Raw genomic sequence first — 268,558 nt, 5'->3', positions numbered from 1 at the left:
GTCTCTGTCTTATAATAGGTAAAATTAATCTGTTTACATTTATTGTGATTATTGATCAATTCAAATTTATTTCTACAATCTAATTTTGTGTTTTACATTTACTATGTTTTTTCTATGCATTTTTCCCACCTTTTCAGCCTTCATTTCATTGTTCACATTTTCTTTATTCTTGGTTTTCCACCTGCTTGTTTGGAAATCTGTAATTTATACCTTGTGGGACCTTTCCCCATTTAGCATTTTTCTCCTGGTTTTCAAGACCAGAGCTTTACACAAACTGCCTATCTTTCAACATAACGTCTTTTGACCAATATTTATATGACAAAATTTTATACTTATGTCCCCAAAACTCAGTAAAACATTTTAAACAAAACTCAGTGCATGAAATATCTTTTTTTTTTTTTTTTTTGAGACAGAGTCTTGCTCTGTCACCCAGGCTGGAGTGCAGTGGCGTGATCTCAGCTCACTGCAAGCTCCACCTCCTGGGTTCATGCCATTCTCCTGCCTCAGCCTCCCGGGTAGCTGGGACTATAGGCGCCCGCCACCACATCTGGCTAATTTTTTTTTTTTTTTGTATTTTTAGTAGAGACGGAGTTTCACCATGTTAGCCAGGATGGTCTCAATCTCCTGACCTCATGATCCACCCGCCTTGGTCTCCCAAAGTGCTGGGATTACAGGCGTGAGCCACCGCGCCCGGCCAAAATATCTTAAGATACATTCCAACTACTATTGGTAGAATATCAGAATCAAGTATTCTTTGAAAAGGGTTCCCTGGCCAGGCAACGTGGCTCATACCTGTAATCCCAGCATTTTGGGAGGCCAAGGCAGGAGAGTCACTTGAGTCCAGGAGTTCCAGATTGCAGCGAGCTATGATTGAGCCACTGCACTCCAGTCTGAGTGACAGAGGGAGACTGTCTCTCTATAAAAATTTTTTTTTAAAAACATTCTCCCAAGTCAACAAAGAGGGTATGAACCTCAGTCACTGTTGATACTAAGAGAGTCATCACAATATCATGTTATTGCATACAAAGCAATTGTTCGCTAACAGCTGTATTATTCATTTGGGATTGGGAAACAATGATTTTTGGTTTTATTTGCGTGTGTATGGTAAAATACACACAACATAAAATTTACCCTTTTAACCATTATTAAATATACAATTCATTGGCATTAAGTACATTCACAATGTTGAGTGACCATCACCACTGTTCATTTCCAAAATGTTTTTAACCTAAGCAGAAACTGTGTACTCATTAAAAAATAACTACCTATTTCCCTCTCCCTCAGCCCCAGATAACCTCTATTCTACTTTCTCTCTATGAATTTGCCTATTCCAAGCCCCTCATGTAGGTGGAATCATAGAGTATTTGTCCTTTTGTATCTGGCTTATTCACTTAGCATAATTTCTTCAGGGTTCATCCATTTGTAGCATGTATTAGAATTTCATTCTTGTTAAGGCTGAATGATATTCTATTGTATGTATAGAGCACATTTTGCCTATCCTCATCCATTGATGGACATTTGTGTTGTTTCCACCTTTTGGCTATTGTGAATAACACTGGTATGAGCACTGGTGTACAAATATTTGTTTGAGTTCCTGCTTTCAATTATTTTAGGTATATACCTAGAAATTAAATGCTGGATTATATGGTAATTTTATGCTTAACTTTTTGAGGAACTGCAAAATTGTTTTCCACTGTGGCTGCCACATTTTACATTCCTACCAGCAATGTACAAGTTTCTCCGTGTCTTTGTCAACATTTGTTATTTTCCAGTTTTTTACTTGTTTTTTTTTACAATAGGCATCAATTTGGTATGAAGTGGTATTTCATTGTGGTTTTGATTTTCCTAATAACTAGAGATGTACATTTTTCATGTATTTATTGACCATTTGTATGCCTTCTTTGGAGAAATGTCTATTCTCAGCCGGGCTCAGTGGCTCACGCCTGTAATCCCAACACTTTGGGAGGCCGAGGTGGGTGGATCACTTGAGGTCAGGAGTTCAAGGCCAGCCTGGCCAACATGGCAAAACCCTGTCTCTACTACAAATACAAAAATTAGACAGGGATGGTGACAGGCACCTGTAATCCCAGCTAATCGGGAGACTGAGGCAGGAGAACTGCTTGAACCTGAGAGACAGAGGTTGCAGTGAGCTGAGGTTGCACCCAGCCTGGGTGACAGAGGGAGACTCCTTCTCAAAAAAAAAAAAAAAAAGTCTAAGAAACGTCTATTCTCATTCTTTTCCCTTCGTTCTCTTAATAGTGTCCTTCGATACACAAATATTTTTAATTTTGCATGAAATATAATATATCTGCTTTTTCTTTTGTTGTCTGTGCTTTTGGTGTCGTATCCAAGAAATCATTGCCAAATCCAGTTGTTACAATACTTTTCCCCTTATCTTTTCTTGTAAGAGTTTTATACTTTTAGCTCTTACATTTAAATCTGTGATCCATGTAAGTTAATTTTTGTACATAGTATAAGGTAAGGGTCCAACTTCATTCTTTTCCAAATGGATATCCAGGTTTCCCAGCACCATGAATGAAAAACTGTCATTTCCTTAATGAATGGTCTTGGCTCTCTTGTCGAAAATCAACTGACCATATCCGTGAGGGTTTATTTCTGGAATCTACCTTTTTTTTTGGATGGAATCTACTCTGTTACCCAGGCTGAAGTGCAGTGGTGCAATCTCGGCTCAACGCAACATCCGCCTCCTGGGTTCAAGCAATTCTCGTGCCTTGGCCTCCCAAGTAGCTGGGACCACAGGTGCTGCCACCACACCCAGCTAATTTAAAATAATGGGAACTAGGCTTCTGCCTGTTGTATGTTTTCACACAAAACTTCTGATTTCTAACACAGATTACTGATGTTAAGCAAGAGATATCTGTATTGTATTTCTACACCTTATTAATTAGCCTTACATTTTACTTATTTTACTTTTTAAAAAATTCTTTGTAGAGACAAAGTCTTGCCTTTGTTGCCCAGGCTAGTCTTAAATTCCTCAAGCGATCCCCCCACCTCAGCCTGCCAAAGCGTGGGGATTACAGGTGTGAGCCACTCTGCCTGGCCTTTACCCTTACCCTTATTTACTTTACCCTTAAAGTAAATCAAGGTCTCTATACTCCTCCTACACAGAAATGGATCTTAGAATATTTTAACTTAGAATCGTACTCTTCTATTTTCATTGTTATTGTTGCCTATGCATTTTTAGTTCCATCTTCTATTTAAAGCTCCCCGGCCGGGCTCGGTGGCTCACGCCTGTAATCCCAGCACTTTGGGAGGCCGAGGCGGGCGGATCACGAGGTCAGGAGATCGAGACCATCCTGGCTAACACGGTGAAACCCCGTCTCTACTAAAAATACAAAAAATAAGCCGGGCGTGGTGGCGGGCGCCTGTAGTCCCAGCTACTCAGAGAGGCTGAGGCAGGAGAATGGCGTGAACCCGGGAGGCGGAGCTTGCAGTGAGCCGAGATTGCGCCACTGCACTCCAGCCTGGGGGACAGAGAAAGACTCCGTCTCAAAAAAAAAAAAAAGAAAAGTGGGCTGCAGGTCTCATGCTTGCCAGGTCTTGGGTTAGCACTCCTTGAGCCATCCCTTGTCTCCCATGCAGGAACAAACTGACTAGCTTTCTTATATCTGAAAGTCCCAAGGCTGGAGCTGTTAATAATCTTTCTTTAATGGTCAGAAAGGCTTTTTGACCATCCCCAGTCCATTTTAGGGGCTTGATATCTGTTCATTTTAAAGCTTTATATAGACGTTTGGCTGTAAGTCGAAAATTAGGAATCCAAATGCAGCAAAACCCAGCCAAACCCAAAAACCCTTGCAGCTTCTGCTGTGTGGTGGGTCTGGGCACCCTGGCAAGAGCTTCCCTCTGGTTCAGGAGCATATTCATTTGACTGAGGGCTGTGAGATCTATGCCTCTTGAGATATTTGATGGAGGGTGGTGAGATCTATGTGCCTCTTTCCTGGATACACTGTATCCCTATTCTGCCAGGAAATTTGAAGTCAGTAGAGTGTTCTGGTCAGAGTCTGTCATAGCGGTACTGGCTACTAATATGCCACTGACATATTATAACAAAGTCTTGCCTTTTAGTTGGAGGTCCTGGTGGACTTTGGCTAGTATTTCCCTAAAGATAGCTGGAGAGTATTTGAAACCTTGAGGGAGCACTGTCCAACAATACTATAGTTGGGCTTTGGTATCTGGGTCTTCCCATTCAAAATAGTAAACATGATGTTTATTAGTTAAAGTGCTCCAGATATTTGGAAAAAGCTGCAAAAGGTGGATGGGCCTTTAGGAATGTCTTCAGCCTGGGTGACAGAGCGAGACTCTGTCTCAAAAAAAAAAAGAAACAGAGAAAGAAAGTCTCTACAAATTGAGATGACATTAAATTGTGTGGGGCTTCTGAATTATTGTTCACATACTGTCTGAAGGCCTTGAGAATCCACTCTAAGAACTCTGAGGGGATCTCGTTAGGTTTCTGTCTAACTTCCTAGACCTTATTGAGGCTTCTTTGCTTGGACACTCCCTTGCAGAGACCAGCCAAAGTGCAATCCTGGTAGTGTTCAAGCTTATGTCTATCTCCAGTGTTTACATTTCATCCTGGGTCAATGGTGGGCACTGCAACATGGGGAACTGCTCTTATGGGTTGCCAGAAGAGTCTGCATGCATTTGATCAGCTTTCTCCTTGCCTGTATTTAAAACCATTCTCCACTCCTCTGAAATTAATACAGTGCTGAGCAAATTTTGGATGTCTGCCCAGATGGGGTTGTGGGTAGCTAACATAGAGGAGAACAGATTTTCCATCCACTTTGGATCTTCCTACCAGGTTGGCTTATTTTTCTAGTTAAACAAATCAGAGATGGAAAATGGAGAGTGGATCCAGCAAATCCCATAGGTTGGCCTGTGGCAGCATTAACACTTCCTCTGGGTAGCTGGCATAAGAGCAATTGCCCTCCCAGAGCCAAATGGCACCCTAACGAATTGAGTTCCCTGTCAGGTATGAGAAGGAGAGACCATTCCTGTTGCCCCTGACTCCTTACTTCTCAGGGTGAGAACTCCAGGTCAGAGGCCAGCAGAGCAGCTGCAGCTCCCCTTTAAGGTGCTGGGGGAGCCATAGGCTCACTTGGTGGAACCACCAAAACGTAAACATCTTTTTGTTGGGGGTCAGTCAAAACAGGCTTTTTCCCTTGTTGAACCATGATTTTGCATTTCTTTTGCTTTGGTGTGTTTTGCCAAAGCTGCATACAACATTGTACATAGGGGATCTCATCTCATTTCCCTTCCTGTTTCAGAACAAGTCTAGATGTAGGAGAGTATTATAATTAAGGGAGCCATTTGATGGTCACTATTTTCCTGAATCCAGCAAGTTGGGGCCAGGCAGAAGTATAAACGAAAATTATTTTTTTTTGTTTCATGGAATCGTAGACAAAGCATCTTAATTTTACAGGATACAGCCTACCAGGGTACTTGAGGAAACCAAATTAACATTTCCAACTCCAGCTGAGATGATGCACATACACCAAAATACAGACACTAATCGCTCTGCTCCGTGCCCAAGTTTGACCTGGCAAAGCTCAAACTTGCCCCTGTTGGCCCTTGGTGCCTTTGATTCACTCAAAGTGGAGAGGAACAATTTTCAACCAGGAGCGCAGCAGACAGTCTCTGGGAAAGGTGGAAAAGTGGCCAGTCACAGTGAGTTAGGCCTGCTGAGATTTCATTAGCAATTCCTTCAGGGTTCACTGATTGTGACTAGCCAGACAAACAAAGAGAGTTTCCTGAGTTAGGGCTGCTGAGCTTCCACTAGTATTTCCTTCAGGGGATCCCTTCCACAAACATAAACATATATAACAGGACAAAGACAAACAAGAAGGCCTTCCAAAATAAAGTTTCAAATTTTAGAAATCAAGATTATTTTTCCCTAGCCATGCCTTTTATTCAATTTCCAATTTAGGAGAAATCCCTTCAAACAAGGCCTTTCCTATTACTAGGGAGGTTCAACACGACTTCCAAAGAGGTCACAAGACCTCCAAGGAGGACAGCAAATCAGGAGACGGGAAAAGTGGTGCCAGTTGCACAGAGAAAAGTTACCAAAGACATCTTTCAAAACCAAAAACCAGGCCGGACGCAGTGGCTCACGCCTGTAATTCCAGCACTTTGGGAGGCCGAGGCAGGTGGATCACGAGGTCGGGAGATCGAGACCATCCTTGCTAACACGGTGAAACCCCGTCCCTACTAAAAATACAAAAAAATTAGCCGGGCGTGGTGGCTTGCGCCTGTAGTCCCAGCTGCTGGGAAGGCTGAGACAGCAGAATTGGTGTGAACCCGGGAGGCGGAGCTTGCAGTGAGCCGAGATTGTGCCACTGCACTCTAGCCTGGGTGACAGAGCAAGACTCCATCTCAAAAAAACAAAACAAGCAAAAAAAAAAAAAAAAACATTCATTTGCTGCAAGAAATTTGTGCACCACAGGTTGACACTGCCCTTTCAACATGCAAGGCACTGGAGACAGCCCTTAATTCAGTGAAACTGAACAGCCACTTGGGCTTGTCTCTGGTTCCAAACCAATACTGAGGGGTCACCAAGGTGCAGGCCCACAAGGGGCTCCTGGCTGGATTGCCAAAATTTGTTATAGGACCAACAGGTTTGTATCCCCACTGTGCAATAACATACCAATTACTGTGAGACAGCACGATTTGCAGTGGAGAAAGTTTCATAATCACAGCACACCAAGTGAGGACACAAGAGGAGACCCTCAAATCCATCTCACCAAGGAGTTCTGGGCTGGGGCTTTTAAGGGGATCATAGAGGGTAAAGGGTTGGAAAATCGGGGTTGTTGATTGATTGGGGCAAAGGAAAGGAAATCACCAGGATGTGGAAACTGTATTCTTTCACGAATTAGCTCCTTGTGGGGTCCTTTAGACCAGCTGGCATCCATGGGGTCCTTCAGATCAGCTTGAGTCGGTAGGGTCTTTCAGACCAGCTGAGTCAGTAGTTTCATCAGTAAGCAGGATCTTATGGAATGTCTCAAAGGTACAACTTAATGTTTCATAATGTTCAAGTTGTTACCTGTAGAACAGTTGAGAGGAACTATTAGGGTTGACATGATTCTAGCTCAACTACCCAACTACCAGGAAGCAGGTCAGAGAGCAAAGTGACCTAATGATTAATGCTGAGTGTGCTGCAAGCTTGGCTTATTTTCCTTTCTCCCTCTTCCTTATTCCCTGGCTAATTTTATAAGGTTTATAGGGATAGTTTCACTCTCATCTATTTGGCTTTCTGGGTGTGGACCTACAGAAAAAAAAAAAAAAAAACAGATACAATATTAATATAAGTACAGAGTTTATTTGGAGCAAGTCTGAGGATTGCAACTCCAAGTACCCTGAATCTATGCTCCAATCAGCAGCAGTTACAAGTGGATGTTAAAGGGAAAAAGAAGAGGTAGTTCCTAAGTCATTTATCAAGAATTTACATGAAGGCCAGGCCAGGTGGCTCACACCTGTAATCCCAGCACTTTGGGAGGAGGCCAAGGCAGGTGGATCACTTGAGATCAGGAGTTCAAGATCAGCCTGGCCAACATGGTGAAACCCATCTCTACAAAAAATACAAAAAATTAGCTGGGCATGGTGGCATGTGCCTGTAATCCTAGCTACTCTGGAGGCTGAGGCAGGAGAATTGCTGGAACCCAGGAGGCGGAGGTTGCAGTGAGCCGAGATCCTGCCACTGCACTCCAGTCTGGGAGACAGAGCAACACCTCGTCTCAAAAAAAAAAAAAGAATTTACATGAAAATAACTGAACCTATTGATTTGCTGTGCATTGTTCATTGTACTAAAAATTTCAGGAACATGAAGATAATAGGTAAGATACCTAGTCAGGAACAAAATGACTGTAAATAACTACATGGGTGCAGAGGGCATGACTGAAGTCCCTTACTTATGTCTCTCCGGGACTAATAAATTTTGTATACCTCACATAGCTCAAAGTACTCTGAGCTATTTTTCTTTTCTCAGGGGGTACCAGGGATTACTTTGTACTGTGAGAGAACTGGACTTTTTAAAAATTTCAATAGCTTTAGGAGTACAAGTGGTTTTTGGTTACATCAATGAATTGTATAGTGATGAAGTCTGAGATTTTAGCGCACCTGTCACCTAAGTAATGTACATTATACCCAACATGTAGTTTTTAATCACACATCCCCCTCTCAGCCTCCCTGTTCTGAGTATGTAGTGTCCATTATACCACTCTGTATGCTTTTGTGTACCCATAGTTTAGCTTTCACTTGTAAGTGAGAACATACAGTATTTGGTTTTCCATTCTTCAGTTAATTCACTTAGAATAATAGCCTCCAGCTCCACCCAGGTTTCTGCAAAATACATTATTTCCTTTTTATTTTTTTTATTTTATTTTTATTTTTATTTTTTTGAAGCGGAGTCTCGCTTTGTCGCCCAGGCTGTGATGTGATCTTGGCTCATTGCAACCTCCGTCTCTAGGGGTTCAAGTAATTCTCCTGCCTCAGCCTCTCCAGTAGCTGGGATTACAGACATGCACCACCACACCTGGCTAATTTTTGCATTTTTAGTAGAGACGGGGTTTCACCATGTTGGCCAGGCTGCTCTCAAACTCCAGGCCTCGTGTGATTTGCCTGCCTTGGCCTCTCAAAGTGCTGGGATTACAGGCGTGAGCCACCACACCTGGCCAATGTGTAGGTGTCTTTTTTACTTAATGACTTTTTTTCCTTTGGGAGATACCTAGTATTTGGATTGCTGGATTAAATGGTAAACCTACTTTTCATTCTTTGAGAATAAGCACTGCAGGTGCGGTGGCTCACGCCTGTAATCCCAGCACTTTGGGAGGCCGAGGCAGGCGGATCACTTGAGGTCAGGAGTTTGAGACCAGCCTGGCCAACATGGTGAAATCCCATCTGTACTAAAAAAATACAAAAATCAGCCAGGCATGGGGGCAGGCACATGTAGTCCCAGCTACTTGGGAGGCTGAGGCAGGAGAATTGCTTGAACCCGGGAGGCAGAGGTGGCAGTGAGCTGAGAACATGCCACTGCACTCCAGCCTGGGCGACAGAGCAAGACTCCGTCTCAAAAAAAAAGAGAGAGAGAGAGAATTATTGGGAAATCTCCATACTTTTTTCCACAGAGGTTGTACTAACTTACATTCCCACCAATAGTGTAGAAATGTTTCCTTTTCACCACATCCATGCCAATGTCTATTGTTTTCTGACTTTTTAGTAATGGCCATTCTGGCTGGGGTAAAGTGGTATCTAATGATGGTTTTAATTTACATTTCTCTGATGATTAGTGGTGTTGAGCATTTTTTCATGTTTGTTGGCCATTTGTATATTTTCTTTTGAGAAATGTCTATTCAAGTCATTTGCCACATTTGATGGGATTATTCATCCTTTTCTTGCTGATTTGCTTGAGTTCCTTGTAGATTCTGGATATTAGTCCTTTGCTGGATGTATAGTTTGAAAATATTTTCTCCCATCCTATGGGTTTTCTGTTGACTCTGATGATTATTTATTTCGCTGTGCAGAAGTTTCTAGTTTAATTAGGTCCCATTTATTTATATATTTATTTATTTGAGATGGAGTCTCACTCACTCTGTTGCCCAGGTTTGAGTGCAATGGTGCAATCTCAGCTCACTGTAACCTCCACCTCCTGGGTTCAAGCAATTATACTGGCTCAGGCTCCTGAGTAGCTGGGACTACAGGTGCGTGCCACCATGCCCAGCTGATTTTTGTATTTTTAGTAGAGACAGGGTTTCACCATGTCTGCCAGGTTGGTCTTGAACTCCTGTCCTCAACTGATCAGCCTGCCTTGGCCTCCCAAAGTGCTGGGATTACAGGCGTGAGCCACCGTGCCCGGTCCCCATTTATTTACATTTGTTTTTGTTGCATTTGCTTTCAGGGTCTTATTTATAAGTTATTTGCCTAGGCCAAAGTCCAGAAGAATTTTTCCTACATTTACTTTTAGAACTTTTATGGTTTCACGTTTTAGATTTAAGTCTTTAATCCATCTCGAGTTGATTTTTGTATATAATGAGAGATAGGGATCTAGTTTCATTCTTCTACAGGTGTCTATCCAGTCTTTTCAGCACCATTTATTAAGCAGTGTATCCTTTCCCCCAATTTATTTTTTTGTATGCTTTGTCAAAGATCAGGTGGTTATGAGTATTTGGCTTTATTTCTGGGTCCTGTTCTGTTCTATTTGGTCTATGTATCTACTTTTATATCAATATCATGCTGTTTTGGTTACTATAGCCTTGTAGTATAAGTTGAAGTCAGGTAATGTGATGCCTCCAGATCTGTTTTTTTGCTTAGGATCGCTTTGGTTATTTGGGCTCTTTTTCAGTTCCATATAAAATTTAGGATTTTTTTTCCAATTTTGTGAAAAGCGATGTTGGTAGTTTGATAAGAATTGCATTGAACATAATAGGTTGCTTTGGGCCTTATGATCATTTTCATGATACTGATTCTCCCAATCCATGAGCATGAGCTGTATTTCTTTTTATTTTATTTTATTTTATTTTATTTCAATTCTTTTTTTTTTTTTTTTTGAGACGGAGTCTTGCTCTGTCGCCTAGGCTAGAGTGCAGTGGCATGATCTTGGCTCACTGCAAGCTCTGCCTCCCGGGTTCACGACATTCTCCTGCATCAGCCTCCTGAGTAGCTGGGACTACAGGTGCCCACCACCACGCCCAGCTAATTTTTTGTATTTTTTAGTAGAGACACGGTTTTCACCGTGTTAGCCAGGATGGTCTCGATCTCCTGACCTCGTGATCTGCCCACCTTGGCCTCCCAGAGTGCTAGGATTACAGGCGTGAGCCACAGCACCCAGCCTTCAGTTCGTTTTTTTAAAGATCGGGTCTTGCTATGTTGACCAGACTGGTCTCGAACTCCTGTCCTCAAACGATCCTCCCATCACGGACTCCTGAAGTGCAGGGATTACAGGCATGTCAAGTGACCATCAGGTGATGGTCAGGTGATTGTTAAACTCTCTCTCTAAAATAATAATTGGTTGCAACCAGTGCCAAGGAAAGGCAGTCTCCCAATAGATAAAAAACACCTGGGGCCAGGCACAGTGACTCGTGCCTGTAATCCCAGCATTTTGGGAGGCTGAGGTGGGCAGATCACCTGAGGTCAGGAGTTCAAGACCAGCCTGACCAACATGGCGAAACCCCATCTCTACTAAAAATACAAAATTAGCCGGGCATTGTGCGCTTGCCTGTAATCCCAGCTACTAGGGAGGCTGAGACAGGAGAATTGCTTGAACCTGGGAGGTAGAGGTTGCAGTGAGCCAAGATGGCACCACTGCACTCCAGCCTGGGTGACAGAGCAAGACTCCATCTAAAAAAAAAAAACCTAAGTCAAAGGTCAACAGGGCACTTAGATTGTTGCCTGCGTGGCCCTCTTGTACTTTACTTCCTTTCATTCCTGCTCTAAAACTTTTTAATAAACTTTTACTTCAGGTCTAAAACTTGCCTTGATCCCTTACTCTGCCTTATGTCCCTCAGATGAATTTTTTCCTTCTGGGAGGCAAGAATCAAGTTGCTGCAGACTCATATGGATTTGCCACTGCTAACATCCCATGCACATTAATAAAGTTGTATGCCTTTTCTCCTATTAATCTGTCTTTTGTCAGTTGATTTCAGTGAACATTCAGAAAGCAAAGGGGAAGTTTTCCCTTTGCCTCATATGTGTTTTGCAAATATTTTGTCCAAATTTGTGGCTCATCTTTTCACTCTATTTTTTTTTTTTTTTTTTTTTTTGAGATGGAGTCTCGCTCTTTCACCCAGGCTGGAGTGCAGTGGCTCAATCTTGGCTCACAGCAAGCTCCGCCTCCCGGGTTCACGCCATTCTCCTGCCTCAGCCTCCCAAGTAGCTGGGACTACAGGCGCCCGCCACCACGCCTGGCTAATTTTTTTGTATTTTTAGTAGAGACGGAGTTTCACCATGTTAGCCAGGATGGTCTCGGTCTCCTGACCTCATGATCCGCCTGCCTCGGCCTCCCAAAGTGCTGGGATTACAGGCGTGAGCCAGGCTCACGATTACAGGCACCCAGCCCTTTTCACTCTATTAACAGTGTCTTTTGAAGAGTGAAAGTTCTTAATTTTGATAAAGTCCAATTTATCGTTTTTTCTTTCTTTCTTTCTCTTTTTCTTTATTTTTTTGAGATAGGATCTCACTCTGTCACCCAGGCTAGAGTGCAGTGGCTCAATCATAGCTCACTGCAGCTTTGACTTCCTGGGCTCAGGTGATTCTCCCACTTCAGCTTCCCAAGTAGCTGGGACTGGTGTGTGCCACCATGCCCAGCTAATTTTTTGTATTTTTTTTTAGAGACAGAGTTTTGCCACGTTCCCCAGGCTGGTGTTGAACTCCTTGGCTCAAGCAATCTGCCTGCCTCAGCCACCCAAAGTGTTGGGATTACAGTTGTGAGCCACTGCACCCAGCCCATTTTTTCTTTTGTTATATTTTTTATATAATAGACAAGCATTTTTTGCTTGACCTAGATGACAAAGCTTTTTCTTTATGTTTTCTTCCAGAAGTTTTATAGGTTTATCCTTTACATTTAAATCTATTATCTATTTCGAGTTAATTTTTGTTTGTGATGAAAGGTTAGGATCAAGGGTCAATTAATGTGCATAGATATCTGATTATTCTGGCACCATTTGTTGAAAAACGATCCTTTTTCCATGGAATAGCCTTTGCATCTTTGTCAAAAATCACATTGAGATATCTCTTCTCAATTATTAGTGGATAACATAGAAAAGACAGATAATACCAACTGTTAGTAAGGATGTGGAGAAATCAGAACCTTCATATATTACTGGTGAGAATGTAAAATGAAGTTGTTGCCCTGAAAAACAATTTGGGCTAGGCATGATGGCTCACACCTGTAATCCCAGCACTTTGGAAGGCTGAGGCAGGCAGATCGCTTGAGTCCAGGAGTTCGAGACCAGCCTGGGCAACATGGCAAAACTCCTTCTCTACAAAAAATACAAAAAATTATCCAGCCATGCCTACATGCCTGTAGTCCCAGCTACTTGAGAAGTTGAGGTAGGAGGATTGCTTGAGCCTGAGGGGCGGAGGTTGCAGTGAGTCAAGATCACACCACTATACTCTAGCCTGGGTGACAAAACGTGATGTTGTGTCAAAAAAAAAAAAAAAGAGAAAAGAAAAAGAAATGAAAACAATTTGGAAAATTTGGAAGTTTCTAAAAATGTTAAACATAATGTTACCACATTGAGAGAAGAGAGACAGACCCTCTCATATTGTTTTATACTCAGAAAAGGAAAGAAAAGAGAAACAAAAGCAGGTAGCCCGGCGCCTAGGAACCAGACCCGAAACCAAGGAACCAGACCCGAAACCAGGCCTAGGCCTGCCTGACCTAAGCCTGGTAGTTAAAATTCCACCCCTGACCTAGCAACTGATGTTATCTATAGATTCCAGATATTATATGGAAGGACATTGTGAAACCTCTCGTTCTGTTCTGTTTCACTCTGACCACCAGTGCTTGCAGCCCCTGTCACATACCCCCTGGCTTGCTCAATTGATCACGACCCTCTCACGTGGACCCCCTCAGAGTTGTGAGCCCTTAAAAGGGACAGAAGTTGGGCACCTGACAATCTCGGATTTTAAGACGTTAGTCTGCCAATGCTTCCAGCTGATTAAAGCCACTTCCTTCACTATCTCGGTGTCTGTGGGGTTTTGTCCACGGCTCGTCCTGCTACAACATGACCTAGCAATTCTACTCCTGGCATAGGGCAACAGTGGTTAGGCCACAACCTCAGATCTGGAGCACAGGAAAGCAATAAGAAGCAGAAGTCATTGTTCCTGGGAAGCCCTCAAAGGCCAGCAGATGACAGAGATAGATTCTCTGATTGGTTCTAACTTAACCATTTGGAGTTTTAAACACCCTGAGCACATATAATTCAACTTAATTTGGAGACAACTGAATGCCTATTCTCTTGGGGGTTGCCTCAAGAGAAATAAAAACATATGTTTGCACAAACTTATGTATGGGTGGTCATAACATTATTCATAATAGCCAAAAAGTGGAAACAACACAAACGTTCATTGTAGGAGAATGAAACTGCCTTTGCAAAAACCATAACTGAGAAAATTATTACAGCAAAAGAGATCGACCTAACCCACTCCATCTTGCTTCTAACCTCCAAACTGTCCTTGTTCATTCCTGGGCATAGGCCAAACTATCTTTGGGAGGAACTTAGTTTATAGTTTAGCTTTCAAACAAAGACCATAACAGCCCTTTCCCAAAACAAACCTCCTTCCTGCCTGGGGACTAGACTGCCTTGCTAACAAATTTGCCATAAGATTAGAAATTATGGTTTTGGGGTCATGCGGCTGCAGGCTGCAAGATTCTGACCCTCCCCAAATTGCTCCTGGGGATGACATCACTATTGTAAAACCTAAGATCAGTGCTTGAGATATTTTGCAGACCCTACACTGGATGGATCAGCTGGCACCACCCAGATTGATAAACTGGCTCATCTCGTCGTGTGGCCCCCACCCAGGAACAGACTCAGCACAAGAGAACAGTTTTGACTCCCTATGATTTCATCTCTGACTTGACCAATCAGCACTCCTGGCTCACTGCCCCCCTACCCACAAAATTATTCTTAAAAACTCTGATACTGGCTGGGTGCAGTGGCTCACACCTGTAATCTTAGCACTTTGGGAGGCCGAGGCGGGTGGATCGCTTGAGCTCACAAGTTCGAAACCATCCTGGGCAACAAAGAGAAACCCTGTCTCTACCAAAAATGCAGAAATTAGCTGGTGGTGCATGCCTGTAGTCCCAGCTACTCGGGAGGATAGGGTGGGAGGATGGTTTAAGCCCAGGAGGCAGAGGTTACAGTGAGCCAAGATTGCGCCACTGCACTCCAGCTTGGGCAATAAAACCAGACCTTGTCTCAAAAAAAAGAAAAAAAAAGAAAAAAAAAAGAAACAATTAAAAAATTTAAAAAGATATTAAAATTCTGATCTCCAAATTTTCAGGGAGACTGATTTGAGTAATACAAAACTCCAGTCTCCCGTACTGCCAGTCCTGTTGTGAATTACTCTTCCTCTATTGCAATTGCCTTGTCTTGACAAATAAGCTATGTCTAAGCAGCAGGCAAGGTGAACCCATTGGCTGGTTACAAGAGGGGAAAATGGCTTCCCTTTACCCTGCTCTGTTCTTTGGCTAGGCTACAAATTAAGTTGACATACGACAGATTAATAAAAGAAAAGGTATACAAATTTATTACATGCCAAAGGGCATCCCATGAAAGAAAAGTGAATACGCCGTAACCCAGGGTGATCTAGAAGCTAATATGCCCTCTTCCTAGAGGAGAGGTGAAAGGGAATGTAGGCAATTTAGGGAGTAGGAATAGTAAATGAATTTTGGGAAGATGAATGGGCCCTCAGAAGAACAGGTGATAATCTGGGTGGGATAGAGAGAAGACAGAGCTCTAGTCTCTCCTCCTGATATGGAGTTAATCTTCATGACTTCTGAGTTCCTTTTGGAGGATCCATCTTTAGGCAAATAAGGGGGAATTCAGAGAAAGCCTCTGCCTGAATCTGCTGTTCCACAAGTGCCCTCGGTTCAAAGTAATCAGCATCCCAAAACATCATGTTTCGCTATGGCGTTTCCTGCTCTCAGGTAATAAAAATTGTCTCTGAGCAGCCCTCTTCCTGACACAGATACTTTTACTCGTATAGGTTTCCTTTATAGATGCAAATTTCTTGTACAAAAGGACAGCTTTTTAGAGCTGCTCCTGTCTGCAGTTTCTCAGAATAACCAGCTTGAAATATGCCAAGGAAGTATATTTTGGGGCAGCACATTCTGGTCTCCTACAGTCGTATTTTGAGCTGGGGTATCCTGAGCCCCAACACCTCAACTGCTGACTAGATACCTAAAATGTAGTATAGCCATACAATGAAATATTATTTCATAATAAAAAGGAATTAAATATTGGTACATGCTACAATGTGGGTAAACCTTGAAAACATTATGCTAAGTAGAAGAAGCCAGTCACAAAAGACCACATACTGTATAATTCCATTCATATGAAATGTCAAGATTAGGCAAATATATACAGATAGAAAGTAGATTAGTGATTTCCTAGGGTTGAGGGAACAGGAGACTGAAGAGTAGACTGCTAATGGATATGGGGTTTCTTTTTGAGGAACTGAAATGTTCTAAACTTACATTTTGATGATGGTTGTACAACTCTGTGAACATAATAAAAGCATCGAAATGTACACTTTAAATGGGTGAATTTTTATAATATGTGAATTATATCTCAGTAAAAATGTTTTCAAAAATCCAATTGGTGGGCTGGCGTGGTGGCTCACGCCTGTGATCCCAGTACTTTGGGAGGCCGAGGCAGGTGAATCAACTGAGGTCAGGAGTTTGAGAACAGCCTGATCAACATGGTGAAACTCCGTCTCTATTAAAAATACAAAAAATGAGCCAGGCGTGGTGGCGCACACCTGTAATCCCAGCTACTTGGGAGGCTGAGGCAGGAGAATCACTTGAACCCAGGAGGCAGAGGTTACAGTGAGCTGAGATCGCACCACTGCACTCCAACCTGGGTGACAGAGCAAGACTCTGTCTCAAAAGAAAAAAAAATTAATTGGTATTTATGTGTGGATCATTCTCTGGACTCTGTTTTGTTCCACTGATGTATGTGTCCATCCTTTTGCCAATATTACTTTACCCTGATTATCTATCTTTGTAGTAAGACTTGAAATCAGGTACTATGAGTCCTCCAACTTTTTTTGTTTGTTTGCTTTTGTTGTTGTTTGTTTGTTTTTAGCTCATTTCAGTCTCTAACTCTTGGGCTCAAGCAATTCTCTCACCTCAGCCTCTCTAGTAGCTAGGGCCACAGGTGTGCACTATCACACCCAGCTAATTTTTTTTTCTCACTGCAACATCCACCTCCCAGGTTCAAGCGATTCTCCTGCCTCAGCCTCCAGAGTAGCTGGGACTACAGGTGTGTACCACCACATCTGGCTAATTTTTTGTATTTTTAGAAGAGACAGAGTTTCTCTGTGTTGGCCAGGATGGTCTTGATCTCCTGACCTTGTGATCCGCCCGCCTTGGCCTCCCAAAGTGCTGGGATTATAGGCGTGAGCCACTGCACCCAGCCTCTAGCTAATTTGAAAAATGTTTTTCTGGAGATGGAGTGTCTCTATGTTACCCAGGCTGGTCTTGAACTCCTGGCCACAAATGATGCATCGTGGCTCCCAAAGTGCTCAGATTACATGCATGAGCCACCGCACCTAGACTTGTTCTTCTTTTTCAAAATTGTTTTGACCATTCTAGTTCCTTTTCTTTTCCACATAATTCTTAGAATCAGCTTGTGGATTTCTACCAAAATATTGCTAGAACTTTAAAATGGATTGTACTGAATGTACAGATCAATTTAAGACACCTTAATAATATTGAGTCTTCTTATCCATGAACATGATATATCTTATTTGTTTTAGTCTCCTTTGATTTCTCTTATCAGGGTTCTGTAGTTTGCTGTGTAAATCTGCTGCACACATTTTGTTAGATTTATACCTATTTCACGTCTTTTGGTGTTATCATAAAGGATACTTTTTTTTTTTGAAACAAAGTTTCACTCTGTCACCCAGGCTGGAGTGCAATGGCACTGAGACAGCCAGATGGGAAGGGATCCCCAGAGAAATTTCAACCAGCCTGTGCACTGGGAGGAGTGCACATTGGGATGGAGCCACAAAAGTTCCTGCTGTTTGCAGTGGGGAGGAGCCTGCCCCCTCCTTTTCCTGGGTGGAATCTGCAATTCAATCCGTGAGGCAAGAAGCACGGACTAACAGTACTTTCACTCTGCTGAGAGTCCCTGTTTCCCTCTTTGTTTCTCATTTGGCCCAATAAATCCCATTTTTCTAATTCTTCAAATTGTCTGCAAGCCTAGATTCTCATGGCCATGTGACAAGGACCCCATCTTTATCTGAACTAAGGAAAAGCCCAGCAACAGCACCATCACAGCTCACTGCAGCCTCAACCTCCTGGGGCTCAAGTGGTCCTCCCAGCTAAGCCTCCAAGTAGCTAGGACTACAGGCATGCACCACCACACCCAGATATTTTTTGTATTTTTTTCTGTAGAGGCTGAGAAATGTTCCCATGTTGCCCAGGCTGGTCTTGAACTCCTAGGGTCAAGCAATCCACCCACCTCAGCCTCCCAAAGTGCCAGGATTACAGGCATGAGCCACTGCAACTGGCGATGGTACTTCACATTTCAATGGTACTTACATTACATTTGTAATGTAAAAAAAACCATAATTTTTTTTTTTTTTTTGAGACAGAGTCTCGCTCTATTGCCCAGGCTGGAGTGCAGTGGCACGCTTCACCTCCCAGGTTCATGCCATTCGCCTGCCTCAGCCTCCCGAATAGCTGGGACTACAGGCGCCCGCCACCATGCCCGGCTAAGTTTTTGTATTTTTAGTAGAGATGGGGTTTCACCGTGTTAGCCAGGATGGTCTCGATCTCCTGACCTCGTGATCCACCCGCCTCGGCCTCCCAAAATGCTGGGATTACAGGTGTGAGCCACTGCGCCCAGCCACAATGGTTTTTGCATTTCTTTGTCTTTTTTTTTTTGAGACAGAGTCTTGCTCTGTTGCCCAGGCTAGAGTGCAGTGGCACGATCTCAGCTCACTGTGACCTCTGCTCACTGTGACTTCCGCCTCCCAGGTTCAAGTGATTCTCCTGCCTCAGCCTCCCGAGTAGCTGGAACTGCAGGCTCACGCCACCATACCCAGCTAATTTTTTTGTATATTTAGTAGAAACAAGGTTTCACCATGTTGGCCAGGCTGGTCTCAAACTCCCAACCTCATGATCCACCCACCTCGGCCTCCCGAAGTGCTAGGACTACAGGCATGAGCCACCACACCCAGCCGGTTTTTAGCATTTCAAGTTCTAATTTTCTTTTTCTTTTTTCTTTTTCTTTTTTTTTTTTTTTGAGACAGAGTCTCACTCTGTTGCCCAGGCTGGAGTGCAGTGGTGCAACCTTGGCTCACTGCAAGGTCCGCCTCCTGGGTTCACGCCATTCTCCTGCCTCAGCCTCCCAAGTAGCTGGGACTACAGGCGCCCACCACCACGCCCAGCTAATTTTTTTGTATTTTTAGTAGAGACAGGGTTTCACCATGTTAGCCAGGATGGTCTCCATCTCCTGACCTCATGATCCGCCTGTCTTGGCCTCCCAAAGTGCTGGGATTGCAGGTGTGAGCCACCACTCCCTGCCCCAATTTTCACTGTTAGTGTACAGAATTAAAATTGATTTTTATATTGACCACATATCCTGTGACCTTGCTAAGTTGCTTATTACTTATAGTAGGACATTTTTGTAGATTCTTTGAGATTTTCTGTATAGACGATTATGTAATCTGTTAGTACAGTTTTATTTCTTCCTTTTCAATCTATATGCTTTTTTATAATCTTATTGTAATGTTCCATTATAATGTTGAATAGGAGTGACAAGAACAGATACCCTTACCTTGTTCTCTTTCTCAGTGGAAAAGCACTCAGTCTCTTACCATTAAATATGATGTTAGATGTAGGTATTTTACTGATATCAATTATCAGGTTGAGGATATTCCCTTCTGTTACTAGTATACTGACAGTTTTTATCATGAATGTTGTTAGACTTTCTTTTCTTTTCTTTTTCTTTCTTTTTTTTTTTTGGACGGAGTCTTGCTTCGTCACCAGGCTGGAGTGCAGTGGCACAATCTTGACTCACTGCAACCTCCGCCTCCCGGGTTCAAGTGATTCTCCCGCCTCAACCTCCTGAGTAGCTGGGATTATAGGTGCCCGGCACCTTACTCGGCTAATTTTTTTTTGTATTTTTAGTAGAGACAGGGTTTCACCAAGTTGGCCAGTATGGTCTCGATCCCTTGACCTCATGATCTACCCACCTCAGCCTCCCGAAGTGCTGGGATTACAGGTGTGAGCCACGGCGCCTGGCCTAGACTTTCTTTTCAAATGCCTTTCTTGCGGGTGCATTTTTTGAGATCATCATACGGTTTTGTAACAGCCCAAGAGGTTCTTCTTGCCCACTGCCCAGAAAAGCCAATGCACTGAGAACAGCAGGTTTTGTAGCAAAGAACATGTTTAATTGCAAGGCCAGCCAAGCAAGAAGATGAGACAATTCTCAAATCTGCCTCCCAGAGAATGTGGAGGCTAGGGTTTTAAGGATAGTTTGGCAGGCAGGGAGCTAGGGAATGGGAAATACTGATTGGTTTGGTCAGGGATGAAACCACAGGGGTATCAAAACTGTCTCTGTGCTTCTGTCAGTTCCTGGGTGGGGGTCACAGGTCTGGATGGCATCAGTTGTTCCACCAGAATGCAGTGCCTGAAAAATATCACAAATACCAATGTTAGGTTTTACAATAGTGATGTCACCTATAGGGGCAACTAGAGAAATTATAAATCTTGTGACCATTAGCTATATGAATTCTGGGCAGTAAGCAAGTTAGAAAACAATGGCTAGTAATTGTTAAACTCTGCATAGGTCGTCGCAGAATTCAGGACCCACCTATAGTTCAAATCTTATGGCCTTTCATAAGTTTTACAAAGGCAACGTCAGTCCCCAAACAAGGAGAGGGTAATTTGGGAAGGGGCTGCTATCATCCTTGCTTTAAGGTTAAATTATTAACTAAATTCCTCCCAGGAATTCCTGCCCAGGAATTGGCAAGGGCAGTTAGCTTGTGAGTTTACAAGCAAGTTGGAGCCTGCTATATTAAATTTCTCTGTGTCTTTTTGGGAAAGGGCTATTACCAATTTTGTTTCAGAGTCAAATCATGAACTGAATTCCTTCCCAAAGTTAGTTTGGCATCCACCCAAGAATGAACAAGGACAGCTTGAAGGTCAGAAGCAAGATGGAGTCAGTTAGGTCTGATCTCTTTCACTGCCATAATTTCCTCAGTTATAATTTTTGCAAAGGCAGTTTTGTAACCACCCAAGGGGTTGACCTGACCTTGCCCGCTGCCTAGACAGAGTAGATTCGTCAAGACAGGGCAATGGCAATAGAGAAAGACTAATTCACTCAGAGCCAGCTGTGTGGGAGACCAGAGTTTTATTATTACTCAAATCAGTCTCTCCGAGCATTTGAGCATTCAGGGAGCAGAATTTTTAAGGATAACTTGGTGGAAGAGGGGAAGCCAATCAGGAGTGCTGATTGGTCAGAGATGAAATCATAGGCAGTAGAAGCTGTCTTCTTACGCAGAGTCAGTTACTGAGTGGGGGAGTGGGGGCACAAGATCAGATGAGCCAGTTCATTGATCTGGGTGGGGCCAGCTGATCCATCAAGTGCAGGGTCTGCAAAATCAGGCACTGATCTTAGGAGCAGTTCAGGGAGGGTCAGAATCTTATAACCTCCAGCTGCATGGCCCTTAAACCATAATTTCCAATCTTGTGGCTAATGTTAGTCCTACAAAGGCAATATAGTCCCCAGGCAAGAAGGAGGTCTGCTTTGGGAAAAGGCTGTTACCATCTTTGTTTAAACTACAAACTATAAACTAAGTTTCTCCTGGCCAGGCGCGGTGGCTCACGCCTGTAATCCCAGCACTTTGGAAGGCCCAGGCGGGTGGATCACGAGGTCGGGAGATCCAGACCATGGTGAAACCCCGTCTCTACTATAAATACAAAAAATTAGCCGGGCCTGGTGGCGGGCGCCTGTAGTCCCAGCTACTCTAGTCTCCTGCCTCGGGAGGCTGAGGCAGGAGAATGGCGTGAACTTGGGAGGCGGAGCTTGCACTGAGCCGGGATCGCGCCACTGCACTCCAGCCTGGGCGACAGAGCGAGCCACACTCCGTCTCAAAAAAAAAAAAAAAAGTTTCTCCCAAAGTTAGTTCAGCCTACGTCCAGGAATGAACACGGACAGCTTGGAGGTTAGCAGCAAGATGGAGTCAGTTAAGTTAGATCTCTTTCACTGTCTCAGTCATAATTTTGCAAAGGCCGTTTCAGTTTCAATGGTATTTTGTTGTAGCAGCAGGAACAAATTAAGAATTATTATCCTTTTTATTATTGGTCTCAAAATCCCAGGCTCAAGCAATCCTCCCACCTGGGCCTCCCAAAGTGTTAGGACTACAGGCATGAGCCACTGCAGGGCCTATGGTTCTTACATATTGCTAAATTCACTTTGTGATATGAAGGATATTGGTTAATAAAAGATATATTGTTCTATAGATTCTCTCTCCACCCACCTTGTAATGTCTTAGACTGGCTTTAGTATCAGGGTAATTCAAATATAAATTAAAATGAGCTGGGAAGTATCCCTTCTCTTTCATGTTCTGGGAGAGTTGGTGTAGGATTGAGATTATTTCTTCTCTAAATATGTGAATCAGGGCTTCTGTTGGGGTGGGGGGCGGGGGCGCTGGGGCGCTGAGCGGTGGAATGAGGGTCACGTGCCCGACGGGCGCCAGTTGGCTAGATGCCTGGCAAGGAGGCGGCGGCTGCTCCACTGCCCGCCCGACCTGCCTGCCCTTTGCCGCCCGAGAGTGCGCGGCGCGCTTAAGGTCACCTTCGACTCGGTGGCGCCACGGCGGGCCCGGGGCAAAGCGCGGGGCTGCGGCAGGAGGACGGCGGTGGCCGCGATGGATCTAGGCTAGGGCAGTCGCCACCCTCCCAAGCTGCGAGCCCCATACTCAACTCCTGCTCGCCTGCCCGCCAGCCTGCCCGTGGCCCGCGGGTCTCCTTCCTCAAAGGCGGACCTTCTACTCAGAATATCCTGAGTGCTGCGTGGAAGTAAAACTATTCCACAAGATCGACAGTGGGAGAGCCGGCCTGGCACATTGGCTCACACCTGTAATCTCAGCACTTTGAGAGGCCGAGGCGGGCGGATCACCTGAGGTCAAGAGGTCGAGACCAGCCTGGCCAACATGGAAAACCAGTGCTGCACATCAGCTACGGGCCAGCTTATGACCAGGGTGGCCCAGTTGAAATTTTCCCTCTCTCTACTTTGGCAGGGTCATCCAAGGGAGAGTTCCTCCCCAACCTGCACATCACAGGTCTCCAGGCCAACCTCCAAGGCCCAAAGGACCCATCTTCACTACAAATGGATCCCCATGGAAGACAGCCATATGGCTGACACTAACTCCTACTTTCAAGAATAGACAGGCCGGGCGCAGTGGCTTACGCCTATAATCCCAGCACTTTGGGAGTCCGAGCCGGTCTGATCATTTGAGGTCAAGAGTTCAAGACCAGCCTGGCCACGTGGTGAAACCTCATCTCTACAAAAATACAAAAATTAGCCAGCTGTGGTGGTAAGTGCCTGTAATCCCAGCTACTGGGGAGGCTGAGGCACGAGAATCACTTGAACCTGGGAGGTAGAGATTGCAGTGAGCCGCAATTGCGGCACTGCACTCCAGCCTGGGGAGCAAGAGTAAAACTCCATCTCAAAACAACAACAACAACAACAAAATATATATATATATATATATATATATATATATATATATGCAATAGACTTCATTGACTGTGTCAGGGAAAAGGAGGCAAGGTCCTGGTCCACCGTGAGGCTGGAATCTCCCGTTCACCCACCAGCTGCAAGTCCTACCCCATGAAGACCAGACAGCTCTGCCTGAAGGAGACCTTCAATTACATCAAGCAGACGAGGAGCATGATCTGGTCCAATTTTGGCTTCATGGACCAGCTCCTACAGAAGGAATCTGAAATCCCACCCTCCACACCCACCCCCAGCCTCCCTCTTGCCAAGTGAGGCAGCAGGCTCTTCACTGAAGGTCACTTGCAGATACTGAGCCCAGGCCTGCAGGATGCCTACTGCACATTCCCTTCCCCGGTGCTGGCACTGGTGCCCACCCACCAGACAGTCTCAAGAGTTCAGCAGGATCCCTGTGGCCACAGCCACATCCTGCTAAAACTGGGATGGAGGAACCAGCCCGGCCCCAAGAGCAACTGTGACTTTTGTTTCTAAGACTCGTGGACATTTCATCCCAGTGCAATACTGAAGACCTCACTCTGTCACACTGCCCCAGTGAGATAGTGAGTGCTCACCAGGCTTGCAAATGAACTTTAGGCTGACTTTGGGGTAGGTTCTCAAAACACCAAAGGAGGGCCAAGCCATTATGGGAGCACAGCATGTGCTGACTACTGTGCATCCAGACTCCCTGCCGTCTCAGGGCTGCCCAGTCTTTGCACCTCAAAGTTCGCCTTTTCATTTCAAGTGTAAGGCAATAAATACCCTGCAGCAGCATAGGAGAAAGAAGTGGCTGGACAAGGAGAAAAGGCAGTTAGGAAGCCAATTCATTTGGAAGGAAGCACAATTTCCACCTTCTTTTCTGAACTTTGGCAGTCTCACTGTCTGTCTCTGTTGCTTCAGGGCATAAGCTGATCACCATTTAGCCAGGAAGGTAACCCTGCAGGGTTTGTAGGGGCACAATATATGCACTGATTTAAACCCTGACATGTTTTTAAGATTCTTTCTTGGGTCCAACGGAGGCAGTTGGTTAAAGTAGCAAGGCGTTGGCTTTCCTGGGTTTCTTTTTCATCGTGGGTTATTCACTGACCTTGGAGTTTGGCATGATTCTTTTTTTTTTTTTTTTTTTGAGATGGAGTTTCGCTCTTGTTGCCCAGGCTGGAGTGCAATGGTGCAATCTCGGCTCACCACAACCTCTGCCTCCTGGGTTCAAGAGATTCTCCTGCCTCAGCCTCTCGAGTAGCTGGGACTACAGGCATGCACCACCAAGCCCACTAATTTTGTATTTTTACTAGAGACGGGGATTCTCCATGTTGGTCAGGCTGGTTTCGAACTCCCAACCTCAGGTGATCCACCTGCCTCGGCCTCCCAAAGTGCTGGGATTACAGGCGTGAGCCACAGCGCCTGGCCTGGCATAATTCTTATTCATACTTTAGAACACGTCTCGGGCCGGGTGTGGTGGCTCACGCTTGTAATCCCAGCACTTTGGGAGGCCGAGGCGGGTGGATCACGAGGTCAGGAGATCGAGACCACGGTGAAACCCCGTCTCTACTAAAAATACAAAAAAATTAGCCGGACGTGGTGGCGGGCGCCTGTAGTCCCAGCTACTCAGAGAGGCTGAGGCAGGAGAATGACGTGAACCCGGGAGGCGGAGCTTGCAGTGAGCCGAGATTGCGCCACTGCACTCCAGCCTGGGCGACAGAGCCAGACTCCGTCTCAAAAAAAAAAGAACACGTCTCATTACACCTCTTCTCTTCTCTTTACACCTTTTCTCAAATGAAGCAACTCTTTGAGAAAAGTGTTTTTCAGATCATAAACAAAAAAATTATACCTTTCAGGTGGCGGCAGTGGGTGCCAGGAGGGAGGGGGTACCTGCGGTGTATTCTGGGTCAGTGGTGTTAAACACAATGGTTTCCTCAGCTTCCTGTCCTATATGCTTGGTCTCTTACTACAGTTGTTTTCCTCCCTGGCCCTGAGGGTTGTCTTCAAGCTACTCATTTCTGGGATTTGTAGATTTTGCAATGTGGTACTACTTTATTTTATTTTATTTTATTTTATTTTATTTTATTTTTGTCTGTGGGTTATTTCTGCAGGGGAAAAGGCAATAATTTTCTAAAACCCATATGAATGTGAAGAAAAGAAGTATGTGACTGGTTGTTGGTTTTTGTTTATGGTGCAAAAAAAATAGTAAAAGGAAATAAATAAATACCTGAACCAATTTAGCAGTGAAGCTATCTAGCCCTGCAGTTTATTTTGTTAGAATTTTTTTTTTTTTTTTTTTTTTTTGAGACGGAGTCTCACTCTATCGCCCAGGCTGGAGTGCAGTGGCGCAATCTCGGCTCACTGCAAGCTCCGCCTCCCGGGTTCATGCTATTCTCCTGCCTCAGCCTCCCGGGTAGCTGGGACTACAGGCGCCTGCCACCATGCCCAGCTAATTTTTTCTATTTTTAGTAGAAATGGAGTTTCACCGTGTTAGCCAGGATGGTCTTGATCTCCTGACCTCGTGATCTGCCCACCTTGGCCTCCTAAAGTGCTGGGATTACAGGCGTGAGCCACCGGGCCCAGCCCTATTTTGTTAGAATTTTTAAAACTAAAAATCCAATTTCTGGCTGGGCGCAGTAACTTATGCCTGTACTACAAGCAACTTGGGAGGCTGAGGTGAGTGGATCACTTGAGCCCAGTAATTCAAAATCAGCCTGGGCAACATGGGGAAAGCCCATCTGTACAAAAAAAAATACAAAAATTAGCCAGGTATGATGGCACATGTCTGTAATCCCAGCTACTCAGGAGGCTGAGGTGGGAGGATCATCTCAGCCCAGGGAGGTTGAGACTGCAGTAAGCCTCTGCACTCCAGCCTGGGAGACAGAGTGAGATCTCCAACTCAAAAACAAAAAATCCAATTTCTTTTACAGATATTGGACAATTCAGGTTATGTCTTCTTAAATGAGCTTGGCAGTTTGTGTCTTTTAAGGAATTTGTCTGCTTTATCTAAGTTGTCAAATTTACAGCCATATATTTCTTGGTAATATTCCCTTATTTTCTTTTTAATGTTTTTAGGATGTGTAGGGGTGTCCCCTTTTTGTTCTTTATCTTTTAAAAAAATTTAGATGATATCACATAGCAAAATCAACAACTTAAAGCGTACAATTCAGTGGTATTCCGCATGTAATCGCCCAGTGGTTTCTTCCTGCCTGCTGCACAGACAAAACCAATTCACTGAGACCCTGGTATTGCAGTAAAGAAAGAGATTAATTAATGCAAGACAGCTAAGCAAAAGGACTAACGTTATCACTCAAATCAGTTTCACCGTGTTAGCCAGGATGGTCTTGATCTCCTGACCTGGTGATCCTCCCGCCTCAGCCTCCCAAAGTGCTGGGATTACAGGCATGAGCCACGGCGCCCAGCCTTATTTACTTTTAACAAATCTGTCTCAAGAATCCCTGCCTTTCTAACTAACATTCCAGGCATCACCTCTAGCAAGAAACCCAACCTATTTAGAAAGCCTAACCTTTTTTTGTCATTTTGTGCCAGAAGGAAAGAACAAAATAAACATTTGTGTGTGGGGGGGGATGGGGGGGTGTTTTGTTTTGAGACAGAGTCTTACTCTGTCACCCAGGCTGGAGTGCAGTGGCATGATCTCAGCTCACTGCAACCTCCACCTCCCAGGTTCAAGCGATTCTCCCACCTCAGCCTCCCAACTCGCTGGAATTACAGGCACCTGCCACTACGCCCGGCTAATTTTTGTATTTTTAGTAGAGACAAGGTTTCACTATAATGGCCAGGCTGGTCTCAAACTCCTGACCTCAGATGATCCTCCCGCCTTGGCCTCTCAAAGTGCTAGGATTACAAGCGTGAGCCAGCGCGCCAGGCTAAAACAGTTGTTTTTGCCTGCCTCACGTTGGGTCTTTACAATGCATTGTTGCCTTTAGTCCTTTCACTGACCCAGTGAAATAGATGCTGATTTAGTTTGGATATTTGTCCCTACCCAAATCTCGTGTTGAATTGTAATCCTCAATCCTGGAGGTGGGGCCTGGTGGGAGGTGTTTGGATCATGGAGGCACATGCATCATGGGTTGGTGCTGTCTTCATAATAGTCACCAGATAAAGATCTGGTCATTTAAAAGTGGGTGGCACCCCCCCACCCCCAACACTCTCTCTCTCTCTCTCCTGCTTTTACCATGTGACGTGCCTGCTCCCCCTTTGCCTTCTCCATGATTGTAAGCTTCCTGAGGCTTCCCTAGAAGCTAAGCAGGTACCAGCACCTGCTTCCTATAAAGCCTGCAGAACCGTGAGCCAAGTAAACCTCTTTTCTTTATAGATTACCCAGTCTCAGGTATTTATAGCAATGCAACAATGGCCTGATACAGATGCCAATGTCCCCATTTTACAGATGAGGAAACTGAAGCTCGGAGAATAGAAGTGCCTTGCTCAAGCCTAGAAGCCCAGGACTTCCAGGTCTGCCTGACTCTAAAGTCCCTGCTCTTTTCTTTGAGCCATTCTGCCTCCATTCTTCTAATCCCAGTTATTTGTAAGGATCAGACTTGAGGATCAGGAAAGTAATTTTCTGGGCATCTACTGGGCCTAAAACACCCATCTTGAGGTCAGAAATTATCAGAGTGGAGCTTGTTATTAAGTAGTACACCAGACAGTCCCTTGATTAGCAATACAAATGAAATTCCAGCAGACTGTCTCTGGGGATGCCATTTAGCAATATTAACTTGAGAATATAAATCAGTCTGGCTGGAGAGCTAATTACCTCCCTGATTCAGGAAGCTGTCCTAAGAGAGACATCCACTGGGGAGCTCAGCCTCCTATTCCACATTTGCTGTGGATGAGATTTCAAAAGAACCATCCAGTCCTATATGACTCAAACTGCTCTTCCTGGGAAGTCTACCCACTGGATTTGTTGTGTGCCTTGCCTGCAGGACTGTGAATGAGGAACTCCCTAACCTTGTGCAATGCTCCCTTCCAGGCCCTGCATAGTGTGCATAGTGTGTGTAGTGGCACTGCATATGTGCTTGCTTAATTAGTCAATTGATTAACAAACCATTGACAACGCCAGCATTCAGTTGCTGCCAAATTATGTTGAAATGTGTGTGTTTAGTGTGTTGAAATCTCCCAATGGTAGGATTAGAACTCATGAAGAAAACATGCCTCAATGACACCTGCTGGTCTTTGAGGGTTTCCCAGGAGCAGTGACTTCTGCTACATACAGTCTTCCTGTACCCCAGATCTGAGGTTGTGGACTAGTCGCTGCTCCTTACACTAGACTCTGGGCTGCCTTCCTTCCTTCCAGCCTTTGCCTGGTACTCCTAGATGGCAGTACCTCCTTAGAACAAGGAGAGAGGGACCCTTGCTCTTGGCTCCTGCTCTAGAGGGCTCAATATCTCACAAACACATATGTGAAATTTATGTAAAGCCACTTCTGTCATTTGTGATCTGGTGCTCAGCACTGACACCATTCAACCCATAATCCTAACTATCCACTCTCAGGACCAACCTGGGCAACATGGCGAAACCCCGTCTCTACGAAAATACAAAAATTAGCCAGGTGTGGTGGTGCACGCATGTAGTCTCAGCTACGAGGGGGGCTGAGGTCGGGGGCTTGCTTGAGTCCAGGAGGTTGATGTCCCAGCAAGCCATGATTGTGCCACTGCACTCCAGACTGGGGAACAGAGTGAGACCCTGTCTCTAAAAAACAACAAACAAATAAAAAAAGAAAGAAAAAGAAAAGATGACTGCATTCAAATGCCTTTCAGTTGGTTGTGCCATTGCTTACATTCAAGACAGACACTGTTTTAGGGTATGGCGAGGATTTGAGTGGTGGAATCACTTGGATAAGAGAGAAGACATATGAATTAAAATTTTGCCAAATCTATCCCTTCAGAAAGAATAAATGCAATAAGTTTTTTTCTTTCCAACTTTTTAGGTTCAAGGGGTACAGGTACACATTTGTTACACAAGTAAATTGCATGTCACAGCGGTTTGGTGTACAGGTAATTTTGTCACCCAGGTAATCAGCATAATAATATCCATTGGTAATTTTTCAATCCTCACCCTCCTCCCACCCTTCACCCTCAAATATGCCCCAATATCTATTGTTCTCTTCTTTTTTCTTTTCTTTTTGTTTTATTTATTTTTTTTTTTTTTGAGACGAAGTCTCACTCTGTCACCCAGGCTGTAGTGCAACCTCCGCATCCCGGGTTTCAGCAATTATCTTGCCTCAGCCTCCCGAGTAGCTGAGACTATAGGTGCAGGCCACCATGCCTGGCTAATTTTTTTGTACTTTTAGTAGAGACGGGGGTTTCACCATGTTGGCCAGGCTGGTCTCAAACTCCTGGCCTCACGTGATCCACTCGCCTCAGTCTCCCAAAGTGCTGGGATTACAGGTGTGAGCCACCGCACCCGGCCTATTGTTCTCTTCTTTGTGGCCATGTGTGGTCAGTGTAAGTGCGGACATGTGGTATTTGGTTTTCTGTTCTTCCAGTAGACTCTTGCACAATGAAGCATTTTCCCCAGTTGTGTCAGAAGTACAATTCTCACTGCTCTCTATATTCCAATTTGTGGTTCCAGAAGTACTCACAAATTAGTTCTATACTCACAAGCGTTACACATGGTAACTGAGGAATATTTTGCAAATTGAGAATGTTATTACTCTTAACTTTGCATACCAGTTTGTCTAGATATAATGTGAGTGAAACGTGATACCGGTTATTGACACTGGCAGCTAGATGGGCACTGGCATTGCAAGTAGAATTGCAAATGGTTTTAGGTTTCTAAAAATATTTAGCTGGGTGCAGTGGTGCATGCCTATAGTCCCAGCTACTCACAGGAGGCTGAGGCGAGAGGATCCCCTGAAGCCAGGAATTAGAGGCAGCAGTGCGCTATGATTGTGCCTATAAGCAGCCACTGCACTCTAGCCTGAGCAATATAGTGAGATTCCCTTCTCTAAAAAAAGAGAAAGGAAGGCCGGGTGCAGTAACTCATGCCTGTAATCCCAGCTCTTTGGAAGGCCAAGGCAGGAGGATCACTCGAGGCCAGGAGTTTGAGGCCAGCTTCGGCAACACAGGGAGACCCTATCTCTATAAAAAACTTAAAAATTAGCTGAATGTGGTGGCATGCACCTGTGGTCTCAGTTACTTGGGAGGCTGAGGCAGGAGGATCTCTTGAGCCCAGGAGTTTGAGGCTGCAGTGAACTGTGTTTGTACCACTGCAATCCAGCCTGGGTGACAGAGCAAGACCCTGTCTCAAAAGAAAAAAGAAAAAGCACTAATGATATTTAATTAAACTTTCAAAAAATAAATTCAGATTTGTTTTTTAAACTTTAATTTTGAAATTTAACATTCATTTATTATAATTCTATTTGCCATTTAATTTTAATAATTTTGCATATTTTAAGTTGTTTTAGTAACCCAGCCAATTTTGCATATTTTAGAAGAGAAATAACTTTTGAGAAAACAAATAAACAACTTTTAAATTTTAATATTTCACATTTACTTTAATTACACTTAATGAAAATAGATTCAAATTTTATGTAGTTTAAATATAATTTTTAACTTTATGATCATTACTGTCAATAGGACACAAATTAGGTGAATAACTTGACTTAACATAATAATGTTTCTGACAGGATAGCAAGAAAAATAAATTTAATAGAATAAATACTCAATTATTTATAAATTATGTATCATTTTAATCTTCAAAAATTACAACTCTGTGAACAAAACCCTGAGACAGACAATTCACAAAAATTAACTTCAGTCATCTTTAAGACTGTGTTGACTTTCAGTCATATAAAACTGTGGCTTGGGCCAGGCGCAGTGGCTCATGCCTGCAATCCTAGCACTTCGGGAGACTGAGGCAGGCAGATCACTTGAGAGCAGGAGTTCAAGACCAGCCTGGCCAACATAGCGAAACTGCATCTCTACTAAAACTATGAAAAATTAGCTGGGTGTGGTGGCATGTGCCTGTAATCCCAGCTACTCAGGAGGCTAAGGCAGGAGAATCACTTGAACCTGGGAGGCAGAGGTTGCATTGAGCCAAGATCGTGCCATTGCACTCCAGCGTAGGCAACTGAGTGAGACCCTTCCTCAAAACAAAAACAAAAACAAAAACAAAAACAAAAACAAAAACAACTATGGCTTTTTAGAACATGTGAAAAAAAGGAAAAAAAAAACAACTGTGGCTTGGTTCTTCTCATTCTGGTCTCTTCAGCTCTGCCTCAGGGCCTTTTCTCCTGCGTTTCCCTACTCCAAGGCTCTTTGCAGATCTTCAAGGAGCTATTCCTTCTCTTCATTCAGGTTTCAGGTCAAACGTTGCCTCCTCAGAAAGGTTTTGCTTTTTCCTTCCCACATGTAGCTCTTACTAGGTGCCTGTGTCTGTAACCAGTGCTCCAGATCTATTCAACCATTTCTTCCTTCCCAGGGCCCTTGGAGGCAGGTACTTTTTAGCACAGAAGAAGCAAGTAATCGGAGGACATTATGCTAAGTGAAATAAGCCAGGCACAGAAAGACAAATATCCTCCGTGCCCCAGTCATGGGCACATGACTGACTCTGTCTTATTTCCTCATTTTGTTGATCACTCTCTGAAATTATCTTGTTCATAGTGTGTTTCCTTGTATAGCTCCATGAAAATGTGGGTTTTCTCTTCCTTGTTTGCCACAATACCAGCAGAGCCAAGAAAGGGCCTGGCGCCCAGTGGGAGCTTGTAAATATTTGTTAAATACGTTAATAAACCATTACATTCAGCTTTAAAAAGCAAAAGCTCCAATCATCAAGGTTTGTTTTTAACCTCAACTTATTATTTAAAAATGTATTCTGAAGTATTAATAAGTGAAATTACATGATGCCTAAGATATGCTTTAAAATACTCTTTTTTTTTTTTTAAGTGTGGGGATAGAGGAAATAAGACTGACAAAATATTCGTCATTATTAAGGCTGGGTGATAGATCCATATGAGTCATTTTACTATTCTCTTTACTTTTGTATATGTTCAAAATTTCCTCCATAAAAACTTTTTTTAAGCCAGTTAATTGCCCTTGGGACAAGATAAACCCCAACCTTCAGAATGCAATGACTTGGTTGCTCCCTTGAAGTAGGAAAAAGGGAAAAAAGAAAACTAGACAAAGCCAATTTCTAGTGTCATAGGTGCACATAGGAATTACAAAGGAGGCAGTAATTAAACCCCTAAAGGAAGAAAATAGGGTTCTATAGGCAAGATGACAATGGAGGGGGGTTCTGATGGATGCATAGGAGTTCATGCATTAAGCACAATAAAGGCATTCTAGTCAAAGGACACCAGTCTATCCAAAGGCACAAAAATTGAAAGTGCCTGGCATACTGATTAAATTAGGATATTTTCAACTGAACTAGATTAAACAGTAAAGACAATTTAGTAGATCTCATAACAAGAGGAGGAGAGGTAGATGGTGTCCAGATTGGTTAAGTTAGCAACTCTGTGATACCATTAAGGACTCAGGTTCTCTTCATGTCTTTGCTCTGCCCACTGCCACATGTCTTAGCTGTCCTCATGGTTGTAAGATACGTCCTTCAATTCCATGCGTGACAACTTCCAAATGAAGAAGAAATGGCATCTTTTTCTACCAACAGGGAAACCTTTCTCAGAAGCCCCCAGCAGACTTCCCCTTGTGTTCCATTGGCCAGGAGTGTGTTATCTGCCCATGCCTGAGTCATAATTGAGGGAATCAAACCACCATGACTAGTTTGGAATGATCTTTATCCACTCCTTGGTGCTGGGCCCAGCGCCTGCCTCCTACGAAGCACATGGCCTCTCCAAAGGTTAGCAGGGCCCATGTTGGAAAGAGCCTCAATGGTAGGCTAAGGAGTCTTCATCCAAAAACAGGGAGTGGAGTGCTCTTTTTAAAGAGGCTGTGATTTGATCTGATCTGCTTTTCAGAAAGATCACTCTGGTGCCTGAGTAGAAGACGGCTTGGGAAGGGGGAGTCAGCTATGGAGTTAGAAAGAGCACAGGGGAGGGTACTGCAGTTTTCCAGGAGAGAGAAAATGGGCCTAATATCTTCTATCTTCCCCCACAGATCCACACTGCACCCTCCCCTGCTACTCTCTGCAGCCCTTGGAGACTGACCTCCATGGTCCTCATTAAAGACTTCCATACCCTCGCCTTCCAGTGGTGTTCAGTCGAAGGTAAGAACTGAGAGGGGAGTGGAGGGAGGAATGAGATTAAGGTGGGGGTATCTATCTCCCCAGCTTCCTCCCCAGGTCACCTTGAGCTGTCTGGGTCTTGACCCATCAAGTCTCCCTCTCTACATGACTCACATAACTGTTCACTGCATGCCCTTAGCTATAGGGATGGTAACAGTGATAGTGGCAGGAGGCTGACAGATTCTTAGGTAGATAGGGGCGGGTCCCTAGTGAAACCCAACCTTCAAGCCAAAGAGAGTTTAAAGCCTGAAAACCAACCTACAAGTCTCTGATAAATCCACGAACTGAATTGAGAAACTCTCTTCCCATTTGGTGCACTTTCCCCTCATTGTCCCCACCCTTCACCCATTTTATATATATCTACTCTTCCTTAATTGGTTTTTTACACTGTCATGCCCATCTTTGAGTGGTGCCTTTTTTTTAGTCTTTTTTGCATACTCACAAACCAATCAGCACACACCCTCCAATTCTGAGCCCATAAAAACCCCAGACTCAGCCACACTTTGGGACTACTCACCTTTGGGTGGGGGACTACCCACTTTTGGGTAGGGGCTGCTCACTTTGGGTCCCCTCTCTGCTGAGAGCTGTGTCATTGCTCCATAAAATTCATCTCCATCTTACTCACCTTCCAGTTGTCAGCATAACTTCATTCTTCTTGGATGCAGGACAAGAACCTGGGACCCACCAAATGCAAGTACAAAAAGAGTTGTAACACTGTAGCTCTCTGCCCTCTGCTGGTGCCAGGAGGCCACCTCACATGATGGGAAGCAGAAGCAGTGCTGGGTCAGCCCAGGAGCTGCAGGTCAGAGTGGGTCGGTGGGACTGAATGAGCTGTAACACAAATGGACTCAGACATGCTCTGTCCCCAACCTCATGTGCTGTGCTGCCAGTGGTAGGAAGGAGAGAAAAGCCATGACCCTTCTGGGGCCCCAGACCTTGGAGTTTCCCCAAGCCAGAGCTGTAACCTGCTGTAACAGCCTCTTTGGGGTTCCACAGTTGCTGGCATCACCAAAGCTTTCGGGTGCCACTGTGTTCCCCTTATCCAAATACTGATGCCCAAGGTGGAAGCAGGTCATGGGACACCCAGCCCAGCTGCAGGCTAAGCACAGATCCCACAGTGAGTGCGGGATCCAGGCTGGGGCACAAGTCAAGTGCAGCCCGCAAAGCTGAGTGGGCGGGGTGCCTCCCACCCGGGTAGAAGTGTCACTGGCCGCAGAGGTCTCCGGCTGGCAAAGCAGCACCAAAAAAAATCCTGTGTCAACTGCTTCTGTCACTAGTCACAGGCATCACACTTGTGTTTTCCCTACACCTGACTCACACCTTTGTAGCTAGTCCCCTTATCAGGTTTTCTTCCATTCATTCAAATTATTATTATTATTATTATTATTATTATTTGAGACAGAGTCTTGCTCTGTCGCTAGGCTGGAGTGCAGTGGCACGATCTCGGCTCACTGCAACCTCTGCCTTCCGGCTTCAAGTGATTCTCCTGCCTCAGCCTCGCGAGTAGCTGGGACTACAGGCACACGCCACCACATCCGGCTAAGTTTTGTATTTTTAGTAGAGATGGGGTTTTACCATGTTGGCCAGGATGGTCTTGATCTCTTGACCTCATAATCCACCCACCTCAGCCTCCCAAAGTGCTGGGATTACAGGCATGAGGCACTTCACCCAGCCCATTCATCCAGATTTAAACATGCTGTCCACTTCCTACAGGGACTTTGGCTGATACATGTGACCAAGGCATGTGGAGCCAGGGGAGTCTTAAACAACCTGCAGAGCAGGAGAGGGGACTCCTTGGCCATTTGCTTCCTTATCATGGGGGCAGACAGACTCCACAAGCTGCCACCAGAAGAGCACGGCACTGCTGGCTCAAGGTGTTTCATCCCCAGGAAATAACCTGTTATAAAAGGCAGGTGCAAAAGCATGACATACCCTTCTGTCTCCTTTTTTCTCTGTGTTATTAGAATTTTTGTTTGTGGCTGGGCACGGTGGCTCATGCCTGTAATCCCAGTAGTTTGGGAGGCCGAGGGGGGCAGATAACTTGAGGCCAGAAGTTTGAGACCAGCCTGGGTAACATGGTGAAATGCCATCTCTACCCAAAAAATACAAAAAATTATCCAGGCATGGTGGTGCATGTCTGTAGTCCTAGCTACTTTGGAGGCTTAGGCATGAGAATTTCATGAACCCAGGAGGTGGAGGTTGCAGTGAGCCAAGATCATGCCACCGCACTCCAGTCTGGGCAACAGAGCAAGACTGTATCAAAAAAAGAAAAATTTGTTTGGTTGCATCTTCATAATATTTCGTTTAGAAAATAGAAGGAGCTTACAGCTCAGTGCCCCAAAGGAGAAAGGAAAGTCAGAACTAAACACCATCCTTGTCAGTCCTCTTGGGATATAAGAGGAAGTGAACATGTCAAATGGGAGAAGCAGGGATCTGGTGCAGTCCACAGAGTGCAATGAGGATAAACTTTTGTGCTGTCAACCTAAAGGTAAAAAAGCAAAATCAGTATAAGTAGAAAGGTTATTTGGGTCAAGTTTGAGGGCTGTAACCTGGAAGCATAGATTCACGCTGCCCTGAACATTCACTCTAATTAGCAGCAGTTACAAGTAGGCATTGCTTTTTTGTTTGTTTGTTTGTTTTTTTGAGATGGAGTCTCACTCTGTTGCCCAGGCTGGAGTGCAGTGGCGTGATCTTGGCTCACAGCAATCTCCGCCTCCCAGATTCAAGTGATTCTCCTGCCTCAGCCTCCTGTGTAACTAGTACCTGGGATTACAGACACGTGCCACCACACCTGGCTAATTTTTGTATTTTCAGGTAGAGATGGGGTTTCACCATGTTGGCCAGGCTGGTCTGGAACTCCTGACCTCAAGTGATCCGCCCACCTCGACCTCCCAAAGTGCTGGGATTACAGGCGTCAGCCACCATGCTGGGCCTACAAGTAGGCATTTGAAGGAAAAGAAGAGGCGCAGTTCCTAAATTGTTTACCAATAATTTACATTAAAATGACAAACTGGCCAGGTGCGGTGGCTCACGCCTGTAATCCCAGCACTTTGGGAGGCCGAGGCGGGTGGATCACGAGGTCAGGAGATCGAGGCCATCCTGGCTAACACGGTGAAACCCCGTCTCTACTAAAAAATACAAAAAATTAGCCGGGTGTGGTGGCGGGCACCTGTAGTCCCAGGTACTCAGGAGGCTGAGGCAGGAGAATGGCATGAACCCGGGAGGCGGACCTTGCAATGAGCCAAGATTACGCCACTGCACTCTAGCCTGGGCCATAGTATGAGACTCTGTCTCAAAAAAAAAAAATCCATGCACATTAGGTTGTCAGTGCCCCACAAGTGGAGAGAGTACCAGAGTCAACCACTAGTCCAAGAGAACTAGGTGGCTGCTTTGGCTGGCCTCTGGATCCGTCGCTGGAGAGGGGGGCTACCGAACCACAGGCAGGTAGTCACAAGGGCAGTCTCAGACAAGCCCCCAAATTTGTAACCGTCCAATGGGTTCACCTTGCCTGCTGCCTAGACAGAACTGATTTATCAAGACAGGGGGTCCAGGTGCAGTGGCTCATGCCTGTAATCCCAGCACTTTGGGAGGCTGAGGCAGGCGAATCACCTGAGGTCGGAAGTTCGAGACCAGCCTAACCAACAAGGAGAAACCCTGTCTCTACTAAAAATACAAAATTAGCCGAGCTTGGTGGCAAGTGCCTGTAACCCCAGCTACTCTGGAGGCTGAGGCAGGAGATTGTGGTGAGCCAAGATCGCGCCATTGCACACCAGCCTGGGCAACAAAAGTGAAACTCTGTAGGCCGGGCGCGGTGGCTCACGCCTGTAATCCCAGCACTTTGGGAGGCCGAGGTGGGCGGATCACGAGGTCAGGAGATCGAGACCATCTTGGCTAACACGGAGAAACTCCATCTCTACTAAAAATACAAAAAATTAGCCGGGTGTGGTGGCGGGCGCCTGTAGTCCCAGCTACTCAGAGAGGCTGAGGCAGGAGAATGGCGTGAACCCGGGAGGCGGAGCTTGCAGTGAGCCGAGATTGCGCCACTGCACTCCAGCCTGGGGGACAGAGAAAGACTCCGTCTCAAAAAAAAAAAGAAAAAAAAAGGAGTGAAACTCCGCCTCAAAAAAAAAAAAAAGGGAACTGCAGAAAGAATAATTCACACAGAGGCTGCTGTGCGGGAGAACATAGTTTTGTTATTACTCAAATCAGTCTCCCTAAGCATTCTGGGATCAGAGTGTTTAAGGACAACTTGGTGGGTGGGGAAAACCAGTGAGCCAGGAGCGCTGATTGGTCAGGTCAGAGATGAACTCATAGGGAGTCTTCTTGTGCTGAGTAATTTCCTGGGTGGGGGCCACAAGATCAGATAAGCCAGTTTATCGATCTGGGTGGTACCAGCTGATCCATCAAGTGCAGGGTCTGCAAAATATCTCAAACACTGGTCTTAGGTTTACAATAGTGATATCCCCAGGAACAATTTGGGGAACGTCAGAGTCTTGTAGCCTCCAGCTGCATGACTCCCAAACCATAATTTCTAATCTTATGGCTAATTTATTAAGTCCTACAATGGTAGTCTAGTCCCCAGGCAAGAAGGGGTTTTTTTTTCAGGAAAGGGCTGTTATCATCTTTGTTTTAAACTATAAACTAAGTTCCTCCCAAATTTAGTTCAGCCTACGCCCAGGAGTGAATAAGGACAGCTTGGAGGTTAGAAGCAAGATGGGGGGCAAAGACTTCATGACTAAAACACCAAAAGCAATGGCAACAAAAGCCAACATAGACAAATGAGATCTAATTAAACTAAAGAGCTTCTCCACAGCAAAATAAACTATCATCAGAGTGAACAGGCAACCTAGAGAATGGGAGAAAATTTTTGCAATCTATCCATCTGACAAAAGGCTAATATCGGCCGGGCGCGGTGGCTCACACTTGTAATCCCAGCACTTTGGGAGGCCGAGGCGGGCGGATCACGAGGTCAGGAGATCGAGACCATGGTGCTAAAAAAATACAAAAAATTAGCTGGGCGTGGTGGCGGGCGCCTGTAGTCCCAGCTACTCGGAGAGGCTGAGGCAGGAGAATGGCCTGAACCCAGGAAGCGGAGCTTGCAGTGAGCCGAGATTGCGCCACTGTACTCCAGCCTGGGTGACAGAGCGAGACTCTGTCTCAAAAAAAAAAAAAGGCTAATATCCAGAATCTACAAAGAGCTTAAACAAATTTACAAGAAAAAAACAAACAACCCCATCAAAAAGTGGGCGAAGGATATGAAGAGACACTTCTCAAAAGAAAACATTTATGCAGCCAACAGACATATGAAAAAATGCTCATCATCACTGGTCATCAGAGAAATGCAAATCGAAACCACAGTGAGATACCATCTCACGTCAGTTAGAATGGCGATCATTAAAAAGTCAGGAAACAACAGATGCTGGAGAGGATGTGGAGAAATAGGAACGCTTTTACACTGTTGGTGGGAGTGTAAATTAGTTGAACCATTGTGGAAGACAGTGTGGCGATCCCTCAAGAATCTAGAACTAGAAATGCCATTTGATCCAGCAATCACATTACTGGGTATATACCCAAAGGATTACAAACCATGCTACTATGAAGACACATGCACATGTATGTTTATTAAGGCACTATTCACAATAGCAAAGACTTAGAACCAACCCAAATGTCCATCAATAATAGACTGGATAAAGAAAATGTGGCACATATACACCATTAAATTCTATGCAGCCATAAAAAAGGATGAGTTAATGTTCTTTGCAGGGACATGGATGAAGCTGGAAACCATCATTCTCAGCAAAATATCACAAGGACAGAAAACCAACACTGCATGTTCTCACTCATAAGTGGGAGTTGAACAATGAGAACACATGGACACAGGAAGGGGAACATCACACACTGAGGCCTGTTGTGGGGTGGGGGGCTGGGAAAGGGATAGCATTAGGAGAAATACCTAAAGTAAATGATGAGTTGATGGGTGCAGCAAAACAACATGGCACTTGTATACCTATGTAACAAACCTGCATGTTGTGCACATGTACCCTAGATCTTAGAGTGTAATAATAAAAAAATTAAAAAAAAAAAGAAGCAAGATGGAGCTGGTTAGGTCAAATCTCTTTCACTGTCTGTTACAATTTTGTAATGGCGATTTCAAAAGAACTCATGTCCAGAATATTCAAACCTCTTCTATACATTTATAATAAAAATACAGACAACCCACTAGAAAAATGGGCAAAAGATGTTAACAAGCACCACCCAAGAGTATATTCAAATGAGCAATAAATATGTGAAAAGGTGATCAACTTCATTAATCAGGGAAATGCAAATTAAAACCAAAATTAGCTATGCTGAAAGAAGCCAGACACAGAATACACAGGGTATAATTCCATTTATAGGAAGGCTAGTGACAGAAAACAAATCAGTTGTTGCCTGGGGCTGGGAATAGGGGTGGCAAGGACTGAGATGGGACTCAAGGGAACTTTCTGGAGGTGATATATAGGTTCAATATCTTAATTACACTGGTGATTTTATAACTTGGCAACGCCCATCAAAATGTACAATTAAAGAGGATGAATTTTATTCTATGTACTCATACCTCAATAAAGTTGATTTTTTAAAAGCACAATAGGGCTGGGCACCAGTGGCTCATACTTGTAACCCTAGCACTTTGGGAGGCTGAGGTGGGAGGTTCACTTGAGCTCAGGAGTTCAAGATCAGACTGGGCAACATAGCAAGACCTTGTCTCTACAGATAATTAAAAAATTAGTTGGGTGCGGTGGCACATGTCTGTGATTCCAGCTACTCAGGAAGCTCAGGTGGGAGAATTGCTTGGGCCCAGGCGTGAAGGCTGCAGTGAGCTGTGATCAAGCCACTGCATTCCAGCCTGGGGTACAGAGCAAGCCCCTGTCTCAACAACAACAACAACAACAAAAGCACAAGAAGATACCACTACATTCTTCCAAAGTATAAACTAGTATGAGGAAAAAACAAAAGAAATACCAGTACATTCTCGCCAGAAAAACTAAAATAAAAAAAGTATTGACAAGGATGCAGAGCAACTGGAGCTCTGCTAATTTGCAGGAGGCAATGCAAATGTCACGGGAAAACTCTCAGAAAGTTACACTTTGACCGTTGTCAAAAGACAGAATTGCAACTTAAACATCTTAATTGGCTTTATTTTTATTTTATTATTTTTTTTTAGTCGGAGTCTCCTTCTGTCACCCAGGCTGGAGTGCAGTGGCATGATCTCTGCTCACTGCAACCTCTGCCTCCTGGGTTCAAGTGATTCTCCTGCCTCAGCCTCCTGAGTAGCTGGGATTACAGGCATTCGCCACCATGCCCGGCTAATTTTTTTTTTTTTTTTTTTGATACGAAGTCTCGCTCTTGTCCCCCAGGCTGAAGTGCAATGGCGTGATCTCAGCTCACTGCAACCTCTGCCTCCCAGGTTCAAGCGATTTTCCTGCCTTGGTCCCACAGGTAGCTGGGATTACAGGCACCTGACACCACGCCCGGCTAATATTTGTATTTTTAGTAGAGACAGGGTTTCACCATGTTGGGCAGGCTGGTCTAGAACTCCTGACCTCAGGTGATCCAACCACCTTGGCCTCCCAAAGTGCTGGGATTACAGGCATGAGCCACTGTGCCTGGCCTAATTTTGTATTTTTAGTAGAGATTGGGTTTCTCCATATTGGTCAGGCTGGTCTTGAACTCCCGACCTCAGGTGATCCGCCCACATCCGCCTCCCTAAGTGCTGGGATTACGGGCAAGAGCCATTGCGCTTATAGACAGATAAGGGCTGAAGAAAGCACAAACAACACAAAGTGGATTGGTCATTTCTTTTTTTTTTTTTTTTTTTTGAGACGGAGTCTTGCTCTGTCACCCACGCTGGAGTGCAGTGGCGCAATCTCAGATCACTGCAAGCTACGCCTCCTGGGTTCACGCCATTCTCCTGCCTCAGCCTCCCGAGTAGCTAGGACTACAGGCGCCCGCCACCACACCCAGCTGTTTTGTTTTTTTTTGTTTTTTTTTTTTTAGTAGAGATTGAGTTTCACCATGTTAGCCAGGATGGTCTTGATCTCCTGACCTCGTGATCCGCCTGCCTCGGTCTTCCAAAGTGCTGGGATTACAGGCGTGAGCCACCGCGCCCAGCCAGATTGGTCATTTCAAAGTAACTTTCCTTGTAGGGCAGGAACAAGGAAACAAAACAATAGAAAAATAATGGATTGGGCCAGGCGCCGTGGCTCACACCTGTAATCCTACCACTTTGGGAGGCTGAGGTGGGCAGATCATCTGAGGTCAGGAGTTTGAGACCAGCCTGGTCAACATGGCGAAACCCCGTCCCTACTAAAAATACAAAAAAATTAGCCGGGTGTGTTGGTGCACACCTGTAATCCCAGCTACTCTGGAAACTGAGGCAGGAGAATTGCTCGAACCCAGGAGGTAGAGGTTACAGTGAGCCGAGATGGCGCCACTGCACCACTGCACTCCAGCCTGGGCGACAGAACAGCGGGAACTCGTCTCAAAAAAAAAAAAAAAGAAGAATAAGAAAAATAACGGATTGATTAACATCAGGTTACTTTTGTTGTAAGGATTAAGGGCAGAGGAAAGTTCATTATCATGCTTATTGAAAGTGGCCTGTTTGGGAAATATCTGTTATCTCTCCAGATTCTCTGAAGGTCAGATAATTTAGTTTCAGCTTGGTAAGATGTAAGTTCAGTAGGAATTACTCCATTTTGGTTCTTAGTCTTGTTTGTTAGGATCTAGTGCAGGTGCTTTGTCCAAAATAATGGCCTATAATTTTTTTCTTTTCTTTTCTTTCTTTTTTTTTTTTTTTTTTTTTTAAGACAGAGTCTCAAGAGTCTCGCTCTGTCACCCAGACTGGAGTACAGTTTCGTGATCACAGCTCACTGCAGCCTCAACCTCCCCGGCTCAAGGGATCCTCTCCCACCTCAGCCTCCCAAGTAGCCTCTCAATGTGCGCCACCACACCTGGTTGATTTTCTTGTAGAGATGGGGGTCTCACCATGTTGCCCAGGCTCATCTCGAACTCCTGGGCTCAGGTAATCAGTTTACCTTGGCCTTCCAAATTGCTGGGATTACAGGCATGGGCCACCATGCCCGGCCTGTAATTTTTCTTTAACACCGTATAGTCCAGTCATTTCATTCCTTGGTGTTTAAGATAAATGTGCATATAGATTTGTCAGAAAATATCTACTAGGCCAGGAGTAGTGGCTCAAACCTGTAATCCCAGCACTTTGGGAGGCAGACGCGGGAGGATTGCTCGAGCCCAGGAGTTTGAGACTCGCCTGGGCAACATGATGAGACTCGGTATCTATAAAAAAATTTAAAAAGTAGCTGGGTGTGGTGGCACATGCCTGTAGTCACAGCTACTTGGGAGGCTGAGGCAGGAGGATTGCTTGAGGCCAGTAGTTGGAGGCTGCAGTGAGCCATGATCATGCCACTGTACTCCAGCTTAGGCAACAGAGTGAAATCCTGTTTCTAAAAAAAAATAATAATAATTAAATTAAAAACCAATCTACTGTATTAAAACTCTAGAAGCCAGGATAATGATTAACTGGGGGTGGGAGGAGTTGGGGGGGCAGGGTGGTGGGTGGTTGTTGGTGAGTGGGTAAATAGTGACTGAAAGTGGTCAGGAGGGGGCTTCTGGGGCACTGGTGTACATATCATACTTCTATTAAAAGTTTACCAAAAACGAATTACTTCCATTACATTCGTGAGACAATCTGAGAAAATGGAACCCAGACTGGGTATTAGACCACATTAAGGAATATTGTTAATTTTCTTAGACATGTTAATAGCCTTGTATTTTTATGTATTTTTTTGAAGTACTAATCTGTTGTGATAAATGCTTAAGTATTCACAGCTGAAATAGTATGATGTCTGGGATTCGCTTTAAAATAATTCCCTGGATGGGAAGGGACTGCTTAAACAGGATAGATAAGCAGATGTTGATTATTGTTCAAAACCAGTTAATGGGTACATGCGGGTTCATTATACTATTGTCTCCACTTTTGCGAATGTCTGAAAAATTCTAATAATAATAATAATAATAATAATAATGACAGGCTTTTCATCACAGAATTTCAAGGCAGTCGCTTCACCTCCCTGACTCCCAGTTTCTGCCTCAATAAAATAGGGCTGATGATATAATGCACTGTACTCACAGGGATGTTGTGAGCAGCAGGGGGAGAAAGGGTTTTATGAAATGTTGTGTTTTTGTTTTCTGTTTTTGAGACGGAGTCTCACTCTGTTACCCAGGCTGGAGTGCAGTGGCGTGATCTCAGCTCACTGCAACCTCCGCCTCCCGGGTTCAAGCGATTCTCCTGCCTTAGCCTCCTGAGTAGCTGGGATTAGAGGCGCGCGCCACCACACCCAGCGAATTTTTGTATTTTTAGTAGAGATGGGTTTTCACGATGTTGAGCAGGCTGGTCTCGAATGCCTCACTTCGTAATCTGCCTGCCTCAGCCTACCGAAGTGCTGGGATTACAGGCGTGAGACACCGCGGCCGGCTGAAATGTTTTAATATTGGTAACCACTGCCATTATGGTTTCTAGTACTAATTTGTTGCCTCCAAGCTTTCCCTCCTCCTCTCCCTGTAATTTTTTTTTTTTCTTAAGACAGAGTATTGCTCTGTCACCCAGGCTGGAGTATAGTGGCTCAATTTCTGCTCATTGCAACCTCAGCCTCATGGGTTCAAGCGATTCCCCTGCCTCAGCCTCCGAAATAGTTGGGATTACAGGTGGGTGTCACCATGCCCGGCTAATTTTTTTGTTTTTAGTAGAGATGGGGTTTCACCATTTTGGTCAGCCTGGTCTCGAACTCTTGGCCTCCCAAAGTGCTGGGATGACAGGTGTAAGCCACCACGCTCGGCTACCCTGTAATTGTTGATTCCACTTTTCCTCTGGTTCTTTTCAATGGTTCCTTCCTGCTACCCCCCTCCCCCGGCAGCCAAATGGTTGAGCCCGGCTTCCCCGGGGAAACCCCTTGGGGCGGATCACGCGGTATCAGCGAGTGGCCTCCCTGGAGAATACAAGGATAGCTCCGCGCCGGGGGCGGGCCAGTAATCGTAGGCGGGGCGCGGGTCCCGAGCTCCGATTGGCCAGGGCCGGAGTAAACATCCGGCGGGACGGGGCGGGGCCGGAAGTGGAAGTAGAAGGCGGTGGCTCAGGCGGTTCCGGAGGTTCTAGTGTCGGAGTTGGTGCAGGCAGGTGCCATGGGCCGGCTTGAGGCACACTGAGGGGACGCGGGGCTGGGCCATGGCCGGCGCTCGGGCCGCCGCCGCCGCTGCCTCGGCGGGGGCCTCGGCGTCTTCAGGTAACCAGCCGCCGCAGGAGCCGGGGCTTGGGGAGCTGCTGGAGGAGTTCTCCCGGACTCAGTACCGGGCCAAGGACGGCAGCGGGACCGGCGGCTCTAAGGTGAGACTGGAGGCGCGATGAGTTGGGGAAGGCCCCTAACTTTGGAAGTTACAGAGGAAAGGCAGAGGCCAGGGGTCAGAGAAAGGTAGGAGTGGTACCTCGCCGCTGAGGAAGAGGAGAGAGAGGAGTTCTCCAGGGTCTGGATCCGGAGTATAAGAGTCGGACTTGACAACCATAAAAGGAGGAACTGGGGTCAGAATGAGCCCAGCAAAGAGGTCCTTTTTGTTTGAGAAGGGGTCTGGAGGTGAGAGATCAAGCTGAGGGGCCAGGTTCAAATATCAGAGAGGAGGACCTAAGGAAGGCCTATTCCCTGCTTCAGGTGCCGTAGGTTGAGCTGTATCAGGGAAAAAGCCCTAAGAAAAATCTAAGAAAAACAGGGAGACGATTCCTCGGGGTCAGAGGTCAGAATGGAGCCAGGAGGTGAACCCAGTGTGCTGCCCCCTTATAAGGTCTCAGCATGACTTAGGCCCATCCCTTTCCTTCCCCTATAGAGCAGGAAGACAACACACACTCCCTCTCAGTTCCTTTATCAAAAGCAGGTCTCAGTTCCTCTTTTTCCTCCCTTTGGGATTTCCACCCAGTCGTCTTATCGCCAGACCTGGAGGGTTTCCTGTCAGCTCAGGCCATCCCCACCCTAAGCACTGGCTGGCAGTGCGGTGGGAATCTTGCCGACCCTGCTATCTCATTCCCCCACGTGGTTTTGGTAGCTTTAGCACCAAGTTTTGCAGTGGAATTCTGTTCCATCCTGCACCACAGAACTCTGATTTGGCCTCAGAAGTTACCCTGAGTTGCTATTCTGTAGTTGGCATCTGGTAGTCTCTGAAGTAACCCAGGGAAGACTTCAGTAAGGATTGGACTTCCTCACTCTCCAAATGGCCAAGTAATTTTTCCAAGTATAGTCTGGGGACCACCTGTTTAATGATATCTGAGTACTTTTAAAATTTATGCTTGTGGGGTACTTTGTGAAAACAGAGATTCCTTAGTCCCACCCAGTCCTACCAAGTCAGAATTTCTGGGGGTGGGATCTTGGAATTTGCTTTTTTTTTTTTTTGAGAGGGAGTCTCGCTTTGTCACCTAGGCTGGAGTGCAGTGGCGCGATCTCAGCTTACTGCATCCTCTGCCTCCCCAGTTCAAGCAATTCTCCCTGCCTCAACTTCCCAAGTAGCTGGGATTACAGGACCCCACCACCATGCCCAGCTAATTATTGTAGTTTTTAGTAGAGATGGAGTTTCCCCAGGTTGGCCAGGCTGGTCTTAAACTCCTGAGCTCAGGTGATCCGCCTACCTCAGCCTCCCAAAGTGCTGGGATTACAGGCGTGAGCCACCGTGCCTGGCTTTTTTTGTTTGTTTGTTTGTTTTGTTTTGAGACAGGCTGGATTGCAGTGGTGCAATCATGACTTACTGCAGCCTCGAACTCCTGGGCTTGAGCGATCCTCCCACTTAAGCCTGCCAAGTACCTGGGACCACAGGTACACAACACCATGCCTGGCTAATTTTTCTTTATTTTCGTAGAGACATGATCTCGCTATATTGCCCTGGCTGGTCTCAAACTCCTAAGCTCAAGCAATCCTCCCACCTCAGCCCCCCAAAATGCTGCGATTGCAGGCGTGAACCGCCACACCTGGCCAGTGAGAGTCTTTTGAGTGGCTGTAGGTCATTGGTTTTTCTGGACCCCTCTTCCAACTTACATGACCCTGAAGATTAGGGTTATCATAAGTTACACCTGATATCGGCTGCAGCTGCCCTTAATTATCTCTCCAGGCCTTCTGATCTCCTGCAAACTTAGATGTATATATATTTGTATGTATAACAATTCAGGCAGAACAGGGAGTTAGATCTGTAACTGAACAATCGATTGAGATAACTCACTACCTTTGGACTAACTTCTTGCAAACTTCTTTTTTTTTTCAGAGGGAGTCTCCTTCTGTCACCCAGGCTGGAGTGCAGTGGTGCGATCTTGACTCACTGCAACAACTTCCACCTCCCGGATTCAAGGGATCCTCCTGCTTCAGCCTCCCCAGTAGCTGGGACTACAGGCGCCCGCCACCATGCCCAGCTAATTTTTATATTTTTAATAGAGACGGAGTTTCACCATGTTGGCCAGGATGATCTCGATCTCTTGACCTCGTGATCCACCCGCCTTGGCCTCCCAAAATGCTGGGATCACAGGCATGAGCCACTGCGCCCAGCCTAATTTTTGTATTTTTAGTAGAGAAAGGGTTTCACCATGTTGGCCAGGCTGGTCTCAAGCTCCTAATCAGAAGTGATCTGCCCTCCTAGGTACCTCCTAAAGTGTTGGGATTACAGGCGTGAGCCACCATGCCTGGCCCTCCTGCAAATTTCTTGATGTTACAGTTCTTATGCCTTTTTTTCTGTTGTGTTTTTCTCTGAACTGTGATCAAAACAAGTAATTTTAGGGAGAGCTGTTTCTTCTATTTCACCAGCAAGTTGTGTATAAAGAGACTTCTCAGCTTTTACTGGTTGCATGGAATAGAGCTTGTAGGTACTAGTCTATGGCTAAAGAACGGGGAAGAGGACCAGTACAGTGGCTCACGCCTGTAATCCTAGAACTTTGGGAGGCCAAGGTAGGTAGATTGCTTCAGCCCAGGAGTTTGAGAGCAGCCTGGACCCCATCTCTATTAAAACATTTTTGTTGGCTGGGCATGGTGGCTCACGCCTGTAATCTCAGCACTTTGGGCAGGCGGATCATGAGGTCAGCAGTTAGAGGCCAGCCTGGCCAACATGGTGAATCCCCATCTTTACTAAACATGCAAAAAATTAGCTGGACACGGTGGCGCCGCCCGCACCTGTAATCCCAGCTACTCAGGAGGCTGAGGCAGGAGAATCGCTTGAACCCAGGAGGCAGAGGTTGCAGTGAGCGGAGATCACACCATTGCACTCTAGCCTGGGTGACAAAGCAAGACTCTTTCTCAAAGAAAAAAAAGAATGGGGAAGAGGTTAGGCATGGTGGCTCACACCTGGGAGGCTGAGGCGGACGGATCACTTGAGATCAGGAGTTCAAGACCAGCTTGGCCAACATGGTGAAACCTCATCTCTACTAAAAATATGAAAATTAGCCAGATATGCTCACTTGAACCCAGGAGGCTGAGGTTGCAGTGAGCTGAGATTGTGCCACTGCACTCCAGCCTGGATGACAGAGTGAGACTGTGTCTTTTAAAAAAAATAAAGGCCGGGTGCGGTGGCTTACACCTGTAATCCCAGCACTTTGGGCAGGCGGATCATGAGGTCAGGAGTTTGAAACCAGCCTGGCCAACATGGTGAAATCCCTGTCTCTACTAAAAATAGAAAAATTAGCCAGGCGTGGTTCTACGCACCTGTAATCCCAGCTACTTGGGGTGAAACAGGAGAATCGCTTGAACCCAGGACACGGAGGCTGCAGCGAGCTGAGATTGCACCACTGCACTCCAGCCTGGGCGACAGCGAGACTCCATCTCAAAAAATAAATAAAGAATGGGGAAGCTGACCAACAAAGGTAGTGGATTAGTGGCAGTTTCAGTAACCTGGACCAAGAGTTCTTATGTTTTATGGGTTGTAGACCTCTTTGAATCTAATGAAAGCTGTAATCCTCTCCCCCAAATGCTCAACACCCACAATTTCAGATTCATTGTTAGGGGGTTAAGAATCCTTCCTGAAGCATACAATATATGGGTTAATGAACTACACGTAGGGCCTGTGGCCTAGCATCACATCTTCCCAGCACAGAATAATTATCACCAAGGCACATGTCTTTCCCAGTGACCTCTTAGGCCATGGACCTCCTAATTCTCACCCTCAGAACCCCAGAATTCTCTTTGTGTTCTGGTCTCCTTCTCTGTGCAGGTTGAGCGCATTGAGAAGAGATGTCTGGAGCTATTTGGGCGAGACTACTGTTTCAGCGTGATTCCAAACACGAATGGGGATATCTGCGGTCACTATCCCCGGCACATCGTGTTCCTGGAGTATGAGAGTTCTGAGAAGGAGAAAGACACGTGAGCATCATGTGACTGTAGTGTGCATGCCTGGGGATTCCGTGGCAGCTAATCCCTGTGGCCAGGAAGTCTGCAGCCGGGCAGGGCAGACTCACTTTCCCCAGGTGTTAAGCCTTACTGGCATTTTTATTTACTTCAAGGTTGGACAAGTCAGACTGGCAAGGTGGCATGGCATAGAATGAGGGGTTGGGAGTAACAGCCCTTGATAGCTGTTTCACTTCCACCCTAGAGCTCATTGTACTAAGATAGCTGACTTCACACTTCACTTCTCTGAATATCAGTGTCCCTTTTTTAGAGAGTGTGAGTGGGAGGTACACTGTGTCAAGACAGGCTTACCAGCGTTTACCATATGTAGCACTTAAGAGCCTAAGGTCTAGAGTCAGACTGCTTGAGTTCACATCCTGATTCCCCTGTTGCTGGCTGTGTAACTGATGCTGGGCAAATTATTTAACTGCTTTGTCCTTAGTTTTCTTATTGGTAATTCTCTACCTCATGTTAATTAGTCCTTTTAAGGACTAACTAAAATTTTAGAAAAGTGGTAGTGCAGTCCAGATGATAAATGGGGCTGATAAAAGCCTGACATGTACGTTATAAGAATTAGAAATAAAAGCTACCATTTATGGTGAGCCTACCAAGACCTGAGTACCTTATGTGGGTTAACAGTTTATACCAGAGCAGACACAGAATGCTTGGTGCAGGATGTGGCCTGTAGGTAGTCAGTAAATGGTATAATTATTTGATACTGATAAGTAAACACAGCATGAGGCTCTAGGAAGTGCTATATGTTGATCTCAAAGTTTGCTCTCCTAATCTCCCTACTTCCTGCTGATTTTAAGGGAATTTCAGGAGCCGTTGTCAGCACTATCTGAAATCCTGGCCCCGTGGGTGAAATGTTGTGAGGAGTACCGCAGCAGTCATGCTGCATAGTGCAGTAGCCCGTTGCTACTCAAAGCAAGACTAGCAGTGCACTCGATAACTTGTTAGAAACACAGAAGCTCAGGTTCCAGAGCCACTGAGCCAGAATCACAGCAGAACAGGATGTCCAGGTGATTCGAATGCACTACCAGGTTTGAGAAGCGCTGCCATAGGCCAACTGGGGAGAATGGTTAATTCTTCCTGGTGTTTGTGTGCCTGGGAAGAACTGGAATTGGAAGGATGAGCAGGAGTTTTCCTGAAAATGTCCTTAGTGATCAACTCATATAGGATCTTGATCATCAGGCCAGGGAGTGTGAACCTGTGGGTTGTGTGTGGATATCAGTGGTTTTATTGTGCTAGGAACCCCTAAGCACTTACTAAGATTATGGATTCTCGGTTTGGCCTAGTGGCTCATGCCTGTAATCCCAGCCTCCTTGGGCGGATCACCTGAGGTCAGGAGTTTGAGACCAGCCTGGCCAACATGGTGAAACCCCCATCCCTACTAAAAATACAAAAATTAGCTGGGTGTGGTGGTGGGCACCTGTAATACCAGCTACTCGGGTGGCTGAGGCAGGAGAATCGCTTGAACCCGGGAGGTGGAGGTTGCAGTGAGCCGAGATTGTGCCACTGCACTCCAGCCTGGGCAACAGAGCAAGAGCAAGACTCCATCTCAAAAAAAAGATTACAGATTCTAGAATCTCTCCTGGGCCTTCTGGAATCAGAATTTCCAGTCTACATTCTGTGAGAGCTCCCTTGATGTCTTTTTTTTTTTTTTTTTTTTTGAGACAGAGTCTTGCTCTGTCGCCCAGGCTGGAGTGCAGTGGCACGATCTCGGCTCACTGCAACCTCTGCCTCCCAGGTTCAAGCAATTCTCCTGCCTCAGCCTCCTAAGTAGCTGGGATTACAGGCGCCCGCCACCACACCCAGCCAATTTTTTTTGTATTTTTAGTAGAGACAGGGTTTCACCATGTTGGTCAGGCTGGTCTCGAACCCCTGACCTCGTGATCCACCCGCCTCGGCCTCCCAAAGTGCTGGGATTATAGGTGTGAGCCACCGCACCTGGCCTCTTGATGTCTTAAATACACTATAGCTTGAGAACCGCTGCTGCAGGCCATGGGGAGCCCGAGAAGGTTTACAGCAGAGGAACAACCCAGTAGGAGGAGTTTAAGCACTAAGCCTTGGTTTCCTCATCTGTAAAGTGGGGATGTCTATAAGAGTGCCCATCTCGGCCGGGCGTGCTGGCTCACACCTGTAATCCCAGCACTTTGAGAAGCCAAGATCATGAGGTCAGGAGATTGAGACCATCCTGGCCAACATGGTGAAACCCCATCTCTACTAAATATACAAAAATCAGCTGGGTGTGGTGGCACATGCCTGTAATCCCAGCTACTCAGGAGGCTGAGGCAGGAGAATCACTTGAACCCAGGAGATGGAGATTGCACTGAGCCAAGATCGCACCACTGCACTCCAGCCTGGCGACAGAGTGAGACTCCATCTCAAAAAAATAAAAAAAAAAGAGTGCCCATTTCACAAGGTTGTAGTGGGGTTCTCTAAGAAAAGAGTGTTAAGGACTTTTGTAAATAGACCACAGAAATAGTATCACATCCTCAGTTATATAACCTAAGATCTCAGGATCGCCAAGCCTAAAGAATTGGGGTTTGTCATGTCCCTGTTTATTTATGGTTCTTAGCTCTTCCTTAATTCCTCCTTCCGGAATTAGGTAAACTTAGTTTCTTTTTTTTTTTTTTTTTTAAAGACAGAATCTTGCTCTGTTGCCCAGGCTAGAGTGCAGTGGTGTGATCTTGGCTCACTGCAACCTCCTCCTGGGTTCAAGAGATTCTTGTGCATCAGCCTCCCAAGTAGCTGGAATTACAGGTGCGTGGCACCACGCCTGGCTAATTCTTGAATTTTAGTAGAGATGGGTTTTAGAGATGGCCAGGCTAGTCTCAACTCCTGGGCTCAAACAATCCGCCTGCCATGGCCTCCCAAAGTGCTGGATTACAGGTGTGAGCCACCTCGCCCAGCCGGGTAAACTTAGTTTCCGTAAACCTTTAAGCTAAAGTTTCTCAAGAAGAGGTTTTTTTTGTTTTGTTTTTGTTTTGTTTTCTTTGTTTTTGCCTTGCCATTCTCTTCCTTCCCCTTCTTCCTACCCTCTTTGGTGCTGGCTGACTGGTGGTTTTACCTCTGTGCCCTGATGATGACATTCTGATATTAAGCTCAGCTGTAATCAAGGCGGGTTTTTTTGTTTTTGTTTTTGTTTTTAATTAAGATGGGTCTGGAATGCAGTGGCACAATCATGGCTTGCTGCGGCCTTGATCCCCTGGGCTCAAGTGATTCTCCCACCTCAGCCTCCCAAGTAGCTGGGAATATGGGCACATACCACCACTCCCAGCTGATTTTTTTTAATTTTTAGTAGAGACGAGGTCTCACTACATTGCCCAGGTGGGTCTCCTGAGCTCAACAGATTTCCTCACCTCGGCCTTTCAAAGTGTTGGGATTAGAGATGTGAGCCACCGCACCCAACAGAGTGGTTCTTTTCTATGTTGATTTTATGAGTGAATCAACTGGGGATCTTTCTACAATGCAGAGATTGAGAAGACCTGAGGTGGGCCTGCGATTTGGCATATTCTAACAAGCTCTCAGGTAATACCGAATGTTACTCTTCAGTAACATAATAGTACATTGAGGAACCTAGTGGTGGTTGCCTTGTAAAAGCTTTTCCTGGAAGGAAACAAGTTTAGTGTTGATCCCTTAAAGAGAAACTAGTATTTGTTGAGTACCTGCTGTTTGGCAGGTGTTAAGGTTTTACATGCTAGCTTAAGCCCTACAACTACTCAGTGAAGAAGACAGTATCACCACTCTTTTTTTTTTTTTTTTTTTTTTCTTTTTTCAATTTGAGATGGAGTCTTGCTGTGTCGCCGAGTCTGGAGTGCAGTGGCGTGAGTGATCTTGGCTCACTGCAACCTCTGCCGCCCGGGTTCAAGCGATTCTCCTGCCTCAGCCTCCCTAGTAGCTGGGATTACAGGCACATGCCACCGTGCCCCGCCAATTTTTGTATGTTTAGTAAAGACGGGGTTTCAACATCTTGGCCAGGCTGGTCTTGAACTCCTGACCTCGTGATCCACCGGTCTCGGCCTCCCAAAGTGCTGGGATTACAAGTGTGAGCCACCGAGCCCAGCCCTCACCGTTCTTTTATAGATGAAGTTGAAGCCCAGAGAAGTAATTTGCCTTTGCCCAAGATCACAGAGGTAGTAAGCAGAGTGAGGTCAAAAGCTATATTTCCTGACTCTGTACCTGTCTGCCTTTTGTTTCACCACCACGGCTCTCCCACCTTGTCTAGCAGAACCTCACAGTTAGGCCAAGGCCACTGTGGAACATCATTAACCTTAGAGGAGCTTGTTGGAGTTTGTTTTTACTTTTCACTCCTTGCAAGGCCTTAAAGTGTTACTGAAGTGATGTTGAGTGGGTGATGCCTGCTTGTTGAAAGGGGGGACTTCGGGTATGTTTGGGTGGGAAGAAATAGCATTTTTTGCTTTTTTACTGTCTGGCTTGGCTGTTACTATGATGCTGAATTAAACTGAATAGACTGAATAAAAAATAGACTGAATTAAACAGGGTAGAATTGGATTTAAGCAATGTTTTGGTCCTGTTAAGGAACCTCTCCAATTTGGTTCATCATCTGGGAATAGAAGCCTGGACAGGGATCTTTGAGTAGCTAAGACATGTTTGTCAACAGTGTTCATTCAGCCGCTGCTGTGTAGTAGACCTCAGGGATCAAGTTGGAAGCCAAATAGGTGAAGTCCTTACCAGTAGGTCTAGTGGGAAACAGAGGCCAATAAAGAAGCAATAACTGTTAATAAGAGCTGGGATTAGGGGAAGTACAGGTGAGGCCCTGCAGGATAGTGGTTAAAACCATGGGCCCAGTGGCTACCCACCAGAATTTAGAATCTCAGCTACCCACCAGAATTTAGAATCTCAGCTACCCTGTTTACCTGTTCTGTGACTTTGGGCTAGAGATTTCATCTCATTAAACTACCTCATCTGTAAAATTGGGTAAGTGAGGACTGAATGAGATAATGTGGGTGTAAGCTCTACTTTGTGCCTCTTATCTATTAAATAATAGCAGCAGTAACATTTATCTCAGGAAGTTTTGGGGCACATTATAGGAACAAGCCACCTAGTTTGATAAGTGTGGTGCCTGTCTGGGAAAGCTTCCTATTGGAAATATGTGATAACAGCATTTTCTTCTGTATTTGAAAATAGTTTGGCCAGGCATGGTGGCTCACGCCTATAATCCTAGTTACTTGGGAGGCCAAGATGGGCATTTCACTTGAGCCCAGGAGTTTGAGACTGAATTAAACTGAATAGACTGAATAAAAAAATAGACTGAATTAAACAGTCTGGGCAACATGGTGAGACCTTGTCGCTACAAAAAATGCATTAGCCAAGCGTCGTGGCATGTGCCTGTAGTCCCAGCTACCTGGGAGTCTGAGGTGGGAGGGTGACCTGAGCCCACGAGGTCAGCTGCAGTGAACCATGGCGCCACTGCACTGCAGCCTGGGCAACAGAGGAAGACCTTGTTGGGAAAAAAACAACAAAATCTCACTACCTGGTAACATCTTGCCAGAAATTTCAGTGCATACATTACAAATGTAAATACGGAAGCCTACATTTATCCTTTCGAATGTGAGTATTATGTGCCAGACACAGCTCAGTGCTTAGCACTGCAATAAAAGAATCCTAAGGACAAGAGATAATAAAAATAAAAACAGGAAAAAGTGAGAGAACAGAAACTGAATTGGTTCTTTTTTTTTTTTTAAGACGGAGTCTCATTCTGTTGCCCAAGCTGGAGTGCAGTGGCGCGATCTCTGCTCAGCGCAGCCTCTGCCTCCTGGGTTCAAGCAATTCTCCTGCCTCAGCCTCCCGAGTAGCTGGGATTACAGGCGCCTGCTGCCACACCTGGCTAATTTTTGCAGTTTTAGTATAGACAGGGTTTCACCGTGTTGGCCAGGCTGGTCTTTACCTCCTGACCTCAGGTGATCTGCCTCCCCAAGTGTGAGATTACAGGCATGAGCCACTGTGCCTGGCCAGAAACTGAACTGGCACTTGATACAGGGGAACCAGTAAAGGAACCACTGGTTGGCCCAACAAGAAAAGGTGGGTCATTACATTAAAAGACCTCCCTAGAGGAAAATACTGATGTGTCCTCCACCAGGGGTTTTTTGTTTGTTTGTTTTTAACAGAAGTTTAGCCTGAGAAATCCACCTTGGTTTTGAGGCCACAACTCAACCTGGGAAAATCAGATGTAGGCATTTAGGGTTCAGAGGGCTTGTATGAGCTAAGTGAGAGTCGGTTGCAACAAATGGTGCTGACCAGATATGTGACATCAGCCATGGGCCAAGTAAGTGGGAGGAAGGCCACTGTGGCAGTACTAAAGGTGCTCAGTTTTATATTCTCGTGGAGTCTAGTTAGGCAATTAATTGGTACTGAGGTGCCTTTTGATTTCATAGAGAAACCGGGTGAGGGGAAGGCAGCACAGTCTGGTTCTCTGTGAGCTTGTGTGCCTAGGGCTGCCTGGTGGGTTGCTGCCACCCTACGGGCACTTTGCTTTTTTTTCCCCCCCAAATGGAGTCTTGCCCTTTGCCCAGGCTGGAGTACAATGGCGCGATGTTGGCTCACTGCAAACTGACGCCTGGGTTCAAGCAATTCTCCTGCCTCAGCCTCCTGAGTAGCTGGGATTACAGGCACGTGCCACCACGCCAGGCTAATTTTTTTGTATTTTTAGTAGAGATGGGGTTTCACCATGTTGGCCAGGCTGGTTTTGAACTCCCAACCTCAAGTGATCTGCCCGGCTTGGTCTCCCAAAGTGCTAGGATTACAGGTGTGAGCCACCACGCCTGGCCACTAGATATATTTTAACTAAGAATTCGCAGTATTTTAAAGACTTTGTGTTTTTATTAACCATAACAGCATCCAGATACATTTAAAGAGGTACCACAAGTATGTGGGAGTCACTGATTTATTCCTTCTGAGATAATATTTGGGTGCATGTGTACAAGAGGAGCTGTGTAATAACACGCAGATTCCTAGAAGGATTAGGATGTGGAAGCAATTAAATTCCCTCTAGGAGTTGGTCTCAAAGCTCAACACTTTTAAGGAAGGAACATGAGTATTTTTCCTTCCCTCTACTTGGTTACTCTGCGTAGCTGGGAAAGCTTCCTGCTCTAACTTTCCTGCCTCTTGTTTCTCTTGCTACCAGAAGCTCTGACTGGCTGGGATGAGCTTTGCTAAAGGTTGGTAGGTGAGTTTATGAGAGCGGACCCTTATTTTAGGGAAGCGTGATTTGATATAGTTATGACTTGCTGGAGCTCGCTTCTAAACCTCACTCTCATGTTCTACAAGCTCACTTACCAAGCCCAGTGCGTTAACTACCACACGTCCCTATGTCACACATGGCTTCTCTTATGCCTCCTTTGCTCTGTGCACTGTTGGCCATATGGACTGTGAAAGCAGAGGCCTAGAGCCATGTGGACCAAGAAACGTCATCTCATTCTGCCCTCTAAAACAGCACTCCCCAACCTTTTTGGCACCAGGGACTGGTTTCATGGAAAACAATTTTTCCACGGCAGGGTGGAGAGAATGGTTTCAGATGAAACCGTTCCACCTCAGATCATGAGGCATTAGATTCTCTGCAACCTCAGTCCCTCACATGCGGAGTTCACAATAGGGTTCGAGCTCCTATGAGAATATAATGCCGCCGCTGATGATCTGACAGGAGGTGGAAGTCAGACGGTAATGCTCACTTGCCCGCTGCTTATCTCCTGGTTCCTAATGGGGCACGGACTCATACTGATCTGGGTGGGGCCCAGGGCTTGGGGACTGCTTGCTCTAAAAGATCACAAAAATACATATTCAGAGTTACACAAAAAATAGATAGTCACAAAAATGGTCCTGTGATTTCCAGAGAGGGTCCCTAGGGCACCAGGTCTTATCCTGGGAGTTAAAAATTGGACACCCTAGACATAATATCCAGTTTTCTGTGTATATTTCTGAATTTTGTATATGTCTTCAGTTTAGCTCACTTTTCTTTTTATCTTAAAGTTTCAGAATTCAGAGTGATATAAGTTTTAATACCTATAATTAGCACTTTTTTTTTCCCTGAAAAACTTAATATATCTCATACCTGTAATCCCAGCACTTTGGGAGGCCGAGGTGGGCGGATCGCCTGAGGTCAGGAGTTTGAGGCCAGCCTGGCCAACATGGTGAAACCCTGTCTCTACCAAAAATAAAAATACCCAGGTGTGGTGGCTCACACCTGTAGTCACAGCATACTCAGGAGGCTGAGGCAGGAGAATTGCTTGAACCCAGGAGGCAGAGGCTGTGGTGAGCCAAGATTGCACCACTGCACTCTTAGCCTGGGCAACAACAGTGAAACTCCGTCTCAAAAAGATAGATAGATAGATAGATAGATAGATAGACAGACAGACAGACAGACAGACAGACAGACAGACAGATGATGTAAAATTTAGGAATGACATTTAATTCCAAGCAAGCATTATGTACACAGATCTAGTATGGGGGTCTGTGTGAATAAACACATATACACAAAGTGTCCACTTCAAAGTCAGTTTGACCTGCTTCTCTTGCCTGTGTGTTAGGTTTGAGAGTACCGTACAGGTGAGCAAGTTGCAAGACCTCATCCACCGCAGCAAGATGGCCCGGTGCAGAGGACGGTTTGTCTGCCCAGTAATCCTGTTCAAGGGCAAGGTAAGGCCCATACCATAGCTTCATGCTCCAAGACTCTTCTGGGGTAGCTGACTTACTGCAAAGTATAGGGGTTTTTTTTCCCTCAACATTTAGTAGCCAAGCATTGGGTGGTTACTGGGTGTTGTGGGAAGCAGTCCAGAGAAACAGACCAATTCTGACTGAAGGATGGTTCTAGGTAGGGAAGGGATGGTCACACCAGCATACCCCACCCCGTGTTCTAGAGCCAGACTGCCTAGGTTCAGATCCTGACTCTTATTTCCTGCCTATGCAAAGCCTCCTTTTCCACTCCTATAAAATGAGAATAATAATTACCTATTTCAAAGGTTTATGGATTAGATTAAATCAAATGAGTTCATATATTGTTTTTCCATTGTTTCAATTATATAATTCGCCAAGTATTTATTGTATATTATGTGCCAGACACTGCTTCAGGCCTTAAAATATATCACCATGTAAAGCAGACAAAAATCTTTATTCTCATGGAACTTATATTCTAAGGACTTTTGTTAATTTGGCTCCCCAGTTTGGTTTCATTTTTACCTATCTTTTGGTGTATGGGATGTGCCCATTTCATTGCAGATGAAACAGAGGCTCAGAGTGACTAACTTCCCTGAGTAGAGGGTACACATCAGGGCAGAGGGTAAAGGGGATTGAATGAAGACGGCTGAACGCTGAGCAGGGAGGTGGCTCTGTGTTTGCTAGGAGAGCCATTGTGACGTTTGAGCGGGGAAATTCCGAATGCAAGTAGCAGCTGGGGGAAAATTGGTCCAAGAGTAGTGGACTAACATACAGAGAGCCTCAGAGGGGAAGGGAGCGGAATTCAGTCTATTCATTCCTTTAGCTGGTATCTGAGTGCCTCTGGTCAAGGGCAGGGCAGTGGGGAGAGTCTGACTGTTGTCTCAGTCCCTGGTGTACCTTTTTTGTAAATTGGGAAAGGGGAGGAAGGAAGGGAGACTCTGCCAAAGGCTTTCTTCGGCAGATCAGTTTTAGGGAAAAGTATGTATTTCTAGGTCCTAGAAATTGATCTTCTCAAAGCTGTTGCCACTTTGGGAAGTTTTCATGTTCCCGAAAGTTATTGCAACTTTTTTTTTTTTTTTTTTTTTTTTTGTTTGAGGCGGCGTCTTGCTCTGCCATCCAGACTGGAGTGCAGTGGCGCGATCTCGGCTCACTGCAAGCTCCGCCTTCTGGGTTCACGCCATTTTCCTGCCTCAGCCTCCCGAGTAGCTGGGACTACAGGCGCCCATCACTACGCCCGGCTAATTTTTTGTATTTTCAGTAGAGACGGGGTTTCACCGTGTTAGCCAGAGTTGTCTCGATCTCCTGACCTTGTGATCCGCCCGCCTCAGCCTCCCAAAGTGCTGGGATTACAGGCGTGAGCCACCGCGCCTGGCCTGGAGTCTCTCTCTTCTGTTGCCGGGCTGGAGTGCCGTGGCCCAAGCTTGGCTCACTGCAACCTCCACCTCCCGGGTTCAACCAATTCTCCTGCCTCAGCCTCCCGAGTAGCTGGGATTACAGGAGCATGCCACCACACCCAGCTAATTTTTGTATTTTTAGTAGAGATGGGGTTTCGCCATGTTGACCAGTCTGCTCTCGAACTGCTGACCTCGGGTAATCCGCCCGCCTCAGCCTTCCAAAGTGCTGGGACTACAGGCGTGAGCCACCACGCCTGGCCTGCAGCTTCATTTTAAAGAGTACCACCCTGTGCAGCACAGTGCTTGTCATTAGAAGTTGCACAGGAGATACTCCAACCAGTGTTTCCATAGAACAGCAGTTTAAGGATATGCCTGTGAAAAGCATTCTCTCTCAAATGAGAATTAGAAATATTGCATACTAGATTCATAAAATAGATTGATAAATGTATGTTGATATAGTTAAGGCTCTGAGAAGTCCTGCAGCAGAGAGGCCTGTGTTAGGTCAGATATGTGGCTCACAGTAGGCACTTAGGAACTAGTAAGATGGTGACAGCATTATTACCAACAATACTTTAGGGACACCAACCTCTGCCAGGTTGAGGAAGAGAGAGAGGTGTGTTAAGAAATGCTTGCTTCCACAACCTAAATGTCCATCAACAGATGAATGGATAAAGAAAATATGGTACATGTATGCAATGGTGTACCATTCAGCCATGAAAAATAATGAGATCCTGTCATTTGTATTAGCATGGATAGAACTGGAGGTCATTATGTTAAGTGAAATAAGCCAGGCACAAAAAGACAAACTTCACATGTTCTCACTTATTTGAAAGCTAAAAAAAATTAAAACGAACTCATGAAGATAGTGAGTAGAATTATGGTCACCAGAGACTGGGAAAGGGTACTGACAGGAACAAGGGGGAGGAGTGGGGATGGTTAATGGGTGCAAAAATATAGTTAGAATGAATAAGATCTAGTATTTGATAGCACAACAGGGTGACTACAGTCAACAATTTATTGTACATTTAAAAATAAGAGTATAATTGGATTGTTTGTAACACAAAGAGAGGATAAATGCTTGAGGTGATGGATACCCCATTTACCCTGATGTGATTATTATGCATGGTATGCCTGTATCAAAATATCAGCCAGGCACGGTGGCTCATGCCTGTAATCCCGGCACTTTGGGAGGCCGAGGCGGGCAGATCATGAGATCAGGAGTTAGAGACCAGCCTGGCCAACATAGTGAAACCCCATCTCTAATAAAAATACAAAAAATTAGCCGGGCATGGTGGCGGGCGCCTATAATCCCAGCTACTCTGGAGGCTGAGGCAGGAGAATTGCTTGAACCCAGGAGGCAGAAGTTGCAGTGAGCTGAGATCGCGCCATTGCACTCCAGCCTGGGTGACAGTGCGAGACTCTGTCTCAAAAAAAAAAAAAGTCTCATGTACCCCATAAATAAATACATGTACCCACAAAAGTTTTTAAAACTTAAATGCTTCCAGCAGAAACAGAAAATCAAATACCGCATGTTCTCATTCATAAGTGGGAGCTAAACAGCGGGTACACATGGTCATAAAGGTGGAAACAATAGACACCAGGGACTCCAAAAAGGGGAGAGAGGAAGAGGAGGAGGAGGCAAGGGTTGAAGAGTACCTATTGGGTACTATGTTCACCATTTGGGTGATGAGTTAAATAGAAGTCTAAACCCCAGCACTACACAGTATATCCATGTAACAAACTTGCACGTGTACCCCTGAATCTAATGTTTAAGAAAAAAGAAATGCTTGCGTTCTGCTTCCTTCAAAACTCAGTTCAGCGTGGTTAGAGTAACTGAGGAACTAAGGGTTATATTTTACTTCATTTCAATTTTTTTTTTTTTTTTTTTTTTTTTTTGAGGTGGAGTCTCACTCTGTCACCCAGGCTGGAGTGCAGTGGTGCGATCTCAGCTCACTGCAAGCTCTGCCTCCCGGGTTCACGCCATTCTCCTGCCTCAGCCTCCTGAGCAGCTGGGACTACAGGTGCCCGCCACCATGCCTGGCTAATTTTTTTGTATATTTTAGTAGACAGGGTTTCACCGTGTTAGCCAGGATGGTCTCGATCTCCTAACCTCATGATCCGCCCGTCTCGGCTTCCAAAAGTGCTGGGATTACAGGTGTGAGCCACTGTGCCTGGCCCATTTCAATTTAATTTTTAAGGCTTGAAGCAATATAAAAGTTTGTTGTTGTTAAAAACAACTTTGAAATGAGCCCATATTTCCCTTAAAATGCCCAAAGTTTGTTTTTTTGTTTTTTTGTTTTTTTTTTGAGACAGTCTCTCTCTGTTGCCCAAGCTGGGGTACAGTGGTGCCATCTTGGCTCACTGTAACCTCTGCCTCCCAGGCTCTAGCGATTCTTGTGCCTCAGCCTCCCAACTAGCTGGGATTATAGGCACGTGCCTCCACACCTGGCTAATTTTGTCTTTTTAGTAGAGACTGAGTTTCACCATTTTGGCCAGGCTGGCCTCAGATGCCTGGCTTCAAGTAATCTGCCCACCCTGGCCTCCCAAAGTGCAGGATTTACAGGCGTGAGCCACCACACCTGGCCAATGCCCAAAGTTTCGCATCCTACTTATGATATGCTTTAAGTGTAAAATACACATCAAATTTTGAAGATTTAATAGAAAAAATGTAAAATACTCATTTTAAAAGTGATTACATGTTGACATAATGTCTTGGATATGATGGGTTAAGTAAAGTATATTAAATAATTTTTCAAAACTCAGTTCAAGCATTGAACAGTAAGTTCTCCTACCATTTTCTCACCAAACACTTGTGTCTGGCTTTTAGACCATTGAAACTGGAACAATTCATCTTTCTTTTTGTTTAAGAGGTGGGGAGCAGAGGTCAGAGGTTGCTGAATTAGCAAATCATACAGAGTGCTTTTCCACAGACTGTATTAGAGGCCATTCCTAGCTAGGTAAATGGAGAGCATTCAGGGTAGATCTTGCATTTTCAGTCAGGAGCCAGCTTAAAGGGCAGAGATGATGGGTTATGAGTCAGAACCATGAGGCAAAGGAACAGGTGTCTATCAAGAGGGGTCAGCCCTCCCCCAGGGGCCTTCCTGAAGAGGCTGGTTCCCCACTTGGGGACTTGGCCAACTTGTTTTTCTCCATTTGACTCGGGTTTTGCTGGCCTAGGTCTGGCTGCCTCAATTACTAAAAAGACAAGGTCAATAGAAGGGATGTGGAAGAAGAATTGGGAACAGAAAAAGGGTCTCAGAACTCAACAGCCAAAAAGAAGGCAGCTATCTGCTCTGAAAGATTTAACAGAAATAATGCAAAGGAGAGTGAGGTCAGCTGCCAGCAGCTTAGATGAAGCAGGGAGAGTGGACATGATACAAATGCCAGTGGAACAGGCAGCCACACACCCTACCAACGTCTTGATTCTTGGAAATCAAACTTCCCCCTTTGGAGTCTTAGAGGTCCTCAGCCCTTTCCTGCGGAAGCATCCACTTTACTCCTCACTACTTGACTGACTTCTTAAAGCAAGGGCTTTTAACAGGATTTGGGGATGGGTTCATCAGTGGACTTGAGAGAGCCCAGAAATCCCTGGAAATGTAAGTAGATTATGATGTGTACATATTTTTTTTTCAGGAGATAGTCCATACTTTTTATCAGATTTTCAGATTGCTTTTAGACCCACAGAAAGTTAAGTGGCCCCCACTGGAGTACATCCTACTTAAGCCAGCAGGAATGCCAGCCCTTGGTAGGCTTCCTCAGTAGGATTCCAGGACAACCTCTCCACAAACCAGCTCTTGCCCCAGCACCAATAAAGCCCCTCACTCTGTCCCAGGTTATATCCAGGTAGCTTTTCTGTTGCTGTCCCCACCCCTAGTCTGCTGCTACCTCAGATAGAGCCAGAAAGTGACCTAGTCATTCTCACGCACAACTCTTTGCTGTAGCAGCAAAACTTTCCTTCCCATTATCTTACAGGTAGAGGAGAAGCCTTCAGATGGTACTTGGCAATCTTCCAGGGATCCACTTTCCATTTGCACATTGTGTGACCCATTCAGCAGTGAGCTTCACTCCCTGTCGTGTCACCTCACAACTTCCCCATTTCCCATTGTAGTGTAACAGGATCATGTTCTCCTAGCCTTTAGCTAAATTCTGGGTTGGTTTGCCTTCCCATCACCAGATATCTCCTCCCATTCCCCTCACCCAACTAGATTTCAGCAAACACTATTTACTTAAAACAAGTAACCTTACAATTAGATATTGAAGTTTGTGCCAGTTGCCTGTTTCTAGAATTCTCTTACAGTGAATTCTTACAGTGATGAGGAAAAGAAGCCTCTAAAACATTTCTCACTCACCCCTTACCCCCGCTAGAAAGGTTGTTCCCGTCTACACTGAACAGTTCCAAATCACAGTAAGCACATAGAGTTCAGTGGGTTTGGATCAAATCCCAGCTTACCCCTCATTATATGACCTTACACATCACTTAACCTCCCTTAGCCTGTTTTTCTTCATCTGTGTAACAGCAACAATGCATGCCACCTGCCATATATCCCTCATGGGCTTGCTGTGCAATTCATTGAGAAGATGATGCGTTTTTCAGTACCATGTCCAGCACATGGTACACATGCAACAACCACCCAATCTGATCCGATCCTGTTGGTAACACTGGCGCCTCTTGTTTGGGAGTGAGACTCCCTCAGTAGAGGTTGTGGATTAAGTACTAGGGATCATCTGACTGATTGTGGCAGTCTTGATGCTGATAAAACTTTGGGGAGTGCTCCTGGGCCCATTATGCTGGCCTGGAAGAGTCAAAGGAGTCCCAGGTGTTCCTTCAACTGTGCATGCTTCAGAAAACCATCTGACCCTGAAAATGCTGTTTCTCTCTCAGCACATTTGCAGGTCGGCCACACTGGCTGGATGGGGAGAGCTGTATGGACGCTCAGGCTACAACTATTTTTTCTCAGGTGAATGTTGAACAGCATCCTCTGATGTAGAATGAGAACCCAGTCATAGAGAATAGCTACCCGGGCCGGGCGCCGTGGCTCACGCCTGTAATCTCAACACTTTGGGAGGCCAAGGTGGGCGGATCGTGAGGTCAGGAGTTCGAGACCATCCTGGCTAACACGGTGAAACCCCATCTCTACTAAAAAATAAAAAAAAATAGCCAGGTGTGGTAGTGCACACCTGTAGTCCCAGCTACTCAGGAGGCTGAGACAGGAGAATCGCTTGAACCCGGGAGGTGGAGGTTGCGGTGAGCTGAGATCACGCCACTGTACTCCAGCCTCGGTGACAGAGTGAGACTCCGTCTCAAAGAAAAAAAAAAAAAAAAAAAGAATAACCACCCATGGTCACAGTAGTATAGGTAGGGGGTCTGAGTGAGCTGGGTGGAGATCGGGGCCTTCCTTTGATCAGGGACCAGGAGACAAATAGGAGTTCACCTTAGAGGTGAAGACTACCAGGCATATGGGGGCATAGTGTGTCCTTAAGAGTAGAGCCATGTAGGCCCAGCCCACCCTCGGCACTACGGGGAAGGAGGCTGGTGAGGAGGCCCCTGTGTGGAGCCCTGGGTCACCAGTCTCAGTACTGACAGATGGGTTTCTCTGGCAGGGGGTGCAGATGATGCCTGGGCAGATGTGGAGGACGTCACGGAGGAGGACTGTGCTCTTCGGTCAGTGCTGGGTTGCTATGGTCAGGGGCTTGTGTTGGGGATGGGATGTCTGTCCAGACATGGCCATGTTCATATTGTCCGTGGGTATTTGTAACTGGTTCAGGTGAGTGGATTGGCTTCTTTCTCTTCTGTCTGCCAAGTCTGTGCCCCTGAAATATGGCTGTTGAAGTCCACTGGGTAGCAGCCAAATACGTGAGCAGTCAGTCTCCATCTTGACTGCACATCTGGATTCACAGAGAACATCCCACTCTTGGGGTTCCTGGTAATGCAGGCCTGAAATAGGGCCCAGACATCTATATTTGTTTTAAAGCCCCACAGAGTTGCCAGTTTGCAGCTATGATGCTGACTACCAACCTGCCAGATCTCACCCAGTACACCTGGTACTGAGGCACAGGGCAAGGGCTACAGTCCATACATAGGGGACATGAGGTCTAGCCTGGAAGGCATATTTGGAGACCAGATGTGTCACAGCTGCATGATTGGTACTACACGTAAGAAGAGCTTGGTACAGAACAGGAGTTTGAGTCCCTATAAAAGGAGGAAATGGGCTGGTTCACACTCTTCCTATCCCCTTTCCAAATGTTTGTAGAAAACAGTACTACAGGATATTTTAGAAAAGCTCCTTTGCATGGTTTGTACCACGTGGGAAGTCTTTAACTGGTGTCAAGCATCTCTGGAATGCACACAAGCACCCTAGTTAAGATCAGCTTCCCAAATCATAGTTCAGTTCATGAAAGGGCATCTTGCTATGCCCAGGTTCTGCCTGTTAGTTCTGAAAGCAGCGGCTCTGGCTTGTGCTCAAGAATGTTTGGCTCTTCTCCCTAGATCAGGTGACCTCTGCCCAGCCAGGTCACCATCTTCAGCATACACTGTTCTTGGCAAGGAAACTGCTGGGGACAACAAAGCTGTGTGGATTAAAAAATAAAAAAGTAATGGTGACTGTTTATGCTTTCTACTTCTGCCTATATCTGCAGGGCTGATCAAAAGGCGACACTGAGATAGAAAAATTTTATCTTTCTCTTTGCTTCATCGGCCTGCTAGGTAGAGGGAATTTACTTGCTAGTATTTCATAATCAGTTGATAAAATAGCTCTAAAAACTTTATTTCTACAAGAATTTCAGACTGCTACATTATGAGCAAGTCATGTGGCTAAAAATGGTCATAAATGGGGGAAAAGGAGGGAGTGGAAGGAGATCAATTCTAATGGAAATGGGAAGCTTCTATCAGCCACCAGCCTGCTGCATTTTAGAACGCTGAGATTATCTTGAGTCTTCTGGCTTAATGTCAAGCAATGCCAGAAAGTCCTTTTCCATTTCCACCTGCAAATTTTTCCTCTTTGAAATACATCCCAGAGATTGGGGTAATCTCTTAGTCACTTTCCCTGCAACCTCTCTGAAATCAGTTGTCCTGTTTGGCACCCATGTGTCCACCTAGCACACACCCCAGCTTCTGGAGAAGAGTGACATCCATACTTCCCTGAATGAGTGCCCACCCCCAAGCTCCTGTGAGTGAACATGCCATGTAACTTCTCCCTCTGGCTCTTTATTTCAGAAGTGGTGACACGCATCTTTTTGATAAGGTCAGAGGCTATGACATCAAGCTGCTTCGATACCTGTCAGTCAAATACATCTGTGACCTGATGGTGGAGAACAAGAAGGTGAAGTTTGGCATGAAGTAAGTACAGGCGCCCACCACAAAATGAGCAGAGGCAATGTGTACAGATTTGCAGGGCTGGCGTTAGTATGTAGCTGTCACTGTGTGCTGGCCTTCTTACAAAGGGCTTTCTGTACATTATCTCACTGTATCTTCAGACAGCCCTACAAAACAGGTACCAGTGTCCCCCTTTTACAGATACTGAAGCACAGAGAGATGAAGTAGCTTGCTCAGGTTGTATGTTAGTGACTGAGGCAGCCATCAGTTTCTTCCCAGTGCTCTGTTGCCACCTTCTCTTACATATCTCTGTATTTTTTTTTTCCGGCTCCAAGTTCTATGCCATGTGTGGTAGATTAGAATCTCTTAATTTTTTTTATTTATTTTTCATAGTGACAGAGTCTTTGTTGCCTAAAGTGGTCTCAAACATGTGGCCTTAAGCAGTCCTCCTGCCTCAGCTTCCCAAAGTGCTGGGATTACAAGAATGAGCCACTGTGCCTGGTCCTGGAATTCCTTTTAAAATTGAACAAAAAAATCAGCATATATTCAAATTTTACTTCAGTGACTGCTGTCATATAAAAATAACACATATGGACCAAATTCAAATGTAAGAAGTCAAAACTAGGGCGCAGTGGCTCACGCTTGTAATCCCAGCACTTCGGGAGGCCGAGGCAGGCGGATCACGAGGTCAGGAGATCGAGACCACAGTGAAACCCCGTCTCTACTAAAAATACAAAAAAAAAAAAAAAAATTAGCCAGGCGTGGTGGCGGGTGCCTGTAGTCCCAGCTACTCGGAGAGGCTGAGGCAGGAGAATGGCTTGAACTCGGGAGGCGGAGCTTGCAGTGAGCCGAGATTGCGCCACTGCACGCCAGCCTGGGCGACACAGCGAGACTCCGTCTCAAAAAAAAAAAAAAAAAAAAAAAGTCAAAACTAAAAAATAGAGCCTGGGTTAGTGATGAGACTATAGGAGCTTTTTCCAACATTTTGTTTTTTAAATGTTTTTAAATGGTCCTAAAAGGTGGTCTTAGAAAATAAGGCATACTGAGGCTAAAGTTAGAGCTCATCTATCTGCAGATCTGAATATTGCCTTATTCCTCCCTTCCTTTATCTGTCAGAGTCCCCAGTGTTTATTTTCAGATGCTGTTTGTTCACCCTGTTTAGAAGTGGGCTCAGTGACTATTAGAGAAGACAGGAGAGCAGAAAAAAAGCGTTCCCATAGGATCATATTATTTGGCTCTCATCTCACCCCTGGGTCAGAGTGGCTACACTGTGTGCATTTTGGGGTCAGGTGGAAGGTTGTTCCCCACCTTTAGGCTCTGATTGAGGCTTGCTGTAGTATTAGAGGGGAAGTAACTTCCCTTGCTTGATATGTTGGAATAGGGGCAGAGAAGGTAGAGTTCTTTTTTTGAGATGGAGCCTCACTCTGTCACCCCAGCTGGAGTGCAGTGGCGCAATCTTGGCTCACTGCAACCATCTGCCTCCTGGGTTCAAGCAATTCTCCTGCTTCAGCGTCCTGATTAGCTGGGATTACGGGAGCACGCCACCACACCCAGCTAATTTTTTATATTTTTGATAGAGACAATGTTTCACCATGTTGTCCAGGCTGGTCTTGACGGGTTTCTCCATGTTGGGAACATGACCTCCAGCCGATGCATCTGGCTGAAGTTATATTTCTTAATTGTACAAAGTAGGCACTGCTGAAGGGAATTATTAACATTGAAGAATAGTTTTTTAGCAGAAGCTTCACTTGTGATTATAACCCTTATTTGGGGAATGGTGTGTGTTTGTGTGTGTGTTGCGACACTGTAACACGTTGTGTCTTTGTCTTGTAGTGTAACCTCCTCTGAGAAGGTGGACAAAGCCCAGCGCTATGCCGACTTCACTCTCCTCTCCATCCCGTATCCAGGTAGGGGGCTTTCTTCCAGTGGCAGGCATCCTAGGACTGGGTACCTGGGGGGCCATGAGCAAGCCCTCTCTACTTAGTTACACTGGTGCCCTGGGAGCTTTCCTGGAGGGTTTGTGTCAGGCAGTGTAGGACATTTTGGTTCCCAGTCACAGGCCACACTAAGCATAGGATAGTGTCCTGGGGAAGGGGCTTTCCGCTCAAGGGGTCTAGGGATTTTGTACTGTCACTGGTCCTAGCCACAGCCTTGAGTGAAGTACTTCACCCCTCCAAGCCTCAAGTTTTCTCAGGAACTTGGAACGATTTAGCTCAGTTTTGATTTATATGAAAGTGGTCTGTGCATGAAAATACTGTTTAAGTGTAAAATGACACTATTAGTACTCTGTGTGAGCAACTACACTTGCTGCTCTAGCCTGAGTGGATGTCATCCTTTGGGTGCATGTCTTGAAGTGATTGAGTTATTTGTGGAAATTGCCCCAGGCAAGGCTATTCTGGTGGTAGAAGAACACATAATTGCTATGTTCCCAGTAACTGGACAGTGGCCACACCATGTTGCAAAGCACATTGGTATCCACAAAGCTGCATTTGTTCCTGGCACATAAAAGTGTGTGCAACCTGTGGCCAGGGCTGTATTCTCTGCACTGGATATTAAAGCTGTTGGTCTAGTGTGTAGTATTCAAGTTTTCTGGCAATACCTGCCTGTTCAGCAAGGGAGGCCAAGGACCTCTAACAGTGCAAGATGTTGTCAGTAGACAACAGGGAGTAATATACTCTTTCTCCTTAAAACCTCTCTCCTATTTCTCAGCACCAGCATCTGCCTTCAGTGTTGTGTTGGACCTTATCTCCTAAATCTTGGGGCCACATAGCCAGGAGCAAGGGCAGGCAGGTTCATCTAGTGCCTTGTGAGAGGGGTGTCCTCATCATGTGCAAGCTGGTGGTATCCAAACTCCAGCCCCTGGTAACCCAGCATCTCTACAGGGGACTTCACCTGAGTCTGTTCACTGTTCTCTGCTAGCATAGTATTTGGTGCCACATAGAACCGGGCAGGAATCCCAGCCCTAGCACTGTGTCTCCTTGAACAAGTCCTGTAACCCTTCTGAGCATCAGTTTCCTCGTTAATAAAATGAAGATAATGGTGCTTATTTCAGAGTGAAGTGCCAGACCCCTCCGTAACAGGTGTCCTGTAAATTATAGGCCTAACGATGAGTAGTTGGGAAAGCTTCAGGGAACCTCCTCTTCCCTAAAAGCAAGTTTAGGCTGATGCAGATGATGATGATGATGATGATGATGATGATGATGATGATGATGATAACGATGCTGGAGTGAGCTTGGCAGTATCAGACCCACACTGATGGGTGTATCCTACCTAAGGGGGTCCACACTGGAACCATTGGGTAATGCCATAGCTGGTTTTCAGGCATAGTTTCCAGCTCCCAGGAGATGCTTTGGGGGTTCCACAGACTGAACTCTGCAGGTTTGCACTGCCTGAGGAACCAGGCATCACTTCGTTTAAATTTAGGTTCCAAGTAGGACTTGGTTTGGAAAAAATAGTTTTGCTAGTAGTATAAATACCATTGCTCCAAAATAGTAGCACAGTGTCCTTTCTGCTGTAGTTTGGCAACTTGTTACAAGACTCCCAAAATGTTATCACCCTTTGACCCAGGTATTTTTCTAATAATTGGTCATTAGGCTATAATTCAGCCACTTGGTGTTGAGGACGTTCATCATGATGTCTGTTTGTAATAGCAAAACAAGAAATGTTTTCACTAATCAGAATAATGATTGAATGATGGCACATCCCTCAGTAGAATGAAATATTGTGTAGTCATAGAAGAATCGAAAGTGGGCTGGGCATGATGGCTCACGCCTTTAATCTCAGCACTTTGGGAGGCCTATGCAGTAAGATTGCTTGAGCCCAGGAGTTCAAGACCAGCCTGGGAAACAGCGACACTCTGTCTCTACCAAAAAAAAAAAAAAAAAAAAAGAAAATGCTTACACTTTTTGACATGGAAAACATCACAGAGCTTAAGATAAGCAGGATACAGAATCACATAGTACACTCTCAACTAAGTAAAGGAAACTGTGCTTATAAAAAAGGCTTAAAAGGAAGTGTGCCAAAATGTTAAGATGCCTGAATGCTTTCCCCAAAGCTTTTTTTGTTTTAAAAGGCATCAAAAGCCAAGCGCGGTGGCTCACATCTATAATCCCAGCACTTTGGGAGGCCGAGGCAGGCAGATCACCTGAGGCAGGGAGTTCAAGACCAGCCTGACCAACATGGAGAAACCCTATCTCTACTAAAAATACAAAATTAGCCGGGCATGGTGGCGCATGCCTGTAATCCCAGCTACTTGGGAGGCTGAGGCAGGAGAATCGCTTGAACCCGGGAGGCGGAGGTTGCAGTGAGCCAGGATTGTGCCATTGCATTCCAGTCTGGACAACAAGAGCGAAACTCCGTCTCAAAACAAAAATAAAAACAAAAACAAATAAAAGGTACCAAAAGAGACCAAAATTTGTATGTACTGCATCTGACGGTGTATGTGTGTTAGGGAGGGTAATGAGGATCAATTAAAAAAAAGCTGGAGATGGGGTGAGACACCATTGCACACCCAAATAAGGGGGACAGGAGAATCACTTTTTATTTGATAGACTTATGTTCTTGTGGGTTTTTTTTTACATCTATTACTTTATAATAAGAAAAAAAAATAAAATTACTATTATCCAAACCAAGTCACAAGCTGCACTTTGATGCTGTTTAAGGAATCTCAGTTGAGCCCTGTGATGACTTTGAGGCTCAAACAGGTACTCAGTAGTCTCAGTTCTAGATGTGTCACACTATCTTGGGCCCTTGGAAATGAGAAGTATTCTGGGATCATTTCTTTCAGCACACCAAAATAGATGGGCCCAAATTCTGCAGCACAAATCTAATTTGTTTCCTCCTTGAGTGAATGGCCCTTCTCAGCCTGCTTTTGGTCCCTCTTCTCTTGCCTGACAGTGGTTCAGAAGCCTATTCAGGTAATGAACATTGGGCATTGCCCTGAGTAGAGTCTATTTTAATTCTGTTTCTCACAAAAACTGCCTCTGCATCATAGGTGGGTCTGAGCTCAGCCTAAGGCCTGCAGTGTTGATTTGAGCAGCTAGAGTTGGGAAAACAGCACTTCACAAGAGCTCTGAGGGATAATTGCTGTCTCTCCTCAACCTGGGCTCATAACTAAGGGCCTCTGTCTGAGATCTATAATTCTTCTTTCTCCCAGTGAGGCTCCCAAGAATAGGCTAAAGTGTTATGGCTGAGGATTATTTCCAGACTTCTCGAGGCCTGGGGATTAGAGTGCAGGGTGTGTATGGAATGAAAGCCACTTCTGGAAAACATGGGCTGGGTCTCCAGGGAAGCTTTCCTATCTTCCCTGAGGTGGCCTCAGACAGGGACTTGGCCCAAGAATTGCTGCGACATTCCATGTGAATCTTCTTTGTGGCTGCTTCCCTTGAATTTGGACAATTGTTTTTTTGCCTCTGGGGCCTCACCAGACTTGGAGGTGTGGCCAAAGCCACCTGCCGCCTGAAGTTTGTGTAGAGGCCCTGATTGAGGTGCTGAGAATAACTGCAAGTTAGCCAAGTGCCTTCTCCTACCGTATTTCTTGAAGCCACCAGGAGCTCCTTGGAGGACTAGATGTTCACTGTGCTATGGTCAGACTCAACAGGGGCAGGCCACAGCCTAGGGGGCAAGACGCATTCTCTCTGACCAAGGCTGCCAACACCAAGCACAGAGCAAAGTAGTTGACTTCAAGCTGTGGGCTGGCACTGTGGGCTCTTGTTGCAATGGCAGCGTGATGACAATAGTGTGCTGCCATTTGAGTGTCACTTGGACCAGTGCTGTGCTAGGTGTTTTATATGTATTATGTCATCCTTAAACAGCCATTTTACAAATGACAAAATCAAGGCTTAGAGACATTAAACAACTTGTTCAGCATTACAGTGTTAAGTAAAAAGCTGAGATTTTAAGCTGGGAATGTTGCCAAAGCCCTATTCTCTCCAGTGTTTCTCTCTCTATTCCCGAGGGCTTGTCCTGGTGGAGTTACTTATGATTTTTCCACCAAATAATACAGAAAAGTGCCTCTTTGCTTGCTTTGTTGGGCATGGCAGTGTCTCTTGAGCACCAGGTTTTAGGCACTGTCCGTGGGCCTTTCCAATATGTTAGGATGTTCAGTCTTCACTAAAAGCCTGCAAGGCTAGCATTATTTGCCCCCATTTTAGAGATGAGGAAGAGTGATCCTCTGCAGCTAGGCTGCAGTGTGAGTCATGCCTTTGTTTACTGGGATTGGCACTACAGAGACCTGTAGGACAAAGTGGGGCAAGTGACTGGTGACCAGTGAACATAGATGGAGAAAGTTACAAAGAGGCTGAGAGCAGGTGGTGCCTTGTGGAAAAGGCATGCAGCCAGGAAACCAGAGGGGCCCTAGAGGCTCACCCCTGGCTTTTGCCCACCCATGTCAGCCTTGGCCTCACTGGAGCCACTAGTTTGGAGAAGTGTGAGCTGGCGGCCCCCTTTCCACAGCACTCAGGGACCTGGGTCTGGCCAGGGCTGTGTCAGAAGACTTTGGGCTGGGAAGGGAGGTGTCATAACTCTGCCCTTCTTTTCCAGGCTGTGAATTTTTCAAGGAATATAAAGATCGGGATTATATGGCAGAAGGGCTCATATTTAACTGGAAGCAGGTATGAGCAATAACATACATCAAATTGGGTCTATGTCTCTTTGTAAAGGGAGGCCAGGGAGAACAACAAGCAGTCTTTGGGGAAAATAACTCCTCTTTCCTTTCTCCCCTGATTGTTTCTGTCTTCCTCTCCCTCTTCTCCTTGTCTATACATGTTAAATTTTCATCATTTTACTTTCCTCCCCCTTTTATTTCTCTTTTGTTTAAGGGAATTTTTCAGAAACAAGATAGGAAAAGCCCTTCCCTTCTGTACTCTCTGTGTGAAAGCTGGGGGCAGCATTCTTTGCCTTCCTTAGCCTGTAGGGGCAAGCTATGGGAAACCTGCCAGAAGCTGACCACATGTTGATCTTGCATGTTTCAGCAACAGACATCAAATGTCCGACTGAAAAACTCCTACTCAGCCATAATGATCTGGTCACATTGATTTTTAAGCTGTCACTCCCAGGTAGCACAGGTATCTGGCCCAGAAAAGGCAAGCACTGCCTGTGGTAGTCACAGCCTCAGGACTGCAAGCTTCTCCATCACCTCAGCCTCCTCTGGTGGCCAACCCACATCTCACAGGAGTCTTTCTGTCCCCAGGACTACGTTGATGCCCCATTGAGCATCCCCAACTTCCTGACTCACTCTCTGAACATTGACTGGAGCCAGTATCAGGTAAGGGGCCTGACTCAAGCATTGAGGGCAGGATAAGGGATAAGGGAGTGGGGACCAAGGAGACTCCTGATGCCTGCCCCACAAGGCCCTCGTGTGTTTGCCTGATGGGCTGGCTTGTGCACTCAGATATGCCTTTGGCCCTCTCTCCTCTCAGAAAGGAGGAATTGCGTGTCCGTTCACCTATCTCCTGATTTGCTCATGTCCCAGAAAATCAAAGCTTTCTGAACGTGACTCATTCAAAGATTTGCATCCACCAGGGGGTTCTGTTTCCAGAGGACCTCATAGAGTCTGCTATTCCAGATCTGGGCTTTAGTTACTTTTACATTTTTCCTTTTAAATTTGTGTTCAGCCAGAGGAAATACAGAGCTGCCTGACCTCATTTGATTATAGAAACATTAAAATTACTTCCACCATGCTCTTCTCCGTCACTGCACACCATGGAAGGGGCCTCTAGTCTTCCTGGAAACATCTCTCTACCCTTAGCCCACACAGTCTGAAGGCTGCCAGCAGCTTTGCTTGCCACTTGCTTCAGACAGAACAAGTAGTTTTGTTTTTCTGCGACCTTTCCCATGTCCTGTTCCTCTGCCTGGCTGCCACCTCTCAGCTTCCTCTTGTCTGGCTGACATACTGCCCTTCAGGCTTTGGCTCGAGTGTCTGCTTCAGGAAGACTTCCCTGATCTGCCTCTTCCTTATCCCTGGCGAGTTGGATGCCTGCATCTATATTCCCATTAACCCCCTGGGCACATCCATCATGGAATTTTCCACTGAGCTGTAGTCACTGATTTAGAGATCTGCTTCCCTGAAATCCTGGAGGACAGGGACCCACAGCTTGTGTATCCCAGCACAGAAACAGGCACAGAGCCTAGAACTTGAAAAACTGAGCCAGTGAGCAACAGAAAACATTCTGCCTCCCTGCTAGTTTCCCCTGTCCCCAGGTCTGGACAGCTCCCACCCAGCCTTGAGATCTCTCTTTCTTTGAAAGGCTGACCCGTCTATGTTAAGCAACTGGGTGCTCCTAGATCACCAATGTCAGTACCCTGTTGTCCTGATAGCAGCAAGGTCTGTCTTGTTTTCTCTATGTATATCCAGCCCCTAATCACAAGGTTTATGCTCACAGCAACTGTTTGAGTGTATGAAGTAGGGTGATGTCAGGGTTCCCCTGTGCAGGTGTTTGCAAGAGAGGGAGCACTGGGGAGGAAGGCAGACCAGTTGTTTGTTATAGTCTGGAAGCCTGGAGAAGGAACAGGTTTGAGGTACCTGTGCTATGGTCTCATGTCCCAGGCTGTGCCTAGACAGACTGAGTAGATAAAAGAACTGGCAGGCTTCCTTCTTTATGTGCTGCATGCAGAGGTCAAGTAGACTCTGCCCCAAGCCACCCTCTTTCTGGTCCCTTTCGGCACCATTTTTTCTCCTTATGCAGGTACAAACTGGATCTGATGAACTACTCAGCAAATGAGATGTGACAGTTCCAGGCACTGGTCCCGCCAAGGATGTTTGCCTCTTTAGGAAGGGGTCCTGTGCGTGTGAGGAGGTACTCTGCTTAGTAGATGCAGGCCCTGGATCTAGGTCCCAGCTTGCCTGGCCCTTCCCGCAAGGCTCTGTGGCCTTGAACAGATGACCTCACTTCCCCCTGAAAATGGTGTTGGCAGTACCTATTTCAGAGTTGTGCCAGGCTCAAATATGATCACTGCTTGAAAGGGACTCCTGAACTGAAATACCAGACAGATTGTAATGGTAATTATGAAGAGGCTGCTAGCTAGCTAATTCAGGGAAGTGAACACTGATAAACTTCCAGGCGTGAAGGCAGCAGGGCTGGAGTGTAGCAGGCAGGCAGGCGCCTCCCAAGAGGCCACCTCTTCGGTGTTGCTCGACCTGTTTGTCTCACTGGGGCTCCTAGCATCCTCTTCCTTGGCTGGGTGTGGGCTCTGCCCTTTCTGCCCACAAAGCCCTGGGGTGCCGGTACCCTGTTCCTTTTCACCATCTCCCCAGGTGATCTCATCCGTCGTCCACACCATGAGCCCACAGCCAGGCCTCTCTGATCCATACCTGCATCACCTTTTACACATGTCCCTTCAGGCGGCCCCTCAGACTCAAGCTGTCCAGAGTACAGTTGACTGTGGCCCACCATTTACCCAGATGCTCACACCTGAAACTCGAGTTCTTTGCTCCCACCACATCTGTCACCAGCTCCCATCGGTTCTCTAGTCTCTGCCTCTGGTGCAACTGCAGTCCTTCTTGCCCTCGTCTCCCGTGCAGTGCCTAGCTCAGGCCACCACTGTCTCAGTGCATCTCACAGCTGAACATGGGGCCTCACTGAGGAGTAACTAGATATGAAATGCTCAGATAGCAAGCACTGAAATGATAGAGCAGGGCCATCATTGTCACCCTTGCCTTAAAACCTACCACTGACTTCCCATTTTCCTCAGAATACAATGCAAGAACTTGTACATGGCCTACCCAGCTCCATGCAGTCTGGTCTTGCCTGTTCTTGTGACCAGCTGATCTTCCTGCAGCCCCACTGGCCTCCCTTCAGCTCCTTAAGAAGGCAGCCCATGGCCGGGCACGGTGGCTCATGCCTGTAATCCTAGTACTTTAGGAGGCCAAGGTGGGCGGATCATGAGGGTAGGAGATCGAGACCATCCTGGCTAACACGGTGAAACCCGATCTCTACTAAAAAATTAGCCAGGCGTGGTGGCGGGCGCCTGTAGTTCCAGCTACTCCGGAGACTGAGGCAGGAGAATAGCATGAACCCGGGAGGCGGAGCTTGCAGTGAGCCGAGATCATGCCACTATACTCCAGCCTGGGCGACAGAGCGAGACTCCATCTCAAAAAAAAAGAAGGCAGCCCTCTCCAGGTTCGCACATGCTGTTTTCTCTGCCAGAAACACATGTCTCCTTTCTCTGTTTCTTATGCTGTCTCATGTCATCACCTCTCAGAAGCCTTCTCTGATGTCCCTACAGATCAGGCTCGGCTCTCCAGTCACATGGTTGCACAGCATCCTAGAGGTCTCCTTTTAGTTGCACACCTGCAGTGGTTAGCTTTGTCTTCCCTCTCCCGTGACTCCATGAGGGCTGAGGTCGTATTCATCCTTGTGTGCCTGGTGCGAGGCCCTTCAGGAGGCATGCAGTGTGAGGCTCACTGAATGAATGAATGAATGAGTGAATGAATGAATGATAGGAGCAGTTGTGGCAGGACACATGTGTCTTGCTGCCCTCTATGTAACCAAATTGAATTCCATAGAGGATGCCCCTTCTTTCTGTGTCCTAAGACCCCTCCCTGGGGCTGCTGTCCCTCAGGCACTCAGCATTGCCCCAGTATGAACAAGCAGCAAGGAACATTCTGCAATGACCTCCTAGTCCCTGAGCACTAAGCCTTAGAGATGCCAAAGCAGCCTCTGCCCTCATGGAGATTAGACTAGGAAAAGAGGCAACAAGGTAACTATCACCTACATTACAGTTTTCACCAGTGGTCACAGAAACCCCAAAGAGAAGATAATTGGGCTGGGCCTTTGAAGGATGAATAGGAGTTTGCCAACCAGGAGAAAGAGTACTCTAGGCATAGAAACATAAGCAGAGGCATGGCATTCAGCTCAGCTCCTAGAGACTTTTTCATGAAGCACATAGGATGAGAGAGTCAGGCACGAGCCTAGTTTTTTTTTTTTTTTTTTTTTTTTAGCATATCTCCTCGATCCTCACTTTGAGCAGTTCCTTCAGACTTCTGCTTCTTACTCTGGTGTTATAGGAAGAGTACCTACAGTGATTAAGAATGTGGACTTTGGAGTCTGGCAGGGCTGGATTTATCCTTCAGCTCAGCCGTGTGACCTTGGGCCTCTACCAGCCCAGCCCTCCCCAGCCTGTAGCTCCTGCCCCAGCCCTGGGAACTTGCTTCCCCTCCCTGATGGTCAGCATCTCCTCCAGACAGCTGTCATGGTGGCTGGCATTCCGCAGCTCTCTTGTCCTCGGTGGGGCCTGCCCTCCCCGGCTGCTGCAGTCTTCCCCCAGCCCACCTGATGCTCACTGGGCTTGATGCAGTGCAGCTCTTACCTTCCTCTCCTGCTTTTCCTTGCCCTGTGAGAATCATTGCTCCATTGGCAATGGTGTGTCTGACACGTTGAGCCAGATGAGTTGAGAGACCCCTTGTGCAGCTACTGATAATGACTTTATTAGCACAGCACTACAGCGCCTGTCTCTGGAGTCACTAAAAGTGGGTCAGAACTCTCCAGGGGCATGGGAGGGTCAGTTAAATGAGCCTGTTTTAAATTCCTGGGAAAGCCACTCCAATTACAGGTGCCGTGTTCCCCCTCCCCTTGGGAAGTGCTGTCTTGCTGGCATGCGTCACCCTCTCTGCACAGCCCCAGAACACTGCTAAGCAATTGTATCTTAAGAGAACAGAGGCTGCCCCAGCTAGGGAAAAGGGTGCCGCAAAACTGGGTCAGGCCCTTCCATGGAGTTCCAGGTTCTGAGTGGGCTGTTTCTTAGCGGGTCTGGACTAGACCTTGCACTTGGGCTAGAACAGAGGTTCTCATCTCTTTAAGGCTTTTGCTTAATTTTCCATCTCCCACCTCATGGGCCTCCTTTTTTAAAAGACTTTCCCTGCCAGACAGATTCCATTTATTATTCATCAAAAGATAGTATGCAGTAAATAGCAATGAAAAGCAAATGAAGCATGTTTGAAAAGGTTGATGTTTTAGTTTCTGTGATGTGATGGCAAATGAAGGAATGAATCTTTTTATGTGGCCATTTGGAGACATTGGCCACAGCCTCAGGGCTCTTCATTTACCTTTACTGACTTCCTGGACAGCCACACCAGGAGCCCAGCACTTAGGGAACCCTAATGTGGGCAGGGGGCTCTGGGTCACCCTGGCCCCAGCATCCCTTTCTGTTCCTCAGTCTCACATTGGGTCAGACCCCCCCCCCGCCCCCCGCCACGAGTAGGGGGTCCACAGGCTGAGGGGTGGAGGGAGAGGTGGTAGGAGCTGCTGGAGATGGAATATGAATGTCCCAGATTATCTGGGATTCAAAACCTATGGTTTGTAACCAAGGGCCTTGTGTAGTTGTTGCCCCAGAATAACTCTTGGCATTTTATTTTTTAAATACTTTAAATTCTAAATCTGAGTTAATGTCCATTCTTAGACTCCTTTTCTTCTCACTTTTCTCCAACAGTGTTGGGACCTGGTGCAACAAACACAAAACTACCTGAAGCTGCTGCTTTCCTTAGTTAACAGTGATGGTGAGTCTGTCTCCTCCAGAGCCCTCGAGCCACTGCACCCTTGGGGAGTTCCCAGTTCATTCTACCTCAACTGTATGTTTGTTGGAGTCACACACCTAACTTTTGTGCTGCGGGAGAGGGATTTGGGGAGTTCCTAGAATCCCAGAGGCTGGGTGGGATTTGTCCATTGGTGGCTTTATTCCATGTCCTCAAAATCCTGGAAAACAAAATTAAGAACTCATTGCCATCTCTGCCGTGCACAGGGTATTTTCACACTGGCTCAGCATTGCACATCAGCATTGTGTGTGGGGCCAGGATGGGCCTCTCATTCAGAAAGATGAGGCATGAGATGAGAGGATCAATCCGGGCTGCTCAGCGGATGCACACAGCCTGTAGAGGCCCTGTTCTCCAGAGTCCTCCACCCAGTTTGGCTGTTTTGATTGGATGGGCCTGGCTTGCTCAGTGTCTCTAGGGCAGACGGACTCTAAATCTCTGGTAGCAATCAGGACTTCTGTAGGAGTTGCACTTGCTCAAACAAGTGGAAATGCATTGGCTTATGGAACCAAGAAGGCCCAAGAACAGAGTCAGGTGAACATCATAAAGAATCTTTCTCTGTTTCTCAAAACCACTATCTTGGCCTCATGGCTGGCAGCCATTCCAGACCTGTCTCCCGCCATCTTAGCTCCCCCAGGGGAGACTGCCTCAGTCTCTGGAGTTCCAGTAAAAGTCTGAGCTCATGCTCATTGACCCAGTTTGGGTTAAGTGCCCATCCTTGAACTGGTCGCTGGAGGGAGAGTTGCCACAAAGTCACATGCCAGCCCCTGGAGCCAGGTACTGGTTCTCTAGCTGGGGGCAGTACCACCCCTCAAAGCACTTCTGGAAACGTGTGTCTGGCATGTTGGGTGCTACAGAAACTAGAGGGTGGGGAAGGTAGTACTAGCATGTGGTTGGAGTTGGCCAGGGATAGTCAATGTCCTGCAATTCATGCAGCCCTGCACACTGAAAAATTGCCCACTCCTGCTACCCCCCAAAAAAATAAGTGCCCTCTGAGAAATGGGTAGGGATGTCAGCCCTGCCTAAATGACCTGGGCAAAGTGGACTGTGCAGGCTGCACTGTGTCCCCAGAAGTACACTGAGAACTATAGCCAGAAGGAAGAAAGGAGGCTACAAAACCAGACGCCTGCCACTCACCCCTTTCTGGGACTAGGCTGGAGAAGAGCCGTGGGGAGGCCACTGGGGAAGACAGAAGCTGGTGGGGCCTGGCTCCCTCCACCGGGCCAGGGTGGTGGTACTTCCCTACTCATCGGCCCATGTCTGGTTCTCTCCTGGGCATCCTCTCCTGTGGTTCCTGAGTAGATGACAGCGGGCTGCTGGTACACTGTATCTCAGGCTGGGATCGGACCCCCCTCTTCATCTCCCTCCTGCGCCTTTCCTTGTGGGCTGTGAGTATCAATCGGCCCCTACCAAGCTCTGCTCTTTGGGTGTGTTAGGATTGTCTCCAGACAGAGGTTGCGGCAGGGGATGCCATCGCTCAGAGTAGATGTGTTTAACCCTGTCCTTCGGGGTGTTCATCAGCCTGCGTTGTCACTGGGTCTGGTTATGGTTCAGCTCCTGGGGACGACAAGAGGGCTCTGTCACATCTCCTGTGGTCTCTTCCAGGATGGGCTCATCCACACGTCCCTGAAGCCCGCTGAGATCCTCTACCTCACTGTGGCCTATGACTGGTTCCTCTTCGGGTAAGCCTTTGCAGGAGTTGGGTTTTGGGGCCTTAGTAACAGTTTCTATATGTGAGTTGTGTAGTGGCTCCCTTGACAGGGGTTGGAGGTAAGGATAATCCCACCCCTCGAGAAGGACCGAAGCTGCTGATCAGGCCCCACCTGCCACGCTGGTGCCAGTGACACAGTCTGTGTCTGGTGACCCTGTCCTCTTGGCCTTGTCATCTTGGTGCTGCTGACTTTGCCTCTCCACCCTCCTTTTTTCAGGCACATGTTGGTAGATCGGCTCAGCAAAGGGGAGGAGGTGAGTATACCACCTATGACTTGTGGGCATAACTCAGCACTGAAAGAGGGGCAGGGGGTGGCCAGTCTGAGTTCCACGTTTTAGGGGCAGCTCCTTGCCCCAGGGGTGCAGGGATGTGGCCCCCTGTCATCTCCTCCTGAGGCAGCATGGCAGGACAAGCACCAGCCCAGTAGCTCTGTGTTCTGGGCCTCGTGGGCCTGTGCTGTGGAGAGAATACAAGCCCACATGTCGGGGTGAGCAGTTACATGATGGCCTTGGCTGCCTGTGATCTTCCCTCTCACAGGCCACTCGTTTTCTCTGCTCAGCTCGGGAACCATCTTACAAGTCCTTTCTGTGCCCCTCGTCTCTGCAGCTAAAATGCAGCAGCACTTCTCTTCCCCACCCTCCCGTCACACCCTTCAGCCACTTTTCAATGTCAGGGCGCCCGGCAACAGGGTCCTGCCCCTGATGGTTGCCTCCAGGTCCCCTTTCCTCTGGACCTGCTCTTCCTTCCTCTTCCAATGTGCTCAGCACTCTCTCCCCCATGCCCGTCGCCTTCTCTGCGCCCCCATCCTGTCGGCCACTCTCTGCGGGCCTTACCTGTTACTGCCTGTTTTCCTTGCATGCAGGTCTGGAGTCGGCCCTGAGTGTGTTCCCTAGTTGGCCCCATTACTGCCTGGGTGACCTTGGGTGATATGCTTCACCTTGAGTCTCCTGGTGTCAAGCGTGAGAGAATGAGTCCAGACGCCCAGCGTGGAAGCTGTTCCACAGTGCCAGCTCCTTCTCTTTGGCCCCCACTCCCCCATTTTCCCAAAGTGTGTTTCTCATCTTTCTCACTCTCGTGAGGCTGCTTCCTTCCTGGGCATCTTATCTCGCGCCTCCTCCTTTTGTTCCTCCGTCTCAGCTGCTCCTCTCCCCTTCCAAATCTCTTCTTCTGAATACTTACCGCATCTGCCAGGGCTGTAGAGCTCTAAGCCTGTTCCTCAGAGGCCTCCGTGAACTCCCTCAGAGGCGGTGACTTTGGTATTGAAATCAGTGCTTCAAGAAGCCTCTTTGTAGCCTCTCATTATAGGACTTTCCCAGAGCTCTGGGACATTCTACCCTCCCTGTAGTCTCCCTCCCCCCACAAAGCAGACCAGATCTGCCTGCAGAGGGGGGGGCTGAACCAAGTAGTGTCTGAGTTTGAGCCCTTGGCATCTCTGCATGTAGAGAAGAAGCTCTCCTCAGCTGCAGGTTCATCTTTAGGACCTTTCTGTTACCCCCCAGACAATGCAGACACTGATGCGTCCAAAGTAAAAAAAAAAAAACCCAGGCCTATTAGTTAAACATGATTGTGTCGTCTCCCCACCTCACCTTGGAGGTTCGAGGAACATATTAGCATATTCGCATATTAAAGACTACAAAGTCTGTAGTGAAAACATCTGTTTAATCTTAAGTAACGCAACATTTTCATACTGACCCAACCTGGGCAGCCCTCTCCTTGTGGGCGGCAGCTCCTTGCTTGGGCACACAGAGATAAGAAACTGACAGGGCTCGTGGGATGCCAAGTGGGGATTTCTCTGAGAGAGGGGCTCATGGGCCAGGCCTTTGGGAATCACTACAGAAATGGAAGCCTGGTGTGTGCTTCCTGGAGGCCCCTGGGCTAGGCACTGGCTGGAAGGTAGAAGATAATTTGCTCATGGAGGTGGGGATGTGGCTGGGGTCAGGAGCCTCCTGCCTGTGCCCACCTCAAGCTTAAGACCTGACCCTCACAACTCCTCAGCAAGGGAGGCTGTAGGCCAGACAGCAGCTGCCCACACCCCCAGTTCTGAACCAGTATTTTGGGACGCCTCCTCTAAAAAATGTGATTCCTTTCCCTTCCATTATGTTCCTGCTTTGTCCATTATTCTCCCTGTGCCCAAGTCATCTCTCCCACAGCTGTCCTTCCCTGTTAGCATCTCTCCCTGGGAATCTTAGAAGAGGGGAGAGGGTACCATTTCACTTTATCCTTTTTAACCACTTGAGAACACACATATTGAATTTGATGATGGTTTGAAAAATCACTGGCCTGGCCGGGCATGGTGGCTCACGCCTGTAATCCCAGCACTTTGGGAGGCTGAGGCGGGCGGATCACGAGGTCAGGATATCAAGACCATCCTGGCTAACACGGTGAAACCCTGTCTCTAATAAAAATGTGAACAATTAGCGGGCGCCTGTAGTCCCAGCTACTCGGGAGGCTGAGGCAGGAGAATGGCATGAACCTAGAAGGCTGAGCTTGCAGTGAGCCGAGATCACGCCATTGCACTCCAGCCTGGGTGACAGAGCGAGACTCCGTCTCAAATAAAAAAAAAAAATTGCTGGCTTAACCCTGGCAGTCCCAGGAAGGAAATCCCTTCCTTCCTTGCCCCGGCCCAAGTGCATCTGCCAGGCCCTTCCAAGGCCTCTGTACCACCCACACCATTTATGGACCAGAACACCCACAGAGTCCCACAGTAGGGCCGCTCTCTAGCAGGGGCCTTGACCTTAGTGGCTGGACGCCCTCCCCATGGGAGTTCTACTGCCTTGGTTCTTCTCATTGTACATTGCTCTTTGGTCTCTCCTTTAGATTTTCTTCTTCTGCTTCAATTTTTTGAAGCATATTACCTCTGAGGAGTTCTCTGCTCTGAAGACCCAGAGGTAAGTGGAGGCCTGCACGGGTCATGCTGGGCCAGGGCGCTCTGAGAAGGGCTGCTCCCTGGCAGGCAGAGGCTGGCCACCTCATTCCCGCCCTGCCTCCTTGCTTGTTCGGCTGGTGCTCCCTCCTGCCTTCGCTGTGAGGCCAAGGTAGGAGTCCCTGCTGAGGGCCACTGGTGAAGAGGCTGTTCTGCAGGGAAGGCCATGTTGGGGTCAACTTGGAGTCACACTAGCAGACAGGCTTTGGGACAGACGAGTGGTCTCTGGTGACCAACAGAACAGGTGTATTGCTGCAGGGAGAAGCCAGCCCAGGAGTAGGAGGACTCTTAACTCCCAGTGCGCCTAAGCTGACTCTTGTCGTCCATGGCCTACAGCAGAAAGTGTGGCTGAACACTGCAGCCCCCTACAAAAGGGCAGAAGGCTGCTTCTGGCCTGGGAAATGCAAGAGTCTTGGCTGGCAACTGCCTTAGGACCCCTGTAAGAGTTGGGGTCTTGCCTGAGTTGGTTTGCCTTCCTAATCGGAGCTACAAGCATGTTGGGCCAGACTTGAATGCTCAGGCCACAAGCTGATGAGGAGGATGCAGACCTTACTGGCCTCAGAAATCTGCACGTGTGTGTTGGACAGAGGCTTGCAGCATGGGTCCCAGAAGTGGCCCTGGTGTCTTATAACACTCCCTAGGCTAGGACCCATCTCCACAAGTTGCCAGTGAATTGAGCTGCTTTCCAGGACAGGCAGGATTGGGAACGGGGGACACAATAAGACCCCAGATAGATCTGGAATTTACTGCTCTGGCTTCCGTTTCTAGGAGGAAGAGTTTGCCAGCCCGGGATGGAGGCTTCACCCTGGAAGACATCTGCATGCTGAGTGAGTCCTGGGCCCCAAGAGACTTCCCTTCCTCCATGCATCTTCCCGAGTACAGACCAGGCAGGAACTGTTTGTGCTAGGATTTTTTTTGTTTTTTTTTTTTTCTTCCCAGTTATGTGGTACAGAAAAGGTGGGGGACCAGTAGTGGGAGAAGGTAACACGCTGACTGATGGCACTGGCTTCTTTTAGGACGAAAGGACCGTGGCAGCACCACCAGCCTTGGCAGCGACTTCTCCCTGGTCATGGAGAGTTCCCCAGGAGCCACTGGGAGCTTCACCTATGAGGCCGTGGAGCTGGTCCCAGCAGGAGCGCTGACTCAGGCAGCTTGGTAAGGGGCCAGACTGGGACCAAGGTCACTCACAGCTGTGGCCCAGGGCCATCAGCACCAGGGAGCCAGGCTGGAGCCCCAGGAACAAAGGGGGCCCCCAACAGAAGAGCTGAGAGGATAGCTCCGTGCTCCTGCTGTCTCTACTGGGCCTCAGAAGCCAGCCATCTGGTTGGTGAAGGGCACTGCCTGTGGTGGCCCAGGAACATAAAGGGCTAGGGCTCCCTGTGGGACAGAGAAGCAGCTGGGCAGGGCAGGGCAGGGGGCTGGGGAGGCTGGTATTGGAGGAGCACCATTGTATCATTTGTCGGGGAGATAGGGGGCCATTTTGGAAAAAGAAAACCAAAAAGGTGGGTGTAAGATGATAGGCAATTGGGAACTTGTTTGAGGGTCAGCTCCTTTGAGAATCTCATGAAATTGAGACCCTGATGACTTTCACCCTAGACAGATGGCTCAAGATGTTGCATAACAAAGTCCTGAGTGGTGGCTCATATTTATAATCCCAGCACTTTGGGAGGCCAAGGCAGGAGGATCACTCGAGCCCAGGAGTTCGAGATCAGTCTGGGCAGCATAATGAGACCCCGTCTTTTAGGGAAAAAAAAAAAAAAGATTTTGCATAACATATGGAGGTGGGCAGTGACTGAACAGTGAGGAATCATTTTCTAGCACATACTTCGAGACCAGTAGGCTGGTGTGATTTGGATGCCACAGGCCCTCCATAAAGACCCAGCCCTGCTGCCCATGACCCTGAGCTGGAGAGAGTGCTAATGTTTGCCCACTCTCATGTGATGTTTTCCCAGTGGAAGTAAAGCCTAGGCCTGAAATTCAGTGAGGGTGGGCAGAGGGCTTTGCCTGCAGTGGCCCTTGGCTCACAGCCCTGCTCCTTCCACTGCAGGAGGAAGAGCCACTCATCCTCTCCACAGAGTGTCCTCTGGAACCGGCCACAACCCTCAGAGGACCGCTTGCCTTCCCATCAGGGGCTGGCGGAAGCCAGGTCTTCCAGCTCCTCTTCCTCAAACCATTCTGATAACTTTTTCAGGATGGGTAGCAGTCCCCTGGAGGTCCCCAAACCCAGGTGAGGAGCTCCAAAGCCCTTGCTGTTGGAAGTGGCTAGCTTTCCCCCTTAATAAGACTGGAGGGTCGGGACCAGCACCTGAGCTAGGGTCTCAAGATGGGGTTCCTGAGCTTGCAGGCCCAGTATTTGGAGGATGGGTTAGTGTTTGGGAATAAAGCAAGGGCTGATTTGTAGAGTGGTTTGAGACTCCTTCCTCGAACCCTAGCAGAATGCAGGGGAACCCAGAAGTGCCGTGGCTGTGATGTGATAGGTGGGGAATAGGGACTGCCTCCACTTGTTACCTTTGGCAGATCCCAACCTCCTAGGTGCACCTCCCATTGTGGTTGAAGAGATAGACCTAGATTCTGAGTCCCTTCTGGCTCTCACATCTCAAGTCTGAATTGGTGGGGCAGTGAGAACAGTGTTAGGGAGCTGAGCTACATGTGTGTGGCTGGGACAAACGATGGTGACAGCACACCTGGAAAGGGAGCAGCTCAGCCAGGATGGCCATGCCAGGGCCATGGCTGAAGGGCGCTGCAGGAATGGTGCTTCCTGGGTGAGTTTAAAACTGAGCATGGGCCAGAGGCTAGGTTTGAGGGCTGGTCCGGCACTTAGGGAAAGCATTTCCTTCCACTTTCATACTCCCATCGAAAGAATCCTGTGATTCTAAAGTTTTGAGAATGTCTAGCCTTTCTGGAGTGAATAAAGCAGTGTGGGACTTCAGGCCCTTAGTGAATTCCAGGGAAAAAGGGGCATTTAGAAGAATGGGCATGAGCTTTGGCGTCCATCCCAGATTCAAGTCAAGCTCTGCCACATCACGTCCATGTGATTTTCAGACTCAGTTTAGTCCTTGGTAGTAATAGGTCTGTTGAGAAGAAAAACATTCTGAAACTTCTGGAACCTTCCTCCCATCACCCCTCTATGATTTTTCCCTCTGGGCAACAACAGGCAATGAAGGAAGATGGGGAAGAACATCCTCTGCACGTAGGCAGAGCAGATAAGCGGGAGGCGAGTGGGCGTTCCAGACTGCACTGCCCACAGGGGCCCCGCGTGCTCACCCCTGCATGAGCTCTTCAGCTCAGAACACTGCCTGAGTGCTGGAGCTGAGCCTGTGAAACCACCGCCACACGCCGTCTGGCCCCAGTGGGAGGTGTGGTGGAAGTGGTGGGGCAGAGACGGGGCCAGACAGACAAGCCCATGTGCCAGTGCCCTGTCCCATCCTCTGTGTGCATGCCTGCTGCCGCACCACCTTTGTCTGCACCCAGCTGTCCTCAGGGCCACTCTGGGGCTTCAGTGGCACTGTGTGACCCTCACTGTTCTAGGCTGTGGCTCAAGGTCATGGTTCCTGCCCCCTTTTCTGCCTGTCCAGCATTGCTGAACAACTAGGGAGGAAACCAGAAGGTTCCTCTTGTCCTCTGGGTCTTGCTTCAGTCTTAACTGCCCAGACCGCAGTGAGCTCCCAAGCTGAGGCAGCGCCCCATCACCCGTTACCACACCCTAGCTCTCCATCTCCTGCCTGCCAAAAGATCTCACTTTCCAATCTTGTGATAGTGTCCCTCAGTCTCACAGGTGACTTTCTGCTTTCAGGGCGTGGCTCAGGCTCTTGTAGCCAGTCCAGGATGGCCACCAAGGCCCCCTCTTGGGAGGCTGAGGGGGATTGGGGTTGCCCTCCTGACCTCAGAGCCCTGCACACTGGGGCTTGGCCAAGCTTGGGATAGCTGGACCGAGATGGGTACAAGGCTTTGAAAGGTGTGGGGTGGGCGGCTGTGAGGTGTTTGATCCTTCTGCTGGTCTGTTCGGGGGATGCCTGTCTGGAGCCAGGCTTCTTCTGACTTGGATGCCTGTTGGTCAGAGGTTTTGAAAGTCTAGATTATTCAGATTTGGAGCATTCTAATTATGTATTTCCATTACCATTAAAATTAATTTAGTCTCTTATCTTAAAGTGCCTAAGGGATCCTGTCATTAGCTTCCCTGCTGCCTCTTAGGTAACAATAGCCAATCAAGTCTTTAATGTGGTAGGAGAAGCTGTATGGAAAGAAACCTTTTAGTGAAGCTGTCTGTGACAGCCAAAATTCTCCTAATTGAATTCTTTGGGTTTTTATACACTCCAAATTCTACAGGCATCTCTCTTTTAAAGCAGGATTCCCCCATGGAATGAATCTGTGAAGCTTTGTTCAAAGTTAAGTAGTAGGTATGAATCAGGTTGGGAAGAAAGTTCTGTGGGGTGCCTATTCTTACTAACCCCCAGCTCATAGCCCTTACTGGCAAGCCTGGTGGTTTTTAATCGTTAGCTGTTGCTGCAGCAGCTTCTGATTAAGTTGCATTTCTGGACCATTGTTAAATCTCTCATCAGCGACAGGGTTGAGGGCTGGGATGGGCCAGGACCAGTGCTGTGAGCTCACATGCCTCCCCCAGCTCTGGTTAGCAGGTCGCTCCACCTTGCATGGCCTTGGCCTCTGCTCTGGAGTCACGCATCCTTTAGGAATAGGGGGGTTGCTAGCACAGCATTGTCCATGCCCAAGGAGGGATGGTGCCACCACTGAGCCCAGCTTGAAGCTAGGCTACCTGAAGAGCAGATGAAGTTTGCTGAGGGATGCCCAGCAGCCTGGTTGAATAGCTGAGTAGCAACACAGGGACCAACCTCTGCCGCCCAGTTAGCTATTCTTCCCCCAGCCACAACCACCCGCTAACTACTCTTTGAGCAACGAGCTCTGTCTTAGGCTGTCTGCTTGTGGGTGGGAGCAGGGTAAGTTTAGATTAGGTGACAGCCAGGTCCTCTCAGAGCCCAGGATTCTGTATCTTAGCTCAAGTACTAACTCTGTGTGACTTCATGACATGTCACTTGATGACTTTGAGTTTCCATTTTCTTATCTGTGTAATCAGAGGCTTAGCTAACTCCAAGGTCCTTCCTAGCTGTGTACCTTCAAACCTTCTGTATCAGCCTTGTCAGATGTTTTCAAATGCAAGTAACAGAAAACACATTTAAAACTGACTGAAACAATAAAGGAAACACATTTACAGTCAGCCCTCCATATCTGCAGTTTCCACATCCATGATCAGCCAACCAGATTGAAAACATTCAAGATAACATAAACAATAGAAAGTCATACAAATGTGAACATGCAGTATAACAACCATGTACAGAGCACTGACATTGTATCAGATAATCTAGAGATGACTTAAAACATATGGAAGGATATGCATAGGTTATATGCAAATACAAGTGACTCTTGAACAATGCAGGGATTAGGGCTGTCCCCCACCCATGCAGTTGAAATCTGTGTATAACTGACTCCCCAAAAACTACAGATAGCCTGCTGTTGACTAGAAGCCTTACCAATGACATAAAGTCAGTTAACACGTATTTTGCATATCTATTATATACTGTATTCTTAGGTAAGCTAGAGAAAAATAAAATGTTAAGAAAATCATAAGGAAGGGAAACTATATTTCCTGTGTATTCAGTAGAAGTGGATCATAATAAAGGTCTTCATGCTGAGGAAAAAATGGAGGGAGGGGCTGTCTTGCTGTGTAGGGCAGCAGAGGCAGGAGATAATCTGCATATGAGTGGACCTGTGCAGTTCATGTGCGTGTTCAAGGATCAGCTGTGCTGCTACATTTTATGTAAGGGACTTGAGCATCCAAGGACTTGGTATTGGTGGGGTGGTAAGTGGGTGGCAATCCTGGAACCAATGCCCTGCAGACAAAAAGGAATAACAAGGAACAACTGTATATGGAAAAGCCTAGTGGAAAATCAGCCTTCAGGTGCAGCCTGATCAAGGTTCCAGCTCTATTTCCCCGTGGTTTGTTCCCGTTGCTTCCTTCTGCATGTTAGCTTTGTTCTCTGGCCAGCTTCCCTGATGGTGGCAAAATGGCTGACAGCACCTCCCAGGATGGCACGCTGCTTCCTTTCTCACATCTAGGGGTCACATGAGAGCCTCTTTTTTCAGTTATAGGTAGAAGCTGTGTGCTTTACTCCCGTTGGAGGTTATGTGGTGGTCCATGAACCAATTTCTGAGTTGCCCACCCCTTATCAGGAAGAAAGATGAGTATATTATCTTTGGTCAGACCTGGGTTTCAGTCGTAGCTTTGCAGTCCTAGCTGTCTGACTTGGAAAAATCACTTCCCTTCTGAGCTCAGTTATTTTATCCTGTTTTTAAAGGGGGAAAAATGATTCAGGCCCCTGTAAGTTTGGGTTAAAATGAAATAATGGGTTGGACATGGTGGCTCATGCCTGTAATCCAGCACTTTGGGAGGCCAAGGTCAGAGAATCATTTGAACCCAGGAATTCAAGACTAGGCTGAGCACCATAGTGAGACCCTGCCAATACAAAAGATAGATTAGATAGATAGATTGGATGGATGGATGGATGGATGGATGGATGGATGGATGGATGGATGGATGGATGGGGATGGATTGGGATGGACTGGGATGGACTGGGATGGACTGGGATGGACTGGGACGGATGGAGTAAATACTCATAGTAGATACCTTTTCACGAATGCTCAGTAAACTAGCTGTGGTTAAGGACTTGGCCTTATCAGTCATTTGTCCGAGAGCCTGCAGGCTCTGTCCTGGCACTAGGCAGCTGCGTAAAAGGCCAGGCCCCCATCCCGACCTGTGTATTCTTGCCTGGGTTGAGCCAGCTCGGTTTGTGTGAGTATTCTTGTACCTGCTTCCAGAAAGGACTAGCTAAAAGACACCTGCTCTGAGTTAGCCACCAGCAGGGCATCTGGGGAGTTGGGAGCCGGTAGGAACTGCAGCTCTGGGTGCTGTGAAGAGGGCCCTGAGCCGCATCCAACTAAGGAAGTGAAATGTTGCTGAGCTCCCACCCTCCTAGGCAGAGGTCCGAGCCGCTGGGATGTGGACAGGTGACCTCTGAAGCATTGTCAGCTCCGCCACCATGCAGTTTGAGGGTTGCTTGGTCCCATGTTCTCTCCAGTCCTGTAGTGGGAGAGCAGAGCGGGTGGAGCTTGGACCCCTCTGTTTGCTGCTCAGGGCAAAAGACTTTGGGCTCTTGTTGAAGCTGGTTAAGTTACCTGTGTTCTTAGACTGACTGGAAGGCTTTTCCTCCCTTCTCAGTATGTGGGCACAGGTCCTTACTCCCGGTGACATGATGCACTGTAGGTGTCCCCTGCAGCCAGCTAATCCATGGTGGTATTTGTGAACACCTTCCTGCTTAGCATGGCCCTTTGCTCTCAACCCCAGGAGCTGAATGGTCACTTTGTAGCCCTTCCTTTGACAAAGGCCTCACGTAGGAAGACTCCTTTGTTGCCAGTGTGTTCACTCTTGAAAAATCCCAGAGTCTGCAGAAGATGGCTGCTTGCTGAGAGATGCTTCTGTCCCCTGGGATCACACACCCTGCTGCTGTCTGTGCTGCCTAATCCATCTGACAGCTGCTGCAAGTGCGGTTCTTGGCCGGTGTTACCTGCTGAGACCTGGGGGAAGTAAAGGGAAGTGACAAGCCCAGGGGACCTGGAATCCTTGAGGGGAGCCAGTCAGTAACTCCAACCTATTGGTCATGTTTCCCTTGCCAGTGTTACTCTTTGGCTCTTGGGGAGTGGTTTTGGGGCCTGAGAAACTTCCCCATGCTCTCAGCCCCAGCTGCGCCTCATCCTAGTCAGCATCCCTTCCATTCCCTCAACATTCTGGTTTTTAGCTGTTGTTTTCCCACAAGCTGCTAAAACTGGAAAAGATTCTACCCTGCAGCTTGAACAATAGATGAGATTTGTGGAGCTAGGATGCGTCTCAGGGTTGTGCCGGCTGAAGGCCTGGTGTGACCTGGAGGAGGCACAGGGCAGGCTGCTCCTGGGGAGCTGTCTCTTTGATTTACAGACTGCCTTAGCCCAAGTTTCTCCATCTAGAAACAAGGAAGCCCTGCTCTGTCGGGCCCTAGGGGCTTCCGTCAGGTGACAGACCATATCCTGTTCTCATCCCTAATGCTGCCATCACGCACCTTCTAGAGTTTAGCAGGAATGATGAATGTGACAAGTCTGTATGTTGTAGGGGGTTCCGATTTATGGCAGCCTTAACATAGAAAACCATCTGTTTTCCCTGGTCCCAAGGTGGTTCTGTTTCAGGACAAATGTGCAATCATTCTTGGTTTTAAAAATCTCTTCTCAGCCAGGCGCAGTGGCTCACGCCTGTAATCCCAGCACTTTGGGAGGCCGAGGCAGGCGGATCACCAGAGATCAGGAGTTCAAGACCAGCCTGGCCAACATGGTGAAACCCTATCTCTACTAAAAATACACACAAAAAAATTAGCTGGGCATGGTGGCGGGCGTCTGTAATCCCAGCTATTTGGGATTACAGTTGGGAGGCTGAGGAGGAGAATTGCTTGAACCCAGGAGGCAGAGGTTGCAGTGAGCCGAGATCACGCCACTGCACTCCAGCCTGGGCGACAAGAGCGGGGGAAAAACAAAAACAGAAACCTCTTCTCACACTCCCTAGCTTTGATACCTCAGGCAAGTGTCTTCACCTGTTTTACAGATGGGGATGGTTAAGGATTGCCAGAGTTGCAGTACCTGGCCAGCTGTACTCTAGTGGCAGCTGCTTGGGGATAAGACTAGCACGGTGACCAGTCGGGCTGTAACCTCAGACTAGGAGCCCTTGACATCAGCCAGCTGGGGAAGCCAAGGCCAGTGAACATTTTTCTCCACTCCCAATCCCTGCTCTTCATTCCTGTTTCTGGATCCCTACTGGAACACCTCCTGCTGCTTTTGGATGAAAGAATAAAGGGTCAAGCATCAAAGATGATGTCCTTCTGGGGACTGGGACCTGGGGTAGCAGGTGGAAGGGCCTTGTTTGATGTCTCCCTATTGCCTCCCCCACCCACACTGGCTGGACTACTGCCCAGGACAGAAGAGGGGGGTTGGCTGTGAGTGGGGAGGAGGTGGAAGCAGTAGATTCCCAGCACAACTTTCTTCCTCCCACCCCCCAAACCTCTATCTGAAGAAGGCCTGATGAAGCTGTCAGGCTGCCTGCCTGATTCATCCCTTCCCTCTGGGCATAGCCACTGAGTCTGCTGGGCTGATGCTTCTGAATACAAACTATGGTACCTGGAAGGCACTGCAGAGAAAGGGGGGACCTCAGGGCTCCCATTCCATCACTCTTCAGTCTAGGTCATACTCTCCACAATCCCCAAGAGGCCTGTACCATCTCTTCTGATGGGACCCCTGGGTTCTGTGTTGCCCATCCTGCAAATCTGCATGCCAGCAAGCATGGGTGACCCGGCTGGCTGCTGGGTCACCTTCATTTGGGTGCTAGCCTTGCTGCCTTCATTTGGTGCTGTTGAGATTGTCCTTGCCGTATTCACACCCAGCGCAGACATGCCCTGGCCCCAGGCTGTGGCTCCGATTCACTCTTACTGCCATGCTTTGTTCTCATTTTTTGCTTCCACAGTAAGTCTGCACAAAATACTGTCCTCACAGCTGAGCTTACCTGGTGATTTGTTCTTTTTTCTCGGTTACTACTTGTCCAGCTTTTTTTTTTTAGACTTTTGGAGACAGCGATTGACAACAGAACTTAGCAGCCAGGGCTGCACTAGTCCTCCAGCCCCCTCCAGAGCCTGTGTCAGGCATATGACTGACTGCATCCTCTCCCCTCTCTCTCCTCTCTGCCCCAGATCAGTGGACCATCCCCTGCCCGGATCCTCTCTCTCCACAGACTATGGCAGCTGGCAGATGGTAACAGGCTGTGGCAGTATTCAGGAGCGGGCTGTCCTGCACACAGACTCCTCTCTCCCTTTCAGCTTCCCGGATGAGCTCCCTAACAGTTGTCTGTAAGTGTCTTGCTTGAGAAGGCAGGATGCTTCCCTGCCCATATGAAAAGCTGGTGAGCAGTCAGGAGTGCTGGGTAGGAATGAGGCAGAGGCTGGCACTCAGGAGCTGGCCTGGCCTCCTGCCCTCCCCTCTGTCAACTGCTGGACCCGAGGTATGAAGGAGGCCTGTGGCTGGTCAGGAAGTGCACTGGTTTGTGTGTTCACTCTGCAGCCTCTAAAACCCATCCACTGGTGTCTCAGGTGCACCCAAAGGGAAAGCTGCTGGACTGTAACTATAGAAGATTCTATTTCTGTATAAGCCTTTGCCTGACGTGAGAATCGTTTGAAGGCAGAACAGTGGGATAGTGAAGGTAGGTGTATGGTGGAGGCCAGAGCCAGGGCGGTGCTGGGTTAGCCCAAAGCTGTGCTCCTGAGCAGAATCTAGGGTTACTTGCCGTCTCTACCCGCCTTGTCTTCTGTTTTTGCCTCTGGGCAGGAATAAGAATTGGTTGGGGATTCTAGATTCCACACCTACAAAACCCTGAGTTTCCAGCCCTTAACAGTGTGTCCACCTGACTGGAGCAGCTGACTCTGGGGAAACCACCTGCCCCTGGCCTGTTCTGCCGCTTCATGGATGTCAGGCAGGAGAAAGCCTCTGGTGGCCGGGGGAGCAAGCCCTGCTCCTCAGCTGTGGTGCCTGAGGGCCTTTCAGCAAGCCTTCCATACCATGGGCTGGATGAATGGCACATGCTGGGGCCTCACCGCCAGCACCGCAATCCAGCTCATCCCCCCACCCCTGTTGGCGGGTTGGAGGCAAGGTGCCTTGGGGAGTTGGGAAGGGAAAGGGGGCCCTGGATCCTAGCTGAGGGCAGTCAGAAGCCAGTCAGACCTTGAAATTCCAGGATGGCACAGGTCCTGGCCCTGCAGCTGTGAAGTCACCAAAGAGCTTCTGAGGTCACTGTGCCTGGCACAGCCTCCTCTGCAGCCAGCCCCTAGGCCAGAAACAAGATCTTAGATTTTTGAAGGCTTAAAAAAAAAAAAAAAAAAAATCGCAGGCCGGGTGTTGTGCCTCACGCCTGTAATCCCAGCACTTTGGGAGGCTGAGGCGGGCGGATCACCTAAGGTTGGGAGTTCGAGACCAACCTGACCAACATGGAGAAACCCCGTCTCTACTAAAAATACAAAATTAGCTGGGCAAGGTGGTGCATGCCTATTAGTAATCCCAGCTACTCGGGAGGCTGAGGCAGGAGAATCGCTTGAACCTGGGAAGCGGAGGTTGCCGTGAGCCGAGATCGTGCCATTGCACTCCAGCCTGGGCAACAAGAGCGAAACTCCCTCTCAAAAAAAAAAAAAAAAATCGCACCTTTCTGTAGAGACTTCCTACTCCAGCCCCATTTGCCCAAGAGCCATCTCTGAAGGAAGCACAGATATCCCTGCTTGATAGCACCCCTCACTTACCTGGGGTTAGCCACTGAAACAGGCAACTCCAGCCCCAGATCACACACCCTGGAACCTACAATTTAGGCCCCAAGCAGCACTCTAAGCTGCTAGCCAACCCTTTAGTTCTGGGAGGTTCTCGGAGGAGGGCTGGATTCCGTATGATCTCAAGGCCTGCAAGACTGTGGGATGCGGTCAGAGTTGATTCTTGTGAAGCCATGCAGCATGTGGGTTCAGCACTTGGGCTTTGTTATCAGAAAAACTTAAGGCCAAATCCTAGCTGCTCTGTTCACCAGCTGTATCTTCAAGTGTCAGCCTTGCCTTTTCTGAGCCTGTTAAGCTCATCTCTCAAGAAGGAATGGCACTGTAGTACCTCCCTTGCCTGATGTGTGTCCTTAAATGGGTCACATAGCCTTCCTGTTTTCTCGTCTCTCAGTAGGTGGTGGTCTCTGTCCCTTCCACCTCTCAGAAATGGGCAGCCATGGCAGGGGAGTAGGGCAGGGCAGTGAGAATGCTCATGTATGGATCTTTGGATGTTCCCTGTGAGTGTAAACTATTCGTCTGTTTCTCCCTCATATGTTATAAGGAGAAGCTAAAGCAAGCATGCATGGCCTTTGGCCTGTGTGAAATTAGAAAGTAAAAAGATCTCAGGCCATGCTTCTCCCCCACTTGCCAGGAGAGACTTCAGGATTGTTGATGGTAGTACAGGAATCCGGTCTCAGATCCATGTTCTTAGTGCTGCTGCAGGAGTGATTTGACTTTTCTTTGCCCCAGAGCCTACTGCTTCCGTCTCTCACGTTTCACTCCCACTGATCTGCTTTCCCTGGAGTCCTGTCTGTCTCCCCCCATACTTACCTCAGGACTGTCATTTATCCTCAGACATCCCTCTGCTCCCACAAGCCCTGGGTACAAGTCATTGAGCCTTTGGGATTGGGTTCACTTCAGCTGCCTCTGACATTTCCAGGGAGGGACTGTCCAGGGATTGGTTTCTTGAGGGCAGATTTGGAGCAAGATTAGTAGGCATGGCTGGTCTTAGTATTTAGGTGTATGGGAATGTGAGGGCTCTTCTCATATAAGTCTGTGACCCCTAGAGAGGGCCCTCCAGGGACCCATCGGGGGAACACCATGTGAGTACCTGAACTTTGAGTCCAGAGTCCACGGGCCTCTTAAAGGCCCTTGGGGGTGTCACACAGCCTCATGTGGAGTCACGCTTTGATAAGCCTGAGTTGTGTGCACTTGTTTCCCTTCTTGACTTGTAATTTCAGGGTAAGGAAAGAAGAGGGGCTTTCATTTGTGATCAGAGCCTACAGAGGCCAAGAGAGGAATGGGGAATAGAATCAGAACACCTCCTAAGATGCATCATGTCTAGGCCTCAAGGCTGGGGCCTTTTTTTTTCTTTTTTTTTTTTTAGACAGTCTCACTCTTGCCCAGGCTGGAGTGCAGTGGCGCAATCTGGCTCACTATAACCCCTGCCTCCCGGGATCAAGTGATTCTCCTGCCTTCAGCCTCCCAAGTAGCTGGGATTACAGGCACATGCCACCATGTCCAGTGAATTTTTGTATTTTCAGTAGAAACAGGGTTTTGCCATGTTGGCCAAGCTAGTCTCGAACTCCTGACCTGCCTCGGCCTCCCAAAGTGCTGGGATTACAGGTGTGAGCCACCACACCCAGCCAAGGCTGAGGACTTTCAACAGCTACAGCCTGCTGCCAGATTTCAGGGGCCTCCTTACTGTTAGGTATAAGACTTCATGCCTTAGCTTGCTCTTCCTGAGGAGTGGAAGCAGAGAACTGCTGGCGCAAATTCCCTCCTGCTTAGCTACCCTCCTTCCCAGTGATGGCAAAGACAGTTATTTTCACAACAGGTCAGGTCAGGCCAGGCACAGTTGCTCACGCCTGTAATCCCAGTACTGTGGGAGGCCAAGGCAGGTGGATCAGTTGAGTCCAGGAGTTTGAGACCAGCCTGGGCAACATGGTAAAACCCCATCATGGTGGCATGTGCCTGTAGTCCCAGCTACTTGAGGGGCTGAGGTGGGAGGATGGCTTGAGCCCAGGAGGTTGAGGCTACAGTGAGTGCTGATTGTGTCACTGCACTCCAGCCTGGGCAATAGAGTGAGACCTTGTCTCAAGAAAAAACGAAAGAAAGAAAGGTTAGTGTCCCAGTAAAAGCTCCTGCTCTAGGTGGGAACAGTAGCCTGAGGGCTTAGAGGAATGGTTTAAGGGAAAACAGAGCCAGATATTTGGGGCCTGAACCACAAGGATAGCATGGCCATAGGACAGACACTGGCCTTGTACAGTCAGAAGCACAAGGACAGGTGGTATGGAGGGAGGATGAGGATACTGGGTCCTGTCCCAGGGTAATGTCTTTGTTCTTTCTCTTTCCCTCCCCATAGGCTTGCAGCCCTGAGTGATCGAGAGACTCGGCTGCAGGAGGTGCGCTCAGCCTTCTTGGCTGCGTACAGCAGCACAGTGGGGCTTCGGGCAGTAGCCCCCAGTCCTTCCGGTGCCATCGGGGGCCTGCTGGAGCAGTTTGCCCGTGGTGTTGGACTCCGGGGCATCAGCAGCAATGCCCTGTGAAGAAGCCAGCCCGTGACAGTTTCCTGTTCCTCTCTCAGCTGAGCCCTTAGCAGAATCAAAGCTATGCCTGGCCGAAGGGGTACTTCCAGGTCAGGGGAAATTTCACTCCCCCATCTCCATCATGTACATTGCAGCCCCAAAGCTGAACAAGGCCAAAGACAGGGTTTTCCAACCCCTAGCCGCTTGACTGGTGACACCACCCCTTCTTGTCACTGTCTCCCACCCACCCCATCTTTGCTGGGATTCCCATCAACTCTCAACTGTGTGGGGTTTCCCTGGGGCCTTGTGGAAGCCATGACTTCACAAAGACCCTACCTCTCAATTCTTGTTTCTGGGGAGGAGGGATCACCTGCACTGAGAATGAGGCAGTTTGACACAGATCACAAAATAAAATCAAAGTCTTTTTGAATAGCCACTCTGGTGTCCTCATTTGGTTATTGTCTTTGTGGAGCTATTAGGAAGGTTCTCATTGTCCTTCCTTGTGCTGGACAAGGGGTGTTTAAGTGGAGGGCAGGTGAAACAGGAAGAGAACTGGCGACAGGTATACCTCTCCACTCACGAGCCATGGTAGTCCCTGCAGTGGGGACAATACTCAAGACTATCGAGAGTAGTGGTTCTCGGGCCTAAGCAGGTCCTAGTCACCTAGGGAGCCTGATTAGCTGTGCACATTCCCAGGGCTGCCTGAGCTTTAGCCTTAGGGTTGCTAAGGAAGTTGCCTGGGAATTAGGAGCTGGAGGATCTTCATTTTTTTCAGATTTTTTGAGATAGAGTCTCACTGTCACCCAAGCTGGAGTGCAATGGCACAATCTTGGCTCACTGCAACCCCTGCCTCCTGGGTTCAAGTGATCCTCCTGCCTCAGTCTGCTGAGTAGCTACGTGAATGTGCCACCATCCCCAGTTAATTTTTGTATTTTTAGTAGAGATGGGGTTTCACCATGTTGGCCAGGCCAGTCTCAAACTCCTGAGCTCAAGTGATCTGCCTGCCTCGGCCTCCTAAAGTGCTGGGATTACAGGCATGAGCCTCCGCACCCGACCAGGATCTTCATCTTTAACAAGTTCTGTAGGCAGCAGGGTCCTGGTACAGGTGACTTGCAGCCCCTACCTTGAGCCCTGCCTATGGAGGAAGGACTGGCTTCTGAACCTTTGGAGATAGCAATTGGTGTGCATGTGTGGTGGGGGAGAGCCTGGCTGACCACCACCCCCTTCTACAGTATGACCTACAGTAGATTGCGTCATGAGAGTGTCCGCATCTGTAACGCCATGAAAGTCGTGAGGGTTAAAAGGCATGGGCAGATGGCTTTGCACGGTGCTCAACAGCCACCATTTACTGTCATCAGTGTGAATACCCAGAGGACAAATCATAAATACCAGTGAATGTTTATTGAGCACTTGCTGTGTGCTAAGTGCTTTCCTTGGGTTATCTCAGTAAAATTTTACAGCACCTAAAGTAGCTGCTGTTAAGGGCCTTTCTAACGGCCTTTCACGGTTGAGCCACAGAGAGGTTGAGTAACTTGTCCAAGGTCGCACAGCTAATAAGAGATGTACTTTTCCTATTCAGAGACCTAGGCAGGCTGGGAGTGGGAAAGGGCAGAAACACTAAGGGAGTGGCTCAGAAAGAGGCAACAATTCCAATGCCCACCAGATGCCCCAAATGTTTTAGCATCATGGACAACTCTAGGGGGCCTGGATTTCCACCCCAGAGAGTTGCGCAGGGCATACTCTACCAAGGTTGGGTTGGAGTTGGGGGTCGGGATGAGGTTCCCCGCTGGCTCCAGGCTGCTCCAATGGGGCGGGGGCCGCCCGCAGGGCCGGGCGGGGCTGTGCTGCCATCTGGAGCCGCTGCCGCCGGCGGCCACTGTCAGGGCGCGAGCGGCGGGAGCGCACGCAGGGCTGGAGCGAGTGCAGCCGCCGCCGCCGCCGACACCGCGGCACATGGGCCGGCCCCGCCGCTGCCGTCGCCCCTAGCCCCAGCAGCCCTGGTCTCGCAGCCTCCTGCGGCTCTGGTCGCCCGACCAGCCATGTCTCTCGGCGGAGCCTCCGAGCGCAGCGTCCCGGCCACCAAGATTGAAATCACCGTGTCCTGCCGGTGAGCGGGCCACGCTGGGGAGGGCTTAGGCACTGGCACTGCCCCAGCCCCAGGCAGGGGCCAGACCCCCAGAGGAGAGGCGAAATTGGCTGGAAAATCACAGCTGATGACAGGGGAGTCGCTGGTGGGATCGAGAAGGGGGGGGTCTTGGGCAGCCCCACCCAGAAAAAAGGGCTCAGCCTGCGGGTTCAGGGGGTGGGTCGCAGATATCCGGTAGGAGCTCGGCCCCAGGAGGACAAAGTTCTGGGGCGAGCCCTCTTTCCTGGGCCCTTGGAGACAGTGTGGGTGCGTTCGCTTACAGTCCGCAGAGCCATGGTTCCTGGACAGCGATTTCCGGTTCTGTCCAGAGTGCTGACAGAGCGGACCCCCAGGTCGGGGTAGCCATGGGGGACAGAGGTTCGATGCGGGCCCTATGCCTCCCCTCAGTGCCCGGCTCAGAGCCGACTCGAGGCGGGCGGGCTCCAGGATGATCCACCCTGTCTGTCTGTTGCTTTTCTCTAGGAACCTGCTAGACCTTGATACCTTCTCCAAGTCCGACCCCAGTAGGCGGCTCCAGGACCGGGAGGGGGAACTTGGGGTCTGGGCGCGACTCAGGGGCGGGTGGAGTCGGGGCCAGGGGTGCGAGCCGACCTGACGTCCTTCCCTCCCCGCCCCCACCTGCAGTGGTGGTGCTTTACACGCAGAGCCGGGCCAGCCAGGAGTGGCGGGAGGTGAGTCCCAGAGTCCCCTCCCGGCCCAGGGCGTCGCCCGGGAATTCCCCTGCCCGTCTACACGTCCCACGCTGACCCTCCACCCCCTACCCAGTTCGGACGGACCGAGGTGATTGATAACACGTTGAACCCAGACTTCGTGCGCAAATTCGTCCTCGACTATTTCTTTGAGGAAAAGCAAAATCTGCGCTTCGATGTGTGAGGCCCCGCCTGGAATTCTGGCTTGGCCCGCCCCCGACCTGGATCCGCCCGGAATTCTGGCTGGCCCCACCCCCGCCTCTCCTCCGGCCTAGTTCTTCCCGCAGGCCTCCCTCCCATTCTGAATGGTCCCCTCTAGCCTGAGCCCTGCCCTTTTGTGAGATGCGGTCCAGTTCCGTCCCCCGCTCTGGCCCCGCCCACAACTCTGCTCCTATCGCAGCTCCACCTCAGGCCCGACCCCTTCCAGACAACGCTGCCCCCAGTAGCCCCTGACTTGGCCTGGCCTAGGCTTGACCGTCTGACTACTCGGCCCACCCTGACTCCTCCCCCAAAGGAGACCAAAGCTGAATTCGGGTCCACGGCCACTCATTCCTCCACCCAAAATTTTCACCAAGACTCGGTGCCCGACCCCTTTCCACCCTCTCCCCCACCTAGCCCCACCCCACACCGGTTCCACTCTTTTCCCAGGTACAACGTGGACTCCAAAACCAACATCTCCAAACCGGTGAGCAAACGTTTCCTCGAGGGTTGGCGGAGCGCACAGGAGGCACTTAGATGTGTTCAACGACTCTTAGAACTCCTCCTAACCCTCGACCCAGACCCCATCTTCTTCAGGCCCCCAACCCATCCTCCTGGTCCCTCTCCTCGTGCCCGAGTGTCCTGCCTGTGCCCCCTACTCACTGTTCCTCTTCCTTCTTGGCCGCCACTGCTGGGACCTGCAGAAGGTGAGGCTGAATGGGGCTGGGCAGAGGCTGGGGGTGGGGGTGGTATTGTGGAGAACAGGCTTGGACTGATGACCCACTTCGAGGCAGAGATTGCTCGCAGACCGCTTCTTTCACACCCCCTCCATTAAAGCCCATGCAGGGCAGTGGCTCTTGCACCACTCACTCGCCTGGGAACTGCCCTGGTCCTGTGCAGGAGCATCACTGGGGCTGGGCTGGGACTCAGCACTCAAGAGCTTCTGGTCTCGCTGACTCCTTGTCCTGCATAGGATTTCCTGGGACAAGCGTTCCTGGCCCTGGGAGAGGTGATCGGAGGCCAGGGCAGCCGAGTAGAGCGAACCCTCACGTAAGCTGAATAGGAAGGGGTGTGGGAGTGGGGTGGGGGCTTCCAAATTCTCCCTCCCAAGGATGCGGCTGACTGATAGCATGGAGGCTGGGGTTGCCCCTGGTCAGGAGCCTGCACCAGCTCCCATCACCCTCGTAGAAAAGTCCAATTTCCAGCGCTCTGCCCGAGTCAGTATCAGGCCTGATATGTCTTTTCCTTCTCTCTCTCTCTCTCTCTGTTTCTCTCTCTGTCTCCTCACTCTTTTTCTAAGTCTGATTCAACCTTTAAGGTCCACTTCCAAGCCCCTCTCCACAGGGAAGCTCCCCCGAACTAAGTCAAATCCTCAGGAATTTCCATTACATCCACTCACTAAATGTGCATTAGCATGTTTTATATCCCACACCCTGTTCTAGGCACCAGGGCTTCATTCATTCCACAAACACTATGTATACATACCCTATGTCAGCCACTGTTAAAGGCGATTAGCTTGCAATGGTGAACAAAACAAAGGTTCTTGTCCTCAGGGTGCTGATACTCTAGTTGTGCGGGGAGGACAGTACAAAATAGACATAAGTACATAATAGATTAGACAATATTAAGTGCTATGGGGAAAGAGACGAAGTAGAGCAGAATCAGGGGAACTGGAAATAATGGATGAGTGGGAGGTGCAGGATTCAACAGTGCGGTTGAGCAGGCCTCACAGACAGGTAACTTTGGAGCAACAACCTGAGGGAGGTAAGGGCGTAAATGGTACAGACGTGTGGAGGAAGAATGTTCCAGGCAGAGGAGACTGCCAGTGCAAAAGCCTGGTGCATTCAAAGAACAGCAAGGAGGCCAGTGTGACTGGAGTCAGGTGACTGGGAGGCAGAAGGAAGTGAGGTTGAAGAGCTAACAGGGCCTTGCAGCGGACTTCCACCTTTCCTCTGAAATGGGAGTCACTGGAGGGTTCTGAGCGGAGGAGTGACATGATATGGCTGCTTACAAAAGATGGTGCTAGCTGTAGGGTTAAGAATAAACCTTGGGGGCCAGGCGCGGTGGCTCACACCTGTAATCCCAGCACTTTGGGAGGCTGAGGTGGGCAGATCACGAGGTCAGGAGATCGAGACCATCCTGGCTAACACGGTGAAACCCCGTCTCTACTAAAAATACAAAAAATTAGCTAGGCATGGTGGTGGGCGCCTGTAGTCCCAGCTGCTCGGCAGGCTGAGGGAGGAGAATGGCGTGAACCTGGGAGGTGGAGCTTGCAGTGAGCCGAAATTGCGCCACTGCACTCCAGCCTGGGCAACAGAGTGAGATTCCGTCCCCCACCCCCCCCAAAAAAAGAATAAACCTTGGGTGGCCAAAGGTAGAAGCAGAGAGCCAATGAGAAGACTCTGACAGTAATCCAGGATGCTACCAGTGAAGGAGGGGAGAAATGGTCAGATTCGGGATATATTTTAAAGGTGGAGCTAACAGGTTGCTGATAGATTGAATATGAATGTGAGAGGAAAAGAGGAGTTGAGGACAATACCAAGATCTTTGGCTTGAACAACAGGAAAGATGGAATTGACACCAACTGAGATAGCAGGAACAAAAAAACAAAGGAGAGCCAGGCATGGTGGTGCGCACCTGTAGTCCCAGCTACCCGGGAGGCTGAGGTGGGAGGATCACTTGAGCCCAGGAGTTTAAAGTCCTAGGCTCAAGCCTGGGTGACACCCCAAGCTGGGTGACAGAGTGAGACTCCATCTGTGGACAAAAAAGACAAAAAAAAAAAAAAAGTGAAGGAGAAGCAAGTTGGAGGAGGAATTCAATCAAGAGTTCAATCTGACATGTTGAATTTTATGTTTTATAAACATATAAAATGTTAGACATCCAAGTGGAGGGATCAAATGAATCTTGGATATCGGTTTTGTTGTTGTTTTTTCAAGACAGGCTCTCACTCTGTAGCCCAGGCTGGGGCGTGATGGTGCAATGATAGCTCAGTGCAGCCTCCAGTTCCTGGGCTCAAGGAATATTCCCACTCAAACCTTCCAAGAAGCCAGGTAGCTGGAACTACAGGTGGATGCCAGCAGCCCCAGCTAATTTTTAAATTATTTTTTGTAGAAACAGGGGGCCTCATTGTGTTTTTCAGGCTGGTCTTGAACTCCTGACATCAAGTAGTCCTCCTGCCTTGGCCTCCCAAAGTGCTGGGATTATAGGCGTGAGCCACTGAGCCCGGCCTTAGATGTTAACTTTAAAGCCATGCTATTAGATGAGATCACCAAAGGAGGGGAGGAAGGACAGGAGAAAAAGAGAGAAGGAGGGAGACGAGAGAGAGAGAACCAAAGGCCGAGGCTCCACAAATTGGACCTAGAAAAGAAGACTGAGAAGGAGCAATTAATGACGTAGGAGAAGAACCAAGAGAGGGTGATGTCATGGAAGCAAAGAGAAGGGTTATCAAGAAGGAGAGAGTTACCAACCACATCAAATGCTGCTGCAGCTCAAATAAGATGAAGATTGGGAATTGGCCATTGAATTTAGCATGATGAAAATCCCTGTTGACTCTTAAATAAGCACAGTTTTGAAGGAGAAGTGGAGGTGAAGACAATGGAAGAGCGGGAAAGGAGTCAAGGAATCTTTCAAGGAGTTTTACAGCAAAGGGGAGAAGCGAAAAGGAGATGTGTGACCAGGCGCGGTGGCTCACACCTGTAATCCCAGCACTTTGGGAGGCCGAGGTGGGTGGCTCACTTGAGGTCCAGAGTTCCAGACCAGCCTGGCCAAAATGGTGAAATCCCATCTCTACTAAAAATACAAAAAAATTAGCTGGGAGTGGTGGCGCACGCTTGTAATCCCAGCTACTCAGAAGGCTGAAGCAGGAAAATCGCCTGAACCCAGGAGGCGGAGGTTGCAGTGAGCCGAGATCACGCTACTGCACTCCAGCCTGGGCAACAGAGGGAGACTCCATCTCAAAAAAAAAAAAAAACAAAGAAAAAAGAAAGAAAAGAAACAAAAAAGAGATGTGGCTGAAGCAGGAAGAGAGGTCAAGAATAAGTTTATAATTTTTTTTTTTGAGACGGAGTCTCACTCTGTCGCCCAGGCTGGAGTGCAGTGGTGTGGTGTGATCTCGGCCCACTGCAACCTCTGCTGCCTGGGTTCAAGCGATTCTCCTGCCTCAGCCTCCCGAGTAGCTTGGATTACAGGCGCCTGCCACCGGGCCCGGCCAATTTTTGTAGTTTTTAGTAGAGACGGGGTTTCGCCATCTTGGCCAGGCTGGTCTTGGAACGCCTTACCTCGTGATCCACCCACCTCGGCCTCCCAAAGTGCTGGGATTACAGACGTGAGCTGCCACGCCTGGCCAAGTTTATAGTTTTTTAACATAAGGCTGGGCGCGGTGGCTCACACCTATAATCTGAGCACTTTAGGAGGCCAAGGCCTCCTAAAGGTGGAGGCAGGTGGATCACCTGAGATCAGGAGTTCAAGACTAGCCTGGCCAACATGGTGAAACCCTGTCTCTACTAAAAATACAAAAATTAACTGGGCGTGGTGGAGCGTGCCTGTAATCCCAGCTACTAGGGAGGATGAGGCAGGAGAATCACTTGAACCCAGGTGGCAGAGGTTGCAGTGAGCCGAGATCACACCATTGCACTCCAGCCTGGGCGACACAGCAAGACTCCATCTCAAAAAAAAAAAAAGAAAAAAAAATTTAACATGAGATAAATTATACTACATTGGCCAGGCACAGTGTAATCCCAGCTACTCTGGAGGCTGAGGTGAGAGAATCACTTGAGCCCAGTTCAGGATCAGCCTGGGCAACATAGTGAGATTCCATCTTTACAAAAAAAAAAAAAAGGAAAATTATACTACATTTACGTATTGATGGGAATGACCAAGTAGAAACTGAAAACTTGATGTAATAAAAAGAGGTGAGCATTACTGAAGTGATGTTCTTGTGCAGACAAGACAGTATGAAATATAGTACACAGTGGAGGGATAAATAGGCACAAGGACAGTTCATTTATAGCAACTGTAGGAGTCACACTTGTGTGGGTGAAGATACTGGTGGCAAGGTAGGTGTGGTGGTGGGTGGACATTCTCTTCTGGTTGCTTCAATTTTGTTCAGTGAGTAGGAAACAAGGTCATTGGCTGAGAATGAGGATGGGGGAGGAGGCTTTAGGGTTGAGGAGAAAGAAGAAGTGAAACTGCCATCTACCAGAACTGGAGAGCGAAGGGCCTTGGGATGTACAGTATGACTCTGAGGTAGCAATAAGGACCCTCTTGAAGTCTGCATCATGCATTTGAAATGAGACAAGTTCGCATAATTGTGTTTTTGTCTGGCCATGTTCAGTTTCACAGGTGCAGTATGGGTTAGGCAGAGTTAGGCTTAACTAGAGCTGTGGTTCTGCCAAATAAATATATCGAAAGTGAGAGAAAAGGCTGGGCCAGTGGCTCACGCCTGTAATCGAAGCACTTTGGGAGGCTGAGGCAGGAGGATCTCTTGAGGCCAGGAGTTCAAGACCAGTCTGGGTAACATAGCCAGACCTTGTCTCTAAAAAAGTAAAAATTTAAAAATTAGCCAGGTGTAGTGTGTGCACCTGTAGTCTCAGCTACTTGAGAGGCTGATGTGGGAGGATCTCTTGAGTCCAGGAATTTGAGGCTTCAGTGAGCTATGATTGTGCCACTGTACTCCAGCCTGGGTAATAGTGAGACCCCAACTCTTCAAAAAAAGTGAGAGAAGGGAAAAAGAGACAGGATGCAAGGGAATGATTATTATAATCACTGACTGGAATTCACACTGGATGGATGAGGTGGTAAGGGAGAACATCAAAGAGGCAAAGAACAGTGAGGAGGCAACAGGATCAACAATTTGTTGGTCCTGGATGTGCAGGCGAATTATTTACCTATTTTTGTGAGACAGAGTCTTACTCTGTCACCCAGGCTGGAGTGCAAGGGCTTGATCTCAGCTCACTGCAAACTCTGCTTCCCGGGTTCAAGTGATTCTCCTGCCTCAGCCTCCCGAGTAACTGGTATTACAGGCGCCCACCACCACGCCCAGCTAATGTTTTTGTGTGTGTGTGGTTTTAGTAGAGATGGGGTTTCACCATGTTGGTCAGGCTGGTCTCGAGCTCCTGACCTCAGGTGATCTGCCCGCCTCAGCCTCCCGAAGTGCTGGGATTACAGGCGTGAGCCACCGCGTCCAGCCGTAGGTGAATAGAACCTATTCTCATCACACTCCCTCTCTGTAAAGCAAAGAGTCAAAGATCAAAGGAGCCAAAGAAATAGTTCAACTCTCATTCTAAGGATAGGGAAAATCACATAGCAAGTTAGAGCCAGGACTGGAACCCAGGACCCTCCTGACCTAGTTTTCTTATTTTGGATCCCTTTGGGAATCAGGGTTCACAGGCCCCTATCAACAAGGTCTCTTACTGCTGGGGATGGGGGTCCTTGTATGCACTGTTCAAGCACATGGAAGTGTTCCTTCTAGGGTCAGGAAAGGATGAGGTTTCCCTTGTCTTTTAAATCTCCCTCTCCATGGTCTTCAGAAAGCACATCGGCTTTGACCTAACAAGCCAGCCCTTTTGTCCCTGGGTCTAGACAGAAATTCTTCTCCCTCATTCAGTATCACTACAACCCACTCTACTTACCTACTGGCATTGACATTCCACCTACCCCCGCCCCCAAAGCGCCCTGCAGGCAGTCTAGCAGAGCTGGAGAGAGCCAGTTGCCCAATTCATATCTATCACAGCACCTGGCATATAGTAAGAACCAGAGTCGGCTTTGAAGAATACAACCAGCTCATATCTATAAGGCTTACGAGTTGCTTTTCCTTCCATGCACTCATTCAGATCTCTTCACAGCCCTGACAAGTCATCATGATTCCCATTTCATAGAGAAAAAGACTAAGGCCGAGGAAGGGGAAATAACTTGCCCAGGGTCACACAGCTTAACAATCATAAAATCCACTGACTCTAAATCCCATGTCTTTCTCATGCTACTGTTGTGAGATGTTCACCTAAGCTGTTCTAACCCCTTTTCACCAGACTGCAGACCCCACCCAGTCAAAGTGAGGCCCTTCCTCACCAGAAGGCACTCAAGACAGAAGGGACTGTCAGTAAATGGCAAACTGAATCCCCTGGCCCACCTAACCCCAGACTGGCCACTCAGTCCTTGTTGCCTACCCTCCCTCCTCTCACTAAGAGGCTTTTTCTGCTTCCAGGGGTGTACCAGGCAAGAAGTGTGGGACCATATTGCTGACTGCAGAAGAGCTTAGCAATTGTCGGGTCAGTAAGGGCCACATGCTAGACCCAGGAGCTCCCTTCTCTCCCCATAAACCCTTTAATGGACTGTCTGAAGGCTATGGGCAATTTGGATGTCACCAGCCCAACTTCATCCATCCCTAGGACATTGCCACCATGCAGCTGTGTGCAAACAAGCTGGACAAGAAGGACTTCTTTGGGAAATCAGACCCCTTCCTTGTGTTCTACAGAAGCAATGAGGATGGCACGTGAGTCACTGCCATCAGAGCTGTTAGGCTGGGGTGGGGCATGTGCTTAACAAGTGGGGGAATCTCGGGAATCTCAGGAATCTCTGAGAGCATCTGGATTCAGTCCTACCCCGGGCATGAGATAAATTATACCAATTCTTCCCACTCCCCTCCAGGTTCACCATCTGCCACAAGACAGAGGTTGTGAAAAACACACTGAATCCTGTGTGGCAGCCCTTCAGCATCCCTGTGCGGGCTCTGTGCAATGGAGACTATGACAGGTTGGCTCCAGCATAAGCTGGGGAGTAAGGAGCCAAGGACATGCCAGTGTAGTTCCTGGGCCCAAGAATGATAGTAGAAGTATCATAATAGCATTGGAGGGTCCTGCTCAGTGAGACAGAGTTTGGGGCATGAGGTTGGGTGGATGGACAGGCAGATGGATAGCCACACAGATGGATAGGTGGACTATCCAGGGATGGATCAACTGATGGATGGAATGGTAGGTGGATGGGTAGATGAAAAGGCAGATGAACAAATGAATAAGCAGATACATGGATGGATCATTGGATGAGTAAACTGGTGAATGGTTGGATACATATGTGGGTGGATATATGAGTGAATTGGTGGGTGGGTAGAGGGGCAGATAAATGAATGGACAGCAGACGAATGGACAATTGGACTGATGGGTGGATTTGTGGATATACAGATGTTGGGTGATTAACGGATGAATGAGCTGATGGATGGGTGGGTAATAAATTGGGAAATGAGAGTTTGATGGATGACTGGGGAGGCAGGAGGATTAATAGAAAAGCAGGTGGAGGCCGGGCGCGGTGGCTCACGCTTGTAATCCCAGCACTTTGGGAGGCCGAGGCGGGCGGATCACGAGGTCAGGAGATCGAGACCACGATGAAACCCCGTCTCTACTAAAAATACAAAAAATTAGCCGTGCGTGGTGGCGGGCGCCTGTAGTCCCAGCTACTCAGAGAGGCTGAGGCAGGAGAATGGCGTGAACCCGGGAGGCGGAGCTTGCAGTGAGCCGAGATCGCACCACTGCACTCCAGCCTGGGCGACAGAGCAGGACTCCGTCTCAAAAAAAAAAAAAAAAAAAGAAAAGCAGGTGGAATACAAAAAGATAGGTAGAGTGACAAGTGGATTGATGGTTGGATAGATGAATAGATGGCAAATGGATGAACGGATGGATTTGTAGGTGAATTAGTTGATGGATGGGTATAAATTAGATGGATAGGCCAACCAAATGAATGAGTAAATGGGTAGTATAAAGATAGATGGTAGGGGCGGGGCACAGTGGCTTACACATGTAATCCCAGCACTTTGGGAGGCCGAGACGGGCAGATCGCAAGGTCAGGAAATCGAGACCATCCTGGTTAACATGGTGAAACCCCGTCTCTACTAAAAATACAAAAAAATATTAGCCAGGCTTGGTGGTGGGCACCTGTAATCCCAGCTACTCGGGAGGCTGAGGCAGGAGAATGGCGTGAACCTGGGAGGCGGAGCTTACAGTGAGCTGAGATCGCGCCACTGCACTCCAGCCTGGGCGACACAGCAAGACTCCATCTCAAAAAAATAAAAATAAAATAAAAATAAATAATAAAGATAGGTGGTAGGTGGAAGGGTGGAAGAATGGATGGGCACATAGATGAGTAGATGAATAGTTATGCTGATGAATGGATAACCAGATGGATAGATGTTATATAGTTGGGTAGATAGACAGATGGATGCTTGCATGCCTCAGTGAGTCAGTGAATGGCTAGACGTATAGTTAGGTGGCTAAAGAGTTGAACTGATAGGTAATTGGACTGGCAAATATATGGTTAAATAGGTAGCTAGATGGATAGACAGATGGTTGGATGGGCTGATATACTGATAGGCAGACATATGGAATGATTTAGGCATGACACTTAAGAACAAAGTCTTTGGAATCAGGATTCCTGGGTTTAAATCCCAGTTCAGTCATTTACTAGCTATGAGATCTTAGCCAAATTACTTTTTTTTTTTTTTGTATTTCAATTTCCTTATCCCAAAATAAGAATAATAGTACTTACTTTATATAGGGTGATTGTTAAGTTAAAAGAGACAATCTGTGAATGTGCTGAGAAAAATGCCTGGAATACAATAAGGCTCAAAGTGGTAAAAAAAAAACAAAAAAACAAAAAAACAAAAAAAAAAACAACCAAACAAACAAAAAAAGTACTAGTGGTATTAACCACAGTAGTATTAATAGGGGTAGGTGGTTGGGTACAGGCACGGACTGATGAATGAACACACAGGATGGGAGGTAGGTTGAAAGAAGAACAACTTAATGGGAAGACAGATGGGTGGATGGGGAGATGATATGTTTGTGGTTAAGTGTATGAGGGTGTCTCTGGGATTTATCATACACGCTAGCATATGTTTATCTCCTACATTGCAGAACGGTGAAGATTGATGTGTATGACTGGGACCGGGATGGAAGGTAGAACTGCCCCACATGGTCCCTTCTCCTGTACTTGACCCAAGCAGTTCTCAATAATATGTTGTACATTCACTGAGAACCCCAAAGTAGCTTTAGGAGCCAGGAAAGGTGATGATAAACACCAGTGTCTAGGGTACAACTGATCCCCCCAATTGTCTCTCTGGACACTGTCTCTTCCCCTTTTTCCCCTATGTTTGGCCTCCCTTATGGCCCCAGCACTAGGCTGCTCTGCAGCCTAAGTAGGGGCTTAGGATAGGAGGAATAAAAGACTGGGTTCAGCTCTGGGTTCCAAACCAGCAGCAGCTGCTGCTTAGCCACGCCCACCTCATTGCAGCCACGATTTCATTGGTGAGTTCACCACCAGCTACCGGGAGCTGAGCAAGGCCCAGAACCAGTTCACAGTGTATGAGGTGAGCATTCCAGCCCTGCCCAGGTCACCCAGGCCCTCCATCCCAGTGTGCTCAGTCTGGACCTCCCTTTGTTTCTCATCATCACTGTTACCTCCTCCCCTTAGGTTCTTAACCCTCGGAAGAAATGTAAGAAGAAGAAATATGTCAACTCAGGAACTGTGAGTGCTCCCTAGAGCCGTGGCCCTCCCTGGATCCTTCCGTGTCTGTCCCCATTGACACAGCATGACAAATATCGAGGGCAGGGCAAGACAGTGGGCACAGATTACTTGGAATAGTAATATTGGGCACAAGGAGCACCATTTAAGTTTTTCTTTGTTTTTTTCTCACTCAGGAAATTTTTCTGACTTCACCACTCTTTTGCAGAAAAGAAGAAAAAAACCTAAGTTGTATTTCCCAATTTAATATACTTTTGGAAATCCAACTATGTTTCTGACAGCTTCCCCTTTTCCCGTCAGAAGTTGAACAGGGTGGGGCTGGCTGGGGGAGCGGGTGGAATCATGTGCCTCCCATCACGCGCCTCTTTCCAAGCCCCTATATGCCTCACTTCCTTCTGCCACCCCAACTCCCTTTTCCAAAGTGCCAGGACTGCCTATTCTGTCCCGCAGGTGACGCTGCTCTCCTTCTCTGTGGACTCTGAATTCACTTTTGTTGATTACATCAAGGGAGGGTGAGTCACAGGCCAAGCTCTGGGCTGAAAGCCCAGCAATAAATTACTCCCAGTTCTGAGCCCCAGGTTTCTTATTTATGAATGGTCAGGGCCCAGTGAGACCATGGAGATAAACTTTAAAACACTTGGCCAACTATAAAGTGCTCTGTAAAATGCAAAATACTCCTCCTCTTAGTTCTCTTCATGGCGCTGCGTTCATTCTTAGCTTTCGGCTCCTCCTGGGAAGATGGCTCCCAGACCAGTGGTCTTCATTGGTGGCCCCAGTAACCTAACTGGGGCACAAAGTTATAGTCAGGCAAGAGGGAGAGGTAGAGAGAGAGGGAAAAGCCAAGCAGACTATAGGGGACATTCTGTTTGGTTTGGTGGAGGCAGGCAGACCTGGGAAAGGTAACTTTGCTTCTCTGCACTTCACTTTTCTCATATGTAAAATGATGATTTTTTTTTTTTTTTTGAGATGGCATTTCACTCTTGTTGCCCAGGCTGAAGTGCAATGGTGCGATCTTAGCTCACTGCAACCTCCGCCTCCCAGTTTCAAACAATTCTCCTGCCTCAGTCTCCCAAGTAGCTGGGATTACAGGCATGTGCCACCACGCCCGGCTAATTTTTTGTATTTTTAGTAGAGATGGGATTTCTCCATGTCGGTCAGGCTGGTCTCGAACTCCTGACCTCAGGTGATCTGCCCGCTTCGGCCTCCCAAAGTGCTGGGATTATGGGTGTGAGCCACGGCGCCCAGCCAAATGGGGATATTAATTACTACTTCAGGGCTATAGTAAGGGTTAAATTAAATGACATATAATATACCTGCCACACAGTAGGCATTTAATTCTGCTACCTAAAGTGTGGTCCATGAGCCAGTAGCATCAGCATTACTTGGGAGTTTGTTAGGCTCTACCCAGACCATCTGCATCAGAATCTGCATTTTAACATGAGCCGCAGGTGATCCATATGCACATTACTATTTGAGAAATAGTGATGTAATAATTATTAGTTCCTCACTTCTCAATTCATCTGCTTCCCCAACAGGACACAGCTGAACTTCACAGTAGCTATTGACTTCACAGCTTCCAATGGTGAGACATGGATGAGTGATAAAGGGGGAGGTGGGAAGGGACTTCTAAGGGAGTCATTAGGAGTTGGCCTGCATTCCTACCTAGGGATAAGAATTTACCTACCCAAGAAGCCCAAACTTAGGCAAAACCCAGCCAGGAAAATAGAGTGCAGAAAAATAGATGGGTAGATGGATCATAGAGGGTTGAAAGGATATATAGCTCAACAGGTGGATGAGTAGGCTGATGGATGAGAGAGAAAGGGGGTATAAGGAGAGATGGATAGGTGAATAGGTGGTGAGTCGTGAATGGGTGCATAGATCCATGAACAAATGGAGTGGGTACATGGGTTGGTGAGTGAGTATAATAGGTTAGACAAGTAGATGCATTGATGGGTATGTGGGTGGACAAATGGACCAAAGTTTAAGTTGGGGAAATAACAAGTAATTAGATAGGGGAAATGCATGAGTTGATAGATCCATATGAGGATAGACAAGAGAATGAATGGAATGGAGAGGGCTGGCTAGCTGGACGGATAAAATAATATTGTTGTATAGATGGGTGGAAAATGAAGAAAAATGGCAAGTAGACAAGTGCGTGGATGGATGGATGGATGGATGAGTGGGTAAGTGGATAGCTGCATAAGAGAATGGAGAGATTGGTGGATAAAGATGTATAAGTAGACTGAAAGATAGATGTATGGCCAGGTAGATGGGTGGATGGATGTGTGGGTAGGTAGGTAAATGGATGAATAGATATAGGGATGGGTGGGTGGATAGATGGATAAATGAACAAATGGATGATTGGGTAAAATAAGGAGGGAGGACATGGGTAGAGGTCAGATAAATGGATATAGGTGGATGAATGCACACAAAGATAAGCAGGTGAACAGATGGATGATCCAGATGATCATGAGGCTGGGGTTCCTGTGTCCCTACAGGGAATCCTCTGCAGCCTACCTCCCTGCACTACATGAGTCCCTACCAGCTCAGCGCCTATGCCATGGCCCTCAAAGCAGTGGGAGAGATCATCCAGGACTATGACAGTGATAAGCTCTTCCCAGCTTACGGCTTTGGGGCCAAGCTGCCCCCAGAGGGACGGATCTCCCACCAGTTCCCCCTGGTATGGTATTGGTCAGAGCTTACCCTCTGTGCCCTGGCATCTGGTTCACCCAAGTTGATGATTTTGTTCTGTTTACATTTCTTCAAAGGGCATGTAGAGGAACAGGAAGCTATGAGACGACAGCAGAGCAGGGAGGGGAGCAGGGCTGGGTTTGGAGGGGAGCATGAAAGGGACTGATGGAAAAAGGAAGGAGTGAGCTGGAATCAGAGCACTCCTGGATGTACCCTGCATGGGCTCAGCCTGGCAGGGCATATTCTTTGACAGAACAACAATGATGAGGACCCCAACTGTGCGGGCATCGAGGGTGTGCTGGAGAGCTATTTCCAGAGCCTGCGCACAGTGCAGCTCTATGGACCCACCTACTTTGCTCCTGTCATCAACCAAGTGGCCAGGTAAGGGAACTGGGTGGAGGCTGGGGGAAATGAGGGGACCCACATAAGGGACTGACTCCCCAAGGATAGTCAGGAGCACTCTAAGTAATTTAGGATGATTTAAAGTAAACAGGAGAGGCCAGGTATGGTGGCTCACACCTGTAATCTCAACACTTTGGGAGACTGAGGCAAGAGGATCACTTGAGCCTAGGAGTTCAAGACCAACTTGGGCAATATTGTGAGAGCCCATCTCTCTCTCTCTCTCTCTTTTTTTTTTTTTTTTTGAGATAGAGTCTTGCTCTGTTGCCATGCTGGAGTGCAGTGGCATGATCTCGGCTCACTGCAATCTCTGCCTCCCAGATTCAAGCAATTCTCCTGTCTCAGCCTCCCAAATAGCAGGGATTACAGGCGCACGCCACCAAACTTGGCTCGTTTTTGTGTTTTTAGTAGAGACAGGGTTTCACCATGTTGGCCAGGCTGGTCTTGAACTCCCAACCTCAAGTGATCCACCTGCTTCAGCCTCCCAAAGTGCTGGGATTACAAGCATACGCCACCATGCCTGGCTCATTTTTTAAATTAAATATTTAAATTAAAAAAATTAAAGTATACAGGAGGATATGTATAGGTTATATGCAAATACTGCACCATTTTATATAATGGACTTGAATATCTGAGGAGTTTGGTATCCACAGGGGTCTTGGAACCAATCCCCCGTGGATACGGAGGGATGACTGTACCTTATTATGGGGCAGAAAGGGTGTCAGCAAATTACCCTAACCCCACTGCCTGAGAATGACAACCCAGGGCTTGAGTTTGGGTAAGAGAGAGAAGAGCCTACAGCACTGTGGTGAAGGCATAAGTTTTAGCATCAGACCTGAGTGTGATCCTAGCTCCACCATTCACTAACCATGTGACCTTAAGCAACTTAGCCTCTTTAAGCATCCATTTTATCCTTGTAAGGTGGTATAATAATGGATGACAATAGCAGCTTCCTTATAGAGTTATTGCAAGGTTAAAATTAGATAACAGTGTAACAAGTATTAGCACAGTGTCTGGCCCATGGTACGTGCTCAATAAATGATAAGTTAAAAACTAGAAGAGTGACTGTCCAAATTTTCAGAATAAAAATATACAAAGCAGGCCAGGCGCGGTGGCTCACACCTGTAATCTCAGCACTCTGGGAGGCCGAGATGGGTGAATCACGAGGTTAGGAGTTCAAGACCAGCCTGGCCAAGATGGTGAAACCCCGTCTCTACTAAAAATACAAAAACTAGCCAGGCATGGTGGCAGGCGCCTGTAATCCCAGCTACTTGGGAGGCTGAGGCAGAGAATTGCTTGAACCCGGGAGGCAGAGGGTGCAGTGAACCGAGATCACACCACTGTACTCCAGCCTGGGCGACAGAGCAAGACTCTGTCTCAAAAAAAAAAAAAAAAAAAAAAAAAAATATATATATATACACACACACACACACACACACACACACACACACACACACACACAAACCAAAGAAAACCCAGATGATACATCAAATGGCTTAAAAAATCAGAGGGTATTAAAATAAACTTAAAACAAATTTATGAAATGACAGAACTAAAACCAAACATATGTCAATAAACATAAATAAGCTCTGTTTGACCTTAAAAAAGAAAAAGATTATTTGATTGAATAAAAAATAAGCAAACCCCACTTTATAGTAAACAGAAGAAACCCAGCTAACACAAAGCCCCTCAGAAAGCTCAAAAGTAAAAAGATGAAACAAAAAGGGAATAAAAGTGAAAGGATTTCAGTGAGATTTATATGTCCATAGACTTTTTCCCCTAACAAAGATTTGTTTATTTTTTTAACTTTCCTTTTAAGTTCAGGGGTACATGTGCAGGTTTGTTACATAACAAACTTGACACATGTGACACATGGGGGTTTGTTGTACAGATTATGTCATCACTCAGGCATTAATTCTAGTAGATTTATTTTCTAATTTGCAGTAATGATAATAGATTCTTTAATAATAACCATAGAAAATTTCAATAGAGAAATGAAGAAATCACTCTGAATACTGCCCATGGAATGTGGATGTATATACAGTTCTTTTCCTTATGCATCCATAATTATAGTCAAATTATTGTACATATAACATTTCACTACTGATTTTTTTTCACTAATACTGGAACTTGAGCATGTTTTTGTTGTTATTAAGCTGACTTCTTAAATATTATCTTCTGCAACTACACTAATCCAAAATCTATTCATTCATTTAGTAAACATTCAGTAAAGGGGCAATGTACCATTGAGTGTGGGGTCTGGAGCCAGATTAGCCAAGTTAACACACTGGTTCTATCACTCACTAGCTGTGGCTTTGGTTAAGATTCTTAACCTCTCTGTGCCTTATTCCTCATTTGGAAAATGAGGAAAGTAACAATGTCTACTTCACAGGGTTGTTGTGAGGACTAATTAATATATGTCAAGCACCTAGAACAGTGCCTGCCACATCATAAATACTATAGGTGTTTGCTATTACTGTTACTATTATTATCATTATTACTATTCAAAGGGCATCTGCTGTGTGCTCAGTTCTCTGCTGGGGCACTGAAGACTCACAGATGAATCAGATCTAGTCCCTCCCCTTGGGAGCTCCTGCCTTGGTGCAGGAGACAGAAATATAAATAAATCATTAACTTCTGTAGACCAGAGCTTCCCAGACTTTTCTAGCAAGTCGCCTGTCGGCAAAGGCAAGCGACAGCGTCCCTCTGGGGGAATCTGGGGGCACAGCCGCAAGCAGTCAGGCTGAAAATGTCTTTGAAGTTTCCCGTATTTCATCTTAAAAATTCATGCAAATTTTATATTCTTCTCACATTGCATCCATGTTTAATTTAGGGAAAAAAGGTGTTTTAAGTGTACTTATAGTCATCTAGCTTTATCCAGCAGATCATGCAGTGAGAACCCACTTAGAGGACCAGACAGCCCATCTTGGTGGGTGGAGCAGTATCCTAGAGGGAGGGGGTAGGGCATAGGCTCCAGTACCATAAAGGGGACTGCTCAGCTGGTTCTAGAGGATGAGGTAGACTTTATGAGAGAAACAGAAGCAGAGTAGCCCTGGTAGAAGGAATGGCATGTGAAAAACAGAGGAATGAAGGGGCAAGTTCATGAAACAGTAAAGAGTTTAATATGACTAGAGTGTGCATTGTGTACAGAGGACTATCCAGATAATGGACTAGGGATAAAGAGTGAGAGAATCAAGAGCTCCAGCTTCAGGCTCAGCTGGTCAGGCATGGGCTTGGACCCCAGCTTCATAACCCCTTGGGATGTTAATGTCTCTAAGCTTCAGGTTCCTCATTTTAAACATTGGAACTTTTTTTTTTTTTTTTTTGAGATGGAGATGGAGTCCTACTCTGTCACCCAGGCTGGAGTGCAGTGGCATGATGTCGGCTCACTGCAACCTCCACCCCCGGGTTCAAGCAATTCTGCCTCAGCCTCATGAGCAGCTGGGATTACAGGTGCACACCACCACGCCCGGCTAATTTTTGTATTCTAGAAGAGACGGAATTTCGCCATGTTGGCCAGGCTGGTCTTGAATTCCTGACCTCAGGTGATCCACCCCGCTCGGCCTCCCAAAGTGCTGGGATTACAGGCATGAGCCACTGAGCCCGGCCATAAAAACAGGAACTTTTAAAGCACCTACCTTATAGAATGGTGGTGAGGATTAAATTAGATCATGTATGTCAAGTGTACATCTGTGATTTTGATGATCACAATGGACTCTGCTGTTGCCCACTCTACAGCCAAGTGAGGCACAGACTGGCCCTCCTCTGGCCACTCACCCATTTTCTCAGCTAACTTCCAAATAAGAATAGCCCTGAGAATGCAAGGCATCTACAGAGAACCAAAGATGTACCTCCTGTGCCCCCAAACCCTTCCATGATGCCCACTGTCTTCTATAGTTCTTTTTTTTTTTTTTTTTTTTTGAGACAGGTTCTCACTCTGTCACTCAGGCTGGAGTGTAGTGGTACCATTATAGCTCACAGCAGCCTTGAACTCCTGGGCTCAAGCGATCCTCCCTCCCACCTCAGCCTTCCAAGTAGCTAAGACCACAGGTGCATGTCACCACGCCAGGCTAATTTTATTATTTTTTCGTAGAGACAGGGTCTCGCTATGTTGCCCAGCTGGTCTCAAACTCCTGGGCTCGAGGGATCCTCTGATCTTAGCCTCCCAAAGCATTGAGATTTTAGATGTGAGCCACCAGGTCCAGTCTCTCCGCTAGGTCCAAACTCACCAGGTCCAAACTCCTTGTGGTTTGCGCTTGCCATTCTCTTTCTCTGGAATACTTTTCCCTTTACCTTCCCACCCTCATCACCACCTGGCTAAACCCAATACATTTTTCAGGTACTTAGGTTAGATGTTACATCCCCAAAGCCCTAACCTCAATGCATTTTAGTAGTTTAAACCTCTCTCTCCCCAAGGACAATATCCTATTCTGTTCCATGCTCAGCACTCAGCTTGGTGCCTGATACACAGTAGGTATGCAATTGCTATTTATGAAACGAGTAAGTGACAGGAAAAGGTACCAAGCCAGGTCTCTGAGGAGGCTGGGGCCAGAATTCAGGAAGTGGGTAGGGGATGTAAAGGAGAATCATGGCCGGCTGCAGTGGCTCATGCCTGTAATCCCAGCACTTTGGGAGGCCGAGGCGGGTGGATCACTTGAGGTCAGGAGTTCAAGACCAGCATGGACAACATGGTGAAACCCCATCTCTACTAGCAATATAAAAATTAGCCGGGCATGGTGGTGGGTGCCTGTAATCCCAGCTATTCAGGAGACTGAGGCAGGAGAATCCCTTGAACCCAGGAGGCAGAGGTTGCAGTGAGCTGAGATTGTGCCATTGCACTCCAGTCTGGGCAACAGAGCGAGACTCTGTCTCAAAAAAAAAAAAAAAAAACAAAACCAGGATCATGACCCACTCCCACTCTGGGCCCTGGGCAAACTGAGCCAAAATTATTTTATTTTATTATTTTTTACTTTTATTTTTATTTCAGTTGGGGTCTTACTCTGTCTCCCAGACTGGAGTGCAGTGGTGCCATCATGGCTCACTGGGCTCATGCAATCCTCCTGACTCAGCCTCCTGAGTAGCTGAGACTATAGGCACGTGCCACCAAGCCCAGCTAATTTTAAATTTTTTCGTAGAGACCAGGTCTCACTATGTTGCCCACGCTGTTCTCAAACTCTTGGCCTCAAGTGATCCTCCTGCCTCAGCCTCCCAAAGTGCTTGGATTACAGGCGTGAGCCACCCTACCTGTCCCCAAAGCTATTTTATAATTCTACACCCTCTCCATGCCTTTCCTCACATTTTGAGATCAGGCTTCAATACAGTACCGTCCAATAGCACTTTCTGCAATGATGGAAAAGTTCTGTAGCTGTGCAGGCTAATATGGTATTCACCAGCCACATATGGATATGGGGCACTTGAAAGTAGCTAGGGTGGCCAAGGAACTGAATGTTTAACTCTATTTAATTAATTTAAATTTCAATAGCCACATGCAGCTAAGGCTACCTTATTGGACAGCACAGCTCCATCCTTTCCAATCCACACAGGACTGGAGACTGGGAGTCAAGAGACCAGGGTCTCCCACTACCTTTGTGCCCTCTCTAGGTCTTTTTTTTTTTTTTTTTGAATATGCAAAATAAAGGGACTGGACTCAATGACTTCTGAAGTCCTTTTCAGGTGGAAAAAAATCTTGGCTTCAAAGACTAGTGAGAGAAGGAAAAGGAGCTCTGGAAGCAGCTATTAGATTGGCCGGGAGAGGACTGCATGGGGCCCAGCAGCCCAGGCGATGAGATGTGGTTGGCAGAGGGGAGAAGGGAGAGAGAAGAAATGTGGGGGAGAGGGAAGCAAGGAAGCCTTCAGCCTTTGCTCTCGCTCATATATAAACATCAAAATCTTGCCAGGGGTTGATAAATCCCTGTGTGGTCTAAGCTCTGTGTTTCTTCAGCCACATGGCCCACTCTGTTTCCCTCAATTTCTGACCTCCACACAGGGGAGATGTCCTTTAGTCCCACTAGAGTGCCTTTGTCCTTGCTGTTCCCCCTTCCTAGAAAGATCCTCCTCCTCTTTCATTTAGCCTTTCTATCCTCAAACATCACTTCCTTAAAGAAACCTTCACTTACCTTCTGGGTCACATCAGGATCCTATCTATGTATCTATCTATGTATTTATCTATGTATCTATCTATGTATCTATGTATGTATGTATGTATGTATGTATGTGTCTGTCTGTCTATCTGTCTATCTATCTATCTATCTATCTATCTATCTATCTATCTATCTAAGACGGAGTCTCGCTCTTGTCACCCAGGCTGGAATGCAGTGGTGTGATCTCGGTTCACTGCAACCTCTGCCTCCTGTGTTCAAGTGGTTCTCCTGCCTCAGCCTCCCGAGTAGCTGGGATTACAGGCACCCACCACCACGCCTGGCTAGTTTTTGTATTTTTCATAGAGACAGGGTTTCACCATATTGGCCAGGCTGGTCTCAAACCCCTGGCCTCAAGTGATCCGCCCGCCTCGGCCTCCCAAAGTGCTGGGATTATAGGCATGAACCACGGCACCCAGCCAGGATCCCCTCTGGTACCCTGTCATAGCAGTGTCCCTTCCATCACAGCACTCATCACAGTGGTAATTTTACACTTTTTTGTGTGTGATTCCTGGATTAATATCTGCCTCACTCCAGAGGGCTGGGATGGATTTATTTTTTCTCCTCATGTATCTCCAGTGTCTACCATAGTAAGTGCTCAATAAATATTACTGAAGGCAGACCAGGCACGGTGGCTCATGCCTGTGATCCCAGCACTTTGAGAGGCTGAGGCAGGTGGATCACTTGAGGTCAGGAGTTTGAGACCAGCATGGCCAACATGGTGAAACCTCATCTCTACTAAAAATATAAAAATTAGCCAGGTGTGGTGGCACACACCTATAGTCCCAGCTACTCAGGACGCTGAGGCAGGAGGATCACCTGAGCCCAGGAGGTGGAGGTTGCAGTGAGCCAAGATCACACCACTGCACTCCAGCCTGGGCAACAGGGTGAGACTCTGTCTCAAAAACAAAACAAAACAAAACAAAAAGTGTGTGTGTGTGTGTGTGTGTGTGTGTGTATGTGTATATATATACATCCATATATGTATCCACATATATATATCCACACATATGTATATCCATATATATATATATATATATATATATCTCCACATATATATATATGCAGGCAGTGGCAGGCTGCCAGGTCTGGAGAAGGAGCATGGGTTTCAGAAGCCCCAGTTCTTGCCCACTGCCCACACACTGGCTGTGGAAGCTCTGGGGGTAAGGTGTTCCCTTGGCCTCTCTGGCTTTCAGCTGGATTCTGATTTGGCCTCTCATCCAGGGCTGCAGCCAAGATCTCTGATGGCTCCCAGTACTATGTTCTGCTCATCATCACTGATGGGGTCATCTCTGACATGACGCAGACCAAGGAGGCCATCGTCAGTGTGAGTCTGAGGAGGAGGGCTTGGCAGGGAGGAGTAATGTCAATACTGTGAACGGGCTGAGATTTTATCCTACTTGCAAGCTAACAAGTTAGCCTGCCAGTTTCATGGATGCTGGCAGAAGACACAAGACTCTTGGATTAGAGACAGAGGACTTTGATTTCCAGCAAAAGCAGTAGCTGGAGTATTAGCATTTGCTTGAATTCTCTAAGTCCCAGTTCCCACTAGATGATGTGAAGAGGGACAGATGACACTTGCAGCCACTGTGGGTTGCGTTACAGAAGAGGAACCCTGAGCTTAGGGAACTTGAGTCTTTTATAATGGACAGTAAGCATGCTTGCCTTTTGTTCCAAAGATCTCCAGGGAGACCTTTTTTAAAAACTATATTGGACAGTATGCAAATATGCCCTCTGCTCTAGAGGAAAATACTGTATCTTTCAAGGCTGCTTGATATAGAAACATCCTTGAAAAAGTAGTCTGGGGCACAGAGAATCAATGCCTCTGCTTACAAGATGTGCAGAACCATGACACACATACACAGAGAACTGTCTCCCAACAGTCACCTCCCTGGTGATGGCTGCTTGCCCCAACAGTTCACCCTCTTTCCCCTACAGGCCTCCTCATTGCCCATGTCTATCATTATCGTCGGTGTAGGACCAGCCATGTTTGAGGGTGAGTAGGAAGGGGTGTCCCTGAGTGGGACTAAGAACTAAGGAGAAAAGTGGGAGGGGATCGGGTACTTGGGCCTGCCTCACAGAAGAGACAAGGTAGATACCCGTGTGAAGCCTTGGCCAAGTCACAGACCTTCTCTGAACCTGTTTCCTTATCAGAACCAAGGCTGATGATACTAATACTTCCCCCTGGGGTTCCTGGGAGGATGGACTGCCTGGGAGGCATAATATAATAATAACTCCATAACCAAGACTGATATTTGTAGGACTTGATCACAAGAATTAGGCATTCTCCTGATGACTCCAAAGGGGAGCTCAAAGGGAGGGGGCAGCATGGGGTGGGGCTGGAGAGGCCAATCAGCTGAGGGGTGTGTCTTTTCTGCAGCAATGGAAGAGTTGGACGGTGATGATGTGCGCGTGTCCTCTAGGGGACGCTACGCAGAGCGGGACATCGTTCAGGTAGACCTGACCTGGGAGAGGCTGTGGAGCTGAGAGGCACAGTGAGAAGAGGCTAAGTTGGGAGCCACTGACACTTACTGCCTTCTCAGTCTCCTACTTCCCACCCCCGCCCCCCACTCTTTCATCCTTTCTCATTCATTGAATACATCCTTTTTGACAAATAGGAAGGTTGCTGCAGCCTTGGCACATCCATGGTGTAGGTCGGGAGATCCCCAAGGCCCCTGCCCTCTAGTGGAGGCAACCAACAATAAATAATCACACAAATAAATATCTCATTAGATTGTGATAAGTACTCCAGAGGAATAGAAAATGCCACTGTGAGAGCCTGTAACAGGGACCTAACATAGGTACAGTAGTCAGGAAAGGGTTCTTTAGCTTGCCAAGACCTAAGGGAGGGGATAAGCATTACAGGGAGAGGAGCAGCATGTGAGAAGGCTCTGAGGCCCAGAAGAACTGGCCCAATCAACGAAAAAGCAGAAGCTAGGGTAGCAGGATCACACTGAGTGTGAGGAGGGAGGCAAAATTTGGGGGTTTGTTATAAAAGAATCGGAAAGCTCTTGAAGGATTTTACATAGAGGAGTGAGATGGCATTTTAAAAGGATCTCTCTAGCTGCTGCATGGTGGGTGGACAGTAACAGGGCAAGAGAAAAGGCAGGTAGACTTATTAGTGAGGAAGCCTTTGAAGTAGTAGAGGGGAGGCGATAAAGATCTGGCTGGAAGCAGTGAGGAGGGAGAGAAAGTGGCAGGTTCAAAAGATATTTAAGAAGAAAATATTACAAGACTTGATGATTAGATGATGACAGGGAGTGAGGGGGGCTTCAAGGATGACTCAGTATTCTAGCTTAAGCAACTGGGTAAGTGACATCCCATTTGCTGGGAAGGGGAAAGCTAGAGGAGGAGATTTGGCAGAAAGAGCTAGAATTCAGTTATGAACACATTGGGTTCGAAGTATCTGTAACAACTGAATGGAGCGGTAATATGGGCAACTAAATATGTGGTTCTAGACCTTAAAAAGAGGTCAGGGATGGGCCCAAGCATGGCGGCTCATGCCTATAATCCCAGCACTTTGGGAGGCCAAGGCAGGAGGACCTCTTGAGACCAGGAATTTGAGACCAACCTAGACAACATAGCAAGACCTGATCTCTGCTACATTAAAAAAATTAAGGCCGGGCGCGGTGGCTCACGCTTGTAATCCCAGCACTTTGGGAGGCTGAGGCGGGCGGATCGCCTGAGGTCGGGAGTTCGAAACCAGCCTGACCAACATGGAGAAACCCCGTCTCTACTAAAAATATAAAATTAGCCAGGTGTGGTGGTGAGTGTCTGTAATCCCAGCTACTTGGGAGGCTGAGGCAGGACAATCACTTGAACTCAGGAGGCGGAGATTGTGGTGAGCCGAGATCGCACCATTGCACTCCAGCCTGGGCAACAAGAGTGAAACTCCATCTCAAAAGAAAATTAAAATAAATAAAAATAAAACATAGTTTTTTGAAAAGAGATCATGGATGGATATATACATTTGGCAGTCATTAGGAAACAGATTTTCTTTTGTTTTTTTCCTCCCTTATCAGCCCCTCTCCCCCCACACCTCATTTCTTCTCCTTCTCTCCCCGAGTCCCTCTCCTAGGCCTCTCTCTCTTCCCAGCCCCTTCTCACAGACTCCTCCTCCTTCTTGCTCCAACTCCATCTCTCTGGCCTCCTCCTGTTCTCAGGATCCCTTCTCTCTGGTCCCTGCTCCTTGTCTCCCCTGCTCCCTCCCTTCCAGTCTCCCTCCCCACCTCCTGGCCTGCTCTACTTCCTTCCAGGGAACAATTTTTAAAGTCATGGAAGTGTATGAAATCATCCAGGAAGAGGGCTGAGAGAGAGAAGGGACTAGGTTTAGAGAGCAAATAGACCCAGAGGAAAGATGGTGGGAGGGGGCAGCTTCAAGAAAGGTAAGCAAGAAGCCAGAAGAGTGTGGTGTCAAGGGTGGGACGTGTCCAGAAGAATTATGGTCAAATGTAATGGAAAGCTAAAGAGACGTCAAGCAAGATGAGGACTAAAAATTACTGTTCACTGGACTGATTCAGCAACACAGGGCCACTGACGACATCAGCAAGAGCAGTTTCAATGGCCTGTGTGAAGCCAAACTGGAGTGGGTTGAGGGTGAATAAAAGGTGGAAAAAAATGGGTGGAGAGAAAGCAAATGTAGAAAACTGTTCAAGATGTGGGGAGGGAGATACTGTGATAGTTGGAAAGAGATTCTGGGGATCAAAAAAGAAGCCTCCCTGCTGCACCCCCATGCCCTCTCTCCTGGTCATGGCTTATGTCTTCTTGTCTGTGCCTGACCCAGTTCGTCCCATTTCGAGACTATGTTGACCGGTCGGGGAACCAGGTGTTGAGCATGGCCCGACTGGCCAAGGATGTGCTGGCCGAGATCCCGGAGCAGCTGCTGTCCTATATGCGCACCAGAGACATCCAGCCTCGGCCCCCACCCCCTGCCAACCCCAGCCCCATCCCAGCTCCAGAGCAGCCCTGAGGATTCCACATATCCAATGCCTCACAGTCTGCTCGCCTGCTCACCCACTGCTTCTGCTTTAAGCCAGAGGCACCTGGAACCCTGGACTTCATTAGGAGGGCCAACTTGGAGGATCAGTGCTGGCTGACAAGCCCTCCGCCTCCTTGCCTGCAGAGGGCCTGGCACTATTACCACCTCCCTGCCTTCATGCCAATAATAAAGCTGATCTTTATTCCACCTCTGTCTCATGCATGTTGGGGAAGGAAGACTGTGGGACCCAAGGACTGGGGCCACATCAAGAGGGAGGGAACCAGGATGGCTTCAGCTAGATTCATCCCCATCCTAACACTTTCATCCAATCACTTCATACATTCTTCAAAGACTTTAGTAAGTGAAACTTTGCATGTTTTTCCTCAGGAGAGAGGCCCATAGTTGTTTTTTTCTTTTTTCTATAAAATCCGAATCCTGCACATGGCCCATAGTTTTCACCAGATTCTCAAACGAATTCCTGACCACGAAAGGAGATAACTTAGTATAACTCTGCTTTGATCCATTTATTCTGAATTATTTTAATAAGGATAATAACAGCTAATATTTTCTTTGAACATTCACTACGTTTCAAACCGTGTGCTAGGTGATTTCCAAGCATCATCGCATTTAATTCTCACAACAACTCTGAGAACAGGTACTATATATTATTCCCACTTTACACATAAGGAAACTGAGGCTCTGAGAAGATGAGTCATTTGTTTAAGAGAATTCATCAGTTTGACTTCAGATCCCAAGATCTTAATCAGCAAACCTCTTCCTGGCATGTCGATTTTATCGGGATGGTTTTTAGAAAACATACATTTTAGTGGGTCAAATGCAAAGTTTGCATTAAGATAAGATAGAAGCTTTCAGATGCTTTGGGCTTTGTCCCAGAACCCTGGAAGACCCTTTCACCCTCCTCTGTATGACAAAACTGGAGAAGTATTGTTTAAGGATGTCTCCCCCTGCCATGCAAGTTCTCTGGAACCCTCAAGAACTAACAATAGAGTTTTCGAGCTCTGTTTTACAAATAAGGAACTTAAAGAACTGAACTTGCCCACGTTCACATTGCTAGGAGGTGATCCACTCACATTAAATCAGCTGTTTTGGCACCATGTTCCAATCAGCAACCCGCAGCACATCCCTGCCAACCCACAGAGTTCCCACCGCTTTACCAGACACAAGCCCTTTCACACCCACCGGCCCCAAACCAGCCCATTCTCTCAGACCCATACCTTTTCTCTAGCACCTCTCCTTTACTGTTCCCAAGTTTCTTCCCTTTCCTTCAGTTACGCCCCGTTATCCCTAATCGGTCCTGCCCTTTCCCCACAGCTCCGCCCCCTGCATCCCAAGCCCCGCCTGCTCCCTTCAGCCTCGCGTCGTTTTTTCCAACTCTTCTTTATTTCTAGTCCAGCTCCACTTTCCAGGCTCATCCAAAGCTCCGCCCTTTCTCTCCCGAGTACTCCTCTTCTGTTTAGCCCCTTTTTACTCCGCTATTCTAACAGGCCCCCCCGCTTACAGTAGCTCCGCCCCCTCCCACAAGCCCCGCCCCACAGTCCGGTCTAGTCTACAGCCCCTCCCCGGTCCTACCCGTAACTCCGGGTCCCTTAGGCTCCAGCCCGCATCCCTCTTGCTCCCGGCCCTGCCCCCAGCCCCGCCCCGTGACTCTGGCCCCGCCTCACCGCCTTCCTCCGAGACCAAGGCCAGGTCCCTCCCGCAGCCGCGGCGCCAGCAGGAGGCAGGGAGCGGATAGGGAGGAGGCAGAGGGGGAGGGGAGAAGGGCGGGCTCCTCACGCCCAGCCCCGCGCTCACCGTCCGTGGCTGCAGATTCGCCACAAACCGCCCGACGACCCCAGATCCCGAGTACGGTGACTTTAGTCTCCAGAAACTCCAATCTAAGATGGAAGAGTTAGAGAAGCCCTGTCTGGTGTCCAGGGTCCTTTCTGAATCCAGAGAACGTCTTTCGAGCCTCAGCGGGCGAGCGGGGATCCGTGGCGAAAGTGCAGCTCAGCAGCGCCGCGGAGCCACGTTTACCCTGCGCAGACGCCGTCGCCGCCGCTGCTGCCGCCGCCGCTGCCACAGCCTTTGCCGCCACGGTCTCCGCCGCCGCTGTCCTCGCGCTGCCTCTGGGAGCCTCCATTGTTCCAGCGGCGCCTGGTCCCGAGACCGGGCATCCTAGGGGCTCGCGAAACGGGCGGCGGCCGACGGAGTTGAGACCCCAGGGCGCCGGCGGGACCAAGAGCAGCAGGGGTCAGCTCAGGAATCCCAGGGAGCCGGGACCAAAGCGTGGGGCGGCAGGGGGCCGGGGTGGCGAGGTCTACGGTCTCCGGAGTTGGGGCGCCCCCTTCCCGACCCGACCTTCCCCGCCGGCCTCCCCAAGTGGGGTCGGAGCCCCGGCGGGCGCCCCCGGCGATGAGCCCGGACTCGAGGTGGCCGGTGAGTGCTGGCCTGGGACCAGGGCGGGAGTGGCCGGCAGGGAAGGGGTAGGCTACGTTCGTGGGACGCGCACTGAGCCGCGTGGCCCGGGAGCCTCCCTGGCAACTCCAGCTGGGAGAACTGACAGTGCATTGCTTCCCAGCAGGCATCCTGGGGCAACAGTGTATCTTTCGGGGCTGCCCGGGCTAGTGGCAAGCGGGGAGCCTTGTTTCACTTGTTACACTTCCACAAAGGGGAAATGCCGCCGCATCCGGAGAGTGGGCTGCGGGCACTGCCGGGGCCCAGCCCTATCCCTCCGGCCCCCGCCCCCTACTTCCTCCAGCCCCCTGAGCTTCAGGGGCAGATGCAGCCGCCATTCTCCTTGGGCCCTCCCAACGGGCTTTCTGGTCTAAGTTTTCGTCTCCCTCGCCTGTGCCTCTGCTGCCGGGTTCCAAGGGGAGATTAGTGATTCGCTGTGCTACTTTGGGAGCCATTCACCCGGGACCCAGCTTGGAAAGAGGAGAGCTTGTTTGTGCTTCGGTTGGTTTAATGTTTAAAGACACAGCGGCAGGTAGGAAATAGAAGAGTTGCAGTTGGACGTGTGGCGTTACTGATGTGGAAGTCAGGAGCCGTTGACAGTGGAGCTGGAGCAGCCCACTTGCCTGGTTAAGGCACAGGTGGAGAGGCCAAGAGGGGTTATTTTGTCAGGGAGCTCATGATAGCCCTGCCTGGCTGGGATGGTGCCAAGCCCCTAGCTGAATTGTTGAACTCAACTAGGCCGAGAGAAATTGGGGCAGTCTCTGACCAAGCTGGGCTTCCTGAGGCCTGGTGCCATCTGCTGTCTACACTCACCCAGGAATGTTGGGGAGGGGGAAGGGAAGGCCCTTGCGGACCAGCGTGGAGCTGAGCATGCCTAGATTGTCGTGTTCGTGTTTGTACCCTTAGGGCCCTGGCACTTGGTAGTCACTCAGTTGATGTTGCGTGAGTGGGTGAAGAGCTCAAATGTAATACAAACTGCTGTCACTGACTAAATGACCTCAGTTTTCACTTTGTTTCACAGTACATCTCTTACCCAGTCCCAGGGCCAGGCTCCCCATAAAGACCTCAAAAGTAAATGAATTCTTTCTGTGATCCAGTGATTTCTGCAGGAGTCCAACGCTAAAGCATTAGCCACCCATTCAGCTTTCTACATGGCCTTCATCCCATCTGAGCTCTCAATCTGGTGATCCCCTCATTCAGCTATTCATTCAACAGGTCATTCATTCGTTCGCCAAAAACTGAATATCCAGTGCATGCTAGGTACTGGGGATACAGAGGTGGATAGGCTCTGGTGCCCTTACTACACAGCTCCCAGTCCAGAGGGGAGACAACTTTCAGTATGTCAGGTGCTGTGGTAGAGGTGAGAATGGAATGCTGTGGAAACAGCTCCCCATGGGAGAGTCAGAGAAGTTGTGTCAGAAGTGACATTTGAGCTGGATTTTTGAAGAATGAGTAGGAGCCCACCAACCAGAAAGTATGGAGGGCATTCCAAATAGAGATCATTTTGCAGGAATGAGAGATTATAACATTCAGGGAATGGCAGGTTCCCCTGTGTAGACAAAAACAGCTGTAACTTGTAAAAAGAATCTGGAAAGGAGGACAAGGGCCAGACAGTGAAAGGAGCTCTTTGAATGGCATCATAGAGAATTTGGGATATTATCTTGAAGGAACTGGAGAGCATCAGGAGGCTTTTAATGAAGAGACTGTCATGATTATTACTACCTGGTAGAAAGATCATTCTCCTACATGATGTGAGATTGGGCTAGAGAAGTTGTGACATAGGGCAGGATAACCAGGCAAGAGGTGATGAGGGCCCAGATCTGGGCTATGGTGGAGGAGATGGCATTTGGAGACACTGTAGAGGTAGGCTGGTCAGAACCTGGTGACTCCAAGTGAGGGGGAGGACTAGAAAGACTGGGGTCTCTGGTGCAAATGTCCAGGAACTCATCCCCAGCCTATGGGAACTGATCTGTGTATTCTAGATGTGACAGCATGGGGGTGGACTTTGATGTGAAGACTTTCTGCCACAACTTGCGGGCGACTAAGCCACCATACGAGTGCCCGGTGGAGACCTGCCGAAAGGTCTACAAGAGTTACAGTGGTATTGAGTACCACCTGTACCACTATGACCACGACAACCCACCACCCCCACAACAGACTCCACTCCGCAAGCACAAGAAGAAGGGGCGCCAGTCACGCCCAGCCAACAAGCAGTCACCCAGCCCCTCAGAGGTCTCACAGTCACCAGGCCGTGAGGTGATGAGCTATGCACAGGCCCAGCGCATGGTGGAGGTGGACTTGCATGGCCGCGTCCACCGCATCAGCATCTTTGACAACCTGGATGTGGTGTCAGAGGATGAGGAAGCCCCCGAGGAGGCCCCTGAGAATGGCAGCAACAAGGAGAACACTGAGACACCAGCTGCTACTCCCAAGTCAGGCAAACATAAGAATAAGGAGAAGCGCAAGGACTCCAACCATCACCACCACCACAGTGTTTCTGCAAGCACCACTCCCAAGCTGCCAGAGGTGGTCTATCGGGAGCTGGAACAGGACACCCCTGATGCCCCACCCCGGCCAACTTCCTATTACCGGTAAGGCCACCTCTACCTTGCAGCTCTGGAAAACTGGTCAAGCAGGGCTCGCTAGCCAGAGAGGTGAGAGGCACAGATAGAAGAGTGACAGGAATAAAGAATAGTGAAAGAACACTGATTTTGCCAGGGCAGTGAGTGGAATGGTATGCCACTGATGGTGGCACTTACTCTACAGTGCCACACACCACTCCTTTATTTTATTCTCACAACTCTCGGGTAGGTATTTTTCTCATTTCGCAGATGAGGAAACTATGGTCAAGAAAGGGCGCCAGATTTATCTTTTTTTTTTTTTTTTTTTTTTGAGACAGGGCCTGGCTCTGTCACCCTGCCTGGAGTGCAGTGGCATGATCTTGGCTCACCCCAACTTTGCCTCCTGTGCTTAAGTGATCCTCCCACTCAGCCTCCTGAGTAGCTGCAACTACAGGCACATGCCACCATGCCCAGCTAGTTTTTTTAATTTTTTGTAGAGCCGGGGTTTCACCATGTTGCCTAGGCTGGTCTTGAATTCCTGGACTCAAGTGATCCACCCACCTCAGCCTCCCAAAGTGCTGGGATTACAGGCGTGAGCCACTGTGCCTGGCCAGACTTATCTAAAATCACATGCCAGTAGATAGCTGAACTGGGATTCAAACCCAGGTCCCTCTGACTCCATAGCTGTACTGTTTCCACTGTGGCAAAATATCCTGTTTCTGATTCCTGGCCCTCTCCATTTCCTTACTGCATGACCTTGAGAAATGCGTCCAACTTAAGGCGTTTTAAGGACCCCATCTGCAGAGCAGATACAGTATTTCTCTGTCTCCCTAAAGATAGAAGACTAGGATCACTGATTTCATAAGGTACTAAAAGCACTTTGTAAATCTGCAGAGGTAATTCTCCCACTATTTGTTCTGTTATTGTCATCTGTCCTTTAACATGTTTAAGCAATATTTTATACTTAAGCAATATTTAATACTCCTCCAGTGGCCCTTTTATTTTTGTCATTTAATTGTTTCTTTAACATGAGGTAAAAGATGAAGGGATGTGGGGGGCAGTGTGGTGGCAAAACTACATGGAGAAATCCTGGCTGAAGGATGGCACTAAAACCAAGTGTAAAACCTCTCTGAAAGTTGGCATCCAAGGCAAAAAAGGCATTCTGATGAGTTAATTTACCAAGAGTGTAAGTTTGTTGTCAGCTAATTAGAAGGCCTGATCTCTGAGGAGGATTTGTCATAAAAGCTTTTATATGAAAAGCATTTTTTACCAAAAGTGCAGTCCACATGATGTTAAACCTCCATTCTTTTTTTTTTTTTTTTTTTTTTTTTTGAGATGGAGTCTCGCTCTATTGCCAGGCTGGAGTGCAGTGGCGCGATCTCGGCTCACTGCAACCTCCACTGGGTTCAAGCAATTCTCGTGCCTCAGCCTCCCAAGTAGCTGGGATTACAGGCACGTGCCACCACACCCAGTTAATTTTTGAGTTTTTAGTAGAGATGGGGTTTCACTATGTTGGCCAGGATGGTCTCGATCTCCTGACCTCATGATCTACCCGCCTCAGCCTCCCAAAGTGCTGGGATTACAGGCATGAGCCACCGAGCCTGGCCTAAACCTCAGTTCTTTAAAAGCAAATCTGTAAACAAGCAATATGGTCTGTAGCACTTTCTTCTCTCTACTGTTTGAGTTTAAGCCCATCTCCCGCTTCCTCTCCCATTCTTTCATCTTTTCAGTCCAACTCCACTTCCTTCTGGCTTTCCACAGTCTTTCTCTTTTCTGTTCACACTGACTGCCCTACCCACCTCTGCCCCACTCCTAACACACAGACCCCTCTTTGGACTTCCCCTCCCTCCCAATGGCCCTTGAGCTCTCTCTGCTCTAACAGGCAGCCCAGCCCAGCTCATTCAGCTGCTTTTCTTCCTCCCTCCACTTAGATTCACTCTTTCACTCTTTCTGAAGATCTGTTCTTCAGGGGAGCAGTTCTCAGCAGGTACACTGCAAACAACTGAGATGTGTATTGCATGGAATTTGTTACCACTGTTGGTAAAACTGCCCAAGTTTTGGAAATGATTTACTTTTTATATAAATTGAGAAGATTTGAGGTCATCTCTCTAATAGCATCACTTTCTCTTGCTTGCATTCTGATATGCCTCCTTGAGGGGGAGAGAGAGGGTGGCACGTCAGCTGGTGTGCCAGGAATTATACGTGACATGCAGCCTACCTTATCTGTACCGCAGCCTGTAATCTGGGTGCCTGTGGGAGTGTGTTATGCACCATCACATAATGTCACGTGTGTCATGGCAGAGAAAAGGGTGAGAATTGGTGCTGAAGAGAGCTAGTGCCAAGGCTTGGAAGAAGCCAGATGGTTCACACCATCTATGAGTCATACCCTTGTTCAAAGATAGGGAGGTTGCAGTCACCTTGGGGAAGAGGTAAAGGGCTGAAAAGGAAGAATCTGCTTCCTGCAATGTTTCAGTCTCTCTCCTCCCTTCCACCCCAAAATGCCTTTCAAATGAACAGTGATGAGTGCCTGTATCTGTATGGTGAATCAGACACAATCCCCACTTCTATCATGTAATGGAGGAGTTAGACACATGTACAACTATAATGCTAGGAAGGTGGGTAAAGGCCATACAAAAACTAATAAGTTAACATTTATTGAGTGCTTGCTGCACACCAGGCACTGTCCTAAGCACTTTACCTGCATTAACTCATTTAATGCTCACAATAGCTGTGTGAAATAGGTTCAGATTAGCATCACCACTTTACAGATGAACAAACAAGGCTCAGGGAGCTTAGCTCACTTGCCCTCTGTTAGGACCCAGGCAGTGTGGCTCCAGAGCCTGTGTGTGCCAGCCCACTCTAGCAGCCAAAGTTCCGTTTCCCACATGAGAGGAGAAACAGGAGCTAATGTTTTTCTAGGGCCTGCTGTGTGCCACTTGACTTAGCTCATTCATTTTTTAAAACAACTTTTTAATAAAAAGATAAATGTGCATATTTGCACACGTCTGTATGTGGTCACACATGACTTAGTGGTTAGGTGGCATTTTACACCAAGGTGCTCACACTTCCTTCCATGGGCCTGCTGGGGGTTGCTGGAGCCTGATGGGGTAGTAGGCACCGGGCAAGGTACTATATAAATAAATGTAAAGGCCAAGAGTTTGTAGCCTATTCATTTTTATAATTCCATATAATCCTGACAGTATCTTTGTGAGTAGGTAGTATTATCCTCCTTCTATCATCAATAAAACTGAGGTTTAGTACAGCAGTGATGTCCTAAAAGTCACAAAATGGCAGAGGCAGGATTTAAATCTGGTTTGCTTAGAAGCTAAAGCCCCATTCTTTCCTTTGTACCCTGTAGTTTACAGTGCCAGAGTCTAGGCCACCTATAGCATGGCAGGCAAGGAGCACCTTCTCTGTGTGACAAGCACCGAGAGCAGCCCTCAATTCCAGGCCTGTTGGCACAGTAAGTGATACAGGTTGGACATTAAGAGCACTGGGCTGGAGGCTGAATGCCTCTGCCTCTGCCACTCCCTTGTTATGTGAACTATCTATGTTTTGATTAACTTCTCAAAGCTTAAGTTTTCTCATCTACAAAATGAGGACAAGAATATTAACTCTATGGCTGTGGTAAGAATAAATATAATAGTTAACGCACAATGCCTGGCTCATAGTAAATCCTCAGTAAACCTTAGGTATTAAAATTGTTATCTCCCAAGGCTATCCAGTGAACAAACATAGCACCTAGAGTTTGACAGAGCCTTGAGCCGATGCTGACACCAGCTGAGAGAAGACCCATGGCAGCTCTAGTCGAGGCCCTGCCCACCAGTGCTAAAACAACTTATATGTAATTTGTCAATGACATCCAGTGACCTTCCTTCTTCCTCGATTCTTCGTACCATCATCTGGACCACTCTAAGGGGTACTAGCTGCCCCACCTTCCTCCTTTTAGAGGAGGCTTGGCTGAGCCTCTGCAACCCCAAGAAAATGGTGTCACATATAGCAGCTAGGACATAAGCTTTGCAGTGGCAGACCTGGGTTCACATCCCAGCTCCACCACTTTCTCACAAGTGAGCTGGGGCCAGGTGATTAACCTTCCAAGCCTTAGCTTTCCTTTTCAGCAAAATAGAAATGATGATAGTACACCTATAATATCTGGAGTTAAGGTGAGGATGAAATGAGACAACACATCTGAAGGGCATAGGCACAGAGTAAGTGCTCAGTGGCAAATGACCCCTCGTCTTTAAGGGAGGGAAATCTCAACCATGTGATGCTGAGCTCCCTGTGTGTACCGTAGGTACATTGAGAAGTCTGCAGAGGAGCTGGACGAGGAAGTAGAGTATGACATGGACGAGGAGGACTACATCTGGCTGGATATCATGAATGAGCGTCGGAAGACAGAGGGTGTAAGTCCCATCCCGCAGGAGATCTTTGAGTACCTAATGGACCGACTGGAGAAGGAGTCGTACTTTGAGAGTCATAATAAAGGCGACCCTAATGCGCTAGTGGACGAGGATGCTGTTTGCTGTATCTGCAATGATGGTGAGTGCCAGAACAGCAATGTCATCCTCTTCTGTGACATGTGCAACCTGGCCGTGCACCAGGAGTGCTACGGTGTCCCCTATATCCCTGAGGGCCAGTGGCTGTGCCGCCGTTGCCTGCAGTCACCCTCTCGTGCTGTGGATTGTGCCCTGTGCCCCAACAAGGGCGGTGCCTTCAAGCAGACAGATGACGGGCGCTGGGCCCATGTGGTGTGTGCCTTGTGGATCCCTGAGGTCTGCTTCGCCAACACGGTCTTCCTAGAGCCTATTGACAGCATTGAGCACATCCCACCAGCTCGCTGGAAGCTCACCTGCTACATTTGCAAACAACGGGGCTCAGGGGCCTGCATCCAGTGCCACAAGGCCAACTGTTACACAGCTTTTCATGTGACGTGCGCCCAGCAGGCTGGCCTTTACATGAAGATGGAGCCTGTGCGGGAGACAGGCGCCAATGGCACCTCTTTCAGTGTCCGCAAGACAGCCTACTGCGACATCCACACGCCTCCAGGTTCAGCACGCCGACTGCCTGCCCTGTCCCACAGCGAGGGTGAGGAGGATGAAGATGAGGAGGAAGATGAGGGTAAGAGCTGGAGCTCAGAGAAAGTCAAGAAGGCCAAGGCCAAGTCCCGGATCAAAATGAAGAAGGCACGGAAGATCCTGGCAGAGAAGCGGGCAGCAGCACCTGTGGTGTCAGTGCCCTGCATCCCACCACACAGGTATGTGGGGAGCCTGTGGACAGGCAGATGAGGGAGAAAGGAGCCTCCTGGAGAGGAACTGGCAGCCTCCTGAGTGGAATGGCAGGGCTGGGCTATCTTCTTCCCAGGAGTGGAATGGCAGGGCTGGGCTATCTTCCCAGGAGCTGCATAGAAGTTAAAAAGAACATATTTTCAAAACAGATAGTTGTCTTTAGCAGGTCACCTGACTTTCACATTAAAAGCCAGAAATGTCAGCTTTTATCTGGCATAGCTAACAGGTGTTTTGAACTGCCCTTCATTTTGACGGTGTGGTTTGTTAAGTTGGGATGGAAGAGGATGGAACTGCCACTGGCAGCAACGGAAAAAATGGTCTGAATATGAAGAAACAAGTAGAATGAAAAGTGGGGAAGGGGAAGTTCAAGAAGTTGTGAAGTGGTTACTGCCGCTCATTTGGGCTGTGATGGCCAGGGGTTTTTTTTTAGTTCTCTTGTGCCATTTATTTGATTTACTATATATTTCTGCTGTACAGTTGTACTTCATCTTAAAACCTTCAAAGGCTCAGTCTCAGTGGGGCTCCCAGGGTCAAATAGTACTCTGGGCTGCAGTGACTAGAGCAGTCTTAGGGACAGAAGTCCCTGATCCCTGATGTACAGGGTTAGGGATCTGGTTTAGTGCTGGGAGCTTGTTTTCCTGTCTGCCACGGTACCATTGATGGCACCACTCTTTCTTCCTTGCCTTAAGTCCAGAGTCCCAGGCCTTTTGGATAAGAGATACTCTCCCTTCATCCCCATTCAGGAACTCTGCTGGCCAGAGACCCTTGTTCTGCTTAAGAGAATCAGGGCCCAACAGGTTTTACTCTTTGTTTCCTGCCTCCCAGGCTTAGTAAAATCACCAACCGCCTGACCATCCAAAGGAAGAGCCAGTTCATGCAGAGGCTGCACAGCTACTGGACACTGAAGAGGCAGTCACGGAATGGGGTCCCATTGCTACGTCGCCTGCAGACACACCTGCAGTCTCAGAGGAACTGTGACCAAGTTGGGGTACTGTGTCCAGTTCCCTGTGGGCTCTGGGAACTAGGGCCAAGGGGACAAAAACCAGAATTTGCAACTGTAGTTTCCAGTGTCAGAGGGCTTAGACTTTTTCCTCCCTTTTTTTTTTTTTTTTTTGAGACGGAGTCTCGCTCTGTCACCCAGGCTGGAGTGCATGGCGCAATCTCGGCTCACTGCAAGCTCCAAGCTCCGCCTCCCGGGTTCACGCCATTCTCCTGCCTCAGCCTCTCCGAGTAGCTGGGACTACAGGCGCCCGCCACCACGCCCGGCTAACTTTTTGCATTTTTAGTAGAGACGGGGTTTCACCGTGGTCTGGATCTCCTGACCTTGTGATCCGCCCACCTCGGCCTCCCAAAGTGCTGGGATTACAAGCATGAGCCACCGCGCCCGGCCTGACTCTTTCGTCCTTTAAGCTAGCCCTCAAACCAGGATCAGCATGGAATCCTCAATGAAAAGATGTTGTTCCTATGTGTTTATGTATTCATTCAACGAACACAGACCAAGCATTTATTCTTCTAGGCCTTGGGGACACACTGATTGAGGCACTACCAATAAATTACTGTGCTCCCTTTTTTGGCTTGACCTGAGTTTCCTGGGCTCTCTTCTCCCTGTTGACCTTTCCTCTGGCTTTCTAATCATCCCCTGATCTTCCTTTTGCCTCTACAGAGAGATTCTGAGGATAAGAACTGGGCCCTTAAAGAACAGCTCAAGTCCTGGCAGCGGCTCCGGCATGACTTGGAGCGAGCTCGGCTGCTGGTGGAATTGATCCGCAAGCGGGAAAAACTCAAAAGGGAGACGGTGAGTGCTCCTGGGCCAGCCCTATTTTATAAAGGAAAAAGCAAAAAATTAGTCAGGCGTGGTGGCAGGCACCTGTAGTCCCAGCTACTCGGGAGGCTGAGGCAGGAGAATGGCTTGAACCTGGGAGGAGGGGCTTGCAGTGAGCCGAGATCGCGCCATTGCACTCCAGCCTGGGTGACAGAGCGAGACTCCGTCTCAAAAAAAAAAAAAAATAGACCCAGGAGAAGGAAAAGTGTGTGTCCTCCAGCCAGATAGCAGCAGGCCTGACGCTGGAGTCAGGTCTCCTGGTGCTCGGTGTGCTTTTAGTTCTGCTGGAAGCAGAATGTCACGGGAGCGTATGAACAGAATCCTCAGTTACGTGACATAGGTAGCTGGTGCTGGTAGTTCAAGAAAGGGGGAAGCCAGAGTTGTTGGTGCAAGTTTCCCTGGGTGGAGCCTCGTAGAAGGTAGACCTGTATGAGTACACCCAGCTGTGAGGGTGGGAAAGAAGGCAGGTTCCCAGGCCAGCTGGGACCATATCCTCAGACCTCTCTGCCACTGAACTGGCCGAGGCCTGGCTGATCAGGCCTTTTTCTGTGTTAGATCAAGGTTCAGCAGATTGCCATGGAGATGCAGCTGACCCCTTTCCTCATCCTCCTTCGCAAAACCTTGGAGCAGCTCCAAGAGAAGGACACAGGCAACATCTTCAGCGAGCCGGTCCCTCTGTCTGAGGTAACCGAATTGGACGAAGTAAGAATCCCTTCCCCTCACTCCACCTTCTCTCTGTTCCTCTCCCAGTTGGACCCCTGCTGCAGGTCTGGGCCAGGGACTAGATGGGGACCTTGAAGAGAGGGGCTGGTGGCTCTGGGGCAGGATGAACTGGAGCCACATGTATCACCTGGACTCTGTCTTGTCCCTGTCACACCCCAAGGGCCCAGAATGGGAGGCAGTCTGCACTCCTTCCCCAGAGGCAGGGACTGAGTCTGCCAAATGAATAATCCCAGGGCAGGAAGACACTTTCGGGGTGCTGAACCCTAGAACGGAGACTTTAGAAGGCTCAGCACCTAAAGAACCAGCTCTGAAGCCCTAGGTCCTGACTGGCAGACTCTTCTCTCTAAAAGGTATAAAATGAGAGGCCTGAGGCAGCAGCCTCCTTATAAGTTACTGTTAAGTAAAAAGAGCTATAGGAATGCAAGGTGGTGTTTATTTTCAGAGGAGTCCCCAAGCCATTTTCTTACTAAAGCCTCATGTGGTCTAGAAAGTATATTTGGCTCTACTTTCATCATTTTCCAGGAGAGGAAAAGTAGGCCCAGAGAGGTGAAGAGACTTGCCAAAGTCACACAGCTTGTGACTGGTAAAGTCAGGACCAGAATCCAGCTTTCCTTTCCCCTGTGCTATATGCCTGCCTCTAACTGTGGTGGGAGGAGGTTGCTGGATGTATTTCAGGGGGGCTTGTTAGGAGCAGGGTTGGGGGCAATGAGGAGGATATCTCCACTTAAAACAAACCTGCCCTGCCCTCCCAGGTACCTGACTACCTAGACCACATCAAAAAGCCCATGGACTTTTTCACCATGAAGCAGAACTTGGAGGCTTACCGCTACCTGAATTTTGATGATTTTGAGGAGGACTTCAACCTCATCGTCAGCAACTGCCTCAAGTATAATGCCAAGGACACCATCTTCTACCGGGCAGCAGTGCGGCTTCGTGAGCAGGGTGGTGCTGTGCTCCGCCAGGCCCGGCGCCAGGCAGAAAAAATGGGCATTGACTTTGAGACGGGCATGCATATCCCCCACAGCCTGGCTGGAGATGAGGCCACACACCACACTGAAGATGGTGGGTGATATGTCACACACACATATAAGAGGCCAATGCCAGGGATGGACAGCTTTCCAAAAGTCCCCTCCTGGGAGCAGGCAGTGTAGGCAGAAAGCAGCTAGTGGCAAGCTATCCCCAGGAATGCTCCCCAAGAAGCCAGACTGGGTGAATGGATAGCAGTGCCCGCCATTCCACATCTTGGTGCTGCTATTTTACAGCTGTTCCTGGTGAGAAGCCGATGGGGGATGAGTGGGTTTCTTGCTGCCTGCCCAGGTTCAAGGGGCCCTGAGGGCTGCCCTGAGTCTGACCTTTCCCCTCCAACCCTACCCCTAGCAGCTGAGGAAGAGCGGCTGGTCTTGCTGGAGAACCAGAAGCACCTGCCAGTGGAAGAGCAGCTGAAGCTGCTGCTGGAGCGGCTGGACGAAGTGAATGCCAGCAAGCAGAGTGTGGGCCGCTCACGGCGTGCGAAGATGATCAAGAAAGAGATGACGGCACTGCGGCGGAAGCTTGCCCATCAGCGAGAGACTGGACGTGATGGCCCTGAGCGGCATGGCCCCTCGGGCCGGGGCAGTCTGACACCCCACCCGGCAGCCTGTGACAAGGATGGGCAGACAGATAGTGCGGCAGAGGAGAGCAGCAGCCAGGAGACAAGCAAAGGTCTGAATCTCATGGCAAGGTGGACCCCAAAGCAAGTCAGACTTTGGCTCTGCAGCACACACTCAACCCCTGCCATTCCCCAGGCAGAGGTCCCTCCTACACAGCTAGCTGTACTTTCTCCCTCATTCCCCAATCGGGGGCCTCTTAGCTGCCTCTCTGGCTATTTGTATAAGAGTTCATGTTCCAAACTCCAAGCCCCTAAAATGATCTCCCCAACTTTAGCTGGAGTAATGGTCCTATATACCCAGGGCATGACCCTGGATATCTACTCTTCTCAAATCAGGCCCCTCACCAACTCTCCTTTCTTTCTTTCTCTGCTCCAGGCCTGGGTCCCAACATGTCCTCAACCCCCGCACATGAGGTGGGCAGGAGAACCTCAGTTCTGTTCTCCAAAAAGAACCCGAAGACAGCTGGACCGCCCAAGAGGCCGGGCCGGCCCCCCAAAAACCGGGAGAGCCAGATGACCCCCAGCCACGGAGGCAGTCCTGTGGGGCCCCCCCAGCTCCCCATCATGAGTTCCCTGCGTCAGCGCAAGCGGGGTAGGAGCCCCCGGCCCAGTTCGAGCTCAGACAGCGACAGTGATAAGTCCACAGAAGACCCCCCAATGGGTGAGCCTTACCATCACCCAGCCCCCCAAGAGAGTGAGCAAAGCTGCCATTCTTCCCAGCATACTCCCAGTTACCCCTTTATTTGCCCATGAAAGAGAGAGCTAGAAGGGCCCTTAGGAATCCTTTAACTCCACTCACTCATCTTACAGTTGGGAAAACTGAGGCCCAGAGACACTATGACCCAGCTAGAGTCCCACCCAGGGCCCCCTGCCTCCATTGTATCACTTTACCTTTTCTCTTCTCACCTTCCTTGGGGATCTCCTGCCCTTTAAGCCATTTGTGTCCTAAAGCCAGTAACTGCCAAGGGAAGCAAGGGGTGGAGCAGGGCTGTGGCCAACTGCGGTAGACACTGCCCAGAGCTAGCTCTACTGGCCAAGGTTGGAGGAATTTTCCAGCACAGAAGGGGAACCCAAGCTCCAAGTCCCTCTTAACTCCATGTCATCTCTGATCTACATCTTCCTGACCGGTTCCTTCCCTCCTCCCATTCCCTTCAACCAAGACTTACCAGCCAATGGCTTCAGCGGTGGAAACCAGCCAGTGAAGAAGAGTTTCTTGGTATACCGTAATGACTGCAGCCTTCCCCGGAGCAGCTCAGACTCTGAGTCCAGCAGCAGTAGCAGTAGCAGCGCTGCCTCAGACCGGACCAGGTACTAGCCCTCCAGATCAAGGCCAGCCTCAGGGGATGCCTTTCCAGGGCTCTTGGGCCTTTCTAGGTTTCCCTGTTGGAAGTGGGGTGGCAGCCATCTCAGTCTAGATTAAGATGGCTCAAACTCAAGGTTCTCTGCTAAATAAATAAATCAGTGTTACCATTAATAGAACAGAGAGAACCATCCTGGGTTAAGGTGATGATTAGAGTATGCACTCCTGCTGCCACTGCTCAGTCTAACCCACCTCAGTTAGGTCACCAGCCTAGTCCCTGTGGGTGTTTGAATTTGCAATTCCTCATATAGCCTCTGCTTTCCAAAAGTCTTAGACCCCAGGGGCTTTAAGAGCAGAGGGCACATACCATGCTATTCCCCATTCTTCCCCTCCTTTGAGCTGAGCTCCCATTGTCTTGTCCACAGCACAACGCCCTCAAAACAAGGCCGGGGCAAACCCTCCTTCTCTCGGGGCACTTTCCCAGAGGACAGCAGTGAGGATACCTCAGGCACTGAGAATGAGGCCTACTCCGTGGGCACTGGCCGCGGCGTGGGCCACAGCAGTAAGTTCCCTTGCCCAAGGCCAGGGATGCTGGGGACCCAGTGTCAGGGTCTCGCCAGCCCCCCAGCTGCTGATCCACCCCCTCTCCCCCATTCCTGTGAAGTGGTAAGGAAGAGTCTGGGCCGGGGAGCTGGCTGGCTGTCAGAGGATGAGGACTCCCCGCTGGATGCTCTGGACCTCGTGTGGGCCAAATGCCGAGGGTATCCATCATACCCAGCTCTGGTATGCTCCGCTTCTGTTATTATCCCTCTTGCTTTCCGATCTCAGAATACAGATTCACAGTTAGCAGACTTTTCCTACTCTCTGCTGAGCTGTGGGGCACAGAGTTTCTTGGTAAGGTAGACTGGTGGGCAGATACAGCTTGAGTACCACTTAGAGGCTCCCGCTCAGTTTCTCCATTTCTCCCTTTTCCTTCTGTTTGCTCCTTGGGCTCTGAAATAATTTAGCGTGGAAAGAAGCCGAGGGTCAGCATTGCAGTTCTAGTAGCATGATACCCTCTCTGTCCCCACTTCAGACATACTCTCTAAGTTCTTGTGGAGGAAAAGCCTTGGGAGGATGTGGACTGAACCAAACTGGGCTCTTATTATACCCTCAGATCATTGATCCAAAGATGCCCCGAGAAGGTATGTTCCACCATGGGGTTCCCATCCCTGTGCCCCCACTGGAGGTGCTGAAACTTGGGGAGCAGATGACCCAGGAAGCCCGAGAGCATCTCTACCTCGTCCTCTTCTTTGACAACAAGCGAACCTGGTAAGGAGTAGAGCATTTGGTGTGACTCACAGCCACAGATGCAGCCCTGTGTGGTATGGGGGCAGACTGCCAGGAAGCTCCAGCAACAGGCAGACTGGGCTATCACAAGTCAGTAGGGGAGGGACATAGAACAGTTTTTTGAGCAAAAGGGTTGTGTCGACCATGTGTCTGAGAGGCTGAGTGGGCGCTAGTGGACACAGCTGTAGCTAGAAACCAAAGGACCATCAGATACTTATGACAAATATAGAGATGGCTCCCACCCAGACTCAGATGGCTTCTAGACTTAGTTTTCCCACCTCTGCCTCCACAGTGACAGAATGAGGATAAAGCAGGCATAACTCTGAATCCCTGTTCTGTCACATTTACACATGTAGTCTTTTTGTTAATTGTCTGCAGAGGATATTCAATGTCAGTAAAGTCTGCCTAGAGCCTATGGCACAGGGTAGCTATTTCTGGTGAGGTCAGGGTGCCTCCCTTTTGTACTCATAAATACCCTGTGATTACCCTCCCACTGCCACCACACAGTGTAACTGTTGACTGGGCTCTTTCATCTCTAGACCATGAGCAGTCCTTTGAGGGCAGGGACCATCACAGAGTCTGGCCAGAGTGGGTGCTTGGGCGGTGTGTTTGAGTGAATAGAGGAGGAAGGCTGGTCCTTGTTCTCCCTGAGATGATTTATTTGATCTTCACCTTATCCTGTAGGCAGTGGCTGCCCAGGACCAAGCTGGTTCCTCTGGGTGTGAACCAGGACCTAGACAAGGAGAAGATGCTGGAGGGCCGCAAGTCCAACATCCGCAAGTCAGTACAGATCGCCTACCACAGGGCTCTGCAGCACCGCAGCAAGGTGCAAGGCGAGCAGAGCAGTGAGACCAGCGATAGCGATTGATACTGCTCAACACAGCCCAACCTATAGTGCCCTGTGACCTCTCTCCTCCCCTTTGCTCACTGTCCTGGAGTGGCACCGGCCTCTGCACTGATTCATTTCTGGTCTTGGGGCCAGTCTCAGGGGAAGCTGGGTGGGGGAGGTCCCTCCTGCCCTAAGTGCAGCTGGACTGTACAGAACACTCCAAGGGCCAATGACAGTTCAGCGCAAGGAGAGGGAGGGCCCACAGGTCAGAAAGAGCTCCAGAGACCTCACAGCATTGTAGGGTGGGGTGGTGGGCCAAAGTTAGGACACTGCGTAAAACAGGCCATCCCACCACCTCTACCTGCTCATGCCAGGAGAATCCATAACTGCCTAGAGGCCTGAGGCCCCTACCGGTGGTGAGGTGAGCGGGCATCTGTCCAGCCTGGAAGAGGGGCACTAGGTGACTCCCTCCCCTGCTGTTGTAAATACTGTAATTATCGGAGAATTTAAATTATTCTCATTTGTAACTGCGTTTCCGGGTCGCGCCAGAGTCATTTGGTACTAAAAAAAAAAAAAAAAAAGACTGGGGGCTGTCCCCATTTCCCTTCTCTTTCCCATAGATTCCCCCACCTTTCAAACTGGTTTGTATTTATTTCAAAGGAAGAAAATATATTGATTCTTAGAAAATAAACTGTCTATTTAGAATTCTTTGTTCTTGCCCCCTGCCAGGGCAAAGGGGATACAAAGGGAGGTTCTGTGCCTCAGGGATGATACATAATTGGGCCCAAGTGGTTGCTGACTGCTGTGCATGCTACATTTCATAAGACACAGCAAAGAGAGCCCCCGTTGGCCCATGCATGGAGTGAGTGGCAGGCCCTGTGCTAAGCACCTTTAGACATTCAGCTTTGTGTAATCCTTGTAATAACTATAGGGTAGTTTAATAATAGGCTGGTTATCTCCACAAAGATGCTGAGGTTTCAAGAAATTATCTTGCCTAAGTTCCTACAACTAGGAAGGTGCACAGCTAGAATTGGAACCCAGGTCTGTTTGCAAAGCTGGCTCTTAACCAGTGTGCTGAACTGCCAGGGGAAGAGTCAACTATCGATTCCTTCTTGGCCCTCAGAGGCCTCAAGTCCTTTGCCAGTGGCATGGCCCAAGTGTTTCAGCATCACTACAGCTGAGACCTTCCCCACTGCTTAACCGGAGACTAGAGCAGGCGATGGAGAGGTTGCTCTTTGCTCACCCCCAACCTCAGCACCTTCTTTTCAGACTCCACCGACATTTATTGAAGGAATGCCTTCCAAGCGCTAGGCGCCTGTGGGGTGGCATGCCTACAGATAGGAACAGTCACAGGAAGAAGGGGCGGCCCATGCCTTGCAGCCACTGAGGAGTGGCACTGAGACAATGATGGCGTTGGTCTGATGTTGATTCCATGCTCACGGTACACTCCGCTAGGTCTCTGGCTGGGACACAAGGGTCAATCCGCTGCCGATGTTGCTCTTCAAGAACTTGCAGTCTGGGCGAGGTGCAGTGGATCACGCCTGTAATCCCAACACTTTAAGAGGCCAAGGCGGCTGGATCACGAGGTCAAGAGATCGAGACCATCCTGACCAACATGGTGAAACCCCGTCTCTACTAAAAATACAAAAATTAGCTGGGCGTGGTGGTGCGCACCTGTAGTCCCAGCTACTCGGGGGGCTGAGGCAGGAGAATCGCTTGAACCCGGGAGGCGGAGGTTAAAGTGAGCCGAGATCCCGCCATCACACTCCAGCCTAGGCGACAGAGTGAGACTCCGTCTCAAAGAAAAAAAACTTGCAGCCTGATAGTTAAGATACAGCAACCCCAAACCCCTATGCTAGAAGGTGAGAATGGCCCAGATAAAGTTCATGTCTCCTAGCTCCCTGCTTTTTCACGTCATCCTCCAGAAGGGAAGACATTAAATAATCCATCCTCCTGCTCCAGGCAACTAGAAGGCAGGCTGCCTCAGGGCCACACACTGGGACTTGGACTCAACCTGATGGGCTTCTGGGCCCAGCCCCAGACAAATGCCCGGCACACGCCCCATTCCGAGGAAAGCATGAGCAGATGAGTATGGAAGGAATGCCCAAGACGGCAGGCAGTAGCTGTGGCGGCCGGCGGGACGACAATCCTAGGAGAGGCCTCTTAAGTCCTGAGGTCTCAGAGGACGCCTAAAGGCCTTGAATGGGACAAGCTTAGCGGGCGGGCGCAGAAGAGAATAATACTCTGGAGACACTTCCCGAGGGCTCTGGGGCCGGAGCTGTGTTCGCTCCAGTTCTTGGTGAAGATAGGGTTCGTGGGAGGCGGCCCAAGGAGGGCGAACGCCTAAAACTGGAAAGGCTCGGGGGAGAACGGCTCTCGGAGGACGGGCTGGGGAAGGACGTGGCTCTGAAGACGGACAGCCCTGAGGAACCGCAGGGCACCCGGATGGAACTCATTAGCTCCCGAAGTGCAGATAATCCCGGAGGGGGAAAGGCGAACAGTGGGCCGAGAGCCCAGTGCGCGCCAACCGCGCGGGCGCCTCGGAACGGCCCGCCCACCCTGATTTCTCATTGGCGCCTCCCACCTCTTCCTCGGATTGGCTACCTCTAGATCAAATGAGCGGTGATTGAGCCCTACTTCCGGTGGTGGTGTGGTCCGCCCCTGGAGAACCCAGAAGAACACAGCTGTGCGCGCCCAGAGGCAATGGGGGCGGGAGAGGATAAGTCGCAAGGAGGGGGCGGGACCTACACCTCAGGAAAGCCGGAGGATTGGGGCACGAAGCGGGGCTTTGATGACCCGCAAAGGGCGAGGCATGCAGGAGGTGGAGGAATTAAGTGAAAGAGGGAAGGTTGTTAAACAGGACCCTGTGGGCGAGGCCTTAAGGGGCGTGGTCCTTGTCTGGGCGGGGTCTTTGGGCGCCGACGAGGCCTGGTTCTGGGTGGGCGGGGCTACTATGGGGCAGTGCCTGCTGTAAAAATGCCGGCCCGCACGCTTCTGCCCAGGCGCATGGGGCATCGTACTCTAGCCTCTGCTCCTGCCCTGTGGGCCTCCATCCCGTGCCCTCGCTCTGAGCTGCGCCTGGACCTGGTTCTGCCTTCTGGACAGTCCTTCCGGTGAGTGACAGCCTGAGAAGCCTGTCCCCTGGGACTGGCTCCTGCCGCCTCAGCACTGCCTGGCATGGGGTACAAAGGAATTTGGGGGATGACGGAAGAAACCCCGGGATACAAAAGAGGAAACAAGCACGGGTAGCCAGACTATTACCTTTAATATGTCTGTGCAGTGATATTGTAAGGATCCATCTGTATAACCGATGCAGAAGATAATAGCACTTATTTTTCTGTTTTTGAGACAGGGTCTCACTCTATTGCCCAGGTAGGAATGCAGAGAGGCCCATTCCAGCCTCGACCCCCCGGGCGCAGCCTCCCGAGTAGCTGGGACTACAGGTGTGCGCCATGCCCGGCTAAATTTTTGTATTTTTTGTAGAGGTAAGGTTTCGCCATGTTGCCCAGACTGGAAGATAGCACTTTACTTGTATTAGTTTTGTACATGGAGATATTGTAGGATAGGAGGGACCCCAAAGGGTGCAAGAAAGGAAATTGAGTGCCAGAGTTGTCGTGTGCCTTGGGCTCAGGTGGAGGGAGCAAAGTCCTGCACACTGGAGTGGTGTACTAGCGGATCAAGTATGGACACTGACTCAGACTGAGGAGCAGCTCCACTGCACTGTGTACCGAGGAGACAAGAGCCGGGCTAGCAGGCCCACACCAGACGAGCTGGACGCCGTGCGCAAGTACTTCCAGCTAGATGTCACCCTGGCTCAACTGTATCACCACTGGGGTTCCGTGGACTCCCACTTCCAAGAGGTGGCTCAGAAATTCCAAGGTGAGTACAGGACCTGGGCTGAGGTTAGGGTTCTTGGATATAAGTCACTTGTCTATGACTCAGTTTTACCACCTGTAAAATGGGGATTATATCTACTTCATAGGCTTTTATGAGGATTTAAGGAACTAATACATGTAAACTGCTTAGAATAATGCAGGCACGTAGTAAGTATTATTACCATTATTATTATCCTGCTAATCACCATAGTGAAGTGACAAGGATTTTGAGCCCATTCCTGGTTGTGTGACCTAGGGCAAGTGATTTCATTCATTCTGTAAATATATACAAAGCATCTGCTGTGTGACTGGGGTTACACCAGTGAACAAAATGGACCCAAATGCCGGTCCTCATAGAGCTTACACTGTGGCCTCTTTATCTGTGGAATGGGATGGTAATGCAGCCCTCACAAGATGGTATGAGGAATGAGAGGTCTGGTGTTGCTTTTTCTTTTCTTTTTTTTTTTTTTTTTGAGACGGAGTCTTGCTCTGTCGCCCAGGCTGGAGTGCAGTGACATGATCTCGGCTCACTGAAAGCTCCGCCTCCTGGGTTCACGCCATTTTCCTGCCTCAGCCTCTCCGAGTAGCTGGGACTACAGGTGCCCGCCACCACGCCCGGCTAATTTTTTTGTATTTTTAGTAGAGACGGGGTTTCACCGTGGTCTCGATCTCCTGACCTCGTGATCTGCCCGCCTCGGCCTCCCAAAGTGCTGGGATTACAAGCGTGAGCCACCGTGCCCGGCCTGGTGTTGCTTTTTCTAACGGTACTGACTCTCATTCTCCTGGGATTCTCCTGGAGTTTTGGTACCTAGGATCTGACCTGTGGGTGGGAAGAGGCCACACCCAACAGCAGATACCTCTCCTACCCCCTGCATTTCTGGTCTCCAGGTGTGCGACTGCTGCGACAAGACCCCATCGAATGCCTTTTCTCTTTTATCTGTTCCTCCAACAACAACATCGCCCGCATCACTGGCATGGTGGAGCGGCTGTGCCAGGCTTTTGGACCTCGGCTCATCCAGCTTGATGATGTCACCTACCATGGCTTCCCCAGCCTGCAGGCCCTGGCTGGTGAGTAGGTGGGTCCCCTGCCCCCAGGCCCTCCATCAGCTTTCAAGATCTGTTCATTTTTCCCCTGGTTACCTTCTCAAGGCTTCCTGCCTTCCCAAACACTTCCCCCATCCAGAACCGTCCTGCCTGGTCTGATCAACTCGTTACTCATCCTTCCTATGCATCCCTAAAATGTCAGCACCTCACTGGTCTGTGCTTTTTGCCCAATGGGTTCAATGCCTAATCAGAAAAACATCTGTATACAATGTACAGTAGTTTGGGGTTAAGAGCATGCATTCTGAGGACAGACCCATGCCTGGTTCTGAACCTCAACTCTCACTTGGGCACATTATTTAGCATCTCTGTACTAAAGTTTCTTCATCTGTGAAACAGAATAATAATAGCACCTACCTATGCTATTATTGGAGTTGTCATGAGGGTTGAAGAAAGGAATATACATACTGCACCTAGCACAGTGTTTGGCACACAGGAAGTATGTGTAAAATTCAAGCTGGTATCAGCCGGGCGTGGTGGCTCACACCTGGCTAACACAGTGAAACCCCGTCTCCAGCCTGGGCAACAGAGCGAGACTCTGTCTCAAAAAAAAAAAAAAAAAAAAAAATTCAAGCTGGTATCATTGTAGTGAACGGGACAGTTTTGCATCTAAGGACACGTGTGTTCTTCATAGTAGCCCTGTAAGGCAAATGTTTTACAGAGGCAAGTATATCAATTGGCAGATGTGAGAACCAAGCTAGGACAAGTGCTTGGGAACTGCATAGCAAAGAGACAGACTGCCTCAAAACAGGAGAATGTTTTTGGTGCTTAGAAACCCATTCCTGGCCAGACGTGGTGGCTCACGCCTGTAATCCCAACACTTTGGGAGGTCGAGGCAGGCAGATCATCTGAGGTCAGGAGTTCAAGACCAGCCTGGCCAACATGGCGAAACCCCATCTCTACTAAAAATACAAAAATTAGTCCGGCGTGATGGCAGGCACCTATAATCCCAGCTACTCCAGAGGGTGAGGCAGGAGAATTACTTGAACCCGGGAGCAGGAGGCTCCAGTGAACCAAGATCACACCACAGCACTCCAGCCTGGGTGACAGAGTGTGACTCCATCTCAAACAAACAAAAAGAAACCTGGGCCAGGCACGGTGGCTCATGCCTGTAATCCCAACACTTTGGGAGGCTGAGGCAGGTGGATCACCTGAGGTCAGGAGTTTGAGACCAGACTGGCCAACCTGGTGAAACCCCCTCTCTACTAAAAATTAGCTGGGTGTGGTGGCGGGTACCTGTAATCCCAGCTACTCAGGAGGCTGAGGCGGGAGAATCACTTGAACCTGGGAAGCAGAGGTTGCAGTGAGCTGAGATCATGCCATTGCACTCCAGCCTGGGCGACAGGGCGAGACTCTGTCTCAAAAAAAAAAAAAAAAAAAGAAACCTGGCCGGGCACAGTGGCTCACTCTTGTAATCCCAGCACTTTGGGAGGCCGAGGTGGGCGGATCACAAGGTCAGGAGATCAAGACCATCCTGGCTAACACGGTGAAACCCCGTCTCTACTAAAAATACAAAAAAAATTAGCCGGGCATGGTGGCGGACACCTGTAGTCCCAGCTACTCGGGAGGCTGAGGCAGGAGAATGGCGTGAACCCAGGAGGCGAAGCTTGCAGTGAGCTGAGATTGCGCCACTGCACTCCAGCCTGGGCAACAGAGCGAGACTCCTTCTCAAAAAAAAAAAAAAAAAAAAAAAAAGAAACCTGTTCTTGAGTCTCAGCTCCTGGCTTAGTTAGTCATAAGACCTCAAGAAAGTCATTCACCTCTCCCGGCTTCTCTTAGCTTGTTTGTAGAATGGGAATAACAGTTTCTATCTAGAAGGGCTTTGGGGGTGAATAAAGCAGTCATGAGGCAGTGTGGTGTAATGGGTTAAGAGCACAGCGTTAGCCAGGTGGGGTAGCTCATGTTGGTAATTTCAGCACTTTGGGAGCCCAAGGTGGGAGGATGGCTTGAGCCCAGGAGTTTGAGACCAGCCTGGGCAACATAGTGAGACCTCATCTCTACAAAAAATAAACCAAATTAGCCAGGCATGGTGGCATAAGCCTGTAGTCTCAGCTACTCAGGAGGCTGAGATGGGAGGATCGCTTGAGCCTAGGAGGTCAAGGCTGTAGTGAACTGAGATTGTGCCACTGCATTCCAGCCTGGATGACAGAGGAAGACCCTGTGTCAAAAAAAGAAAAAGCACAGGTCTTGGTGTCCCAGACCTAGGTGCAAGATCTTATCTCCCCCATGTCCTTTCTTAAGTAAGTTAACCTCTTCTAAGCCCTCATTTTCTCCACGTGTAAAATGGGAAAACAGAAGTACTGTCAGTGGGGTTCTTGGGAAAAGTAAGCATGATACTATATCTGAAGCATGTTGCCTAGCACTTGATCATAGAAGCTGTTGGTATATTGTGGTTATTTTTTTAGATCATGAGTGTGAACACTCTTTTGGAAAGGTTAAGGAACTCAGTTGGGGAGCTCCTCAAGGGCAGCAAGTCATCAGTCCCTGGACTAGACTTGGGCTCCAGGGGCCAAGTCATAGTAGGTGCTCAGAAAACGTGTACAGGGACAGGACCCAGGCCTCAACCCTTTCCCTTGTACATAAAAGTGTCCACTATCCCATAGAGTGTGGGGAGGTAGGAGGGATACTTAGGAAAAGCACTCTTGTGAGGTAGAGAGCTCACTTACTAGCCCAAGGACAGGAAGAACTTGAAGATGCCTGATGCCTGCTCTCCTCCTCATTCCCCACAGGGCCAGAGGTGGAGGCTCGTCTCAGGAAGCTGGGCCTGGGCTATCGTGCCCGCTATGTGAGTGCCAGTGCCCGAGCCATCCTGGAAGAACAGGGCGGGCTAGCCTGGCTGCAGCAGCTACGAGAGGCCTCATATGAGGAGGCCCACAAGGCCCTCTGCACCCTGCCTGGAGTGGGCACCAAGGTGAGGCCCCAGGGGGTGGGAGCTGCCCTCTCTACTGACACTAAGAGGAGAGCAGGAAATGAGCCAAGCCTGGGAGCTGGGTGGAGGCTTGGCTTCCGGAGGCAGAGCAGGAAGGAGAAAGGATATAAGTAGATGTTTTACGAGAGAAAAAAGTAGAGTGCAGAAAGAGTGGAAAGGATATAGCCCTTTGAATGAATTTCTAGAAAGACCATTTGTTCAGATGCAACACATATATGCTGCTATATATATGCAGCAATTTCCAGAAGGAAATTACAGGAAACTAAATAATAGTTTCCTTGGGGGAGACAAATGGGAAGATATTTCTCCTTTTCGGTTTTTTGTTTGTTTTGATAGAAACAGGCTCTTAACAATGTTGCCTAGGCTGGTCTTAAACTCTTGCCCTCAAGCAGTGTTCCTGCTTTGCCCTCCCAAAGTGCTGGAATTACAGGGATGAGCCACTGCTCCCGGCCACATTTTGTTCCTTTCATAAAATGACATGTACTGACAAAACTTTTTGCTTAATATCAATAGGGTTAACTGGCAATAAGATGACTGGAAATTAGGCATTTGTCTTTTTTTTTTTTTGAGATGGAGTCTTGCTTTGTTGCCAGGCTGGAGTGCAGTGGTGCAATCTCGGCTCACTGCAACCTCCGCCTCCCGGGTTCAAGCGATTCTCCTGCCTCAGCCTCCAGATTAGCTGGGATTACAGGCATGCGCCACCACACCCAGCTAATTTTTGTATTTTTAGTAGAGATGGGGTTTCGCCATGTTGGGCCAGGATGGTCTCGATCTGACCTCGTGATCCACCTGCCTCAGCCTCCCAAAGTGCTGGGATTACAGGCGTGAGCCAGTGCACCCAGCCTTTTTTTTTCTTTATACTTCTCTGTAGTTTAAAAAATGAATTTTTGCTTAAAGAATTTTTTTTGATGGGCTTTGGACTACAGCCTAACATTAAATCTTGGTTCTGCCTGTTCCCAGCCATGTGACTTTGGCCAGGTCACTTCACTTTTCAAAGCCTCAGTTTTCTTGTCTGTAAAATGGGTGTGGTAATACCTTCTTCCCAGGTTATGATAAGAACCTGGCCCACATAGGTGTTCACCTAGTAGCAGCTCTTATTACAGCAATTTCATTGTATTCATAGGCCGGGCATGGTGGCTCACGCCTGTAATCCCAGCACTTTGGGACGCCAAGGTGGACGGATCACTTGAGGTCAGGAGTTCAAGACCAGGCTGGCCAACATGGTGAAACCCGATCTCTACTAAAAACACAAAAATTAGCCACACGTGATGGCGCATGCCTGTAATCCCAGCTACTTGGGAGGCTGAGGTAGGAGAATTGCTTGAACCTGGGAGGTGGAGGTTGCCGTGAGCCGAGATTGCACCAGTGCACTCCAGCCTGCGCAACAGAGTGAGACTCCATCTCAAAAAAAAAAAAAAGTGTATTCATAGATAGTATCTATTGATTGAGAATATAGAACAACAGTAACCCCAGAGTGAAGGATAAAGCAGCTGGCTTTGGGGCTGTAAGCAAGATGCTGGCCAGATGCTGCCCTTCTTCCACAAGGGCTCATTCTGTGTCTGTCAAAGGTGGCCGACTGCATCTGCCTGATGGCCCTAGACAAGCCCCAGGCTGTGCCCGTGGATGTCCATATGTGGCAGATTGCCCAACGTGACTACAGCTGGCACCCTACCACGTCCCAGGCGAAGGGACCGAGTCCCCAGACCAACAGGGAACTGGGTGAGGAAAGTGGGCTACAGGGGCTGGCAGTGGGCTGGGATGGTAGAAACTTCCGTCTCTCTTAGTCACCTCTCCCTCAGACCCTGCCTCTGTTGATGGGTCACAGAAGGGGTCAGATAACTTAGTCTCATCACTTCTGATTTAGGAAACTTTTTCCGGAGGCTGTGGGGACCTTATGCTGGCTGGGCCCAAGCGGTGAGTGTACCTAGGTTTCCTCTCCTCCAGCCCAGACCCAGTGGACTCTTCTACCACCACCGCCCCAGGTGGCCCTAAAGGACTCTTCAGCCACCCCTGTCCCAACCCCAGTGGACTCTCATTGCCTTCGGCCCTGTTCCCCGAGGACTCTTCCACCTCCCAACACTGTAACTAGTCCCACCAGCCCTGACCCCAGTGTACCCTCCTCCCCACACAGACTCCACCCTCCTATAGGTGCTGTTCATTGCCGACCTGCGCCAATCCCGCCGTGCTCAGGAGCCACCAGCAAAGCGCAGAAAGGGTTCCAAAGGGCCAGAAGGCTAGATGGGACACCCTGGACAAAGGAATTCCCCAAGCACCTTCCCCTCCATTCCCCACTTCTCTCTCCCCATCCCCACCCAGTCTCATGTTGGGGAGGGGCCTCCCTGCGACTACCTCAAAGGCCAGACACCCCCACATCAAGCAGTCAGTTTGCACAACAAGATGGGGTGGGGGATATTGGGGGAGACAGTGCTAAGGATGGTTTTATCTTCCCTTTATTACAAGAAGGAACAATAAAATAGAAACATTTGTATGGAAAATGCAGTGAGGAGTGGTAGGGAAGCAGGTGAGGAGGGGACAGGACAGAGAAACTCCCGGTTCAGGGAGGGAAGGGGAACAGGCTGCCCCCAAGCCCTCCCACGCAGAGGATCCTGACCCGAGGTCCGGGGCCCTAGAGCTGGTGGGGCAGTGTGGGGGACAGTTCTGCACCCGGCTCCATGCAGCAGTCTCGACAGCAACAGCCAGCTGCCATCCCTGCATGGGAAGAGAGAACAGAGCTGGCCACAGGGGCAGGCCCTCCTCTCCAGCCTGGGTGCATCTTTGTGGACCACCCATGCCCTTCTGCAGAGCCTGCTCCTCACCCCCAGCCACTGTTGTCAGCAGCTCCCCATGGCTCGCCGTCTGCCCCTGCCCCTCCTGGCTGGTGCCCAGCTGCAGTTTCCTCATGTGCCGCACCACAGCCGTGGCATTGAAGGCTTGCTGTAGGGAGAGGGGAGAAAGGACTTTTGAGAGAGTCAAGTCATGGGGCAGGGGCGCAGTGGGATTCTTGGAATTGTTCTGTTATTTTCATTCGGGAGTTATTTTATTGATTCCCCTAAAGCCCCCCAAAAACCTCTACAAGGCTTTACTATATATTTACACACACACACGCACATATGTTAGATGTATGTGTTTATATAAATATATATAAATAGAAACATAACTATAATTCATATTAATATGTAATAGCAAACACTATAGCACTGTATGTCAGGCACTGCTCTAAGCACTTTACATAGTAATTCATTTAATCTTCATGAAAGTCTTTGAGGTAGGTACTATTATCATTTTCAAAGGAGGAAACAGAGGCACAGAAAGCTGAAGTAACTTGCTCAGGTGTGTCTCTATTCAACATCTCCACCTAGGTGTCCCACACACCCCTCAAATTCACCGTGTCTAAAACTAAAACCATCCCCCCAAAACATGTTTCTGTCCCTGTGATAACCATCTCAGTCATGGTACCACCACCATCCATTCTGTTCCCAGCCACAGTCTTGAGTCAGCCCTTGACATCTCTTTCCCCCAACATACATTGCATCATCATGTCTTGTCAGTTTCACCTCCTAAATGACTCCTGGATCAACCACTGTTCTCGACCCCGTTGCTACTACTGTGGTTCCAAACCCTTAACCATCTCCTGCCTGTATCTCTGCCACGGCCTCCTAATGGGTCACTCAGTCTTTACTCCATGCCATTCTCTGCATCCTAAGTGCTCTTTTTTTTGAGGTGGAGTCTCACTTTGGCGCGATCTCAGCTCACTGCAACCCCCATCTCCGAGATTCAAGTAATTCTCCTGCTTCAGCCTCCCGAGTAGCTGGGATTACAGGCATGCACCACCATGTGTGGCTAATTCTTTTATTTTTAGTAGAGACAGGGTTTTGCCACGTTGGCCAGGCTGGTCTTGAACTCCTGACCTCAGGTGATCCGACCACCTCGGCCTCCCAAAGTGCTGGGATTACAGGCGTGAGCCACCATGCCTGGCCTTGAGAGCCCTTTCTATGCAGCAAATACTTGCCTAAGATTCTTCTGGGGCTTCTCACTGCCCTCAGGATCAAGTTGGTGCTCCTCTGTGGCATGAGGCCCTAAGAGGCCTGGCCCCTACCTGCTTCTCTAAATTGGGCTCCTGCCTCTCAGTCCCCTCAGCCCCTCTAGTCTGGCCAGGCTTAGCACTTGCACTTCCCAGAATCGCTATAGACACTATTCCGCTATGCCTCGCTAATTCCTACTTAACTGACAGCTCTGTAAGGTCATCACCACCTTTATGACCTTTCCCGGACCCCATAGGCTGGATCAGATGCCTCCTGAAGATTTACAGACTTCTTCCTCTAGACTTGGAGGTGAGGGACCCTCTCTGGAACAGAGAAGGTGTTGGGAGTGTTTGTTGAGTGAAAGAGTGAATGAATGAAGTCCTTCCATAAGGATCCCTAAGCAGTTACTGTGTGCCCAACTTGGTGCTAGGTGCTGTGCGAGCTGAGCCTGGGTAGGGATGGGGAGGAGTCCTGGGGAGGCTGGGACCAGAACTAGGGATATGGACTCACCTTCCACTTGCTCTTGGCAAAGTTCTTCTTGATCTGCTCACTCACCGACTGGTGGATATTCTTATCTAGAGCTGTATCTCCTGCAATCCTAGGATGAGGTTTATGTGGTGGATTGCCTGTGAGGGCAGAAGCAGACCTGAGGGCCCCAAATCCCACCCCAGCTCACAGCTTGTGTGAATTCTCACCATGGGTGCTGCAAGGCCTGCTCACAGGTGAATCTTTTCTCTGGGTCCTTCTCCATCAAGTGCCGGATGAAATCTTTGGCTAAACCCCCAAGACAAAAGCAAAGATAATGACAGCATGGTAGTGCCTGTGTACTCCCCAAGAGCATACCCACTCCCTCAGGTCTGGCCTGGCATCAAAACAAGACAAAGAGGCCAAATCAGTCCATGCCCCACCCCCCCGACCTGTGCTCTTCTTCAGGCCCTCCCACCCCATGCCTTCCAGCTCTTTCCTCTCTCTTAAGAAAAACATATGGCCGGGCACAGTGGCTCCTGTCTGTAATCCCAGCACTTTGGGAGGCCAAGGCATGTGGATCACGAGGTCAGGAGTTCAAGACCAGCCTGGCCAAGATGGTGAAACCTCGTTTCTACTAAAAATACAAAAAAATTAGCTGGGCATGGTGGTGGGCGCCTATAATCCCAGCTACTTGGGAGGCTGAGGCACAGAATTGCTCGAACCCGGGAGGCAGAGGTTGCAGTGAGCCGAGATTGTGCCACTGCACTCCAGCCTGGGCAACAGAGCGAGACTGTGGCTAAAAAAAAAAAAAAAAAAAAAGTTGTTCTTGACTAATCTCAGTGCATTCACACTGATGATAAACGATAGTAGCTTCACAGGTTTGCTTCTTAATAGGGGGCACAAAAGGAGGATGAAAATGTTTATGGTGGTGGTTTATACATTAGGATGTCAATAGGGGAGAGGCATTTTCAAATAGACTATGTTTGAAGATTGAACAATGAATGCCTAGTTTCTCAATCTGGGAGCCAAGCAGAAGGAAGTACCCGAGCAGAAGGAAGAAGGGGTAGGGTGTCTGGTCTCGAAGACAGCCTTGTGTGGTGCTGGAGAATCTGACAGAAGGAAGGCAGGAGGGAGACCGCCCCCAAAGCAGGTGAGGGAGGAACCAGAGGCAGGGCCCAAGGGAAAAAGGCAAAGCCCCAAATACCAGAGTCAGAGATGTCGTCCCAGTAAGGAGAGTCAAACTCGTACTCGGCCTTCAAAATCTGTTCAAAGAGTTTGGCGTCATTCTCGTCATAGAAGGGGGGGTAACCGCAGAGCCTGGGCAGGGAGAAACTCATCCTCATTTCCACTTTCGGGTGCCATTGGCTCCGGGGTGGAGCACTGGGGCAGTCTCAGGGGTCAGGCAGGACCCACCGAAGGAGTTCCCCCTTTATAAACTCTACCAGCCCTGCCTGCTCACTCCTGTTCTAGCGACATTATCCTTCCTGTTCCTTGAATGTGCCGCCATCTTGCCCTCCTCAGGGCCTTTGCACTTGCCATTGCCTCTGCCTATGCCACTCTTTCCCCACACCTCCAATGTCTGGCTCCCTCACCACTCGGACATCACCTCCACAGCAAGCCCTTCTCTGACCTCCCTACTGAAATGGCATCACCCCCGTCTCCCTATCCCTGCCTGGTTTTTTTCCACAGTATTTATTTTTAATCACCTGACGTCATTTTGTAGATTTATTTACTTGTTGATTGTCTGTCTTTCTTACTAGAAAGAAAGTCAGCTCCCTGAGGGCAGGCACTTTGTCTGGTTTGTGCTGTGCTAAATTTACCCCAGTGCTTGCTTGGCACAGTGCTTGAAACATAGTATCTATTGAATGAAGTAATGCTAGTAATTGATTGGTGGAAGGGAGGGAGGGAAGGAAGGGAGGGAGGGAGGGAGGGAAGAGGGAGAGCAGAGGGAGGAAGAGAGGAAAGTAGGCGAGAGGACAACTCTGAAGCCACAGCCTACCATGGCCAAGCCCCACTTACAAGATGTAGGCAATGACACCTATGGACCAGCAATCCACAGCCTTGCTGTAGGGCTTCTGGGCCAGGACTTCAGGGGCTGTGGAGGGAAGAGGACATGGTAGTGACAAATCTCTGCCCTTCAACTCCTGGTTCCCCCCACCATCACAGCCCCAGCCCAGGGCCCTCCGCACCCACGTATCCCGGAGTTCCGCAGGCGGTGGAGAGCACACTGCCCGGGTCCTCCATCTTGGAGAGGCCAAAGTCGGAGATCATGATTTTGGAGTCTTCATCCAGGCTGTAGTACAGCAGATTCTCTGGCTTGAAGGGCAGGAGGGAAGAGAAGGGGCAATCAGAGATGGTTAGAGGCTAGTAGAACCTTCCGCCACTCCAAGCACCTTCTGAGAAATAATGGATCCCCAAAAGCCACTGTAGCTTCATGGCTGCCATAAGAAAATCAAGAAAGTTCTCAAGAAGGCCAAAAATTCCAGGAAGGACAAGGCTCAAGAGGGTGTGGGAGGGAACTTTCTATAAACCTCAGGTGTGCACTGTAAAGCCCTAAAGAAATGTTTGAATGCCTATTTTATGCCAGACCCTGGATTAGTGCGTGATTCAATGTCATCCTCACTGCATCCCTGCTAGGCCAGTCTGTATAATCCTACCTAACAGATGAGGAAACTGATGCCTTCGGAGGCAAAGTGACTCACCCAAGAACCCACAGTTAGGGAGTAGCAGGGCCAGAATTCAAAACCAGGCATTGTCACACCCCAAGTGCCCTTCTCCTAGAATGGATTGAGATGTACTGCTAAATATGAGCCCCGTCGCTATTTCTGAGGAGTAGGATTTCAGGGATTTCTGGCTTTTTTCTTTATGTTTTGCTGTCCCATTCAAGTTTTCTACAAAAGGGGAATAGGATTTTTTGTTTTTATTTTATTTTATTTTTTTTGACATGGAGTCTCGCTCTGTCGCCCAGGCTTGCTCTGTCGCTCAAGCTGGAGTGCAATGGCACAATCTCAGCTTACTGCAACCTCTGCCTCCCGGGTTCAAGTGATTCTCTTGCCTCAGCCTCCCTAGTAGCTGAGATTACAGGCATCTGCCGCCACGCTGGGCTAATTTTTGTATTTTTGGTAGAGACAAGGTTTTGCCAAGCTGGTCTCGAACTCCTGACCTCAGGTGATCCACCCATCTCTGCCTCCTGAAGTGCTGAGATTACAGGCGTGAGCCATCGTGCCTGGCCAGATTTTTTTTTTTTTAATCAGAAAAAGACAAAATGTTACTTGGATAAAATGCCACACAATTCACTTGTGTTCCTTTGAGTATCTGGACTAGAATGGGAGGAGGCAGTTTAAGGGTTACAAGATCCACTTTGTAGATGGAAATCCAAGGCTCAGTGAGGGGGTGAAAGTTTCCCAAGGTCAGACAGTTTGGGGTCTGCAAAGGCCCCACCCCTGGGTACCCCAGCTCACCACACCCCCTTGAGCCCCACCTTGAGATCCCGGTGTACAATGCCCAGGTCATGCAGGTATTTCACAGCATCCAGCACCTGGAAGATGAGGCGGCTGGCGTCCCGCTCCGTGTAGAAGCCTTTTTCCACAATACGGTCAAAGAGCTCCCCACCCGACACCCTGCAGCAGGGGATAGGGCAGTCTGGCAAAGAGGGTTGGGACAGCTGGGAGAGGTGTGGGGGCAGGGCAGAGGTGGGGCCACTCACAGCTGCATGATGAGGTAGAGGTGGCCCCCACTCTCATAGATGTCATCCAGGGCTACAATGTTGGGGTGCTTGATCCTGAAAGGAGAAATGAGGTGGTTTAGCCAGGCATGGTGGTGTGCACCTGTAGTCCAAGCTACTTGGGAGGCTGAGGCAGGAGGATCACTTGGCCCCAGCAGTTCAAAGCTGCAGTCTATTATTATTGCACCTGTGACTAGCCACTGCACTCCAGCCTGGGCAACAGAGTAAGACCCTGTCTCAAAAAAAAAAAAAAAAAAAGGCAGCGGTTTAGAGCTCAGGATAGCTCAGCCACCCGCCACCCCTGACCACTGCCTGCAAACCTGGGTGGGACAAACCAAGGATCTAGTCCCCAAAGGGAAAAGCTAGCTTACCATGGTTTATTACCATTTCTTGGAAGGTGAGAGAGCAGAGAGATAAACACTGGGCTGTGGCATACACAGACCTGGGTCCAAATCCTGCCCCTGTCACATGCTATTTAGGTGCAGATCTTTTCACCAGTGAGCCACTGCACCCAGCCTGATACATACCTCTTAAGAGTTTTCTGGCTGGGCACAGAGGCTCACACCTGTAATCCCAGCACTTTGGGAGACCAAGGCAGGCAGATCACTTGAGGTCAGGAGTTCGAGACCAGCCTGGCCAACATGGTGAAAACCCATCTCTACTAAAAATACAAAAATTAGCCGGGCATGGTGGCACATGCCTGTAATCCCAGCTATTTGTGAGGCTGAGGTAGGAGAATTGCTTAAACCTGGGAAACGGAGGTTGCAGTGAGCTGAGATCATGCCATTGCACTCCAGCCTGGGCAACAAGAGCAAAACTCCATCTCAAAAAAATATATATATATAGTTTTCTGTGTTTACATGTTTGTCAGCCTCCCCCATCAGACATAAGCTCCCCCAATCCAGAGGCTTTGTCTTGCTTGCCACTGTTCCTCCAGCACCTGGTACAGGGTAGGTGCTAGATTTAATGTAACCTCTCTGAGCCTCAGTTTCTTCATCTATAAAATGAAGCCAATGGTAGTACTTCTCTCAAAGAGTTGGAGTGAGGATCATGTGAGATAATGCAGGTAAGGTGCTTGGCACAGTGCCTGGCACACAGTAAATACTCATAAGTGAAACAATAATGGTAATTGATTTTTTTTTTCTTTTTTTCTTTTTTTTTTTTTTTTTTTGAAACAGAGTCTCGCTGTCCCCCAGGCTGGAGTGCAGTGGCGCGATCTCAGCTCACTGCAGGCTCCGCCCCGCGGGGTTCACGCCATTCTCCTGCCTCAGCCTCCTGAGTAGCTGGGACTACAGGCGCCCGCCACCTCACCCGGCTAATTTTTTGTATTTTTAGTAGAGACGGAGTTTCACTGTGATAGCCAGGATGGTCTCGATCTCCTGACCTCGTGATCCGCCCGCCTCGGCCTCCCAAAGTGCTGGGATTACAGGCGTGAGCCACCGCGCCCGGCCTTTTTTTTCTTTTTTTGAGACGAAGTTTTACTCTTGTTGCCCAGGCTGGAGTGTTGCCCAGGATGGAGTGCAATGGCATGATCTTGGTTCATCGCAACTTCTGCCTCCCAGTTTCAAGTGATTCTTCTTTCTCAGCCTCTCAAGTAGCTGGGATTACAGGCATGCGCCACCACGTCCGGCTAATTTTGTATTTTTAGTAGAGATGGAGTTTCTCCATGTTGGTCAGGCTGGTCTGGAACTCCCAACCTCAGGTGATCCACCCACTTCAGCCTCCCAAAGTGTTGGGATTACGGGCGTGAGCCACTGCACCTGGCCTTTTTTTTTTTTTGAGATGGAGTTTTGCTCTCGTTGCCCAGGCTGGAGTGCAATGAACGGTATGATCTCAGCTCACTGCAACCTCCACCTCTCGGGTTTAAGCAATTCTCCTGCCTCAGCCTCCCAAGTAGCTGGGATTACAGGCATGTGCCACCACGCCCGGCTGATTTTGTATTTTTAGTAGAGACAGGGTTTCTCCGTGTTGGTCAGGCGATAATTGATCTTGATGATGAGGAAGGCTCAGCTCTGCCACAAAGTTGCCATGTGACTGTATACAAATCCCTGTCCTCTCTGGGTCTTATTAGAAATGCTCTGCCCAGGAGCTGGGTGTGGTGGCTCATGCCTAGCACTTTGGGAGGCCGAGGCGGGCGGACCACCTGAGGTCAGGAGTTCGAGACCAGCCTGGCCAACATGGCGAAACCCCATCTCTACTAAAAATACAAAAATTAGCCGGGTGTGGTGGCAGGTGCCTGTAATCCCAGCTACTAGGGAGGCTGAAGCAATAGAATTGCTTGAACCCAAGAGGCAGAGGTTGCAGTGAGCCAAGATTGTGTCACTGCGCTCCAGCTGGGGCAACAGAGTGAGACTCCATCTCAAAAAAAAAAAAAAAATCTGCCCAGGGTGGTTGGAAGCTCAGGGGAGAGATTGGAAGTGATTCTCTGTAAGTTTTCCAGTGAGGACAGGAGGTTTCATATCAGCATGAGCAATTCATAGACCAATTGGTTGTGGATTTAGTCGGGGTCAGCAGACAGTCATTTTTAAACTTGCTGAGTGGTTTTAATATGTGAGGGGAACTTGAGGTAGGTCCAGAGACAACACCAACTGAGATATGTGGGTCCAAGCCATGTTCAGGATGGATCTTTACAACATTGAACAGTTAAACCCCTGTTACTAAGCACTGGCATCTCCATCACATCTGTCATGTTAGCTGTTGTGCCAGGCACTTGAAATAAAGGACTTCTGATGTTCCCCACAACCCTGCCAAGTGGAAATTGTGATCCCCATTTTATAAAGGGGCAATTTAAGGCTTAAGAGAGTTTAAATGATTTGTCCAAAGCAGGGAAGGAGGAGGATGGGAGGGCCAAGGCAGGGTCAGCTTGGGGCAGGGAAAGGCTGTAGCCCACGCACTTGTGCAGGACAGCAATCTCATTCTCCATGCTGCCTTCCTTGCCCTCCAAGGCCTTCTTGGCAATACATTTGATGGCCACCAGCTTCTGCGTCCTCTTATCTTCTGCCAGGATCACCTCCGAGAAGGCCCCCCTATCGGGAGAAGGGATTCACAAGGTGAAGAACTGGAACCCCAGCTTCCCTCCAGCCTCTCCTCCATTCCCTATAGGTTCTGTGACCACTGCTGGACCAAGGATGTGGATGACCCTTCCCTAGTCACTCATCCATCCCCTGGCTCCAGAGGTGGTCATATGACCCAGGCCTGGCCAGTCAAAGTAGTCTTTCCCCTGGCCACAGTAATTGGTCATGTGATGCAAGCCAGGTTACTAGCACTTTGAGAATGAGTCTCCTGTTGAGCTTGTAGGATGTAAGCCTGGAGCTAATGGCGATCATCTTTGCCACCACCTGGGGAGAGCCTGCTTGGGAATGAAATTAACACAAAGGAAGTCCAACCTGAAAAATGGCCAAAGACATTTCCTGATAACATTATGTGGCCCTCTGGATCCAGCCATGCCTGAAGTCTACCCCTGGGCTTTTTGATTATGTGTGCACTTGGTTCATCCCTTTTTCTGCTAATTTGAGTCATGGCTAATTTAACACCCTTTAGAACCTTAAAGAACCATCAGCATCACCTGGGAACTTTTTTAGAAATGCAAAATCTCTACTGCTTTGGATCCTGGGTCAAAAAAAAAGGAAAAAAAAAGAAATGCAAAACTTTAGGTCCTGCCCCAAATTTACTAAATCAGAATCTGCAGTTTAACAAAATCCTCAGGTGATTTGTATGCTCATTGAACTTTCAGAAGCAGTGCTTTAGAACAAGTTCTTAAAAAGGAACAAATAAACTCATTTAACTAAAGTTAACTGATTAAGGATGATTTGTTAGGGTATTCTTTCCACATCTGTTTGCTTTCTCTGGGAGAATAAGGAGTCATAAGTCAAAGAAAAGCATCTCTCATGGTGAAATTTCAATCCTCAGGGATAATTAGTTACTGTAGTAACCTCATCACTGGTTTCCAGTCCTGTCCCTCTCCAATTTACCCTCTAAGCTGTGGCCAGAATGACTACCCTGAATTGCACATCTGCCAAAAAGTCTTAAGTGTCTCCCGGTGGCCTATGGGACAATATCCAGCCTCCCTGGCCTGGCTTCCAGGACCCTACACAAACTGTCCCACTTTCATCTCCAGCCTCTTTTTCCACTCTCCCCCCAGCCTCTGATTTTAAGCTCCACCACACTCTACCTCTTTCCACATAGAACCATGCCTCTAAGCCTTTGTTTATGCTATTCCTTCTGCCTGGAATGTCCTTCTTCCTCTCTGACAAGTGCACACCTACCCATCCTTCAGTCCCCAGCTCCAATGCCCTATTCTCCAGGAAGTTTTCCCCCAGGCAGAAGGCACAGCTCTCTCTGGGCTCCACAAAGCCCTCGATCCCAACCTTAATTGGAGCACAGCACACACCCTGTTGTCATTTTCTGTGGGTCTGTCTCTTGCACATGTCTGGGATCAACTTGAAGGACAGAGACCAGGTTTGAGTTATTTCTGCATTCCCAGCACCAAGAACAGAGCCATCCCAGGCCTCAGTTCCCAAACCTAGGCCAGAACACCTAGCTCTTGGCAGCAAGTTAAATGGACTGACTGGCACCTTCATTCTCCCAACTTCTTTCTTTTCAAGAACCCAGGGCTATTGGAAGAGCAGCCCCTGTCCCACCCATTGTCATCCAGAAGTGAAAAGCTGGGGACAGTTTAGGCCCTAGATAGTGCTGCCACAGGGCCTGGGCTGTGGGAAACAGGAAGCATTAATTGACCAGAGGAAACACCACCCTGGACTCAGCCTCCCTCAGCCATCCAGCATCCAATCCTGCCCTGGACTCACGTGCCCAGAACATCTCGGAAGTCGTAAATGTCCCTAATGTCCTCCGCCTGCTTCCACCTGGGGCCTTCCACTGCCCCCAGCATGGCCCACTGCCCCCCGACCACAGCCAGGGCTCCTGTAAGGAGAATGGAAGGAGGAGATTCAGCAGAGCCCAGCCCTCTGGGAATTTACTGCAGGCCCCATTCAGTCATTCAACCTGCATTTATTCATCCTTGATTCATCCATTTGACAAAATCATTCAACAAACATTCATTTGTTTATTCAACATTCGGCAAATTCTCATGCCTAGAGAAAAACCTTTCACAGTGGCAGCAAAATTCTTTATTTAACAAAGTCATGCATTCATTCGTTCATTCTAGTTCACTTCCCAATTTTCCCCCTATCCAAATCCAAGCACCTAGGGAAACCCTGACCTCTGGCAGTACAACAGATAAACCCCCAGAGCAGCTGGTAGAAGCCTGGAGGATCCCCCTGTCCCCAGAACTAGCGATGTCCCCGCCCCACCCTGGGGATTGCTGGGGTGTCTCCTTTCCCTCCTCCTTCCCCCCACTCCCTGGCCTCTCCAAAATCAGGTTTCCAGCAGCCTGGGCTTCCAGCAATATCTCAGCCACATTTTTAAATAGCTCTTTCTGCACTGTTACCACAGCAACAACAGCCACAGCTGGAGCTCCCCAGACCTCTCCCTCCTGACTCCCCATCTGGGTCCCGGGAGCCTGAGAAATGGTCCTACTCACTCTGTCCCTTCCTGGCCCCATCTAACCCTATCCAGCCTGGCCCTTTCTCTGCTGAGGTCTGTCTCATCCAGCAAGAGAGGGCGGGAGTTCTCTCCCATTTATCAGATGAAGAATGGGGAGACTGAGGTTGGAGTTAGGTAGAGGCTGGCTCCAGAGGCCCAAATGACACCTGGCCTGGGGCCCCCAGCTAAGCTTGCAGAGGACAAAGGCCATCGAATGGCCTTGGCTGGTACTTCCAATATGAAGCCAGAATAGGCCCCATTCAGAGAACACAGCCTCCCAACCCATCCACAGATGAGGCTAAAACAGAGCCCAGCATGCTTTGTGACCTCAGGGAGAGCACTTTCCTTCTCTCTTTTTCTCTAAAGGAGAATGAGGAGAAGGTGCCCTGACTAGGGCCTCTGGTGTGAGATTCCACTCCTGGAACAGGACCTTTTTCCCAGGGGACCCTGCCCACACATCCAGGGGCAGAATGTTCTAGGAAAGGAGACTCGAGTGTAAGCTCTAGAGGCAGAGTCTGAAGCCCACATGGAGGCCTACCAAATACAACCCTCACAGATCCACACACATCCCTGTAGCAGACATGCCACACCAAGCCCCCTCCACAGCCCTGAACTCAAACACCTGCTTCCGAGATCCAGTACGCCTTGTATCCAGATCCCGTGACACCTGATCATACATGTACTCCCAGACATCAGCACACATGTCCACACCACACAGTGCCCCAGACAGCCCTACACCCGAACACCTGCCTGTCCATCCAAACATCCCTCACCCAGCTCCTTCTTACACCCCAAAACACACATCCACCCGCACCCACACAAGATGACACCCAGACACACACACACCTTCATATACCAGACGTACCCTACACCCTCCAGCTCCTCTACCCCATCCCCTGGAAGCTCCTGTATTCCAAACCAAACCCCAAGTCCTTACACACCTAACTCCAAACATCCTTAGTACACAATTGTACACCCCCTCCTAACTCTGACTTAAGACCCTGAGAGCCAAATACCAGCACACAATACACGTGGGCACCCCTCTGGAACAAAAAACACACAGATTCCCAGATCATCCACCCATGTCTGACCCACACGCCTGTCCTAAGACAGTACACTCCGCAAGCCCCCCCACCCCATGGATACCTCCAAATGCCCACGCCCTTCCACAGTCAGGCCCAGCTGAAGGTGCTCACACAGGCCCCCTTCTCTGTTACCCATTCAGTGTCCCATAGGCCCGCCTGGCACCTGCTGGGCCTGGGGCAGAGGTGGGGGAGAAAGGCCCAGCCCTGCTCCTCAGGGTTCAGCCCGCCCGGGAGGGTGCCCAGTGGCCACTCCTTGGGAAAGGATACCCAGAGGCTAGGGGCTCCCACCGCCCCCACGCGGCGCCCAGGGGTGCAGGGATGGGGGGCCCTGCTGTACCTGCCGCTGCCCCGCCGCGGGGCTGGCTGGGAGGCCCGCGGTGGTTGGCGCCGAGCTCTGGCCGCGGTCCTCACCGCTGCGCCCCTGGGCCACCCGCCCGCTCTCTCGCTGGGGCTGGGGCTCGGCTCGGCTCGGCTCGGCGGCTCTCTCCGCCCGCCTGCGGCTCTGATGTCAGTGGAGGAGGAGCCTGCGGCGGAGGGACCCGGGATTGGGAGGCGAGGCGCCGCTCCAAGGCTGGGGAAGGGGCAAGGGTGGAGGCCATCTCCCTAGTTCTGGTCAGAGATCTCCTGCTAGACGCTTCCCACCCTTGGTCTTAAGCGGGGCTCCATTTCACAGAGGGGACAACTGAGGCCCGGAGAGATGATTTTCAAATCAACAGGTGGTCGGAAGCAAAGCAGGATTCGAACCCCGTCTGTCTGAAGTAGAAGCCGGCCAAACTCACCCTGCGGCCTGGTGGATTTTCTTTTAGACCAGTTCTGCGACCTCCCTTAGGGCTCTGTCGCCCTTCTCCGTGCCCTGAAGGGAAACAGGCCCTCGGAACCGCACGGGAGTCTGATGGGGGATGGGGGAGTGAGGGAGTAGGGAAGGACCGGGCAAGACAAGGCAATGAAGAGAGTGGAGGCGGTCGTAGGGTGGGGGCCCCACTTGACAGGTGGGAAGACTGAGGCCCCGGTTCCTCTGCAAGATGGAGCTGAGGCTTCAGCCCCAGACATTTGCTCTTCGGAGCGGGTGGTGGTGCCTAGAGATATTGGGGGCAGAGGGAAGTGGGGAGGAGGAAGTTAAATCGGGATCCTGAAGGAAACAGGCCAAAAAGGATCTAGGTGTCACGTGACTGGCGGGGCTCCAGAGTTAGATGGCTGGGGGCCAGGTTAGCGGAGAGAGCCTGCAACTAGGACGGCAGGCAAGGGGCCAAAGGTCGGTTTGCTCAAGGCCTTCCTTGGGAAGAAATTTGGTGCCGGGTGAAAAGAGGGGGCGGGGGGAGCAACTCGCAGGAATTGGGGATGGGGCTGGACTGGGGGCAGCCGGAGGAGGCACGTTGCTTGGGACCCCACTCCACCTCCAAGGGCCTCCAAGTGCCACTCCCTATCCTGAATTCCTGCATGTTCCAGCTGGTGATGGGGAGAGAACAGTGCTTATGCCCAACTCATTTCCTTTTTCTTTTTCTCTTTCTTTCTTTTTTCTTTCTTTCTCCTTCTTTTTTTCTTTTTCTTTTTCTTTTTTTTTTTTAAGACAGGGTCTTGCTCTGTCACCCAGGCTGGAGTGCAATGGCATGATCACAGCCCACTGCATCCTCAAACTCCTGGGCTCAAGTCATCCTCCTGCCTCAGCCTCCCATGTAGATGGGACTACAGGTGCGTGCCGCCGCACCTGGCTAACTTTTTTATTTTTTGTAGAGATGGGGGGTCTCCCTATATTGCCCAGGCTGGTCTCAAACTCCTGGGCTCAAGCAATCCTCCCCAATCAGCTTCCCAAGGTGCTGGAATTACAGGCATGAGCCACTGCACCTGGCCAATTTATTATGCCCATCTTACAGATGAGAGAGGAAGATAGCTGAGGTTCCTAGAAAGGCTTTGGAGTCTAACTGATCCTGGTCATGCTTTACCTCTCCGAACCTCAGTTTCTTACTCGGGAACATGGGAATATTGATGATTGACTCAAGAGTTCTGAGAATTCTATGAGATAATGATATGAAGTGCCTAGAACACTATTCAAAACATGAGAGCTAGACTCAGTGTAAACTGAGACTCAGAGAGAGGACTTGATTTGGCCAGGGACGAGGGGTTAAGGGATCCCTCTTCCAAATCTCAGTATCTCAGACTCCTTAGTTCATGGAAAAATACATTTCCTGCTCATGGCTGAGCCCCCACTCTCCCCTATACCCGCCAAGCACACCCACTGAGCTAGGGGTTCTTTTACCACAAATTCTTGTTCATCTTTATGACAACACCCCCTGGGTGATAAGATGACCTCTGTCCTTTCGAGGACTTGTACAACTTCTTTTTTTTTTTTTTTTTTGAGACAGAGTCTCCCTCTATTGCCCAGGCTGGAGTGCAATGGTGCCATCTCGCCTCACTGCAACCTCCGCCTCCCAGGTTCAAGCAATTCTTCTGCCTCAGCCTCCCAAGTAGCTGGGACTACAGGCGTGAACCAACACACCCAACTAATTTTTGTATTTTTAATAGAGATGGGAGTTTCACCATGTTGGTCAGGCTGGTCTCGAACTCCTGACCTCAGGTGATCCACCCGCCTCAGCCTCCTAAAGTGCTGGAATTACAGGCATGAGCTACCGTGCCCAGCTGACTTGTACAGCTTCTATGGTGTGCTTTACATTTTTCCTGCTTTTGAGCATTTCTGAGAGCCCTCGTGTTTTCTTTAACAAACACATTATCTTTACTTTTTTAGTATTTCTATTGAACAAGTGATAAATGGTCATTGCAGGAAAATTCCATAACATATTAAAAACACACACAGACTAACTGATGAGATTCTTTCACTTCCCAAGTGACAGAATCCCAACCTAAACCAGCTTCATCCAAGAGGAATCTATAGTTCACAATAGTTGGCACAACATTGCAGGAAAAACACCAGAGATTAGGGGCTTGGAGACTGGAACTGGAGATGTAGTACTCATAGGATTTGCTTTCTCTGTCTTCCCTCCTCTCTCCTTGTCTTGATTTCTCTTCACACATTGGCCTCTTTTTCTCTCCAGAGTGATCTTCTAGTTGCCAGGAAACGTGGAGTGAGGCAGCCCCAGATTTCCAATTAAACACAGTAGAAGGAAAGCATCCTCCCAATTTCCTATCTCATTCTCAGGGAAGGACTCTGGCTCTGCATGAGTGATAGAGTGACATGTTCACCCCTTGGCCTCCAAAACTGTTGCCAGGAGAATTAGGGTGCTATATTGAGCAAGTGTACTGTAATGGGCAGCCATAAGGAATGGAAGAGGTATTTTGTCCAAAGGAATTAGGGGTGCAAGGGGGGCAAGAATAACACAACCCTCTCAGCCGGGCCCCCACCAACCAGAGACAACCAGTGTTCACATTTTTAGTACAATTCTTCCAGATTTTTTGGATGCATATACATATACATCCTTCTGCAGCCCCCAGTCCCGATGAGAACATTTCGAGGTACTAATCAAAAAGTGAGTGAAGGGCCGGGCGTGGTGGCTCACGCCTGTAATCCCAGCATTTTGGGAGGCCAAGGTGGGCAGATCATCTGAGGTCAGGAGTTTAAGACCAGCCTGGCCAACATGGTGAAACCGCGTCTCTACTAAAAATACAAAAATTAGCTGGGCGTGGTGGCATGCACCTATAGCCCCAGCTACTTGGGAGGCTGAGGCAGGAGAATTGCTTGAACCCGGGAGACAGAGGTTGCAGTGAGCCGAGATTGCACCATTGTACTCCAGCCTGGGCGACACAGCAAGACTCCATCTCAAAAAAAAAAAAAGGGTGTCCGGGCCCGGTGGCCCATGCCTGTAATCCCAGCACTTTGGGAGGCCAAGGCAGGTGGATCATGAGATCAGGAGATGGAGACCATCCTGGCTAACATGGTGAAACCGCGTCTCTACTAAAGATACAAAAAATTAGCCAGGCATAGTGGCGGGCGCCTGTAGTCCCAGCTACTCGAGAGGCTGAGGCAGGAGAATGGCGTGGACCCAGGAGGCGGAGCTTGCAGTGAGCAGAGACCATGCGCCACTGCACTCCAGCCTGGGCAACAGAGTGAGACTCTGTCTCAAAAAAAATAAATAAATAATAATTTTTAAAAAGTGAGTCAGGGAAAGTCAAATGTTCTCAGGGAAAAGGGGGATAATCTTTTCTTCTTTGTTTTTTTTTTTTTTAAAATGGCTAAACAGTGCAGACATCTCCATCAATTATTTTATTTATTTATTATTATTTTTTTTTTTGAGACAGGTCTCACTTTGTCACCCAGGCTGGAGTGCAGTGGCACCATCATGGCTCACTGCAGCCTTGACTTCCCAGGCTCGAGTGATCATCCCACCTCAGCCTCCGGAGTAGCTGGGGCTACAGGTGTGTACCACCATACCTGGCTAATTTTTTTTAGTTTTTTATTTTTTGTAGAGATTGGGTCTCTACTCCCTCTGTTGCCCAGACTTCTCTGAAACTCTGGACTCAAGTGATCCTCCTGCTTTGGTCTCCCAGAGTGCCAGGATTATAGGCATGAGCCAGTATGGCTGGCCTCCATCAATTCTTTTTTTTTTTTTGAGACGGAGTCTCGCTCTGTCACCCAGGCTGGAGTGCAGTGGCGCAATCTCGGCTCACTGCAAGCTCCGCCTCCCAGGTTCATGCCATTCTCCCGCCTCAGCCTCTGGAGTAGCTGGCAATACAGGCGCCCGCCACCACGCCGGCTAATTTTTTGTATTTTTAGTACAGATGGGGTTTCACCGTGTTAGCCAGGATGATCTCGATCTCCTGACCTCGTGATCCACCCACCTCGGCCTCCCAAAGTGCTGGGATTACAGGCGTGAGCCACCGCGCCTGGCTTTTTTGGGTTTTTTTGAGACAGAGTCTTGCTCTGTCACCCGGGCTGGAGTGCAGTGGCATAATCTAAATCACTGCAACCTCAGCCTCCCAGGTTCAAGTGATTCTCCTGCCTCAACCTCCCAAGTAGCTGGGGTTACAGGCGTGTGCCACCACGCCCGGCTAATTTTTATACTTTTAGTAGAGACAGGGTCTCACCATGTTGGCCAGGCTGGTCTCGAACTCCTGGGCTCAAGTGATCCTCCTGCTTCGGCCTCCCAAAGTGCTGGGATTATAGGCGTGAGCCCAGCCAAAAAAAAATACTCAATCATCTTGGAGCATATAGCCTTGTCCTTATTTAGGATTACTTCTCTGAAATTGATTGCCAGAAGAGGAGTCCCTGAATCAAAAGGCCTCGACATTATTTAAGCCTTTGATGCATATTGCCAAATTGCTTTCCAAAGGATCTTTAGCAAATCATTTTCCCACCAGAACGTAGGACTACTCATTCCTCACATCAACATCAGCCTTCAGTGTTACCAGCTTTTTAAACTTCAAATTTGAAAGGCTGCAAATGACCTTTTATTTTGTACTTTTTTGTATTACTAGTGAGATACAAAATGTCCTGTATTTATTGTGTTTTATCTGTATCCTTTGACCATTTATTGGGTTCTTACTGTTTGTTATCAATTCTGTGTGCTGTTTATATAATAACTATATTAAGCCATTGTCTATAAAACATTTCCCCAGTCTGAAGTTTGCCTTTCATTTTTGGCTACCATTTCAGAGTAGAGTAGGGTTTTCACTTTTTGAAAAAAAGTAAAAAAAAAAGTAACAAAAGTTAAAGTTTTTTTTGTTTTTTTTTTTTTTGAGACAGAATCTGGCTCTGTCATTCTGGCTGGAGTGCGATGGTGCATGCAATCTTGGCTCACTGCAGTCTCCACCTACCAGGTTCAAGTGATTCTCCTGCATCAGCCTCTCGAGTAGCTGGGACTACAGGCATGCACCACCACACCTGGCTAATTTTTGTATTTTTAGTAGAGATGGGGTTTTGCCACGTTGCCCAGGCTGGTCTTGAACTCCTGACCTCAGGTGATCCATCTGCCTCGGCCTCCCAAAGTGCTGGGATTCAGGAGTAAGCCACCACGCCCAGCCAAAGAATTTTAAAAAATAAACCTGTCCATCTTTTCCTTGTGATTTCTTCCATTTTCTCTAATCTTAGTTAACTACTCACTCTTTCAATAGCTTCTTTTCTGTCAGGTTCAAGAATTGATGGAGGCCTGGCCAGGCGCGGTGGCTCACGCCTGTAATCCCAGCACTTTGGGAGGCAGAGGCGGGCGGATCACGAGGTCAGGAGATCGAAACCATCCTGGCTAACACAGTGAAACCCCGTCTCTACTAAAAATACAAAAAATTAGCCGGGCGTGGTGGTGGGTGCCTGTAGTCCCAGCTACTCGGGAGGCTGAGGCAGGAGAATGGCATGAACCCGGGAGGCGGAGCTTGCAGTGAGCCGAGATTGCGCCACTGCACTCCAGCCTGGGTGACAGAGCGAGACTCCGTCTCAAAAAAAAAAAAAAAACCCCCCCAAAAAAAACCCAATATGCCCTGAGCTTTTGATTAAAGGTTTTGATAAGAAATCACCATGCGGAACTTAATTTCCATTTGCTATCAAATGTATGGAGAGTATTTTCAATGTATGATTCCAGTTTCCACATGAGATATTACTGAAACAGATTTTGGAGGACATTTACCAGTCTACCACATCCCCCATCTCACTTGTATTTCTTTGCACCAACTTCACCCTCACTCCCTCTCATTAGTCCAGCCTCTATGCTGCTCTGAGAGTGCTTTCTGATTCAGAGTGCTATTATGGCACTAGTCTGCTCACAAACCACCCGTGGCTCCCTGTTACCTCCGAATGTGATTCTCAAACTTTAATATGCACCAGGAATCACCTAGAAGGCATGTTATAATATAATATAAGGCTATGCCTCATACCCAGAGGTTTTTTGGGTTTTTTTTTGAGACAGTCTCACTCTGTCGCCCAGGCTTGAGTGCAGTGGTGTGATCTCTGCTCACTGCAACCTCCATCTTCCAGGTTCAAGCAATTCTCCTGCCTCAGCCTCCCAAGTAGCTGGGATTACAGGTGTGTGCCACCATGCCTGGCTACATTTTGTATTTTTAGTAGAGACAGGGTTTCACCATATTGACCAGGCTGGTCTTGAACTCCTGACCTCAGATGATCCGCCCTCCTTGGCCTCCCAAAGTGCTGGGATTACAGGTGTGAGCCACGGCGCCTGACTATACGCCCAGAGCTGTTGATTCAGTAGGTCTGTGGACTGAGAATTTGCATTTTTATCAAGTTCCCAAGTGATGCTGTTGCTGGCAGTCCAGGGACCACACTTGGAGCACCATTGTCCTAGAGAATAAAGTCCATGCTCCTTAATCTGCCATTCAAAGCCTTGCCCAGCCTGGTCTTCAACCTACTTTCTAGCTTCATCTCTTATCCCTTCCTTTCCCCTCCATACACCCAGGGCTCCAGTCACACTGCAGTTCTCACTTCTCTCTAAGCAGGCCAGCTGTTCACACCTCTCTGCCTTGCTCCTTTTGTCTGGAATGTTATCTTCTGCCCAGCAATTTTCTTTCCACATCCTCCCTGAAGCCTTTCCTGACCCTCTAAGCTGTTGTTAAGTCTTTCTCTGCCCCAGGTCCCTGCCAACTTTGCACAGTCTTCTTTCGTTGAGATGAAGTCTCACTCTGTTGCCCGGGCTGGAGTGCAGTGGCACGATCTCGGCTCACTGCAAGCTCCGCCTCCCGGGTTCACGCCATCCTCCTGCCTCAGCCTCCTGAGTAGCTGGGACTACAGGCACCCGCCACCACACCTGGCTAATTTTTTGTATTTTTAGTAGAGAAGGGGTTTCACTGTGTTAGACAGGATGGTCTCGATCTCCTGACCTCGTGATCCATCCGCCTCGGCCTCCCAAAGTGCTGGGATTACAGGCGTGAGCCACCACGCCCAGCCTGCACAGTCTTCTTATTGCTTTTGTGGCCTAGTGTTTTGATTGTCTAGTGTGTCCCCATTTCTGGAGCCTTAGTCACCTCCATAGCTCTCAGCCATGGTGACAAGGTCACTGAATGAGGGAACAAAAGTATAATGAAGAAGTGGAGGTGTGTGGATGGAGTGAATAAGTGAATAGGGTAATTAGGTAGGTGAAGAGAAAAAATGGGGAGTTTATTGATACCTGAACGAGTGAGTTACAGTCCACTGGACCTGGTTATTTCCATTGAGTCCTGAGCCCCAGGCCAAGAAATAAATTTACTCCCTGACCCCATTTCCACAAAGCTCCTGCCATCACTTTCTTTTCAGCAAGAGCCAACTGGGACCCAGAGCACTCGGTGCCCAGAGTACTCAGGAGCAGACAGGCTGGGGACCCACTGTCTGACTGTGGGTCAGAGCTCACCCTCCCCATTGTCACTCACCCTGGTGTTGCTGAAAGTCAGCTGTAAGGCATTTGGTACTCTGGGGAGACCATGTTGTGCAAGACAGATGCTTTCTAGGGCCAAGACACAAAAGGCTTTGCCTCCAAACTAGTGATAAGGAATCAGAATTGTTTTGAATTAAATTTGGAGACTTGAGGTACTGGAACTAATCCGCCCTCCTCATGACAACCCAGCTTCCTCCATACTCATAAAGGAGGCATCTTTTGGCTCCAGCAGACACTGATATGATTGTAAGAACTCTGCCAGGGATGGTGCTACCTGGGGGCAGCAACTATTCCTGCATCAAGGCTGCATGGCCTCAGCAAGGCTCAGCATCTCTTTGAGTCTCTGTGTCATCTGCAGGCTGGAATATTACTCTCCTTGGAGGTGCATGGTGAGCATCAGATAGGAGTGGTGGGTAAAGGGCCTCGCACAGTGTCAGGCAGATAGGTACGCAACAGAGAACAGCTAGAGTGCTCATGACTGATCCTTGAAAGTTAAGTTTCTTCTCTGGTGAACCAGGCCCAGTCGGTCTTCTAGGGTTCTTCTTTCTATTTATATCTGTCTTCCTTCTTTCACAATTCCATCCAATTCTGGGATGTCAGCTCTCATCCCACCTCCTCCGCAAAACTGTCTCTGTTCTTGGAACTCTCTACCAACAACGCCCACCATACTTATGGTGTGGCCCAGTGAACATGGAAGTGAGTGGTTAAGAGGAGGGGGTCTTCAAGCAGAGCTGCCATGTATGGCTGCACAGGTTGGGCACTGCCCAAGTATAGGGAGTACCATTCACATACACTGTAATGGGAGTGGGGCCCCAGTGAGTTGTAATGAAGAGGCTCTCTCTGCAAGCCAAATGGCCTGAGTTTGAATGTTGTTCTCAACCACTCAATTGCTTGACAAAGCAAGGTATGTAACCTTCTAAGCCTCAGTTTCTTCATCTGTAAATGGGATGTTATTATGAGGCAGCTGATACCTACCCCATAATATTAGGTAGTTGAATGAGTTCAGAACAATGCCTGGTACATACTAACATTTACTGAGCACTTCATTGCATTATCATTATGATTATAGTTGGTTTCTCATCATTGCATGTGTGGGTGTCTTTTCTCTCTGAGAAGGCTGTGAGCAACCTGGGGACAATGAGTCACTGAGAAATTGCAGCAGCTTGGCCCAGCAGCTAGTGGGAGGCAGGGCCTCATGCTGTCCTCTCTCTCAGGATCCTACTTCATCTTTCTTTTTGCCAAAATTCACTTGTAATAGGCCTTTTTTAGTTACAAATCACAAAACTCTAAAGCAAACTAGTTTAAGCCAAAAGAAGCCTTTGTGGGCTGATATATGTGGGAAGTCTAAGGGAGGATCCGGTGGCTTCAAGAATAGCTGGATGCAGCACTTCTCCATCTCCTGGCTTGGCTTTTCTGAGCTGGCTTTATTCTCATGAGCAGGTTTTTCCCCATGGGAGGAGAGCAGGTCACTGGGGTAGTCTGAGCTTATAGTCTATGGCTTATGGTCCAAAAAGAAGTGAAACTCTCTTCTCAGCATCCACAGAGCAATGTTATGGAGGGCCTCAAGTGACCCAGCTTGGGTTACATGCCTGCTTCTGGGACTAATCATTGTGGCTAGAGGGATTGGCACTTGACTGGCCAAGCTGGGGTCATGTGTGCACCCTAGTTTGGCAGTCAGACAAGAACCATGTGTGATGGGGAAGGAACATTTCTCCAACAGAGAGGTGCTGGGTATACGAGAATGTTGGCCGTGTTCGCCCTCCTTCTTTATGGCTCAGTTCATAGGTCACTTCCTTAGGGAATCTTACCCTCCCTTCTCTCCTGCGTGGACCTCAACCTTCCCACAGTAAATTGCAAATTATTCCCTGATTCTCTCAGACCAGTCTGGGAACAACTTGAGGCAGGTACCAGAGCATATTTATTCATCTGTGTCCCTTAGGCCAAGCTTCCTGCCCCAGCTGTGGAAGAGTCGTTGTCAGTGGCCTATCTAGCACTCACTTCCCCATTTCCTACTCAGATCTTGTTGGGTTTTACTCTCTCCACCACCTTGATGGAGTAGCAAACTCCACTCTGACTGGCGTAAACCTATTACAGTCTCCCTTGCCACAGTGACTGAGGAATGGGCATGTGAGACTGAGTTTGGGCCACTGAAACATGATGGTATCTGGGAAAAGGCTTCTTGCTTCTGTAGGTGGGCCATGGAAGCCCGCTGGCTCCGGCTCCCTCCTGTGCTGGATGTAAATGAGGAAGCATCTGGCCCCAACTGCTCCACTGCCACACTACAGCCAGAGAAGGACTCACCTTAGGCAGAAGTCGACACTGTGGAGGGCAGTGTGGTGACCCCTAAGAAACCTGGACCCTTGCGGGAGGGGGGAGGGAAAGCATTAGGAGATATACCTAATGTAAATGACGAGTTAATGGGTACAGCACACCAACACGGCACATGTATACATATGTAACAAACCTGCACGTTGTGCACATGTACCCTAGAACTTAAATTAAAAAAAAAAAAAAAAGAAACCTGGACCCTTGATAACCCTGAAGAATTGCTAGATTGGCTAACCGTGAAGGTCACTCTGTCTCAGGACTGCCAATCCTGCAGCCAACACATTTCCTTACTGTGAATCCACTTTGAGCTGGGGGGCATTGTTACGTGCAGCCACAAGTATCCTCAGAAAGAGGTACTCAGAAAGTTCTCCCTGACTGAATGCCATGGGTTAGTGGCCATGGGCTGAGAGCCACCAAGCATACCCCCCACAAACCTTACCACCCACACTGGTTCCTTCCTCCCCACTGTAACAGACATTCAAAGACTGGATGCTTTTTTTGAAAAACCACAGCAGTCACTTTATTCTTAAGTTTGCACTTTACAAAACCACAAGGGAGAAGTCCTTGAAGGGGAGACGGGTAGGGGATTAGGGAGTGGGGGATGGTAAAGAGGGGGAAGAGGAAGACCCAGAAACGAAGTCCCCTCCAACCCCATCCTGGGGACCAAGCAGAGACTAGGCCTCAGGCCAGCCCAGCAGGGCTTCCTGTGTTCTGGCTGTACAGAGCTAGGCCAAAAGACCTCAGGGGAAGGGCCACGGTCCTCTAGAGACTGCCGCCATTTGAGGGACAGCCACAGGCCAATGTTTCCTGTGCCCAAAGAAGGAAGTGGGCCTCCCTTCCCCTCCCCAGGCCAGATAATCAGCCTGAGGCAGGGGTGAGGGCTACCCATCCAGCAGCTTCAGGATGCTCTCACGCTCCTTCAGAGTCTTCCAAGCCTGGTCCTTTTCTTTCTTGGTGGGAGTCCGCTTCTTCTGCCGGGCAGCCATGATCTTGCGAAAGGCGTCCATGACCTCGTTGTCAGCCATGCGCACCCGCTGCCTCAGCTCCTGCCGGCTCACCTCCTCCTTTGCTAGCCTGTGGGGACCAGCCGGCCAGGTACCATGGTCAGCCCACCTCCAGAGAGAGGCCCCTCCCTCTTCAAGACTGAGCCTTCCCACCAGCCCAGGCTGGCATGCCTGTGGATTGTGTCATACAGTCGTGACCAAAAAGCAGTTACTGAACTACACTTATATGGCACTATTTTAAGCTCCTGAAAAATATTAACTCATGTTGATCACGGGGGAGGCTGTGCACATGTGGGGACAGCGGGTATACGGGAATTCTCTGTACCTTTCTCTCAATTTTGTTGTGAACTTAAAACTGCTCTAAAAGAATAGTCTTGGCTGCACATGGTGGTTCACATCTGCAGTCCCAACACTTTGGGAGCCCAAGGCAGGAGGATCATTTGAGCCCAGGAGTTCAAGACCAGTCTGAGCAACATAGTGAGACTGTCGCTACAAAAACTTTAAAAAATTAGCTGGGTGTCGTAGTGCACACCTGTAGTCCCAACTCCAAGGGGGCTGAGGATTGCTTGAGGCCAGGAGTTCAAGGTTACAGTGAACTATGATCATGCCAGTGCACTCCAGTCTGGGCAACAGAGCGTGACTGTGTCTTTAAAAAAAAAAAAAAAAAAAGGTCTTAAAAATATATACAGTAGGCTGGGCGAAGTAGCTCATGCCTGTAATCCCAACGCTTTGGGAGGTGGAGGCAGGAAGATCACTTGAGGCCAGGAGTTTAAGACCAACCTCGGCAACAGAGTTAAGACCCTGTCTCTAAAAAAAAAAAAAAAATATATATATATATATATATACACACACACACACGCACACCCACTCTCTCTGTCTTTCAGTTAATCCTCCTAACAACCCTTCAAAATATGTACTATTATTCCTATGTTACCCGTGAGGAAAATGAGGCTCAAAGATGATCCCAGGATCCCACAATTAGTGAGGGGGAGATCTGGAGCAGGCTGGGGCCAAACTCTTGTTTTTAAACACTGTTGTTTCAGGTTTTCCGGTGCCAGCAGAAGGCCTGCTTACTTCGGCATCTGCATTCCAGAGACCCCTAACGTCTAGGCAGCCTGAGGCTGACAGGAGGTGGGTGAGACACCAAATTAATCTCTCTGAATAGGATCTGATTTATACATTTCATTGATGGTGGAGCTGGAAGGTCACTTAGTGATTGAGTCCAGCCTGCCAGTTTTCCAGAAGGGGAAGCTGATGCTCAGGTCAGGGGCTGCTTAAGGCCTTGTAGCTGCTCTGCAGCAGGGTAAGGGCTGTGCTGTGGTTTCCTGAGAGCCACGAGCCATTTCTTCATTGCCCATTACTTCTTTTTTTTTTTTTTTTTTTTGAGACAGGTCTCACTCTGTCACCCAGGCTGGAGTACAGTGGCCTGATCAAGCTCACTGCAGCCTCCACCTCCCAGGATCAAGCAATCCTCCCACGTCAGCCTCCTGAGTAGGACTATAGGCATGTGCCACCATGCCTGGCTGATTTTTTAAAATTTTTAGTAGAGATGGGGGTCTTACTACATTGCCCAGGCTAGTTTCGAACTCCTTTTTTTTTTTTTTTGAGACGGAGTCTCGCTCTGTCACCCAGGCTGAAGTGCAGTGGCGCGATCTTGGCTCACTGCAAGCTCCGCCTCCCGGGTTCACGCCATTCTCCTGCCTCAGCCTCTCCGAGTAGCTGGGACTACAGGCGCCCGCCACCACGCCCGGCTAATTTTTTGTATTTTTAGTAGAGATGGGGTTTCACCATGGTCTCGATCTCCTGACCTCGTGATCCGCCCGCCTCAGCCTCCCAAAGTGCTGGGATTACAAGCGTGAGCCACCGCGCCCGGCCCGAACTCCTGAGCTCAAACGATCCTCCCACCTCAGCCTCCCAAAGTGCTGGGATTACAGGCATGAGCCACCAGGCCCAGCTAGGGCCCATTACTTCTGTAACTGCACATGCCTACTTTTCTCTCTCTTCCTCTCTCTCCCTCTGCTTCCCTCAGTGCCTCTTCCATCTGTGTTTTCTTCTTCTCACTTTTCAGAGAAAACATGAACTATTATAGAAAGAGGCTTTGATTCAGCCACGGGCTCAAGTCTCAGCTTGCTGTTTATTGAGTGTGTGACCTTCAGCAGAGCACTTCGCTTCACTGGACCTTTATTTCCTCATCTGGTAAACAAGGAAAATAGCAACTCCCTCCTGGGTTGTTGTCAAGACACTTGAGTGAGTGTACACAAAGCCCCTGACACACAGTAGGCCCTCAGCATACATTAGTCACCCTTATCCTTAAATACCCTGGCAACTTGTTAGCAACTACCTCTCCTTTTAATGGCACTTGTCTTTACTGATCATCTGCTAGTAATCTGCAAGTCCCTTGCTCTGCCTCTCTTGCTGGCCCCCAGCACAATATCTAAGAGACAATAAGAATGGCCAAATGATTAGCCGGGCATGGTGGTGCATGCCTGTAATCTCAGCTACTCAGGAGGCTGAGGCAGAAGAACTGCCTGAACCCGGGAGGCGGAGGTTGCAGTGAGCCGAGATCGCGCCACTGCACTCCAGCCTGGGCAACAGAGTGAGACACCGTCTCAAAAAAAGAAAAAAAAAAAAAAAAGGTGAAATGAATGAATGTGCCCTGTCCTGTCAGGGCACTATGAAGTTAAGACACAGCACTTGTCTGTGAGAAGCAAAGAGACTTGTTTGGGTTGCTTCCCTATCTAACTAAAGGGTAGCTATTCCACAGTCTTCCTCCAGATGTCACCTATACCCTTGTTGTGATCAATGCAGAACAAGATGGATGGGAGTTGACATCAAATGAATGGCAGGCACCATGATAGATTCCCAAAAGAACATGTCCTAAAACACTGGTCAATTTCTTGTGATAGGCAAATAAAAATCACAGATCTCCAACAAAATGTTAACAGTTAATTAGTCTAGGTGGAGAATATACTGATGTTTATTGTATGATTCTTTCAGATTTTCTGTGTGTATCAAATTTTTAATAATAAAACTTTGGGGATAAAAAGAAAAGCATGAAAAGACAAAAAATAAATCACACAACAATGTGAATATGGGTAACACTACTAAACTATACACTTAAAAATGGTTAAGAAGGGTAAATTATTTTTTCTTTTCTTTTTTTTTTTTGAGATGCAGTTTCACTCTTGTTGCCCAGGCTGGAGTGCAATGGTGCAGTCTCGGCTCACTGCAACCTCCGCCTCCCAGGTTCAACCGATTCTCCTGCCTCAGCTTCCCATGGAGATAAATTTTATATTATGCCTTTACCATAATTAAAAAACCAAACCAGGCCGGGTGCGGTGGCTCACGCCTGTAATCCCGGCACTTTGAGAAGCCGAGGCGGGCGGATCATGAGGTCAGGAGATGGAGACCATCCTGGCTAACAGGGTGAAACCCTGCCTCTACTAAAAATACAAAAAAATTAGCCGGGCACGGTGGCGGGTGCCTGTAGTCCCAGCTACTCAAGAGGCTGAGGCAGGAGAATGGCGTGAACCTGGAAGGCGGAGCTTGCAGTGAGCCGAGATCGTGCCACTGCACTCCAGCCTGGGTGACAGTGCGAGACTCCCTCTCAAAAAAAAAAAAAAAAAACCAAACCAAATCAAATCAGTCCATCAATCAGTCACAGATGCCTGAGCCCCACTCTGTGGAATTAGAATTTGTTTGAGACATACCTGGTGGACTGGCCACTGCTGTTTTTTTCGAGGCTCTCCAGGTGATTTAGAGGCCAGCCAGGCTTGGAAAGCCTGTTGTAAAACCCCTGGAAGGTGACCAGCCATGGCCACAGCCTCCAAGGCCACCCCCGGGACCGTGCATCCTGCTCACACTCACCTCAGCAGGTCGTGCTTCTTGGTGCGGTTGTGGGCACTAAGTGCCTTCAGCTCAGCCTGCCGTTTGCGCAGCTCAGCAAGAACTTCATCCTCGGAGTCCTCTGCGGGGCGGTCCTCAGACTCCAAAAGGCCCTGGGCAATTAGCTCCTCCTTGATGCGGCTCTCCAGGGACTTAGTATGCGGCACACTGCAGGGGGAGGCAGGCCCGTCAGACTCAAGAGCCAGCTTGGAGAAGGGCCCACCTTGGAGGTTCCCAGGGCTTCCCAAGGTCAGTGAAAACCTGCCTTTCCCTTTGGGCACCCCCTCTGTATCTATCCAGATACAAAGGGAGGGACAGACACATCTGGTCTGGTTTTTAAACACAAGCAGCATATGTATCTACTATCCAAAAAATATGGAAAAACCTGTAATGCCAACAACCCAGAGAGAATTACTATTATTTTGTTATACATTATTATATATATTCCAGATTTTGTTATACATTATTCCTAATCTTTTGCTACATATTAGTCCAGGTTTTCTCCCTTATGTGCACATATTTAAATATACTTTAAGTAAGCCAGGCACGGTGGCTCACACCTGTAATCCCAGCACTTTGGAAGGCTGAGGCGAGAGGATCACCTGAGGTCAGGAGTTCAAGACCAGCCTGGCCAAGACGGTGAAACCCCGTCTCTACTAAAAATACAAAAATTAGCCAGGCGTGGTGGCAGGCACCTGTAATCACAGCTACTTGGTGGCTGAGGCAGGAGAATCGCTTGAACCTGGGAGGCGGAGGTTGCAGTGAGCCAAGATTGCGCCATTGCGCTCCAACCTAAACGACAAGAGCAAGACTCCATCTCAAAAAAAAAAAAAGAAAAAGAAAAAAAGAAATATATTTTAAGTAAAAATAGTATTATAATCTGTACTGGGCTACAACTAACATTTTCCCCACTTGTCACTCTATAATTTACATCTTTTCATGTCATTTAACTATATTTCTCTATACTTGCAGCTATATGATTAATAGCTCCAAGTTATTTCATCATATGGAGTTATGCCAATTTAGCCAACCATTCCCCTTCAGCAGGACATTTGGGTTATTTATGGTATGAACAGTTCTGTGCTGAACAACCCTGCACTCAGTCTGTGCATGCAGACACACTGGGCCAGCACTCACACTTGAGACTGCTATTGGGCTTCACCTAACTGCCCCCAGCCTCTTATTGATGAGGACTTCCCCAGGTTGAGATGGAGAGAAGCCAACAGAAGCGGGGCCCAGACTGTGGGTTGTGGATAGGACACCACTCACCTGAAGGGCTTGTTCTGATTGCGAGGGGAGGTGCTTGCCCCGTCAGCCCCTGATTCTTTCCCAGACATGTCAGGAATAGGAGAATCCTCCATAGGGGAAATAATATTTTCCTAGAAGACCACAAAAATGAGTGGAAGGAAAAATAGCTGTTCCACTTTCCTGCTCCTTTCTGACCTACACTGACAGTCTTCAAACACCAGAAATATCCTTTTATCTTTCCCATCCCACTTACTGTGGGAAGCCTTCCCATACTGATCCCAAATTGCTTCGATCATTCTAGAAATCCCTTTTATTTTCATACTGATATGAAGAAAAAGGAACACAGAAGAGAAATGATTAACACTCAATGATGGTAATGAACAGCTAAGGTTTGTGAAGCGTCTGCAACGCACCAGGCACTGTGCTAGGCCTGCTGTGGCAGAGGTGCTAGCTGTCCGAACGCCATACTCTCCTCTCCTCCACGGCAGCTAGGCAATGCCTGTCCAGTTGCACTACACTTCCCAGGCTCTCTTGCAGGCGGGTATGGTCATGTGATAGATTCTCTCCAGGGGAAAGTGATTAGAAGAGATAAGAACCACAGCTAGGCATGGCCCAAAAAGTTAAAAAGTTTCCTTCACACACTCCTCCTTGCTTTTTTTTTTTTTTTTTTTTTTTGAGATGGAGTCTCACTTTGTCACCCAGGCTGTGGAGTGCAGTGGCGTGATTTTGGCTCACTGCAAGCTCCGCCTCCCGCGTTCACGCCATTCTCCTGCCTCAGCCTCCCAAGTAGCTGGGACTACAGGTGCCCGCCACCATGCTTGGCTAATTTTTTTGTATTTTTAGTAGAGATGGGGTTTCACCATGTTAGCCAGGATGGTCTCGATCTCCTGACCTTGTGATCCGCCCGCCTCAGCCTCCCAAAGTGCTGGGATTACAGGCATGAGCCACCGCGCCCAGCCTCCTTGCTCTTATTCTGTGGGACCGGAGTGACAATGACGCCCAGAGTGACCCTGTGCAGATTGCAAGGCCACTGTCAGCTGGGGTCCCTGTCTGATGATATGAGGTAGAGACCTGCCCCTTCCCCTACCTTAGATAACCTGGAACATGTACCCAGACTGTTACATGAGATAAACTATTGTGTTTGAGCTAGAATAGAAAACTGAGTCTCAATGAGGTGAAAGAGTGTGAGGGTGTGTCTCAGGTCAACCAGCAGGTATAAAGACAGGGACCCTGAAGCTAGGGTTTGAATCCTGCTGTGTGAGACCTCAAGTGAACAGTTCCCTTTTCTGAGCCTCAATCTTCTTATCTGTAACACAGTGTTAACCATTGTCCTGGCCTTTAGTGGGGGGATGTGTATAAAGCCCCTCCAATAGATGCTTAGCAAAAGTAATTGTGGAGTAGAGGCTACCTTTGGGGGAAGTTGGAGAAAAACAAGGGCATGAGAGGGGCTTCTAGGATATAGTAATGTTTCATTTTGCAATCTCCAGGTTGGTAATACAAGCTCATTTGTGAAAACTGTACATTTATGATCTGTGCACTTTTCTATTAGGTTGGTGCAAAAGTTATATATTATTCCCAATCTTTTGCTATATATTAGTCCAGGTTTTTACTTTTGCACCAACCTAATAAATGTATGATAAATTCCAGTAAAAAATAAGCATAACACATTAAAACACAAAGTAAATGTGGTTTCTGTTTTGAGTTAGGGTGCTCACCTCCACCAGGGCCTGCAGGAGGCGCTGCGTCAGGGCACCAAAGGGGCATCCATCTTCCGGCTGTTCATGCTGGGCCTCAGACTTCTTCAGCAGGGCATCCACATCTAAGCGGGCACAGGAAAGGAGGGCAGGTGGGCTGAAGTTCTGGAACTCAACTCCTGACCTGGGGTTGGCAGGGAGGTGAGAGGCCTACCTTTAGTGTCCAGTTCGGTCAGTGGCCCCATGAGGCCTTTCTTCTTGTCAGCCACGGCAGCTGCCCGGGCCCCATCCTTCTGCTCCTCCAGCAGGTCCTCCTGGGCCCAGCGCTGGGAGTAGTGCTTCCCCAAGGGTGGGATCTGTGGAAAAGATGGCACCCAACCCTGAGTGGGTAAGCATTGGCCAGCTATGCTTCATTCATTCATTCACTTACCTGTCTTATATCTCTCAAGTCCCTAGTCCAGGGCCAAGACCAGTGTCAGGTATAGGTAAGAAAGTACAAAGAAGATAAAACCTCTACTTCACACTCTAGTAAGGGAGACAGGTCCAAAAAGAACTAAGACACACACAGAAGCCAATCTGAAACAATTCCCAAAATAGAAGGTGCAGAATACTCTACGTACACGGATTGTCTCAGGTCACAGCAATTGCCTCGAGAGAATTAGGAGCCGTCAGGTCACAGGTGACAGGGAATTACCTTTTGTATTGCTTGAATTTACTGCTGTCTGTGTGAACTCTTTTTCAAATAAATTTTTAAAAAATCAGGTAAGTGAAGTGAAAGAGATAGATCAAAGTGTTGTGGCAGCACAAAGGAGAGACTAACTTTCTGCTGGGGAATCTGAAAGGGTGCTTTGGTGGAGGTAACATGAGATCAGGGCCTTGAAGGGTGAGTCAAGTCTGTCAAGGAGAGAAGAGGGAGAGAAGAGCTTGCCAGAGGCCCAGAGACCAGCAAGGAGGCTGTGGTGTCCTGGAATGAGAGCAAGATACTTGTGGGACTGGTCAACACGGCAATGAAGAGGGGTATGGCCGAGGAAAATGGAGAGGGGCACTGGAGCTGTGCCAAGGACTGGGATGCGTGGACTTGATCCTGTAGATAACAGGATGAAGAGAGGCCTAGATGCAGCACCATGTCATGAGCACATCTGATCATGACAGCTGACCTATGGGAGCATTCTCCCTCAACACTTTTCTGTATTTTCTATATTTTCTTTAATGGAGCATGTTTTATTTATTTTCATCATTAAAACATACAGTTTTATACCTTCTTTTTTTTTTTTTTTATGGATGAAATCTCATTCTGTCACCCAGGCTGGAATATAGTGGCACGATCTTGGCTCATTGCAACCGATGCCTCCCCGGTTCAGGTGATTTTCCTGGCTCAGCCTCCCGAGTAGCCAGGATTACAGGCGCATGCCACCGTTCCCGGCTAATTTTTGTATTTTTAGTAGAGACAGCGTTTCACCATGTTGGTCAGGCTGGTCTTGAACTCTTGACCTCAGATGATCTGCCTCCCACAGCCTCCCAAAATGTTGGGATTACAGGCATGAGGTGACTTTTATATCTTTTTTTTTTTTTTTTGGAGACGGAGTCTTGCTCTGTTGCCCAGGCTGGAGTGCAGTGGCGTGATCTCGGTTCACTGCAACTTCCACCTCCCGGGTCCAAGAGATTCTCCTGACTCAGGCTCCCTAGTAGCTGGGACTATAGGCGCACACCACGATGCCTGGCTAATTTTTGTATTTTAGTAGAGATGGGGTTTCAGCATGTTGCCCAGGCTGGTCTCGAATTCCTGAGCTCAAGCAATCTGCCCGCCCTGGCCACCCAAAGTGCTAGGATTGCAGGCATGAGCCACTGCACCTGGCCCAAGTTTTTATATCTTAAAGAAAGAAGAAAGTTTCCTCCAGAGGCCTCAAAACAGGAAGAGAGTTAAGAGGCTGTTTGGATAGAAGTTGATGAAGGCTTGGACCAAAGCAGAGGGGACGGGGATAAAGGAACATGGGCAGACTTCACTTAAGTAGATGCTTGAGGGCATGTTGACATTTGGCTGGGGTAGAGGGGAGGCAGTGCACGGAGAATGCTGAGTTGGGGCCTAGGTGTCTGGGTGCATCGATGGAGCAGACAGCAGGCTGGACAGGGTAGGGGAAGGAAGATGATGCATGGCTTTGGTAGCTTTAATTCTCAGGCACCTCTGAACTCTCTTGTTCTGCATCATGTCTATCAAGGCCCAGAGTTTCTACCTTGTAATGCTCAGCCTCATCTTCTGGGGGCTTCAGTAGCTCCTCAAGTGTGCGGACCTCCTCGCTGGTGATGTCAGCACAGTAGGGCTCCACTGAAGCCCAGAACCTGCAGGGAAAAGCAGATCCTGAGTGGGCGCCCCCGCCTCACCAGTGCCTCTACCACCAGAACCTTGAGGCCCCCTTCTATGTTCTCTAGCCCAGAACCTGTTGGGGGCATCATTTTTGGGGATCCGTGGCACGTCGATAGGGTCATCAGTGAATTCATATTCCTGGATCTTGGGCTGAAGGTTTTTGGATTTGGGCCGTCCTGGGCCAGGGCCCGGCCCATGTCCTGCCTTCCCTTCCAGTTTCTGCTTCTTGGGCTTCCCATGTTTGGGGGGAGCTCCAAGTTCATGGTCTCGACCCAGCTTCAGGAATCGTCGGTCACCCTTCTTATCCTGCCAGTCGGTGAGGATCTGAAATTTACAGAAACTGTCACTAAGGGGGAGAAGGGAAAACACAGAATATCTCTTTCCTCTAGTGAATAAATTATGATCTAGAATCTAAGGAGGCTCCTGGGTCTTTCCCCATCCTCTTTTTACGTAGTAAACTCTTACTCATCCTTCAAAATTCAGCTCATTTTCTGTGCCTGGCCTCTTAGGACTTTATTCATATACTTCTCATCATCTCATTCACTTGTTCATCTATACTGATTTACTTCTGTATCACCCGTGCCAGTCACATACTGTTTAACAGAAGAGTCCTCTCAGCAAACCTTCACTTCGATGTCACCACTACTGAGATGCCTTCTCTGAATCAGTTACCCAGGTTCTTAGATACTAAAATACAACTTGAGTCATAGCCTTCCTCAAGGAGGGTCCATGGATTCCCAGGGACAAGTTAATTCCATCATCCTTTTAGGTCCAGTTGGCACCTCCTTCCTCTAGAAGTCTCTGGCACTTCACACCTCCACCGTGCACCCAACTGTGTTGTTTGGTCACACTGAAATGACCATCGCACCTTGTCTCTTCAACTAGACCATAAGCTACTGGAGACCAGAAAGCCCACCTTAACCATCTCTATTTTACAGGATACGGCATAGCGCCTGGCACACAAGGCTCAAGGCATCTTTATGCAGTGAATAAAGTAATCAGAGTGGCAAATAAATAACATCTGAAGTGCTTACTTAGTGTCTGGCATTGGGCTGAGCTTTTGCAAAAAATTCTCTTTTAATCCTCACAAAAGCACTAAGGTAGGTCCTATTATTCACCCCACTTTGCAAACAGGGAAACTGATACTCAGAGATATGAGGCAACTTTCTCAAAGTCACATAGCTAGGAAACAGCAATGCTAGCAAGCACTTATGCCAGGATTCAAATCCAGGTTTCCCCATTCCAGTTCCCTAGGACTCCTAACCACAACATCCCATCACCTGGTATGTACTTGACTTTCTCACTTTCCTAGCTGCCAAGCTCCTTGACAGCCAAAACTGTCCTAATTACCTTTCTCTAATAACTAGCATAGGACCCAGAACATAATGGGGGATGGGTGGGGTGCCAATAAATGCTTACTGAATTAGAAATCTTGCAATTTAAGAGGATCATGCATATCCTTGTGTATTTTTTGTGTCATGCAAACCCAGTTTGGGTTTCTCTCCCTCTCCCCACAAATCCCTGTACCCCAAGTCTCAGCATATGGGGCTAACTCAATGACCCATCCCGTAACTTGTTGCAGTCCATCTCTGGTGATGGCCCCTCTCTGGGGTATCACCTGGGTTTCGGCCTCAAGCACACGCAGGCGCCGGCTGGCAGAAGACAGCAGGGTCTCCAGCTCCAGCTGCAGGGTGTCCAGCTCCTCGATGCCGATGCCATCATCCTCGGAGCGCGCCAGCACTGCCGTGTAGCGGGGACAGACCTTCAGGTGATCCACAGACTTGAAGTCGTGGAACTGCAAGGGGCAGTCTTTCAACTCACTCATGGCCCAGGATATGGGGATCCTGTGGAGCTGGAGAGGACAGGGCCATTGATGGGAGACAAAGTGGTTTGAGAAAAGCCCAAGGGCTTCTTACCTCCAGGGACGGCCTCAAGGAAACCAGGCTTCAGTCCCTTACTGACAAAATTGATGGCACAGTTCCTAGTCACAGGGCACTTAACTGTGTACCAGGCTAGGTACAGAGCACTTTATCAGCTTATCTCACTGAATTTCTCACTCAGCGCCATGAACAAGGACCATTGTGATCTCGTTTTTACAGAGAAAGAAACTGAGACTCTGTAAGGGTGGGTATGTGCCTATGCTTCCAAGATGCAATTTGAACCCCGCTAGTCTTGAGTCTGCACCCTGATCACCATGCTATACTGCTATGCCTTGCCTTTTTGATGCTCTTTCTTTCCCTTCTATTTCTCTTGGGTTCTGCTAAGACTTCGAGTTCCAAGCACCCCATTCTTACCATGTTCTCGGGGACTCTTGGCCTCTTTTCTTACCCTATTCCACCTTTCTCCCTTCTCTAGTCACTAATAGTGGTTTAGAACGTGGGCTGGTAAGCCAGACAGACCTGGGTTCAAGCCCAGGCTTTACCATTCTCTACTTATGTACCCCTGAACATGTTATTTGACCTTTTTGAGTCTCAGTTTTTCCATCTGTAAAATGGGAACAAAAGAAGTCTCGGTCTGTTTCCCCATTAAAAGTCTGAATCTGAAAAATGGGGATAACAATAGTACCTACCTCCCTGGGATGTTCTGAGGATTAAGAGATGATGCCCGTCAAAAGCCCAGTTCAGTGTCTGGCACAGAAGAAGTGAGACTGTTTAATGGGTGGCCCCGCCCGGGGGTCGCCCAAATGTCCCGCCTTCAGAGTCCTCGTTCTCTAGGGACACCCTAGCGCGACCCCCGCCCCCTCTACCTCCTCACTGCGGCCTCCTACGGCCCCGGGGCCGCGGGAGGGGGCGGGGAGTTCCGGTCGACGTGAGCAACCGCCCCGGAACTGGCTATGGGCGGGCCCCTTGCAGTTGACGCGGGGGCGGGGAGTCAGCGAGGGCGAGCCTACTGGAGTTTGCCGGGGGTGGGGAGAAGGTGGGCCTCGAGCAAGCCCGCCAGAGGTAGGGTGCGGGTGGTCGGCCTCATGCGAACCCCAGGGCACAGCCAGGGGCGGGAGGCGGGGCTTGGCGGCCGAGGTCTCCGCGCTGCAGTTAGCCCCGCCGAGCCCCAGGAGCTGCGGGTAGGAGGGGCGAGAGAAAGGATGGGAGCACAGAACCGGAAGAAACGAAGGGCTCGTCCACTTCGGCTTGTCCTAATTTGGTGCCCAATCTGAAGCTGGGCTGTACCATTGCATACCTGGGGGGATGTTGTGGCAAATGTGACAAGAAGGCCGAAGGCACAAAGGGGAGCTGCACCCATTCCTGGAGGAGCTTAAGTAGTGACTCGAGTGCAAGAGTTTAAAAATACCGTGACAGCCCTAGGTGGAAAACTTCCGGAAGGCTCAAGCGTTCGTAAGGGCTCCCTACCCCGCTCAGAGCATAGATGGTACCGTCCGGAAGTCCGGGCGGAGACCGCAGCTGCGCTTCTCGCGAAAGGGCAGGCATCGCGGGGCTGGCCACTTCCGTACTTCCGCTTTCCGGCCCAGCCAGCGCCCGCGATGGTGAGAGAGCCGGGCCCCCGGCCAGGGACCCCCGGCTGTTCAGCGTCAGGGCAGTGGGTCGGTGGGAGATGTGGCTTTGCCGCAGGGGCGCGGGGCCGAGGGATGCCGGGGGGTTGTGGGGACACGATGAGGGTGGGAAAAAGAGGCGGGGCGGGGGGCCCGAGGTGAAGAAGGGACGAGTGGGGGTACTCCCTGCTATGAAGCGGGCCTTACGGCTTCACGGTCAGCCTTCGAAGCAGGTAGGGGCTTTTCCTGAGCCCTGTAGGAAGCCGGAAGTGGGGTCTCCTAGGCTCTTTGGAGCGTTTCGAGGGTACGTAGTCGGCCTCTTAGCCGGTCGAAGGGCCGCTGAGGCATGAAGCAAGTCCACCTGCCTATCCACAGCGGAACTTCACTAAATACGCCCTTTATCCTCTTCTGCCTTCCTGACCTTACAGTTGCTTAAGGCAGGCCGCCACACTTCCTTATCGCATTCTTGGTACCTCCAGCCCTGCTTCCACCCCACTGGAGGATCTCTCGTGTTGTTTCCATTCAGGCCTTTCCTGGTCAGAACTGAACTGTGTCAGCCTTAGTGTATGTTAGTTGTGATACTGCTCATCCCTCCCTTCCTGGAAGTCCTCCCTTTTTCATACATGTGGGCCTTTTTCATACATGTGGGCATTCCTGGGAGTTGTGACTTTGGATGACCATCTCCCTCTTCGTCACACCTTCCGTGATGATACTGATCTAGTCTCCTGGCTTCGATAACTGCCTTCATTCTGATGACTCTTAATCTGGCTTCTCAGCTCTCTTTCAAGGTTTGCCTGGATATCTTGAAGAGGCCTTGAAATTAGACCTCTAGTTCAAAACTCATCTTCCATTCTAAATTTGCTCTTCCTCCTGGGTTCCCTATCCTGGCAAACTTTGTGACCTCATATCTCTGCTAGAAATCTGGATTTTTTTTTCCAGTGGGGCACATGCCTCTTGATTTTTAAAAATTCAAGTTTATTAAGGTATTACATGAGACTACATCTGTTTTATTCACGAAAGGACAGGCGCCACGGAGCTAGTCACCCTTTTTAGGTTTACTTTCTGTAACTGTTGACAAAGGCCGGGCGCGGTGGCTCACGCTTGTAATCCCAGCACTTTGGGAGGCCGAGGCGGGCGGATCACGAGGTCAGGAGATCGAGACCATCCTGGCTAACACGGTGAAACCCCGTCTCTACTAAAAAATACAAAAATTAGCCGGGCGTGGTGGCGGGCGCCTGTAGTCCCAGCTACTCGGAGAGGCTGAGGCAGGAGAATGGCGTGAACCCGGGAGGCGGAGCTTGCAGTGAGCCGAGGTGGCGCCACTGCACTCCAGCCTGGGTGACAGAGCAAGACTCCGTCTCAAAAAAAAAAAAAAAAAAAGATCCCGTGTCTTAAAAAAAAAAAAGTCAAGTTGTGTAACCACTACTGCAACCAAAATACAGAACATTTCCATCACCCCAAAAAGTTCCCTCAAGCCCTTTTGTAATCAGTCCTCTCTTCCTTCCCACCCCCCAACAACCACTGGTTTTTCCCCCCTGTAGTTTTGCTTTTTTCAGATTGTCATGTAAATGGAATTCTTTAGTATGCAGGCTTTTAAGTGTGGCTTCTTTTTTTTTTTTTTTTGGAGTCAGAGTCTTGCTCTGTCGCCCAGGCTGGAGTGCAGTGGCGCAATCTCGGCTCACTGCAAGCTCCACCTCCTGGGTTCACGCCATTCTCCTGCCTCAGCCTCTCCGAGTAGCTGGGACTACAGGCGCCCGCCACCACGCCCGGCTAATTTTTTGTATTTTTTTAGTAGAGACGGGGTTTCACTGTGGTCTCGATCTCCTGACCTCGTGATCCGCCCGCCTCGGCCTCCCAAAGTGCTGGGATTACAAGCGTGAGCCACCGCGCCCGGCTAAGTGTGGCTTCTTACAGTAATACATTTGAGAGTCAACCATGTTGTGTGTATCAATAGTTATTCATTTTTATTGCTAAGTAGTAGTTAATTGAATGGTTGGACCACAGTTCGTTGGAAGTGGTTTTTCTTTTTCTTTTCTTTTTTTCTAAGACACAGTCTTGCTCTGTTACCCAGGCTGGAGCACAGTTGCATGATCTTGGCTCACTGCAACCTCAGTCTCCTGGGTTCAAGCAATTCTCCTGCCTCAGCCTCCCAAGTAGCTGAGATTACAGGCGCCTGCCACGGCTAATTTTTTGTATTTTTAGTAGAGACAGGGTTTTGCCACGTTGGCCAGGCTGGTTTTGAATTCCTGACCTCAGGTAATCCACCCACCTCGGCGTCCCAAAGTGCCGGGATTACAGGCGTGAGCCCCTGGGAAGTTGTTTTTCAGTTCCATTATCCACTCCATCTAATGTCAGTCCAACGCATGTGATACTCTTTGCTTGTGATACAGTCTGCTGTGTGTCTCACTTCCCTCTCCAAATCATTCTCCTCAGAGCCACCATGCAGCTGCAGTCATGAACTTCCTCCTCAGAAAGCCCCAGTAGTTCCTTACCCCCTTAAGAGAAAAGCTAAACTTGGTAGCCTGGCATTCAAGATTCCCCATGATCTTACCTCAACCTACCACTGCAGCGTCATTTAGTGAATCTAAAATGCTTCTCATATACAGAAACATTGTACTCATTATTACTCTGAAACTCTTGCTGTCCTTTTTTATTACTCTAACCTTAATTATTTCTTTCGCTCACTTACTCTACAGGAAATGAGTGAGACACTGTATATGTTAGGTACTGAGCTAGGTTGGAGGCTATGTAGCTGTGAATAAAATAGATATGGTCTGTTGACCATGAGGTTTACAGCCTAGTAAAGGAGAAATCAATTTACAAAGGCATGAAGGAGGCCAGGTGCAGTGGTTCACGCCTGTAATCCCAGCACTACGAGGCTGAGATAGGTGGATCACTTGAGGTCAGAAGTTTGAGACCAGCCTGGCCAACATGGCGAAACCCCATCTCTACTAAAAATACAAAAATTAGCCAGGCACGATGGTGCACACTTGTAATCTCAGCTATTCGCGTGGCTGAGGCAGGTGAATCACTTGAACCCGGGAGGTGGAGGTTGCATTGAGCCAAGATTGCACCATTGCACTCCAGCCTGGGCAACGGAGTAACACTCTGTCTCAAAAAAAATGAAAAATAAAGGCCGGGCACGTTGGCTCACGCCTGTAATCCCAACACTTTGAGAGGCCGAGGTGGGCGGATTGCCTGAGGTCAGGATTTCAAGACAAGCCTGACCAACATGGTGAAACCCCGTCTCTACTAAAAATACAAAAATTAGCCGGGCATGGTGGTGTGCGCCTGTAGTCCCAGCTACTCAGGAGGCTGAGGCAGGAGAATCGCTTCAACCCGGGAGGTGGAGATTGCAGTGAGCAGAGATCGTGCCACTGCATTCCAGCCTGGGCGACAGAAGCGAGACTCCGTCTCAAAAATAAATAAATAGATAAAAAGAAGACATGAAAGACATTTTATTGTAAGTTGTAATAAATGCTTTGTAGGGGGATGTCAAGGCCTCTCTAAGAGGCCTTCCTTAATTAAGCTGAGATCTGGAGGATGACTTAGGCAAAGAAAGAGGAGAAAAGCCTACAAATAGATGGTCAAGCGTGTGTAAAGCTCTGAGGCGGGAAAGAATTTGGCTGATACAAGGACTGACCAGTGCAGCTAGAAGCTAATCCCTCTACTAAGAATGTCCTTATTCTGGCAGGGTGTGGTGGCTCACGCCTGTAATCCCAGCACTTTGGGAGGCCGAGGCGGGCGGATTACAAGGTCAGGAGATTGAGACCATCCTGGCTAACACTGTGAAACCCTGTCTCTACTAAAAATACAAAAAATTAGCCGGGTGTGGTGGTGGGCGCCTGTAGTCTCAGCTACTCAGGAGGCTGAGGCAGGAGAAGGGCATGAACCCGGGAGGTGGAGCTTGCGTGAGCTGAGATCTTGCCACTGCGCTCCAGCCTGGGCGACAGAGTGAGACTCCGTCTCAAAAAAAAAAAAAAGAATGTCCTTATTCTACTTTTTCTCATTATAAAATCCTCCTAATCCCATTTCACCTTCAAAACCAGTTTCTTCTGCAAATATAGATAACTTGTAAATCTAAATATTTCACATTTCATTTTTATATCACAGTAATTTTCTGTATGTCTGCTGTCTAGTTGAGCTGTTTGAGGGTAGAGACAGTGTTAATTATTATTGAATTCCCAGTTAGCTCAGTGCCTGGCAAACAGTACACCTATACATTTGTTGGCCTAATAGATTGACGACAATCATGCATTCACTGGTATGTCACTAGATCCCTTTCTCAACCTCAGCACTATTGATACTTGAGGCTCGATAATTCTTTGTAGTGCATTGTAGTATGTTTAGTGGATATCTGTCCACTCAATGCCTGCAGTTCCCCTCCCTGCCAAGTCATGACAATTGAAAATGTCTCAGCATTCCTCTGGTCTGACCCTAGGTTAAAAAAGAAGGAAAGGAAATGTCTCGACATTGCCAAATGTACCCTGGCAGGCAAAATTGTCTCCTGTTGAAAACCACCATTCTACACCTTGGAAGGCGTCTCAAAGGCCTAGTCTGTTCTGTTCACAGTGGTGTCTTAAAGAGCCTTGCACCCTCAGTGCTACCTGGCTTCATGGGAGCTGGAATAGGGGATCGGTGGGTTTGGCGTGACAGATTTTGATCTTCCCTTTCCTCTGTGTTATTTCCTATAGACTGCCACTCTCCGCCCCTACCTGAGTGCCGTGCGGGCCACATTGCAGGCTGCCCTCTGCCTGGAGAACTTCTCCTCCCAGGTTGTGGAACGACACAACAAGCCGGAAGTGGAAGTCAGGTAGGGAAGGACAAGTCAAGGTGGGGATGAGGGGTGCAGCACACAGAGATGGCTGCTGTCTAGAAGGTGCCATGAACTTATGTCCTGGAGTAGTCAGGACAGCTGCAGTTGACATTTTGTCTTGCTGCCAGCTGAATGGTGATTCCCAATTTGGAGTTAAGAAAATAGGGTCACTGGGTTGGCAGGACAGAACCCAGGGGAAAAGACAAGATTACTTGACACAAGGTATGACTTCTCAGAGCAGGACTGTTGATGAAGTCTCTCCTGTGGCATTGTTGAAAACACTGGTAGTTTAAGGAATGGTCAGATAATTGTTATCTGAGATTCCATCTCCATACTTTTCTAATGTAATGATCAGGGATTTTTTTTTTACCTACCAGTCTAGACACTCCCCAATCCAAATACTTCGTATTTTGAATGATTTTCTCTTACCTAGTTTCCATTTCATAAATATATTTTTCCCCTTTAAAATTTAATCTGGAGGCCTGGTGCAGTGGTTCACCCCTGTAATCCGAGCACTTTAGGAGGCTGAAGTGGGTAGATCGCTTGAGTCCAGGAGTTCAAGACCAGCCTGGGCAACATGGCAAGACTCCATCTCTACCAAAAAAATATGCAAAAATAGTCGGGCATGGTGGCACATGCCTGTAGTCCCAGCTTCTCGGGAGGCTTGGGCGGGAGGATCTCTTGAGCCTGGGAGGCAGAGGTTGCAGTGAGCCAACATTGCGACAGTGCATTCCAGCCTGGGTGAGACCCTGTCTCAAAAAATAAGTAAATAGGCCGGGCATGGTGGCGCACGCCTGTAATCCCAGCACTTTGGGCGGCCGAGGCAGGCAGATCACGAGGTCAAGAGATCGAGAGCATCCTGGCCAACATGGTGAAACCCCATCTCTACTAAAATACAAAAATTAGCTGGGTGTGGTGGTACGCACCTGTAGTCCCAGCTACTCGGGAGGCTGAGGCAGGAGAATTGCTTGAACCTGGGAGGCGGAGGTTGCAGTGAGCCAAGATCGTGTCACTGCACTCCAGCCTGGCAACAGAGCAAGACTTCGTCTCAAAAATAAAATAAAATAAAATTAAATCTGGTACATACATCAGTGAGATAATCTGGGTTACCACATTAAATGATATGATTTAATTTTTAATTTTAAAAATAACTGATAAGATGTTAGGATATGCCCTGTTATACTGTTTAAACGTACATGATTTCCAGTGGGCCTTTGAAAATGATTAACAGTTTAGGGACACCACACCACAATTAATTACTATTAGAGATCTCTAGGTATTCAGAGGCATTACTTTGTAAACTGAACTCATAGGGGTCTCAGAGGCAAATGAATCATTTCTGGATTGATAATTAAAGGAAGCCAAACTGTGTTCAGTTTTAGCCTTTCCTTACCTCTAAGACAGGTGTTCTCTCTGCATTCCTAAATGGTATATTGGTTTGCCTGTACAGGTTGAGTATCTCTTATCCAAAATGCTTGGGACCAGAAGTATTTCACATTGTGGAATATTTGCAGATACTTAACCAGTTGAGCATCCCTAATTCCAAATCCAAAATGCTCCAGTGAGCATTTGCTTTGAGCATCTTGTCAGCACTCAGAAACTTTCAGGTTTTTTTTTTTTTTTTTTTTTTGAGACAGAGTTTCATTCTGTCGCCCAGGCTGGAGTACAGTGGTGTGATCTTGGCTCACTGCAACTGCCGCCTCCTGAGTTCAAGCAATTCTCGTGCCTCAGCCTCCTGAGTATCTGGGATTATAGGAATGCACCACCATGCCCAGCTAATTTTTATATTTTTAGTAGAAATGGGATATCACCATGTTGGCCAGGCTGGTCTTGAAACTCCTGACCTCAGGTGATCCACCAGCCTCAGCCTCTCAAAGTGCTGGGATTATAGGCATGAGCCACTATGCCCAGCCAGTTTCAGATTTTGGATTTCAGATTTGCAGATTGGGGATGTTCAACTTGTAGTTACTAAAATAGCTATCTTTTGTAAAGCTCCTACTATGTGCCAGGCACGCTATTAGACATTTGACCCTTTTTGATCTTTCTCAGTCCTCGCCAGTGAATTAGGAATCAGAGTCATTTTACAGATGAGAAAATTGAGATTCCAACAGGGTAACTTGCCCAAGGAAAGTAACAGAGGAGGCTGGATTTCAAAACCTTTTCGCCCTGACTTCAGAGCCTGTGCTCTTTCTGCTGAAGAACACACTCACTGGCCCCCATCTTGGAGCACCCCTGCTTGTGAGTCTTCTATTCCTTGGACTCTATGGTCTCATAGTGATTCCAGGACCTGCGTGGGGTCACTCTGACTATTCTGTCCCTCTGTAGTACAAGTACTCTGTCACATTGTGTTTTCAGGAGTAGCAAAGAGCTCCTGTTACAACCTGTGACCATCAGCAGGAATGAGAAGGAAAAGGTTCTGATTGAGGGCTCCATCAACTCTGTCCGGGTCAGCATCGCTGTGAAACAGGTAAGTTCACCATGGGGGAGGCCCATCGTAAGGCCTCTTTCAGTCCTTTCAGCCTCTTTCAGTCCAGGGTCCCCATCTGAGAGATCAGTGTGCCAGATTCCAGATTCAGAGTGCAGGAAGCCTAGCCTCTGCTTCCTTTTTTTTTGACACGGATTCTCACTCTTGTCGCCCAGGCTGGAGTGCAGCGGCATGATCTCGGCTCACTGCAACCACTGTCTCCTGGGTTCAAGCAGTTCTTCTGTCTCGGTCTCCCGAGTAGCTGGGATTACAGGCGTCCGCCACCATGCCCAGTTAATTTTTGTATTTTTAGTAGAGACAGGGTTTCGCCATGTTTGCCAGGATGGTCTCCATCTCCTGACCGCAGGTGATGGGCCTGCCTCAGCCTCCCAAAGTACTGGGATTACAGTCATGAGCCACCATGCCTGGCCAGTAGAGGGCAACTCTAAACTTTCAACAGTATGAAAACAAAACACTATTATTAAATGCAGACTACATACTGTTTTCTACAGAAAGTTAGAACCCTGGGGCTTGCTTTCCTTGTTAAAATGGGAGGTTAACAAGTGTTGGGAGGTGTTAAGGGCATACTAGCAACCAGCAGCAATAATCTTCCTTTAGAAATATTGAGAGTTCAGGGCCGGGCACAGTGGCTCATGCCTGTAATCCCAGCACTTAGGGAGACCAAGGCAGGTGGATCACTTGATGTCAGGAGTTCAAGACCAGCCTGGCCAACATGGTAAAACCCTGTCTCTACTAAAAATACAAAAATTAGCCAGGCGTGGTGGCATGCGCCTATAATCCCAGCTGCTTGGGAGGCTGAGGCAGGAGAATTGCTTGAACCCGGGAGGCAGATGTTACAGTGAGCCAAAATCATACCACTGCACTCCAGCCTGGGTGACAGAGTGCGATTCCGTCTCAAAAAAAAAAAAAAAAAAAAAAATGTTGAGCACTCAGAAGGGAGAAACTTCAGGGATTGTTGGATTTTCAGTGTTATTAAAGCAGAGACCACCTAAGGTTATCTCTGATAGCCCAGGTGGTGCTGCAAAACACCCTGGGAAATGTAACACTAGTGAAATGAGAATGTGAAGGGCAGCTTGGAATATAGCTGTAGACTCTGAAAGAAGCGATAGAAGCCTGTCAGAATTACCTCTCTGGAATGGGTCCTCATTAAGAGATGCCCCAACGTAGACCCTTGTTTCAGTTGGCAGCCAGGTCCCCCACTTCAATGATCCTTCAGAGTACCAAACCTCACTGTCTCCTGGGAGCCTTGAAAAAACTGGAGTCAGAAGACCAGGCTACAAGGTGTTTTTGGCCTTGGGTGTCAGCTTTAGAGAAATGTTTCTCTTGCACTCCCCAGGCTGATGAGATCGAGAAGATTTTATGCCACAAGTTCATGCGCTTCATGATGATGCGAGCAGAGAACTTCTTTATCCTTCGAAGGAAGCCTGTGGAGGTGAGACCCTGTGACCCATGAGTTTGCGATACCCAGGACCCTGTTACAGAATGGCCTGGGATTGTTTCTAGAACCAGGATCAGTGCTCCTCCAGCTGTTTGCACCCACTGCCTGAATTGAGAGTTGGCCTTCATCTCAGAGTGGGAGCAAAGAGGATTAGAAGCTTAGGAAAAGTTGGGTCTACCTCAGCCATAGAAAAGGCAAAAAAGAGCCAGGCGTGGTGACTCATGCCTGTAATCCCAGCACTTTGGGAGGCCGAGGTGTGTGGATCACGAGGTCAGGAGTTGAAGACCAGCCTGGCCAACGTGGTGAAACCCCGTCTCTACTAAAAATACAAAAATTAGCTGGGCGTGGTGGCAGGCACATGTAATCCTAGCTACTCGGGAGGCTGAGGCAGAGAACTGCTTGAACCTGGGAGGCTTGCAGTGAGCCAAGATCATGCCACTGCACTGCAGCCTGGGCGACAGAGCGAGACTCCGTCTCAAAAAAAAAAAAAAAAAAGGCAAAAAAGATAAGACACATTGCTTATTCCTGGAGCCTATAGTCTAGCATCAGAAAGAGCACAGTGAATTAGAAATCCTTTCTAAGCTCTGCCAACTGAATCATAGTCTCTCTTTTTTTTTTTTTTCTTTGAGACGGAGTCTCGCTCTGTCGCCCAGGCTAGAGTGCAGTGGCAGAATCTTGGCTCACTGCAAGCTCCGCCTCCCGGGTTCATGCCATTCTCCTGCCTCAGCCTCCCGAGTAGCTGGGACTATAGGCGCCCACCACGACGCCCGGCTAATTTTTTGTATTTTTAGTAGAGACGGGGTTTCACCGCGTTAGCCAGGATGGTCTCGATCTCCTGACCTCGTGATCCGCCCGCCTCGGCCTCCCAAAGTGCTGGAATTACAGGCGACAGGCGTTAGCCACCACGCCTGGCCTTTTCTTTTTTTTTGAGATGGAGTTTTGCTCTTGTTGCTCAGGCTGAAGTGCAGTGGCGCAGTCTCACTGACTGCAACCTTCCACCTCCCAGGTCAAGTGATTCTCCTGCCTCAGCCTCCCGAGTAGCTGGGATTATAGGCATGCACTACCATGCCCAGCTAATTTTGCATTTTTAGTAGAGACGGGGTTTCACTGTGTTGGCTAGGAGGTCTCGAACTCCTGACCTCAGGTGATCCGCCTGCCTTGGTCTCCCAAAGTGAATCATAGTCTCTTTTTTTTTTTTTGAGACGGAGTCTCGCTCTGTTGCCGAGGCCGGAGTGCGGTGGTGCAATCTGGGCTCACTGCAAGCCCCACCTCCTGGGTTCACGCCATTCTTCTGCCTCAGCCTCCCGAGTAGCTGGGACTACAGGTGCCTGCCACCATGCCTGGCTAATTTTTTGTATTTTTGGTAGAGACGGGGTTTCACCGTGTTAGCCAGGATAGTCTTGATCTCCTGACCTTGTGATCCGCCCACCTCGGCCTCCCAAAGTGTTGGGATTACAGGCATGAGCCACTGCGCCCGGCCCACCGAATCAGTCTCTTAAAGCCACAGTTAACATTGGGTCAATTGTTGCCTGAATTTGTACTTGAATCTTCTCCACAGACTCCTTGCCAGGTAAACTTAAAGTATCCCCAGTGACTGAGCAACTACCACACAGCAGCATGTGCCATCATCAGACACGTCAGGCATGTTGGCCAAGTTCTTCCTCATCCTGAGCCAAATTTTCTCTCCTGGTCCTAGCTCTAACCTCTGGGGCCACCCGGAATAAATAAAATTGATCTTCTTCCCACAGCCCTCCAGCAGAAAAAGACCTTAATCCTACCCATCTTCCAAATCATCTCTTCTCTGGACTAAATGTTCCCTGTTGTTTGATTAGATTATTCTGTAACAAGACTTCAAGTCCCTTGACTCATTCTGAATGCAGAGCTGTTGTGCCACAGATAGTCTTCCAGAGATGTCTGATACACACAGAATTCTCAACTGGGTTCAGTTGCTTGGATCCAACCTAGACACCCTCCCCCAGAGCAGCTGGGCTGCTGACTGGAAGGGTGTGTAGCTTGGGAGAAGATCACAGCCAGTGGGAAGTGTGTGGATGAGTGGAGGACATGACCAGCTCAGTTCCCGTGGGGTGCTAATTCTCTCCTGTTCCTTCTCTTCCCCCTCCCTACTGTCTTCTTCCCTAGGGGTATGATATCAGCTTTCTGATCACCAACTTCCACACAGAGCAGATGTACAAACACAAGTTGGTGGACTTTGTGATCCACTTCATGGAGGAGATTGACAAGGAGATCAGTGAGATGAAGCTGTCAGTCAATGCCCGTGCCCGCATTGTGGCTGAAGAGTTCCTTAAGAATGTGAGTAGGGGCCTTTCAGCTTTCCTTCCAGAGGCCAGAGGATCTGGGGGTCATGTTGAAAACTTAGCATCTGGTGGGAAAGGGGTCCAAGCAGTGTGTTTGTATCTCCTGAGCTCTCTAGGACCCCTGGGGCACAGCAGGTCAGTCAGGTGCTTTGGAGCTAGAGGACCCCAAGTTCATCTCTGAGAGATACAAGGCATTTTCTATATTTGGGTGTCTGGAATGGCTCTTAGTCTCTCATAGGAACTTGGTCACTCATTTCTACATCTCAGGATGTTCACAAAGTCCTTACCTCTATCTCGTTCAAACCCCAAGTGAGGCAAGTGAAGTCTGCATGTGAATTTTCTAGGAGTATAGGACAGTTAATCATGTTATAATTCCACTTCTCAAATAGACTTCAGTACTTTCCTTCAGCATGTTTCTCAGGCTTAAAGTCATGATTCCTTCAATCTGTTTTCCATCACTTGCATGGTGTAAGTCCTCCAGATTCCTCTTACATTGTTTATGCCTATCTAATTGAAAGCACTGTAGTCATCTGAAGAGGTAGAATTCTTTACATTGATGAACTGATGACATAGTTCTTAGTTTAGATATTCAGAACATGCCTTTTTTTTCCTCCTTTTTCCAAACAATCTTCGGTTTGTTGACATGTGCCACCCAGAGTGGCTATGATCTCTAGATGGTAGACTTAGTGTGTACTCCCACCAGTAAGTACATAACCAGTCCAGAAGGAGCTCAGATTCCTAAAAATGGAAATTATACCCACTTCCCTTGGGATTTAATTATACTGAGGATGGCCAGTGTACAGAGTAGCTGTGGCGTGTGCACAGGTCAGCATGGTTGTTCAGCTCACTCAGCTGTGGAGGCAGACCACCTGTGTGGGAATCCAGGCTCCATCCCCTACTCAGGCATGTCACTGAACTCTCAACTAAGCCTCAGTTTTCTCAGCTGTGAAATGAAGGTCTGGTAATTAATACTTATCTTTCAGTGGTTGAGCATTAAATGAGACCACGTGTGTAAAACATAGCAGCTTTCCGTGTATTGCAGCACCAAAGTTTTATGGCCAGGATACTAGGAGGCCTCTAGATTGAACTGGAAGGGGAAAATAGCTCTTGTTCCAATTGAATATTTGGCTCACTCATTCAACAATCATTTACTTATTTATGATAATTACATCGCACAGAATTAGACCCCTAAAAAAGTATGTTCACATGTCCCATTTATTACTCAAAACAGTCTTTGAGTCAGCTATTATCGCCATTTTAGAGATTAATAAACTGGGGCTCTGGAAGTCAAAAGCACCTGTCCAAAGTCCCTCAGCCAGTAAGAGGAGGAACCAGAATGTGGAGCTGGGTTTTCAGACTCAGAGGTCTAAAAAAGTACCGTAGCCTTTGTCAGGGGTCACACATTCAGGTGCATCCAAAGGTCGGGTAGCTATGGAGTGGGCTGAGTATGGAGTATGGAGTAGGCAGGGTTGAGGAGCTGCTGAGCACATGCCTCATCTGCAGGGGCTGGCTCCCACACAGCTCCAGGCCATTGAGCCCCCAAATTTGGATTTGTATATGGCATCTTCCATGTTTTCAAGGTTGGCAACTAATTCATATTGTTCTAAACACCATGTGGGCCATACAGTGCTCATCTTTGGGCTAGTTTGAGGCATGGGCCATTGTTTCATAACCTTTGGTCTCTAAAATGTCCAGGGCTGTCCTAGGCAGCATGGGGGACCCTTAAGGGCAGAAAACATTTCAAGGGCCTGTCTTGGTTGGAGTATCATCCAGAGCTTGACACAAAAGTACCAGAACCTGGGTCCTTTTCCACTTGGCCCTGTGAGTCCCCAAGCCCCTTGCATGAGAGCCCCCATGCCTAAAGAAAGCAACCTCAGTTCACCAGGCAGGACTCTTGCAGGGCTTTCTAGCAGCCTCCATGTCAGGGTACAGGGGAGCTATGGAGAAGCTCTCATGGCTGTTAATTTTAATGCCTTATCTAGTGCTAGGCTTAGGGCCGGTGCCCATAGGTCACTTCTGAAAGCTGGCTGAATTAGAGCATGACCACAAGGTGTCCTGGGACCCAACTCTGCCCCTCACAGATATGAGCACAGTGGCAGCTCTCAGGTTCATGCACCTCCTTAGAGCAGTCCCACCAGGATGCAATAATAACCACCATGCACTGCCTCTTGGTTCTCTTGACAGTTTTAAACCATCTGGCTGGATCTCGTGGCCTTCCCCCTCAGACTACTCATGTCTCCACGAAGGTGTCCGGGAGTCACTCCCCAGAGCAGCAGCGGCGGCGGCAGGGAGTTGGGTTGGGGTGGGCATTTGATGAGGGAGGTGGGTGGTGTGCTTGCTAGCTGGGCAAGAAAGCAGCAGTGGACCTGCCCCAAGGCCACATGTGCCTGGTCAGGCTGGCTTCTGATGTTCAGTCCCTTGGGCCGGGACAGATTTTTTTTAACGTCTCGAAACTTAAATTCTGTGCTTGTAGGATACTGTAACCTTTTTGTCTTTTTTTTTTTTTTTTTTTTTTTTTAAAAAAAACCCTCCACCTCCAGTGGCTGTAACTGGTCCCAGTGATTGTACCTTATTGGTTGCTGTGGGTCTGGGCGGGCCTGGAGCCAGAAGGTGACTTATTTTTTCTCTCCTATGCCACCCCAGGTGGGGAGGGAGGGAGGTTTCAGACTCCAGTTTCTCTCCCTTGCTCTTTTATTCCCAAGCCTCCTTGGCCCCAGTATAAGTGTTGGGAACCCTCTGCCAGCTTCTTGAGTTCTGCCTGAAGATGGCCCCCCAGCACTGGTTGGGGACAAGGGCCAAATTGGTGACCACCAGTCATGCCTAGGACCTGGGGCCCAAAAGCCAGGCAACCTCTGGCTACAGGGGCCATTGGGTGCCCTCCCAGTTGAGAGGGGCCGCTGTTTCGCCTTGTCCGTCAGTGCCAGTGCCTGTGCCAGAGGTGGCGAGGTGAGTCCTCCTCCAGAGCTTCCCGGCCGGGCCCTCCTCCTGCCTGTTCTGGCTCCTCTGCTCCCACGCTAGCTGTTCCTTTTCTGATTCTGGTGGATCCTCCTTCCCCTAATTAAAGTCTCTTTTTGCCCCTTTGGGGCTGCATGAGGTCTATGCTGTCTGTGTGTGTGAAAGGAGGGGAGGTGGGGCTTCTTTTCCCTGAGACCAGATGGCTGATAATTGTGCCTGGAGCTCCCCACTGGGTACAGTCTCATGATTGGTCCTGCCATTATTCCTGCCAGGGGTCCCAACGCAGAGACTCCGTTCATTGCAGTCCAGGCACCATTAATTTCTGAAACTGCTCTGTCTGCCTATACAGAGCTTTGGTGCTTTTCACATAATGAACTTACTTGGGCTAAAAAGTAACCTCAGAGAAACAGTGCTCCCATTTGGTGGATAAGGAAACTGAGGTTCCAAACATGAGATGTAATAGCTTGCCCCAAATCTAGCCAGTGAGCAAGAGAGTAGACTTTTGCCTGTGCCAAAACAGTAATCACCATCCACAAGCGGCTATTTAAATTTTAATTATTACAATTAAATAAAGTTTAAAATCCAGTTCCCCAGTCCCACTGGCAACTTAACAGCTACCAGTGACTGTACCATATATAACAGCATATATAGACATGCAGCATATACAGCACATACATAGAGATTCCCATCATTGCAGAAAGTTCCATTGGATAGTACTAGACCTTAGTAACACCTTGAAGTAAAAAAACAAAAAACCCTTGTGTTTGAGTCCTGATTCTTCTTGCCAAATTTGGCCAAGTGATTTCTTTTTTTTTTTTTTTTTTTTTTTTTTTTGAGAAGGAGTCTCGCTCTGTCGCCCAGGCTGGAGTGCAGTGGCGCAATCTCGGCTCACTGCAAGCTCCGCCTCCCGGGTTCACGCCATTCTCCTACCTCAGCCTCTCCGAGTAGGTGGGACTACAGGAGCCCGCCAACACGCCCGGCTAATTTTTTTGTAGTTTTAGTAGAGACGGGGTTTCACCGTGGTCTCGATCTCTTGACCTCGTGATCCGCCCGCCTCGGCCTCCCAAAGTGCTGGGATTACAAGCGTGAGCCACCGCGCCCGGCCTGGCCAAGTGATTTCTATTTTGTGTCTCAGTTTCTTAGTCTATAAAGTGGAGATGATGAATATAAACAATCTGACACGGTCCCTGCCACACAGGTACTGACTCAACTGTTTTTTCCACCAGCCCAGTGGCTGGGCTGTTGAATAATTTCCAGTGTTCATGATGTTATCCTTGCCTTGAGACTTGGAGGTCCAGGAAAAGGGCTAGGTGTGTAAAAGTTTCACTGAAGTGTTTCATATTTAATATTGGAAGTCTGGGGGCCAAGGGGTAAATACAGGAGAGGGTGTCAGGGTAAGCTTCAAGAAGGGTTAACCTGTGAGCTGAGCTTTCAGAAGGGATTCCTCCAGATGGCCAGAGGGGTTTCTTTTGATGGGGTGGACAAGGTGATGTTAAAGGGAGGAGGGGATGAGGGCAACTTGAACAGCTATTGCCCACCCTCCCCCCACCCTTTTTTTTTTCATTTTTGAGACAGGGTCTCGCTTTGTCACCCAGGCTGGAGTGCAGTGGCGCAAGCATGGCTCACTGCAGCCTCAGCTTCCCCAGGCTCAAGTGATTCTCCCACCTCAGCTTCCTAAGTAGCTGGGACCACAGGCCTGTGCCACCACGCCCAGCTAATTTTTTTTGTTTTTGTTTTTTTTTAGGTCTCGCTATGTTGCCTGGGCTGTCTTGGGTGATCCCCCCGCCTCAGCCTCCCAAAGTGCTATCATCCCCTTTATGACATTACCTCTGTGACCTACCTCGCCACCCCTCTGAATTAGGTGTTCCCTCCTCCAGGGCACATGGCTATGTTCTAACTTTGCTAAAGGTGCTCACAGTGAAACTGGGTGACTAATAGGGTATAGCAGCTGGTCACTCAACAACCCTCACAGGACAGCATTGCCTGGGTGAGCCAGCCACGAACCTCATTTGTCATGTATCTCTCTCCCAGGGTCCAAATTCCCTAAATCACCTCTCCTAGGGGGGGCATGCTTTTCAGGAAGTCCAGCCATCAGCTAAAGGGGGGTTGGGGTCAGCTGGACAGGAAGGTGGGGGATCCACCTTCACTCTAAGAGCACATCTACCCAGTGACTAACAAAGCTGGGCTCTTACCAGGGTACTCTCTTCGACTCTGCCTGTGGGGGCACTGCTAGAGTTTGCCTCTCAAACTGCCCCTGTGTGGTCCTTCTGTGACTAACAGGCAACCTTCTGAGTGATAACAGGTGTTTAAGAGACAGGCTTTGGAGTCAGACCTGGGTTCCAGTGCTGCCTCTGCTCTGTGATTTGAGGCAAATTGTTTAACATCTTGGAGCCTTATCTCCCCTGTGACTTCTGAGGATAATATTTTGCCAGTGCTTCCAAAAAGGTTGCTTACAGTCTTAGCCTGGGGGCCAGACATAACTGTTCTATTTCTTTCGCAGTTGACTCAAATGATTATGTTTTTCCGTTTCCAGTTCCTGGGGAGGGTGTGCTCTGCACCTTCTTGTTACCCCCATATGCTGCCCTCGCTAAGGACCTTACCCTAGGCCCATCTGCCAGGACCAGCAGGTCTGATCTGGCCTCACCAGGTTCCAGCCACCCTGGCTGTCTTGTAGTTCACACAAAGGTTCTTACCCTTCTCAGGGCTGTTGCTGGGACTGTCCCTTCCCTGAAGTGCTGTTCCTCCCCCTTCCCTGGTGACTCTTGACTCCTTGCATTTACACCGTCAGCTTAAATGCGTCACCTCTTCAGAGAGGACATCCTCTACCGCCACTTCTAAAATGCGCCCCCTTGCTGGTTTCACCTCTGCTTGTTCATTGCCCTTATTATACCTGTAACTATTCTCTTCCTTTGTTACTTGCTTTTTTTTCCCCTCACACTGGGCTTTAGTAAGCTCCATGAGGTCAGGTGCCATTTGTTAGCGCCTATAAATACTGTGGAATCACTCAAACCCTAGGGCCGGTGGCACCAGGAAGTACTGGATAAGGAACCGCAACACTAACTAACGGGCTCAGTGCTCTCTTCCGCCTTCAGTGCCCTGCTCATCAAGGGTCTGGGTGAGGCCCCGGGTCCTAAGGAAGCCCTCGCTCGACTGTCCCGGGGCCCATCGCAGCCCCCAACCAGCCCCGAGCGGTCTGATGGTGCCCAGGGAATGGTTTCCAAGGCAATAGCAAACGGGGCGGGGCTTGGAACGGAGGACAAGGCTCGAGCCTACGCAGGACCTTCCCGGGCGAGGAGGCGGCGACGCGGAGGGGCGCGGGATCCGGGGCGCTAGGAGGGCGAGCGCGGCGAAGGGCGCATGCAGGGCCCCGACGCGCCGCTGCTCCTGAGCGCGGGGGAGCTGGGGCTCGGGCGCCGGGGCTCGGCCTCCTGGTACTGCCAGGATGGCGGCGTGGTGTGCAACTGGCTGCGGAAGCCGCAGCCGCTCGAGCCACGCACCAGTTTCCCCTCGGCGCGCCGCTCCGAGTTCCGTCCACCCAGGAGGCTGCCATGGCCCGGCCCTGCCTCCGCCCAGCCCGAGGAGGGTCACGCAGGCGGCAGATACAAGGCGGGCAGCCCCGCCCCTGCGCGCCGCCTCAGCGGCGCCTTCAAGACGCTGGTCCCAGGCTCCCACGCCCTGGGCGCCGCGGATAGCCACCCCCTCGGCCCCCCGCACACCCCGATCCTGGATGACCCCTCTCCGCAGGATGGTGAGGCCCGTGCGGCCCGCTCGCTCTGGCCTACAGCGGCTGCGAGGACGACAAGACGCTGGGGTGGAGGGAATGGGGGTAGGGAGAAGAGCGGCCGAGGGTGGGCATCCGGATGAAGGCAGGAGGAAGAAAAGAAGCGTGGCTATCGGAGGCCAGAAAAGATCCTAGGCCGAGACCCTAGGCCCAGCCTCAGTCTACCCCGCCCTTACTCCGCATCTTTCTGCAGGTTTCCCGGTCCTCTGGCGAGGATCCTCCAAGGCGTCTCACATGAACCGGCTCAGAAACGCCAAAATCTACGTGGAGAGAGCTGTCAAGGTCAGAGGAGGGGCGGGGGCGCTTAGAAGGGGCCCTGGGAGCGGCTCAGCCTGTCTCCCTGCGCTGTTTTATTATATCCTTAAAAAACAAAAGAAAAAGAAAAAACAACAGCAAAAATCCTCAACCACCACACCCATCTTCAACTACCTCCCCATTTACCCTTCAGCACCAAACTTCTGGGCTCCCTCCACTCTGGTTCCCTGCGATGTCCGACTCTAATCAAGGTGCCTGGTGAGTTCCAGGGAGCCAAACCCAGCAGTGCCTTTCGGTCTTGATCTCGGTTGTGCACCCTGTATCTTTCGACACCGCTGCCCCACACACCCTTCCCCTTGGCTGTCTGACTGCACGCTCCTAGTTTTCTTTTCTCCCTCTTTGGCTGCTGCTTTTCAGCGGCCTTTAAAGGTTCCTCGGCCATTAGTGGCCCCCTGGCCCCTTCCCCAGGTCTGTCTCCTTTGGCTATGTCCTTGGCTGAGTCCAGTCAGTGTGCTGCACCCTCTCTGTGCCCCTTCCAGCTCAGCCTCGAACTCCACATCCCGTAGATCCAGCCCCCTACCTATCATCTACACCCAGAAAACTTAACAAGCATTTCAAATTCATGTCCCAAACCAGACTTTGATCTTCCTGCCCAAACCTGTCGTCCTCCCCAGTCTCTGGTCTTTCCCATCTCTCAGTTTCTCACGCCAGAAATCTCATCTTTCTGTTTCTTCACCCACAGGTCTAATCCCATCAGCAAAACCACTTGTCATCTCCACCTCCAAAATGATTCTCAACTTTAGCACCTTCTCCCGTCTATGTTGTAACCACCTTCATTTTAGTAATTGTGATTTCTCTCCTAGGCAAACCATGACAACCTCCTAGCTGGTATACCTCCATCCTGTCCCCTCATCTTTTTGTAATACAGCAGCAAGCCAAGCTTAGAAAGATTCCCTCAGTTAGCTTTTTTTGCTCATGACACTCTTAGTATGAAATCCAAGTCCGTTCCAAGGCCTGCAGGGCCTTCCACAGTCTGGCCACTGCCTACCTCCTCTGGGGTTTCCCCATCATTTTCCATGTTCCACTCACTCTGGTCTCCCTTCAGTTCCTTCTGACCTCTCTCCAGCCTCAAGGCCTTTGCACATGCATTCCCCTCTGCCTGAACCACCATTTCCCAGCTCTGTACATTCATGGCTTCCTTTCAGTCTTCCTTGATCATGTATTTCTAAGTAGTTTCTCTGGATCCCATTAAGTATACAGTTTCTGGAGCCAAACTGCCAGGATGTAAATCCCTGCTCTTTTACTTAACCACTGTGGGGCCTCAGGCACCCTGCTTAACTTCTCTATGCCTCTGTTTCATAGCCAGTAAAATGGAGATAACAGTATCTAATAAAAATGCATAGTATTGGCCAGACGTGCTGGCTCATACCTGTAATCCCAGCATTTTGGGAGGCCAAGGCAGGAGGATCACTTGAGGCCAGGAGTTGGAGACCAGCCTGGCCAACACAGTGAAGCCCAGTCTCTACCAAAAAATATAAAAATTATTTGGGCACCGGATGCAGTGGCTGATGCCTGTAATTTCAGCACTTTGGGAGGCCAAGGCGGGCCTTGGCCTGAGGCCAGGAGTTCAAGACCAGTGTGGCCAATATAGTGAAACCCTGTCTCTACTAAAAATACAAAAATTAGCTGGGCGCAGTGGCACACGCCTGTACTCCCAGCTACTGGGGAGGCTGAGGCAGGAGAATCGCTTGAACCCGGGAGATGGAGGTTGCAGTGAGCCAAGATCGTGCCACTCCAGCCTGGGCGACAGAGCAAGACTCCATCTCAAAAAAAAAAAAATTATCTGGGCATGGTGGTGTACACCTGTAATCCCAGGTACTCAAGGAAGCTGAGGCAAAAGACTCACTTGAACCCAGGAGGAAAAGGGTGCAGTGAGCCGAGATTGTGCCACTACACTCCAGCCTGGGCAACAGAGTGAGACCCTGTCTCAAACAAAACAAAATAAAAACGCATAGTATAGTTAGTAATGCATGTAAGTGCTCAGCATGTAGTAGGTCCTCAATAAATATTAGCCATTGCTATTATCATTATTACCATGCATATTTATTTCTCTACTTATTTATAGCTGATTATTTCTCCTACTGGAATATAAAAATTTCCTGATGGCAGACTCCATAACTGTCTGGTTCACCTTTGTATCCCCTATGTCTGGCACTTACGCAATGCTTACTGAAGAAGTATCCTTCTCTCACCTTGCAGCAGAAGAAGATCTTTACAATCCAAGGCTGCTACCCGGTGATCCGGTGTCTCTTGCGCCGGAGGGGCTGGGTGGAGAAGAAGATGGTCCATCGCTCAGGCCCCACCCTGCTGCCACCCCAGAAGGATCTGGATAGCTCAGCGATGGGTGACAGTGACACCACTGAGGATGGTGAGTGGTTCCTTCCCTTTCCACAGCTGTCACTCCTGAGTCCCTTTCCTTTGGTTCCCACTGTCCCAGGGTTGAGGCCTTATGGGCTATGGGTCAGGGAGAGGAAACTCATCAGCTCTGGGCTCTGCATCCACAGAGGATGAAGATGAGGACGAGGAGTTCCAGCCACCACAGCTGTTCAACTTCGATGATTTACTGAAATTTGATGACCTAGATGGAACACATGCTCTGATGGTGAGGGCCCTGGGGGCCAAGATGATACAGGGACTGCCTGCTTAGAGGGAGAGCATTGGTGTCCAGCTGGGTGACCTCAGACAAGTAGTTTCTTTCTCTGGGCCACAGTTTCCCTATCTGTAGTAAAAACTGCTTCTTTAAAGGCTGGATAGAGCTGGACATGGTGGCTCATGCCTGTGGTCCCAGCTACTCAGGAGGCCAAGGTGGGAGGATCACTTGAGGCTAAGAGTTCAAGACCAGCCTGGGCAACATACTAAGACTCAGTCTCTACAAAAAAAGGTAGAAAAACATTATCCGGGTGTGGTGGCATGTACCTGTAGTCCCAGCTACTCAGGAGGCTAAGGTGGGAGGATCGCTTGAACCTGGGAGTTACAGACTGCAGTGAGCTGTGATTGCACCACTGCACTCCAGCCTGGGCAATAAAGCAAGACTCTATCTCTAAAAAAGATATAAGTGAATAAGGCTAGATAGGCCCGCAGAGTGGAGAGGGACACAGCAGGGCTGTGTCCCATCTGGCCTGGGATTCAGAGCTCTGCTGGGTCATACCAGATGCCAGCACAGCCTCCATGCATCGTAACTCCCCCTTCAAATAAAAACCCCATAGTTCCCCTTCCCCCTCTGCCCTTGGTAAGTGAAGGCAGGAAGGAAGGTCTTAAAAAGCTCTGGAAGAGGCGGAGCGGGGTGGCTTATATACCTGCAATCCCAGCACTTTTTGGGAGGCCGAGGCGAGCGGATTCCTTGAGGTCAGGAGTTCGAGACCAGCCTGGCCAACATGGTGAAAACCCATCTCTACTGAAAAAACAAACAAACAGGCAAACAAAAAAAAGTAGCCGGGTGTGGTGGCAGGCGCCTCTAATCCCAGCTGCTCGGGAAGCTGAGGCAGGAGAATCACTTGAACCCAGGAGGTGGAAGTTGCAGTGAACTGAGATCACGCCACTGCACCCCAGCCTGGGTGACAGAGTGAGACTCCGTCTCAAAAAATAAAATAAAATAAAATAAAATAAAATAAAATAAAATAAAATAAAATAAAATAAAGGCCAGGAGCAGTGGCTCATGCCTGTAATCCCAGCACTTTGGGAGGCCGAAGCTGATGGATCACCTGAGGTCAGGAGTTCAAGACCAACCTGGCCAACATGGTGAAACCCTGTCTCTACTAAAAAAATAGAAAAATTATCTGGGTATAGTGGTGTATGCCTATAATCACAGCTACTTGGGAGGCTGAGGCAGGAGAATTGCTTGAATCTGGGTAGCGAAGGTTTCAGTGAGCTGAGATCACGCCACTGCACTCCAGCCTGGGCGACAGAGTGAGACTCTGTCTCAAAAATAAAATAAAAATACAAAAATTAAACAGGCATGGTGGCGGGCGCCTGTAATCCCAGCTACTCGGGAGGCTGAGGCATGAGAATTGCTTGAACCCAGGAGGTGGAGGTTGTAGTGAGCTGAAATCACGCCACTGCACTTCAGCCTGGGTGACAGAACAAGCGATAACTCCATCTGAAAAAAAAAAAAAAGCTGAAAGAGTTGGTGTGATGATATGGAGGACATGCATGTTGAGGTGAGGGCACTTGGGTTTCCATCTTGGTAGTGCCACTTACTGAGTTCAACTATATAAAATTGCCATTTCTGGCCGGGCGTGGTGGGTCACGCCTGTAATCGCAGCACTTTGGGAGGCCAAGGGGGGTGGATTATTTGAGGACAGGAGTTCGAGACCAGCCTGGGGAACATGGTGAAACCCTGTCTCTACTAAAAATAGAAAAAAAATTAGCTGGGCCTGGTGGTGCATGCCTATAATCCCAGCTACTAGGGAAGCTGAGGCAGAAGAATCACTTGAACCCAGGAGACAGAGGTTGCAGTGAGCCAAGATCACGCCACTGCACTCCAGCCTGGGCAAGAGAGTCAGACTCCATCTCAAAAAAAAAAAAAAAAAAAAAAAAGAAGCCATTTCTCTGTCAGGAATGGCTGAATATTGGCAGCTTCATATGGGTCAATCTCATGAGCCTTTTGGCAAGTCCCTTGCCTTCCTGTGCCTCAGTTTCTTCATCTGTAAAATAGAGATAACCTTAGCCCCTACCACACAGAATTGTGGTGAATGAATTGACATGGAAAGTGCTTAGAGCAGGGCCCAGCATGTGCTGACATTAGTTATTAATAATTATCCCACCTCCCAGAGTTGTAGGAAGGATGGACAGAGGTGGGGTCCATGAGAGAGCCTTTGTCACAGGCTCTGTGCCCATCAGCTTGGAGTCACCGTCCTGCCCCTAGGCAAGTCACTGATGACCATGGGCCAGAACAAGGTGTGATATTCAGTTGTGCAGCTTTGTCACTGCTTGGGGACACCCTTAGGGGCCCTGCCCCCTCAGCAGCTAACTCCATAGGTGGGTCTATGTCTCAGTCTTTGGAATTTGCTGTGGTTTGATGAGGCTAATGCCAACTCCTTCTTCTCACGCTGCCACCGCCTGGGGGCTGACAAGCCTCATAGGACACCTTAAGCAGTGACAAAGGGAGGCAGAAGGGAGTCTTTGGCCTCTCTAAGGCCAAAAGGAGGCTGAAAGGCTGGCTTGCTGTCTGCCCACCTGTGCCCTGGAGGAAGAGAAATCTTCTTGACTTACACAAAGATGATGTGTGGGCTAGAGGCCACCTTGGAAGCATCCTCTCCTTCCTGTTCACCCACCCTGCTCAGGAGGGCAGGGAGAGGCTGCCTTAGGCCCTGCTACCCACACTAGCCTCTGTGTTTCTGTCTCCCCGTCTCCCCAGTCCCGCATGGTTCAGAATGAGACCCCCTACTTCATCTGGACCACTCGGCGGGATGTGCTTGACTGTCGCTTCCTCTCCAAGGATCAGATGATAAACCACTACGCCCGGGCTGGCTCCTTTACCACAAAGGTGGGCTCCCTAGAGGAGCAGGCAGGGCAGCTTCCAACCCCCTGCCCTTGGGCTGGCAGCTCTCCTCCCTGCTCTCCTTGTTAGTAAGAGGAAGTTCTCAGGACAAGGGGAAGTATACAATTCAGAAGATTTGGAGTCTGACCAGTATCTGGCTAGTTCAAATCCAGCCCCTGCACCGTATCTGGCATGTGTAGATATGGTGACTAAAATAGGTCTGGAGGTAGAAAAATCACGAAATCCAATGATAGTGAACAAGCGGACTCTTACCTCCTAAGCAGAAGATATCTGGCTAATGGACCCATTCTGTCTTACCTGGGTTTCTTTTTTTTTTTTTTTTTTTTTTTTTCAGACAGAGTCTTGCTCTGTCTCCCAGGCTAGAGTGCAGTGGTGCAATCTCAGCCCACTGCAACCTCTGCCTCCCAGGTTCAAGCAATTCTCCTGCCTCAGCCTCCTGAGTAGCTGGGACTACAAGTGCATGGCACCACACCTGGCTGATTTTTGTATTTTTTAGTAGAGACGGGATTTCACCACGTTGGTGACCTCAGGTGATCCACCTGCTTCAGCTTCCCAAAGTGCTGGTATTTCAGGCATGAGCCATCATGCCCAGCCTTACCTGGGTTTCTTAGCAAGTGACTTCACCTCTCGGTGCCTCAATTTCCTCATCTTTCAATGAGAATACCAGTAAGGCTTATCTTCTGGGGTTGTGGCAAGGATGAAGGGCTTTATAATAACGACCTGCCATTATATTATTGGTGTGGGTTAGGAAGGATTCTAGAGGAAGCAGCTCTTTTTTTGTTTTATTTTTAAGAGATGAGGTCTTGCTATGTTGCCCAGGCTGGTCTTGAACTCCTGGCCTCTGGCCTCAAGCAGTCCTCCCACTTCAGCCTCCCAGAGTGCTGGGATTACAGGTGTGAGCCACCGGGCTCAGTCTTGGCAGCTCTTTAAGAATGAGAAAGGGTGGGCTGGGCACAGTGGCTCACGCCTGTAATCCCAGCACTTTGGGAGGCCGAGGCAGGCAGATCATGAGGTCAGGAGATTGAGACCATCCTGGCTAACATGGTGAAACGCCATCTCTATTAAAAATACAACAAATTCGCTGGATGTGGTGTCGGGCGCCTGTAGTCCCGGCTACTCTGGAGACTGAGGCAGGAGAATAGTGTGAACCCAGTAGGCAGAGCTTACAGTGAGCTGAGATCGCGCCACTGCACTACTCCAGCCTGGGTGACAGAGCGAGACTCCATCTCAAAAAAAAAAAAGAATGTGAAAGGGTGGACAGGAGGGACATCAGGCATTCTTGGCAAAGGACACTCCCCAGGCAAATATATGAGATGTGAGCAACTCAGACCTTGCAAGTGGGGCCAAGGCTCTGAGAGCATATCCAGTCAGAGTCTTTCTGAGCTGTCTGGGTGCGTGCCGAGTGTGGGCAGTCCTGCCCTGCCATCTCAGCGGCTAACTCCATAGGTGGGTCTATGTCTCAATCTCCGGAATTTGCCGTGGTTTGATGAGGTTGATGCCAACTCCTTCTTCCCACGCTGCTACCGCCTGGGGGCTGAGGATGACAAAAAAGCCTTCATAGGTAAGGAGACCCCCAGCCCCATGCGACTTCAGGCTCTGGCTCATATTGGAGAGCAACAGGCCTCTCTTCATGCCCTCATCTGCCCCAGCAGATTTCCTTTTCCACCCTCAATCCTTATCCTTCCCTAATGTGCCCTCCCTTAATGAGCCTCTTAGCTTGGTCAACTCTGACCTCCAGAAAAGCTCGGGTAGCTTGGCTTATATTCTAGAGCAGGTTCCAAAAGTTGGTCAGTCCCTTGAGTTTGGAATCCAGAACAGATTCCAGGCTTATATCAAGTTCCACTTGTTGAATTGGATTCCAAAAAAGGCTGCAGGCTTTGGGTTTCTAAGGCAGACTAGGTTCCAATTCCACAATATGTTCTAAATTCAGGTTAGAATTTGGATCCAGATTCTATGCTAGATTTAAATTACATTCAAAGTCTGAAATAGGGCACAGTCTGGTTCTCAGGATAGAATAAGTATCAAAAGTAGGTGATGAACAGAAGAAACAAATTAGACAATGAGTCCAAGCCAGATTCTGAAGGCAGAATATGATCCAAGTCAGGTCAGATTTGGGGTCTGGTTCCACAACTGAAAGAGGATCAAGTTCTTTTTTTTTTTTTTGAGATGGATTCTCGCTCTGTCACCCAGGCTGGAGTGCAGTGGCACGATCTTGGCTCACTGCAAGCTCCGCCTCCCGGGTTCCCGCCATTCTCCTGCCTCAGCCTCCCGAGTAGCTGGGACTACAGGCACCGGCCACCACACCCGGCTAATTTCTTGTATTTTTAGTAGAGATGGGGTTTCACTGTGTTAGCCAGGATGGTCTCGATCTCCTGACCTCGTGATCCACCCACCTCAGCCTCCCAAAGTGCTGGGATTACAGGCATGAGCCACCGCGCCCAGCCTGAAACAGAGCAAGTTCTAAACTCAGGCTCTAGAGTCAGAAAAGGTAGAGTCAGGTTCTGGATCCAAAATGGGGCAAGTCATGATCAGGTTCTGGAACCAGAACAGGCCTCAAGCCTAGGGGCTGAGCAGGGTATCCCCTGGCCTGGGAGCAGAGGACTTCTGGCTGACCGCTGCCCGCAACGTTCTCAAGCTGGTGGTGAAGTCTGAGTGGAAGTCATACCCTATCCAGGCAGTAGAGGAAGAGGCCTCAGGTAAGCACTGTGGTTACCTCCACTCTCCCACCCATTTATCCTCCACCCATCCACCCTTCCACCTATCTGCCCTTCTACCTATCTATTCATCCACCCACCTACTGGTTCATCCACACATCTGTGTATGATTCACATCGACCCATCTATCCATCCATCCATCCTTCCATCCATCCACTCATCCACCCACGTATTCACCCACTCTCTGATCTACCGATTCACCCACCCATCCTTCCACTCATCCTTCCATCCTCCCACCAGTCACCCATTGTAAATCTCTTCATTCATCTACCTGACGCCAGCTCCATACTCCCCATCCATCTATCCACTCCCTGCCTACCTATCCTTCCACAGATCCATCTACCCATCTATCTACCTGCTATTCCATTCTCCTATCTACTACCTATCTGTTCTCCAGTCCATTCACTCATCCATTCTTCTGTCCCAGGTACCTAGACACTTGTCTTCCCATCCATTTGTTAGTTGATCCACTCCTCATTCAGCCCTCCCATGGGCCTGGCATATGGCCGAGCACCCTGGAGAGGGCAGACTAAGAAGACATGGTCCGTCCCTGCCTGTGAGGAGCTCAGGTCTCTAAGGAGGAGGAAGCAGTGAAACTGGGCTTTACACATGGCCTGAGAACAGCTTAGGCCTGAACATAAGGAACAGCTTGGAGTGGAGGGAGACACAGAGGAACCCTCACTATCATGCATGCCACCCCAACCACTGCCTGCCCTTTCCCCTTCTGGATTTAGCTCGTGTCTCCAGGCTTCTAGTCCTGTAATCCAGGGACCCATCAGCGAGGGATTCAGGGAAGTAGAGGCAGCTCTCCAGGAAGGAAGAAAATCCCTGCCTCTTCCAGAGAGAGACCTCCCCATTGCTGTCTCTTGTGTGCGTCACATACAAGGAAGGCTTGGTTGTGTGCCAGGATAAGGGGCACAAGGGCCTCGGGTGTGGCCAGAGACCCCGTGCTTAAGCTTTTATGGTATAGGTCAGGCTGCAGGGGTTTGAGGGCCTCAGTTGTATACCAGGATCTTCAGAGCACTGCGATGTTCAGGGGTGAGTCAGGTCTGTGGATGTGCACGGGGTCTTCTGAAGGGTCAGTTTCTGTAATCACTTTCAGGTGTGTCAGGCCCTTGTGCAGTAACAGTGCACACAGAGATTAGTGTTTCTGTGGGCTAAGGATTGTAGCTCTGTGTCAGGATTCTGGGAGTGGGTCTGGATTTCTGGTCAGACTTGGGGGAGGGGTATTCATGTATAACTGGGTTCACATAGGCCAAGGCTCCCGGGTGCATTTTAGGCAGAGCCTCAGATGTGTTAGAGGTCCCAGGGGCAGAGAGGCTATAGGTGCTGTCAGAGGCCTTGGGGACATTTAGGGCAGAGCCTCGAGTGACAGGTCCTGGGACAATGGGAGCCAAGGGCAAGTGCTAGAGTTGCAGTGAATTTAGAGCAAAGCCTCAGCTAAGTGACACATCCCAGGGCAATAGGGGATCTATCTAGGTTTGTGCTGGGCCTCAGGTAAGTGACAGGCCTTAGGACAAAGGGGGCTGTGACGTGCCTCAGGTTACCTGCCTTGATATGGGATCATGACAGGCCCCTCCCTATGTGCAGGAGACAAGCAGCCCAAGAAACGGGAGAAAAACCCAGTGTCAGTGTCCCCAGAGTTTGTGGATGAAGCTCTGTGTGTGTGCGAGGAGTACCTTAGCAACTTGGCCCACATGGACATCGACAAGGACCTGGAGGCCCCGCTGTACCTCACCCCCGAGGGCTGGTCCCTCTTCCTGCAGCGCTACTACCAAGTGGTCCAGTGAGTCCCCTGCAGCTGGGACTTTGGGCTGTGGGCAGGTGCTTAGGGATAGACCCTTTCTGTCTCGTGCAGCCCCTACCCCTTCCCCAAGCCTCCCACTCGTTTACCCTGCTGTTCTTCTGCTCAGGAACCCTCAAGGACTCCCACTGCCTCCATGATAGGGTCTGGGCCACTCTTCTTGGTTCTTGGCATAGCATAGTCACTAAGGGCATGGCCTGTGCCACCAAATGGACAGCACATTGCCCAAAGTGTGTGTTGTATGGATGTTAATTCTACAGGAAGTAAATAGATTTTATGAAAAAAGGGCTTTTGTGGTCCATCACATTTGGAAAACACTGGATTAAGCAGTTAATTAAAGAGGTTTCCCTGGGCCAGTACTCTTCAGAACCTATGGGTGGTGTAAGCTTATCGAGAGAGTGTGCTGCTTATCCTGTACTTAAGTGAGCCCAGTGCCCTGCCTCCCACCAAGCATCCTGAGGGGCAGTGTTTTCTGTACACACTTTGGAAAAAGGTTCTTAGGCAGGAGAAGGGAGGATCAAGGTGAGCCTGGTGCTGCTTTAGGGAGATTCCATTCAGGAGAAGCATGCAGGAGCGACTGGAGGGAGAACAGCCCTGAAGGCAGAACACACAGTAAGCATTTCTTGAGCAACTCCGATGTGCCAAGCATTGCCCGAGGTTCCAGAAATGAAGCGTAGCCCCTGTTCTCAACCGGGACACAGCTCAAGGTTTGAGACTTGCAGGAAGCCAGGTGGGAGTGCTAGGAATCTCAGCTGGGGTGGTGGTAATGGGAAGAAGTGGACAGATTTAATTACTCAATAGGGGAAACCGAAGAACTAATGAATGACATGAGCAGCAGACCTACATCATTAGCAAGTAATTCATTGCATCTTTTCTAAATGTCAGGACATAACTTAGGTGGCCCAGTACTCTCTCCCTTTTTTTTTTTTTTTTTTTGAGATGGAGTCTCGCTCTGTCGCCCAGGCTGGAGTGCAGTGGCGCAATCTCGGCTCACTGCAAGCTCCGCCTCCCGGGTTCACGCCATTCTCCTGCCTCAGCCTTCCAAGTAGCTGGGACTACAGGCGCCCGCCACCATGCCCAGCTAATTTTTTGTATTTTTAGTAGAGACGGGGTTTCACCATGTTAGCCAGGATTGTCTTGATCTCCTGACCTCGTGATCCACCCACCTTGGCCTCCCAAAGTGCTGGGATTACAGGCATGAGCCACTGTGCCCGGCTGGTACTTTCTCTTTAGCTACTGGAAAATGTAAAGCTACCCATCTTAAATTAAGAATTATCAAGGCAGCCAGGCGTGGTGGCTCACGCCTGTAATCCCAGCACTTTGGGAGGCCGAGGCGGGCAGATCACTTGAGGTCATGAGTTCAAGACCAGCCTGGCCAATATGGCGAAACCCCATCTCTACTAAAAATACGAAAATTAGCTGGGCATGATGGCGCATGCCTGTAATCCCACCTACTCAGGAGGCTGAGACAGGAGAATCACTTGAACCTAGGAGTCAGAGCTTGCAGTGAGCCAAGATCGCGCCACTGCACTCCAGCCTGGGTGACAGAGTGAGACTCCGTCTCAAAAAAAAAAAGAATTTTCAAGACTTAGAACATTAGTTGTGAAGCACATGAGTCCTTTTTATTTCTGGTGTGTGGGGGCAAGTTCCAGAGAGGGCTACAGGAACCTCTCTAAAGTCAGGATAACATAAAACATTGCATCATATAACAGACATACACAGTGTTGAATGGTTCAGTACAAATGACCAGCATTCATTCATTCCTTCAGTATTTTATTTTATTTTTTTGAGATAGGGTCTCACTTTGTTACCCAGGCTGGAGTGCAGTGGCGCAATCTTGGCTCACTGCAACCTCTGCCTCCCAGGCTCAAGTGATTTTCCCACCTCAGCCTCCTGAGTAGCTAGGACTACAGGTGTGTGCCACCAGCCTGGTAAATTTTTGTGTGAGATATATATATATATATGTATATACATGTATATATATGTGTGTATATACATGTATATACATATATATACACACACATATATATACATATATGTATATGTGTGTATATATATATGTATATACATGTATATACACACACATATATATACATATATGTATATATGTATATATAATTTTTTTTATAGAGACATGGTTTCACCATATTGGCCAGGCTGGTCTTGAACTCAAACATCTGGCCGCCTTGGCCTCCCAAAGGGCTGGGATTAACAGATGTGAGCCACTACACTCAGCCTAATTCATTCAATATTTACTGTTAATACTTCTCAACTTTTTGAAAAAACCAATTCCACTTGGGGCGGTGGCTTATGCCTGTAATCCCAGCACTTTGGGAGGCCAAGGCTGGCGGATCATGAGGTCAGGAGTTCAAGAACAGCCTGGCCAATATGGTGAAACCCCATCTCTTCTAAAAATACAAAAATTAGCAGGGCCAGGAGCGGTGGCTCACGCCTGTAATCCCAGCATTTTGGGAGGCCAAGGCGGGCGGATCATGAGGTCAGGAGATCAAGACCATCCTGGCTAACACAGTGAAACCCCCTCTCTACTAAAAATACAAAAATATTAGCTAGGCGTGGTGGTGGGCGCCTGTAGTCCCAGTTACTGGGGAGGCTGAGGCAGGAGAATGGCGTGAACCTGGAAGGCAGAGCTTGCAGTGAGTCGAGATCACGTCACTGCACTCCAGCCTGGGCAACAGAGCGAGACTCCGTCTCAAAAAAGAAAAAAACAGCCAGTTTGGATTTTAAGAACTAAGCCAGCCAGGTTTGCATCAAGGTTGACTTTTCATTAAAATACTGGTGTTTTTTTTCTTTTTGCTAACTATAAAATCATATTGTCATGTCGAATATATTTTTTCAAATTACACTCCTGTGTGATATTTTCCTGGGCCACATCACAGATTACTGAACAGATACTTCATGCTACAGACCACAGAAAAGTCTCTCAGGACATAGGTGTGAGTACTCCTGGGAGACCTTGCCTAGCCCCCTGCATCTGGCTGTCCCTGTTCCTGGCACTGCCCCAGTGGCTGCTGCCTCCTCCTTAAAAAAGAGAAAGTTCTCCATGACTGGAGACATTCAAGATACTAAGATGTTACAGAGTTAGCTTCCCCTGAATAGGAGGCTCCTGTCCTATTCAGTCAGAAGGAAAGAAATGCAAGAGTCTGGATGAGGCAGCCATCTGGGGTATTTTGTGACTTGGTTTAGTTCAGGACATTTTCTGTCTTGTAGAGAACAGGGTCCCTCTTTGTCCATGAAACCCTGTCTGTGCAGCCCAGTTGCTGAGGCAAGCTCCTACCAAAGTACTTGCTGAGCCAACCGTTCATTCACTGAGCAAACTTTCAGGGAGTACCTGCTGAGTGCCAGGTGTGGTGCTTGGGGATGGGGATTACAGCAGAGAACAACTCAAAAAATGTTCCTGCTCTTATGGAGTTTGCATTCTAGTTAGGGGATTCAGACAATAACCAAATAAGCAGATGTGTCAGGTGGGGGTAAATGATGGGAAGAAAACAAGCAAGAAGAGGTGTGATATAGAGGTGCTTAAAAGGAATTAGGCTAACATCGTTTCAGCCAATATTAAGCACAGATTAAGACAGGAATGAACCCCAAAAATCACCTATGGGTGGAGGAATCAGATAGGACAGAGTTTGAATCCTGGCTGAACCACTCAACTTTCAGTGTATGGCCTGGGTAAGTCCCTTAACTCTCAAAGCTTCAGTTTACTCTTTTTTTTTTTTTTTTTTTTTTTTTTGAGATGGGAGTCTCACTCCATTGCCCACGCTGGAGTGCAATGGCGCGATCTCGGTTCACTGCCACCTCTGCCTCCTGGGTTGAAGCGATTCTCCTGCCTCAGCCTCCCGAGTAGCTGAGATTACAGGTGCCCACCACCATGCTTGGCTAATTTTTATATTTTTAGTAGAGACAGGGTTTTGCCATGTTGGCCAGGCTGTTCTCAAACTCCTGACCTCAGGTGATCTGCCTGCCTCTGCCTCCCAAAGTGCTGGGATTACAGGCAGGAGCCACCGTGCCTGGTCCAGTTTACATTTCTCTAAAATGGGACCAGAGCTGGGTGTGGTAGCTCATGCCTGCAATCCCAGCACTTTGGGAGGCTGAACAGGAGGATTGCCTGAGGCCAGGAGTTCAAGACTAGCCTGGGTAACATAATAAGACCTATCTCTGCAAAAAATAAAAATTAGCTTGGGTGTGGTGGCGTATGCCTGTAATTCCAACTACTTGGGAGGCTGAAACTTAGACCTAGGAGTTCCTGGCTGCAGTGAGCCGTGATTTCACCACTGCACTTCAGCCTGGGTGACAGACCAAGACCCTGTCTCAAAAAAAAAAAAAAAAAAAAAAAAAAGTCGGGGGTTAGGGGGTGGGTACTAGTAATACTTCCCTGGCAGGGCCTTGAGGGGATTAGTGAAAATATATAGAAAGCCCTTGTCACAGTGCCTGGCACATAGTGGTGCTTTATCATTAGGAACTGGAATGATTAAATTCTGTCAAAGACAGTTTTAATGTAATAGGAAGGGGGGTGGCACAGGTGGAGTGTTGGAGTAGGGGGTGGTTTGCAGTTAATGGAATTTTATCAACCTTTCCCATTCGTGTAGTCTGGGCAGGTTAGGATTTCAGGGGTGGCTTGAAGGTGGGGCCGGAGGCCTGGGAGGGACCTATGGATATCTGCAGGGAGGGCGTGACCAAGGCTGCCTGGATGACGGTGGGGGGTGGTGGAATATATCTCCCCTTGCCCTCTCCACCCGCATGTCCCAGGTCCAGCCCTGCCCAAGTTCCATCATTTCCCCACAGCGAAGGGGCAGAACTCAGGCACCTCGACACTCAGGTCCAGCGCTGTGAGGACATCCTGCAGCAGCTGCGGGCCGTGGTACCCCAGATAGACATGGAAGGGGATCGCAACATCTGGATCGTGAAGCCAGGAGCCAAGTCCCGCGGACGAGGTGGGGGTCAGCTCCCGCTTCCTGCACTGGCACCTCACGACCTGCATCTACCAGTAGAGGCCAAGGAAGTTAATAGTGCAGGTCTATTGAAGCCAAATTGCCTGGGTTTGAGTCCTAGCTCTGCTCCTAATATTCTTCGTGACCTTGAGCAGGTTTTATCACCTCCCTGAACCTCAGTTCCCTCATCTGTGAAATGAGGAGGATGATAATACCTCCTGTGAGGTGAGGATTAAATGCAGTCATGCATCTAAAGCACTATTCCAAATCCTTAACATGCTTTAATTTATACAATCCTGGGAAACTGAGGCACATGTAGGCTCTCACATGATCCGGAAGGATATCCATAAGGTCCTGGAAGCAGCAGTTGGCTGCCGCTGGACAAGGAGATATATTTTTTATTGTATGCCCTTTCGTACTGCCCAATTTTTGTTTTGTTTTATAGTCTATTTATTATTGGTAGGAAAGTAATAGGTGCACATGCTTTAAAAAAGCCCAACACTGGCCAGGTACAGTGGCTTATGCTCGTAATCCCAGCACTTTGGGAGGCTGAGGCGGGTGGATCACTTGAGGTCAGGAGTTGGAGACCAGCCTGGCCAACATGGTGAAACCCTGTCTCTACTAAAAATACAAAAATTGGCCATGCATGGTGGCAGGCACCTGTAATCCCAGCTACTCGGGAGGCTGAGGCAGGAGAATCAATCACTTGAACCCGGGAGGCGGAGGTTGCAGTGAGCCGGGCTCGTACCACTGCACTCCAGCCTAGGCGACAGGGCTGTCTCAAAAAAAAAAAAAAAGCCCAGCACTTTAAATTTGTATCCATGTATATATTCCTGTTTAATCAAACAAAACTGGTTAATTAGGAAACATTTAAAATCCTTAGCAAATTCCTGGCTTTCCCAAAGGGAACTGGGTTCTGATTGAGGGAGACAGCCTTACCCACTCAGCCCTATCAGCTCCGAGGGGACGAGAGCTCATGACAAGCTGGCCCTTCTCCCAGCCCATGCCTGACCTTCCAGTCCCTGACTGCCCTCTTCCCCTGTAGGCATCATGTGCATGGACCACCTGGAGGAGATGCTGAAGCTGGTGAACGGCAACCCCATGGTGATGAAGGACGGCAAATGGGTGGTGCAGAAGTATATTGAGCGGCCCCTGCTCATCTTTGGCACCAAGTTTGACCTGAGACAGTGGTTCCTGGTAACTGACTGGAACCCACTTACTGTGTGGTTCTACCGTGACAGCTATATCCGCTTTTCCACGCAGCCCTTCTCCCTGAAGAACCTGGACAAGTGAGCCCCTCTCCTCGCCTCCCACGAGCTCCCTGCCTAGTTGGGGAGCTGGCAAGCAAACAGGCGATTACAGTACAGGGGACTCGTGCAGCAGCACTAGGCTCCACACACAGACTGCAGGCAGGCAGGCCCTCATCCTGCCAGCTGTCCTTGTATCCAACAGATTTTTTTTTTTTTTTAACAGACAGGGGGCGGTCTCATTCTGTTACCTAGGCTGGAGTGCAGTGGCATGGTCACAGCTCACTGTAGCCTTGACTTCCTGTGCTTAAGCAATCCTTCCTCCTCAGCCTCCCAAATATCTGAGACCACAGGCATGTACCACAGCTGATTTTTAAATTCTTTTATGTAGACATGGAGTCTCATTTTGTTGCCCAGGTTGGTCTCAAACTCCTGGGCTCAAGTGATCGTCCCACCTTGGCTTCCCAAAGTGCTGGGATTACACTGTGCCTGGCCCCTCCAACAGATTTGACCAAGTGTGTACCTTGTGCCATGCACTGTTCTGGGCACTTGGGGTATAGCACTGAACAAAACAAGATCCCAGCTCTCAAGGGCTTACATTCTAGCAGGGAGAAACAGGCAAGCAATGAACACAAGTGAAATTATCTAACAGGTTAAAAAATTATTTGGGCCAGGCGCAGTGGCTCATGCCTGTAATCCCAGCACTTTGGGAGGCCGAGGTGGGCAGATCACCTGAGGTCAGGAGTTCGAGACCAGCCTGACCAATATAGCGAAACCCCGTCTCTGCTAAAAATATAAAAATTAGCTGGGCATGTTGGTGGGCGCCTGTAGTCCCAGCTACTCGGGAGGCCGAGACAGGAGAATTGCTTGAACCTGGGAGGTGGAGGTTGCAGTGAACTGAGATCGTGCCACTGCATTCCAGCCTGGGTGACAGATCGAGACTCTGTCTCAAAAAAAGAAAAAAAAAAAAAGATTTGTCGTTGGGGGAAACGGGGAAGCAAATGTAGAGCAGGGAAAGGAGGTCAGGAGTTTTGAAAACCAAGATGTCGTGTTAACTTCTGGGGTGAGAGAAAGCCTTGTTGAAGCCTGAATTCCAATTCTGTCTCTGCAGCTTCCAAGTTGTTTGACTCTGGTCATGTGAAAACCTATTTAAGCCTTTGTTTCCACATCTGAAGAATGGAGGCAGTAGTATGAAATTCATAGCTATCAATTATTGAGTGCTTCATATGTGATAGTGCTGAGCACTTTGTGTACATTATCTCATTCTTAGTAAGAACCCAGTGAATACTTCCTGTTCACCAGGTCTGAAGAAAAAAATAAAAAACAGTGAAGTGGGTACTGTTACTACCCCCATTTTGCAGATGTGAAGAGCACGCAGGTTAGATGACTTGCCGAAGGTCTCACAACTAGTGTGGAGATGGCACTTGAACACGTCCTGGCGATGACAGGGCCATACCCTTACCCACCCTCTTATCTTCCAAACACTGGGATGGTTAACTGAGACTATGCAAAAAGCACTTAGTACTGTGGCCCCCATAATTAGCGCCCCCAGAGCAGCCCTGAGAGATAAGAGTGGTTCTGGCCCTAGAAGAATGTGGTGGGGCCCAGGACTCTGTCCTTTTTGTCCTTCCCAGTAGGGCCCCATCTCAAGTTGAATAGTGCAGGGTGGCCCAGGGCTGGTTCCAGGACTTGCCTGTCCTCCCTGAGCTTGGATGGGAGAGACACAAGGGCCTGGACCTCAGTTTTCTGCTCTCTGCCCCCAGCTCAGTGCACCTGTGCAACAACTCCATCCAGAAGCACCTGGAGAACTCATGCCATCGGCATCCACTGCTTCCACCAGACAACATGTGGTCTAGCCAGAGGTTCCAGGCCCACCTGCAGGAGATGGGTGCCCCAAATGCTTGGTCCACCATCATCGTGCCTGGCATGAAGGATGCTGTGATCCACGCACTTCAGACCTCCCAGGACACCGTGCAGTGTCGGAAGGCCAGCTTTGAGCTCTATGGCGCTGACTTTGTGTTCGGGGAGGACTTCCAGCCCTGGCTGATTGAGATCAACGCCAGCCCCACGATGGCGCCCTCCACGGCAGTCACTGCCCGGCTGTGTGCTGGCGTGCAAGCTGACACCCTGCGCGTGGTCATTGACCGGCGGCTGGACCGCAACTGTGGCACAGGAGCCTTTGAGCTCATCTATAAGCAGGTGAGGAGGTTGGGCCCAGGCAGGACCCCAGAGAGTCTGCACCCTCTTCAGGCAGCCCCATAGTGGAGCATAGGACTCTGCAGTCAGACCCAGTTTAAGATCCAGATTCAAGTCCTGGTCCTGCTAAGGTGACCTCACCTCCTTGAGCCTGTCTCCTGATCTTTGAAATGGGGATGTTATTACCATCTTTCTCATGGGAATGGGAGAATAAAATGAATTCATGTATGAGGATAATATTTCTAGAGAGGCATATAGCATAGTCATAAAAGCAGAGATTCTGGAATCTCCTTGGGTTCAAATTCCTGTTCAGTGACAACAAGCTGTGTGACTTTGGACAAGTTCCTAACCCCTAGGTCTCCTCATCTGTAAGAAGAAAAATAGTACCTAACTCACAAAGTTAGGTACTATGAGTTGTGAGAATTAAATGAGTTGATAAGTAAAGTACTTCATTTATTTATTTTTGAGATAGAGTCTCGCTCTGTTGCCCAGGCTGGAGTGCAGTGGCATGATCTTGGCTCACTGCAACCTCCACCTCCAGGGTTCAAGCGATTCTCCTGCCTCAGCCTCCCAAGTAGCTGGGATTACAGGTGCCCACCACCATGCCTGGCTAATTTTTGTGTTTTTAGTAGATACAGGGTTTCGCCATGTTGGCCAGGCTTGTCTCGAGCTCCTGACCTCAGGTGATCTGCCCACTTCGGCCTCCCAAAGTGCTGGGATTACAGGCAGAAGCCACCGTGCCCAGCCAGTAAAGTACTTTAGAATAGTGCCTGGCACATAGTAAATGCTACTAAGTTTTAGCTAATGTTATTATTACCTAATAAGGTTAGGAGTTTCATCATGTATAACCTGTAAAGTGCCTGAATGTATAGCAATAGGCAATTACTGGTAGCTACTATTATTATTAGTATTATAATTATTTCACTCATCTTGCTCCAAAAAGAGATTGGAGTCTACTTGTAAAATAGAACAGCATTTTAAAAAATCAGTCAGAAAATTGATTGCAAGTCTTTCTGAGCTCTGGATAGAATTTCTTGTGGCAGTTTAAGTGGCTTCTGATTAGCATTCGGTTTCTGTCAAGGTTTGGTTACAGGAAGAGAACGTACCAATCACATGACCTAAGTGACCTCACCTTTGTTACAATTATTGATCATTTCTTAAATTAATACATTGGCGTTTTGGTTTCAAAAAATGTAAATGGAGAAATACATGGGCAGGAAAATATGAGCAAGCTGAGGGAAAATGTGCCATTGTAGTGCAGTGCTCCCAATGCCAGTGCCCAGGCCAGAAGCATCTGAAAGCTTCTAAAGGTATGGATGTCAGGAGGCTCCACCCCCAGAGATTGACCCAAAATGTCTAGCTTGGGGAGGAGACTATGCATCTGCGTTTTTCAAATGTCCCCCAAATATATATATATATATATATTTTTTAAGATGGAGTCTTGCTCTGTTGCCTAGGCTGGAGTGCAGTGGCGCCATCTCGGCTCACTGCAAGCTCCGCCTCCCGGGTTCAAGTGATTTTCCTGCCTCTGCTCCCTGAGTAGCTGGGACTACAGGCGCCTGCCACCATGCCCCGCTAATTTTTTGTATTTTAGTAGAGATGGGGTTTCACCATGTTAGCCAGGATGGTCTCGATCTCCTGACCTCGTGATTTGCCCGCCTCGGCTTCCCAAAGTGCTAGGATTACAGGTATAAGCCACTGCACCAAGCCCTCTAAATGTCTTTTGTTGCCGATTTGTTCTTGTTTTTGTTTTTAGGCCAGCACATAGTGAAGGCTCACACCTTGCACTGTTTTTTTTTTTTGTCTCTTTTCATCTAGGCCAGCCCCAGTGCCTTTTGACCCCATAGTTTTGATCTTTTGAGGGGCCAGGCAGGTTGTTTTGTAGAACTGTCCCACATTCTGGATTTATCTGATTGCTGCTTTATGGTGTTATTTACCCTGGTCTTCTGTTAGCTGATTGTCTCAGGAACTAGAAGTCAGGTCAAACAGTTTGATGAGGTTCAGGTTAAACATTTTTCCCAAGAGCACTTCAGAGGTGATGCCGGGTACCTCATGTGGCATCACAAGGCACATCCTGTGAGAGTGTCTCACAGTTAGTGCTGCTGAGTTTGACTGTGGGTTACAGTGGTGGCTACCAGATCTCTCCATTATAAGCTACATCTCCCGTTTGCAATTAATTTTTCTGTAAGGTGATGTGTTGGCTCTGTCCAGATTACACATGTTCCTGTCATCCTTTCATCTAATTGTTTTGATACCAGTTTTGATTATTGCCTATTTTATTAGAGTTGCAAAATGGCCAATGTCTAATTCTGTTGTTCCTTCTGCATTTATTAGCTGAGATTCTTCTGTAAAGATGAGCTTTCCCTCATCATCTGGGGCTACTTGAGAGTGCTGACAGTTATATTTTTATTTGATTTTTTTTTTTTTTTTTTTTTTGAGACAGAGTCTTGCTCTGCCACCCAGGCTGGAGTGCAGTGGTGCTGTCTCGGCTCACTGCAACCTCCGCCTCCCGGATTCAAGTGATTCTCCTTCTCAGATCCCGAATAGCTGGGATTACAGGCGCCCACCATGGCTGGTTAATTTTTGTGTTTTTAGTAGAGACGGGGTTTTGCCATGTTGGCCAGGCTGGTCTCTAACTCCTGACCTCAGATGACCTGCCCGCCTCGGCCTCCCAAAGAGCCACCGCACCCGGCAATAGCTGTATTTTTTTTTTTTTTTTTTTTTTTGAGACAGAGTTTCGCTCTTGTCACCCAGGCTAGAGTACAATGGTGTGATCTCGGCTCACTGCAACTTCTGCCTCTTGGGTTCAAGCAATTCTCCTGCCTCAGCCTCCCGAGTAGCTGGGATGATAGGTGCCTGCCACCATGACCTGCTAATTTTTTGCATTTTTAGTAGAGACAGGGTTTGGCTATGTTGGCCAGGCTGGTCTTGAACTCTTGACCTCAAGTAATCTGCCAGCCTTAGCCTCCCAAAGTGCTGGGATTACAGGTGTGACCACCATGCCCGGCCAATTGCTGTATTTTTAACAAGCTCCAAGTAATTCTGATCTTTAGATAGATTCTGATCAGGATACTTCAGTGGCACAGAAGATACCTCCAATTGGCTCCAGGTTGCTAGCAAGGCACAGGGAGCTCTCCTGGAGCCCAGCTGAGGGCAGGACATACAGCTTGGCCTGATAGGAACTGAGAGTTGTAAGGGAGTCCCTCTCCTGGACCCTTCTCTCTGCCTTCCTCTGCATATTCGCTACTTCATTTTCTCCACAGACTGTCTTCTTAAAGGTTCTTAATTTCTGCTCCCCCATAACCTGGGTTCACACGAGGCTCTAGGCAGGCTCCAAGCCTCTTACTTTTCTGGGTGGCGTAACTCAAATTCTCTGTGCAGAGAATCTGATTGGCTCAGCTCAGGAAGCTGTCCACCAGCAGTGGCCTGTGCAGTGGAGCCACACACATTCCAGCAGGGGCTGGGGGCAGCTTAGGAGAGAAATGTGGCTGAGGGGTGCTGGTGGGACATGACTAGGATTCCCCCATTCCTCTGGGCTAGCAATTCCTGGAGCTCTGTGACTCTAGGTACTGACTCAGAGGTGGGCTTTCCATTTCTCAGCTCAGAAACGCCTCTTTGACCAGGTGCCTCAAAAAGTAATTCCACCCATCTCTACTCTGGGTCCCACTGGGCCAAGGATTCCAATACCACTGACTGAGTGGGCCTTGTCTCCTTTTCTTGTCCACAGCCTGCTGTGGAGGTGCCTCAATATGTAGGCATCCGGCTCCTGGTAGAGGGCTTCACCATCAAGAAGCCCATGGCGATGTGTCATCGGCAGATGGGGGTCTGCCCAGCAGTCCCTCTGCTGACCCAGCGAGGCTCTGGGGAAGGCAAGGACTCGGGGACCCCTACCCACAGGTCAGCTTCTAGGAAAGGCGCTGGGGCCGGGAGCCTGGGGCACAGTGAGAAGCCAGTCTCCACTGCCACCACTTCAGCCCCTGGAAAGGGGAAGAAAGGCAAGGCGAAAAGGGACACAGCCCTGGTCTGCCCCAATCTCCAGGAGTGGGACGCCCCCAGCACCAGGATGGGCTGCATTTTCACCATGACCTTTTCTAGTGGAGACAGGCAACCCCACCACTTGAACAGATTGCCATTGAGTCTGAAGAACCCCCAGGCCCTGGGTAAGACCGTTCCCCCAAAACACCCGAGTGTGCCAAGGCGATTTATTCCTGCTCTCCAGGCCCCTCCCAACCACCTGGATCAGCCACCCCACCAAAGAGCCACCAGTAGCAAGTAAAAGCCACTACTCACAAAGTATTCTTTAAAAATACACAGCCAAATTAGGTGGGCATGGTGGCGCGAGCCTGTGGTCCAGGCTACTCACGAGGCTAATGAGGATCGCTTGAGCCCAGGAGGTCAAGGCTGCAGTGAGTTATGATTGCCCCTCTGCACTCCAGCCTGGGAGACAGAGTGAGATGCTGTCTTAAAAACAAAAACACAGAAAAAGCACTTTGGGAGGCCGAGGCGGGCAGATCACTTGAGGTCAGGAGTTCGAGACCAGCCTGGCCAACATGGCGAAACCCCATCTCTACTATACTAAAAAATACAAAAATTAGCCGGGTGTAGGGGCAGGTGCCTATAATCCCAGCTACTTGGGAGGCTGAGGCATGAGAATCACTTGAACCCAGGAAGCAGAGGTTGCAGTGAGCTGAGATTACACCATTGCACTCTAGCCTGGGCGACAAGAGCGAAACTCTGTCTAAAAAAAAAAAAAAAAAAAACCCAGCCAAATGACTATTGTCTCCTCCAAAGTAGTCACTCTGCCTCACAGAGTGACTTATTTCAAAGATGACCTTATTTCAAAGATGCCAGGACTTAAGCCCAGGTTGCTCTCTCCAGCGCCCATGCTTTTCCCACTGCAGTATTCTGCCTTTGCCTTCAAGCAGTCACCTCTGGGGGAAAGAACTAACATGTGTCCAGCACTTAACAGTTTGCCCCATGCCGCTACCTGCCCAGCTCCTTTAGTGCTTACACCAACCTAGCAAGGTAGGTGCTATTATCCCCATTTTCCAGCTGAGGTATCAGGAAGTTTAAGGAAGTTGCCCAAGATTGCACAGCTCAGAAGGGGCACAGCTGGGATGCAGACCCAGGTCTGTTGGACTCTACCCTGTTTTCTTCTCACTGCCTCTGGAGGAGGAACTGGGAGGGCTCCATCTGCCTTCACCCCACTCCCTCCACATCCCCCCATCCTCCACACATACCTTTTAGGGCAGCTAGGCCACCTTGGGGCCCCCCCCCAGGCCCTCACAGCTTCTCTTGCTCCCAAAGCCCCTCACCACTTCCCCAGCCTCCGCACTAAAGCCCAGCTGCCTTCTCCCCATGTACTCCAACACCAGGGCCAGGTCCTCAGACGACAGCACAGCAAGTTGGTGGGCACTAAGGCCCTGTCGACCACAAGCAAGGCCTTGAGGACTCTACCTACGGCTAAGGTCTTCATTTCCCTCCCACCTGACCTTGATTTCAAGGTGGCACCCAGCATCCTGAAGCCAAGAAAGGTGGGCCTCGACCTGTGACTCACACCCAGTGGACAGTGCTGAGCACAGGGTCAGGGCTGGAGGGCAGAGGCAGAGGGCAGCTCCCAGGCTGGCTGGCACCCCAAGGGAAGAGCTTGTCTCCCTCAGAAGCCCCTTCCTCAACAGACTTCTGATCATCTCCCTCTTCTCCCCTCCTTTCACACCGAGGCTCCTGCTCTCCTGTGCCTCCGAGGCCCCCAGCTGGAAGTGCCTTGTTGCCTCTGCCCTTTGAAGTCGGAACAATTCCTAGCACCTGTAGGAAGGTCAAGGCCAAAGGCAAATTCAAGGCCAGACTGTGACAAACCCAGGGCTGAGGCCTGCCCCATGAAGAGGCTGAGGCCCCTGAAACCCCTGCCCCTTGTTGGTACATTCCAGAGGCACAGGGGCCTGGGGGATATGAAGCTAGGGAAGCCCCTGCTTCGATTCCCCACTGCCCTTGTCCTGGATCCAACACCAAATAAAAAGAAACAAGTGAAGTATTTGGGGCTTGACTCCATTGCTGTTGGAGGGTCAAGAGTGGGTGGGGTGAGACCGTGTACCCCAGGGTCCACAGCAAGAGCCTGAGGCCATCAGCAGCTCCTCCGTGCAGCGAGGCCTAGAATTCCCACCTAAGGACAGACGTGAGGCTTCCTATTTAGGGACTCCCCTAGCATCTCTGATCCAGGGGTGGGGAGCGTGAGCCTTCACTTTAAAGATGGAGAAACTGAGTCTGAAAGAGGCAGCATGGCTTGCCCAAGATCATGTGGCAGTGAGTAGATGCAGGGACATATTGCCAGAACTGCTGACCACTGGGAGCCCCCCAACCCCAGAGAACAAGCCGGGCTAGCAGAATGACACCTAACGGGCATAGGAACGTTAATGCCATGAGACAGGGGAAAGAGTTGACCTTGCCTAAACTTCAGCCCCTCTGCACAGGGAATGGGTCCATCCCTTCTTCAGCAAGGGGCCAAGGTCACCTAAAAATGAAATATCCAATAAGCCACACTCACCTGAAGAAAAGTGTGGCACTGCTTAGTTGTAGTGGGTTGAACTGTGGTCCCCTGAAAAGAGATGTCTACTTGGACCCTGTGAATGTGACCTTATGTGGGAAAAGAGTCTTTGTAGCTGGGTATGGTGGCTCACGCCTGTTATCCCAGCACTTTGAGAGCCCAAGGCAGGAGATTGCTTGAGCCCACAAGTTCAAGACCAGTCTGGGCAACATGGCGAATCCGTTTCTATAGAAAACTAGCCGGGTGTGGTGGCACGCACCTGTAGTCCTAGCTACTCGGGAGGCCTAGGTGGGAGGATTACCTGAGTCTGGGAAGATCAAAACTGTGGTGAGCTGTGATCACGCCACTGCGCTCTGAGCCTGAGAGACAGAGTGAAACCCTGCATCAAAAAAAAAAAAAAGGTCTTTGCAGATGTAAATAAGATCTTAAATGAGATAATCCCAATGACCAGTGTGGTGCTTACATTCAATGACAAGTGTCTTCATAAGAAAGGATAAGGGCTGGTGGCTCACTCCTGTAATCCTAGCATTTTGGGAAGGCTGAAGTAGGTGGATCACCTAAGGTCAGGAGTTCGAGACCAGCCTGGCCAACATGGCAAAACCCCGTTTCTACTAAAAATACAAAAATTAGCCGGGCATGGTGACGTGTGCCTGTAATCCAGCTACTCGGGAGGCTGAGGCAAGAGAATTGCTTGAACTCTAGAGGTGGGGTTGCAGTGAGCTGAGATCATGCCACTTCACTCCAGCCTGAGCGACAGACTGAGACTCTGTCTCAAAAAAAAAAAAAGATAAGAAGGCTGAGGCGGGAGGGTTGCTTGAGTCCAGGAGTTGGAGGGTAGCCTGCTTGGGCAACATACTGAGACCCTGCTTTAAAAACAGAGACTCAAAAATAAAAACAAAAAAAATTAGCCAGGTGCGGTGGCACGTGCCTGTAATCCCAGCAGGAGAATCATTTGAACCCAGGAGGCAGAGGTTGCAGTGAGTAGAGCTCACACCACTGCACTCCAGCCTAGGAAACAGAGTGAGACTCTGTCTCAAAAAAAAAAAAAGGAGGCTGAGGCGGGAGGGTTGCTTGAAGCCAGGAGTTGGAGGGTAGCCTACCTGGGCAACATACTGAGACCCTGCTTTAAAAAATATAATAGAGTAAGAAGGCTGGGTGCAGTGGCTCATGCCTGTAATCCCAGCACATTGGCGGGGGGAGGGAGGTTGCCAAAACAGGTGGATTGCTTGAGGCCAGGAGTTCAAAACCAGCCTAGTCAACATAGCAAGACCCCATCTCAATTGTTGGTTTTTTTGTTTTTTTGTTTTTTTTTTGAGACAAGGTTTCACTCTGTCACCCAGGCTGGAGTGCAGTGGCAGGATCTCGGCTCACTACAATATCCACTTCCTGAGCTCAGATCATCTTCCCACCTCAGCCTCCCAAGTAGCTGGGACTACAGGCGCATGCTACCACACCTGGCTAATTTTTTTTTTGCATATTTTGTAGAGACAGGGTTTTGCCATGTTGCCCAGGCTGGTCTTGAAATCCTGGGCTCAAGTGATCCACCCACCTCAGCCTCCCAAAGTGCTGGGATTACAGGTATGAGCCACTGCGCCCAGCCACCGTTTTTTTTTTTTTTGAGACGGAGTCTTGCTCGGTTGCCTAGGCAGTGGTGTGATCTTGGCTCACTGCAACCTCCACCTCCCAGGTTCACTGCCTCAGCCTCCTGAGTAGCTGTAACTATAGGCGCGTACCACCACACCCAACTAATTTTTGTACTTTTTGTAGAGACGGGGTTTCATCATGTTGGCCAGGCTAGTCTCGAATTCCTGTCCTCGTGATCCACCCAGCTCGGCCCCCCAAAGTGCTGGGATTACAGGCATAAGCCACTGCGCCCAGCCTACAATTTTTAAAAGGATTAGCTGGGTGTGGTGTGTGTGCTTGTAGTCCCAGCTACTCAGCGCAGGTAGGAGGACTGCTTGAGCCGAGAAGTTTGAGGCTGCAGTGAGCTATGCTTGCACAACTGCATGCCAGCCTGGGTGACACAGTGAGACCCTGTCTCAGAAAGAAAAAAAACAACAACCACTCAGAAGAGCAGACAGACATGAGGAGAAGGCCATATGAAGATGGAAGCAGGCCAGGCACGGTGGTTCAGGTCTGTAATCCCAGTACTTTGGGAGGCCAAGGTGGGCGGATCTCTTGAGGTCAGGAATTCGAGACCAGCCTGGCCAACATGATGAAACCCGCCTGGCCAAAATGATGAAACCCCTCTCTCCTAAAAATACAAAAATTAGCTGGGCGTGGTGACGCATGTCTGTAATCCCAGCTACTCGGGAGGCTGAGGCAGGAGAATCACTGAAACTCAGGAGGCGGAGGTTGCGGTCAGCTGAGATCACACCACTGCACTCCAGCCTGGGCCATAGAGCAAGACTCCATCTCAAAAAAAAAAAAAAAAGAAGAAGAAGAAAGAAAATGGAAGCAGAGATTGGTGTGATGCAGCCACAAGCTAAGGGATATCTGGAGCCATCTGAGAATCTGGAAAGGATTCTAACCCCCAAACCTTCAGAGTGAGGTGGTGCTGGGACTTCTGGCCTCCTGAACCAAGAGAACATTAATGCATTTTAAGCCACTCAGGCTGTGTTAATGTGCTGTGGCAGCTCTAGCAAACTAACACACCAGGCCAGACATTCTAATCTAGAAATCCTTGTGTAACTGAACCAGGAAATGCATACAAGCAGATTCACAGCAGCACTGTGGTAACAACCAAATGACCTAACTGTCCATTAACAGTAGAATGGGCGGCCGGGCGCGGTGGCTCACGCCTGTAATCCCAGCACTTTGGGAGGCCGAGGCGGGCGGATCATGAGGTCAGGAGATTGAGAGCATCCTGGCTAACACGGTGAAATCCCATCTCTACTAAATACAAAAAATTAGCCGGGCGTGGTGGCAGATGCCTGTAGTCCCAGCTACTCGGGAGGCTGAGGCAGGAGAAGGTCGTGAACCCGGGAAGCGGAGCTTGCAGTGAGCCAAGATTGCGCCACTGCACTCCAGCCTGGGTGACACAGCGAGACTCTGTCTCGAAAAAAACAAAACAAAACAAACAAAAAAACCAGTAGAATGGGCAAACTGGTCTGTTCCAACTCTGGAATTCAAACCACACGCCATACAACACAGATGCACTTTACAATTAGGAGCAATAGCAAATCATGAAAGAATATATACAGCGTGGTTCCAGAAACTTCAAAACCAGGTAAAATGAAATACATTGGTTAGAGATGCATGTGTATGTGGTAAACTTGAAAACCAAATAATTCTCCCAAACCAGGACAGTTGTTTCCCACCTAGACTGAACAGTAGTACCCCTTCAGGTAGTTTTTTAAAAGATCAGTGCCAGGGTATCCACCCCAGGCCAATTAAGCCAGAATCTTTGGGGGTGCAGAATTGGGGATTTAAGCTTCCTGAGGGCTTGGGGGAGGGGGATTCTAATACAGGGCCAGGGTTGATAATTGCTGCTCTATAAGAAAGGAGTGGGTGCTTGTATTTCATGCCCCAAGGGGAGTAACATGGGTACTACTTTATAATTACAGTTGTCCCTCCCTATTCACAGGTGCCACATCTGTGGACGCAACCAACCACAGATGAAAAAAATAAATAAAAAATGATACAACAAACAATACAAATTAAAATACAGAATAACAACTGTTTATATATTTACATTGCATTAGGTGTTACAGTAATATAGAAATGATGTAAACTATGCAGGAGGAGGTATGTAGGCTATATGCAAACACTGTGCCATTTTATATATAAGTGATTTGAGCATCCACGGGTTTTGGTATCAGATTTTTGGTGTCTGAAGGGGGTCCTGGAACCAATCCTCTGTGGACATTGAGGGGATGAAGGTATTTTTTGTTGCTGTTTTCTTTTTTTTCCTTTGAGATGGAGTTTCGTTCTTGTTGCCCAGGCTGGAGTGCAGTGGCGTGATCTTGGCTCACTGCAACCTCCACCTCCTGAGTTCAAGCAATTCTCCTGCCTCAGCCTCCTGAGGAGCTGGGATTACAGGCGTCCACCACCACGCCGGGCTAATTTTTGTATTTTTAGTAGAGACAGGGTTTCACCTTGTTGGCCAGGCTGGTCTCCAACTCCTGACCTCAGGTGATCTGCCCGCCTCAGCCTCCCAAAGTGCTAGGATTACAGGCGTGAGCCACTGCGCCCGGCCGAGAGAGGGTTTCACCATGTTGCCCAAGCTGGTCTTGAATTGCTGGGCTCAAGTGGTCCTCCCATCTTGGCCTCCCAAAGTGCTGGGATTACAGGTATGAGCCACCACACCCCGTGATGGTATTCTTTTAAATCATAGAAATGTTTTAGGCATGCTTTGATGTTTGCTATATTTCACAATTTTTTAAAGAAAAAGATCTAACATCTCCACTTATGAGGTTCCTAGAATAGTCAGCTTCATAGAGACAGAAGCAGAATGGTGGCTAACTGGGGCTGGGGAATTAGTGTTTAATGGGGAGAAAGGTTTTTTTTTATTTTTTGAGATGCAGTCTCACTCTGTCGCCCAGGCTGGAGTGAAGTGGTGTGATCTCAGCTCACTGCAACCTCTGCCTCCTGGGTTCAAGCGACTCTCCTGCCTCAGCCTCCCAAGTAGCTGGAATTACAGGCACCTGCCACCACACCCAGCTAATTTTTGTATTTTTAGTAGAGACAGGGTTTCACCATGTTGGCTAGGCTGGTTTCGAACTCAACCTCAGGTGATTCACCTGCCTTGGCTTCCCAAAGTGTTGGGATTACAGGCATAAGCCACTGCTCCCAGTCGTGAGACACAGTCTCACTCTATCACCCAGGCTGGAGTGCAGTGGCGCCATCTCGTGGTCACTGCAACCTCCACCTCCCGGGTTCAAGTGATTTTCGTGCCTCAGCCTCCCTAGTAGCTTCGATTACAGGCACCTGTCACTGTGCCTGGCTAATTTTATATTTTTAGTAGAGATGGGTTTTCGCCATGTTGGCCAGGCTGGTCTCAAACTGCTGACCTCAAGGGATCTGCCCACCTCAGCCTCCCAAAGTGCTGGGATTACAGACATGAGTCACAGCACCTGGCCAAAGTTTCAGTTTTATAAGATAAAAAAGTTCTGGAGATGGATGGTGGTGCTGGTTGCACAATGTGAGTACACCTGATGCCACAGAACTGTACACTTAAAATGGCTAAAATGGTAAATATTATTTTGAGACAGGGTCTTACTTTGTGGCCCAGGCTGGAGTGCAGTGGCGTGGTGTGATCTCAGCTCACTGCAACTTCCACATCCCTGGCTCAGGTGATCCTCCCACCTCAGCCTCCCAAGTAGCTGGGACTACAGGCATGTGCTACCATGCCCAGCTAATTTTTCTGTTTTTAGTAGAGAGGGTTTCTCCATGTTGCCCAAACTGGTCTCGAACTCCTGGACTCAAGTGATCCACCCTCCCTAGCCTCCCAAAGTGCTGGGATTACAGGCATAAGCCACTACCCCAGGCCAAGATGGTAACTTTTATATGTATTTTACCACACAAACGCACAAAAATCTAACATCTCCCAGCCAGGATCAGGATGGAAACCACCAAATAAAAAGACTACATAGTCAACTCAGCAGAAAGCAAGATCCGTAATAAACATTTACTTTCTTAGCAAATCCTCAAAACCATAACATGAGGTAGGAACTTTTATTATCACAAGTCCAGAGAGGTAAAGTTACTTGCCCAGTGCCACACAGCAAGCAAGTGGCCTGTCCAGGATGTGATCTTAGGTTTGTCTGACTGCAGAGCCCCCACCCTCACTTTCCAGTGTGTGTGAGGGGGTCAGGAACAGAGGGAGGACTATTGTAAGCGGAGCCCCAGGCACTGTAGGGTCCTGGAGAAATAAGGGGGCAGTGGTGCCAGGAGCTCGATGGGGGTGTCCCTGTCCCTGGTGCCTGGGAGGAGGAGCCGATGTAGGTGAAGGTGCAAGGGCAGCTGGGCAGCCTGGGAGGGGGTCAGGTGGAGGCGTCTGAGGAGGGCTTCATCCAGGACCTGGAGCGGGAGAGGTACGTTGTGTTCAGCCCCACATTTTCCAAGCAGCTGAGTACCCAGCTCTAAGGGAAATGGGAGTAAGGTGGGCGCTTCCTCCATTCCCCACTGTTCTGCAGCTGTTAATCATTTCCTCTTTGCACACAGATGTGCACATTCACACAGGCACTCACACTGCAGCAGAGACTGGCTAGGGGGTCACCCAATCAGTTTCCTCCTAGGCACATGCCTCAACTCCATTTCCCAGCCCTCTCACAGCTTGGTGAGATGTGAGTGAGCTCTAGCTGAGTGAATGTGGGTGGCAGTATGTATGCCACTTCTACATCTGGCCCAGAAAAACCTTATCCACTTGAACCTACACTGTCTCCCCTCATCTGGCTGGATATCAACAGCCTGGGTCCCTGAGTACTTACTGCTTGGAGCAGAGCCCACTCCCATTATTTGACCTTAACATGAGGGCATAGTTCTTGTGTTAAGACTCTGGTAGTCTGGGCTTAGTCTGTTAGAGCAGGTAGAGGCATCTGGTGTCCTAATACACACATGCCTTTGACCCTTTGTATCAGACTCGAAGAATGGCAGACTTAAGAGGGCTTTAGAAATCAGCCACATCAACTCCCTTATGGAACACATGGACAGAATGAAGCCCAAGAGAGCGAGTGTTACTTGTCCAAGGCCACACACCAAGATGTGGGTACGGATATAGCCTTGGGAGCCAAAAGGGCTGCCTCCCAGTAGTCCCAAGCTGCACAGATAAGGTCTGGAGATGCTGCCCATGCTAACCTCTCCCTCCACCCCTCAGAAAGCAGCAGGCAGGTGGGCTGGAGTACCTGTCTTTGGGGCTTGGTGTTCTCAGCTGGCAGCAGAAATCGCTGGCCCAGGACAGTGCCCACACGGGCAGAGTACGTGTGGTCCCCAAGCACAGGGCAGAGCTGTAGTACCATGTGCACCTGTAGTTGACTGGAGAACACTGGGCAACAGGAGAGCCAGGAGAGACAGTGGGCAGCTGCTCGTTCTGTCCCACCCAGTATCACTCCTCCCCTTTTCCTTTGGGGAAACACCACCCCCTTTCTCAGATCATATGTTTCACTGAGGTCAGTACTATGGCCCCTGCATCCAGAGAGGGACACACAACACGTCAGGATGATCACAGCTATCAATCTGCCTGGCTGTGGGATCCACTCATGATGAGATGCAACCCTGATTTAATTGTTGAAGCCACTGGGCATGACTGTTCTTTGCTGCTGGGGTGCTAACCTGAAGCTCCCTCCTCTAGCTGGGCCTGGTCACATACACCTCTGGGGGCCATCAAATGCTCCCCAGGCTACTGTCGATAACCGCCGTCTCCCCAGCCCCTTGCCTCCCTAAGCCAAGTGCATTTTTTTTTTTCTTTAAGCCAGAGTTTCACTCTGTCTCCCAGGCTGGAGTGCAATGGTGCCATCTTCGCTCACTGCAACCTCTATCTCCCAGGTTCAAGCGATTCTCCCGCCTCAACCTCCCAAGTAGCTAGGATTACAGGTGCATGCCACCAACGCCAGCTAATTTTTGTATTTTTAGTAGAGATGGGGTTTCACCATGTTAGCCAGGCTGGTTTCAAACTCCTGACCTCAAGTGATCCATCCACCTTGGCCTCCCAAAGTGCTGGGATTACAAGCGTAAGCCACCGCGGCTGGCTCAAGTGCAGTTTTTTTTGTTGTTGTTTTTTGTTTTTTTTAGATGAAATCTCACTCTGTCACCTAGGCTGGAGTGCACTGGCGTGATCTTGGCTCATTGCAACTTCTGCCTCCTGGGTTCAAGTGATTCTCCTGCCTCAGCCTCCCGAGTAGCTGGTTTTACAGGCGCCTGCCACCATGCCCAGCTAATTTTTGTAGTTTTTAGTTGAAACAGGGTTTCACCATCTTGGCCAGACTGGTCTTGAACTCCTGACCTGATCCACCCGCCTCAGCCTCCCAAATCAAGTGCAGTTTTAAAGGCTGGCTGGGGTGCCAGACCTACCTGTCAGTGGCTGCCAGACCTACCTGTCAGTGGCTGCAGCTGGACTAGGGCACAGCCAGAGCCTGTGGCTACCACACGAAAGTGACTGAGAGTCTTCTTGACACCTTCCAGGATGTCCTTTCGGGATGGGGCCTTCACTGGAACTGTCTGTGGTGCCAGCCAAGAGTGAACAAGCCTTACACAGGCCTGGGAGCTATACCCAGACCCTCCCTGCTCCCAACAGACTCTGGGCAGGGCCACAGTGTAGGCAGTGGTCACTTGCCTGTTTTAGGGGACAGGAGAGCCAGCCATCCCAAATCCATACCCCTGACTCCTCTCTGTAGGGGTACTATATCTAGAAGCCTCCCTCCTCTTCCCTGCCCAGACCCGGACTCACAAGATTGACCCCATCAATGTGTTCCACTTTCAGGGCAGCCTGGATCTTCCCCTCAGAAGCAGCTGGGATCCCATTAGTGACAGCACTGAGAAAGGGGCAGAAGAAGGTCACAGGGTGGCTTGCTGGGACCTCCCCACCACTCTAGGAACCTCCCAGCACCTCTCACCAGTAGGTGGCTGTGGGCCTCTGGGCTCTCCGTGCATGGGTGAAGAACTTCTGGAGGCGACTAGCCGTCTGGGGACAGCTGGAGAGGAGTACAAGCCCAGAGCTTTCCCTGGAATAAGGAGACAAATCACACAAGTTAAAGTCCCTTGAACTCGCCCACTAAAAAGGAGACTCAGGAAGGAACACTGACCTGCTTCAGGCCAAACACTAACACCAGGACTATAACCTAGACCACCTCCTGAGAAACAAGTAAGGTTTCCCCCTCTTTGATAACAAGACTATGTAGCTTAATGCATTTCTCATTTTGCCCCAGCCCCTAGGGAGCTCAGAGCCAAATGTCCTAACGATTGTCTACCATGTGCCAGAACCCTACTAGAAATTCTGTACATATTAGCTCTTAAATAAGTTCCCCACAAAAAAGCTCAAGAGTTTGTGGAACTGCAGAAATATTTCATCTCAAGTACCATCTTTAATTGATGGCAGTTAGAGGAAAGAGTATCATGGATCGACTAGCAATGCCTGCCGCGAGTACAGTCATGGAGAAATGACTGCACACTGAGCATAGGTATTATTTTCTCTATTTTACCATTAGGGGAACTGAGGCTCAGGTAGGGTATTTTTTTTGTTTTGTTTTGTTTTTTGAGACAGGGTCTCACTCAGGTTGTTTAGGCTTGGGTACAGTGGCGGGATCTCAGCTTATTGCAGCCGCCATCTTCTGAGCTCAGGTGATTCTCCCATCTCAGCCACCCGAGCACTACAGGCATGTGTTACTATGCCCAGCTAGGTTTGTGTGTGTGTGTGTGTGTGTTTTGTTTTGTTTTTTTTAAGTAAAGATAGGGTTTTGCCATGTTGCCCAGGCTGGTCTTGAACTCCTTGACTCAAGCAATCCTACCTCGGCCTCCCAAAGTCCTAGCGATTACAGGCATGAGCCACCACGCGGAAGGTTTTGTTGTTGTTTTTCCAGAGATGGGGTCTTTTTTTTTTTTTTTTTTTGAGACGGAGTCTCGCTCTGTCGCCCAGGCTGGAGTGCAGTGGCGCAATCTCGGCTCACTGCAAGCTCCGCCTCCCAGATTCACGCCATTCTCCTGCCTCAGCCTCTACGAGTAGCTGGGACTACAGGCGCCCGCCACCACACCCGGCTAATTTTTTTGTATTTTTAGTAGAGACGGGGTTTCACCGTGGTCTTGATCTCCTGACCTCGTGATCCGCCCGCCTCGGCCTCCCAAAGTGCTGGGATTACAAGCGTGAGCCACCACGCCCGGCCGAGATGGGGTCTATTTTGCCCAGGCTGGTCTCGAACTCCTGGGCTCAAGTGATCCTCTTGCCTTGGCCTCCTGAAGTGCTGAGATTACAGGTGTGAGTCACTGTGCCCAGCATCAGGGAGGTGTCATGCTTTGCCTGGTATCACACCATTTGTACTTGAGGATTTGAACCCAGAGCCATCAGCTTCCTCCTCTTCACAATACTTGTATCCACCTCTATGATCTCAAACCTTCCCATGGAAAATGTCTCAGCTTATCCCCAAGCAGCTGTTTCCCCACCACAGATGGATGCCGGTACTCCTAGCTTCCCGTCACCCCTACCACTTACTTCCCAGATGCTCGGACAACCTGAAGCTCCTGCTCCCGGAGCCCCAGGGACTGGCTCAGCTCTGGCAGCACTGAGAACAACGTCAGCTCTCCTGGTTTTCCTGGAAAGTAAGAAAGAAAAATTACAAGAGGCCAAAGCTTCATGCCTTCACTTTTCCCTCCCTCAGACACGAAATCCCCTTCCACTGCATTCCCTTCCCACATCCCCGGCCCATACCTGTCACTGGTAGACCCTGTGGCTTGTTCAACGTCACTAGAGGTCCTGAAACATACATCACACGAACATCGGCAAAAGCAACGGTAACCCTTTATGCAGCACTTAAGAGTTTCCAGAGCACTTTCTCACGCATCTTAGCACATGGCCCCATCATGACTCTCAGACATGAGTTATCTACCCCACACCAAACTGAACTTCTGTTCCTCTGCCATCTCAGAAGCTTGGCACTTGCTGTTTCCTCTGTCCCCAAATTTCCCAAGTCTGGCTCCCTATCATCTTGGCTCAAATGTCACATCACGGAGAGGTCTGAATCTTCAATCTAATGTCTGCCTTCCTCCTACAGTTCCTCACCATAACACCCTGTTTTAGTTTATGCATAGCACTTATCACTAGTAACTTGTTCATTTATTTTCTGACATCCATTTCTCCTGTTAGAGAGAAATCCATTTCTCCCCTGAAAGCAGAAACCGTAACTATCTTTTTCAGCACTGTATAGCCTGCCTAGAACAGTGCCTGGTACATAGCATATATTCAAGAAATAGTTGAGAAAAGGAATAAATCACTGAATGGAGAGTGGGGTTCAGAGAAATTCAGTTATTTTCCTAAAGCCACACAGCAAGCTGATCACAGAGCCTAGGTATGTCTGACTCCAAAGCCTGTGTTTTATCTGTCAATAAACAATAATTATTTATTTATTTATTTTTTTAGACTGAGTCTTGCTCTGTCGCCCCAGGCGGGAATGCAGTAGCACGATCTCGGCTCACTGCAACCTCCGCTACCCGGGTTCAAGTGACTCTCCTGCCTCAGCCTCCCGAGTAGCTGGGATTACAGGCGGACGCCGCCACACCTGGCTAATTTTTGTATTTTTAGTAGAGACGGGGTTTCACCATGTTGGCCAGGCTAGTCTCGAACTCCTGACCTCAGGTGATCCGCCCGCGTCAGCCCCCTAAAGTGCTGGGATTACAGGCGTGAGCCACCGCGGCCAATAAACAATAATCTAGTATAGCAACTCCCGTAACTGAGCGCCGGCTGTGTGCAAGGCTCGGTACTTATTTGCATCCTCTCCCCACTCTTAACCCTACTGCATCATGGCAATAGGGTTAAAAGCGGGGAGAGGGTGCAAATTAGGTGGCTCGTCCCAGCTCATGCTGTTAGTGGGAGGCAGAAGCAGGGCTGATCCTGTGGCTTCAATGGAGAGCCCAGCCGCACGCCGCGGCAGTCCCCTTCCGGTCCCTGTGCGGCCGTGCCTCTCACCCCTCACCTTTCCGGTCCACCACGGCTGCCCGCAGCGCATCAACCAACTCCTCCCGACTGAGGTTTTTTGGCAGCAGCCCCGGGAAGGGCTGGTCCCCGAGGGGCCCCGACCGTTGGCGGGAGCCGCGGGGTTGCCTCTGATGCCTGGACAAGGAGGGAGAAGCAGTGGGAGTCATTTCGTCCCGAGGTGCCGCCCATTCCTATCTCCGGACGCCTCTTCCCAAATCTTGCGGCCTCTGACAAATGCCTCACAATGTCTGGGCTGACCTCGAAAATTCAGGTACGACCCGTCCCATTCTATAGCGGAGGGCACCAAGGCTCAGAGAGGCCAAGGGGGCTGTTTTCGGGTAACATCTACCTGATCCAGATCCCGCACGTGCCTTCCCCCTGCCCTAGCCTCCGTCCCGCATGAGGGAGGGGGTACTTAATCACCGGGGTTCGGTGCCAAAGCCTGCGTCCTCGGGCACTGGGCGGACACCCAGGCCCCGCCGCCCGCCACTCCAGACCCGGCTCAAAACACGGCGGCCTACCATCTCCCGAGCCAGGACAGCGCGCATGTGCGTCCAAAAGGGCAGACCCACGCTCCCGCCAGCGCGCTGATTGGTCAGCTAGAGTGTCAATCGGAATGGTGACCAGGCGGGACTCAAAGCCAGAGGAGGCGGGGCTTTTCCTCCGCCCAGGAAGGAAAAGCAGAAATGCGTTCCTATGCTTTTAGGGAGAGCGCGGTAGCAGAAGAATTTGATCTGTTCAAAAAACCTGCGTTAGTAAAAAACCTGAAGCCGCCTTTGCAAAAATTATATTACAAAATTATGACAGCGAAAGAGATCTGATCTACCAACCCGAAGCTTGCCTTTAACCTCCCAACGGTCCTTTGTCATTCCTGGGCTTGGGCCAAGCTAACTTTGGGAGAAATTTAGTTCGTAGTCTAAATGATAATTGTCCTTCCCCCAAACTAAACTGGCTTCATAGAGTTAATGAAAGGCCTTCAGGTTAGGAGTAGTAGAGGGATCTGAATTCTGCTGGGGGTTAGAGGTAACTGATTACCAGCGGTTATTCCGGAGGTCACAGTGTTTGCAGCTTCCCTAGCTCAAGATTGTCCAACCTAAGATTAGCCTTTGGAGATGTCTTTTAAGGCTTTTGCATTTCTGACGGCCGGATCACCCCACCCGGACCTTCAACTCTTGGCTCTACTAGTCCTGTGGTCCCTCAAGGTCAGGAGATCGAGACCATCCTGGCTAACACAGTGAAACCCCGTCTCTACTAAAAATACAAAAAAATTAGCCGGGCGTGGTGGCGGGCGCCTGTAGTCCCAGCTATTCGGGAGGCTGAGGCAGGAGAATGGCGTGAACCCGGGAGGCGGAGCTTGCAGTGAGCCGAGATTGCGCCACTGCACTCCAGCCTGGGAGACAGAGCGAGCCTCCGTCTCAAAAAAAAAAAAAAAAAAGAAAAAAGAAAGAAGAACACAGGAAAAAAAAAAAAAAAAGAATAATGTAATGACTGCCCACATTCCTACCATCAGAATTAGTCATTGTGAAACTATATATATATATGTATAGGTTTCCTGTCTTTCTTGTTTAAGAAATGAAAGGGATAAAAGTAAATTCCCCTTTACTGCCTGCTTCCAGTTTTCACTCCCTCCCCAGTCTCCCAGTCTCCACTTTGAGTTTGGTGTGAACATTTTCCTAATGTGTTTTTGTTTGTTTTTTGGTTTGTTTTTTTTTTTTTTTTGGAGACAGAGTTTCACTTTGTTGCCCAGGCTAGAGTGCAGTGGCCTGATCTCGACTCAGTGCAACTTCCACCTCCCGGGTTCAAGCGATTCCCCTGCCTTAGCCTCCTGAGTAGCTGGGATTACAGGTTCGGTGCCCGCCACCATGCCCAGCTAATTTTTTGTATTTTAGTGATGGGGTTTCACCATGTCGCCTAGGCTGGTCTCGAACTCCTGAGCTCAGGCAATCCACCCGCCTTGGCCTCCCAAAGTGCTAGGATTACAGACATGAGCCACTGCGCCTGGCCGCTAATGTGTTCTTTTGCTTGCTCTGTCATCCAGGCTGGAGTGCAGTGGCACAATCAGAGCTCACGGCAGCCTCAACCTCCCAGGCTCAAACGATCCTCCCATTTCAGTCTCCTGAGTAGCTGGGACTACAGGTGTGCACCACCACACCTGGCTAATTTTTTTTTTTTTTTTTTTAAGATATGGGGTCTCACGATGTTGCCCAGGCTGGTCTCAAACTCCTGGGCTCAAGATAAGAAAATAAAAATAACAAAATAAAAAAAATCAAACTCCTGGGTGTAAGGGATTCTCCCACCTACTTCGGCCTCCCAGAGTGCTGGGATTAAAGGCCGCACAGGGCCTTTGACAGACACTTTCTTCTTTTTTTTTTTTTCCTTTGAGATGGAGTCTCACTCTGTCACCCAGGCTGGAGTTCAGTGGCACGATCTTGGCTCACTGCAACCTCTGCCTCCTGGGTTCAAGCAATTCTCCTGCCCCAGCCTTCCAAGTAGCTGAGACTACAGGCAAGCGCGATCATACCTGCCTAATTTTTTGTATTTTTTAGTAGAGACGGGGTTTCACTATGTTGACCAGGCTGGTCTCAAACTCCCAACCTCAGGTGATCCATCTGCCTCAGCCTCCCAAAGTGTTGGGATTACAGGTGTGAGCCACTGTGCCCAGCCTTTGACAGACACTTTCTAATAGGCTTTTTCATCCAGCATTGCACACCCCTATGAGGAAGGCAGGGTGGATTGGGGCCCTGCCTTACAGATGAGGACACGGTGGCTGTTGTGGTTCTTTGTGTCTCTTAAAGGCATGCCAAAAGCTATGGGTGGGCTCAGAATGCCCCGGAAGGAAGTCAGGTAACTGAAAAGAACACTTGCACTGGTCACAGGAAAACCAGCCTGAGCTGCCTGCAGCCTACAGGAGGTGTTGGGATGGGCTGCCCCTGCTTCCCATGCGGGTCCTGACCCAGAGACAGCACGCCCCAGGGGAGTGGGGGTCTGCGGAGGCAGGATGTGGCCTGGTCTGCTTGTGAGGGAGTGTTGGGAGGGTGGAGTCTCACTTCTGAGGCACAGAGCTCAGCCAGCAGGAGGGGGGATGCAAGGATAAAGCCCCAGGCCCTGGGGTCTGAGGTGTGAGAGCTGCCTTTGATGGCTGAAGCCAGCCTTCCCAGGCCAGGCCAGGCCAGGATGCTCTCTCTCCCCGAGGATGCATTTCTTGCTCTGTTATCAGCCCTGAGCTCTGAGAGAAGGGACTCTTTCTTTTGTTTTTTTTGAGACGGAGTCTCACTCTGTCCCCCAGGCTGGAGTACAATGGCACGATCTCGGCTCACTACAACCTCTGCCTTCTGGGTTCAAGCGATTCTCCAGCCGCAGCCTCCCAAGTAACTGAGATTACAGGCGTCTGCCACCACACCCTGCTAATTTTTGTATTTTTAGTAGAGATAGGGTTTCACCATGTTGACCAGGCTGGTCTTGAACTCCTGGCCTCAAGTTATCCACCCGACTCAGCCTCTCAAAGTGCTGGGATTACTGTCATGAGCCACTGCACCTGGCCAGGAGGGACTTTCTTAAGAAGGTCACAAAAGGACTCAGCACCTGCAACTCCCAAGTAGAGCCTGGGCAGTGGTGGGGGGTGTCCCCGGGGACCCCAGTGCATGAGAGCCCTGTGCCTGCACGGCCCTCTACCAGGAGACCAGGCCTCAGGCAGGCCAGCATTGGAGCCACTTACCATGTGAATGAATGTCTGTGTTCCCCCAAACTCATGTGTTGACACCTTATCCCCAAGGTGATGGCATCTGGAGGTGGCACCTTTGGGAGGTGATGGGGTCATGAGGGTGGGGTCCTTGTTGTTTGGAATAGCACCCTTATACAAGAGGCCCCAGAGAGCTCCCTCGCCCCTTCCACCATGTGACGACAGTGGGAAGATGGCAGGCATGACCCAGAAAGTGGGCCCTCACCAGACACCCAGTATGCCAGCTGATCTTGGACTGCCAGCCTCCAGAACTGTGAACATTATATTCTGTTGTTGGAGAGACCCAATTTACAGTATTTTGTCACAGCAGCCCCAACAGACTAAGACGTATGACTGCGAGCTCTGAAAATGCAGCCAGCACCATATGTTGGAATTATGATATTTGGGATGTGTTGGGATAAACCACATGCATTAGTAAAATAAACTGTTCAACACCTGTGAAAAGAAGAGAAAAAATATAAATAAATGAAATAAACTGTTACTTTCTAAAAATATGGCTTTTAAGATAAGGATTAAAAAAAAAAACTAAACAGGGATGAGGCTGGATGTGGTGCCTCATGCCTGTAATCCCAATACTTTGGGAGGCTGAGATGAGAGGATCACTTGAGTGCAGGAGTTTGAGACTAGCCTGGGCAGTGTAGAAAGACCCGATCTCTACAAAAATAAAATTAGCAGGATATGGTGGCATGTGCCTGTAGTCCCAGCTACTTGGGAGGCAGAGGTGGGAGGATCACTTGAGCCCAGGAGTTTGAGGCTTCAGTGAGCTGTGATCGTACCAGTGCACTCTAGCCTGGGTGACAGTAAGACCCTGTATAAAAAATAAAAAATAGAAAAAGTGGGGTTAGGGGAGATTAATAGGCAGAGCACAGAGGATTTTTAGGGCAGTGATACTGTTCTTTTTTTTTTTTTTTGAGACGGAGTCTCGCTCTATCACCCAGGCTGGAGTGCAGTGGCGCGATCTCAGCTCACTGCAAGCTCCACCTCCTGGGTTCACGCCATTCTCCTGCCTCCAGCCTCCCGAGTAGCTGGGACTACAGGCGCCCACTACCGCGCCCGGCTGATTTTTTGTATATTTAGTAGAGACGAGGTTTCACCATGTTGGCCAGGATGGTCGCGATCTCCTGACCTTGTGATCCACCCACCTCGGCCTCCCAAAGTGCTGGGATTACAGGCATGAGCCACCACGCCTGTCCTGATGCTGTTCTTAATGGTACTATAATTGTGGACGTGTAACATTACCCATCTGTCCAAACCTATAGGACATGCGATGCCAAATGTGGGCCCTCATGTCAGCTGTGGGCTTTGAGTGACTGTGAGGTCACCACAGGCTCCTCCCTTGTAACCAGTCTGGTGGGGACGTGGGTAGAGGGGGAGGCTGTGTATGCGTGGGGCAGGGTGTGTGTGGGAACTCTGTACTTTCTGCTCAGTTTTGCTGTGAACTTAAAGCTGCTTTCAAAAACAAGGTTTATTAAAAATTAATTTCACCGGTTACTTTTCATATGGCAATTAGAAAATGAAAACATGGCCTGTGTTACACGTCTGTTGTACAGGGCTATGTCAGGCCTGTATGGGTCCTTAATGTAGCCCTGCAACATGGGCATGAAAGATGTGGTGACTGCAGCCAGGCTCTGCAGGCTGCCCGGGCATCTCAGTAGCAGCCCAGGGAAGGGCTGCTTGAGTTTATGAGAGGGAATTTCAGGCTTCTCCCACTGGGACAGGGAGAGCTGTATCTGTATTTATTGGGCCTGTGCCTGAGATTAATACACCACTGTGAGGGAGCGAGAAGAGAGGTGGTTGTCACCATTTTATTGAGGATACAGAGGCTGGGATGGGGGTGGGATGTACAGCCCAGACCAGGAGCCCAGGTCCCGGCTCCCAGGGGCCATTGTATGAAATACATTGCATCTACTGTTTCTCAAAGGTGGGAGTGAAAGATGATGTTTTTTTTTTTTTTTTGAGACGAAGTTTCACTCTTGTCACCCAGGCTGGAATGCAGTGGCATGATCCTGGCTCACTGCAACCTCCACCTCCCGGGTTCAAGTGATTCTCTTGCCTCAGCCTCCCAAGTAGCTGGGATTACAGGCGCCCACCACCACGCCTGGCTAATTTTGGTATTTTTAGTAGAGACGGGGTTTTACCATGTTGGCCAGGCTGGTCTCGAACTCCTGACCTCAGGTGATCCACCCACCTCTGCCTCCCAAAGTGCTGAGATTACAGGCGTGAGCCATCGTGCCCGGCCGAAGCATTCTTTTTCTTTTTTTTCATAGACTTTATAATTTTTAGAGGAGTTTTAGGTTCACAGCAAAACTGAGTAGAAAGTAGAGAGTTCTCACGTACCTCCTTGTAGGGTCCAGCCCCACAGGGTCGGTGGGTTTTCTCCCCGTGTGTGGAGATGAGAGAGTGTAGAAATAAAGACACAAGACAAAGAGAAGAAAAGACAGCTGGGCCCGGGGGACCACTACCACCAAGATGCGGAGACCAGTAGCGACCCCAAATGCCAGGCTGTGCTGTTATTTATTGGATACAAGGCAAAAGGGGCAGGGTAAGGAGTGTGAGCCATCTCCAATGATTGACAAGGTCACGTGAGTCACATGTCCACTGGACAGGGGGCCCTTCCCTGCCTGGCAGCCGAGGCAGAGAGAGAGGGGGAGAGAGAGAGGACAGCTTACGCCATTATTTCTGCGTATCAGAGACTTTTAGTACTTTCACTAATTTTGCTACTGCTGTCTAAAAGGCAGAGCCAGGTGTACAGGATGGAACATGAAAGCAGACTAGGAGCGTTGACCACTGAGGCACAGCATCACAGGGAGACGGTTAGGCCTCCAAATAACTGCAGGCGGGCCTGACTGATGTCAGGCCCTCCACAAGAGGTGGAGGAGTAGAGTCTTCTCTAAACTCCCCCAGGGAAAGGGAGACTCCCTTTCCCAGTCTGCTAAGTAGCAGGTGTTTTCCCTTGGCACTGACGCTACCGCTAGACCACGGTCCACTTGGCAACGGGTGTCTTCCCAGACGCTGGCCTTACCGCTAGACCAAGGATCCCTCTGGTGGCCCTGTCCAGGCATAACAGAAGGCTCGCACTCTTGTCTCCTGGTCACTTCCCACTATGTCCCCTCAGCTCCTATCTCTGTATGGCCTGGTTTTTCCTAGGTTATGATTATAGAGCAAGGATTATTATAATATTGGAATAATGGGTAATTGCTACAAACTAATTGGAGGGGTGACCTGTCCCTCCACACCTGTGGGATATCTTGTCAGGTGGGACGAGAGACAGAGAAAAGAAATAAGACACAGGGACAAAGTATAGAGAAACAACAGTGGGCCCAGGAGACCGGCACTCAGCATACCAAGGACCTGCACCAGCACCAGTCTCTTGAGTTCCCTCAGTTTTTATTGATTATTCTTTTCACTATCTCAGCAAGAGGAATGAGGTAGGAGAGCAGGGTGATAATAGGGAGAAGGTCAGCAAGAAAACATGTGAGCAAAGGAATCTGTGTCACAATTAAGTTCAAGGGAAGTCACTATGCCGGGATGTGCACGTAGGCCAGATTTATGTTTCTCTCCGCCCAGACATCTCAGCGGAGTAAAGAATAACAAAGCAGCATTGCTGCCATGTCTCGCCTCCCGCCGCAGGGCAGTTTTTCTCCTATCTCACAACTGAACAAAGGTACAATCGGGTTTTATACCAAGACATTCAGTTCCAAGGGGCAGGCAGGAGACAGTGGCCTTCCTCTATCTCAACTGCTAATCCACCTCAGCACAGACCCTTTACTGGTGTCAGGCTGGGGGACGGTCAGGTCTTTCTCATCCCACGAGGCCATATTTCAAACTGTCACATGGGGAGAAACCTTGGACAATACCCTGCTTTCCAGGGCAGAGGTCCCTGCGGCTTTTTGCAGTGCACTGTGCCCCTGGTTTACTGAGACTAGAGAGTGGCGATGACTTTTACCAAGCGTACTGCTTGTAAACATTTTGTTAACAAGGCACGTCCTGCACAGCCCTAGATCCCTTAAACCTTGATTCCATACAACACATGTTTTTGTGAGCCCGAGGTTGGGGCAAAGTGGCTGGGGCAAAGTTACAAATTAACAACATCTCAGCAAAGCAATTGTTTAAGGACAGGTCAAAATGGAATTTTTTATGTCTTCCCTTTCTACATAGACACAGGAACAGTCTGATCTCTCTTCCTTTTCCCTACAACTAATGACTAATGATATTCATATATAATCATATCTAAGATCTATATCTAGTATAACTTTTCTTATTTTATATATTTTATTATACTGCAACAGCTCGTGCCCTCGGTCTCTTGCCTCAGCACCTGGGTGGCTTGCCACCCACACCTCCTCGCCCCAAGCCTCCCCCTCTAGAAACCTCCCCATCAGAGTGTGTGTTTGTTATGCTCAAGGAGCCTGCAGGACACCCCAGTATGACCCAGCATCCTCAGTTTCCACTCAGGCTCACTCTTGCTGTCGCACAGTCTATGATGACCCTTAGCCACCATTACAACATCACATAGAATAGCGTCACTGCCCTAAAAGTCCTCTATGCTCTGCCTGTTCATCCGTCTCTCCCAGTGGGTCAAAGAAGAACTCACAAGGGCAATTAGAAAAGAAAACACGATTAGAAACACAATTAGAAAAAGAAAATACAACATTGCAAAACCTATGAGGTACAGCAGAAGCAGTGCTAAGGAGGAAATGTATAGCTATAAATACCTACATTCAAAAAGAAGACAGACCTCAAAAATCCTTTCTCTACTAAAAATACAAAAATTAGCTGGGCGCAGTGGCATATGCCTCTAGTCCCAGTTGCTTGGGAGGCTGAGGCAGGAGAATCGCTTAAATCCAGGAGGCAGAGGTTGCAGTGAGCTGAGATCACACCACTGCACTTCAGCCTGGGTGACAGAGCGAGACTCCATCTCAAAAAATAAAAATAAAAATAAAATAAAATTACAAATGAATGTGAGGACATTACTTTGCAGAAATAATAAGTATTATAAGAGTACTTTGAACAATTGTATGCCAACAACTTGGATAACCTAGGTGCTATGGACAAATTCCTAGAAATGCCATACCTACCAAGACAAAATCACAAAGAAATAGAAAATCTGAACAGACTCATACCTAGTAAGGAGATTGAATCAATTACCTAAAAACTCCAGACAAAGAAAAGCTCTGGACCTGATGGCATCACTGGTAAAATCAACCAGACATCCCCCTGCCCCAGTTTTTAGATGTGGCATCTCTGTATGTTGCCTAGGCTGGACTTGAACTCTTGGGCTCAAATGATCCTCCTGTCTCAGCTTCCTCAGTAGCTGGGACAACAAGTGTGTGCCACCTCACCAAGCAAAAGAAGAACTTACACTGATTCTTAAACTCTTCCCAAAACTTGCTAACTCATTCTATGAGACCAGCATTGCCTCGATACCAAAGCCAGACAAAGACAGTCTAAGAAAAGAAAACCACAGACTAACTCCTTATAAACATTGATGCAAAAATCCTCAACAAAATACTAGCAAACCGAATTCGGCAGCATATTATTAGGATTATATAGGATGATCAAGTGGAATTTATTCCTGGAATGCAAGGATTGCTCAACATCAAAAAATCATTCATTGCAGGGGGAAGAGGCTCATGATCACCTTAACTGATGTAGAAAATTATCTGATGAAATTCATCACTTATTTCATAATAAAAACAACCAACAAACTAGTGGTAGAAGGAAACTACCTCAATATAATAAAGGCCATATATGAAAAACCCTTAGCTGACATCAAACTCACTGGTGAAAGACTGCAGACTTTCCTTCTAGGAGAAAGAACAAGACAGGGACATCCACTTTTGCCCCCTCTGTTCAGCAAAGTAATGGAATTCTAGCCAGAACAATTAGGCAAGAAAAAGCAATGTAGCATCCAGATTGGAAAGGGAGAAGTGAAATTATCTCTATTTGCTTGTGACATGATCTTTTCTTTGTTTTCCCCCTGCAAGGAGGTGTAGGGGCGCTCGGCCAGGGGGTGGTGCAGCCTGGCACAGTGGGCCCAGGCAGTTGTGGCTTTTCTGCCTGGGATGTCTTTTCAGCCTTAAAGGCATTTTGCTCTTCCTTTTAAGATGCTCAGCCCCCTCTCAGTTACTCCCAAGACAGTGGACCTACTGGGATCCATCCTGAGCTCCATGGAGAAGCCACTGAGCTTCTATGACCAGGAGACTCAGCCTAAAGGCCTGAAGTGAGGATTCCAAGTTCACAGCAGCCTTTATTCCCCTGGGTCTCAGGACTGTACTCTTCCCTCTTTGAATGACACCATCTCCTCAACCTCAAAATTGGATATGATCTTATATGTAGGGAACTCCAAAGATTTCACACACACACACTGGCACGCACGGCTTTCAAAACTAATTCAGCTAAGCTGCAGTCTAAAAAATCAACACACAAAAATCAGTTCCATTTCTATACCCTACACTAACAATGAACCATCTGAAAAGGAAATTAAGAAACCAATTCCATTGCCTGGGGGCGGTGGCTCACGCCTGTAATCCTAGCACTTTGGGAGGCCAAGGCAGGTGGATCACCTGAGGTCAGGAGTTTGAGACCAGCCTGGCCAACATGGTGAAACCTGTCTCTACTAAAAATACAAAAATTTAGCCAGGCGTGGTGGTGGGTGCCTTTAATCCCAGCTACTCAGGAGGCTGAGGCAGGAGAATCACTTGAACCCGAGAAGCGGAGGTTGCAGTGAGCCGAGATTGTGCCACTGCACTCCAGCCGGAGTGAAATGCAAGACTCTCTCAAAAAAAAAAAAAAAAAAAAAAAAAAAATTAAAGAAGACCTGAAAATGAAAAATGTTTATTGATTTTAAAACTTACTAATGTTAGAATACAAAGCTCTGCAAAATAACATATTCAGTGCAACTCTTATTAAAATCCCAGTGATGTTTTTGGCAGAAATACAAAAATCTTGCTGAGGACAGGCACGCCTGTAATCCCAGCACTTTGGGAGATCAAGGCTGGCAGATCACTTGAAGCCAGGAGTACGAGACCAACCTGGCCAACATGGTAAAACCTTGTCTCCACTAAAAATCCAAAAATTAGCTGGGTGTGGTGGCGCACACCAATAATCCCAACTCCTCAAGAGGCTGAGGCATGAGAATCATTTGGACCCAGGAGACAGAGGTTGCAGTGAGCCAAGATCACTCCACTGCACTCCAGCCTGAGCGACAGAGTGAGACTCCGTCTCAAAAAAAAAAAAAAAAAAAAAAAAAAAAATCTGGCCGGGAGAGATGGCTCATGCCTGTAATCCCAGTACTTTGGGAGGCCAAACAGGGAGGATCTCTTGAGCCCAGGTGCTCAAGACCAGCTTGGGCAATGTGGCAAAAAACCATCTCTTCAGAAAATACAAAAATTAGACTACCTTGTAGTCCCAGCTACTTGGGAGGCTGAGATGGGAGGATGGCTTGAGCCCAGAAGTTGGAGGCTGCAGTGAGCAGGGCAACAGAGAGAGACCCTGTCTCAAAAACAAAAAAGTGGGGCAGATGAATAGGCAGAGCACAGAGGGTTCTTAGGGCAGTGACACTATTCTGAAGGATACTGTAATGGTGGATATATGACATTATCCATCTGTCCAAACTCATAGAATGTGCAATGCCAAGTGTGGGTCAGCTGTGGGCTTTGAGTGGTTGTGAGGTTGCCATAGGCTCTTCCACTGTAACCAACGCACCAGTCTGGTGTGGATGTGGATAGAGGAGGAGGCTGTGCATGAGTGGAGGCAGGCCGCATATGTGAACTCTATACTTTCTTTTTTTTTCTTTTAAAATTTTTTTTAGACAGAGTCTCGCTCTGTCACCCAGGCTGGAGTGCAGTGGCGCAATCTCGGCTCACTGCAAGCCGCGCCTCCCGGGTTCACGCCATTCTCCTGCCTCAGCCTCCTGAGTAGCTGGACTACAGGCACCCGCCACCACGCCTGGCTAATTTTTTGTATTTTTAGTAGAGACGGGGCTTCACTGTGTTAGCCAGGATGGTCTCGATCTTCTGACCTCATGATCCGCCTGCCTTGGCCTCCCAAAGTGCTGGGATTACAGGCATGAGCCACCACGCCTGGCCGTGAACTCTATACTTTCTACTCAGTTTTTCTGTTAACCTAAATCTGCTTTCAAAAACAAGTTTTATTAAAAATTAGTTTCACCTGGCCAGGCACAGTGGCTCATGCCTCTAATCCCAGCACTTTGGGAGGTTGAGGTGGGAAGATCGCTTGAACCCAGGTGTTTGAGACGAGGCTGGGCAACATGGCGAAAATCCAACTCTATTAAAAAATACAAAAAGTAGCCAGGCGTGGTGGTGCATGCCTGTAGTCCCAACTACTCGGGAGGGTGAGGTGGGAGGATCGCTTGAGCTTGAGAGGTTGAGGCTGCAGTGAGACATGATCGCGCCACTGCACTCCAGCCTGGACAACAGAGTGAGACCTCGTCTCAGAAAAAAAAAAAAAGAGAGAAAAGACTAAAGATGAAAAAGGCTATGGCTACTGTATGGGAAGATAAGGGACAAATGGAAACTTTAAAGGTTTCTGCTAACTCTTCTCAAATAATTGGAAAGAATGTTTACCAAATGTTCCATTCCCTTTTAAGCTCTCCACCCCCAAGGCAGTTCACCAAGCAAACTGTTCCTTATTCTTCATTAGAAACCCCACCCCTTACAATTGTTCTTAACTTCTTGAAGTCTTATCACCCGCCCCCACAAAAACAAAACAAAACAAAAAAACTGGAAAGAATTATGTAAAGACAATGAAGGATTACTTAAATCTGAATGAGTATTGAGTACATATGTCATATATATAAATATTCTTTTTTTAAATAGATAGCATTTCCCTGTTATCATGCAGGCTGGAGTGTAATGGTGCAATCTTGGCTCACTGCAACCTCCACCTTCCAGGTTCAAGCAATTCTCTTGCCTCAGCCTCCCAACTAGCTGGGACTACAGGCACACACCACCACACCCAGCTAATTTTTGTGTTTTTAGTAGAGACAGGGTTTTACCATGTTGGCCAGGCTGGTCTCAAACTCCTGACCTCAGGTGATCCACCTGCCTCTGCCTCCCAAAGTGTTGGGATTACAGGCGTGAGCCACTGTGCCCGGACATATATATTTCAAGATGGGGTTTCACCATGTTGCCCAGGCTGGTCTCCAACTCCTGGGCTCAAGTGATCCACCCGCCTCAGCCCCCCACAGTGCTGCGTCTACAGGCACTTAAATGTTTTTGACAAGAATAGTACATAGATACCTCATAATGTCTGATTGTTCCACTATTAGATAAGTTTAGTTATGGTATTAAGGTAGTCACGGCCATATCACTCCATCGTAAACATTCTTTTCCCTCCCCTTCCCCCAACCTCCATGATTAGGAAGTGCTCTGTGGGGTGATACTTTGGTGTCACATGGATCTTCAGTTGCCCACCCACCTCTCTCACCTATGGTATTGGCATCATTGGTGGTCTCTACCTGAATCCTTTGTTTTCATTAAGGATTGCAAAAGTATTTTTTATTTCAGTCATTTTGAATATATTCCTTCTACTGGCACTCACTTGTTAGATTCCCCCCCTACTTTTCAAGTGGTACAGTTCCTACTTAAAAGGCGTGATACTTTGTTTTCCTCTTACCTACCTATTTTCAGAGTGAGGAGTTATTGTTGGAAGTATTCATCTTTCATAAATCATCTTGTTCATCAGATTATTTCAGGAGAGCAAGCTACAAGTGAGCAAATAATCTCGCTACAGCAGGACTACGGAGGTCAAAAAGGGAGGACAGGCCGGGAGTGTGGGGGCTCACGCCTGTAATTGCAGCACTTTTGGAGGCAGGTGTTCAAGACCAGCCTGGCCAACATGGTGAAACCCTATCTCTACTAAAAATACAAAAATTAGTTGGGCAGTAGTGACATGCGCCTGTAATCCCAGCTACTCGGGAGGCTGAGGCAGGAGAATCGCTTGAGCATGGGAGGCAGAGGTTGCAGCGAGCTAAGATTGTGCTACTGCAGTCCAGCCTGGGTGACAGAGTGAGACCCTGTCTCCCAAAAAAAAAAAAAGAAGGAAGCAAAAGGAGAGGACAGATGAGAAGCCACAAGCTGTCCCATGAACGGAGGTGACGGCCTTCTCCCTCCCGTTTAGCTGGGCTAAAAATGAGCTCCCTGCGGTTCCTCTCTGTCCTTCCCACGGCTCCTCCCAGTCACCTCAGTGTGAATGATGAGTAGTGCAGTGACAACCTCAACCACATACCGCATTTCTGCCCTTCCAATAGCTTCACTAGCCACAACTTTCTCACTGTGCCAAAATCAGTGCCTGTCCAGTGCCCTCGCCTTTTCTAGCTCTTCTCCACCAGCGACACTGTATTTACTAGAGTGATCTTCCTGTTCTTCATCACCATCCCTGCTTCTCACACTTACCCACCTGCCCTTCCTAATTCAACTCAAATCACACAGTTAAACACCTCCTCCTAGAGTGAAGAGTTCCCCTAAGTCTTCAGTTGGCCCCTCTGTCTAGTTCCCTTGGGCTGCTGCCACAAAGTATCTTAGACTGGGTTATTGATAAACAACAGAAGTTTACTGCTCACTTTTCTGGAAGCTGGGAAGTCCAAGATCGAGGCTTCAGTAGATTCAGTGTCTGGTGAGGGTCATGCTTCTGGATGGCGCCTTTTATGTGTCCTCAAGTGGCGGAAGGGGTGGCAAGGTGGCTCCCTTCAGCCACTTTGCTAAGGGCCCTAATCCCATTCCCAAGGCCCCTGCCCTCCCCCAAAGGCCTCACTTCTTAATACTATCACCTTGGGTCTTAAGAGTCTAACATGAATTCTGGGGGGGCCACCAACATTCAGACCACAGCACCCCCTCTACTTATATGAGCACAAATGTCAAAATTAACATGAACTCTGATGTGCTCCACTGAATATGGGGACTTTAACGTGGCACCCTCAATATATAAAATCAGTGTTTTTCCAAATTGCATCACTCCAGAGGACAGAATCTGAAGAATTTTTGTTCGTTTGTTTTGAGACAGAGTCTCACTCTGTCACTCAAGCTGGAGTGCGGTGGCATGATCACAGCTCATTGCAACACCTGTCTCCTGGGTTCAAACAATTCTTATGCTTCAGCTTCCTGAATAGCTGTGAATACAAGTGTGCACCACCACGCCTGGCTAATTTTTGTATTTTTAATAGAGATGGGGGTTTCATTATGTTGGCCAGGCTGGTCTGGAACTCCTGACCTCAGGTGATCTGCCCGCCTCGGCCTCCCAAAGTGCTGGGATTAGGCATAAGCCACCGTGCCCGGCCTGAATCAGTTGTTTAACCAGCAAGTTTCAAACAATGAAACAGAGTTGCTCAACAATAAATTAAGACACCCCAAGAAGTCCTGGGTAAACACTGTCGTGGGAAATGGAAGATGGGTCTTTCCTCAGAGCAAAAGGCGTAAGACTGGACTACATATATTGCATGGTTCTTTCTGTGGCTTCATGATTTTATTTTATTTTATTTTATTTATTTTTTGAGATGGAGTCTCGGTCTGTCACCCAGGCTGGAGTGCAGTGGCATGATCTCGGCTCACTGCAACCTCCATCTCCCGGGTTCAAGCAATTCTCCTGCCTCAGCCCCCCAAACAGCTGGGATTACAAGCGCCCGCCACCATGCCTGGCTAATTTTTGTATTTTTAGTAGAGACGGGGTTTCACCATGTTGGCCAAGCTGGGACTACAGGCATGTAGCACCACACCGGGCTAATTTTTGCATTTTTGTAGAGACAGGGTCTCGAACTCCTGAGCTCAAGCAGTCCTTCCGCCTCAGCCCCCCAAAGTGCTGGGTTTACAGGCATATTTAACTTTTGATGGAGGAAGACCTGAGTCAGAATCCCAGTGAAACCACTTGTTAATTTTAACTAACAAAAACAAGGGGGGAATCTGCAAGGGGGAGCAGCTTGAGGGGAGCAGAGACTTCAAGGGGAGGAGGCTTGAGTGACTCAGCATGACACAGAGAGATTAATGTTTCTGAAACCAACCAACATCTGAAAATAGTAGGAAAAAGGGTGTGTCCTAGCAACAATTAAGGAATTAAATACACATGGTTTATAATGGCTGACCAATTACATACATCAAAACAGAAAATAACGTATTTTGATCCATTGTTAGTGTTCTAGGGCTTCATCACAGCATGTTAATTCCCTCAGAATATTCATAAACAAAGTACATTTATTACTTTTATTTTACAGAGGTGCAAGTGCTTTGCTTAAGGTCACATCTTTTTCTTTCTTTTCTTTTTTTTTTTTTTTTTTTGAGACAGGGTCTCACTCTGTTGCCCAAAGCAAATGAACAACACAGATGTATGTATTTGTTTGACAAAACAGATTGCCACTTTTGTATTTTTTCACAAGCTTAGAGAGAACTAAGTCAGTTTACCCAGTGGAATTAAACAGCCTCTATCCTAGAAAGATGAGTACATTGGCAAGAAGTGCTTCTGTCTGCATTTCACTATTGTAGTATTCTTGCAGGTAGAAATGATTGGTTATTCACTGGGACACAGTAAAAACCTATTAGCAGTTCCTGAATAGCAGAGTAACTTATTCACATTTTCAACCCACATTAGTCAGTATTTTTTCTGTGAATAATAAAAACAAGAGACTTCGCTGGCCTGTCCATAGTAGGTCCTCACTTCTGTGTGCTCACCTGTGACAGAGGTGGTGGCTGGGTGGAGAGAGGGACCTGTGTTTGGGCAGGAGATGGAGCCCAGCATCCTGGGTAAGCTTCCCAAACTTCTGCCACTTTCATGAACTCCACGGGATGAGCCATAGACAGTCTCAGCACAACGCCCTGAACAAAGCATGCAGCGTGGACATCTGCTCCCCTCAGTGCTTGCTTGTTTTCTTTCTTTCTTTCTTTTCTCTTTTTTTCTTTCTTTATTTTCTCTTTATTTCTTTTTCTTTTTTCTTTTCTTCCTTCCTTCTTTCTTTTCTTCCTTCCCTCCCTCTCTTTCTTCTTTCTTTTTCTTTCTTTCTTCTTTCCTTCCTTTCCTCCCCCACTTTCTTCTTCCTTCCTTCCTTACCTCCCTCCCTCTCTCCTTTCTTCCTTTCTTCTTTCCATCCTTCCTTCCCTCCCCTGCTCCTTTCTCCTTCCTTCCTTCCCTCCCTCCCTCTTTCCCTCCCTGCCTCCTTCCTTCTCTTTCTTTCTTTCTTTTCTTTTTTTTTTTTTTTTGAGACGAGGTCTCACTCTGTCACTCAGGCTGGAGTGCAGGGGCACTATTTCAGCTCACTGCAGCCTCAAACTCTGGGGCTCAAGTGATCCTCCTGCCTCAGCTTCCTGAGTAGCCAGGACTACAGGTGTGCACCACCACACCTGGCTAATTTTTTGTATTTTTAGTAGAGACAGGGTTTTGCCATGTTGCCCAGGCTGATCTTGGACTCCTGGGCTCAAGCAATCTGCCTGCCTCAGCGTCCCAGAGCGCTGGGATTACAGGCGTGAGCCACTGCACCCAGCCGTCTTCTCATTGTTCTGCCATCAGTAGCCACGTCCTGTCACTCCCCAGCCCGCTCAGCTTCCGTTGTTTTCCATCACACGCAGAATAAAGCCCAAAGGCTGGCCCCCAGCCGCCCTCCTAACCTTGTTTCTTATCACTGTCCCACTGGCTCCTCCTGGACCAACCTCACTCCTTGCTGACCTGAAACACACCCTGCACTTGGCTGTGGGAGGAAAGCGGCCCTCACTGTTCCCAGAGCGCCGCCACGGGGCTAACTCCCACGCTTCCTGCACGGCTCTGCTCCAACACCACCTCCCCGGGAGGACTCACCCAGCACCCGCGTCAAGTACCCATTCCGTGAAACACACTAAATATTTTCAATAATTTCTGTTTTTAATTTTTCTGGCGGTTATTCAAAACTCTAAATATAAGTAAGCCCCCTACTTCTGGATTTATAATTTCATAAAACTTGAGGAATTAGCTCACTTGTACCATGCCCTGGCTACACTCATTGTAACTGTTTCTCACCTCCTGTGGTGAACTTCATTTAGAGGTCACCTTTATAACTCTGTACCTGTCTTCTCAGCTCTATTGTGGGAGCCATCATGGGGAAATGACAGCTGCATACCACTCCTGAGTCTCATAGCCACTGACAGCTTTTTCCGACCTCAGCCTCCCAGAGTGCTAGGATTACAGGCTTGAGCCACTGCGCCTGGCCTGTACTTCCTCCCTCTGCCCTGATGTCCCCCAGTGATCACTGAGTCACTCAGGCTTCTTCCCCTTGAAGTCTCTGCTCCCCTCGAGCTGCTCCCCCTTGCAGACTCCCCCCCTTGTTTTTGTCACCCACACTGCACACCTTCTTGTCATTGACTCACCCTTGATTCCTTTTTTTTTTTTTTTTTTTGTGAGACAGGGTCTTGCTCTGTCACCCAGGCTGGAATGCAGTGGCATGATCGTAGCAAACTGCAGCCTCAACCTCCCAGGCTCCAGTGATTCTCCCACCTCAGCCTCCCAAGAAGCTGGGACTACAGGCTTATGCCACCATCCCTGGCTAATGTTTTGAATGTTTTGTATTTTTTGTAGAGACAGGGTTTTGCCATGTTGCCCAGGCTGGTCTTGAATGCCTGTGCTCAAGTGATCATCCTGCCTTGGCCTCCCAAAGTGCTAGGATTCCAGGCAGGAATCACCGCACCCAGCCTGCTCTTGCTCTTCCATCGGTGCCTTGGAGTCGCCTCTCCCTGCAGGCAGCTGCTGCGCCAAGTGCCTGGCACACCTGTGGCCTTGAGGAGGTGCTCAAATATGTGACTTCCTGGGGGCCTCAGATCTGGGTGGCTCCCTTGTGTGACATGAAGCAGGAAGCAGAGCTCAGTAGGTCATGTGCTGCCCTAGGGGATGAGGGATGCCCTTGTTCTGTTGTGAGCCAGACTTGGCCACTCTTCCAGGGGACCCTCCCCTACTGCCTAGGCTGGCCGGTGGCCTTCCTGTCCCACCCAGGGTGGTGTCTGCCACATGCTCTGAAGCTGGACCTTTGCTGTGAGGACCTGAAGGGCAGGGTGTGTGTGTGAGTTGCCCACCACTGGGGCCTGGTGGGGTGAAGGTGGCATCTAAGCGGGACTGCTGCCAACGCCCTCCTGGGTCTGAAGTGGAGGAGCCAGCAACTCATTCCACCTTGCGGGGCTGATGGGAGGCCTTAAAGAGGCCATGGCCATTCCACTGGGCTCAGGAGCACCAGGGGCTTTATCATGGCTTGTGGCTGGGAGCAAGGCCAGGCCCTGGGGCTTCTGAGCCTGCTCTTCTTGAGGGGCAGCCTGCGGGATGGCCTGGTATTGGCCCGCGGGCATCCTGCGGCTTCTTGGATCTGAAGGCCTTGCCGTTGCCCTTCAGCACGACCCTCCAGTGCCTGCGTTGGCCTCCACAGAGCTTGTCCTGGTAAAGGATGTGAGGGTGAGCCTGGAAGAGGTGACTGTCTACAACCACCTTGGCTTCTGGATACCACACTTGCCCTGCCAGCTGCCTGGGCGAGATCCACCAGGGGATCCCTTGCCCTCCTTCACACACCGTGATTCTCCCAGAATCTGCCTCCTGCAGGCAGAGCTCTGCCTCAGGAAAGGCTCAGGTAACTTCTTCCTCAACACCAATGCTGCAGATGACATCAAGATGGCCTACCAGGAGGCCAGGGCCATCACCATGGAGAGTTTGGGCCATTGGGTGATTTTCATTCTTCATCTGGGCCACTGTGAAGTTCATAGATTGCTTGTTTTAAAAGCCACCAATCACATCAGCTATAACTGGCAAAGCCTTTAGAGTCTCCAATTTATTCTGCAACTTTAGTCATTTTCATGCTACCTTTATGATTTTTCTGTCTTTTTGAGACAGGGTCTTCCTGTTGCCTGGGCTGGAGTGCAGTGGCAGGATCATAGCTTACTGCAGCCTTGACCTCCTGGGCTTAAGCAATCCTCCCAACTCAGCCTCTGGAGTAGCTGTGACTACATGTGCACACCACCACACCCGGCTAATTTTTGTATTTTTTGTAGAGATGGGGGTCTTGCCATGTTATCCAGGCTGGTCTTGAACTCCTGGGTTCAAGAGATCTGCCAGCCTTGACCTCCCAAAGTGCTAGCATTACAGGTGTCACCCTCCACGGCCAGGCTACCTTTGTGATTTTCATTCCATGTCCACAAACTACCCACACTGTTACCTAATGGTTTCCTTCCAATCTTTTCATTAAAATTAAAATGTTATTGCATAAGCAGCACTCTAACAACCCTAAAGAAAATTCCTGTTAAAAGAGGTTGCACTTTTCTCTATTTCCCCAGGTTTATTTCTTGGCCCTCTCCCTATTCTTGCAAGTGTTGATTTAGCTATGCTCATGGCGTGGAAGAATTTAGTGTTCTGTTGTTTTCCATTATGTTATTCTCACTTTTTCTATTTCTCCATGTTGCTATGGAGGCCGGCTGATTATTATTATTTGAGACAGAGTCTCTGTCGCCCAGGCTGTAGTGCAGTGGAACGATCTTGGCTCACTGCAAGCTCCACCTCCCGGGTTCATACCATTCTCCCCACTCAGCCTCCCACGTAGCTGGGACTACAGGTGCCTGCCACCACGTCTGGCTTTTTTTTTTTTTTTTGCATTTTTAGTAGAGATGCGGTTTCACCGTGTTAGCCAGGATGGTCTCGATCTCCAGACCTTGTGATCTACCTGCCTCAGCCTCCCAAAGTGCTGCGATTACAGGCATGAGCCACTGCGCCCGGCCAGGAATGTTTTTAAAAAGCACCCCAGGCCGGGCGCAGTGGCTCACGTTTGTAATCCCAGCACTTTGGGAGGCCAAGGCAGGCGGATCATGACGTCAGGAGATCGAGACCATCCTGGCTAACGCGGTGAAACCCCGTCTCTACTAAAAATACAAAAACAAAAATTAGCTGGGCGTGGTGGTGGTGTGTCCAGAATTGGTGGGTTCTTGGTCTCACTGACTTCAAGAATGAAGCCACGGACCCTCGCGGTCTGTGTTACAACTCTTAAGGTGGCGTGTCTGGAGTTGTTCGTTGTGATGTTTGGATGTGTTCAGAGTTTCTTCCTTCTGGTGGGTTCGTGGTCTCACTGGCTGAGGACTGAAGCTGCAGACCTTCGCAGTGAGTGTTACAGCTCTTAAGGCAGCGTGTCTGGAGTTGTTCATTCCTCCTGGTGGGCTCGTGGTCTCGCTGGCTTCAGGAGTGAAGCTGCAGACCTTTGCGGTGAGTGTTACAGCTCATAAAGACAATATGGACCCAAACAATGAGAAGTAGCAAGATTTATTGCAAAGAGCGAAAGAACAAAGCTTCCACAGTGTGGAATGGGACCAGACCGGGCTGCTACTGCTGGCTCGGGCAGCCTGCTTTTATTCTCTTATCTGGCCCCACCCACATCCTGCTGATTGGTAGAGCCGAGTGGTCTGTTTTGACAGGGCGCTGATTGGTGTGTTTACCATCCCTGACCTAGACATAAAAGTTCTCCACGTCCCCATCAGATCAGTTAGATACAGAGTATGGACACAAAGGTTCTCCAAGGCCCCACCAGAGCAGCTAGATACAGAGTGTCAGTTGGTGCACTCACAAACCCTGAGCTAGACACAGGGTGCTGATTGGTGTGTCTGCAAACCTTGAGCTAGATAGAGTGCCAATTGGTGTATTTACAATCATTGAGCTAGACATAAAGGTTCTCCAAGGCCCCACCAGAGCAGCTAGATACAGAGTGTTGATTGGTTCACTCACAAACCCTGAGCTAGACACAGGGTGCTGATTGGTGTATTTACAATCCCTGAGCTATAACATAAAGGTTCTCCACATCTCCACCAGACTCAGGAGCCCAGCTGGCTTCACCCAGTGGATCCTGCACCAGGGCTGCAGGTGGAGCTGCCTGCCAGTCCCACGCTGTGCGTTCGCACTCCTCAGCCCTTGGATGGTCAATGGGACTGGGCGCCGTGGAGCGGGGGGGCGCTCGTCGGGGAGGCTAAGGGGGCGCTCGTCGGGGAGGCTAAGGCGGCACAGGAGCCCATGGAGGGGGTGGGAGGCTCAGGCATGGCGGGCTGCAGGTCCTGAGCCCTGCCCCGTGGGAAGGCAGCTAAGGTCCGGTGAGAAATCGAGCACAGTGCCGGTGGGTCGGCACTGCTGGGGGACCCAGTACACCCTCCGCAGCCACTGGCCTGGGTACTAAGCCCCTCACTGCCCAGGGCCAGCAGGGCCGGCCGGCTGCTCCGAGTCGGGGGGCCCGCCAAGCCCACGCCCACCTGGAACTCCAGGCGGCCCGCAAGCACCGCGTGCAGCCCCGGTTCCCGCTCGCGCCTCTCCCTCCACACCTCCCTGCAAACCAAGGGAGCCAGCTTCCACCCCAGCCAGCCCAGAAAGGGGCTCCCACAGTGCAGCGGTGGGCTGAAGGGCTCCTCAAGCACCGCCAAAGTGGGAGTCCAGGCAGAGGAGGCGCTCAGAGCAAGTGAGGGCTGTGAGGACTGCCAGCACGCTGTCACCTCTCAGCGGGCGCCTGTAGTCCCAGCTACTCGGGAGGCTGAGGCAGGAGAATGGCGTGAACCTGGGAGGCGGAGCTTGCAGTGAGCAGAGATCGTGCCACCGCACTCCAGCCTGGGCGACAGAGCGAGACTGTCTGTCTCAAAAACAAGAAAAAAAAAGCACCCCAAACACCTAGCAACTGCCAAAAAAAAAAAAAAAATGGAATCAAACACTTTTTAAACAGGAGGTGTTTCACATAAAAACAGAGATTTCTATTTTCTCTTGAAAATCAGAGCTCTTGCCTCACAGGCCTATACCCCCACACATCAAAAACCAGCCAGAGGTGCCAATTCTGCAGGACAGCATGAGGAGACCACGAACTCCCACAGTGAAGGTGGCAGAAATCATGAAACACACACACAGCCACTTAAGATATCTGGGATGATGAGGTTCAGAGATCTCACTTGAGATCAGGAGTTCGAGACCAGCCTGGCCAACATGGTGAAACCCCGTCTCTACTAAAAATATAAAAATTAGCTGAGCATGATGGTGGGTGCCTGTAATCTCAGCTACTCTGGAGGCTGAGGCAGGAGAATTACTTGAACCTGGGAGGCAGAGGTTGCAGTGAGCCAAGATCATGCCATTGCACTCCAGCCTGGGTGACAAGAGCAAAACTCCATCTCAAAATGAAAGAAAGAAAGAAAGAAGGAAAGAAAGAAAGAAGGAGAAAGAGAGAGAAAGGAGAGAAAGAAGGAAGAAATAAATAAAAAGGAAGAAAGAAAGAAGGAAAGGAAGGAAGGAAGGAAAGAAAGAAAAAGAAAGAAAGAAAGAGAAAGAGAGAAAAGGAAGAAAATCTCTGGGATGGGCCAGGTGCAGTGACTCACGCCTGTAATCCCAGCACATTGGGAGGCCGAGGCGGGTGGATCACAAGGTCAGGAGATCGAGACCATCCTGGCTAACATGGTGAAACCCCGTCTCTACTAAAAGTACAAAAAATTAGCTGGGTGTGGTGGACGCCTGTAATCCCAGCTACTTGGGAGGCTGAGGCAGGAGAATCGCTGGAAGCCAGGAGGCGGAGGTTGCAGTGAGCCGAGATTGCGCCACTGCACTCCAACCTGGGTGACCGAGTGAGACTCCATCTCAAAAAAAAAAAAAAAAAAAAAAGAAAATCTCTGGGATGATTCCAAGGGCACACAGCAAATAAAGAAGCATTTTTTCAAGAAAACCTACTAATACCTGGGAAGACGGACAAGGGCCTGTGGTGTGTGAAATAAGATGCCCGTCCTCCCTGACTCCCCACCCCAGTGAGGGGGCTCCACTCCAGACTGCTTTCTCCAAGATCACAGGACTCCCTCACCCCCAGCTCCC

The 268,558-nt window shown here is 48.8% G+C and overlaps 9 protein-coding genes and 1 pseudogene across 36 annotated transcripts; 7 read left to right on the top strand and 3 right to left on the bottom strand.

Annotated features, from left to right (window-relative positions):
- The first annotated feature begins 22,417 nt into the window (after positions 1 to 22,417).
- Positions 22,418 to 23,901, top strand: LOC100605548 (annotated as a pseudogene).
- Positions 23,902 to 44,772: 20,871 nt separating this feature from the next.
- On the top strand, positions 44,773 to 98,019 carry MTMR14 (myotubularin related protein 14). Of its 5 annotated transcripts, XM_030801722.1 has the most exons (19): positions 44,773 to 45,075; positions 48,915 to 49,063; positions 57,637 to 57,745; positions 64,040 to 64,115; positions 64,759 to 64,819; positions 66,371 to 66,493; positions 68,303 to 68,376; positions 73,010 to 73,080; positions 73,659 to 73,733; positions 78,896 to 78,962; positions 80,298 to 80,383; positions 80,601 to 80,677; positions 80,924 to 80,960; positions 83,524 to 83,594; positions 84,398 to 84,456; positions 84,646 to 84,784; positions 85,677 to 85,856; positions 93,460 to 93,615; positions 97,421 to 98,019. In XM_030801722.1, the coding sequence occupies exons 1-19, from the start codon at positions 44,917 to 44,919 to the stop codon at positions 97,602 to 97,604; spliced, it is 1,953 nt and encodes a 650-aa protein (XP_030657582.1). In that variant the 5' UTR covers positions 44,773 to 44,916; the 3' UTR covers positions 97,605 to 98,019. The 5 variants fall into 5 exon arrangements, with proteins under 5 accessions (XP_030657582.1, XP_030657583.1, XP_030657584.1 ...); XM_030801723.1 differs by lacking the exon at positions 93,460 to 93,615; XM_030801724.1 differs by lacking the exon at positions 97,421 to 98,019 and having other exon boundaries at positions 92,325 to 93,547.
- A 1,419-nt stretch (positions 98,020 to 99,438) lies between these two features.
- CPNE9 (copine family member 9) lies at positions 99,439 to 125,534 on the top strand. 2 transcript variants are annotated; one of them, XM_030802082.1, is made up of 21 exons: positions 99,439 to 99,690; positions 100,192 to 100,232; positions 100,354 to 100,400; positions 100,495 to 100,598; positions 101,067 to 101,103; positions 101,321 to 101,323; positions 101,590 to 101,666; positions 107,818 to 107,881; positions 108,002 to 108,105; positions 108,261 to 108,365; positions 110,516 to 110,557; positions 110,892 to 110,967; positions 111,072 to 111,125; positions 111,573 to 111,634; positions 112,658 to 112,704; positions 113,621 to 113,802; positions 114,067 to 114,194; positions 121,574 to 121,676; positions 122,288 to 122,345; positions 122,730 to 122,803; positions 125,133 to 125,534. In XM_030802082.1, the coding sequence occupies exons 1-21, from the start codon at positions 99,623 to 99,625 to the stop codon at positions 125,316 to 125,318; spliced, it is 1,662 nt and encodes a 553-aa protein (XP_030657942.1). In that variant the 5' UTR covers positions 99,439 to 99,622; the 3' UTR covers positions 125,319 to 125,534. The 2 variants fall into 2 exon arrangements, with proteins under 2 accessions (XP_030657942.1, XP_030657943.1); XM_030802083.1 differs by lacking the exon at positions 107,818 to 107,881 and having other exon boundaries at positions 99,451 to 99,690; positions 100,495 to 100,509.
- A 1,819-nt stretch (positions 125,535 to 127,353) lies between these two features.
- Positions 127,354 to 143,983, top strand: BRPF1 (bromodomain and PHD finger containing 1). 8 transcript variants are annotated; one of them, XM_012502149.2, is made up of 14 exons: positions 127,354 to 127,763; positions 129,764 to 130,372; positions 134,637 to 135,596; positions 136,453 to 136,615; positions 137,291 to 137,422; positions 138,005 to 138,133; positions 138,925 to 139,234; positions 139,553 to 139,873; positions 140,197 to 140,481; positions 140,981 to 141,128; positions 141,546 to 141,682; positions 141,785 to 141,903; positions 142,277 to 142,431; positions 143,134 to 143,983. In XM_012502149.2, the coding sequence occupies exons 2-14, from the start codon at positions 129,774 to 129,776 to the stop codon at positions 143,315 to 143,317; spliced, it is 3,642 nt and encodes a 1,213-aa protein (XP_012357603.2). In that variant the 5' UTR covers positions 127,354 to 127,763; positions 129,764 to 129,773; the 3' UTR covers positions 143,318 to 143,983. The 8 variants fall into 8 exon arrangements, with proteins under 8 accessions (XP_012357603.2, XP_003264990.2, XP_030657941.1 ...); XM_003264942.3 differs by having other exon boundaries at positions 139,550 to 139,873; positions 143,134 to 143,974; XM_030802081.1 differs by having other exon boundaries at positions 138,005 to 138,151; positions 143,134 to 143,974.
- Positions 143,984 to 145,911: 1,928 nt separating this feature from the next.
- Positions 145,912 to 180,773, top strand: OGG1 (8-oxoguanine DNA glycosylase). 8 transcript variants are annotated; one of them, XM_030802057.1, is made up of 8 exons: positions 145,912 to 146,391; positions 146,910 to 147,157; positions 148,042 to 148,221; positions 150,984 to 151,165; positions 152,752 to 152,902; positions 153,048 to 153,097; positions 178,699 to 178,786; positions 179,724 to 179,803. In XM_030802057.1, the coding sequence occupies exons 1-7, from the start codon at positions 146,255 to 146,257 to the stop codon at positions 178,756 to 178,758; spliced, it is 1,008 nt and encodes a 335-aa protein (XP_030657917.1). In that variant the 5' UTR covers positions 145,912 to 146,254; the 3' UTR covers positions 178,759 to 178,786; positions 179,724 to 179,803. The 8 variants fall into 8 exon arrangements, with proteins under 8 accessions (XP_030657917.1, XP_030657918.1, XP_030657922.1 ...); XM_030802058.1 differs by lacking the exon at positions 152,752 to 152,902; XM_030802062.1 differs by lacking the exons at positions 178,699 to 178,786; positions 179,724 to 179,803 and adding an exon at positions 155,415 to 155,706.
- CAMK1 (calcium/calmodulin dependent protein kinase I) lies at positions 153,618 to 166,536 on the bottom strand. 2 transcript variants are annotated; one of them, XM_030802051.1, is made up of 12 exons: positions 166,361 to 166,536; positions 164,203 to 164,317; positions 162,292 to 162,423; positions 159,380 to 159,454; positions 159,155 to 159,293; positions 157,863 to 157,989; positions 157,693 to 157,768; positions 156,878 to 156,990; positions 155,901 to 155,979; positions 155,716 to 155,803; positions 154,000 to 154,117; positions 153,618 to 153,892 (listed from the first exon to the last, which is right to left on the bottom strand). In XM_030802051.1, the coding sequence occupies exons 2-12, from the start codon at positions 164,283 to 164,285 to the stop codon at positions 153,810 to 153,812; spliced, it is 1,113 nt and encodes a 370-aa protein (XP_030657911.1). In that variant the 5' UTR covers positions 164,286 to 164,317; positions 166,361 to 166,536; the 3' UTR covers positions 153,618 to 153,809. The 2 variants fall into 2 exon arrangements, with proteins under 2 accessions (XP_030657911.1, XP_030657910.1); XM_030802050.1 differs by having other exon boundaries at positions 153,618 to 154,117.
- Positions 177,142 to 190,207, bottom strand: TADA3 (transcriptional adaptor 3). Of its 2 annotated transcripts, XM_030802053.1 has the most exons (10): positions 189,591 to 189,620; positions 189,414 to 189,471; positions 188,463 to 188,696; positions 186,918 to 187,168; positions 186,714 to 186,819; positions 184,697 to 184,838; positions 184,504 to 184,607; positions 182,810 to 182,919; positions 181,523 to 181,708; positions 177,142 to 177,725 (listed from the first exon to the last, which is right to left on the bottom strand). In XM_030802053.1, the coding sequence occupies exons 3-10, from the start codon at positions 188,667 to 188,669 to the stop codon at positions 177,533 to 177,535; spliced, it is 1,299 nt and encodes a 432-aa protein (XP_030657913.1). In that variant the 5' UTR covers positions 188,670 to 188,696; positions 189,414 to 189,471; positions 189,591 to 189,620; the 3' UTR covers positions 177,142 to 177,532. The 2 variants fall into 2 exon arrangements, with proteins under 2 accessions (XP_030657913.1, XP_030657912.1); XM_030802052.1 differs by having other exon boundaries at positions 189,414 to 190,207.
- ARPC4 (actin related protein 2/3 complex subunit 4) lies at positions 189,748 to 204,482 on the top strand. Of its 3 annotated transcripts, XM_030802074.1 has the most exons (7): positions 190,283 to 190,325; positions 195,026 to 195,144; positions 197,197 to 197,385; positions 197,503 to 197,614; positions 198,969 to 199,064; positions 201,210 to 201,380; positions 203,570 to 204,482. In XM_030802074.1, exons 5-7 carry the CDS (start codon positions 199,005 to 199,007, stop codon positions 203,573 to 203,575), a joined length of 237 nt encoding a protein of 78 aa, XP_030657934.1. In that variant the 5' UTR covers positions 190,283 to 190,325; positions 195,026 to 195,144; positions 197,197 to 197,385; positions 197,503 to 197,614; positions 198,969 to 199,004; the 3' UTR covers positions 203,576 to 204,482. The 3 variants fall into 3 exon arrangements, with proteins under 3 accessions (XP_003264996.1, XP_030657934.1, XP_003264999.1); XM_003264948.4 differs by lacking the exon at positions 197,197 to 197,385 and having other exon boundaries at positions 189,748 to 190,325; XM_003264951.3 differs by lacking the exon at positions 197,197 to 197,385 and having other exon boundaries at positions 190,289 to 190,382.
- Positions 204,483 to 206,114: 1,632 nt separating this feature from the next.
- TTLL3 (tubulin tyrosine ligase like 3) lies at positions 206,115 to 233,525 on the top strand. Of its 2 annotated transcripts, XM_030802038.1 has the most exons (14): positions 206,115 to 208,088; positions 208,315 to 208,403; positions 210,636 to 210,804; positions 210,941 to 211,038; positions 213,793 to 213,921; positions 215,383 to 215,497; positions 216,534 to 216,632; positions 218,241 to 218,436; positions 223,255 to 223,403; positions 224,446 to 224,689; positions 226,411 to 226,846; positions 230,571 to 230,712; positions 232,151 to 232,377; positions 232,564 to 233,525. In XM_030802038.1, the coding sequence occupies exons 1-14, from the start codon at positions 207,698 to 207,700 to the stop codon at positions 232,957 to 232,959; spliced, it is 2,880 nt and encodes a 959-aa protein (XP_030657898.1). In that variant the 5' UTR covers positions 206,115 to 207,697; the 3' UTR covers positions 232,960 to 233,525. The 2 variants fall into 2 exon arrangements, with proteins under 2 accessions (XP_030657898.1, XP_030657897.1); XM_030802037.1 differs by lacking the exons at positions 206,115 to 208,088; positions 208,315 to 208,403; positions 210,636 to 210,804; ... (2 more) ...; positions 215,383 to 215,497; positions 223,255 to 223,403 and having other exon boundaries at positions 216,211 to 217,520; positions 230,571 to 231,003; positions 231,896 to 232,377.
- A 5,521-nt stretch (positions 233,526 to 239,046) lies between these two features.
- Positions 239,047 to 245,591, bottom strand: RPUSD3 (RNA pseudouridine synthase D3). 4 transcript variants are annotated; one of them, XM_030802063.1, is made up of 9 exons: positions 245,428 to 245,591; positions 245,003 to 245,139; positions 243,742 to 243,786; positions 243,526 to 243,625; positions 241,937 to 242,044; positions 241,771 to 241,855; positions 241,418 to 241,541; positions 240,230 to 240,369; positions 239,047 to 239,405 (listed from the first exon to the last, which is right to left on the bottom strand). In XM_030802063.1, exons 1-9 carry the CDS (start codon positions 245,550 to 245,552, stop codon positions 239,214 to 239,216), a joined length of 1,056 nt encoding a protein of 351 aa, XP_030657923.1. In that variant the 5' UTR covers positions 245,553 to 245,591; the 3' UTR covers positions 239,047 to 239,213. The 4 variants fall into 4 exon arrangements, with proteins under 4 accessions (XP_030657923.1, XP_030657926.1, XP_030657924.1 ...); XM_030802066.1 differs by having other exon boundaries at positions 245,354 to 245,581; XM_030802064.1 differs by lacking the exon at positions 243,742 to 243,786.
- Between the last annotated feature and the right edge of the window lie 22,967 nt (positions 245,592 to 268,558).

Source organism: Nomascus leucogenys, chromosome 21 (genome assembly GCF_006542625.1).
Source record: "Nomascus leucogenys isolate Asia chromosome 21, Asia_NLE_v1, whole genome shotgun sequence".
NCBI lineage: Eukaryota > Metazoa > Chordata > Mammalia > Primates > Hylobatidae > Nomascus > Nomascus leucogenys.
The sequence above is the reverse complement of the archived record's forward strand: the minus strand, read 5'-3'. Positions and strand labels throughout refer to the sequence as shown.

Coding starts and splice junctions, on each gene's coding strand:
- MTMR14 (XM_030801722.1), top strand. CDS start 44,917: ATGGCCGGCGCTCGGGCCGCCGCCGCCGCTGCCTCGGCGGGGGCCTCG. Junction 73,734..78,895: donor TTGACTGGAGCCAGTATCAG/GTAAGGGGCCTG, acceptor TTTCTCCAACAG/TGTTGGGACCTGGTGCAACA. Junction 85,857..93,459: donor CTGGAGGTCCCCAAACCCAG/GTGAGGAGCTCC, acceptor TCTCTGCCCCAG/ATCAGTGGACCATCCCCTGC.
- CPNE9 (XM_030802082.1), top strand. CDS start 99,623: ATGTCTCTCGGCGGAGCCTCCGAGCGCAGCGTCCCGGCCACCAAGATT. Junction 111,126..111,572: donor AATATGTCAACTCAGGAACT/GTGAGTGCTCCC, acceptor TCTGTCCCGCAG/GTGACGCTGCTCTCCTTCTC. Junction 111,635..112,657: donor GTTGATTACATCAAGGGAGG/GTGAGTCACAGG, acceptor CTTCCCCAACAG/GACACAGCTGAACTTCACAG.
- BRPF1 (XM_030802077.1), top strand. CDS start 129,774: ATGGGGGTGGACTTTGATGTGAAGACTTTCTGCCACAACTTGCGGGCG. Junction 130,373..134,636: donor CGGCCAACTTCCTATTACCG/GTAAGGCCACCT, acceptor TGTGTACCGTAG/GTACATTGAGAAGTCTGCAG. Junction 138,152..138,924: donor AGGTAACCGAATTGGACGAA/GTAAGAATCCCT, acceptor CTGCCCTCCCAG/GTACCTGACTACCTAGACCA.
- OGG1 (XM_030802061.1), top strand. CDS start 146,255: ATGCCGGCCCGCACGCTTCTGCCCAGGCGCATGGGGCATCGTACTCTA. Junction 147,158..148,041: donor GGTGGCTCAGAAATTCCAAG/GTGAGTACAGGA, acceptor TCTGGTCTCCAG/GTGTGCGACTGCTGCGACAA. Junction 153,098..153,314: donor ATGCTGGCTGGGCCCAAGCG/GTGAGTGTACCT, acceptor CTCCCCACACAG/ACTCCACCCTCCTATAGGTG.
- CAMK1 (XM_030802050.1), bottom strand. CDS start 164,285: ATGCTGGGGGCAGTGGAAGGCCCCAGGTGGAAGCAGGCGGAGGACATT. Junction 156,991..157,692: donor GGTGTCATTGCCTACATCTT/GTAAGTGGGGCT, acceptor CTCCCTGCCCAG/GCTCTGCGGTTACCCCCCCT. Junction 155,980..156,877: donor GGACGACATCTCTGACTCTG/GTATTTGGGGCT, acceptor TTGGGGGTTTAG/CCAAAGATTTCATCCGGCAC.
- TADA3 (XM_030802052.1), bottom strand. CDS start 188,669: ATGAGTGAGTTGAAAGACTGCCCCTTGCAGTTCCACGACTTCAAGTCT. Junction 182,920..184,503: donor TCCTGCAGGCCCTGGTGGAG/GTGAGCACCCTA, acceptor GTGGTCTTCTAG/GAAAATATTATTTCCCCTAT. Junction 177,726..181,522: donor AAGAAGCACGACCTGCTGAG/GTGAGTGTGAGC, acceptor TGGTCCCCACAG/GCTAGCAAAGGAGGAGGTGA.
- ARPC4 (XM_003264951.3), top strand. CDS start 190,323: ATGGTGAGAGAGCCGGGCCCCCGGCCAGGGACCCCCGGCTGTTCAGCG. Junction 190,383..195,025: donor GTTCAGCGTCAGGGCAGTGG/GTCGGTGGGAGA, acceptor TATTTCCTATAG/ACTGCCACTCTCCGCCCCTA. Junction 195,145..197,502: donor AAGCCGGAAGTGGAAGTCAG/GTAGGGAAGGAC, acceptor TTGTGTTTTCAG/GAGTAGCAAAGAGCTCCTGT.
- TTLL3 (XM_030802038.1), top strand. CDS start 207,698: ATGCAGGGCCCCGACGCGCCGCTGCTCCTGAGCGCGGGGGAGCTGGGG. Junction 215,498..216,533: donor TGACAAAAAAGCCTTCATAG/GTAAGGAGACCC, acceptor GCCTGGGAGCAG/AGGACTTCTGGCTGACCGCT. Junction 216,633..218,240: donor AGTAGAGGAAGAGGCCTCAG/GTAAGCACTGTG, acceptor CCCTATGTGCAG/GAGACAAGCAGCCCAAGAAA.
- RPUSD3 (XM_030802063.1), bottom strand. CDS start 245,552: ATGCGCGCTGTCCTGGCTCGGGAGATGGTAGGCCGCCGTGTTTTGAGC. Junction 245,140..245,427: donor GGCTTTGGCACCGAACCCCG/GTGATTAAGTAC, acceptor CTCCTTGTCCAG/GCATCAGAGGCAACCCCGCG. Junction 241,856..241,936: donor AGGCCCACAGCCACCTACTG/GTGAGAGGTGCT, acceptor CCCCTTTCTCAG/TGCTGTCACTAATGGGATCC.